Raw genomic sequence first — 288,358 nt, forward strand, 5'->3', positions numbered from 1 at the left:
ATATGACGCCTGGCGAAAGATTTCGTAACTACCCTGGATGGGAATGCTTTCTTTGTTTGGAGTTAATAGCAATTTCCGACGAATTCTTTCGCTATTTCAGTGTGCATAGAAACTATTTTTACTAATAAAGATGGGGGAAAGTACTCCGAGATGGCAGAACTTTACTTTGCGATCAAATATCTCCTTTATTTGTGTTTTCCGCACGTTGGAACCAATTTTATATTATGTAAATTTGTCGATTAACGCAAAGTTCGCGAGGGTTGCAGTGGGTGAACGGCCAGAAGCACATTGCACATTGGTTCGGAACCCACTTTAAACTGTAGGTCCATTCCCGATTAGCCTAACTGTGCATAAAATTGACTTCAAAGCAAAAAATCCAAATCAAGTTGAACCTTCACTCTGATTCACTCGCGCGTCCAGTTGGTTATACGGTCTACTTCGTTGATCTGGTATCAAGTAGTGTATTTGGTGTCTGCACCGTTCGCACTACGTTCTGGAGCATATGTGTGTGGTGTATGGTCACTTGGTGCGTGCTAACCAGTGAGCGCGTAAACAACGATAGTCTACATTCTACACGTAGACTATTTTAAACACGCAGATTAAATAATCTATGTAAACAACATGGCGAAAGGTGATAACTTAGCAAATGGCGCCGTGGAATTAAAATAAAATTATACTGCGTATCAGTTGCTGATGTGTGAGGAGAACTTTTCATACTCTTTCTTCCAAATTCGAACAATTTCTCACCTTGGAAGAAACCTAATATAGGAAATATTCTAGTTTTTTATGGGGGAAAAGACCACTCTTGGCTCACGACTGCCATCTGTTGTTGTTTTTTGCATACTATTTATCTTCCTCCATAGTTGGTAATAGAAGAGAGACATTTTGTTGTAAATAGGATTCTTTTCATTTCGTTAGGAACCAATACAGTTGAAAATGTCACTTTCCTTTCATGAAAGCCTTGAAAATTAATTTTAATGCACTTTAGATTGTCTATGTAGTCTATGTAAACTACAACCCAATGTAATCTACGCGTAGATTACGTGTAGACAACGCATGTAGACGTAAACTTATAGTCTACGGCACATCAGTGGTGCTAACTAATCAAATGAACGTTTAAAGCAGCAGAACTTGAACACCCCTATCCGTCTACTTTGTTGAACATCATTTCTAGTGTTGGACGATATATCGACCAGACGATATATCGCGACATTGAAAATTTATCGTCCACGCGATATCAACTCGACGATATGTTGTCACGATATTTTGGCGATATATATCGTGTCGTCGATATATCGTCACTATATTTTAGCGATATATATTGTGTCACGATATTTGTCGATATATATCGTGGAGACAATGTATTACCGATATCACGATACAGAAAAAAAATATCGTATCGTATCGTCTGTGACGATATTTTCTTTACCATATATAGCGATATCAAATTTCCGATATCGTCCATCCCTAATTTCGTTGCACCAGCCTGACACCGGGACGCGGCTAGTGATGGCTTCTGTATTCTTTCAGAAACCCAGCGAAAACAAAGAAAATTATCGGTGACGAACATGAATCCACAGTTTTCCTGTTTTCTCCGACAATGCGCTCTAGATCGCCAAGGTCACCGTTGTGTTTGAATCGTGCTCCGCAGAGACACCTGGTGAGATTACAATGTAACTTTGTGCACCTGATAGCTTCACTGTGGACAAGATAGCCAGCAGATTGTCATGGATTTATGTGAACGCCTAACGATGATGACAAGGTGTTGGAATCGTAAAAGGGTTCTGGCAACTTAGGTTCGTGGTTGTCCAGCGTACTGTCAGAAGATAGCATTCATTTGTTCAATGCCTGAACAGAGATAGGTCTATCTCGGCTTGAAACAATCGCGATGCATTCAGCGTTCTGAGAATGCAAGAAAACGTTCCTACCTGAATGCATCCTTCATCGTCTGCTCTGTTCTTTCTCTTTTGTTCTATACATTTCCTTCTCCCTGATTCTCCGCCTTCTTTTGTCGCCTCCATTCACCCGTTGGCGGGCATTTAATGGGTTTCATTGTGGAGTACGGGCTGCTGTAGACAGCATTCGGTGATTGCACCTCCAGGCCATGAAATCGATCCACTCTCGCTGTCCCAGTTGATCACTTGCATTAGCCAGGCACTCGAGGCGATGTCCCATGTGTGATTGGGCAAAATTTCGGTTGGTTTCTTCTCTCTTTGGGTAAATATTGGATTGGGCAATAGGAAACGACTGTCTTTGAGAAGTAGCGTGGTGATAAGACTAAACTTACAAACAGTGGCGACGATTTGGGGGAGGGCGTTGGGGGGGCAGTTGCCTCCTCACTTTTTGCCACTTCTGCACCATGCTAAACCTTATTTACCGAGGGAAAGTTTGTCCTTGCACCTCACCTCGAAAGCTTTCATAACAGAAAAGGACGAACATAAAGGGCCTCCCTGGTGGCTTAGTGGTGACGTCGCCTCTTTGTAATCAAGGGGTCCTGGGTTCGATATCTAGTGAAGGCATATAGTGGTTCGGATCACGCTTTAAACTACAACTCCAGTCTCGATTAGCCTTACTGTGTATAAAGTGGACTTAAAACAACAATCCAACCCAACTCAACGACAGAACACGAGTAAAATCTGAAAGTTAAAAGGAAACTGTGCACAGAAGCGTGCTCAGAAACAATTTCGGGGGTGGGCCATAATTCTTGTACACACACACACACACACACACACACACACACAATGGAATAGATTTTTATTTCAAGTATGATGCCTTACTGTTTTACAGTCATGGACACTTCTGAGTTGTAATGATCTCATTGCGAAGAGAGCAAGGCATGGAGAGGGGAAAAGAGGCAGAGAGAGAGGGAGAGAGAGAAAGAGAGAGAGAAAGGGATAGAGAAAGACAGGGACAGTCAGATAAGGCAGGGAGAAGCAGAGAGAGGGGGAGACAGAAAGCAGGGAAAAGGAAAGTAATGATTTATCACATAAATATGGCCAATATTTAGGAACATGTTGCTTGCGTCTGTTGACAAAATTTCGAGCTGCTAGTGTAGCCAGCTAAGGTGATATGCCTCTAAAATGGCACTTTTTCACTTAACTCATAAAATCGCCAGTCATAAATCCATCAAATGCTGTACGTGAGTAATATTGGTTGCAAATGGCAGATTGACATGGCATCAGTCAACAGACGTCCAATTATGACCTTTAGATAATTTGTTATACATTATTCTTATCGAAAAGTGGCTTTCTGGAAATTTTTTAACTTCACTTTCCGCCAGTTATTAATTTATATAATTTTCTGTATGGAGTGAAATGATGTGAGTGAATGAAAATATATCAATTGATGAGGCTTTATAATGCAGAAAACCCGGTGTAAATATCTCGTACGGTTGTTAAAATATAAATTTTCAAAATTTGGATTACGCGACTTTTGAAACACTCTGTATTCATTAAAAATCAATTTGTGCAAATGAAAAATATTTCGATATTATTATGTTGCGTGTGATCAAGGATTGGATTTATTTGACTTGAAATTTTACGATAGAAAAGCATTAAAAAGGAGGATTTTAAAAAAGGAAATACTGTTGATGGTATGCTGGTTGCAGATACAGGGCTTCGTACTTATCCCCAACTTAGACAGCATATTTCCATGTGTAGGGGAACTTATATGAATGCTGTATAATATGTACTGTTAAAGATTGATTGATTTGTTCCTTGAAGTCCACTTTGTGCACAGATATGCTAGGGACTGGACCTACAGTTTAAAGTGAGATCCGAACCACTATGTGCCTCCATCGAATATCGAATCCGGGACCCCTTGATTACAAGGCGACGACGAAACCATTACGCCATGGGGAAGGCCCGTACTGTTAAAAAGTATTAACATTTTAGTTCACATAGAAAAGGTAAATGTAAAATATCTAAAAAAAAATAATAAATAAATACATAAACGAGCCGGAACGGTACCTTACCAATTTTGACAAAACGGAACGGGAAGGTTCCAGCGCCGATTCCGGTCCGCTTCGGTCCATTTCGAGCACTGATTGAAAGAGAAGAAGATAGAGAGAGAGAGAGAGGGAGAGAGACGGAGAGATAGAAAGAGGCAGACAGAAAGGGCTGGGGGAGAGCCAGAGAATGATATAGACACACACAGACAGAGAGAAGAGAGAGAGAGTAAGAGTAAGAGAGAGAAGAGAGAGAGAGAGTAAGAGTAAGAGAGAGGAGAGAAGAGAGAGAGGAGAGAGAAGAGAGAGAGAGAGAGTAAGAGAGAGGAGAGAGAGAGAGAAGAGAGAGAGAGAAGAGAGAGAGAGTAAGAGAGAAGAGAGAGAGAGAGTAAGAGAGAGGAGAGAGAGAGAAGAGAGAGAGAGTAAGAGAGAGGAGAGAGAAGAGAGAGAGAGAGTAAGAGTTAGAGAGAGGAGAGAGAGAAGAGAGAGAGAGGAGAGAAGAGAGAGAGAGAGTAAGAGTAAGAGAGAGGAGAGAGAGAAGAGAGAGAGAGGAGAGAGAAGAGAGAGAGAGAGTAAGAGTAAGAGAGAGGAGAGAGAGAAGAGAGAGAGTAAGAGAGAGGAGAGAGAAGAGAGAGAGAGAAGAGGAGAGAGAGAAAAAGTAAGAGAGAGAAAGAGTAAGAGAGAAGAGAGAGAGAGAAAGAGTAATAGAGAGATGGGATAAGAGAGTAAAGCTACCCCCGTGGCAGAGTTGCATGGATGTTTGTGAGTGTCCATTCATCAATTTCATCATATTACTCATCCCCATCTTCGCAAATTATCCAAAAGTGGCACAAGAAGCGAAGTAAAATAAAGCAACCCAATCAATCGATCGACCTATCTGTGTAAATTTTGGAGCCCTGCGAATTGAACCCGGAACCGCTCCCAGTTCGATCACCCAGGAGACCTGTAAACAGTGGACACTGAACACAAATAGGAAATTCTCTCGAGATACGATTCCTAGAACATACTCTCTTGATGGTGGTAATGGTGAGAGGTTGACCAGAATAGCATCTTTGTTTCATCCCACAAGAGCATCTTGACTCCTCAACAACCGCAGAGTCGATGACACATCACAACACTCAGCGTGTGATCTACGTCATCCGCCCATGCGGCCGGGGAGAAGCCTGTGATATCGTCGTGGATGCGATTATGCTATAAATAGTTCAAGTGTCCCACGTCTTCTCCTGTGAGTTCTCGTGACGTCTCCTCCGAATCAAGCGGGTCAACAACTGGGCTTCGAGTGAGGCTTCAAGACTATAAAAATCAAGGGAATATGACCTCGCTGCAGTGGCGGCGATTGGGATCCAAATCTAGGGGGGCAAGGTGCCAAAATTGGGGGGAAAGGACAGTTTACTTTATCTTGGTAGATAAAGTTTAGCATAGTGTGGGAGTAAAAGTGGCAAAAAGTGGGGGGCATTTGCCCCCTCGCCCACCCCCAACCGCCGACACTGCCTCGCTGTGATGTAATTTTCAGCTACAATGTACTAGGGATGGCCCAACGGATCCGGATCCGAAAATCCTGATCCGGATCCGAGAGTATCGTATCTCAATCTCATTATAATATTACCACACCTTAAAAGGTATTATGATCTTAGATTTGTAACGGTCGGATTGACCATTACCGGTTTTGGTATATTGTAATAATTAATTGCTGGCCAGCTACGAGGTGTAGGGTTAAGTAATATGTTTCCATGAGTGTACTTTTATGTTATTATTGCATGTAAGTGTATGTGCTTATTGGATTGAGCTTTGCTGGATGTTAGATTCCCCTGTTTTTTACCTCCCCGGTTGGGGGAGCTAGGTGTCTTTCAAAAGACCGTTGGCAGTGGAATTTTCCAACGCTACGGGGTCCACGTCCACGGACGTTTACCCCGACTATAAAAAGAGCCAGTGAGCTTTAGCAGAAAAAACAGTGTTTCCCCATTGATCGACGAAAGAGGAACGTCTCCTCAAGTTTAGTCCACTTATGGTGGCTAGACTGGATATAATACTGTAGCATCTGGTTATGCCAGCCCCTGTTGCTGTCCCAAGTCCCCTTTTAGAAAAAGCTTTGATTATGTGGATATTTCCGTATTTGATTAATTGATGCCCAAAAGAAGGAGTGAAAGCGTAAGGAAACGCATTTGTAACGGAATATCATTTAAGCTGAGGATAGGCCCACGGAGATAGTTATACTAACTCTGTGGTAAAGGAAGTGCCGATGGTTATGCCATAGGTACGCATATATATTATTAGAGATTTGGTAATTTGATCTATGCAAGACACTCATGGAAACGCTATGTAAAATATGTATGTATATAACTACGTATAATAAACCAATATATCCTACGAGAATGTTATGATTTCAAGAACTACGGTACTGTCCATTTAACCAGTTGTATATTCACTTGCTGTATATGTGTAAACGAACCAGGGACATAAAAATATAAATTGTTATGTGAAACCCCCCCTTTTGTAATTCCGGCGCAAATATAATCTGCTCGCTTGGCACCCAGGGTGAGGTGAAAGGAGAGATTGAGGGATTAAGACAGGAAGTAATCCAGAGGACCGGATAGAAACGAGGGATAGGGGGGCCGAACTTTCACAGATTACAAAGAAATTTTTCATTAGTTAGTCCTACAAGATTTTTTTCAAGTGTTGTTCCTAAAATACTTTGCTACGCATCGGCTAACACACTCGTGCACAAAAATAATCTTACTTGTTTAACATAAAATGTCAGAGGTGATTTCGTAAATGCCATTGAAACGAATATGTATTCATTCGAATGTATTGGAAATGAAAACACACATAAATGTGAGACATTCCATTCCAGGATGAAATTTTTAACATTTAACAAGATAGAAATGTTATACAAAAATTATACAATTGTTCTACAGTGACAGTTTTAAAAATTAAAATAAACATTATAATATATGCAGTGTTATATAATTACAAAGTGTAAGTAAGACTAACTAAGTGTATTAATTACAAATCGCGCACGCGCGCGCACACACTATATATATATATATATATCACTCTATATATATATATATATATATATATATATATATATATATATATATATATATATATATATATATATATATATATATATATATATATATATATATTACCATGTAACAATATGTTATAAACACATTCTTACTTTCCAAAGAATCGCTCATGTGGGATGGCCAAACGGATCCGGATCCGAAAGTTCTTGTTTGATGCCCGGTGGAGGCACATTGAACAGTGGTTCGGATCCCACTTGAAACTGTAGGTTCATTCTCGATTGGCTTATCTGTGCATAAAGTGGACTTAAAAACAACAATTCAATTCTAACAATGCTATTCTGCATATCGTAGAATAGTCCATGGTGCGTAACATTTTTTGGTACACGGGAATATTACGTTTAAGAGAGTTTTTTGTAATTTTGAATTTGCTGTTATTTTATAATAGCAGAAGAAAGCACTATGCTAATCAATAATCGGCCCTGATAATAGTATTAGAAATAGCCTTGTACTTCTTATAGTACTCGAACAAAGTTACTGTCCTTCTCGAAACCCTTTAGAGGTAAGTTGGTGTTATAAGTCCACTTTATGCACAGTAAGGCTAATCGGGACTGGGCCTACAGTTTAAAGTGGGATCCGAATCACTATGTGCCTCCACGGGCATCGAACCCGGGACGCCTTGATTACAAGGGAGTGGTTAGCACACCGAGCTACGACTCCAGGAGACCCGGGTTCGAACCCCTGCCTGGGCATGGGTGTTCTTTGTGAATGCTCGTTCATCAATGTCATCATATCATCACTCATTCCCATCTTCGCGATTAGCCAAAAGTGGCAGAAAGCGAAGGAATATGAACCAAATCACTAAACTGACAAGAACGTTACGTACAGCAAAGCGTGTGGCGTAGCAATGAGGAAGTTAATTGCAACAGATATAATCCGTGTATCTGCTTCTTCCCTCGCCGATAGCATTACACACTGCGAAAGATAAAGCCTGGCTTCTATCAGAGACAGATCTCCGAGCTGTAAATCAGCGCAGACACACTTTCGTACGGAAAAAAAACTGCAGGATAGCTTTGCGGTTGAATACGCACGTTCCGCGTCTGCATCCAGCTTTGCCAAAGAGACAGAAGGCGGTAGCTTTCGCACGTAAAACAATAAAGGGACTTCGCACCCGACGTGCGAAACAAACCCACGCAAATCAATGTGTGTAATGGGAGGCGAAAGCATGTGTGTGTCTGTTCCTTTGTTAACATTTCACGCCGTTCCACTCCTACTTGTTTTTAATGGTGATGTAACAAGCTGGGAGTGTTTATGTGAATGTTTCGCACAGTTTATAATCAAAGAACATTGTTATTATCTTTCTCTTCTTTTAAGAGAGAGAGAAAGAGAGATTTGGAATCGCTCTTGAAGTTTTCTCTTCCTCATAGGAAATAGTAGCTGCAACACTTCTGGTATTGCTGGTACAATAGCGCCATCTGAAATTAGTTTTTCTCAACTTTCCAGTGAACCATTACGGAAATTACGTAATTTGACCGTGAACATCGGACCCAAAAATATCCAGCGGCATCAACTAATAGGTGCCTGGGGCTCGAGCCCACCCAATAATTGGCCTGTTTCGTTATTTTATTTTAGAAATAAAGTCCTTGCACTGAGATGCAAGGCACGTAGTCAGGGGGGCTCGCAGGGTTGAAGCTCGCCAAAACCCTACAAACAGTAACGCCGATTTGGGGGGCGCCCCCCACCCCCAACTTCTTGCAACTTTTGTCCCGCACTATGCTAAACCTTATCTATCAAGGGGAACTGTCCTTGCTCCCCCCCCTAGTTTTCGCACCTTGCCCCCTCCCAGTTTTGGTACCCAATAGTCGCCACTGCTTACAAATATCTAATTTAAATAGTGTATAGTGGTAATTAATTTTACTTCCTTAGTAAGATTAAACCTTGTATAATAACTTGTAATTGTAATAATATACTGAAAAATTCATCTTCACCCACCCCACTTTTTGCCTTTAGATGACGGCTGCTGATAAGAGATGACTCCCCCATCCCAGAAATAAAACTCTAGCTACGGGCCTGCTTAAGAGGAGTTTGATTTGCCTATCTTGACAATGTTTTAAACACGGATCTTATTTTCAATATATTAAAAGTAGTTTCTACATTTTGTATTTCTTGAAGACACATCAGACGGTGCCCAGGCATTGAAGTTGTTGCTACAAAATTCAATACCTTTGAATTATGTAAATATACTGCTCTACCAAGGCATTTGTAATTATTATTTAATGATGTACGTGATACTGTACTCATTATTTTCTTTAAAAAATAGTAATTGAAATTTCCCTAAGCGAAAAAGAAAATTGAGGCGTCAGGTGAAAATTTTCAAGCGTCACTGGGATTGAACGCACTCTATTTTGTACCCCTGCATACAGGGTCTATCATAAGTAATAGCGCAAACTGTCACAGTTGAAAGTACACGATAATAGAAGCAAAAACGTCTCAGTAAACATAGGTCTGCAAACGAGCCGTTTTCGAGATAATTGCGAATGTGTGGTTACAAGCCGCCACTGACTTCATTGTTTGTAAACGTCGTCCTAGTTGGTAAAATGCTAATAATACAGTAAGAAAAGTCATTGGAGGTCACGTTGCTTTTATTGAATATTCTACTTACTTTAACAAACGTTAGTATGTTACATGTTACAATTACTGTACACTCGTACCTGTTAAAGGAGGTGTTCAAAGTGTCGTCCTTTCATCTGGATACAATACTGTACGCGATTTCGCATTGAGTTTCGAATTCTTTCGAACACCCTCGGTTCATTTCGGAATTGGTCACAAGCATGTACAATTCTCTGTACTGATTGTATCCATCCTGTTTGATTACAACGCCACCTCTCGGAAACGTTCTGTTTTGTAAACAAAGAGCAAACCTCTGAACGCGCAAGGAGTAAAACACTCGGTGTTTACAAAATGCAATCAGTGACGGCTTCTAACCGCACACTCGCACACATTATTAGCATTTTACCAACTAGGACGACGTTTACAAACAATGAAGTCAGTGGCGGCTTGTAACCACACATTCACAATTATCTCGTTTGCAGACCCATGTTTACTTAGACTATTTTGCTTCTATTATCGTGTACTTTCAACTGTTAGTTTGCGCTATTCCTTATGATTCACCCTGTATAATCCATATGCAAACACTTTCGCTTGGTACTGCGTTATAATTTGACCATCATCGAAGATGTACTAAGCAGAAATTTGAACCGGGATCTTTAGCATACCGTGCCATCCGCTTGTATATCCGAATAAATCTCCTAGTAGAACTCATATTACGTAAAAAATTTCCAGCACCATTCATTATTGCATGCCAGAGTCTCAGGGCAGTAAGTCTCATGATCTCATCTTCAGGCACGTATCTAGAAATATGTTTCGGGGGGTGGGGGGGGGGGGCTCCGAACCAAGTGTCTCAGGAAAAATAATAATAATTTTTAAATTAAAATAATTATATGAAATCAAATTAATACTAATTACAATACGTAATTTAATATTATATTATTATTACACGATTAGGTAAAAAGACCGTTGCTATAAGAATAGAGCTATAACAGCGCATATTCATTAGGTAGCTTACCTTTAGTTAAGATCGGAATAATTTACAAAAAAAACAAGTGCTCTGGCAATGAAATTAATGTCAAGTAGATGAATAATTGAATATTTATCGGATAACAAAAATGATGTCACATGTAGTTGGAGAAAAGTAAGTTTCTGATTTAAAAAAAGTTCAGAGGAAATGAATAACCATCGATTATGCAACAAATGCTAATATTTTCATTATTTAATTTTCGTACTTAATAAGTCTTTCGGGTGGGGGGGGGGTCCGGACCCCCTAAATACGTCCTTCCTGTTCTTCAAAGCTATATGATCCCAATATAATCCTTGTCTTCCAATAAGTTCGGAGGAAATTATACAACAAATGCTAAACGAGTATATTTTCATTAATTAATTTTAGTACTTGATAAATCTTTCGGGGGGGGTCTGGACCCCCTTAAATACGTCCTTGCTCATCTTGTCTTGATTGTACAGACACCCGGCTAGATTTTTGGCCGACGTCCGTTGCGGAGTGGTTACAACAGCCCGCTACGACGTCAGGAGTCCCGGGCCTTTGTTAGCTTTCCTTCATCAATTTCAACAATCATCGCTCATCCTCACCGTCGCAATTAGGCAGAAGTGACAGAAGTGCTCAATAACGTATGAGACCAAACCAAATCGTGTCGATGTTCAAATGACTCTATCGGTCGCTTTCTCGTTCTCGTCGCATGTCAAAATGTGGTGTTGCATACAGGGTGGCCCAAAAAGAGGGAACAGAAATGCTTTTGGCTACGTTTTTTTGGGCCACCCTGTAGTTACTGAATACACTTCGAGATCGCTGCATTTAAACAGAGGGCCTCCACATGTGCCAACAAACTAACACTATAGCGTATATATCAGTGACTATTAAAAAATGGCCTATTCTTTACTACAATTTCGAAGTGACTTCACTCCATTGTAAAGACGTAGTATCGACCAACGAGACGGGATCCGCAGCTACCAACAGTCATCTCTTAAAAATCAATCAGCGAATCTACTCCAAATTGGCGACACTCTGCGAGCACTTCCCGAGGAAGATTCATCCAGATTGTCAGCCCCATCCTGCCGGCAAATAAGAAAATTGGTGGGGGGAGGGGGACTTTCCCTTTCGCGCTCTTAATCCCACGCCCAGGAGATTTCGTTAGATTACTTCCAACAGTGTTGGTGAGATTCGATGGGAAATTTTGAGTGTAACTGATACAAGGAAAGGGAAAATGGGGGATGTTTTTCCACAATCGCGTGCAGGAAAAGATGGATACACTAGCAGATGCATGTTCTTATCGTTTCCGTCTGTTGAAAAGGAAAGCAAGTTTCGAGAAAGAGTCAGACAATTCCTGTTATTAGTCAATCCAATTGAATGCTGGGATGGTGTCTTGAAACACCTGTCTCTTTACAATTTCCTTCACTCTTCCTTCTTCCCCTATCATATTCCCGTCGCATTTAATGATTGATTGATTGAATAATGTTATTTTGTGTCACTTTTCTGCCATTGTTGGCTAATCGCGACGTTGTGAATGAGTGGTGGTATGATGGAATTGTCGAAGGGACACTCACAAGGACAACGATGCCCAGGTCGGGATTCGAACCCGAGACCTCTGGTGTCGTATCGCAGACACGGAATTTGGAATTTAACTAGCATTGCAAATAACTATCAATCAAGTTCCCCGTGCACATAGCACCGGGGGTACGTAGGACCCCCCCCCACATTCTCGATCTCGGCCATTTTGGAGGTGATATGATCAGTATCACGATCCAGCCGCCTTTACCCCCCCCCCCCCCAAGGTTGCTCCCAGGTACACATTGATTTGAGGCTGGGTGAGCCCCAGAGCCGCTATATGCGGGGACAAGGTGGGACAATTTCCAACCTTAGATTAGCCACCCCGGGAATCGAACCCGTGGCAGTCAGATGCTCTGCCGACAACACCAATCATAATCACTTGTGGTAGTTTTCTAATATGTAACGTAACACCTTGATTGATTGATTTGGTGTTTTACGTCCACTTTATACACAATAAGGCTAATCGGGACTGGACCTATAGTTTAAAGTGGGATCCGAACCACTATGTGCTTCCATCGGGAATTGAAACCGAGACCCCTTGAATACAAGGCAACGACGCTACCACTGCGCCATCGGGGAGGCCCTTAACATAACCCCTAAATGTATTTAACGTGTAATCACGTGGTTTATATCTTATAGTTTATTCAGTTCTGTACTAACACAAGATAACATCCTAGTCCATTAAATGCACTCGTTCACTTTGTACACAAAGTTTTGAATCATCCGGTATTAAACATGACTACTCTCAAAGAGAACATTCCTGTCCTTTATTTGCATCCATACTCATTTGTTTCTCTGGTGACGTCACTGGTTCTGTTATGCAAAGATTCTCCCCGCTGAGACAGAGATGTGATTTCACACTGTTTATTTTTGACGCGAGAGTCACATGCAACTTCTAGAGGTGGCAAATTTCGTATTGTGCCTCTTAAGATTAAGACTCCTGCATGCTGATGCCCAGTTTGTGTCCAGACATTCTAAGGAGTATATTTTCGCATATTCACCGATACATTATAAGTATAACCAAGGTCCGGATAATTATGTACTGATAACACTAAAAAATGCACCCAAATATGAATTAAAATCCAAAATACGCTTCAGTAACTTTCCAACACTAATATTTGAAAATTACGATTATACAAATTTAATCACGCACATAGAGAACGAAGAGGGTGGGATGGAAGGAGAGAGAGAATAGAGAGAGAAAAGGAGAGAAAGAGAGAGAAAATTATACAGTGAAATTGGAGAGAGGGAGAGAGAAAATGGAAATAAAGACAGAAATATATATAGAGAAAGATAAATAAATAGAAATAGGAGAAAGTGAAATAAGGACAAAAAATAGAGGGATAAATTGAGAGAAAAATAAAGATAGAGAAATAGGAAAAGGGAGAGAGGAAGGAGAAATAAAGGCAAGTAGAAGAGAGAAATTGAGAGAGAAAGCGAAATAAAGACAGAAATAGAGAGGGAGAAACAAAGACAGAAATAAAGAGGGAGAAACAAAGACAGAAATAGAGAAGGAGAAATAAAGACAGAAATAGAGAAGGAGAAATAAAGACAGAAGTAGAGAGGGAGAAACAAAGACAGAAATAGAGAGGGAGAAACAAAGACAGAAATAGAGAGGGAGAAACAAAGACAGAAATAGATAGGGAGAAACAAAGACAGAAATAGAGAGGGAGAAACAAAGACAGAAATAAAGAGGGAGAAACAAAGACAGAAATAGAGAAGGAGAAATAGAGACAGAAATAGAGAGGGAGAAATAAAGACAGAAATAGAGAGGGAGAAATAAAGACAGAAATAGAGAGGGAGAAATAAAGACAGAAATAGAGAGGGAGAAATAAAGACAGAAATAGAGGAGAAATAAAGACAGAAGTAGAGAGGGAGAAACAAAGACAAAAATAGAGAAGGAGAAATAAAGACAGAAATAGAGAGGGAGAAATAAAGACAGAAGTAGAGAAGGAGAAACAGACAGAAGTAGAGAGGGAGAAACAAAGACAGAAATAGAGAGGGAGAGACAAAGACAGAAATAGAGAGGGAGAAATAAAGACAGAAATAGAGAAGGAGAAACAAAGATAGAGATAGAGAAGGAGAAATAAAGACAGAAATAGAGAAGGAGAAATAAAGACAGAAGTAGAGAGGGAGAAACAAAGACAAAAATAGAGAGGAAGAAACAAAGACAGAAATAGAGAGGGAGAAAAAAGACAGAAGTAGAGAGGGAGGAAGACAGACAGATATAGAGAGGGAGAAATAAAGACAGAAATAGAGAGGGAGAAACAAAGACAGAAATAAAGAGGGAGAAACAAAGACAGAAATAGAGAAGGAGAAATAAAGACAGAAATAGAGAAGGAGAAATAAAGACAGAAGTAGAGAGGGAGAAACAAAGACAGAAATAGAGAGGGAGAAATAAAGACAGAAATAGAGAAGGAGAAACAAAGACAGAAATAGAGGAGAAATAAAGACAGAAATAGAGAAGGAGAAACAAAGACAGAAGTAGAGAGGGAGAAACAAAGACAAAAATAGAGAGGAAGAAACAAAGACAGAAATAGAGAGGGAGAAACAAAGACAGAAGTAGAGAGGGAGGAAGACAGACAGATATAGAGAGGGAGAAATAAAGACAGAAATAGAGAGGGAGTAACAAAGACGGAAATAAAGAGGGAGAAACAAAGACAGAAATAGAGAAGGAGAAATAAAGACAGAAATAGAGAAGGAGAAATAAAGACAGAAGTAGAGAGGGAGAAACAAAGACAGAAATAGAGAGGGAGAAACAAAGACAGAAATAGAGAGGGAGAAATAAAGACAGAAGTAGAGAGGGAGAAACAAAGACAGAAATAGATAGGGAGAAACAAAGACAGAAATAGAGAGGGAGAAATAAAGACAAGTAGAGAGGGAGAAACAAAGACAGAAATAGATAGGGAGAAACAAATACAGAAATAGAGAGGGAGAAACAAAGACAGAAATAAAGAGGGAGAAACAAAGACAGAAATAGAGAAGGAGAAATAGAGACAGAAATAGAGAGGGAGAAATAAAGACAGAAATAGAGGAGAAATAAAGACAGAAGTAGAGAGGGAGAAACAAAGACAAAAATAGAGAAGGAGAAATAAAGACAGAAATAGAGAGGGAGAAATAAAGACAAAAGGAGAGAAAGCGAAATAAAGACAGAAATAGAGAGGGAGAAATAAAGACAGAAATAGAGAGGGAGAAATAAAGACAGAAATAGAGGAGAAATAAAGACAGAAGTAGAGAGGGAGAAACAAAGACAAAAATAGAGAAGGAGAAATAAAGACAGAAATAGAGAGGGAGAAATAAAGCCAGAAGTAGAGAAGGAGAAACAAAGACAGAAGTAGAGAGGGAGAAACAAAGACAGAAATAGAGAGGGAGAGACAAAGACAGAAATAGAGAGGGAGAAATAAAGACAGAAATAGAGAAGGAGAAACAAAGACAGAGATAGAGAAGGAGAAATAAAGACAGAAATAGAGAAGGAGAAATAAAGACAGAAGTAGAGAGGGAGAAACAAAGACAAAAATAGAGAGGAAGAAACAAAGACAGAAATAGAGAGGGAGAAACAAAGACAGAAGTAGAGAGGGAGGAAGACAGACAGATATAGAGAGGGAGAAATAAAGACAGAAATAGAGAGGGAGAAACAAAGACAGAAATAGAGAGGGAGAAACAAAGACAGAAATAGAGAAGGAGAAATAAAGACAGAAATAGAGAAGGAGAAATAAAGACAGAAGTAGAGAGGGAGAAACAAAGACAGAAATAGAGAGGGAGAGACAAAGACAGAAATAGAGAGGGAGAAATAAAGACAGAAATAGAGAAGGAGAAACAAAGACAGAAATAGAGAAGGAGAAATAAAGACAGAAATAGAGAAGGAGAAATAAAGACAGAAGTAGAGAGGGAGAAACAAACAAAAATAGAGAGGAAGAAACAAAGACAGAAATAGAGAGGGAGAAACAAAGACAGAAGTACAGAGGGAGGAAGACAGACAGATATAGAGAGGGAGAAATAAAGACAGAAATAGAGAGGGAGAAACAAAGACAGAAATAAAGAGGGAGAAACAAAGACAGAAATAGAGAAGGAGAAATAGAGACAGAAATAGAGAAGGAGAAATAAAGACAGAAGTAGAGAGGGAGAAACAAAGACAGAAATAGAGAGGGAGAAACAAATACAGAAATAGAGAGGGAGAAATAAAGACAGAAGTAGAGAGGGAGAAACAAAGACAGAAATAGATAGGGAGAAACAAAGACAGAAATAGAGAGGGAGAAACAAAGACAGAAATAAAGAGGGAGAAACAAAGACAGAAATAGAGAAGGAGAAATAGAGACAGAAATAGAGAGGGAGAAATAAAGACAGAAATAGAGAGGGAGAAATAAAGACAGAAATAGAGAGGGAGAAATAAAGACAGAAATAGAGGAGAAATAAAGACAGAAGTAGAGAGGGAGAAACAAAGACAAAAATAGAGAAGGAGAAATAAAGACAGAAATAGAGAGAGAGAAATAAAGACAGAAGTAGACAAAGCGAAATAAAGACAGAAATAGAGAGGGAGAAATAAAGACAGAAATAGAGAAGGAGAAACAAAGACAGAAGTAGAGAGGGAGAAACAAAGACAGAAATAGAGAGGGAGAGACAAAGACAGAAATAGAGAGGGAGAAATAAAGACAGAAATAGAGAAGGAGAAACAAAGACAGAAATAGAGAAGGAGAAATAAAGACAGAAATAGAGAAGGAGAAATAAAGACAGAAGTAGAGAGGGAGAAACAAAGACAAAAATAGAGAGGAAGAAACAAAGAAATAGAGAGGGAGAAATAAAGACAGAAGTAGAGAAAGCGAAATAAAGACAGAAATAGAGAGGGAGAAATAAAGACAGAAGTAGAGAGGGAGAAACAAAGACAGAAGTAGAGAGGGAGGAACAAAGACAGAAATAGAGAGGGAGAAATAAAGACAGAAATAGAGAGGGAGAAACAAAGACAGAAATAGAGAGGGAGAAACGAAGACAGAAATAGAGAGGGAGAAATAAAGACAGAAATAGAGAAAGAGAAATAAAGACAGAAATAGAGAGGGAGAAACAAAGCCAAAAAAGAGAGGAAGAAACAAAGACAGAAATAGAGGGAGAAATAAAGACAGAAGTAGAGAAAGCGAAATAAAGACAGAAATAGAGAGGGAGAAATAGAGACAGAAGTAGAGAGGGAGAAACAAAGACAGAAGTAGAGAGGGAGGAAGACAGACAGATATAGAGAGGGAGAAATAAAGACAGAAGTAGAGAGGGAGAAACAAAGATAGAAATAGAGAGGGAGAAACAAAGACAGAAATAGAGAGGGAGAAACAAAGACAGAAATAGAGAGGGAGAAACAAAGACAGAAATATAGCGAGAGAAAGGGAGAGGGAAAGAGAAATAAAGACAAAGAAAGAGAGAATAAATAAACACACAGAGAAAGAGATAATTTTCACATTGCAAAGTAATGTAAATTTAGTATTACACATGAATTTAATGTTTCTCTCGAATTTCAATTCATTTTGCGCATATTTTCTGTTACGTGAGCTGTTTAATATATTCGATAACCAGAAACTGTAATATTTTATGAACACAATTGATACACATGTTGCAAGTACTTGATTGGGCCCCTCTCAAAACAAAATTGCTACGCCCCTGAGCCCACAGTACTAATTGTTTGTAGAAAGCGCCTTGAATAGTGAAAAATATTGCTATTGATCGAACTTCAAAGAGACCGCCACAACGTACGCGAGCATGTAGGATCCTGGAATAATGAATCACCGAGCCACACATATTGCATCGCTAGCACTCCTGACCTATTTCACTTCCTGTGTGCAATCCCGTCGCTTATCACTCGTTCAATCTCAGGCAGGCTTCTCAAGTCGGCCGCCAGGTGGCACGACGCAAGCCCTTTACTGAAAGTGCAAGTAAACGAAATGAAAGAATCAGTGTAGCAAACTACAACCATTTGTAACTAGAACTGAATCTTCTCTCGTCACAAGCGCTGATACAGATTGTGCCGAAAAAAGTTTTCAGTCATTTGTAATGCTATTAATTATGATAAGAAAGATGATGCATAGATTTCTGTAAAGAGCAACAGATGAACTGCATTCAGACGTAGTAACTAGTGACCACAAGACTGTAACTTTGCTCACAAAGGCCGAATTTATGGTAACTTTGGTTTTAAATTTACCCTTACAGCCACTGTAAAACTTTATTCTAGAGACTTATCCAGAATTTTCCATCTAGTTTGTATTAGTTCGTATTAGGTGATATAGGAGCAAAATTAGAGACAAAATCACGTAAACTAGAATTTTCTGAAAATATTTAGGGGACATTGCCACTTTTGATCACGCACTATGCTAAACCTTAAACACCAAGGCAAAGTAAGCTGCCCCCCCGTTTTGGAACCCAATCGCCGCCACTGTTAGAGGATGAGTAGAAAATTTTGAGGATGTTACGGGGTGTTGAGCACAGGCCCGTAGCCAGGCACCAGGCGCCATCAGCTTCCTTGACATTAGGTCGTTAGGTGAAACTATTTTTTGCATATTTGTTTGCAGTGAGAAGTGAGAATGCAGACAGCAGCTATTAGGCCTACATTCATTCATCTTGTTTCTCAACCGTTTTTATTTTGTGGTCGCTTACTTACTTTCTAATTTTACTAATGCTTTGATTGTAGTAACCTGATTCGGCTTAAGACCTCTGGGTTTATGGCACCTGACCGACCAGTCACTCGCAAGTCTTAAGTTAGCTAATTAGTGAACAGTAAATAAGATTAACACAAAAGGAAATAAACTACTATTAATATCTAATTTTTACCTTGTATTTGAAAATAAACCTTCCAATCCAATATTCACTACATTTTACACTATAAACAGTGGTATTTCCAATAATCAATATGAACTTTTCTTCTTATGCCAGAGAATGTGGTGTGGGATGATAATAGTAACAATTTGTGTCAATAACAACTCTTCACAAGCTTAACTTTACTAACAATTTAAACTACCGTCTAATGCGTTTAAATGTATTTTCTCGACGCCCGGATCAAGTTTGGTCAATCGCGGGGAACAACGCGACGTCCGATGGCACTACTGGCAACCGAGGAAATCTTTGCTCACCGAGAAAGTTGATGTTACACCTTTTCTGTTCCCAACTGCACTGTTTTCGTCCTGTTTGCATCACTCACCCCATTGCAACTCCAAGGGTGTGATTGGTCTTTGCATAATCACACCATGTGATGTTAATCAATAGCTCTTACCCACCTAGCTACAGCTTCTATTGCGACACTATGCAAAACACGCTCACTGAAATCCAACATTCTTCCTACGCACTATTCATGTTCCTCGTAATCATCCTTTCGTCCTACGTGTGCGTTATTTTACGTGACCCAATGTAATCGGTCACAACTGTAGATTCTATGACTGAATATTGTGTGTTTTTCTTGTATAATATAAATATCTGTATCATCAAAAGTAGCATGGAGTATGTAGTAAGGGATGATGTCAGTAGATGTCAATTAATACTTCAAGGGATGTTTTAGAAGATATAGAAAAAACTGTATTAGTATTTGCTGGATATTTCTAAATTTTATGTTTTACTTTAACTTGATGTAATGTACACACACAGACACACACACACACGTAATTTATCTTCATTTAATTAATACTATTAAACTTTCGAAATGGAACTTGGTCTGCAAAGCCCCCTGATGACCCGTGAGCCCCCCTGGAGATCTATTCTAGCTACGGATCAGCATTCATCTTCGTCAATGTGATTAATAGCCCAAAGTGATAGAAATTAAGAAATGCCCCGGCTTGGACACCACTGCCAGAACACGATTGGAATTCCAAGCTTGTGTCTATCACCTGATAAACAACCAGATACACACGTACAAAGTAAAGCCCGCATGGCCATCGTATTTACAAGGACGTGTAGAACTTCAAAAGAACCGGTTTGCTGTTGTTTTTGTCGAACCTTGCGTGTATAGTGTTTGAGTGCTTGTGGAAAAAGAATCGGTTTAAAACATGTTTTGTATATACGTCACTTGGAAATAAATCTTCAGGAATAAATTCAACATTTCGTATCACAACCTTAACGTTTGTTCGTTTGTTTTAAGTCCACTTTGTGCTCGGAAAGGCTAATCGGGACAGAACCTACAGTTTAAAGCAGGGTTGTTACAGGTACAGCAAGCCATGAATTGTAATGGGTTCTATTAGTTCCGCTGCAGGACCGGAATCCTTTTTCTCGCACAATTTAAATTCGGTACATGCTGCATATTGTCTCATTGAAAAAGGTTCCTGGACCGAATTTAAATTGATCCGGAAAAAGATTCCTTGACCGTATTTAAACTAATCCGGAAAAAAAGGTTCCTGGACCGTATTTAAATTGAGTCGGGAAAAAGGTTCCTGGACCGTATTTAAATTGATCTGCTAAAAAGGTTCCTGGACCAAATGTAAATACTTTACAGATAAAAAGGTTCTTTACGGTCCTGAACGCATTTGAGCTTGCTGATTTTCTCTCCTGGACCGGAATTGAATTTATTTAACAACCCTGGTTTAAAGTGCGATCCAAACCACGGTGACTTGTGTTCACCAGGTATCAAACCCAGAAACCTTTGATTACAAGGCGACGACGTTACCACTACGCCATCGAGGAGAGCCTGAGAAGCTGCATGTGTCACTCGGACTCGTTTTCTGAATACATGCTAGCGCTCTGCCCTTTGGTGCGCGGTCTAGGGTTTGATCCCGCTGTGAGTTCCAAACTTTCTGCGTTGACCCGGACAATTGGGGAGCTACTTGAAAAGATTTCATTTGGTTTATTTTACTTCGCTTTTTGTTCCACTTTTGGCTAATTTGCGAAGATGGGGATGAGTGATGATATGATGAAATTGATGAATAGACACTCACAAACATCCATGCCCATGCCGGGATTCAAACCCGGGACCCCTGGCATCTACTTGAAAAGGAGTAGCGGGATCCAGATTCGAAAGCCAGAAAACAGCGGCGATGGGACCACGCTTCACTGAATGAAAATGCTGTTTGGCAGCCCATGACCCTAAGTGGCCTGTTTGCCCAATACGTATTTTAAGTATAGTTTAAGTTACTAGAGAGCTACGTTGTAGTTTTTATACCCTAACATTTTATTGTAATTTTACTTCTTCTATGTCGTTTTTGCTGGCCCCCGTGGCGGAGTGGTTGGCACAGTGCTCCTGGGGCTCAAGTTCCGGCCTAGGGATGGGTTTTCTTTGTCAGTGTCCCTTCGTCAATTTAATTGTATCACTATTTATCCTCATCTTCGCGATTAGCGAAAAGTGGCACAAAATGAACCAAATCAATGAATCAATCAACCATCCTTATCGTGGCAGAAAAACAAATCAAAATAAAATTTTACGTCCCTTTATGTTACTATTAGATTATCCGCGACGATGAGGATGAAATGTGACTGACTTTAGGGGAGAATATGAAACTGGTCAGGCCGTAATTCCAACCCACAACTGATCACCCTGTATAGCAAAGATTCAATCTCAATTGTTCTACTTCTGTATAAATTCAACAATGGATTTGGGAATCTCTCTTTGGGGATATGGTCTACCTTGAAATTTTCTTGGCTAACCTCGTTATGTTCATTGAAATGTTATTTTAGGCAATTGTTACTGTTATGATTTTTCGCTCAACTTTCAATGAAATGTTAGTTTCACGCGGCTCCTGAAAATGAATAGATTTTTCTCGCTCGCTATGGTGATATTTCGAGAACTACGGTTGGCAACACTGGAAGCCACGTGATTCGAGATCCTGCTCACTGAATGAAGCTCGGCTTCCACTCCCCCGACCAGGCAGTAGGCTCGCAACCTTGGAGAAAGGAATGTGTCGGTTGGGAGACCCGGTCCCGGGGCAGTGAGTGAGTGGAGTGGTTCTGAGGAAGGCAGCTCAGTGCGTGTGCGTGTGTGGTTGTGTGTGAGTGCGGGTGGTTCTACCCCTTTGTGCCCTTCCGTCAAGGAGGATCCACAGACAGTGCCATGGATACGCCAGATCTCGAAGATGTGGACTGCAAGATTGTTTTGGTGGGAGACAGTCGATGTGGGAAGACGGCGCTAGTCCAGAGGTTCATATCGGATAGGTTTATGGAGGTAAGTGAAAGTGGCGGGGGAAAGCGCTCTCACTTTCACCGTCTTCTCTCTAAGCCACGTGATCGCTCCGATCATTTCCTTGCTTCAAATCCGTGTATGTCCGTCCTGTAAAACACACCTGAGGCATTTTTCTCCTTGTACTGTTGTACACGTGACGTTAGAAATTTAATGATTTTGTGGTTGTTCTCTTGGGGCCGTTAACCCACTGTAGCCCCTCGAGAATTATGTTGATTTTATTAAACGAAGTTTTACGTGATATAAAATTGGTCCCAACGTGCGGAAAACCCAAATAACGGAGATAGTTGATCCCAAAGTATGGCCCGTGTAAGTTAACACCTGCAACCTTGGAGTATTTTTGCCCTTATTATTAGTAGCGGCGATTGGGTTCCAAAATTGGGGATAGGGAGCAAGGTGCCAAAGCTGGAGCCCAAGGACAGTTTACTTTTCCTTTGTAAGTAAGGTTTGCCACACTACAGGGGCAAAAGTTGCAAAATGTGGGAGTCCAACTGCCTCCTCCTCCTTCCTTATCGCAGCCACTGGTAAAATCTGTTCATATGCACACTAAAATATGAAAAGAACACGTCCGAAATTGCTATCAATGCCTAACCTATGACGTAAAATTATAGCTGCTGTTGTGGAATGTCGTGTTGGGTGCTGTATTCACTTGCGCGAAGCTTTTGGGCTGACATTTATAGAGGGTTGTGACAGGCACGTATCTACAAATATGTTTCGGTGGTGGTGGTGGGCCCGAACCAATTGCCTCAATAATAATAAAAATGTTTAAATTAAAATAATTATATTAAATCAAATTAATACTGCGTACAATACATAAATTAATATTATATTATTATTATTGCACGAATAGGTAAAAAGACTGTATAAGAATAGAGATATAACAGAGCATATTCATTACGTAGCTTACCTGTAGTTAAGATCGGAATAATATACATAAAAACAAGTGCGCTGGCAATGAAATTAATGTCAAATAGATGAATAATTGAATATTTATCGAATAACAAAAATGATGTTACATGTAGTTGGAAAAAAGTAAGTTTCTGATTAATATTTTATGCATATTATTTTGAGTAGTAGTGTGCATAAATCTTCTTTGTAATGTCATTCAAAGCCGTATGATCCCAATATAATCCTTCCCTTCTAAAAAGTTCAGAGGAAATTAATAACCATCGATTATGCAACAAATGCTAAATTAGTTAATTTTAGTACTTGATAAGTTTTTCGGGGGGAGGGTCCGGACCCCCTGTCCCCCCCCCTAAATACGTCCTTGGTTGTGATTATTTCCAAATTTGACTTACACCAAGGAACAAGTTTAGAAATGTCTCTAAATGTTATGGTTGACGTAAAGCGCCTTATTTTTTTTTGTGGGTGCAGTAATAGACACCAGTGGCGTGGTGGTAATGTCGTCACATTGTAATCAAGGGGTCTAGAGTTCGATACTCGGTGGAGGCGCATAGTGGTTATCCCACTTTAAACTGCAGTTCCAGTCCCCATTAGCCTAGCTATGCGTAAAGTCGACTTATAATCTCGAAAAGACAAAAAATCAGTCACAGAAGAAGTTGGTTGAGTGACAAAAGAAATTTGCTTTTTGAGTTTTCACAGTAGTTTGAGGATATCCTCGACATCAGAACTCCAGTCTCGGTGTCGAAGGTAACCTCGATCCCGTATCGATTGGGTCGAAATTTTCATGTACACTCACCGGCAATAAAAGTTGTAAACTGTCTCGAAGGTAATCTCGATCCCGTATCGATTCGGTCGAAATTTTCATGTACACTCACAGGCAATTAAAGTTGTAAACGGTCTCGAAGTTAATCTCGAGTCCGTATCGATTGGGTCGAAATCTTGCATGTACAGTCATCGGCAATAAAGATTGTAAACGTGTATACTGAAATATTTTCTTGCCTGAAATGCGTTTCGCGTGTTGCCTTACTCAACGGCTATAAGTAAGGACATGAAGTCTTCGTTTTATATTCCCCTAAATTTCGATGTTATTTTTTACTGGAATTCGTTGATATTTTTCGCTGTTTAGAACAATTTTCATTGTTATTCATTTAAGATTTTTACATTGTTTTGGTTCTGGAAAGTAGACAAATTTCAGTTTTAATAACAAAAAAACGTATCGCTTACCTTTCTTCCATTTGAAAAACTATTTCATCTCATCAGACACTAAATATGAAATATTTATTGAATGATAACATCCAGATCTTTGAACACAAGCATACGCAATGCCAAAAGATCCCTCTGCGACCTCAAAATACAGTTTTGTGTACACACACACACACACACACATAACCCCCCTCCCCCACCCGAAATACAACAGGTGCTTCTCCCTGAAAATTTTCTCGTTCGTACAAAATTTCCCTCCTGGGAAGATCCACCGAGTTTATTCTACTTCAGGATGAGATTAAACATTGTCAGTCATATCCCCGGCAAACTGCTATAAATGGGGCGTGACAATCTCTTTTGAATCGAACTATCACCGGTCTTAATAGCGCTTCAGGCAGTTCTTTTTTTAATAGATGAAGTGTTATCCCCAGTTTATATTGCATATTTCGCGACCAGTGGCGTGCCCAAGGGGGGTTGGTGGGGGTTATAACCCCCTTTTGTTCCAGTATTTAAAGAAAACAACGTCAAGGGCAGGAAAATATGGCAAAATGAGGACTGACTACTTTAAAAATGTGCACATAACCCCTCCTTTTCGAAAATCCTAGGCACGCCACTGTTCGCGAGGTTTTTCGCGATAAAGTGCAAAATTCGGTGTTATGAAAAAAAGGGCTTAATTCGCGTTATTTCGCGATTCCAAACTAGGAATGGCCAAACGGATCCGGATGTGAGAGTTTCGTATCTCAATCTCATTATAATATTACCACACCTTAAAAGGTATTATGATCTTACATTACAAAGAAATTTTTCATTAGTTAGTCCTACAAGATTTTTTTTCAAGTGTTGTTCCTAAAATACTTTGATACGCATCGGCTAACACACTCGTGCACAAAAAATAATCTTACTTGTTTAACATAAAATGTCAGAGTTGATTTTGTAAATGCCATTGAAACGAATATGTATTCATTCGAATGTATTGGAAATGGAATCACACATAAATGTGAGACATTCCATTCCAGGATGAAACCTTTAACACGTTTAACAAGATAGAAATGTTATACAAAAATTATACAATTGTTCTACGGTTACAGTTTTAAAAATTAATATAAAACATTATAATATATGCAGTGTTGTATACGAAGTGTAAGACTAACAAGGGAGGTTATCTAAGTGCCCCCCTCCGATTTCCATGAAACTTGGCAGGTGTATAGAGGGGCCCAAATGAAGAAATAAGTGTTTTCTTGTTTCAGCTAAAAAAAACTGTTTTAGGGGGCAACCCCCCCCCCTCAATTGTCAAGATGAGAACAAATTGAAGTGGGGATCTGACCCCTGTGTCCCCCTCTGATTTCCATGAAACTTGGCAGGTGTATAGAGGGGCACATTCTTACTTTCCAAAGAAGCGCTCACGTGAGATGGCCAAACTGATCCGGATCCGAAAAAAAAAGGATCCGGACAACCGGATCTGGCCATCCCCATTCCAAACACCGAACACTTGCCTCCTTTACGTACCAAAATACATTTTAAAAACTTTATTTTGCTTTCCTCAACTTTTTGGTTTTATCGTTAAAACGAAAACTTCACGTCCCTAGCTATAAGTGGATGTTAATAGCAGATTTTCAATGGCAACTTCTGCCACCGCCGTGGAGTTGAGCAACATACGAAATGTACTGCAGGGAAGTAAGCACGAAACAATACAATATTCTGGTTGAAAACTATATCAACCAATGTCGGTCAAAGTGCAGCTTGGACATACATGCTGTGTAAATAAGCGACGCTACTAAAATGAGGTGAGTGGACAATGGCCTCTCCGCATGTTTCAATTCAGTTTGTATCCTGTGTAATTCCTTGGGCAAGTCAACAACCTACAGTAGGGAAAATAGTAAACGCAAATGTTTGTTGGCCAGTATGTCTCGCTGTGTTCATTCAATTCAATTCAACTTCTGCCACGTGCGTTTCGTTAGTTGATTCTTGCGCTCGTAAAGTTTTCACAGAGTTTGCATTTACGAACATGTCATTTACGCTGTGCATCACTGATCGAATTAAGCTTTTTGCTTTTTGGGGGGGGGGGGGGGCGGGGGTTCCCACTCAGTGGTGTAGTGATTCAATTTCGGGGAGTTGGATTTTTTTTGGGTGTGCAAATTTGTATGTTAACCAGTTAGTAAAACCATAGCTTTGTGGTTCTCCAAGTACCTTAGAACAGTGTTTCTTACCTAGGACATTACATCTTATGATAACATTTACACGTAATTTAGAATCACTTAGTATATTTACATTCTAAAGGTCGAATCACACGGCACTGGATGTCAAGTTAGTTGGCGCTGAACTGGCTACCTGCCCGGATGTTATGGCTGCCTGGCTGGCTGCTTGACTGGTTTGGAGGAATAGGACATGTTCTAATTGCTACTGGCTTTCCTCGACTGCGTTCTGTGGAAGAGCCAATTAGACCAAATTTCGGCAATGTGAAGATAATCTGTGAGTTTGCAAAGGGGAGTTTTTTGTCTGTGGTTTCAGAGTGTTGGTTGTTTTTGTTAGTGTCTCGATAAAAAAAATGGAAAGAGATGACGTGCAGTGCATTCGTGTTCAGTTCAATAATATTTAGGTATTTATGCAAATCTGTAGTCCATACTTTTCTTTTTTAATTTTCAATAAAAGCACAAAGCAGTAATTCTCCTACTACATTCTTCAAATTGCTCGTCCATCTTTACTGCGCAATGTCTTATGGGAACAAATGTATCGACAAGTAGGGTAACAAGTATCGTGTGAGGCGAAAACTAGCAAATGGGTAGCCAGTCCAGCGCCAACTAGGGCATTCCAACTAGAAATTCAGTTACGTGTGATTCCGGCTTAAGAAGACGCATACACAAGAAATAGTTATTGAACTTGTAACACTGTGAAAACTTCTATTGCCCATTCAACTCAATGAAGGCGTGCGGCGAGAAATGCAATCTACCTCCAACGAATAAATGTAACGAAATCCAATCTATCTTGCATGGCGGTAGGTTGTCGTGGTTAACTTAACAATGGACAGGGTAATGGCGTTAGTCTGGGAGCTCTTTGTAAAACCTCTGCACCCGACAATGTAAACAGTAAACAATAGGCTATTTAAAAATAGAACTTCAGATGTGAAATAGTATGCAATTGTATTAAAGGTTAAATGACTATTTTTCCCGAATGATATTTCCGGATGATAGACCAAATGTCTGTTATTTCCTGAAAGTTTCGGAATTTCTGCGATAAGAAACTACATTGGGACTGTCAAATCAGTTATCATCCCCCCCCGCCCCCCCTCGAGTCTTCTTAAAGAAGTTTGGTTTTAGAAACGCAGTGCAAGAAACCTGGTAAACATCGTAGCATTTTAAAGTTGTTTGACACAAGATGAACAGAAAAGTATCAATACTAAATAACGTTAACGGTTATTCCGTATCAACTTTCCAGCCTGACCATTACCAGTGCGTAGTTAGAGATCGGTTTGTTCACTGAACTCTCCAGCCTAACTATTGCCTATTTTTGTGGGAGCAGGAAAAGGTTTTTTTATCCATTATGCAACATGACTTCGTGACTACATGCACACAACTTTGTCGGGTCCAGCAGCACACTCCTCCCCCTGCTCCCCAACAATACCCTGTCCTTTTAAACACTGTTGTCATATGAAGTTATAAGGTAAGAAAGTATGATATTTAATGAGCATTGTATGCATGCTTTACATTATGAGTCTTTGTTTTAACATGTTACGTATACCAATTCGACAATTGTCTAGTGCTTCATGGGACTACATTTAAGGGATTATGATTATCAATCGCAAACCAGTATCCCTATAATTTGATATTGGCCACACTGATAGCGTAATGGGTACACACACAAATGGTGCACTATTTACGGTAGTGATTTTACTAAAGTCTAGTTACTTACAGGTCCATCAATTATTGTTTAACTTTGCTCTTTTGACGCTTTTTGGACTATCGCGACGGTGAAGATGATGAGATGAAATTATGGACAGCCAGACTAGAACTCGAACTCGGGAACTTTGGCCCAACCATACAAGCAGAGAAGGCTATAAAAAACGGGCGTTTTCAATGGAATACAAATGAAAATCGATTTGAAACCCTTCTGGAAAAGAAGAAGACTTTCTGACGAGATCCGTTGTTAACAGTAGCGGCCAGAAAAACATTGAGCCATAATTCCTTAATATTAAAGAACTTTAGAGTGTGTCCAGGGATTGTTTGGACAAAAATCAGGATTTCATTGTCATTACGGTAAGACCAAGATCTGTATAAATAAACATAAAATATCTTTAATATTGAGGGGGGAAAAACTGTTAAACATATTGTTTTGAAGGACAAGCCTTATTATTGTTACAAGCATAGATTGAGCACGACATCTGTAGTTCTGATGGCAAAGTAAAATAATTGTCTATTAGACTAAAATTGATGAATAGACATCAAATTTGTATGCCTGTGGCACAATTAGAACCTATTATGGGTATAGAAGAGACTTGACTGATTGATTTGCTTTATTTTACTTCGCTTTTTGTGCTACTTTTGGCTAATTTGCGAAGATCGGGATGAGTGATGAAATTGTCGAATGAACACTCACAAACATCCATGCCCAGGCGAGGATTCGAATCCGCGACCCCTGGTGTCGTAGCGCGATGACTGTGCTAACCACTCTGCCACGGGGACCGCCAGAAGGGACTTGACGAAATGTCATGTAGCCTTTGTTGTAGGTCTAAAATAAAATTGCATAGAATAAATGCATCGGTCCATACAAGAAATTAAGAAATTGTTTATTATAATTAAGTAACAATATGTTTTAGCATATACCGTTTTATTTCTCGTGAAATAAATAACATATTGATTTGTAGGTTATTACAATGTTGCCCCCCAAAAAAATTTACCTTGCCCCCCAAATTTATCTTAAGTTGGCGCCCCTGATTACATGATATGTTAAAACTCCATGTCCAAGGCATTGTTTTACTTGAGTTGTAAACATACACGAGGCGCGGAAAATTAGCTAAGATAATTGGTTCATAGTGGGTGAGCGGTACGAGATAAGAAGTCTAGCTTTCAGATCAAAACTGCAAGCTAATCAACAGCAACGCTTCACACCGTAACGGCACGGACAGGCCGCACAAACCTGGTGAAATCCTCAAGCGACGTGTCGCATGTCGCTTCGTTGTGAAGTCTCTCTAGCTTGGAGTAAGATTGTCCTTCGTGGAGATAGAAAGATCACTGTCCCCAAATTTTTCAGGTTTATTAAAATTTAATAATAATGTTAATGATACTTTTATTAACTTCCTCGGACTTTAGAAGCAAAGTAATTAGTAATTTTATGATTTTGCAAATTTGTTATTTTTCAAAATAGTCCTTGCGCCATTTTTTATTCTGTCCCCCCCCCCCCCCAAGTTACGCCTATGGTCATTGAGACATTTTGTGATCTTTGTAACCCCAGGCCTGGCTACAAAAGGGCAGAGGTGGCAACACTGAATTATAGTCCCAGACGAAAAGGTATAATTTGGTTACTATTTCCCTTACTTCTGTTCGGAAATACAAATACTTAATCTTAATTTCAAGCAATTTGCTATTTCAAGTGTTAATCTTTTAGTTACAACTTAACTCGCGTGACCATATGCAATAACTCAAATGTTCCTGCTACATGACGAATAACGTAGATTAATAAACGACCGAATTGTATCTTCTAAAATTATTTGCGTATCAGTAGTTAGCTAAAAACCTCAACTCGCACGGCAGTCTGAAGCAAAGCATGTTTTTAGTTTCAAACCGTCCGCTAAAGGCCCCTGGCGCTGGCGACTTGATAACCAAAGAGCACGATACCTCGCAACCAGAACACGCAATTTGAGAAACCTGGCAACTCGAATACCAACATTGGAAACGTATTACGTCACTGCCCCCAGCTGCAAATCTCCAGCTGGTCTGACGATTCTGAAATTTCTCCCACGCTTAGAAATTGTACCTCCCTCTCGCATTGCTCGCAGTGATTTCTTCGCCTCCCCGTGGTGGAAAAAAGAAGGCTCTCCTGTGCAGCATCTGGCACCACTGCTTTTGTAAACAGCTCCCTGCTGGGTTAAAATTGAAAGGATCACAGAACAAAGCAAGGATGGAAAAGCACGCACGCATGGATATTGGTTTAGATTGCTTCCAGGAAGTTAACAACAATAGCAACAGTGGCGTATGTACGATTTTATTTCGGGGTTAAGGGGATCTAGGATTGATTTTTGTAGTTGTACATGCTGATAGTCTTTGCTGTCGATGTACAGGGTCAGTGGCGTGCCCAGGGGGGGTTGGTGGGGGTTAAACCCCCCCCATTGGTTTCGTCATTTAAAAAAATTCAAAGCAGAAATACATTTTATTTCATAAATTGCCAATATTGTAAAATGTTTACATTTGGCAATGAGAAATGTATTGCTTCTTCAATTACTTTTGATAATATTGGAGTTGAGTTACAGCAATGCACAAGCATTCATTCATTCCTTTGTCACTGAAAAGGAAGGAGAATTTCCTTCTCAGTATGGTCAAGAAAAGAGCCGCAACCCTTGGAATGCGAACTGAAGGAATCCCTCCTCCCCTTTCTTTCACGCACGATGACCCTCTTAGGAGAATGACCCTCCCTTTCCTGTTACGACAGTGCTACTAACTTCCCTTTTCTTTCTTTCCCCTTCTTATACCATTTATACCAGCAGAGCAAAGTTCTGTGAGATTTGAATCACTACAATTAGTAGGCAAAGTAAGTCAAAATCTTATTTCGCACCTGGATGCATATTTATTTCAAAATATCAATAATTATAATAATAATAATAATTGTTGCAGGCAGTAGCGAGGCATGGTTTTACGAAGGAGGCAAGCGATGTTTTGTACAATACCATGCCGGGAGGAAGGGAGGGATGCGTTATATAGCGCAACTGGCCCAGTCAGTTTCATAAACAAAATAAAAACAATTAATATGCCAAAATATTATACGTTTTACTCTTGTGCTCTTTACAAATTAGATATTTTTCTCGCAACCAATTTCCAGCCTTCAGTTTATTGAATTTTCTTGTAACATGTGTGAAAGATCTCGCTTGAATTTGTGCGTAAATAATTTAGCAGTTGCCAACACTACTGACACTGACACTACTGGTTGCTGTCAACACTGTGACGTAATTTGAGCTGGACCAAGCTGGATGCATGGTTCAGACATTCGACCGCCCGGTATCTTTGTCCCAAGTCCTGGTGTTCACTGGGGTTGCAGAAGTTGCAGTCTGCAAGGTAGCAAGTCGAAGTGGTCGTGTTGTGTGTTACGTTTCTGCGTGTGTAATAGATTTTTGACGTGGAACTAAAGATGGATAGAAAAAAGAGGAGAAATACATTATTAGATTATTTCAAAAAGAAACAAAAAATGGAAGTTGAAGCTTCACCTTCCACAAATAGAACGTCAGAAAAGGTCGATTTAAGTTCAGAGGAATTCCATCCGAATTGCGAGAGTGAAACGTGCGAACTTTCAGACTCTTGATATTCAACAAGAAGGCATAACAGAAGATATTGCAAACCTTGTTGCAAAATTATGTCAAGGAACTGTCGAGGTAAGTGACGTTCATTATTTGATAGCAGATATATCCATAGGCGGATTTAGAATTGTTTTTCTGGGAGGGCATAGCATGTGCTGTAAGCATACAATCGTGTGTGTGCAGGGGAGGGGTGTGCCCGCGTTTGTATGTCTGGAAGACGTGTGTAGGATGTCACCCTATATCACCAATAAACTTTCGCAGGGCGAGAGAACATTATGATGAACAAGTTTCCTCAATGAATTCAGGGGCCTCACCGATGGTGGTGTAATCAAAGAGGTCCTGGGTTTGATCCCCTGTGAAGGTGCATTGCACAGTGGTACGTATCCCGATTTAAACTTTAAGACCAGTCCCGATTAACGTATCTGAATATAAAATGGACTTTAAAATCATTTACTTTTTGTTTTGTTCACGAACCCTCGAAAAACGATATTACATATCTTATAGATCCACCAAGGTATTTGAAACCCTGGCGTCGGAGCAGTGGCACTAATGTCGCTAGTGTATATGTATGCAACCACATTATAAAATCACGGTTGGCATGGACAGTTTTATTATTTTGTAGGAAAGGGATAAAGTTTGTATTACGACACGGAATAGACTAGATAGGCATCCTATTAACTGTAAATATTCCTTACAAATCTTCTGAATATTTCTCTTGTACAAACGCAACAAATACAATAAGTAATATACGTGTGCAGTAATAAATTCATTTTCTGAAAGCATCTTTTCTGGCATCAGTGGTCGAAGTAGGGGATGCTGCCTTCAGTTAAGAAAGTTTCACAAATCATACCCCCAATTAGAATAATTTTCATATTGAGCATCCTCCACCTACTGTATTGTCTCCATGTTGATCCATACAAGGATGTACCCCCTCGTATTTCCAAAATCGATCAAACATCCCCTCCCTTTTCGGCTACGAATTTGCATTTCGAGCACTGTCTGGCAAGATTTTGTCGGGCTCAGTGACAGATCCTGTGGTGCGGTACTGGGCTTCGGAGGGGAAGGGGGGAGTGGCCCCTTCAACAGTTGGTTTCGCAGTTCCATAACGTTAACATTATACAAAATTCCTCTCCATAGACCTAATATGAAAATGAATATGACACATTAATGACACTGTAGTAGAAAATGTTAATTACTGAAGCGGTTCGTATTTGTTTGTCGACTGTCAAACAAATGTTTTGACCAATAATATAATAATACAATGCCAAAAATGTACACAATATTTAGCAAAACCATCTCCACAACAAGTACAATGTTGATTGAATTGATGTTTTAAATCCACTTTATGCACAGTAAGGCTAATCGGGACTGGGCCTAAAGTTTAAAGTGAGATCCGAACCACTATTAGCCTCCACCGGGTATTGAACCCGGGACACCTTGATTACAAGGCGACGACGCTCACACTGAAATGAAACTGTGGTATCGTCATCTTGCAGCAATGCAAAGACGTCTAGTAAATGCTCTTGAAGCAATTGATATATGCAGTGAAGTAATATTTCCCTGGGTAAACACACGTTTGCTCATATTATGTACAATCCCGGTAACAACAACATCAAATGAGAAATCATTCTCAACTTTGAGGCACTTGAAGACCTATCTTCGAAATACCATTTGCGAAGAAAGATTAAATGGGTTAGCTGCTCTGAACATTCACCGGGATATAAAAGTTACTTGTGACGACATACTGTCAGAACTCACACAGAAACCTCGATGCCTAAATTTCAGAATTTAAATTGTTGAACTGTGGTACCTTATTTATTACTGTCTTTAAGACATCAAGTAGTCTTAATCTCTTTAATGTTGTTACAATGTTGAGTGTACATATTTTTTGTTTAAAAATAAAATATAAAATATTAATAATTTGGAAATATTCAAGCAGGTGCTTTTATATGATGCAATAAAAACATGAAGCATCCATAGCAAATACATTGATTGCGTTCATTGGGGTAAAATCCAAGTATATTAATTATCTAATTTATTACAAGAAATTTGACCTGTGAACTGGAAAATGTGTTAGATTGATAACCCCCCCCCTTACGAAAATCCTGGGCACGCGCCTGTACAGGGTGCTCCTAAGGTCCCGTTACCTTTACAATGAAACATATCTCTGAAACCACATGACATGACCTGGCCCCCGCGCTCTCCTGATGTCACCCTGTTGATTTTTTCTTTTGGGGTTACGTCAAGGATTGTGTATACCAAACCCCTGTTTCAGATCTTGTTACACTTCGTTGCAGCTGTGCGAACAGTTGATGTTGATATGCTGCAGCGTGTATGGGTATACGTAAGTGGAATATCACCTTGATATCCGCAGGGCAACCAGAGGGGCACACATTGACGAAAAAACAACAAGTTTTGAGCTGTAGAACATTTTGCAACAAACCGTTCTGCTGTATGTCATGTGGTTTCAGAGTTGTTTGATTGTAATGGTAACGGGACTTTAGGGACACCTGTACTCTCGATTCAAAGTACAACGTGATTCAAAAGTCCCTTAACACCCCTTTAAAACGTAAAGGAGTTAGGCTGGGTACATATTGGTCATGATAAAAACAGGTTAGGCCTATGGGGAATCATATTATTATGTTGCAAGCAGACGGCCGCCATATTGAATTCAAATCATTTTTTTAAAATTGGAATTGCGTGATGTGATATATCAAATCAGGCTAGAATTTCACGAGAAATGCAATGACGAAGGTGTTTTCAACATAACTTTAATCAGGAAAAAGTTATGACTGCATGATTGTAACAAATGACTCATTTTCCAGGTGTGAGAAAACAGTGCCACAATGCTCTGAACGTTTAGAATTCAGGCCAGCAATAATGCATGACATGTTTATTAGTCTGATTTGATACAGAAAACACACAAACATATAAAAAAAGTGCAGAGGCAATGGAAATTTTCATAAGGGAACTCGAAGTATTTTTAAAAAGTAGTACAGAATTTTGAATTTCAGGCACCAAGTTAAAATTTTCGGGCCTGCCCCTGACTATAACCATTCATCCTTATCTTCGCGATTCGCCAATAATGGCGCAAGAGCGAATTAAAACAAAATAAATCAGAAATCAAACCGTATGTTGCCGCGGCAATAATCTTTCGGGTTTATGAATGCGAGAATGATATATTTTGGCTCGTGGACATTTCCAAGAGGCTCCACCCATCAAGCACAAAAGAGAAGTGATGAATGCTACTGCTACTTCATCTTGTTGGAGGAAGTTCAATGACTTTTCATTCACAAACGCTGTAATACGAAATTCCGTGTTTTGACCGTGACGCCTTGTGGGTAATTTCAGCGCGTGCAGCTAGTCTGCAGGAGGTAGCTTTGCAGATGTGGGAGGTTTTCGGCAGGGGGAGGAGTAGGGGGGTGTTTGCAACGTAATCGCATGCCATCTGGTGTGATATTTTGCGGGAGCCGAGATGCAAATGTTCCCCCTGGAGTTAGTTTCTGTTTTGGGAATGGAAAATTGATTTCGTGGCAAAAAAGGAAAGACTGTTCGGTCACGCCATCTCTGATTGCCTTAATACAATCATTTCCAGCAAAAAAAAATAGTGGGACAAGAAGAAATAAGAGGAAGTGATTGGTCGCTCTGCAAATCTAAGGATCGCGTTTCCTAGATAGTGGCGTGCCCGTAATAAGGCAATGGGGGTTTTACCCCCATTTATTTCACCTCTACTTGAAAAAGAATATTCGGATACTTGAGAGAAACCGTAAAAAGTAGTACAGACTTACTTCTCTTTAATCAGTCAAAAATTCATTTCTACACCATAGACCGCAGAGTTTACGGTGTGTGTGTGTGTGTTTCTATTCCTGTTCTGGCCATTTTACGTCGTAAAACCTCTCTAGATGAACGGTGACTAATGAAATATGTGATGGAACGAAGGTATTCATGACTCCAGTGGCTTAACCACTACAGGGCAGGAGTGCCCCCCCCTAAGGCATATGACCCCCCCAAAAATAGGACACCACACCCCTTATCCCGAATTATTTACTCAAATTATTTATATGTTTACTTTAGGTATTGTATATAATATAGACATTTACATGTATATTGCATATTACTTTGACATTGAAATAACATTTTACATAAATTATATTAACTTTGCAAAGTTGTTGTAGCAAAATGATTGATAGATTCCTCATTTTGCACCACAGGATGAAATTATGATAGCCATTAACAACTCAAGACGAACGTATACTCTGTCCCAGCTAACTGTGGAGCAGGCGAACGAAAACAAGTATCTGCGCAAGTAGTGACGCGAGACTGCCCCACCAATGAACACGTAAGAGGAATAGAATTGCCTTGAGTGGGGGAAAGCGACTGCAGTTATCAGCCTTCCGAGCAGTGTGTGCTGCTTCGCTCTGCCTACTCGATTTCCCCCGCTACTCGGACGCTATGCGCTGCCTTGCTCCACAGTTAGCTGCGACAGGGTATAGTCTTTTTAATTATTGTTATGAAACTCCCTGTGCGTTCTTCAGCACAACTTGTCACTGGTATGAAGATCAGATCAGAATTTTATGCAATACCTGCAGCTGAAATTAGGAGACTAATGAATGAAAAAGCACGGCTCACTTTCATGCTTGCTAACATAAAAAGTACAAAACTGCCCAGGCTCACTGTCATTGTTAGTGTACTGAACCTTTTTCTGAACAGTTTGTCTGCTTGCCTAACCTTGTATGTCTGCTTGACTAACCTCGTATTAATGCGAACAGCACGCCCTCCCCCCTCCAAACCGATTCTAAAGGTATAAGAGTTGGTGTTTTCCTTCACCCCCATCTCCGCGATCACTTATAGGTAGAAATACTGTACATAATAACTAGAGCCCGGATTTTAGGCAAAATGCCCATTCGTTTCCGACGCTGGTAGACAAAAGTTGAACACAAGAGTACACCGATCCGAAGGTTCTTCACATTCTGAACAATACTTTGTTGCCTCTTTTGTCATTCCGACAAGGCATTTTTTAAAATTATATTTCTGTTCTTCTATTTTATTTCGTTTTTCAATAACCCTTGTTATTCAAATTATTATTTGTAAATACATTTTTAAAGATTTAAGATGAATTTAAGTCCTTCTCTTCAATTTTTAATGCCTCTTCTTCAATTTTCACTGCCTTTTTTTTCGACATACACAGCCTTTTTTTAAAATTTTTTGTTGCTTTTTTGCCTGCCATTTTTAGTACATTTCAGGGCCTGAACATCCGGGCTCTAAGAATAACCATAACTAAGAATCAATAGCAAGTCAATCAACCCAAACCTCAACCCCTCATTTTTGTGCGAAGATATGTAGAATTGGTAGCTAAACTATAAAATTTTGTCCCCCTCAAATATTCCCATGACGCGCTCATGAAACCCCCCTGTGGTCACCCCTGGTACAGGGTGTATCATAATAGAGTAAACGAGTTTATTTCGACTAAACTGTATGGAATACAACATTGTGTATGAATCAGTAACACTTCAAGTTTCTATGAATGTCTACAAATGTTCAATGTGGCTTCCACCAGTTATGCGACACACTTCCCATCTGATTCTAGTTCTTGTCTCGCTTTTCCCAAGAATTCCTCGTCCACCAAAGCAAGGGCGTTTCTTATTCTCTTCTGTAGCTGTTGCACATTCTGCGGCATAGGTAGCACATGGGCTTTGTCTTTCACAAAGCCCCAAATGCAGAAGTCTAGAGGTGTAAGGTCTGGGGATTTGTGGAAGTCGCAATTTTCTTCAACACTACATGAGCGCCACAATGGCCGTGTCAATCTCCTCAAAATAGAGAATTGTATCAAGCCAGAATTCATAAACTCAATCACCAGCCGTTGCTCTCTCAGGCATTCAAGGAATGGCATGTCAGTAGTTAACAAACCTGGATTATTGGCAATGAAGGTGCTGATCGACTGGTATTGCAGGTCATTGACCAGGGAAACATGCAAGGGATAAGAGGTGGTGAGAGGTCTTTTGTCTTTGGTCTTAGAACGGGAAGCAACAGGAGAGATTGAGCGAGCCAGTACAGTCTTCTCTAAGAGCTTTCTGCAAGGATCTTCATCATCGGTGATATACAGGTATTGTCCCATTTCAACCATGTTTGATCCAGACTTGAAGGTGTAGAATCCAAGTGATTGTGTTTTGCCATTTCCAAGTGTGTATACTTAACCTCTCGCACATTACCATTAAGCTATCTGCAAGGAGCGGGTGTTCACATTACAGAGGATAAATGATACCTCTAGTTACATCACCCACCAGGACGGTTAAGGTTCCTGGTTCGATCCCACGTTCCTAGCAGAACGTTACGACTTGAAGATTTTCTCATTATTATACAACATACCTCATTGTTGTGGTTCAGTTGTTTTTATAGACAATGAACCTGATAAGTTGTTTAATCTATTATGATCCACGCTGTACTTTGGATGGGACCCAGCCCCCGTCCCCAAACACACACACACTTACGACGACCTCCGTGACGGACTGATTACCACAGCACACTACGACGCCAGGGGTCCCGGGTTCGAATCCCGGTCTTGGCATGAGTGATCTTAGAGAGCGTCTTTCCATCTTATCATCACTCATCCTCATCTTCGCGATTACCCAAAAGTGGCAGAAAAGCGAGGTAAAATAAACCAATTCAATGTAGTAACTAGAAGCATGTTCTGTTCTCACCTGCTTTTCATTCAGCTGTAAGGCTATACCCAACAGTCATTTATTGTTGTATTATCTCTGTGTTGCCTTTGTCTCTGTAATCTATTAGTTAGATTCTTCTTACAATTGTTCCTAAATGTAAATGTATATTACTTCATTCATAATTTTTGTTAATTTTCTTAGTTATGTTCGTGTTTATGTATATTGAACACTGTAATTGGGCATGCGCCTGTTGTGTTTCAAATACATAAATAAGGAAATAGACGAAAGCGAGTGAAACTTGTGGGACTGTGAAGTGAAAAATGAAAGTGTGAGGAATTCCGTGCGATGCAGAACCGTCCCGTGACGTAATTACTAATCTATAATTGTGTTAACACTAGAATAATGTTTTCCAAACATAAAAGAGACATTTAAAGTAGTTGATGTCGGTATTAACGTTTGTACAAGCTTCGAGTACATGCTTTATGAAAGGATTAATCACTTAATAAAACAAATGAAACTTGTAAATATGCACCGAGGGACAAAATGAAAGTTTTGCGTCAATACAATGAACTTAATACATGCCCCAGTTCGCCAAATTGTTTGAGCAGAATATTTATCCACTTCTTCAAGATATAAATAAAGAAGTATATTAAATTCATATAGGTTTGTAAATTCAAAATAATATACATCATTATTACAAAAAATATGAACAGTAATAGAATACAATAATTTTCAGCAACTGAATAAATGAAAGCCATACTGTAGGTGATGAGATCAGCACCACGCTCCGACTATCTTTTGAATCTGTACTGTCAATTTTAATTTGTGCGCGTTTTGCATTTTCTAGGGGGTGGGGGACATGCACGTGTTACGTGTTCAAGCTTTTTATGGTCATTAGTTTTTAATGTACCTCGTGCAGTGTGACATCGTAACTTCTTTAAAGACGAAGCATGTGCCAAGAAGACATTTTCTGTTCTCATTGGGGCTCGTACCAGTGTACAGCCTGAACGGTGCATTCTACGTTGAAATTTCAAGTACACTAGGTTGAAAACTATATGTTTCGAACAACTTTCACCTATTTCCATTTTTTAACTATCTGCACAAGTAGCTGAGTTGTTCTACGGTGACGGGACTTTTGAAACACCCTGTATTTATCGAAATTGAGTTAATCTCAACACAGGTTTGATGGAATACCTGGCAAGTAATTGTACAATCAGAGAAACATTACGTGGATACCTCCTCATATAGCTGTAAGTGATTTTGTACAAAGAGCTAAAGGTAGATCTTCACGCATTCTTCCCAACCAGTGGCGTGTCCAGGATTTTTTAATAGTCCGCCCTTATTTTACCATCTTTTCCTGCTTTGACGTTCTTTTATTAGGAATACAGAGCTAAACTGAGGGTTATGCAGGCCCGCAGCCAGAATTGATCTCCGGGGGGGCTCACGGCTTAACAAGAGGGACTTTATAGTCAAGTCCATTTTCAAAATTTTAACAATATTATGTGAAGGTAAATTATTTGTGTGCGGGGAGCGGGGTGTTCATTAAGTTAATATAGAAGACAGAAAATCTAGAAATATCGTTCAAATACATGGTCAGTGGCGGCGATCGGGTTCCAAAATTAGGGGGCAAGGACAGTTTAATTTTCCTTGTACATAAGGTTAGCATGGTGCGGGGGCAAAAGTGGCAAAAAGTAGGGGGGGGGCAACTGCCCACCCTCGCCGCCACTGCATGCTGTTTGTTTTCACACATCCCTTCTTCCCACTCATAGCTGAAGCCCAGAGAAAATATTCCTGCTACTTTGACTTCGGCTCGGTATGAACGAATGTTATATCTGTTTTTTGTATTCTGTGAACTTAATCTTTTATCACGTTTTGAGCAAGATAATATCTGTTGTCTACATTGCCACTCATCACTGGACACAAATTTTACAATGCCAGGGGGCCTTAGTCTCCCATGACCCCTGTCTGGTTACGCCACTGTTCTCAAAACCGCGTTTCTCTCCGTGCAGGAGATATCTTGCTCCTAGTTTGGTATTTTAACCTTTTGTAGCACTAAAAAGGGCAAGCCAACATCCATTATGTTTTGTCTGGAGAAGACAAGCTACCCCTTCTATTCCCCTCACCATCCACACGCACTTTCTTCACTCCCTTTTCTTTTTCTTTCATGTAAGCTACTTGAGACAACGATTTACCTTATCACCGTGCACTTAGAGCTCCATTCCACATGCTTCTTCTTATTTTGCAGGTTTATTTTAGAAGGCTCTTTAAGTTCCAGAGAAAGGGAGCATTTTTTCTCGGGATGGTGCTCTTATGTTCATCCACTTCTTGTCCATTGCATTCCTCTTACTATCGCTTTCCAGCTTTCAGTGCATCTGTTTCTATTTTGAGAATAAGTGAACAAAAACCAAAAGAAAGAGAAACAATGAGTGGAAGCGAATGATGGGAAACGCAGATGGAAGAGTTAACGAAAGGAAAAGGAAAGAAACCGATAAATTTAGAAAGGGAACAGGGAAAGAAGAAAAGTGGAAGAAAGAGAACACAAAAGAACAAGACAGACAAAATTGAGAGAGATAATTAAGGCAGAGAGAGGTGCAGAGAAACAAAAATCACAGAGGAGGAAACGGAAACAGAAAATTAAAGTAGAGCGCGACCTATTTTTGTGAGAGAGACCTAATGAGAGAGAGAGAGAAAGAGAGGAACAGAGAAACACTTAACAAGGATAAAAAGGCAGTGAGAAAAGATAAGATTGAAAGCAAGAGAAGAGGGAAGGAGAGAGAAAATTAGGGCTGGAATGAAGTACAAAAAGAGAAACTGAAAGAGAGGGGGAAGAATTAAAGTAGAAATTGTGAATGTGTGTCTGAGAGAGAGAGGGAGAGAGACAACTGAGAAAGACAGCAAGAGCTAAGAGTATACAAACATAAAGAAAAGAGATAGAGAAAACAAAGATGAAAGTATAGAGAGGGAAGCAGAGAGATAAGATAAAGAGGGAGAAAAAGCAGAGGAACGGAAAATGATAAAGGATAGCGAAAGAGGAGGGGGGAAGGGTGTAAAGTGAAACAGATAAGACTTGCAGAAAAGCTTGAAGTCATGCGTGTTACCAAAGAAAGGGGAAACGTGTAAAGTGTCCACATAAAAATACAGGTGGAGTGTATCTTTACAGGGCAAAAAAATGTAGTCAAACCTGTTACCAGGGGCGGCGAGTTGGGTCGTGGGGGGGGAGGGGGTTGCCCCCCACTTATTGCCACATTTAAATTGTCACTGTGATCTCTTAAAACCTTTACTCGTATTATGGTGGATTTTTCGACCATGCAGCTGATTACAAAATTCCTGTTTTTTTAATATCTTGATACTTTTCTGTTATGTCGGAAACACTTAAAGTGGGTTAAACAATGCTTTGGCACGTCATGCACCCCCCCCCCCCGACTCCAAATTTACGTGTCGAAGATGGCGCGAATTTTAAATTCGTACACTTATTTGACAAAAAATGTTATAACTCTTAGACTATTTGACCAATCTATTTCGGGTAACTTTTGTTTTGCAGCTAAAACATCAGGGCATGCAACCGTGCAGAAATCAAAACGCCAAAGCCAATAAGAGGGGTTGTGTGGGTCGCGGCCCTTAACTTTCAATGAAAAAATCATAAAAGTTGGGAGTTTGCTCCCTCTTCCCCCGCTATTTTGAGAACGGGACGCAAACTTTAGCCTTATTTTCAAAAAATAGTCCTTTCTCAACCGAATGAAAGTCATTTCATGTTCCTGGCTGTATTATATTATTGAATATGTGAAACAAACTTCCCATTTTTATGATTTTTTTCATTGAAAGTTGGGGGCCGCGGTCCACCCAACCCCTCTTACTGGCTTTGGCGTTTTGATTTCTGCACGGTTGCATGCCCTGATGTTTTAGCTGCAAAACAAAAGTTACCCGAAGTTGATTGGTCAAATAGTCTAAGAGTTATAACATTTTTTGTCAAATAAGTGTAGGAATTTAAAATTTGCGCCAGACGTTAGACCTTTGGCCTGCGAATGGGCGATTTTTTTCAAAATTTCCTCTCCATTCGAGAAACCTCTTGGATATTTCAAAATATGAAAAATTACATACGCTTAGAATTGCTTCTAGAGCATTGACGTGACTTTTCGTGTAGTTTTCTTTCACTGTTGTCTAGATATTATCAATAGTTTTGCGATTACGTAAGTCTATTAAACTATTGATAATATCTAGACAACAGTGAAGGAAAACTACACGAAAATTCACGTCAATGCTCTAGAAGGAATTCTAAGAGTATGTAATTTTTCATATTTTGAAATATCACAAGCGGTTTTTCGAATGGAGAGGAAAATTTGAAATACTTCGCCCGTTCGCATGCCAAAGTTCTAGCCGAGCCTGCTAAGCCTTGTCTACCAAGAAAAAGCTCTATCGCCGCTACTGGATGTTTCTAAAAGGCCTATTATTATTGTGGTGGCAGTAGCAGCAGCATTTCTCATATTTTACGTCACTTTGTCTTTTAAGTTAATCGCAACGATGGAGATGAATGATAATTTGATTAACGAAAGAACACGCAGGATGTTTATTTTGCTGTTGATAACTATTTTCGTACTCATTCATCGTAATACATATGTAACAAAATGTTACCTCGATGTCGTTGTTTTCGTGCACGAGTTCGTAACCTCAGCTCCAACCGGTAACGAATGCTTAGGAATTCCGCACGGACCGGTAGGCTGTTCCTTTGTTTGCAAATACCTGTGTGTGCTGACGCCTTCACGCTTATGCATTCCGACGGATACAGAGATCGTCTTCGAATACCCTCGCATACACAGATGCAATCGGGTGCAGCAGGGTGGAACGTGTAAACAATGCTGTTTGACAATGATGAAGCGGCCTGTCTTTGCCGATTAGAGTCGGAAATCGTACTTGGCAGGATATAGTTGCCAACACTGTAGTCCGTCCCACGAACAGTGTTGCCAACAGAGCTAAATCACACCGAAATCAGTTTCAGGGAACGAGATTTATGAAGTCTACTGCTAATCAGAAATGAGCAGGGGAAGAGTAACAATTTGGCAACAGGTATTTTTTGTCTGTGGGGGGCAAGTACCAGGATAAACGTACCAATAATAAAAATAATAATAATAATGTTACTAATGTTATCATAACATTATTATTATTATTGATTTGCTTTATTTTACTTCGCTTCTTGTGCAACTTTTGGCTAATTTTCGAAGATGGGGATGAGTGATGATAGCATGATGAAAATGATGAATGGATACTCGCAAACATCCATGCCCAAGCCGTGGAAGCTAAATTGTTCACGTATTCAATGTTTCTTTAATAAATATTATATAAAAAAAGGTAAAAGGTAAAGTGTTCCCCTGTGCTTAGCACCACGCCATGAAGGCGTATAGGGGGTGTGGGGGTAACGCCCCACACTTTCTTGATCCGGTCGTGAGTGGGGGGGGGGGTGATGTGATCAGCATCACGCCCCTGACCGCCTTTACCCCCCAGGGTTTCCCCCAAGTACCCATGTTATTCGACGCTGGGTGGGCGCCGGGGCCGCTTCCATCGTTAGAAAAGTTCCCGGATTTGAACCGGCCGGGGATCGAACCCGGGACCTTTAGCATGGTAGTCAGACGCGTTACCGACTGAGCCACCGCGCATATATTATTTACACAATCAATTCATCCATCTCACGACAAACCAACAACAAAAAATTCATAAATTGTTTCTGAAATGTGCACGCTCCCTTTCCTCAAAACAATTGTTCATGCATTTAAAACAAAATCAATTAAGACAAGTGTTATTTCTCTGTCTGGTCATTTACAATGCATTGCAGCGAAGAAATATAAATTGCGAGCGAAACGAGCAAGAAATTTTCTGGATCCAATTATTTTGCAGGCTGAAATCAATATTAATTTAATAGGGCGCAAATAATTTCACGGAACTCCATGGCATTATATCATTTAGAACTTTTGTGCCTCCCCGATGGTGTAATGGTAACATCGTCGCCTTGTGATCAAGGGGTCCCGGGTTCGATACCCAGTGAGGGCACATAGTGGTTCGGAACCCACTTTAAGCTATAGGTAGACTTAAAAAAACACATATCAATCATTTAATTTTAAAACTTTTCTTTCATTTAGATCGTTCGGCGCCCAGGGCCGTCTCCCGCCGTTCCCTAGCTACGGTTCTGAACTTGATAAGACTAAGAAAAGTAGGCATTGCGAGCGAAGCGATCAAGAAAATGTTACGAAAAGTATTTTTATTTGCATAAAATTTGTAGTTCTGGGCGGTAATTGCCCCCTACAGGTACACTTGGCCGTCAATGTTTGCCCCTCTTGCCCCCCTAAACTCATTTCCGACCAAGGTTTCGGGGGGCAATACCCCCCTGTGGTTGCGCCATTGTCCTGCACAATCAAAATCTTCAACCTGTCCTGTTCCCGCTGATGTGTTTTTCTACGGCATCGGAAGTTTGGTGTTCCCAAGCGAACAAGTACAATATTATTATCATATTAACGAAACATAATAGAATATGAATTTCTTATCATGTTGAAAGTGAAAGCGCTTTTTAAAGTTGATTATTAAGTAAGATACGATCTGTAAAAAATATGATAATAATCATTTCCAGACTCCCACATATTCCTTAAGGACAGTTGTTAAAGGTCCAGGAATTTTAAATAAATTAATTTCCGGTCCAGGAGAGAAAATCAGCAAGCGTAAATGGGTTCTGGACGGTAAAGAACCTTTTGATCTGTAAATTATTCCAGGAACCTTTTTCCCCGAATCAGTTTAAATAGGGTCCAAGTTCCTTATTGAAATGAAACAATACGAAACTTGGATCGATTACGGACCTGACGATAAACAATTATCCACTTGTAAGCATGACAGACTAAATCCAGTTCCTGGCTGTCTCGAGAATCTAAGGTCCAAGGTAGAAATGGGCGAAACTCAAACGCTGCAGTCACGTTACCACACTCCATGTAGCCCCATTCTCTCGCGCGCGTTCCTTCACTTGGTTGTAGCAGCACTGCTGTTCCCTGTTGCAATATCTGCTGGGAACACAGCAGCCTCACGTTACCTCATCGACGGCTCCTATTGGCTGCGGTTCCTGGATCGGATGCCTGAGCAGCACGTGAAGGGTTTGTTTGAACTCAATGCGACGCCATATAGTCCATTGCGTTATGTACAGTAACTCTTCGACAAGGGAGTTTTTGAATCTGGGCCACGAGAAAACAACGGATTTTTTATTTATTCCCTGCGCTACGTTTTCTACAACCGCAGTGTGACATTCCAATGTATAATGTACTCGCGGACATTTTTAGAAGGCAGCTTTTAATCGGTCAAGCCTCATCTGTAAATGTAAATAAATTCAATAGCGGACTGGGGGAGAAAATCAGCAAACGTAAATGAGTTCTAGACAGTGTATAAGCTTTTCATATTTAAATCATTTCAATTCGGTCTAGAAACACTTTTCCGGATCAATTTAAATACGGTCCAGCAACCTTTTTGCCGGATGAATTTAAATTCGGTCCAGGAACCTTTGTTCCTGCATCAATTTCAATACGGTCCATGAACCTTTTTTCAGTAACAATTTAAATACGGTCCAGGAACTTTTTTCAACGTAACAATACGCAACTTGGACCGAATTTAAATTGTGCGAGAAAGAAAGGTTCCGGTCCTGCAGCGGAACCCAATAGAACCCATTAGAATATATGGGTTCCAGAACCATTAACAACCCTGCAAACAACTTCAAGTTACAGCTAAGCAAATGGAAGTTTCGACCTTTCTTAACACAATCAAAATCTTCAACCTGTCCTGTTCCCGCTGATGTGTTTTTCTACGCCATCGGAAGTTTGATATTCCCAAGAGAACTAGTAAAAATAATACTCCCATAAGCGTAATGCTAAGCTTTCTCCCCCTCCTACAATCATCCAGCGGACAGACCTCTTTCTCCAGCTTGCAGCGGCGAAAGGTCCTCACGTCTGGCTGCACATGGAAACTGTTCCTCGTGCCATTAAGTCCCCTTTATGGACAGATAGGCTAATCGAAGATGAACCTAAAGTGAGATCTGAATCATTAAGTGCCTCTACACCGGATCCATCGATTACAAGGCGGGACGTTACCACTACGCCATCTTGGAATCTCTACTTTCACAAGTCCATGGCACCTTTTTTCATTTATGTATGTACACAACAAAACGTTTGTACATTTTTTTGGAGAATTTTTAAACTATCAAGTTCTTAGCCTTGGTAATATTATTTATTATTGATGAACTGGCCTGTTCGTATGCATCGATTCAAGCGTGCGCGCACCACGCACCCTCCTCATTAATTATTAACCCTAATTTGGAAATAATTCGCAAATATTTCGCATATTTCTTCCGCAGATGAAGCGTGTGTAATCAGTTGGTAATTACTGATTCGAGCTATTATATTACTGTTGAACTCATTTGGTTTATGGATGGATTTGTTGAAAATTGATTTTATTCAATGACCCAACCGGTACATAAAGTGCATGTAACTTTACATCGCTTGAAACAATACAGATTATGGCGTTTGGATGAATGAATGTTACAAGTATTTCACAGATGTATGGATTTAAGCAGTGTAGCATAAAAATGTCCACTGGGGCATCGTAAAGCATCGGTATAATGTGTACATTGTATAAATTCCCCCCCCAAAAGTGTTTCCCACAAAATTAGCAACCCGAGGGGGAAATCCCCCTCGTCTCCCCTTTAAATGTCATACAGAGAGCTCAATAAGTACGGAGATACCCGTTTAAAACATTGACGGACGGTGAGGAAGGAATATTACAGACCCAAACATGATACAGGAAAGGGGAACACTGAATAAGACATGTGACCAAAAATGACGGCCATCTTGATGTCCACCATCTTGAATTTAACTTCAGCATTTTAAATGGGAAGGTGGGCATGTGATATATGAAAATATGCTAGAATTTCAAGAGAAACACGTTGGTATGATTCATTTTTGTGTAACTTTAATCCTAAGCCTGTTTTATGACAAGATGCAGGCTGCCACACTCATCTAACACCTGTGTTACATGTGCTGTCCACCAACTGATAACGGATATCCGGATTTCAAATTATCTGATATCCGTTTTGGGTGCAACGAATAATCCAAATATAAGGATAGTCCAGATAATTCGGATATTCAGATAGTACAGATTTGGGCGCCAGCCTGTTGAGTTCATTATTGAAAATAAATAAATAAATAAAATAATCCGTACAGTGAAATACGAAACTTATGAATAAGATAATATGTGGATAGTCCGTAAAGCGTATAAACGATACATCTGCCCGGATAATGCACACTTAGGATATCCGGACATTTCTGTTAATCCGGATATCGGATAACCCGGATAATCTGGATGTCTGATATCCAGATGCCAGAATATCCAGTATCCGGATGGAAAATTATCAGATATCCGGATTTGGCCAGAAAGTCCGGATAATTCGGATAAGATTTTATCCGGACATGGCCCTATGATACGAATCTGACTGCAACTCTACTTTGTAGGGCGATACCACGGCTGATACAGCGCTTAGGCGGCAGCAACGGCCGTCATGTTCAGACGTGTTCCCGTGCAGTGTTCTGCCTTTTCTCTCGAACACTCCTCGCTTCAACGTCTCCACTTTACTCCCTCGCTACTGTAGCGTGATGTATGAACCTGCCACGGGCCTCCTTAGAAATTTACTGCGCCCCTACATCTACACGGGAGTCAAACAGCCTCCGTCAAATGAACACTGCTGGGCTGGTGAACGAGACGGGAGAAAAAAACAAGCAAGGGACTCCAGGAAACTGAAGTTTATTTGAGACAGTTAATCTTGCTTGCCAAACCAATACGGCTGACTTTTCACTTCGGCGAAGCGTTCCCGAGGACAAGACAGCGACAACGCATCTCATTCGAAGGAATATAAATGCGTGCTCGTCCCTTTCAGTTGGTAGTATTGCTGGCATATCCCTCTGTGCATTGTAAGGCCGCGCGCTCAATTATTTCTTCGCTCCTTCCCTCCCCGTCTCTGTGGAGAAATCCTTCTGCAGCTGAAGGAGGCTTTAGGACGCGACCCAGCGTGAGGAATGCTGATACAGAGCATAGCGGCGTGGTTTTCCCCTTCTCTCTTCTTGACTGTGCCTCTTTTTAGTTTATCTGTGTTTCTTTTATTTCTGTCTCTTGGTTTCTCTATTTTTATTCTTTCTTTCTCTCTCTGTCTTTTCTGTTTCTCTCATCTTCTGTCCTCTCTCTCTCTCTGTTTTTACCTCTCTTCGTGTCGCTTCTCCCTTTCTATATGTCTCTTTTTTCCTCTTATTGTTTCTCTTCCTCTTTCTGCTTGCCTCGCTCCTTCTGTTTGCGTTTTTCTCTACTTCTGTTTATCTGTTGTCTGCCTGTTTCTCTCTTTTCTGTTTCTCTTTCTTCCTCTCTTTTATGTTTGTCTCTCAGTTTCTATCTTATCTGTTTGCCTCTCCGTTTCTTTTTTTCTGTTATCTGTTTCTCTCCTTTCTGTTCTCTTTTCTGTTGTGTCTCTCCGTTTGCCTCCCTGTTCCTCTCTTTTCTGTTTATCTATCTGTCTCTTTTCCTTGATACATTGTTCTGTTTCTGTTTTTCTAACTTTTATCTTTCCTGTTTCTCTCTCTCTCTCTCTCTTCTGTTTATATTTGTCTCTTTTCTCCCTATTTCACCGTTCTGTTTCTTTCTTTTCTTAATTTTTCTGTCAATTTTTTATTTCTCTCATTTGTGTTTCTCTCTTTCTCTTGTGGCTAGCGTTAAGTTTCTGTAACTTTATAAGTTTACTTCATTTGTCCTGATTTCTTAATGTTTGTGTTTAAACATCTGTGCTGGGAAAGAGATGCGATAACGAAAACTTGAAGCAGTCATTGTGATAAGATACCTCTTCCCTGTTTTTCTCTAAACATACTTTCTATGTAAACATACTCGAAGATAATCTGTCGAAACTATTTTCCTGAACCCGTTAGAGCGATAATCCTTGTACAAATACGTGTATGTGTGTGGAATGTGGACCAGATATGCGCCACCACGTTGTTTTTACTGATGAAGTTTGGTTGAGGACAAAGTGAGCATTGGCGAAGATGAAAATGTGGAATTATTCATCTAAACTGCATGGAGGTGGTGTAACCAGCATCGTGCTCCTGCTAGCTAGGCTTGACACGAATCCGAGCCGGACAAGATTGAATATCGAGACATTGTTAAGATTACGAAAAGTTTTCCCTCAACTGATATATCAGCTGAGTTAGACTGGCGTATGGAGGGTAAGCTGAAGGGGGGGTGCATCCCCCGAAATTTGAAGAAAAATTAAAATTTTCAAATGAAAGTAGCAGTGGCGGCGGTTGGGTTCCAAAACTGGGGGTGGGGGCAAGGTGCCACAACTACGGGGCTAACTACTATCATACGTAAACGATGCTCTCTTCAAGTATCGAACTTGTAGGGTTCGCGGGGTCAATACCCGGTGGAGCCACATTGCATAGTGATTCGGATCCCACTTTAAACTATAAGTCCAGTCCCGATTAACCTTATTGTGCATAAAGTGAACTTATGACCCCAACTTGTAGTCTTCATTCATAGATAGCAGCACAAGACGATTACATTTTGTTCGTTATGAAAATCACGTACGGCTAAAAATTTAATCATTTTTTTCAACCATTTCTATGCACAATAATTTATTTTAGGCGTAAGGAAAATGTATCGTGCTTTGTGGGATGGTAAGAGTAATTTGCAGTCAAATTTCAACAGCACAAGATGGTTACTTTTTATTCATTATGATAATCGTGTGAAGCTAGAAATGTAAACATTGCTTTTCACATGTAGTGTGCATACTTGCGTGATAAAAGATGTAAGGAAAATCTATTGTTTTTGGTAGATGGTAAAAGTAATTTGAGTATAGTTTCAACTCTTGTAAGTGAACAATATCCTTATGAATTCATATGAAAAGTTCTGAAGTAACGAATATTATCAGATGTGCACTTGAGAACTGTATCAAATGTTGCCATCACAATAAGACTTCTCATTCTGTTTATTTTTTTTACTAGAGGCAGGATATTTTATTCAAGGTCCACTAATGCAATACCACCAGTCAATGGGTATTTCGGCTCCATTGTAATGTAGCTAGTGTAAAGTTGAAGTCCTGATTCGAACGTCACTTTACTCCAGTTTCCTTGTGACAACCACATGTCAAGTCCACGTGGAGCCCAGTATCTGCTGCCCTCAAACCTTTCCCACCAATACCGTCCGTTTTAGGAACTGACAGTACTTGTCAAGTCCACGTGGATTAAATGAGATGTTGCCAATTCAGTTTCTTTAGAGATTTCTAAACTTGAAGTTGCGGTTATTTTTGTTAGGTTGTTATTTTGTTGTGCTATTCTTTTTTTTAGAGAATGTGGAGACTTTGGGAGTGTTTTTTTCTCCCTAACTTTATCTGGTGAGTGGAAAAGGTTGCATAATGTAGAACTACACAATTTATATTCCTGTCCAGATATTAATTGAATAATTGAATCAAGAAGACTTAGGTGGGCAGGCCATGTGGCACGAATGGGAGAAGAAAGAGGAGTTTACAGGATTCTTGTTGGGAAACCTGATGGTAAGAGACCTGTAGGAAGGCCAAGACGAAGATGGAAGGATAACGTTAAGATGTACCTGAAGGAAATCTGTAGGAATGGAAGAGATTGGATTGTTCTTGCCCAGGATAGGGACAGATGGAAGGCTTGTGTTGCTTTAGCGATAAACCTCGGGTTTAGGAATGCTATAGAGTGAGTGAGTTAGCTCTATCAAAAACCAACGCAACAGTTCTTGTAAGAACGGAATGATAGAGAAACATAAAACTGAATGAAAAACTTCTTGGATTTCATCCATATTGTGTACACTACAAAGTTTACCTTCAAGTCTTGCAAAACGCTCTCTTCCGCTTGAAATGAATGCCTAGTCTTCTTGACTTAATTTTGATACAGAGTGTCCACGAATAATTAACTTGAAAAATGTAACGTTTTCATATTTGAATCTACTCCCCCAGTGCTCTAGTCCCAAAATTTTCAGAGGATATACACTGTGTTTCGTGAAAAGTTGCGTGTAGATCATGCTTGTGTTACTTAGGATTATGTTACCATTAAGTATATAGATGAAATCATTTTTAAATTTTACAAGAAAAAATGCCATTGATTGTAGAATACTCATGATGATTTTCTCATAATTGGCATAAAGACTGCATATTATAACAGAGAAGGCATTTTAAAAATAATAAAAATATAAAACGCGTGTTATTGTATTTTTTTGTTAATATTGCTTTTATAATTGTCTGTATATTGCTAATGACCTCAATAATACTGCTAGGAATAGTAAACATGAAAAACCTGGGAAAAAATATGTTAAAGACCCCTTCGATACCCGGTGGAGGCACATACAGAACATTTGCTACGAGACTCGGCGGCAAGCGGCCCGGCATCAGTGAACACCCCGCTAGAGACGGCCATTAAAATTTCAGTTTTCATATTGTGTACTAAACCTTGACTACAGAAGGTGTTGAAAATGATTTCCCTCTGCTGCAACACATTCCTGGCATCTCCGAAGGAAATTGGCATTTACACGTTCGTCTACTGTAATTCTCCCGATTTCTCGTGCAATATTCTCTTAACTCACGGATGGTGTGCGGATTGTCTGTATACTTTATTTTTTAGATTTCCCCATAAATAAAAATCGCAGGCTGACAAATCGTGGGACTTAGAGGGTTTTGAAACACCCGTTTCTTGTGAGAGGCGGCGGATAGATTTCCTAGGAGACTGTTCTAACCTTTGTCCTATCTCATCGAGTTCTTCCTCAGTAAGTACACGTGTTTTTTTTTCCACTTTTATTCAGAACTGACCCTGTTACTCTAAACTTTTTTTTACGAGGTTTAATATAGTGGTCCTATGTGGAAAGGGAACACCATGAAATTTCGATGCAAAACGTCGTCGCACTTCTCCACAATTCCTCTTTCCGAAGTAACACTCGACAAGATAAATCCTTTGTTGTAACGTAAACTTTTGTGGTGCCATATTAAGTCACAATCTTCAACACACGGACACGACACAACACAACTTGCGAGGGAGGATTATACTGGCGTCAGTCTGCAACGTCAACAGAGAGGGAAAGAGAGCGAAGCAGGGGGAGCGAGAAAATCAGACTGTAGCGTGCGACTGTCGCGGACCCCGTTCACCGGGAAAGACAACGCTGATGCCGGGCCGCTTGCCGCCGTCTCTCGTAGCGAATGTCAGGGAATGCTCTGTAGTAGTGCGGATCCCACTTCAAACTGTAGGTCCAGTCCAGATTATCCTCTCTCTGCATAAAGTGGAGTTAAAGCACCAAATCAATGAGTCAAATCATTCATTATCTTATAACCGCTATCACTCTCTAATCAAGTGGTCACAGATTCGACCTCCAGTGGAGGAACATTTCCTAGTATACTCTGTCCCAGCTATCTGTGGAGCAGGCGAACGAAAGCAAGTCTCTGCGCAAGTAGTGACGCGAGACGGCTCCACCAATGAACACGCGAGAGGGGAAGGAGGGGAAAGTGACTGCACTTACCAGCCTTTGAGCAGCGTGTACAGCTTCGCTCTGGCTACTCAATTTTCCCCGCTACTCTGACGCTATGCGCGGCGTTGCTCCACAGTTAGCTGGGACAGGGTATAGTTCAGTTTATAAAGCAATAGGTCCAACTCGAGTTAACCTACTCGAGCATAAATTGTACTTAGAACCAAAACTAAAATTCAAAGAGGCCTACATCTAACATTCTTAATCGATTTACAGAATAGTTTGTACTGTTTGTTTTTTTACGTTAAGAAGCTTTCTTTGTAATAGGCCGCGTTTGCTTCTGTGGTTAGGTGGTCTCACGTCGGCGACCACAAAGCGATTTCCCATAAGCACTTCACGTGGAACCAAGGAATCACGGAGAACTGGTTCCGAATGTTTCAATTTTCCAGAACCATGGATTCTCCTGGCACCAGTAATTCTTTTCTCTTCCCAAACTTCTGAAGCCTCACCCTCTCCCGGTCCACCAAAGTCCCTTTGTGGGCGTGAAAGGGGAAGGGGAGGGGAAATTCTCAGAAAACTTCTCACAATGGAAGCTGGAAGGATATAAGGCTTTTTGGGTCGGAAATCTGGTTTCTTGTGCATCCTGGCCTAACGTACTTTCTTTACATATAAAAAGGGTATGCTTCGAGTTCAGGCAGACATGAGTGCCCGTTGAAAATTGCCTGAAGGGTTCAAAATCGAAAAATTGTGACTCTAAGTGGGCTGTATTGACGTCATGTTTATCGGATATCATGAGAAAGAAACGTTTTAATGTGAAGAGGAAGAGGAGTAAACAAGCGAGCAAGAAGGAGGGGGGACAGAGAGAAATGAAGCGTTGGAGAGTAAAATAAAGAATTAAGCGAGGGCGAGAGAAAGAGAAAATGATGCGAGATTAGAGAAAGAGAAATAAACAAGAAAGAAAGAGAAAGAAATAAACAAGCAAGAAAGAGAGAAAGAGAAATAAACAAGCAAGAAAGAGAAAGAGAAATAAACAAGCAAGAAAGAGAGAAAGAGAAATAAACAAGCAAGAAAGAGAGAAAGAGAAATAAACAAGCAAGAAAGAGAAATAAACAAGCAAGAAAGAGAGAAAGAGAAATAAACAAGCAAGAAAGAGAGAGAGAGAAATAAACAAGCAAGAAAGAGAAAGAGAAACAAGCAAGAAAGAGAGAAAGAAAGAGAAATAAACAAACAAACAAGCAAGAAAGAGAAAGAGAAATAAACAAACAAGCAAGAAAGAGAAAGAGAAATAAACAAGCAAGAAAGAGAGAGAGAGAAAGAGAAATAAACAAACAAGCAAGAAAAAGAGAGAGAGAGAAAGAGAAATAAACAAACAAGCAAGAAAGAGAAAGAGAAATAAACAAACAAGCAAGAAAGAGAAAGAGAAATAAACAAACAAGCAAGAAAGAGAGAGAGAAATAAACAAACAAGCAAGAAAGAGAGAGAGAAAGAGAAATAAACAAACAAGCAAGAAAGAGAGAGAGAAAGAGCAATAAACAAACAAGCAAGAAAGAGAGAGAGAGAAAGAGAAATAAACAAACAAGCAAGAAAGAGAGAGAGAGAGAGAAAGAGAAATAAACAAGCAAGAAAGAGAGAGAGAAAGAGAAATAAACAAGCAAGAAAGAGAGAGAGAGAGAAAGATAAATAAACAAGCAATAAAGAGAGAAAGGTAAATAAACAATCAAGAAAGAGAGAGAGAGGAAAAAGGAAGCGAGAGTAGGAAAATGAAAACAGAGAGTGAGAGAAAGAAAGAAATATAAACAAGCGAGAAATGAAAAAAATAACAAGCGAGAGAGGGAAGGAATGAAAGACAAATAAACAAGCGAGAGAGAGGGGAGAGAGAAAGAAAGAAGCTAGAGTAGAGAAAGAGGAAAGAGACAAGGCAGCAAAAGAGAGAAAGAAGGAAGAAGCGAGGGACATAGAAAGAAGAGAAATAAAGCGAGAGCGCGAAAGAGAGAAACAATGAAGCATGATAAAAGTGAATGAAAGAAAAGCAAGGCGAGAGAATGAGAAGTAAGGAACTTAGCAGAGAGAAAAATAAAGTAGCAAACAAGAAAAGGATACGGAAGCAAAGAAGTGAGCAAGAGGAGACAGAAAGAAAGAAACAAGCGATATAGAGTGAGTGACAGGTGTGGTGTGTTAGAGAGATGGGAAGAGGGTAGTAGCTGTGTAATGGATCATGCGGTTACCAATCGTAGATACTGTGACTGATTTCTTAACGTGAGGTTGCGGTTATCGTATTGTACTATTTTTTAATACAATGTGGAGGAGACCTTGGTAGTGTAACGTCCAAATCCATCAGGACTTCAACTATACATACCGTCGAAGAAATTCCTGAATCCCATGCGTACTGATCGCAGTGTGCGTGTGAGTCATCGCGCACTTAAACCGACTACGCACGCACATTTGGTAAATGGTTCACCCACTGAAATAACACTTGCCCTTTCAATAAAAGTCGATGAAAGCCTGAGAGCAGGAGAATGTCATCCAGTCGGTACCTTTATGAATCATCAATTTTTTTTACCCCCTGCGAATCCCATGAGGGGTTGTGTCCCCCCATTAGCGATGAATCTCCCATGATTGGAACAGTTTCTGCAGGAGGACCCTGGGTACCGCAATATGAGGGGCTCATTGGCGAACGTTTATTGTCCCCTGAACGCTCTTCGTCATCGAACACAATACTTATCTTTGACGAGGAGCACTTGTACAGTGTTGCCAACCTCCAAGTTGATATTTCCCCTGCCGCTACACACTGCCACCTAAACTCGCTTCCAGTTTCATGTCAGTTTTCTACACTGTCACGGGAATCTGTGAAGAAAGGCCGCGCATAACGGCAGGGAAGGGGAGAAAGTGGGCGGAGCTGGTAGCTGCGGCCGCGTGTACTTTCTCTCTCACGCGTTCATTTGTCGAGTCACTACTTGCGCAGAGGACTGGTTTCCGTTCGCTTGCACCAGAGTTCCCGTGACAGAGTGTATCTCTTGGATTAATCGCGACGATGCGAATGAATGATGAAGTGGATGGATGACGGACCAAGATTCGAACCCAGGGCCTCTGGACTACTTGTAAACGTATTCCAGTATTTTGCATTGTTTTCTTTGTTTGCACCACATTAAGTGCCTAAGAGGTTAGCCCAACGCACTACGAATTTAGATCAGTGGCGTACTCAGTTTCGAGGAAGGGGGTTTGTGAGGTCATACCCCACTTTGCCTCAACATTCATATGGGCAAGTATAGATGTGACTTCTTGAAAAGAAGACATGCCCCCCCTAACTTTACTATACTCGGAGACGCGAAATAAGGCGGATGGCAAAACATGCGTTGTTGCCACATCGGTGGGAACGTACCCGCTCGCAACTAGATTTGTTCGAAGTTATATATATCCTCCACTTGTAATGTGTATGATACAAACATTGCATCAATATTTGTTTGAAAGACGTCAACGCTCATGACGTTTGAGTAGGCAACACTGCAACGTTGCCACATTGTGTGCGGGAACCAGAGATTCTTAGTGTTCTGTTGCTTTACCTTTCTGTCACTTTGTTATTTTCGTCAGCTATTTCTTCATTATTCATCTTCATCATTATTTGGGGAGATAAAAATAAAGTGTGTAGCCTTTGTTTTGACATTGTAAGCCAAAAAACCAAGTCCTCAGCAAGTTATTTACTTTTTCTTGGTTTTATTCATTTTACTTCTATTTCCTGCCAAATTTGGCTATCTACGAAGATGAGGATGAGTGATGATATGATGAAAATGAAGGTGAAACGCAAAGAACACCCATGTTCATGTCAGGATTCGAATCCGGGACCCCTGTGCTAACAACTCTGCCACGGAGGTCGGCTTATATACTTTTTCTATTTACTCGTACTATTCCATGCTCATCTTCATCCTTAGAGAATTATATGAACGGTAGAAGTTTCCATTGTTATCTGCTGTTCTTTTTCCCATGCCGCAACGAGTGTTCAGGCGACAAAAAGTGAAGAGAATATTGCGAAGGTCGCAGATTCGAATCCCGGACGTACTCATGTCAGGCCTGACTTACCATCCGTATTTCAGTCTTCCTTTCCAATCTTACCACGAACTTGGTCTTAAATTTTTTCCGTCCCCAGTTGGAAACACTCGTTAAAGTGAGTAACTTTCCCCAGTAGTTGGAAACACTGACTACGAACCGCCAACCTTTGGATAACCTTCCAAGGAATGCTGTCGGGAAAGCATGGGCGGTATTTTGAAGGGCAGCGAAACGTATGAGGAAAGCGGGGGGAGAGAATGAAAGTGTTTTGAACTGCTCAGATGACGTCACTGCAATCTTGGTGTTTCGCAATGTTGCCTTTCCATTGTGCCATTTGTACACAAAGCGAGTTCCTGCATAAGTACCTGCTGGGTCAGCATTCAGCACCCTCTCTCTACCGTCATAATCGTGACGTCATTGCTGAAGGGTCACGTTCCGTAAAACTGGACTGGAACTGTGGAGATGAGAAACGTAACAGAGAAAATAGCGTGGAAGCAGGACAGATGTACATTGTACACCCAGCGGCAAAATTAATAGGCGAATTGTTCATCACCATTCAGCTTTTCACAATATGATGCCTAGGGCCCGGATAATTATGCACTTAAATGGCCTCCCTGATACACAGTGAAAGCGTCATCGCCTTGTAATCAAGGGGTCCCGGGTTCGATTTCCGGTGGAGGCAGGCACATGGTGATTCGGATCCCACTTTAAAACTGTAGGTCCAGTCCCGATTGGCGTTACTGTACATAAAGTGGGCTTAAGAAACACCAAATCAATCAATCTACACTTAAAATACCCAAAGTGTGCATGCAAACATGGGAGCACCGAAGGGGGATTATGGGGGACAGATGCCCCCCTCAATGTTATAATGGAACATTTCTCATTCTTCTGCCCTTTTCTTATAACACGATCACTATTTTGAACAGCACAGCAGCATTTACCATTCTCTGCACCCAAAATTGTTTCACGAGAATAAGAACCCACAGGAGTTTATTTTATTTATTTATATATTTTTTTTACTTGTCGCATTTTTCATTTGGCACCTCCCATTGAAAATTACTGGGTGCGCCTATACATTCAAATGTGCACTAGAAAGGTGAAAATATGCATTTTAGAAAAATATCTTTGATTTTAAAAATATTTTCTTTTAGTTACTGCAGAAACCCTACACGTAAGCAGAAATTATTTTCAGCTCATACGATTTAGCATGTAATAAATGTAAACGTTGCAGTTCTGAATGTTTTCGCACGCATTTGTTTCCTTTACGCTGCTGTTATATAAAGGAAATAAAATTAAAGGAACAGATCATGATTGCGCTTGGATACAACATGATATGTCAAATTTTCAATCTTGAAACTCCTGTTTCTGAAAGAACTATCTCTACTGCACAAGTGGACAATACAGGGTAATTCAAAATGAATGGTGCAACTATATACAGTTATTATGACGTAACTATTTATGATAGAAAATCAGACAAGGCATCAATATAAAGAGAAACCCTGGAAGTTTTATTCCCACTTAGCGGGCTTATTCTGCTTAGCCGATGCTCCACCAGGATCGCCAGTGTCGCAAAATGGCTAATGACCAGTAGATGGCATATTGTGCGTTGGAGCTATCGAGAACTGATTCACTCACAATGGTGCAAAGACATTTCCGCATGCTTTTCGGTAGTAATGTATATGTTTAACCCCTTCCGAAAGAGTTGCCAAAGTTACAACTGCGAATTGCTAGTGCTTTCGAAACCGTTGACAACGACTTGCTGTCTCATGCATAGCAAATTTCTCGGCGATAAACGCCAAGGTCATTGCCAATTCAACGTAAGCGCTCATACCACAGATTTTACGATTGCAAAATACATAATTCTATCCCATACGATATTGTTCAATATGTGTTTTTCCTTTTAACAAGTGGAAATAGCAAACATTCCGCAGTGGCGTGACCAGGATGATTTTTTTTTAGTAATCGTTCATCATTCTGCCACCCTTTTCTACCGTTGACGGTCTTATTTTTATATTGAGCCTAAGCAGGGATTATGACCCTCAGCAACCCCTCCTAATGGACGCCACTGGGCACTCGGAAGAAGCTTGATGACTCCAGAGAAACTCTGCCGTGTGGCTGTAAACATGTGGATGGGGGCTGAAAAAAGGCCTTTTATAGACCTTCAAGAGTGGGGGAAAGTAGAGGTTGTTAGACCTTGTTCTAGGGTCTTCATGTTCGGAAGCGTTCGGCTGTTCTCGGCACCGGCAGAGACCAGAGAGATTCGCACCATTCTGCGATGAGCTGAGCCGTCTAACACCATTGCCTTTAATAGGAAACTTGGCGGGAGGGTTCGGTGCGAGGGGTAGTACCGGGCCCTTATTTCGATACGCTAAACTTTAGCGAATCTCTTGCGTATTTCTAGCTGTTTCGTGCTGTCGCTTGGCATAAATATGCGAATATCTTGACATTATTATTATTTTTTAGTTCTTCTCTAAAATATTTAAAATGCAATATTTTAAAAATTTTCTTGATCGCCGCATCTCCCGATAAATAAGTTCAATTCCGGTCCACGAGAAAAAAAAATCAGCAAGCATATATGGCTTATGGACCGTAAAGAAACCTTTTATCTGTAAAGTATTTCAATTCTGTCCAGGAACCTTTTTTCCGGATGAATTTAAATACGGTACAGGGACCTTTTTTTCGGCTCAATTAAAATGCGGTCCAGAAACATTTTTTTCCGGAATACGGTCCAAGTTTATGGTTTTCTGGACCTTTAACAACCCTGTTTTAACCTGGGTATGGATACTTCGGTCCTCAGAGATACGTGTTGGTTTTGGCTATGATAAGGGACTTGGCCCATATAATATGACGGGTGTAAATAGCCCAAGAAGTGACGCACCGAAAAGTTTTACTTCATTCATTCATAATCAGCCGTGACACCATCATGAGAGTTTGAGAAAATCTAACATTTCCAGCGCAAAAGCGTAGAAAAAAGCCCCGTTCGACCAAAACAATTCACTACGGACATTTAACTGTAAAAAAAATACATATGCAGAATGACCATAACTGTAATTTCCATTATACGATTCCCATGGTATGTTGATTGAAGTTAATGTGTCTGCAATATACGATAAAGTAGCGGTAAAAAAAATAATTTACATGTATACTGCAATTATAAGTTAGGCTGAAAAAACATTCTTTCCTTTTTACTGTCAAATGTAGCAACCTGCTTTTATTGTGATTTACTAAGAAAATATATCGTAGCTTACGTACCTGGCACTCCATATTTGTTTATAGAAATCCATGGTAATTTCAATACCAGTGACGTCAAAATTGCCAATTATATACGTATGTTAGCATTAGATTACCAGGACTTCCTTATAACGCCAAAGGTGTCCATTTAAGCAAACTGTGTTCTTATATTGAATTTATTTTGTGATACTTTTCCCTATGACACTGACAACTGGGTCATTTCGTCTTAGATCACACAGGCATGTCCGCTCACCATCATGAATTTTGCTGAAGAAAATATATGTTAAAGGATCACATGGCACATGTCCAAAAATAATATATTTTCCTTTTCTGTTGATTTGTTAGTGTTACAAGCTCACAAAGAAAGACAATATTTGGTACGAAAAAAATGCATTTGTCAAACCACCATAAATCAAAAACCATAAATGATGGAGACTTAAGATTTTCGTACTTTGAAATCTTGTTCAGACTATTTCCAAAACCTTCTTAACAGTAATAATAACCCTCTTCAACTCTAAATTTAAAAAAAGAAAAAAACAAAGTTCTATAGAGTATAGAAGTCGAACTAGCTAGAATGAGTTGGCGTTTTAAGACCACAGATAGGCTAATCGGGACTGGGCCTACAGTTCAAAGTGGGATCCCAACCGGGTATCGAACTCAGGGCCCCTTCTTTACAAGGCAACGACGTTACAGCGCCACCGGGGAGGGGCTCTATTGTTGCATTCAGAAGGACATCACAGTAACATACTTTCCTTTAGCAACTTGGCCATCAGGCACGTATCTAGAAATATATTTCGGGGGGGGGGGGTCGAAACCAAGTTGCCCAGAAATAGTAATAATAATAATGTTTAAATGAAAACAATAAATTATAATTAAATATGAATTAAAACCTGTAAATTTATTAATATTGCATTTCTATTATACATGAATACTTAAAAATATCACATAAGAATAAATATAACAGCATATATTTATTGTCTAGTTTGCGTGTACTTAAGATCGCTAAATTTGTATGTCAAATATATTAAGAATTGAATATTTTTTGAATAATAAAAAAAGGATGTTCCTGATTAATATTTTATGCATATTTTCTTAAGTAGTATTGTGCATAAATCTCCTTCGGTACTGTCCTGCAGCCCTTCAAAGCAGTGTGATCCCAATACAATAATCCTTGTCTTCCAAGTTCATAGGAAATAAATAACAGTCGATTATAGAGCAACAAATGCTAAAAAGTATGTTTTCATTATTTTATTTTAGTACTTGGGGGTGGGGGGCGGTCTAGACCCCCCTAAATACGTCCTTGTTGGCCATCGGCAATATCTTCCTTCAAAGTGCGTGCGAAACGTAATAACACTCGGCGGCGTGCAATTAGGAGGGTGAGATTGTCTGAAGGGGTGAAAGTGAGAGTGGTTGGAGCACATGCAAAGCCGGACAGCATGGAACGGAATGGAATGCCACCCACGCTCGCAGAAGAACCCTGCTGGTCGTGTTTTGTGTCTCGCTGTGGTGCGGGAGTGAAATACCGCGCCGTAAATCAGGAAGATGCTTCTCTCCGTGCGTGGGAGGGGGGAGGGGGGATGCTGGCGCGAGGCCCCCACACAGATGGCGCCAATCTTCGCTGAAACAGCATCGCGGTTTTGTCTTTTGTGCGGTAGCGTGTAGCGTGAAACCCCTTTTCTCTCTGTTTTTTTTTTTTTGAGGGGGCGGATACGCCCGCGTTTCGGTTCTTGCCACTGCTGAGTTCATTGGTGGGTACGCACAAGCCACTGCGTTGAACGAAAGAACGTTGCGCGGTTCGAAAACGTGTCGATTTTAGAACAATGAACGAAGCCAAGATCACGTCAAACGTTGTCGTATAAACTCCACCAGATAATATATACCAGTGTACGAGAAAAAGGTGGAAGGAATGATAGATAATCAAAGAGAATGAGGGAACGAAATGGAGAAAGAGAAAGAGATGAACAGGGAGAGAGAGAGAGAGAGAGAATTAATATAGAGCGATAGAAATACTAAATGGGGAAACAGACAGAAAAGAGAAATAAAGAGAGAAAGCAAGGAGAATGATGGAGAAATAGAATTATTAGAGACAAAAGAAAGGCAAAGAGAGAGAGAGAGAGAGAGATAAGACATATAAAGCAAAAGTTTTACTGAAGGAAAGGGGTAAACGAACATAGAAAAGAGGATAAGAAAAAGGTGAAAGGAGTGATATAAAATCAATAAATGAAAAAGAAATATAACATTTTAAGAGAGAAAATAATTAGAGCAACAGATATACTGTAAGGTACGGATAAACGGACACACAAATGAAAAAGGAAAGGAGAAAAGATGAAATGATATTGAGACAAAGAGAATGTTGGAAATTATTATTAGGAAGAAAGGAAATAGAGGGAGATAAGGCAAATGGAAAAAAATAAAAGTGAGCAAGCGACAGAAGAAGAGAAAGAATGATAGAATATCAGAGTGAATAACGGAGAAATAGAATATAATTACAGAGAAAAGGGAGAGAGAAGTGAATGAAATGGGGAAACAGCAAGATAGCCGATGCAGTTCTCACATAAATTCAACCAAAATTCACTGGTGACGTAACTGATGATGCCGACACAGACTCGAACCACTGCTCCCTTACCACAGAGGACATCTTCCTGTATGTGCGGACCAAAGTTTTCAGTATGCTCCGTAGCTTGTCAGGAGGAGTCGTATCAAATTGTCCAAAGGAACGAACGCATTGTGGTTGGAAATGGCAGCTGCTGAACGAATTCCTGTGCAGACTTAGATTCGGGGGAGGCCATTTGTATTCCGAAAACTCGCCGTTTTATGGGGAGGGGGCGCGAGGGGAGGATGTGAACAAGATTTGGAAGTCCCCTTCTCTCTCATGTCCCATTTTCCGATCGGACTCCCTTCCCTTGTTCGTCAAAAGAATGATCGATTCTTGTCCCAGAAGTTTTGTGAGTGGATACACGGGAATTGAAAAAAGAGAGCTTTCAGGTGTACTCAGTCTTAGAAATGATGGTCTCGTTCGTGGGGTGAAGATGGGATGGGTTATAGGTCCCCCATCGGAGGGGGTTGATATGGGGGCACATCCGGATCCAGAAAACGCATTGTTGCCTCCACAAGAGTGGTCCTGTCGATAAATGGATATTCAGTGTTCTTTTTCTGCAACTTCCACGTCCTTTTATCACATTTTTAATGTTTTTTTCCCCATTCATCATTCATGTTCTTTTCGTATTAAGACATTGAATGGTAAAGCTTAGCAAATCAGTTTGGATATTTGTAAGCAAATGCGTAACGGAAACAGCCTCCATGCTGTAGCGTCTTGCCCTTTACAAGTACGCGTTGCAGTTACCGTTGTATTGGAACCACATGTAACGCGTTATCGGTACTTTGCATCTAAATGTAACACGTTACGTCACTTTGCACCCAAACGTAATTTATTGCCGTTATTTTGCACCGAAATGTAACGCCCTATGTTACTTTGCACCAAAACGTAACGTGTTACCATTACTTTGTATACGGAAATGTAACGCCCTACGTTACTTTGCACCCAAACGTAACATGTTACTATTACTCTGCACCGAAATGTAACCGCCCTACTCTATTATGCACCGAAATGTAACGCCTTACGTTGCTTTACACCCAAATGTGTTACTTTACACAGAAATGTAACGCTCTACGTTACTTTACACAGAAATGTAACGCCCTACGTTACTTTTTATCCAAAGGTGTTACTTTACACAGATATGTAACGTTCTACGTTACTTTGCACCGAAATGTAACGCCCTACGTTACTTTGCACCGAAATGTAACGCCATACGTTACCATGCACCCAAACGTGTTACTTTACACAGATATGTAACGCTTTACGTTACTTTGCACCGAAATGTAACGCTCTACGTTACTTTGCACCGAAATGTAACGCCCTACGTTACTCTTTATCCAAAGGTGTTACTTTACACAGATATGTAACGTTCTACGTTACTTTGCACCGAAATGTAACGCCCTACGTTACTTTGCACCGAAATGTAACGCCCTACGTTACCATGCACCGAAATGTAACGCCCTACGTTACCATGCACCCAAACGTGTTACTTTACACAGATATGTAACGCTTTACGTTACTTTGCACCGAAATGTAACGCTCTACGTTACTTTGCACCGAAATGTAACGCCCTACGTTGCTTTACACCCAAATGTTTTACTTTACACAGAAATGTAACCCTCTACGTTACTTTACACAGAAATGTAACGCCCTACTTTACTTTGCACCCAAATGTGTTACTTTGCACCGAAATGCAACGCCCTACGTTACTTTGAACCCAAAGGTAACGCATTAATGTTACTGTTCGGATAATAATCACATTAGAATATCTGGACGTTTCGGATAATCAGAATATCCCGACAATTCAGTGTGTGTGATTTGTTTTATTTTACTTAGCTTTTTGTGCCACTTTTGGCTAATTTGCGAAGATGGAGATGGGTGGTGATATGATGAAATTGATGAATGGACACTCGCAAATACCCATGTCCAGTCCGGGATTCGAACCCAGGACCCTTAGCATCGTACCGCGGTGTGGTAACCACTCCGCCACGGCCAAGACCAGACAATTCAGTTATCAGAATGTCGGAACACTTTAAATGCAGATGAAAAATTATCCGATATCCGAATTTGGCCATATCGAGGTTGATAACTACGTATATCGAAATATCTCGCAGCCCTACACAAGACAAGGGAGGTACAACACTCGGATCAATCCCAGGTGCTGGTGTTGCCGTTAGCACTGCGATAGCCGGAGCACTTTCACCGCGAGTGCGAGGATGGGTGTGCGAAGATGCGTCAACTCCCACTCACAGAGCTTTTCAGCCGTCGCAGGGCGTGTGCCTGCGGTACATGAAGTGGCAAAATGACTTCCAGGTGGTCCTTTTAGCTCACAAAGACAGGCGACAAGAAAGGAGAAAAAAAAAGAAAGCCACGTGCAACGAGCAAACAAAAGTGGGAGGGGAGACCATTGACCTCCATGCGTGTCTGTGTCAATACGTTTGTCTTTTGGTGACACGTGTATCCTCTGTGTGCAGACTTGTCGCTGCAGGCGCGTATCTTTTGCGTTCTAGTTCATCCAATGAGCTAAGAATCGAAACCTGGACACTTTTATTATGTTCTTTATAGACTGATCATGAATTACAATCGAACTACATGCCCACCTCTGTGGCGGAGTGGTTAGCAGAGGGCGCTACGACGCTAGGGGTCCTGGGTTCGATCCCGCCCTGGGCATCAATTTCATCATATCACTCATCCTCTTCTTTGTGATCGGTCACGGAGGTAGGTACATATGAAACTGTCAGGAACAGTTGTTGCCCATATGACCAAATTTAAATACTAGTTTTTAAAAGAACGTGAAGGTATGCTTTTAAGTATGCCCGAGATTTGGCAGAAAAGCGTGCTGGTATAAAACTCTAATTTTGGGGAAAATAACATCGAAAAGTACAAAAAATAACCAATATTGGGGAAAATAACAACACTGAGAAGTACAAAAATAACAAATATTTGGAAAATAACACCGAAAGGTACAAAAAATAACCAATATTGGGGAAAATAACCAATTATGGGGAAAATAACAATACCGAAAAGTACAAAAATAACACCAATTATGGGAAAATAACAACACTGAAAAACAAAAAGTACAAGAAAATAATAAATTTTGGGGAAAGTAACCAATTATAATGGGGAAAATAACAACACCGAAAGGTACAAAAAAAAATAACCAATATTGGGGAAAATAACCAATTATGGGGAAAATAACAATTCCGAAAAGTACAAAAATAACCAATATTGGCGAAAATAACCAATTATGGGGAAAATAACAATACCGAAAGGTACAAAAATAACCTATATTGGGGAAAATAACACCGAAAAGTACAAAAAATAACCAATATTGGGGGAAATAACCAATTATGGGGAAAATAACACCGAAAAGTACAAAAAATAACAAATTTTCAGGAACATAACCAATTATGGGGAAAATTACAACAGTGAAATGTACAACAAAATAACCAATATTGGGGAAAATAACACCAATTATGGGGAAAATAACAACACTGAAAAAGAAAAAGTATCCAATATTGGGTAAAATAACACCAATTATGGGGAAATTAACAACACTGAAAAGTACAAACGATAACCAATTTTGTAAAGATAGACAACACCGAAAGCTACGCATAAGTTGTTGTTTTTTATTATTTTTTTATGGATGTGGTGTGTTTAGAAAGGGGAAGGGGGGTGCTAAGCGGCAAATGTCTGAGAAGATTACACCCATTCATACACTCGGTGCTGGCAAGTAACAAGCCTGTCTCCCATATCTGCATACATTGACACAACCTAAATTCATCCATTGATATCTCCCTATATCCTCTGCATAAATATGCTCACGCACCATATTCATGCGTTGCTCAATGTGCGTATGTCGATATATTTCTGAGATAAGACCGGATCTTCTCCCCCTCCCGAAACTCTCCCCCTATTAGTATGTCATGAAAAGAGCCTTTCATTGGCTGGTTTACTGTGGATTTACGACTACCGTTGGCAATACCCATAACGCGACCGATTGCAGCGCCGTTTTGCCGAAGCGGTGGCAGTCGTAAGCTCATATGGCTACGCTCCGATTCATTCTTTGTTTATTTGATCCGGGAGGGACATAAACAAGCTGAATAGGACTCAAACCTTATGGGACAGTAAAATTCTTCAAATTATTTTTGTTTGGTGCGGGTGATAGGGTGTCCAATAACTAATGTCGGATTTGGCAAGTGATTTTTATTGCTCACTTAACCCGATGGCGTAGTGGTAACGTCGTCGCCTTATAATCAAGGGTTCTCAAGTTCGATGTCCGGTGGTGGCACATAGTGGTTCGGATCTCACTTTAAGGGCATGCGATACAGTTTCCACGGGACTTCTCCAAAGATCTTCCGTCCGTGGCAGTGTGCCAACTTAGCTCTCTTGGAGCCAGATCTGGCTTTTTCGGTCACTCGTTTGGCTGTGAACTGGGACGTCCACCCCCGTGCCCCACTATGATGCCATCACTGGTTCCGGCCTACATAGACCAACTTTTGTGATAATTATACATTTTGCACGTGACGTGATATTGTTATATTGGCTGCGTCGCCCCACTCCCTCTTATCTCCCCAGCTACTTCTTTATAACTCCGTGTTTGACGTGAAATTGATATAATATTGTTATCAGGGAATTCTTTATTTTCGATTTCATACGACCATCGGTGGATTATTGAGATGGGCGATGCCGCCGGATCTAGATGTTGAAAACTAAGAATAAATTGTCATCAATTTAGAGTTAACGGTAATAGCAGCGCCCCTACCCCTTTGACAAATAACATTACCCTAGGAGGCACTTTATCCAGCCTTCGTAAATGTAGCTCCTTGAAAGTCAGTTTTAACTCCATTTAGGTGAAATTTAGTTATTCTATGCGCATCAGGTTTGGCAACACTGCCAGGAGGCAAGGAGAAAATCATTGATCATATGGGAGTATGATTTGATTCGTTCTCTTGGGAATATAAAACTTCCGATGGAATTGAAAAAGATGTCAACGGGAAGAAGGCAGTTTGAAGATGCATTTCACCAGCGGAAAAGTCGAAACTTCATTTGATTAGCTGTAACTTGATGTTGAAGTTGATTCCCCATAAGGAATACATGGGATTCCGAAAATTCTTATTCATCATATTTTTCAAACATCATGAAAAAACGCTTCCCCTTGCAACATGGAGAGAAATTCATACCCGTGGATACACCAGGTTTTTTTTTTAGTAGCAGTACCCATTTGGGCGATATTCAAATAAATGCACAATTTGTGCGTAACTGTATCTCCTCCCCTTAAGTTGTAGGCCAGTCATTCCGATTAGCCTATCTGTTCAAAAAGTGCCAAGGGTCCCGGGTTCGAATCCCGGTCGGGCTTGGTTGTTTGTGAACGTCCATTCATCAATTTCATCATTTCATCACTCATCCCCATCTTCGCAAATTAGCCAAGAGGCACAAAACGCGAAGTAAAATAAACTAAATCAATCAATCAATCAATCAATGTTCAAAAAGTGGACTTCGTAAAAATCTTTGATTTTTGTTATTTAGCGTCGATTTTCTCCCATTTTGGCTAATCGCAACGTTGAGGATGAGTGATGATTACAGGGTGTCTGTCTACCACTCAAGAAAGTCATGAAAAAGTCAAGAAATTATGCTTGTGGTCAAGAATTTTTGCTATTTTTTAGAGTATAGTGAATTTCCATTGTTATATACCTGTACTGGGATTTGATAAAATGAATAAATTGGAAATCTAAAATTGTTTTGAGTTGTGCTTAAGCTTTGTTCACTCTGTTTCTTAAGAATTATATTCTTGTATGCATGAAGTTTTGTAAAAATATTAAAGTTGTGTGACCATTTCCCATCCAGGATGAAGTCTGAGGCATTACTTTTTACATGCATTGACAATTAAGGCTAAATCTCTTGCCCTTAAACAGAAACATAGGTCTTTACTTCATAATTAGAAACATCCGGTCTGAGAGACCTTATTTTTTAATATTTGTTATTACATTTTTTAAAGTTTTTTAGACAATAAAAGGGCAAAATCATGATTAGTAACTCAAACTTATTGAAAACTAAAATTACATGGGAACGAAGCTAAGAAAATGTATTATGTAAATCACTTCCAACCTTGGCATTGAATACGTTATGCGAAACACCCGGTCTGTTAGACCTGCACGTTTTCAAACAACAATAAGTCTCTCGTAACAAACGGTCACAAACTGAGCAGTAACATGTGCAGAGTGTAGGCAAGTGGTTGATAATAAGGTACTGTGGAGGGGGGAGTGACAGCTCAATCAGTGTTGCCACACTGTAGAACTACAAAACACTAAAGGTCTCACAGACCGATGTTTCTGTGTAAGGGTTAAAGTACAGCTTCAGTTTTCATCTTAACCGTCCTTATGGTAATGGTAGGGATTTTTCATTTAATAAAAATATCAATTTTTCTTAATTTCCAACTATACCTAAGTAGGAGGCGATTAAATACATGTTAAGAAATGAGGGGGGGGGAGAGGTCACGAAAAATAAAGATAGGTCAAGAATTTATGATTTGTTATTTTAGTAGACACCATATGATGAAATTGATGAAGGGGCACTCACTCGATACTATCTCTATTGAGGTACACTTTGATTTATTTGTAAAAAATAAATTAAAACTAAACATCACATTTATTTCATAGAAGACACACGACTTTTTGAGCACCCTGCGTTTGGGGAAGGACATGTATTAATCAGAACGAACAGAGGCAGTTTGATGTCTAGCCTTAACTCGAAACCAGACTAGACGCTCTCATTACGAATGCAACAGGCCGCTCTGAAAATCCTGATTGCAGTAGTCTGTAAATGAATCGCCCAGCACCCTTCATCCTTCTTCGCACCAATCACTACTCTTCCCACTCCAGCGCTGTGGTGGAGGGCTCTGATATTATTAGAAGCAGGAACTGCAATCCGCGTTGGATTCCTGAGTTTGTTTTTCGATTGCAACCTAATTCGTCATCAGCGACGAGGCGGATTGGCAGAGCGATCGCTATGCGTTTCCATTCCAGATTAATTAGTTTCCGTACACTTTTTTTATTGTTATTATTCCGTTTCACTTCGCTGCAGTACCGGAAATTTTTATGTCTTTGTTTACTTCGTTCCATGTTTAATTCCCCCCCCCCCACACACTTCTTCCAATGAGTCATATACGGTTACATTCAATCCATTTCGCTTATTACTACAGTATATGCTTCCTCGTTTCATCTTTCTTTACCACACACCAGCGGCGTCGTTTCACATGTTTTTTTTTTGGGGGGGGGGGGGGGTATAATTCCCGGGTTCGAATCCCGGTCTGGCAACTATTTTTTTTGCAGCGTTCTTATGATACTGGAGACCGGAAGTAAGTCAGGCGCTTGGAACAGCCAATCAGACGAGCCTGTTCTTGATATCTGCCTGTGCCCTGATGCTATTGGAGGCCAGGAATAACTCCAGGCTCCCCAGACAGCCAATCAGACGAGTATGTTTCTGATATCTGCCTATGCTCTTATGCTATTGGAGGCCGAAAATAAGGTTAGGCGTTCTAAACAGTCAATCAGACGAGCATATTCTTGATATCTGCCCTCGCTCTTACGCTATTGGAGACTGGGAATAACTACGCCAATCAGACAAGCTTGTTCTTGAAATCAGCCCGCGCTTTATGCTATTGGAGCACGGGAATAACGCCAAGTACTCGAAACAGCCAATCAGACGAGCTTGTTCTTGTAATTTGCTCGCTCTTACGCTATTGGAGGGCGGGAATAACGTCAGGCTTCCGAAGCAACCAATCAAACGAGCATGTCTCATGCTATTGGAGACCCGGAGTACTGGATATCGCTAATAGAATAAGTAGAATAGAATACAGCGTGAGCACAAAAACACTCCCTGGTTTTGAGAGGGTATAACTTGAATACCAAAAGTAGTATTCTACAGAAATGTTCACAGTAGTTATAAAAACTCATAAAGTTTTCGTGGTGTTCATTGGAATTACAAATGCTCAATGTGCGCGCCACCTGTTACGCGGGAAACATCGAGACGATAATGCAGCTCCAACCACACCTTCTCAGTGTGATGAAGTTGACAGCTGTACTGATGCGTTCCTGAAGATGAGTCAAGGTTGTGGGTAGTGGAGGTACATAGACCTGGTCCTTCACGAACCCCCAAAGGAAAAAGTCACAAACTAGCACGTCCGGTGATCGTGGGGGCCACTTGCATAGATTTTGATCATTGGGTCCAGCTCGTCCTATCCAACGGTGTGGGAGGTTGTCATTCAGAAAGCTGCGTACAGATTGATGCCAGTGTGGGGGCGCTCCATCTTGTTGTAGAATGTAGTCATCTCTCTCTCTGCAGCAAGTTGAGGAATTAACCAGTCACGTAGCGTTGTTAAGTAGCTTTCACCTGTGATTGTTGGCCCCTCAAAGAAGAACGGACCGTACACTCGACGCTCTGACACTGCACAAAAAACATTCACCTTGGGTGAGTCACGTTCCATATCAAGCGTGGCATGCGGATACTCGCTTCCCCAGATCCTAACATTATGCCTGTTCACTTTTCCACTCAAGTGGAAGGTCGCCTCATCACTAAAAATGATCTTTGTCAGAAAGGTTTCATCGTCCTCCATTAAAGTGTGGATAGTCTCGCAAAACTCATGTCGCTTTTCCTTGTCTTGTGGATATAACTTTTGAACCAATTGCAGCCGGTACGGGTGAAAACGCAAATGCTTCCGTAAAATCTTGCTTACGGTAGTTTGTGGCACTTGCAACTGCCTGCTGGCTTGACGTGTTGATTTTCTGGGACTGGTACAAAGGCTTCTCGCACACGCTCCACAATTTCCTCAGAGATGGACGGTCGGCCAGAATGTTATTTTGTTTGATCACAAATGCGCCCTCTCTCAACAAATGTTTTATGCCACTGCAGAATGGATTTGTGTGTAGGTGGATCAACATTAAACGTCCGTTTAAATGCACGCTGCACTCTCACAACACTGCTTGTTTTGGCAAATTCTAAAACGCACCAGCTTCTTTGCTGCGGAGTGAACGCAATTTTCGATGTTACTGCCCTCTAGCTACCAAATTCACAACTAGCGATTCTGAAAAGAAAGATATTAAAATATTTTGAGTTAACTGAGCTTTTGATATCAATTTTATCAAAATATTCAATTAACTATTAATTTTATGACATCTTGAAACCAGGCAGTGTTTTTGTGCTCACGCTGTAGAATTGATTTCAAGTATGAGCCTTTACAGCTGTACAAGGATGAAAAATTTTAGTGCAATCTTCCTACACCCTTCCTCCGCTCAGTCTACTTCCACATTCACACTGCTTGGGAGTTCACAAACACCGCCTTTCATTTTCATTCATTCACTTCACTTGCACTGTTACCTGAGTGATTCCTAAATTTCTCAGATTTATTTATATATTTAGTAGCCCACCCTTTCACACATCTTAGCTACCCCCACTGAGCTTCTTTGCTCTCTTTGCCCAGACATAGTGTAGGAAACTTCCCACATTCCTTATTTGCGCCTCTCCCTCCTAATAACGGTTGTCATTATATTATCAATGTTAACTTCATTTATTTCCCTGATATATTTTTGTCGTGCCTCCCCTGTTTCTTTGCACTGGAGGAGAATGTGAAATTTCGTCTCGTCTTCACCGCATAGCGGGCATTCTACGCTCCCGTCCTCCCGTTTTAGTTTAACTTGTGTCCATCCCCCAGTCTGAACCAGGCAAATCCTGACCTTTCTTTTGCCCCACACAATTCCACGTAGTTCCTCCTTCCCCATTCTCGCTCCGTATCCACTATTTTCGCTGATGCTAACGATATTTTTGCGCCGCATTCTACCAAAATGTTCTGTTTGTTAATGAGTAAAAGTGGTAGCACTAGACAATGGATAAAATTCTATTAATATCGCATACTAATAGTTTTAGTTCCGTATCACCCACTTGTAACAACCTTACCGCGAGTTCATGAAAATATTCCCGCCTCGCCCCTATTGTAAGGGGTACGAAATTGTATCTTTCGCTTGTGCCTGGAGGCATGTTTGCCTACGTGCCTGTGATGTTTCTTGAAGCCAAGCTTCCCTAATCCCTGAAGACAACGGCAAGTGTTTGGCAAACACGGCCTGCAAAGCCGGTCTTTCGTCACTCACAGCTGCTCCAGTCCGCACAGTCAAAGAGCGAAATTGTTCTCCAATCCGGGGAAAGTAGTCTGGCTTTGTTTGTTTATGTTTCTCGCAGCTGTTGTGTTGTTTCTTGTTGCCTTCGAAAGGGTGAGAGGCGAGTGGGATGTCCCGTGGGTGCTGGAGGACAAGAATGTGTTGTCTGGCTTACCTTTGATTATGTATTCCGAGTACTTCAAGGCAAATACAGTGTTGCAAACTTTCGAGGATAATTTCTCTTTCTCTTTTTTAAAGCAAGTTGAAGTTGCATGTACTGTACAGAGGGATGCATAGGCATTGCTTTGACTGATTTTATTAAATTTTCTCTTGAATCTTACATATTAACAAGGAATGGATTTTTACTTAGTCCAAAAAATATAGTTTTTCAGAAACTTAGTGCCTAAAATCAGTTTTTCAGGAAACTTAGTGACCAAAATAAGTTTTTCGGGAAACTGCAAAAATCACAGTTGCCTAAAATCACACTTGCGTAAAATCACAGTTTTTCGGGAAACTGCAAAAAATCAGTTGCCTAAAATCAGTTTTCGGGAAACTGCAAAAAATCACAGTTTTCGGGAACCTGCAAAAATCACCGTTTTCGGGAACCTGCAAAAAAATCACCGTTTTCGGGAAACTGCCCAATATCACCAGTTTTCGGGAAACTTCCCCTTATCACCAGTTTTCGGGAAACTGCCCAATATCACCAGTTTTCGGAAAACTGCCCAATATCACCAGTTTTCGGGAAACTGCACAATATCACCAGTTTTCGGGAAACGGCACAATATCATCAGTTTTCGGGAAACAGGGCACAAAATCACCAGTTTTCGGGAAACTGGGCACAAAATCGGTTTTCTGGAAACCTGGTGACCAAAATGAGCGATTTTATAGGAATCTTAATTCCCAAAATCACCTTTTTTCAGAAATCACGTTGTCCGATTTATAAATTTCGAAGGTATCACCGCAAGGTTGTGGCAGACGTTATTTCCACATCACTCCGCCTTTTTTCCCGTTCGGAAAGTCTCTGCGAGAACACGCCAGCCATGAAGGCGGCGCTGGTGTCGCCTCATTTAGTAGCTTAATGGCAGTTGCCTGTCTCCGCCGACACACACACACACCTACACACTGCGCGATGAAATGTGTACGGGCTGGAAGGTTTAATTTGGTGAGTTGGAAGCATATTTGTGCGCGGAGGTCTCTTAAAGCGGCTTTGCCGTGGAATGCTTTGAGGGAATAATGAAGAAATGAGCCACAGCGTGCAGTCTTTTGAGGTGGCGCGCATTCCTGCGGGGAGCTTGTACGCAAGAATAAATCAGGTAAAATGGGAAGAATGATGTAGCGTTACCACATTCTCAGTGGTGCCATGTTCGATGAAATGAATTGCCACCTCCCCCAGCTAGATTTACACATTGGGCCGCGCTGAGTAAGTATATCGGAAGACATCCATCGCCTTGGTTTTTGGTATATATGATATCACTCCGCCCTGAAAATATTTCATGAGCATTGTTGCCAACTCTGCAAATATTTACCAGAACAACTCTCGGAATAAATTACCAATTCCAGCTTGATAAGTACTTGATATCCTCTGTCATAGATTTCGTAGTGATGTCTAAAGCTTGTATTGCACGTATCATAGCGTTATCACTGTCTCACTGGTGCCAGGCTCGATGAAAAAAAATGCCACCTTTTCTCTCCTGAGCGAGAATTACATATGGGTCGTATATGATATCACTTCACCCTGAAAATATTTAATGAACATTGTTGCCAACTCTGTAAATTGTTACTACTGCAAATTGTTGCCAACTCTGTAAATTGTTACTACTGCAAATTGTTGCCAACTCTGTAAATTGTTACTACTGCAAATTGTTGCCAACTCTGTAAATTGTTACTACTGCAAAGGGTCCTCCTCTCGGAAGGGGTAAGTGATTTGAAAAGTGCCACAAGATAAAAAATGGAAATAATGAAAAAGTATTTAAAAAGAGAAAAATGAACTATCAGATATAACTTTACCTAAAATAGCTAATAATCTAAATTCCTTTTCCGCTGTTCTGGGATATGCTACGACGAGTTGGAATTCCGTTAACATGTTGCACGCGCATACATATCGAAGTGAACTGAACACAAAAAATATATATATTTTTTTTTAAACTCGTGCATCATATGAACCACAGTATGTTTCCGCATGTCAATTACAATTCTTGTTATTAAAGTGTGAAATTGTAAACAAGCTTTTTGGACACTCTGTATATCCGGACTTGGTTATAAACAGTTGAGTTAAAGCTACTCTCTGTACCTTTCAATATGTCATGCATATGGGGGTATGTGGAGGTAGACACACCACGCATTCATAATCGTGATGTGATCAGCACCATGATCCAGCAGCCTTTACCCCCCCAGGTACCCGTTTATTAGAGGCTGAGTGGATCCCAGAACGGGCATAATGGAAGGTAAAGTTCCCCTGCATATAGCACCGTGCCATGAAGGCACATTTGGGGGATGTTGGGTGTAAGAACACACACATTCTCCATCTCGGGCATTTTGGAGGTGATGTGATCAGCATCAGGCCCCGGCCGCCCTTACCCTCCAGTCTTGCCCCCAGGTACCCATTAACCCCTTCTAGTTCGCTGCACTTCATTACTCTCTCTGCACTCGCGCGTCCAGTTGGTTACAAGGTGCAACACCAACTCGTCTACTAAGTTGATTTTGTGTCAAGTGGTGTATTTGGTGTGTGCACCGTTTGCACTACGTACTGGAGCGATGTAGTGTGTTGTGTGTAGTCAGGTGATGCGTGCTAACCGATCAAATGAACGTTTAAAGCAACAGACAGGCATTTGTTGAATCTTCTGGACTTGAACATCACTATTCGTCTACTTGGATAAAAGTCATTTCCTTGCACCAGCCTGAAACCGGGATACACCTGCACCACATCTGTTGCAAGAAACTTGCGGTCAAACAGCCAATTAGACCTACATACCCCTGTTTGGGCAACAAGCGGCAACCTGGATCCCACTTTAAACTGTAGGTCCCGTCCCGATTAGCCTTACTGTACATAAAGTGGACTTAAAACACCAAATCAATCAACAAGCGGCAACCTTAAAATCCCTCCTCCACGAAGCAACAAGCAGGAAAACAGATTTTTTGAAAAAACTAAATTATATTTTGTCAGAATAGTGAATGGCGATCGGTTCTTAGCCTGGCCCGGGTATAGACGGGGCTATCATCTCCGTAATGTGATCATGTGACCGATTACTTTGGGTCACGTAAAATAACGCACACGTATGACGAAAGGGTGATTACGGGGAACAGGAATAGTGTGTAGGAAGAGTGTTGGATTTCGGTGAGCGTGTTTTGCATAGTGTCGCAATAGAAGCTGTAGCTAGGTGGGTAAGAGCTTGAATGCTATTGGTTAACATTGCATGGTGTGATTATGCTAAGACCAATCACACCCTTGGAGTTGCAATGGGGTGAGTGATGCAAAAAGGACGAAAACAGTGCAGTTGGGAACAGAAAAGGCGTAACATCAACTTTCTCGGTGAGCAAAGATTTCTTCGGTTGCGAGTTCCCCGCGGTTGACCAAACTTTATCCTGGCGTCGAGAAAATACTTTTAAACGCATTAGACGGTAGTTTTAATCGTTAGTAAAGTTAAGCTTGTGAAGAGTTGTTGTTGAAACAAATTGTTACTATTATAATCCCACACCACATTCTCTGGCATAAGAAGAACAGCATAAGAAGAAAAGTTAATATTGATTATTGGAAATACCACTGTTTATAGTGTAAAATGTAGTGAATATTGGATTTGAAGGTTTATTTTCAAATACAAGATAAAAATTAGATATTATTAGTAGTTTATTTCCTTTTGCGTTAATCTTAATTACATTTCACTAATTAGCTAACTTAAAGACTTGAGAGTGACTGGTCGGTCCGGTGCCATAAACCCAGAGCTCGCAAGTCGAATGAGGTTACTACAATCAAAGCAATAGTAAAATTAGAAAGTAAGTAATTAACCACAAATAACCGCAAAACAAAAATTGCTGATATCAGCACCATGCTCCAGCCGCCCTTTCCCCCCAGGTACCCCCAGTGAATCTCAGAACTGGAGAAATTTCCAACCTTAGTTCATAAACTCCTGGAATCCTGCATACCTTTATTTAAAAGAGATACTTTTTTTTCGATTTTCTAACGCACTCCCTCTCTTCTTCAGTTCTGTCGAAGCCAAAAATCGAACTCTATATTTGCTTGTCGCATGAACGTCGAACATCGATTGACAAAACAATGGAAGATAACGATTAGCGGTTAATAGCATGGCATTGCGGTGGGTGTTTCGATGTTTTCGTCAAAAAAAGCAATGCATGTAAATTGCGGTGCATGCTGGGAGAACAGGGTAGGAAGCGACCAGACTGTTACGTCATGTCAATTTCCCCGGGACAAGCCGAACAAAAAAGCAACAGCGCGTTTTGCATAAATGGCTTTTTTACCACAGTCATATTACGCGAATGTCCTACACCCCCCCCCCCCCGCAGCTTTTCCCATCCGGGGAAAGTATATTGTGCGGAACGGAATTTGGTGAATGGATATGTGACGGGGGAGGGGAGGGATGCAGGCTTAAATGAACCGCAAAATGCTCTTGTCAGTTTAAATGTTCAGAACAAATCAAGCGTTTTGGATAGCTATATTTGAGGGATGAGTGTTTGCAAGCTGGCTAGTGTGACCCCCTCATCTATATCATTCAGGAGACAATACGGAGAACATTAGCCTCTCTGTAGACAGAGAATTTTTAAGACAATTTAGAAGTAAGATATTGACTCCATTCCCAGGTTTAGAAGCACAATCTACTGATTTTCCTCTCTTAGAATTAAAAGTAAGGTACTGACGTTCCTTGCTCGGATTTTGGAAGAAAGGTGTAAGATTTAGAAGAAATATTGATTTTCCACCTCTGGATTTACAAGGGCCGTAGCGATTTTCTACCTTTGGGTTTAGAAGGGTCATGGCGATTTTCTTCCTTTGGATTTAGAAGGGTCATGGCGATTTTCTTCCTTTGGATTTAGAAGGGTCATGGCGATTTTCTTCCTTTGGATTTAGAAGGGTCATGGCGATTTTCTTCCTTTGGATTTAGAAGGGTCATGGCGATTTTCTTCCTTTGGATTTAGAAGGGTCATGGCGATTTTCTTCCTTTGAATTTAGAAGGGTCATGGCGATTTTCTTCCTTTGGATTTAGAAGGGTCATGGCGATTTTCTTCCTTTGGATTTAGAAGGGTCATGGCGATTTTCCACCATTGGATTTAGAAGGGTCATGGCGATTTTCCACCATTGGATTTAGAAGGGTCATGGCGATTTTCTTCCTTTGGATTTAGAAGGGTCATGGCGATTTTCTTCCTTTGGATTTAGAAGGGTCATGGCGATTTTCTTCCTTTGGATTTAGAAGGGTCATGGCGATTTTCTTCCTTTGGATTTAGAAGGGTCATGGCGATTTTCTTCCTTTGGATTTAGAAGGGTCATGGCGATTTTCTTCCTTTGGATTTAGAAGGGTCATGGCGATTTTCTTCCTTTGGATTTAGAAGGGTCATGGGGATTTTCTACCATTGGATTTAGAAGGGTCATGGGGATTTTCTACCATTGGATTTAGAAGGGTCATGGGGATTTTCTACTATTGGAATTAAATAGGTAATGGCGATTTTCTACCATTGGAATTAAATAGGTCATGGCGATTTTCCACCTTTGAATTTAGAAGGGTCACGGCGATTTTCCACCTTTGAATTTAGAAGGGTCACGGCGATTTTCCACCTTTGAATTTAGAAGGGTCACGGCGATTTTCCACCTTTGAATTTAGAAGGGTCACGGCGATTTTCCACCATTGGATTTAGATGGGTCACGGCGATTTTCCACCATTGGATTTAGATGGGTCACGGCGATTTTCCACCATTGGATTTAGATGGGTCACGGCGATTTTCCACCATTGGATTTAGATGGGTCACGGCGTTTTTCCACCTTTGGATTTAGAAGGGTCACGGCGATTTTCTTCCTTTGGATTTAGAAGGGTCATGGCGATTTTCTTCCTTTGGATTTAGAAGGGTCACGGCGATTTTCTTCCTTTGGATTTAGAAGGGTCATGGCGATTTTCTTCCTTTGGATTTAGAAGGGTCATGGCGATTTTCTTCCTTTGGATTTAGAAGGGTCATGGCGATTTTCTTCCTTTGGATTTAGAAGGGTCATGGCGATTTTCTTCCTTTGGATTTAGAAGGGTCATGGCGATTTTCTTCCTTTGGATTTAGAAGGGTCATGGCGATTTTCTTCCTTTGGATTTAGAAGGGTCATGGCGATTTTCTTCCTTTGGATTTAGAAGGGTCATGGCGATTTTCTTCCTTTGGATTTAGAAGGGTCATGGCGATTTTCTACCATTGGATTTAGAAGGGTCATGGCGATTTTCCACCATTGGATTTAGAAGGGTCATGGCGATTTTCTTCCTTTGGATTTAGAAGGGTCATGGCGATTTTCCACCATTGGATTTAGAAGGGTCATGGCGATTTTCTTCCTTTGGATTTAGAAGGGTCATGGCGATTTTCCACCATTGGATTTAGAAGGGTCATGGCGATTTTCTTCCTTTGGATTTAGAAGGGTCATGGGGATTTTCCACCATTGGATTTAGAAGGGTCATGGGGATTTTCCACCATTGGATTTAGAAGGGTCATGGGGATTTTCTACCATTGGATTTAGAAGGGTCACGGCGATTTTCCACCATTGGATTTAGATGGGTCACGGCGTTTTTCCACCTTTGGATTTAGATGGGTCACGGCGTTTTTCCACCTTTGGATTTAGAAGGGTCATGGCGATTTTCTTCCTTTGGATTTAGAAGGGTCATGGCGATTTTCTTCCTTTGGATTTAGAAGGGTCATGGCGATTTTCTTCCTTTGGATTTAGAAGGGTCATGGCGATTTTCTTCCTTTGGATTTAGAAGGGTCATGGCGATTTTCTTCCTTTGGATTTAGAAGGGTCATGGCGATTTTCTTCCTTTGGATTTAGAAGGGTCATGGCGATTTTCTTCCTTTGGATTTAGAAGGGTCATGGCGATTTTCTTCCTTTGGATTTAGAAGGGTCATGGCGATTTTCTTCCTTTGGATTTAGAAGGGTCATGGCGATTTTCCACCATTGGATTTAGAAGGGTCATGGCGATTTTCCACCATTGGATTTAGAAGGGTCATGGCGATTTTCTTCCTTTGGATTTAGAAGGGTCATGGCCATTTTCTTCCTTTGGATTTAGAAGGGTCATGGCCATTTTCTTCCTTTGGATTTAGAAGGGTCATGGCCATTTTCTTCCTTTGGATTTAGAAGGGTCATGGCGATTTTCTTCCTTTGGATTTAGAAGGGTCATGGCGATTTTCTTCCTTTGGATTTAGAAGTGTCATGGCGATTTTCTTCCTTTGGATTTAGAAGGGTCATGGCGATTTTCTTCCTTTGGATTTAGAAGGGTCATGGCGATTTTCTTCCTTTGGATTTAGAAGGGTCATGGCGATTTTCTTCCTTTGGATTTAGAAGGGTCATGGCGATTTTCTTCCTTTGGATTTAGAAGGGTCATGGGGATTTTCTTCCTTTGGATTTAGAAGGGTCATGGGGATTTTCTACCATTGGATTTAGAAGGGTCATGGGGATTTTCTACCATTGGATTTAGAAGGGTCATGGGGATTTTCTACCATTGGATTTAGAAGGGTCATGGGGATTTTCTACCATTGGATTTAGAAGGGTCATGGGGATTTTCTACCATTGGATTTAGAAGGGTCATGGGGATTTTCTACCATTGGATTTAGAAGGGTCATGGGGATTTTCTACCATTGGATTTAGAAGGGTCATGGGGATTTTCTACCATTGGAATTAGAAGGGTCATGGGGATTTTCTACCATTGGAATTAAATAGGTCATGGGGATTTTCTACCATTGGAATTAAATAGGTAATGGCGATTTTCTACCATTGGAATTAAATAGGTCATGGCGATTTTCCACCTTTGAATTTAGAAGGGTCACGGCGATTTTCCACCTTTGAATTTAGAAGGGTCACGGCGATTTTCCACCTTTGAATTTAGAAGGGTCACGGCGATTTTCCACCATTGGATTTAGATGGGTCACGGCGATTTTCCACCATTGGATTTAGATGGGTCACGGCGTTTTTCCACCTTTGGATTTAGAAGGGTCATGGCGATTTTCTTCCTTTGGATTTAGAAGGGTCATGGCGATTTTCTTCCTTTGGATTTAGAAGGGTCATGGCGATTTTCTTCCTTTGGATTTAGAAGGGTCATGGCGATTTTCTTCCTTTGGATTTAGAAGGGTCATGGCGATTTTCTTCCTTTGGATTTAGAAGGGTCATGGCGATTTTCTTCCTTTGGATTTAGAAGGGTCATGGCGATTTTCCACCATTGGATTTAGAAGGGTCATGGCGATTTTCTTCCTTTGGATTTAGAAGGGTCATGGCGATTTTCTTCCTTTGGATTTAGAAGGGTCATGGCGATTTTCTTCCTTTGGATTTAGAAGGGTCATGGGGATTTTCTACCATTGGAATTAGAAGGGTCATGGCGATTTTCCACCATTGGATTTAGAAGGGTCATGGCGATTTTCCACCATTGGATTTAGAAGGGTCATGGCGATTTTCTTCCTTTGGATTTAGAAGGGTCATGGCGATTTTCTTCCTTTGGATTTAGAAGGGTCATGGCGATTTTCTTCCTTTGGATTTAGAAGGGTCATGGCGATTTTCTTCCTTTGGATTTAGAAGGGTCATGGCGATTTTCTTCCTTTGGATTTAGGAGGGTCATGGCGATTTTCTTCCTTTGGATTTAGGAGGGTCATGGCGATTTTCCACCATTGGATTTAGGAGGGTCATGGCGATTTTCCACCATTGGATTTAGAAGGGTCATGGCGATTTTCTTCCTTTGGATTTAGAAGGGTCATGGCGATTTTCTTCCTTTGGATTTAGAAGGGTCATGGCGATTTTCTTCCTTTGGATTTAGAAGGGTCATGGCGATTTTCTTCCTTTGGATTTAGAAGGGTCATGGGGATTTTCTACCATTGGATTTAGAAGGGTCATGGGGATTTTCTACCATTGGATTTAGAAGGGTCATGGGGATTTTCTACCTTTGAATTTAGAAGGGTCACGGCGATTTTCCACCTTTGAATTTAGAAGGGTCACGGCGATTTTCCACCATTGGATTTAGATGGGTCACGGCGATTTTCCACCATTGGATTTAGATGGGTCACGGCGTTTTTCCACCTTTGGATTTAGAAGGGTGATACCTTTCCCATAGACGCCAGCTTCACGCCACATCTGTTCATATACAAGGAATCTACCATTGAATGCACTTTATGGGTCTATGACGTAATAGCAATGTTTCTATTTCCGAGCCACAGATCTTGGATAAACACTGAAAACACTGGACGCAATTAGGTGTTAAGAAGTGCGTGTCACGACCAGCTAGCACCGGATGACAAAAGGTATCCTTGGACTTGGCACTCCCTGAAAGACCTCGTGACATCGTTCCCTGCGCCTCACCTGTCGTCCCACGTGGACAGGATGACAATGTACCTGGAAACAACTATTTAGTTCGTGGAAGTCTTCCAAAGAATTCCTTCTCATGCTCACAACGGCTGTCCGCAGCCTACGAAACAAAACTCTTCCAAGAATATTTAAATGCTCTATCCGATTTTTATATCACTAATAAATGGCTTAAGTAGAGCGCGTTTCAAAAGTCGCTCAACTCTTAACAATGCGCTATTATAATATGTACACTGGGTTTTCTCCATTATAAAATCTCGTCCATTGAGATAATTTGGAATGGTTTTGACTGTCAGTTTATTCAATGTAAGAAATTCTACAGTCAAGAGTATTATTTTTTCAGAATAGCAATTTGGAGGATAAATTACTGCAGGGTTCACTTTGAATGTCTTGTGTGGTAGCTAATGCTGGGTTTACGAGTAATAATGGTAATTTATTTATTTATTTATTTATTTATTTATTTATTTATTTATTTAAAGACATGACACTACAGGCAAATGCCCATTTACAGTGTCTTGTTGGTAGGAAATTATAACACTGTTTGGTACACAAAATATGCAATCAGAAGAATTCAAAAAGTACAATAATATGATAATATGTGTTACAGTAATATAAAAAATAATATAAGATTTGATATGAAACAGAAGTATAAAGTATTAACCTGACAGTTTGGGTTAGAACTTACACATGATAACCAAGAAAATAACCAAGGAAAAACATATGTACTTCACCTTACATTTAAAAACGATGATATATAGATGTAATGACAGTAATTAGTAAATAACACAAAAGAAAAATGAAAAATAGGATGGACTCTACGCCTGTACATAAAGAGACTGAACTAATAAACAAAGTTAAGTCTGGCTTTGGAAATAAGTTTCTGTTTCCCTTTTGAATTTTCGAAAACTTTGGAAGATGTCTATCTTATCATGTGTCTTTGCAATTTCGTTATATAACCTACACATTCTACGAGTGGGTGCCGCATTGGCTGACTTTGTTTGAGCTCTCGGTACTTGAAACAGCTCTTTCCGTGGTCTTACCTTATTATATGGTACATAAAAAGGGATTTCTGAGAGCAGCTGAGAGGAGTCTAATGAGTTGTTTAAAAGTTTATGTAAGAATAGTAACTGATGTATGTTTCTTCTATCGCCTAGGGATTGTACATTGAAGTATTTTTTTAGGGTATGATAAGGAGTATATTTGGGGTAAACGCCGTCTCTTTTCAGTCCTAGGAATCGAAGGAACTTGCTTTGTACATTCTCTATTCTGCTGGTCTAATGGAGTTCGGAACAAGTCTGAGTTGGATTCGAGACTCGACACAACAAGTTTGAGTTGGATTCGAGACTCGACACAACAAGTTTGGGTTGGATTCGACACTCGACACAACGAGTTTGGGTTGGATTCGAGGCTCGACTCAACAAGTTTGGGTTGGATTCGAGGCTCGACTCAACAAGTTTGGGTTGGATTCGAGACTCGACTCAAGAAGTTTGCGTTGGATTCGAGACTCGACTCAAGAAGTTTGCGTTGGATTCGAGACAAGACTCAGCAAGTTTGAGTTGGATTCGAGACTCGACTCGGCAAGTTTGAGTTGGATTCGAGATACGACTCAAAGGTACTATTAGTTGGGTCGCAACTCTAGAGCAAAGGTACCGGAAGCGAGTTCTGGGTTCAAGTCTCGGGTAGAGAATCCTTGAATCGAGTGACGGGAATCAAATTGAAAGTTGCTTCAAATAATTTGAGTTTGATTACATTAGAGTTACTTAAGCCTAGTTTACATTGGTCGAGCAGACGGGAGAATAGCTGGACGAGTAGGGTAAAGCGAGTTACTCTCCCCGTGTAAACAATTGGGGAGAGAACTGGAGCAAGTACTCGCTCCAGTAGTCAGGACAGTCGAGTGGCTATCCACGGAGGACAGCGACTCGACCGAGTTGCTTCCTCTCCCATCGATGTTTTCACTCACGCGTAAACTTGACAGACCACTCGATCAATGTAAACGCTTTCTGAGGAGAGTATAGAGTCTGTGAGTGTCCATGGAATTTGTTCGATTATAGGAACAATCAAGATAAACTACGGGCATATGAAGAGATGGATGTATTTATTTGGCGTAGGAGAAGTAAAATTAAAAATAACGATTTTACGTTCTACGTTCAACCAAGGATCGAAAATAGAAAAATCAGAGAAATTAGTTGTTTTTTTCAGACATGTCCTCGTGCATTATTGTATTGATTTCTCCTGAAAAAGTGTGTAAACCGTTTCAGAACTTTTTCTTGTAAATCGCCAACGACGTCATTCTGTCAAAAGAGCACCAAAAAGCTGCAACAAGTATCCCACTTTGTTGGAGTCTATTGAAAGCGTGTAAACAGCTACTCGCATTAGAACGGTCGAGTCGAGCAGACAGGCCAGTAACTCTCCCGCTCACTCGACCAATGTAAACCAGCCTTTAGTGTGTGTGGGGGGGGGGGGGGGGAGGATAATTGTAATGCACTTACTATCAGTGTGGCCTGGAATTCGGTGAAACAAAATTAACTCTCTCATTTTCTTTCAGGTACGTATCCCCATTGGAGAGATAACAGAATCTTTCACGTGTCAGCCATACGAATACCGAGATGTGTGTGGAATGCTTATTCCTAAGGAGGAGATGTAAGTTAACGTTTCTATATTCGACATATTGGGCGTAAATTGAATTTATAAACTAATGCTTGTACATTTAGTTGTATTTAATTTTTAGATATTGAATTATGCTTTTTTGGCTATGAAGTTGCATGATGATTAACGAACACAGCGGAACATAATGATGAATTATTCACTGAAGACTGTTACTACCTTTTCACATTTGAATCCCGCCAATGAACAGCAAATACCACAACTTCTAGAAGAACCCCAACACACTGTTTTTATTTTAGAAGAACGGATGTCATTTCTTAATAGGCTACACACTCTGCAACTTATTCAATGACTCTATCGACTTTCGTCTGTTCAGAAAAGTTTCCAACCAAAGGCTTCATAATGCTGTTTTTTTTTTAATGCGTCTTTTTTCTACTACTCATATGTGCTTCTATTATACTGGTTTACACTGACAAAATAGACTGGAGAAATTACCGTTGCTACTGTATTTGGAACAAAAGTAAAGGTAACAAAATTAGTATTTGGCAACATTGGCTGGCTAGAAATCGTTTTGATGTCTGTTGCGAGCCTTATAAAGAACGATGAAGAAATTACCATCAATTTTCGCTGTCATACAACTAACAACCAAAAGTATTATACATAATTAACTGTAATTAATGTAATTCTAATGAATCCTTTGTAAAGAGAAACAGTCTTCATTGATGATATAATATTCAAATTTTAATTCTTCTGATAAGTCTCATTTTTGTGTTACAAGTCTTTACATATAATATCTGCGAGTGTGTTTCTGTGTTCAATATTCCAAGCGGCTACCAGCACCATCTTTACTTCTTTTTCTAGTCACAGCACAGAGAGTTGGCGCATGCGTTCACGATAAAGCTGTTCAGTCTTGTGTTTTATTAACGGGCAGGCTGTAGTCCCGTTTCGCCTAATTGCTTATCACCAGAACATAATGTGATTTACTACCTGGCCGCCATTTTAGGCGAAATAGGATGTCCCCTTTCACCTAATTCAGTTTCGCCTAAACTAATTGAAAGGGAAATGTTTCAAGTGAGGGAAAATTAAGGGTCTCTCAGCAGGGAGATAGTGCTCTGTTTTGTTATTAAATCATCCTTAGCTCTCCTTGATATCACACACCTGTTTAGGTTATTGTAGATAAAACAAGATAAAGCATAAAATGATGCGTCAATGAAGCTACTTGTAGTTGACAATACGGCTAAACGTCAGAGATTGGAGTGGAGACGTGTTAATTATTTCTGCCTACTAAAATACTAAGAAATTGAGTATTTTACAGGTGTAAAATGAAAGATAATATGGTAAATTCCCCCGGCTGTGACAATTCTCCCTTTTTAGAAGCGACAACTACTATTGTAACTGTTCGTAATTAGCAGGGAACAGATTTATATATGTGTGGAGCTGAAATCAGTTATATTTTGTATTATCTTTGCACATCGTGGCATGTAGACTCGAAAAATTCAGTTTTTATTTTCCATATTTGTACATATATTAGGTTTCGGCTCATATTTAGCATATTTTAGTTATTTTTACATATTATTTCCATATTTCAGGACATTTCTCAACATATCTAGTCCATATTCGCACAATAACTACATGTCTCCGTGTGACCAAAAGAGTTGGGTGACTTCTTGCGAATAACTGACAATTCTATACCTCCCAACTGTATGCTTTTGCTATTGTAAAACACTTGAAATTGCTGTGTATTTTCAATTGTTGTCCACAATAGAGAATGAGGTCTCAAGAATCGGTTACACACGTACAACAAAATTTTGTTATTCATTGTTTTGGGAACATAAAGTGAAACGCAGTTTGTATTGTTTTTGTCAATGTAAGTGTGCTGTGTTTTTTGGAGGTCGTGATTGTCTTGGTTAAAAAGGTAAAATTTTACATATTTTGGTGAAAATAACTATATGTATTTACATATTTAGCACATTTTTACTATACATAAATCCGTTTGGCATATGTTCCGAATTGCTTCCTCACTTGGCAATATTTCCCTTCCAACCGTTTTAGCCGAAACGTTCATATGTTTTTCTGTGCCATCCCAAGTTTGATATTCCCAAGAGAACAAGTAAGATAATCCTCCTATAAGCGTAATTCTAAGTTTTCTACCCCTTTACGGTCCGCTGCAGGACCGGAACCATTTTTTCTCGCACAATTTAAATTCGGTCCAAGTTGCGTATTGTTTAATTGAAAAATGGTTTCTGGACCGTATTTAAATTCAGCCGGAAAAAGTTACTGGACCGTATTTAACGTGTTGCGGAAAATAGGTTCCTGGACCGAATTTAAATTCAGCCGGAAAAAAGTTTCTGAATCGCATTAAAATTCATCCGAAAGAATGGTTCCTGGACCGTTTTTAAATTGATCCGGAAAAAAGGTTCCTGGACCGTATTTAAATTGATCCGGAAAAAAGGTTCCTGGACCGTATTTAAATTAAGCCGTAGAAAAGGTTCCTGGACCGTATTTAAATTAAGCCGGAGAAAATGTTATTTAAATTGAGCCCGAAAAAAGGTTCCTGGACCGTATTTAAATTGAGCCCGAAAAAAGTTCCTGGACCGTATTTAAATTAAGCCGTAGAAAAGATTCCTGGACCGTATTTAAATTGATCCGGAAAAAAGGTTCCTGGACCGTATTTAAATGAAGCCGTAGAAAAGGTTCCTGGACCGTATTTAAATTGAGCCCGAAAAAAAAGGTTCGTGGACCGTATTTAAATTGATCTGGTAAAAAGATTCCTGGACCGAATTGAAATACTTTACAAATAAAAGGGTTCTTTACGGTCCATAACCAATTTACGCCTGTTGATTTTCTCTCCTGCACCGGAATTGAATTTATTTAAAATTGCTAGATCTTTAACCAGCGCACAGACCTCATTATCCAGCTCGCCGCGGGGAAAGGTCGCGTCTGGCTGGACACAAACTGTTCCTCCTGCACTTAATATACGATCCTGATTTGCAAGGCAGGGTTCAATATTAATTGATCTGATTTGTTTTCCTTTGCTTTGCTGCCACTTTTGGTTAATCGCGACGATGAAGATGAGTGAGTAAACTGGTTATATGATGAAGGGACACTCACAAAGAACACCCATGCTTAGACCGGGATTCGAACCCGGTCGTCGTAGGGCGCTGTGCTTACGAATCCTCCACGAAGGTCGGCGCAGGGTTCAGTATTACAGCTCCTGACAGCCAGGAGAGAAAATCACTTGTCCGCAGACGCGAAGTGACCAGGAGTCTTCCCACACAGGATGTTCCACTTGACGACGCGCGGTGTCGGATCACGTGGCCCTGCGGTTAAATAGAAAGGCAGGGGGCGACTTGAGAGGCGTTGAGAAGGGTGAAATTGCAGTGTGTAGAAAGTCTACCTCTTGTATTGTTGTACTGGAGCGGGGACGATTTCTAAGCAAATTTTCTGCAGTTTCTCTGAACCAATTTTTAAGAGCGACGGCTGGTTTTCAAATCCATCAAGTCGAGTGTTTGCAGAACACACTTCAGGCACCGGTTGATGCTTTCCTGTTGATCTGCGGGCCTGCTTTCAGTAAACGATGACTAATCTGGTTCAGATTTCCAAGCGCCAATCCAAAATCAAGTTCTGTAACCAAGGGCCTCCTGGAGTACAATAGAATGTTGGGAACATTCTTTTTTCTGTTCCGAAAGCAGGCCTGTCCGTTTCTGTCAACCAACAACTCCTCTTTGGTCGACAGGCCTTTGAGGGCAATACCAAGGGTTGAACTATTTCATCTGCTTTCTATTGGCCCAGTAAGTTAAAGGTAAAACCGAAATGTTCGACACAATAGGGGAAAGCTAATTTTGAAATATTGTTATAACATTACATGATACGTATTTCCACAAAAGACCCCCATTGCTTTCCTTTCACCACCTACCATAAAACAAAATGGCGTCCAGTTACACTTGTAAAGTATTTTTCTTTCACCATCACCGGGTTCGACACCTGGCAATGTTCTTTGTGTCATCAATTTGATCCTGATCGTCGTGATTAGTCAAGTGTGGCAGAAAAGCGACGGCAAGTAACAAAATTCACATCGTACAGCATGCTACGACACCAGTGGTCTCGGGTTCGAAACCAAGGTCTGGGTATCGATGTTCAGTGTAAGTGTTCCTTCAGCAGTTCCATCATATCATCACTGAACCCCATCTTCGCGATTAGCCAAAAGTGGCAGAAATGCCCAATCAATCAACCACTCAAAATCAAATCATGGAATCATATTTGTCGATTGCTGATAAGGAGTCTTTAGGGGGCTTCCCACGAAAGACTTACCAAGTAGTAAAATTAAATAGAGTTGCAGTCAAGGACTATTTTCTTCCGCCGATGGATTTATGCACACTACTACTTATAAAAATATGCGTAAAATATTAATCAGGAACTTAATTTTTCGTGAAATGGATCTAACATCTTTTTTTTTGTTATTCAATAAATATTCAATTCTTTATTTATTTGACATTAATTTCCTTGCCAGGGCAGTTGTTGTTATACAAATTTTGGCGATCATTACACGTAAGGTAGATCATGAATACGTGCTGTTATATATCTATTCTTATGCGGCCCTTTTACCTGAATAAGATAATGGTAAGGTAAAGTTCCGCGTGCAAACAGCACCGTGCCATTAAGGCACATTTAGTGGATGTGGGGGTTGAGCCCCACACATTCCCGATCCCGACCTGCTCGTCTAGTTGGTTACACGGTGCAACACCTACTCGTCTGCTTCCTTGATTTGGTGTCAAGTAGTGTATTCGGTGTCTGCACCGTTTGCACTATGTTCTGGAGATGTGTAACATGTGGTGGATGGTCACGTGATGTGTGCTAACTAATCAAATGAACGGTTTAACCAGCAGACAGGCATTTGTTGAATCTTCTGCACTTGATCACCGCTATTCGTTTATTTTTTCGAACGTCGTATCCTTGCACTAGTTTGACACCGGGATACACCTGCACTACAGGGCATCGTACTATACGGGGCTATTGATTTGAGGCTGGGTAAGCCTTTGAGCCGCATCATGGGGAGACAAGGCCGGAAAAATTCCGACCTCAGATCACCCTCCCCGGGAATTGAACCCGGGTCTCCCGCGTGGAGAGTCAGTCAGACGCCCTACCGATTAAACCACCGCGGCCGTGGCCCCCCCCCCCCCCTGGAAAATGAAAGTCAACCAAAAATATGTATTTCACACATATAATTTCATTTTAGCCACAATAATATGTGTTAATTATTGCATGAACACCATAAATTCAAATTTAAACAATGTTTTTTAGGGAACAACACTATTTTGGGGGAAAATTTGCCTTCGTTTGTCCCCCCCCCCCCTGGAAATAAATACCTTCCTTGCCCCTCTCTGGAAAAAATCCTGCGGACGTCCATGCTCCGAAATATATTTCTAGATACGAATCTGATTGATGATATAACAACATAAGCAGACACTTTACACAAACAGTAGAAAGCAATGGGTGACACATATGGGAACGCAATTCCAAACACAAGACACAACGTCCTCGTCCTTGATAGCTACAAGCGGAGTGGGAAGATTGTCCACGCGTTGGAATTTGCCCCCACCTGACTACTTGTCTTTGTCTCCACACTTAAATTTGTAGGTTGGCAGGTCGGGCAGGTTTTAAACAAAGTAAACATCCTGCTTCAAGAATCGATTTCGCTTTCATGAAGCGCGGTGACCAAGAGTGTAGGTTGTTGGTGTCCTTTCTCTCTCTATCTCTCGGTACACATGAAGGAACGCGAGATTTAATAAAGCGACAGAAGAGCTGCTGTGCAATTTAATATAACGCGAGGGGAGACTGGTGCTGAAGCGATTTGTTCCGTTACGTCATTGCAAGAAACATTCACAAAATGAAGACACCATTATATTCTCCATCCACTGTAAGATCAAAGTTAATGTAAACTAAACCACGTGACTGAGAGATAGTGCATTGTAATGACACCCTGTATATGTATGTTCGACTTGCTATAAACGGAAATTCAGGCCTCCCCGATGGCACGGTAGTGGTGTCGGTTTGTAATCAAGGGGTCCCTAGATCGATACCCGGTGGAGGCACATGCTGGTTCGGATCCCACTTTAAACTGTAGGTCCAGTGCTGATTAGCCTTACTGTGCATAAAGTGAACTTAAGACACTAAATCAATGAATCAATTATACACGGAAATTTACGTGTGTAAAACAGCAAATCGAAGTGCAATATCAACATTGCAGTACACAAATTACACCTCTCGGAGCTTGAGAAGGTGTTAAGATTTCAAGTGAAACGAAACTCTGAACTTATTTTCAAGTTATCGGCAACTACATCGTTAGAAGAGGGAATTCGGTACTTTCGTATGAAGCTTGCAAATTATCAAACTAAATAGGCTTTTCTCTACATGGCGAAGCCAGCCCCAGGATAACTGAATTTATAGAGGTGGGACCTGCAACGTAGATCATAATATTAATTCTTTATTAAATGTACTATTTATTATGTTAATATTACAAAACCAGTGAGTAACACTGAGAATCAAAGGTTTCTTGAATTCATTCGAGTATTTCAGGTCATAGGCTTATGCCTCTTATTTTTTTACTTGTAGTCACTCGAAAAATTCCATTTCCCGAATTGTCCATGTCTCACATTCAACCATCCAACAGTTTTTCGACACCAAAGTGCTTTCTCTAACTCGAATTATTTTTACATCTCCCTTGCATATGCTGTTCAGTGTTATTATAAATAGTGAATGTGCTAAAACACTTCCCTGTTTTATATCCTATCCTTAAAACAACCTTGCATTTTGATTTTTACTATTACCTAGCTTGTCTGATAAAACTAATATAAATTATCGGTAAATTTCTCCCAACTGTAAGTTAGCTGTAGTTTCGATTACCCTCTGTTCACAGTTACACTTAATAAAGCTTTCTGAACCATTGAGATGATAACATAAGTACAGAATCCACTCCCAAAGCCACTTCCAGCAAAACAAAACCCTCAGAATTTCTCTTCAGGTGGCCGTGAAAGCAACATCCCTCCACAGGAGAAAGTCAGGAATTATGCCCCTCATATTTTTCAACCCTTTTGTTTGCGGGACTCGGGAGGGGATGTGGTCGTATGTCACTCGCTGAACGAGACGAAGTTCGGAGGGAATACAGGATGTTGCATTCATGCTCCGGGTCGGAGGACTCCTAACAAAGGAGCCCATTTGTTATGTGGAAAACACTGCGATGTTCACCACTAACAGTCCCCTCCCCTCTCTGTTGTATAATATTATATACAGAGTCTATTTCACGATCTGTGTATATGTGGGTCTCGTGTGACGTCAGGATGCGTACAGCCACCATGTTTACCGACCAATTTTATTTGTCGTTTGCAAGGAAATATCCAAATCGTAATATCATAAGACCAGAATGGACAACAGCATCCAATAAGAAGTCAGTAGAAGTGAAACATATTAATCACCGTGTAGGAACATATATAATAGTACCTGAACGCAGCAACTTTGGCTAGAAACCGCAAAAATAAACTGTGTGAGCCAATAAAATAATTACTACAACGACGGAAATATCTACCACGTTGCGTTCCTTACATCTGCACCAAATGCATGTTTGTTTGAAATCACGAATGTCTGTGTGAGTATCGCCAGCTTGAATTCCTTATGCTTACAAGAACTGGCCTCAATCATGCCTGCTCGAAGCCACAATGCAACGGTTTGTGACGTAGGTGAAACACATAAGGACCCTGAGGATTACACTTCAGTTTAACGTTTTGTATTTTTGATATATTATTTCCCAGCATCTTGCAGCGTGTAGCCATCGAACCATTGACTGAAAATGAAAATGTACATAAGGTACAAGGGCAAAATGAACAGTGGTTTCTTCACACTTCCACAGTTGCAAACACTGCAATCGATATTAATTATCACAGGCAACTTTATTTACAATGAAATTCCGTTGATTAAACTAGATGGACTTCAATCTTTAAAATACGTTGTAAGCTTCTTCCCATGACGTCATACTTCTAACTCGCAAGGCCAAGCTGATAGACCAGCCTGTATATACACAGTACAACCCCGATTTTACGTTCCCGGATTTTACATTTCCCTTTATTATACAGTGTGGGCCAAAAGTCACGGTAGGTTTTTGATGTATTATTATTGTGAATGAAATTCGGTAATCAATGCAAACATTGTATTGAACTGAACAAGATACGTGAAATAGGACAAGAATATCTAAGTTTGTCAGTGCGTGTAGCTCTGAATGGTGGGATTCCTCGGTATGTTGACCATCATTCTCGGTGCATAGTTGGGTTCACCGACATGTGTGTTGGCTTACAAGGCCATCTCAGTACAGGGTGTCTGTCAAGAATGTCAAAAGAAGCCAAGAAATCGACAGATAGGTGAAGAGAGTCAAGAAAAAGTCAAGAAATTATAGTTGTGGTCAAGATTTTTTTTTTTTCAGTATAGTGAATTTACATTGTTGTGGCTCAGTCGGTAACGCGTCTGACTGCCATGCTCAAGGTCCCGGGTTCGATCCCCGGCCGGTTCAAATCCGGGAACTTTTCTAACGTTGGAAGCGGCTCCGGCGCCCACCCAGCGTCGAGTAACATGGGTACCTGGGGAAAACCCTGGGGGTAAAGGCGGTCAGGGGCGTGATGCTGATCACATCACCCCCACTCACGACCGGATCAAGAAAGTGTGGGGCGTTACCTCCACACCCCCTATACGCCTTCATGGCGTGGTGCTAAGCACAGGGGAGAACTTTACCTTTTTTTTACCTTTATATACCTGTACTGGTATTTGATAAAATTGAATATTTAGAAATCTAAAATTGTATCGAGTTGTGGTTAAGATTTGTTCAATTTGTTTCTTAAGAATTTCATTTGTTATGCGTGCAGTTTTGTAAAAATATTAAACAATGTGGCCATTCCCTTTCAGGATTAAGTCTCCAACATTAATTTTTACATGCATTAATAATGAAAGCAAGTCTAAATTTCTTGTTAAAGTACAGCTTCAGTTTTCATCTTAATCGTCCTTGTGGTAGGGGTTTTTCATTGAATAAAAATATATATTTTCTTAATTTCAAACTATACGTAAGTAAGGGGCGGTTAATTAAATGTTAAGAAAATGGGGGAAAAAAAGTTAATGAAAAAATCAAGAGTTTTGTATTGATTTTGGTGGTCACCCTGTACAAATATATACAAAAAAATATCAAAAGTTAACTGTCTGGAAGAAGAATTTATGATTTGTCATTCCATCAGCAGACGTAGAGTGAAAGTTATTGCTAATAACTCGATACTTATCAGTCAACCGCAAGGGAAAAAGAACATAAGAACATTTTCTTGGCAACTGAAGATAAATATATCATTTTTTCCACCGACAGAACTAGGGCAATGACAACTCGGTTTTATTTACTTTTCGTAATCCTTGACGTACATCGAGATGTTATCTTTAACCTCCCTTTTGAAGGTTTGAAGTCTGAGTAAATTGAAAGTAATCGTATCTTATTCCATGTTCCTTTCTCTCTCACACAATCTTGGTTAATTATTCATTATTGGAATAAAGTTAATTTATACTCCTAATTTTAAGTACATTTTCTGCTCTGTTGAGCAAGCATTGACCTTTCCTTTGCACGGCAGAAATCGCATGATGTGTATGTACAGTGGTAGACAGAACTAATAATAATTCAGTCGTCAGCCCCTTTTTCTCGGGAGCCAGGATACAGGCTAAGAAAGCCATGAATCCATGAAATGTGATCCAAAAACATTTAATTTATTAATGAATACAAGATTGGATTAAAAGTAATTAATTCTTGCACCGGATTGGCCTTCCTAAAGAAAGCTCAACTTGCAACAGCATGAATAACCATGCAATACATTCTAATATATGGCCAATTTTACCATATTGTAGCAGTGCTTAAAATTCAGATAGCAACAGTGCAAAAATTTATGATGACAAGTTTATTATCTGATTTATTTATGCACATGATACAGAAAACATACAATCGTTAAAAAACACATACAGTACTAGACTTTTTTTTTTAAAAAAAAAGGTAATGGATATTTCCATATGTGAACTCAAAATATTTAAAAAGAAAAAAAATAGGAGAATTAAAATTCAGGCGCCGTGTATTCTTCTATCCCTCTTTTACATAGGAGAGATTAAGGCTAATGTATGATCTTACACTCAACCGTAACCAGAAACGTATATTCTAGGCTAGCTAGCTAGGCTACCTGCGAAGCCTGAAGTCTAGCTAATTAGATAATAAAATACAGGAGAAAAATCTATCAGAAATTGTAAATAAAATTATTCATATCAGTGAGATGATGATCGTGATTCTGGAGTTGGCAACCTGATTTCCTATGAGTTGGCAACCTGATTTCCTATGAGTTGGCAACATCATTTCCTATGAATTGGCAACCTGATTTCCTATGAGTTGGCAACATCATTTCCTATGAGTTGGCAACATCATTTCCTATGAGTTGGCAACATCATTTCCTATGAGTTGGCAACATCATTTCCTATGAGTTGGCAACATCATTTCCTATGAGTTGGCAACATCATTTCCTATGAGTTGGCAACATCATTTCCTATGAGTTGGTAAACTAATTTCTATTCATAGCCTAGGACCACGTGACGTAGTGAGATAGCCCAGATCTTGGACTTGGTATACGCCACTGACCGTAACACATTTTCTTATCTGCACACATTAAAACTTGATATAATTGGCAAAGAGCAAAATGAATAAAGACAAACATGGACATATCCTTCACTCGGATTCGATTCTTAGGGTGGATGATTTCTGGAGTGACATTTTGAGTCATGGAACTGCTCTGCGGTTAATAATAATAATAATTTAACACCTATACTCTGTCCCAGCTAACTGTGGCGCAAGGCCGCGCATAGCGGCAGAGAAGGGGAGAAAATCGAGTGGCCAGAGCGAAGCAGTACACGCTGCTGGGAAGGCAGCCGCTTTCCCCTTCTCCACGCAATTCCGTTCCTCTCACGTTTTCATTGGTGGAGCCGTCTCGCGTAACTACTTGCGCAGAGACTTGATTTCGTTTGCCTGCTCTACAGTTAGCTGGGACAGAGTATATGTTATTTTGATATGTATTTATTATTAGTAGCACTACTGGGGCTCTGCCTCCATATCCCCCATATGCATTCATAGCATGTTGAAATGATTAAGGGGTAGCTTTACCCTACACACACACATTAGATATATCACACACTCACCAAATTTTCAACCAGCCATTCCCTTGCTTCCCCTATTCTGACGCAAAAGCAAGGCAGGTACACAACAGTCCATCACTTGCGAGGCGCTTAGGACAAGGGCGGGCGCTTGAGAGGAGAGAACAAGGGGGGGGGGGGTGAGGGAAAGTTCATTCTTTCCTTTGATTACTTTCCGTGCGGCGATCCAACTCAGAACGAAGCAGTGAATTAAAAAAATCTCTTGTACGGAGCTAAAAAAAAAAAGAGATATGTTTTTTTCAGCCTAGACGAAGGAGATGAGAAAAGGAGATTTTCAATTAAATTGAAAGCTGAACGTAGGACAAAAGACGAGCGGGTTTATTTCTGTAGCTGTGGAAGGCGCCGTATTTCGTGGAAGTCTGGTAACAGCTTGCCTCATCGTGCATGTTTTGGTGGTAATGAGAAACACACCTCAATATCTATCTCTCTCTCTCTCTCTCTCTCTCTCTCTCTTTCTCTCTCTTTCTCTCTCTCTCTCTCTCTCTCTCTCACACACAGCTATTAAATTTAAAAGTAAATTACAAAATATTTAATAATAATTATCGTATAATATATAAGTATATATCACTTACAAAGTTGCAAACTAATTCCTTTAAGGGAGCGGTGGAATAACCGCGAAAGGGGTTAAGCACGAAAGAGCACAACCGCGAAAGGTAACATAGGATTAAAGGCGAAAAGAAAAAGCGCGAACGGAATAAATGCGAAGGAATACGCACGAAAGGCTTAAGCCCAAAATGGAATAAGCGCGAAAGGAACAACCGCGAAACTTATTAAGCGCGAAACTAAAATTGAACACCGGAATAAGCGCGAAATAAGCACCATTTATCCTCATTTTCGCAATTAGCCAAGAGTGGCAGAAACGCAAGTAAAATAAAACAAATCAATATCATTGCAAATTTGCTTTGCTACAAAAATTACTAATTCGTTGAAATCTGTTCGGAAAAGTAATGTACGAAGGGTGATTGAGAAGTTCGTGACCTGAGTTGGAAATGGATGAGCTGGATAGGTAGGTCTCCGTTGTATGGAAGGGAGGAAGAAAGGGGAGAGATGGAAGGAGAGAGAGGAGAGGAAGAAACGAATTAAGTACTCTATCCCTCTCTCCGTTTTCGTTCTTTCCTTCCTTCTTTCTTCTTTTTCTTCATCTTTTTTCTGTCCTCTCTGCATCTATCTTCCTTTCCTATCTTTGTTCTTTCTTCCCCCGAGTTTCCATTCTTCCTTTTCTCCTTTCTTTTCTTCATATCTTATCTCTACTCTGTTTCTCTCTCCCTTTCTCTCTTTATTGGATGAAGGAGGAAGAAAAGCAAGGAATGTTTGAACAGAAAATAACATGAAGTCACTAGACTCACTAGTTTTCACACGCCAGGGTCTAACACCAAAAATGTTTAAGAAAACGGTGCCTTTGTAAATGTTGTAATTTAACTCCACTTTTTTACCTGTAGGTTAATCGCGACGATGAGGGTGAATGATAAGATATTGGTGACACGCTGCAGAATACACACGTCTTGACCGGGACTCCAACCCAGAATATTCGGAGACTAGATTATGAGTTCAAAACTTAACGGTCTCTGTGATAGAGGTGACCATACTTTCTGGACTTCCCATGTAAGGGAAATTATATTACTTCGCTCGAATTTCGATGTGTGTTTTGTCAAATATTAACAATTTTGCAGTAAGTTCCACAATAACAGTTGCGGGAGAATTCAGGGAAGCGGCCGCCCCCCTTTGCGTTATGGCGTTGCCATAACGACCACTTCCGGAATGCGGTCATAAAGCGGGAAAATAAACAAGCAGTCGTGTTTATGTTGCCGTTGTGATCCTCAGACAGAATATGGATAACTTTGCGACAGCGAAATTAGAGCTGGAACGCGTTATGAAAGGGGAAACCTCACTTTCGGGCGAAAAGGATTAGATCGTATGCGGCAGTGCAGCATCATGCTGGAGAATTGAGTTTGGTTACATACTCTGATGCGCTGCTAGCTCTGTATTATTTTAAGAGAAGGGATGGAGGGGTCGTGAGGAGGGGAAATAGGGCACAAAGAGTCATGGGGGGTCATGACCTCCTCTATTTGGCGCAGTATTCCTAAAAAGGCAAATGCAGGAAAAGATGGCAACTTATTGAACGTACCGCTAATTAGAAGTCAACCCATTGGTATTACCAATCTCGTCTCGATCTGGTCTAATATTGCGATGGGATATTTAACATACTTTCTGTTAAGTCATACTAATTCTACATCAAGTAGAACATTATGTTGTATCCATACATTGGCAATAACGAAACACCTTACCCCGCCGCTGCGAAGAACAGCTTTGATGTTCTGAAAAATTATTTGGGCTTTAATTTCTTCTAGGGTATTGACAGAAATGTTCGCATGGTTTCCTTTCTCTGTTTAGGTATCTGTGATGGGAAATAGGCTTACGTAGACACGAAACTATTGCGAATCACAGATAAGGGGAGGTAATGGGAGGCAATGGGTAGCAAAAATTAAGACTGAATTATACAGTATAGGGCTGGGATGGGTGTGGAAAGAGGGAATAGAGGGGAGAATTGATATGCAGATGCTAGGGGCCATATGTGCCAGACTGGAAGATATTACCAAACAGAAATTTTTGGCAGAATTCGACGTACAAATATCGTTAACATCAGCGAAAATAGTGGATACGGATCGAGAATGGGGAAGGTGGAACTACGTGGATTTGTGTGGGGCGAAAGAAAGGTCAGGATTGACCTGGTTCAGACTGGGGGGATGGGCACAAGTTAAACTAAAACGGGAGGACGGGAGCGTAGAATGCCCGCTATGCGGTGAAGAGGAGACGAAATTTCACATTCTCCTCCAGTGCAAAGAAACAGGGGAGGCAAGACAAAAATATATCAGGGAAATAAATGAAGCTAACATTGAGAATATAATGACAAGCGTTATTAGGAGGGAGAGACCGAGAGGGGGGGAGGCGCAAATAAGGAATCTGGGAACTTTCCTACATTACGCCTGGGTAAAGAGAGCAAAGAAGCTCAGTGGGGATAGCGAACATGTGTGAAAGGGGGGAGGGTTACTAAATGAATGAATAAATAAATAAATCTGAGAAATTTAGGAATCACTCGGGTAACAGTGCAGTATAGGGAAAGAGTTGAAGTTAAATAGTGTTTGTGAACTCCCAAGCAGTGTGAATGTGGTAGAAGACTAAAAGAAGGAAGGGTGTAGGAAGATTGCACTAAAATTTTTCATCCTTGTATGGTATGCACAGCTGTAAAGGCTCATACTTGAAATAAATTCTACTCTATTCTAAATATGTAGGCAGTAGTGAAAGTAAACCACAGGAAGATTTACTTTAATGCTCTAGAAGGAATTCCAACTAGATGTAATTTGTCACAATTTGGAATGTCATAGACGTTTCTCGAAAGAAGAGGAATTTTCGAAAACTGTTTTACTGGTACAGTACCGACGAAAGGTTCAGCAGGATCTTACTTTAATTATTTTACATAACATGAATTTCTGTAGTCATGAAATCCCAATACCCATTGATTAGGTGCAGCATAATCGAAATTACGGCCCAGTTCCTGATTGTAGCTGATAATTGCATTATACTCGCATTATGTGTCGGGTGTAAATTGCTTCTATGCTATCTCGTCCATTTAAGGTCAATTTGCAGATAGGATGTTATGTTCCCATCGTGTTTAGACTGTTTCTATGATCTGGGATGGCCAGATGGTGGTCCCCCACTTGATTTACACAAGAATCAGGCTTTTAAAGTTTGCACACAATCTTTTCCATGTTTCTGTCCTGTCTTAAATAATGTTGTGACTAGATATATGCCTGTGTGTTATTTACATCGACAACCGTAAACAACCCAAACTACAGGGGAAAAGTCCTTAATCCGCCACGAAACGGTTGCGAATGTCGAGGTGATCAGACGTCACATATTGGCCGGGACATTCTTTCTTTTAGTCTCTGTCTAGATTTTTTAACGTAAAACAGGACGCCAAAATTTATATTTTTTGTGACAACGACTTATCGGCATAAAATTGCTGCAACAATACACCGTCTCGACTGTTACTATAAACTATGGCATTGTTGGGTAGACATTATTTTACATTTCCATGTCAACACTGAACCATATTTCAATTTTCTTAAAATATTGGAGTACGAGGGACGTTCATTAAAGATTTCCCCAGACCCAGTTCTAGTTAATGTAGAATACTGAAATTTTGTATGTGTAATGATACATATGTGCATAAGTCAAGGTAATTTGTAATTCTGAACTTCTCTTAGTTTTTGTCTTACAAGTGCTGAATTGAGACAAGGTGTAGTGATGGATCCAGTGGAATACCAAGGAGTCATCAAGTTTCTTTACTTGAGAGGCTGCACGCCAAAGGAAACTTATGGCATATGGAGAGGATGCCCCATCGTATGACGTAGTGAAGCACTGGCATCGTCAGTTCAAGTGTGGTCGGACTTCAGTAGAAACAGCCCCCATTCTCGGGCGACCCCAGTCAGCCATTGACGAAGACACCATTGGGCAAGTGAATGCCGCCATCTTGGAGGATCGCTGCATAACCATGCGCCAACTAGCTGAAGATGTCAAGATCAGTGTGGAGTCTGTCGAAAAAATCATCCATGACCATTTGCACATGCGGAAGGTGTCTGCCCGATGGATTCCTCGGCTACTCACACCTTTCCAAATGCAGGAACGAGTCACGTGCTCCCAGGCTAATTTGGCCATGTGCCAGGAAAACCAGGAGGAATTTTTTGACAGACTAATCACCCAGGGTTAAACGTGGGTCCATCACTATGGCCCAGAGACCAAGGCCCAGTCAAAGCAATGGAAGCATCCTGACTCACCACCAGATCCTGCAGATATGAAATCCTTCCTTATCCCCCGTACTCTCCAGACCTCGCACCATCAGACTTCCACTCTTCCCAACCATGAAGTCATTTCTGAAGGGAACGCACTTCCATGACGATGAAACGTTGATTTCTGAGGTCAAGCCATGGCTTCTGGAACAACCTGCAGACTTCTACAAACAAGGTCTCCACGGGTACATAGAACGATGGGGAAAGTGTGTGGCCATTGGTGGTTCCTATGTAGAGAAGGACTAATGTCTGTACCAATTTTCGTTTATCTCCGTCCATGGGAACTGGTTCAGGGGAAATCTTTAATGAACGTCCCTCGTATCTTCTGTTTACCTGGAACCAATGCTCTCACTAAAAGAATGCTTTCGTACATGAATGGTTTGTGGACAAGTGACGAACGCTCTTTCAGTACAAACTTTAAAAGCTATGTCGACCACATGTGTGTCAACGTTTACAAAATGTTATTTGAAAGAAGGATGTACTGAAGAAGATCCATTCATGGGCAAGATATCAATCAGTGTCTTCTTAATTCTAAAGAACTGCTTGGTTGGAGTGCAGTTCATATGACCATATTATGTAAGTTACTTCAACAGTATTTAATGTTTTATGTAGTTTTCAATCATAAGTATTTATGAAGAAACAGTTTTTATATTAAATTGTGCACATTTTGCCGTCCCATTTTTCCTGTTTGTTTAAATAATCTGGTCTCCTTAATGTAGACAATAGCGAAAACAAATTACACGAATGCTCGAGAGTGAATTCAAAAACATGTGTAATTTTTCAGAATTTTAATTGAAGAGTTCGGGTGTAAAACATGATAAGTGACAATTTGGGTCGCAAAGTAAATTGTGCCATCCTTCAATTTTCGAGTGAAATTGCCATGTCATACAATTTGCATTGGACTCGGTGAAGTCTTCTGAAATTGGTAAACACAACACGAGAACAATTTATGTGCAGTATTGCTTCTATTAATCTTTTTTTCGTAATGGACTCGGAAATGACCAAAATGTCACTTACCACCTGAGCCCTACAATTATGACAGCAGTTTTTCGAAAGTTTGAAGGCCTCCCCGATGGCGCAGTGCTCCCGGGATCGATACCCGGTGGAGCCACATAGTGGTTCAGATCCCACTTTAAACCATAGGTCCAGTCCGGATTGGCCTTCCTGTGCGTAAAGTGGACTCAATCAATCAATCTAAATGCAAGTTTGCAAGTCAAATGATCATCATAACTAGAGCCCGGAAGTTTGGCAAAATGCCTCTTTTTATCTACTGCATATATTGATTTTTTTTTTCCGGATATACGTTTTTTATGTTGTTTCGAATGTTTTAGAAGCCTTTTCATTTTGCCTATTTTGCTTATTTGAGACCCCACTGCCTATTTTTAATTATAATGCCTTTTTTTGCCTTTTTCAATGAAATTTGACCTTTTTTTAAAAAATAAATGTTGGCATTTATTTTTCTTCCGTTTATTATGTGAATAATTTTCGCCTTATTCAAGTAATATTGAAGTCACGCATGTTTCAACATTGCTGAGGGAGAAAGGTGTGAGAAAAAATATTTCATGCTGAGTTAGGATATTGCATTTCGGTTAACATTTCCTTGTGCATGATTGACTGCTGAAGTGGAGAGGTTGATTTCGAACACAAAGAAGATATTTCTGAAATCTCCCTCTCGAACCCGAAAATTTCAGGAAGTTGCGCCTGAGCTTAGTTTACCTCCGCAATCAGTCTTGACGAGATGGGGAACCTGGATATTAGCAGCTATATATTATGCTAACAACCTTGGAAAAATCAGTGAGGTGATCGATGCTCTTCCAGAAAATGAAGCGGCTTCAATTCGTGAAGTGAAAAACTCCTGTGCTATTTAGAACTGAAGAATGAACTGTCGTTTATTTTTGCACATTATGGTGCATTACCAGAGACAATTACAAAGCTAGAAAAAAGAGGCGAGACTCTTACAGCATCCATGAAAATCTTCGAGGAATCTATGCAGCAGATGATGGAAGTGCCAGGAGAAAAGGGAAACTGTTGCGAAAAGTGCAAACTGGTAGTGAGTGCAAATAAGGACTTGAAACAATTGAAAACAATTTGTGATATTCTAAAAGGTGAAAATGCTGTTACCGAAATGAGTCCAGCTACATTAGCTTGTTTTATGTATGCTCCAATAACTTCTGTCGAAGTAGAAATATCATTTTCTATTAAGAAAAACATTCTCTCTGACAGGCGACTATCAATGAATGTTGAGAACTTAAAAAAAAAAAACACCTTGTAGTTATGTGCAGTCAAGATGGAGAAAATTAAAATGCTCTTCCCAATGTAGATTTTAAAATGTGGCCAGAAATTATATATAAAAGTAAGCGACTTCCAAATATGGCTTTTTTTCGGTTTATTTTGCCTTTTTTTCATTATAAGTGCCTATTTTCCGCATTATAAATGCCTTTTTGCCTGCCTATTTTAACGAAAATAAATGCCTGAACTTCCGGGCTCTAATCATAACCATTTGGTTCGAGGGCTGAAAACCGACCAGCCACCTTAAATACGTCACTGAACAAGAAGAAACAACATTCGGCAACTTACGTAATGCATCACCAAGCTCTTGCAATGATTTCTGTGTGGTTATTATTCAGAAACCCATTACTACTGGTGGAAGAAGTTCCCACGTGGACTACACGCAACCCCACTCTCCTCACAGAAGGAGCCCTATCCTTGTTAATTGCGTGTGAGCAGAGCTGGTTTGCCGGATGTCTTTTATTAGATGTTTTTACTGTTTTCCTCATGGTCTCGACTCTTATTTCATAACGCGGTTCGTTAGGAACAGCCACGAGTCGGGGAGATGCAAGATTTCTTCACAACAGCCAGACCTTGTCTTTCTGATTCGACCTTGAAGGCTGCGTTATCCGCACGAAGTATCTCCCCCTTTTTCTTCTTCTTTTTTTTACCTTTCTTTTGTCTGTGGTCAGGACCTGAGCGTGCTTTTTTGTTAGTTTGTCGCATGTTTGGATGTCGACAGACAACTCTCGACGCCAAAGATATTTCCACATCGTGCTGATTGAGCGAACAGTTTGAGGCACGTTTCAGCATTAGAGATAGGCAGATAGCAACTTTTGTATCAGAAGCGACAAAAGGGCAAATGTCATGGGACTGTCAATATATCGTCAGGCGCCATTGTCCAGACATGAGCTGACATACAGAAACATAAGCGATATTGTATACATCGTCGCCTTGTAATCAAGGGGTCCTGGATTCTATACCCGGGGGAGGCACATAGTAAACCGCAGGTCCAGTCCCGATTAAAGGTATTTTCTACTCTTACGGCAGCCGATCCTCATGCTGGCAAGGCAAGTGGGGAGCGGGGAAGCGACCAATCCAGCACGATAGGACACGCAGCGGCCTGTGGAACGAGGTTCACGTAGTACTTCTTCCCGCCGCGTCGTAATCTCGGTGCCACCGCTTTTGTCTGGATGGTCTGCGGCGTAATCCCCACTCACTTCCCTTGCCAGAACAAGCACCGGCCGCCGTAACAGTAGAAAAGATCTATATCATATCTGTGCAAAATTAGCACATTTCTGTTGATGTCGGAGTGTTGAATTCGAAAATGACATTAAAGGTTGTTGATTTAATCTTGCTTGTTTTGATGTTAAGCAAGGGAATGTAACTTTACTTTTCGCAATTACTACACGGAGAATATGTTTCAGGGGTTTATCCAGAGGATAAGGGGTAGGGGCTGTATGTTTTTTTAATTAACAGTTTTCGATGTCTCTCTGCCGATTTTTGCTTCAAACAATTTCGACGTGTCTCTTGATTGTTGCTTCAACCAATTTCAATGTATCTGACAATTGTTGCATTAACCACATTCGATATCTATTGATTGTTGCTTTAACCACTTTCGACCTCTCTGCCGATTGTTGCTTTAAACAATTTCGACGTGTGTCTTGTTTGTTGCTTCAACCAATTTCAATTTATCTGTCAATTGTTGCTTTAACCACGTTCGACCTCTCTGCCGATTGTTGCTTTAAACAATTTCCACGTGTGTCTTGTTTGTTGCTTCAACCAATTTCAATGTATCTGTCAATTGTTGCTTTAACCACGTTCGATGTCTCTGTTGATTGTTGCTTTAACCACGTTCGACCTCTCTGCCGATTGTCGCTTTAAACAATTTCGACGTGTCTCTTGATTGTTGCTTTAACCACTTTCGACCTCTCTGCCGATTGTTGCTTTAAACAATTTCGACGTGTGTCTTGTTTGTTGCTTCAACCAATTTCAATGTATCTGTCAATTGTTGTTTTAACCACGTTCGACCTCTCTGCCGATTGTTGCTTTAAACAATTTCCACGTGTGTCTTGTTTGTTGCTTCAACCAATTTCAATGTATCTGTCAATTGTTGCTTTAACCACGTTCGATGTCTCTGTTGATTGTTGCTTTAACCACGTTCGACCTCTCTGCCGATTGTCGCTTTAAACAATTTCGACGTGTCTCTTGATTGTTGCTTTAACCACTTTCGACCTCTCTGCCGATTGTTGCTTTAAACAATTTCGACGTGTGTCTTGTTTGTTGCTTCAACCAATTTCAATTTATCTGTCAATTGTTGCTTTAACCACGTTCGACCTCTCTGCCGATTGTTGCTTTAAACAATTTCCACGTGTGTCTTGTTTGTTGCTTCAACCAATTTCAATGTATCTGTCAATTGTTGCTTTAACCACGTTCGATGTCTCTGTTGATTGTTGCTTTAACCACGTTCGACCTCTCTGCCGATTGTCGCTTTAAACAATTTCGACGTGTCTCTTGATTGTTGCTTTAACCACTTTCGACCTCTCTGCCGATTGTTGCTTTAAACAATTTCGACGTGTGTCTTGTTTGTTGCTTCAACCAATTTCAATGTATCTGTCAATTGTTGTTTTAACCACGTTCGACCTCTCTGCCGATTGTTGCTTTAAACAATTTCCACGTGTGTCTTGTTTGTTGCTTCAACCAATTTCAATGTATCTGTCAATTGTTGCTTTAACCACGTTCGATGTCTCTGTTGATTGTTGCTTTAACCACGTTCGACCTCTCTGCCGATTGTCGCTTTAAACAATTTCGACGTGTCTCTTGATTGTTGCTTTAACCACTTTCGACCTCTCTGCCGATTGTTGCTTTAAACAATTTCGACGTGTGTCTTGTTTGTTGCTTCAACCAATTTCAATTTATCTGTCAATTGTTGCTTTAACCACGTTCGACCTCTCTGCCGATTGTTGCTTTAAACAATTTCCACGTGTCTCTTGTTTGTTGCTTCAACCAATTTCAATGTATCTGTCAATTGTTGCTTTAACCACGTTCGATGTCTCTGTTGATTGTTGCTTTAACCACGTTCGACCTCTCTGCCGATTGTCGCTTTAAACAATTTCGACGTGTCTCTTGATTGTTGCTTTAACCACTTTCGACCTCTCTGCCGATTGTTGCTTTAAACAATTTCGACGTGTGTCTTGTTTGTTGCTTCAACCAATTTCAATTTATCTGTCAATTGTTGCTTTAACCACGTTCGACCTCTCTGCCGATTGTTGCTTTAAACAATTTCCACGTGTGTCTTGTTTGTTGCTTCAACCAATTTCAATGTATCTGTCAATTGTTGCTTTAACCACGTTCGATGTCTCTGTTGATTGTTGCTTTAACCACGTTCGACCTCTCTGCCGATTGTCGCTTTAAACAATTTCGACGTGTCTCTTGATTGTTGCTTCAACCAAATTCGATGTATCTGTTGATTGTTTCTTTCTCCAATTTCTATGTCTCTGTCGATGATTACTTGAATAGATTCCTGTACCTCTGTTTATTATTGTCTAACCAATTTCTATGTCTGTAATTATTATTTTAACCAATTGCCAATCATGTGATCAACAGGGAATTATAAAAGCTGTCAGGTCTAAAATAAAGGAATGAATGAATCAGCAGGGCATTTAGGAATTGCAATGTTTACAATAGTACGCAACACAATTACAGTAAAACTTTTCGGTATCTTGGTCCGTCCGCTTGATTCTTGCTGTGAAGAGCTTCTCCAGAAAGATCTTCAGTTACCTCTATCCTCGTCTAGACCTTTCATCTTTCCAATCTCCTCATCTTATTTCTTACCGCCTTGCAATCAAGGGGTAATATAATATTTTTCACGATTTTCGCTCATGTCGCTTCATTCTTGTATTTTTTAGGTCTCTGAGAGCAAAAAGTAATTATACTAAAATAATTTCTCGATATATATTTTTAATAAGAAATTATTTTGAAATAATGCAGTCAGTATTATTCCCAGAATTAACAACAATTATTTGCAAAATATTGCATTAGCAACAGAGACAATGAAATTGGTTGAATCAATAATCAACAGAGACAATGGAATTGGTTGAAGCAATAATCAACAGATACAGTGGAATTGGTTGAAGCAATAATCAACAGAGACAATGGAATTGGTTGAAGCAATAATCAACAGAGACAGTGGAATTGGTTGAAGCAATAATCAACAGAGACAGTGGAATTGGTTGAAGCAATAATCAACAGAGACAGTGGAATTGGTTGAAGCAATAATCAACAGAGACAGTGGAATTGGTTGAAGCAATAATCAACAGAGACAGTGGAATTGGTTGAAGCAATAATCAACAGAGACAGTGGAATTGGTTGAAGCAATAATCAACAGAGACAGTGGAATTGGTTGAAGCAATAATCAACAGAGACAGTGGAATTGGTTGAAGCAGTAATCAACAGAGACAGTGGAATTGGTTGAAGCAATAATCAACAGAGACAGTGGAATTGGTTGAAGCAATAATCAACAGAGACAGTGGAATTGGTTGAAGCAATAATCAACAGAGACAGTGGAATTGGTTGAAGCAATAATCAACAGAGACAGTGGAATTGGTTGAAGCAATAATCAACAGAGACAATGGAATTGGTTGAAGCAATAATCAACAGAGACAGTGGAATTGGTTGAAGCAATAATCAACAGAGACAGTGGAATTGGTTGAAGCAATAATCAACAGAGACAGTGGAATTGGTTGAAGCAATAATCAACAGAGACAGTGGAATTGGTTGAAGCAATAATCAACAGAGACAGTGGAATTGGTTGAAGCAATAATCAACAGAGACAGTGGAATTGGTTGAAGCAATAATCAACAGAGACAGTGGAATTGGTTGAAGCAATAATCAACAGAGACAGTGGAATTGGTTGAAGCAATAATCAACAGAGACAGTGGAATTGGTTGAAGCAATAATCAACAGACAGTGGAATTGGTTGAAGCAATAATCAACAGAGACAATGGAATTGGTTGAAGCAATAATCAACAGAGACAGTGGAATTGGTTGAAGCAATAATCAACAGAGACAGTGGAATTGGTTGAAGCAATAATCAACAGAGACAGTGGAATTGGTTGAAGCAGTAATCAACAGAGACAGTGGAATTGGTTGAAGCAGTAATCAACAGAGACAGTGGAATTGGTTGAAGCAATAATCAACAGAGACAGTGGAATTGGTTGAAGCAATAATCAACAGAGACAGTGGAATTGGTTGAAGCAATAATCAACAGAGACAGTGGAATTGGTTGAAGCAATAATCAACACAGACAGTGGAATTGGTTGAAGCAGTAATCAACAGAGACAGTGGAATTGGTTGAAGCAGTAATCAACAGAGACAGTGGAATTGGTTGAAGCAGTAATCAACAGAGACAGTGGAATTGGTTGAAGCAATAATCAACAGAGACAGTGGAATTGGTTGAAGCAGTAATCAACAGAGACAGTGGAATTGGTTGAAGCAGTAATCAACAGAGACAGTGGAATTGGTTGAAGCAGTAATCAACAGAGACAGTGGAATTGGTTGAAGCAGTAATCAACAGAGACAGTGGAATTGGTTGAAGCAGTAATCAACAGAGACAGTGGAATTGGTTGAAGCAGTAATCAACAGAGACAGTGGAATTGGTTGAAGCAGTAATCAACAGAGACAGTGGAATTGGTTGAAGCAGTAATCAACAGAGACAGTGGAATTGGTTGAAGCAATAATCAACAGAGACAGTGGAATTGGTTGAAGCAATAATCAACAGAGACAGTGGAATTGGTTGAAGCAGTAATCAACAGAGACAGTGGAATTGGTTGAAGCAGTAATCAACAGAGACAGTGGAATTGGTTGAAGCAGTAATCAACAGAGACAGTGGAATTGGTTGAAGCAGTAATCAACAGACAGTGGAATTGGTTGAAGCAGTAATCAACAGAGACAGTGGAATTGGTTGAAGCAGTAATCAACAGAGACAGTGGAATTGGTTGAAGCAATAATCAACAGAGACAGTGGAATTGGTTGAAGCAATAATCAACAGAGACAGTGGAATTGGTTGAAGCAGTAATCAACAGAGACAGTGGAATTGGTTGAAGCAATAATCAACAGAGACAAAGGAAATGGTTGAATCAATAATCAACAGAGAGAATGGAATTGGTTAAAGCAATAATGCAGTCAGTATTATTCTCAGAATCAACTGCAATTATTTGCAAAATATTGCATTAGCGACGAACAAAGTACACACGCAGCTGTTTTTTTTTGCTGTGTGTTTAAACAAGAAAGTAAACCGAAGGGCCTCCCACAATCTGTTGAAAAAAAAATGATTTTTAGGAGAAATCATACTTTTAGTTGTTGTCCCACAAATATATCTGATTGCTCAATTGAAACTAGTGAAATGGTAAAAATAATTACAAAAAATGTAACAATACCTCAAAATATGTAAACATAATATGGATCACTAAATTCATGTTTTTATAACTTTTACTTGTCTGTACACAAATAAAAAAAATATGTAAATGTTTAAATATCTTGACCGTAGTTATATGCAACCAAAGATAGGGTCGCGTGATTTTTGAAGCACGGTAATATGCGGTGTAATTATACCATGGTCTGCACAATATTTTTCTCGTGGCTGGCAACACTGCTCTCATAAGAGAGAAAGATGAAGAGAATGATTCCTACGGAAGTCCCATCGTCACGCGTCCCTTTCTGACGAGAGGTCTTCAGAGGGTGAGGTGAGGAGAGAATATTAGTATTTGTGGGCGTATTTTCGGAGAGGATGTTGGGCGGAAGGGAGGGAGGTAAAGAGTGATGCTGAGAATGACGGGTGTGAGGGAAAGGCGGTGATGAACAAAGTAAATACCCAGCCGGAAGTTTTATCCGCAGCATCTCTTGGCAGACTCATGAATGTCAGAACACGTGGGGCAGCATCCGAGAATATAAAGTGGTCGCTGTTTGCTGCGTGGCGTTTTTTTTGAGGGGGTGGATCCTTTTCAAATATCTCACCCCCTTTTCTTTAGTTGATGGTTGTCGTCTTAAGGGCCCTTTGTTTGCCGCCTACAACTTCGGACTTTTAAAAATTATTATTCGCCTCTTTCTTTTGCGATACTGCCGAAGCATGGATAAATAGTAGCTGGATATTAGAATATCTTTGTTGATTATTGCTATAAACAATTGCAAAGTCTCTGTTGATAATTGCTTCAACCAATTGCATTGTCTCTGTTCATTATTGATTTAACGAATTTCATTGTCTGTTGATTATTGGTTTAACCACTTTCATTGTTTGTTGATTATTGCTTCAACCACTTTCATTGTCTGTTGAATATTGCTTAAACCACTTTCATTGTTTGTTGATTATTGCTTCAACCAATTTCATTGTCTCTGTTGATTATTGCTTCAACCAAGTTCATTGTCACTGTTATTATTGTTTTAACCACTTTCTTTGTATGTTTATTATTGCTTTAACTAATTTCATTGTCTGTTGATTATTGCAATAACCAATTTCATTGTGTGTTGATTACTGCTTTAACCAATTTCATTGTCTCTGTTGGCTTCAACCTATTTCATTGTCTCTGCTGATTATTGCTTGAACCAATTTCATTGTCTCTTGATTATTGCTTTAATAAATTTCATTGTTTGTTGATTATTGCTTTAACCAATTTCATTGTCTGTGTTGATTTTTGCTTCAACCAATTTCATTGTCTCTGTTGATTATTGCTTTAACGAATTTTATTGTCTGTTGATTATTGCTTTAACGAATTTTATTGTCTCTGTTGATTATTGCTTTAACGAATTTCATTGTCTATTGATTATTGCATTAGCCAATTTCATTGTCTCTGTTAATTATTGATTCAACCAATTTCATTGTCTCTGTTGATTATTGCTTTATGAGATATGTAGGGACTATGAGGAACTCGTGATGTTTTAAAAAAAATGTTAATTTGTTACTGTTGTTGGATGGTGTCGAAAGTTCACAATCTTTGACCGCCATTCAATATTTTAGTGTACATTGAGGACCAGTTTCTTTGGAAAATGTATAACAGTTAATAATCATATTTTTTCCCCTCGGCTTTCACTACTTTCCAAATTGACCTCACTATTACCGCGGGACCATTCAACTAAGCTTTACAATGAAACCTCCGGCTCTAATTAAAGCAGCCAATTAAAGGCGAAGCTGAGTTATTGTTCTGCTATTATGAGGATCCCTGGACAATTCATATCCCCTGCGGTTAAGCAACCACATATTGGACCTATCGTGATCCAATGGATCCAAAATCTGAGAGAGAGAAAATTGTGGGATTCCCTACCCGTATTGGTCGGTGGATTGGCCTAGAGTCTGCTCTGATGTCCGTCTGTTCCCCTTCCCCCATTGAAAGCATCTTTCGATAAATGTATCAAGGAGTCCTTTGTGCGGCGACGAACCGACCATGTGACCTGCAAAGGGCCATTGTGGGGAGCCCTTTTTTTCTTCTCTGCCTGTGTCCCGTCCTCCCTTGGGTTCCCTTTGTATCTGCCCGACCGCCGGAGCAAGGAAGGGCTCGGCCCTTTTGCCTCCTTCACTCTTCATTAGTGTTTCCATCCTGCGAGACTAAAATTCTACCAAAGCTGAGAGGACAGATTTGCTTCGATGTGTTCCAAATATTGCTTCGCCTGTATACAACACTGTGGTTAGTGTGCTTCTCGCAATTGTATGCAAATTCCTATAGAGTTGGCTGTGTATATACGTTGTCGCCTTCTCATATACCACAGATATCTGCAGGTTAATCGTACTGACGTTCTGATTATGCAACAGATATCCAGGAATATCCATGGCATGTCCCTTGGATATCCATATGACCGTCCAGAAGACATCCATTGGATAGGCAGGAATATCCGATAAACCTACATCAGATATCCCTTGGATATCCAGGAATATCCGATATTCACGTCTCCCAGGAGACATCCATTGGATATCCACCAAGGATGGTTCATGAATATCCTATTGATCATTTTCAAATATGTCTCTGACATCAGTGCTATGTTATCCATGTGGATTGGACGTTACCTGTACGTTCTGATTTGATTCGGATATGTTGTGGAAAACTAAAGAATATATTCTGGACATTTATTACATATCATTTGGAGATAGAAAATTTATTTTCAGGTTTCGATTTGGGCTTCAACTCTACTACATTACGCCATTGTCTGGGTATTTTTTTCACGTATCATTTGGATACGAAAATAGCACATGTGTGACTAGATTTGGGCATATCAAAAATCTTATTTGAACATATATCTGTAATAATATGAAACAGTTTTATGATAGTAATGGTTCCAATCCCACTTAAGAAAGCGTAGATTCATTTCCGATTAGCCTGAGCATCCCTTGGTGCAAACAGCTGGTTGAGGACCACTACCTGCCAATGGGTATTTCCTTGGGTGAGTGGTCAGAGGATCCTGTCCCTCACCGATGTCTTCTGGTTTTCGAGGCTCTGGGCATACAGTTGACTTTATACAAACTTTAAATCTCTGTTAAACCCTAATTCTGTATCTCGTGCTACACTTCCTTGTTCTGTTACTGAATGTTGCTTCTCTCTATAGTAATTCCTACGCGTATATCAGGGTCTAGAATTCAGTACCTTCCAGCTCGTCAGGGTTTGGAATTCACTACGTTCCAGCTCGTCAGGGTTTGGAATTCACTACGTTCCAGCTCGTCAGGGTTTGGAATTCACTACGTTCCAGCTCGTCAGGGTTTGGAATTCACTACGTTCCAGCTCGTCAGGGTTTGGAATTCAGTACGTTCCAGCTCGTCAGGGTTTGGAATTCAGTACGTTCCAGCTCGTCAGGGTTTGGAATTCAGTACGTTCCAGCTCGTCAGGGTTTGGAATTCAGTACGTTCCAGCTCGTCGGGGTTTGGAATTCAGTACGTTCCAGCTCGTCGGGGTTTGGAATTCACTACGTTCCAGCTCGTCGGGGTTTGGAATTCAGTACGTTCCAGCTCGTCGGGGTTTGGAATTCAGTACGTTCCAGCTCGTCGGGGTTTGGAATTCAGTACGTTCCAGCTCGTCGGGGTTTGGAATTCAGTACGTTCCAGCTCATCAGGGTTTGGAATTCAGTATATTGCAGCTTCTTATTGGCTTCATCATAACAAAAATAATCTAACGACAATTATCTGTTAACATACTCATTCCTGTATAGCCTAAAAGTAATAAGCTTTCAAAACATGGCTATATGTCATGTTCGAATGTTGAACCCAGCTGATAAAGAGTCGCTGTTACATCACACGCTTTTACTGTATCAGTTTCGAGCTGTCTAGATCTCATGGACAGTTCTATCCCAGCTTGTCTAGGATGTTTTCATAGTGAAGATTGCCGGTTCCCGTGGCGGAATGGTTATCAAATCGCGGTACAACGCCAAGGGTCCCGGGTTCGAATCCTTGCCTGAACATGGATGTTTGTGAGTGTCCATTCATCAATTTCATCATATCATCACTCATCCCCATCTTCGCAAATTAGCCAAAAGTGGCACAAAATTCGAAGTAAAATAAAGCAAATCAATCGATCAATCATAGTGAAGAATGTGCTCTTTGAGAGACTGTGTCGCTTGTGCGAAACGTCCATGTGGCGTGTCAGCAAGCTTTCAGACAGAAGCAACATGCGACAGGAGACAAGTGACAAGCGATATAACTGCTGTTTCGCACCTAAGTGAGAAGCGACGGCGCCAGCCTAAAATAAGTGGGGGGCTACAGATTTCGGAGTCAAATTGTCGGGGCGCTAACAAATATCGGCTAAAAGGTAATTACGTAATACTTTATTACGGTATAATTTTACCAGTGACATACTTTACAGTCAAATCCAAAGATAAGTCACTGAGATGTTATGTTTGTTCCACAGGCACGAATCATTTATGTCAATTAATATGCAATAATTGTATTGTTTTCTTTTCCTAAGCCATTATCGAGAGGAATAGTATCACATACTTACTATTCATATGAACAATAAACAAGATACTCCATAAAAATACACTCATTATCAACTCGCTAGATATATGTATAAGTACTAAACGTAACACTCTTTATAAGTAGCAAGAAATCGATAAGGTAGCTACGTCTGTTTTTATGAGCAGCTACAACCTTGTTTAAATCCAAAGATTTTGCAAGCTCTCAAAGGACAGAATAGATATAGCATTCAACCTCTCATTGCCATTTCGATTGCGAAGTCAAAACTTCATTTGCCGTAGGCAGCCGTTGATGGGCCTGTGCACATTTCAATAACACAAAGCTTATAAAGTTCGTAAAAGGCTATTTTAAACATTTCAACCATTGCAAGCAGCTCCTGAAGGGTCTTCATTTTGAGTTGCTTTCTGACTCAGTGTGCCATAACTCTAAACTGTCCAAATCACAACAGTAGGGAGCGGCGAAAGATTGTAGCTTTTCGTGCATCAGAAAAGCGGCACTAACTTAATAAGGTAGGCATCCAACAAACAAACAAACCACTCTTTCATAGAAAGTATGTTAATGATGCCATTTTCTTCCATGATGAAATATCTTACTTTTTCTTGTTCAACGACTGAAATTCAGAACTTAGGGCTAAAAATGAGGAGGATGCCGAAATGCCGTCCACGTAGGAGGTGCCACTCACAAGGAACAAGAATATTTTTACTACAAATTTACTTCCACTAGGAGACAAATACATTGACATAAAAGCAATTAATATAGTTGCAACTCTTGCACTGGGCATTTTTATTAGTTTAAATAACTACTGAAGATTTTAATTTTATTTCAGAATTATAACACCATTAAGCCTTGTTTCCATGATATGAAAAACTCAATATGCTGACCAAGGCAGAAATTTATTTTATTATAAAACATAAACGTAACGTTTCAACCTTTTAGCAAGGTCTTCTTCAGACTCTGCACCAAGTACAAATGTAACAAGGTACAAGAAAAGGACCATACATACACACAACAATACTCCCCTCCAGACTATTAGAAAGTTGTTCTGGAACATTCTAGCAGGTGGCTTTCCCTTGTCAACTGTACTTTCACCTAAAAGGCTAAACATTTTCTTCCATCTGGAATGTGGTTGGACTCTTTATCTCACGCTCCTTTTCCGTCATTCTCCTTCCTTCTTCTCTCCTCTTTCTCTCGTGTCCTTTCCACTCTTTCTAACACCTTCTTCCATTCTTTGTTTATCTTCAGTCCCCCATTCCAGTTCATTGTGTCTTCTTCACCTTTCTTCTCTATTTCCTTGGCCTCTTTCCATTTTCTCACTAGCATTCTCTTCTCCCTTCCTATCTGCTTAGCCTTATCCCACTCTGTATCATGTCCTGTTTCTCTCGTGTGTTTAAATATCGCATTTCTCTCTTAAGTCGTACATCATCCGTATGTTGTTTCAACCTGTCTTTCAGCCTCTTTTTCGTTTCTCCTATGTACACACTGACATTCTTTACATTTCGCTTCGTAGATAATCCATTCCTCTTCTCTGTTTTCCTTTTTCTTGTTTGCATTCTTCGAAGAGAAGAAGGAAGAAGAATGAAGGAAATAGAGCGTGAGATAAAAGAGTCCAACCACATTCACTTTCAGGTGAAAGTAAAGTTGACAAGGGAAAGAAAGCCACCTGCTAGAATGTTCCAGAACAACTTGCCAATAGTCTGGAGGGGAGTATTGTTGTGTGTATGTATGGTCCTTTTCTTGTACCTTGTTATATTTGTACTTGGTGCAGAGTCTGAAGAAGACCTTGCTAAAAGGTTGAAACGTTAAGTTTAGTTTATGTTTTATAATAAAATAAATTTCTGCCTTGGTCAGCATATTGAGTTTTTCATATTTCAGAATATATTGTGCATAAATTCTGCACAGAATTGGATCAATAGTTTTAGATGTGCTTCAAAGATGGATTCTTCTGCGCAGAATCACGTTTGTCATCTATGGTGGTACTGCAGAAATTATTTCCTAACCTCACAAATTATTATTAATTAACACGTAAGACTAGGACTGCGAGCAAGAAAATTGGCCAAACCTGCTGATATTCGCACCGTATTTGAATGATTACTTGATTGAATTTGTATAATGTCTATTATATGCACAGAGGCTAATCGGGACGAGAGCTACAGCTTCTAATGAAATTGAATCGAATTGTTTCTTGATGTCCACTTTATGCACAGATAGGTTAATCGGGACTGGACCTACAGTTTAAAGTGGGATCCGAACCACTGTGCAATGTGCCTCCACCGGGTATCGAACTCGCGATCCCTTGATTAAAAGTCGACGATGTTTGCATTACGCCATAGGGAAAGCCCTTCTAGTGGAATCTGAATGATTTAATGAAATGTTACCTCCACCGGGATCGAACGTGAGACCCCTTGATATCAAGGCAGCAATTCCATCGCTAGACTATGGGGGGCTGGAAGGCAAATTTTAATATTTCCAATGTTTTAGCGTTTAGGAATTAGGTAGTTTGTGTACTTTTTCATTCTTTAACTTCGTATTTCTCCATCTCGAATATTTGCAGTGATAAGGATAGGAAGGCTTCTGTTGCTGCAGCCATAAACCTTCGGGTTTAAGAATGCTAGAAAATTAGTTACTTAAGAACAGATATAACGATGAAACCAATGAGAGAACATCTTTAATTTCCTTGCAATTGTCGGTACTCCATTGAGGAACTAACAAACAGAAAGGAATCATAACGCTTCTTTATATTTTGAACGTCATCTTACTTATAAAAAATCATTTGTCACACCTGTTAGACCTATTCCGAAAGATAGTGATACGATTTACAGAGGCTGCCAACAACAATCAAATAACAATCTTACAGCCACTGAATACGTCCATCTTTCAGGCAGGCAGATCATTTCTTAGCAAGTTTGGCGACTCCTGATTTTTGCAAATTACTTAGTATCGAATGACCAGTGCTTCATTGATTTCAAAACACATCGTATTAAAGTAATTGCTAGGGACATTGAATTTTCGCGACACGCGAAATCGCGAAATGTGAAAAAAAGATGCAATTTTGAACATTCTGCACGTAACTACACCCCCAATGAGTTTTATTCGCGAAGTAATGCGAAATGTGTGCTTTTCCACGAAATGAACGCTTTTTCGCGAAATAACCGTGAAATATCATCAAATTAAGTAGAGAACACGCACAAACCGGCAATCGAGGTTGTGCGCGCAAACTGTCGATTTGTAACGAAACGTTTGCCTAAAGTTTCCTACCACTTGCAGCTGAAGAACGTTTTATCTTCCATCACATCAGGAAGACGTTGCAAATTGGGATTTCCCATGCACATAATCTCAGTTCGAAAATTTCGCTCCTTGTCAAGCTGCATTCCTTTCTTCCCCCGAATGTCTACTCAACTTCCAGTTTCATTGAACTTGCTAGCTGTAGCAGCGATAAGATTAGTCTGTTCCCGCACATCAAGGGATACAATGGTGTCATTTGTGTTCAGTCATGAATGAATTTTGTTTATCATCATTTGATTTTCAACATGTGTTTGTGTATGTGCAGTAGTGATTATTTTATTTGTTGGACAGCAAGGATATCCTTTAAATACATACAATGAATAAATCACTTGAGATATGCAATTTAGAAATGAAGTGATTTTGTGTTGATGTTTTATTTTTGGTTGGACAGCTAAGTACTTGTGTATGTGTACAGTATATAAAAATGAAGAAGTTTATCAATTTATAGCTCTTTTGTATGTTGATTCCTCTCATGATAAAAAAAGTGTGTGCCATTTTTTTTCCACCGCTGGTATATACCGCTGATCTAACATTTTATTTACCGCTCTCCTCAGTTTTTATTTGCCATAAATTTGTCTCCCTAGTAATTGCGATTTAACCGAACTAGAAATTGTACTTGAACATTGTACTTGCCCCAATGGAAGTTTCATAATGGAAATTGTAAATTTTACTTTTTAAGTTTTCGGTTGAAATGCGTCTACAGTAGTACAAAAATCTAGGGGGCTACCGGGGGGTTTCAGCCCCCGTAGCTCCCCTGTAGCGACGGGCTTCACGGCCTCCATACAGTCTGTACAAAAGCATGCGCTACTAACAGACCGAGGCGATAAGATGCACGCTTATTAAGAAAACTGTTCAGTCCGAGCGACACGCAAGCGACGACCGAGACGTGTCACTACGATAGCATTTGTTTCTGAAGGCTCGTTTCCAAGTTATAGCTGCCGTTTGTAGCCTGTCGCGTGTCGCTTTATTTTGAAAGCTCCCTCCGTTGGCGCTTGTCGTTTCGGTCTGATAGCAGGCTTAATTTGTTTCTCTATGTATGATTCATATCTAAAAAAATCCTTATTTTGTATATGGTTTTGCGACCTAAACAGATGTGTCACTGTTACTTCCTTTTTCAACGTGTACAGTGTTATAATCTTGTCATATTCCAAAGTCCTTCCATGCTGAAAAAGCAGTCGTCCCTCTACTACACACATGTTAAAAGTTTAAAAGATTTTTTTGCAATTGAGCCAGAGGTGCCATTAAACCGTACAAACGCCATGTAAATAATGAATATTCCCCACTCCACCAGAATCTTTTGTGTGACGCGACCCTCGTCTCCTTTTATGGCGTTCGCAGTTCACAGGACGATGAGGTTGGTGACGTAATTGCAGCGTTATCTTCACGTTTGTCATCACCCCCCCCCCCCCTCTCGCTTGTAAAAGATGGACGGATGGGAAGCAGCCATACGTTGCTTAGGGGGAAAAGGTTTGGGATTTAAACAGAGTGAATACAGCCCACTCAATATTGAATGCCGAATTCCTTTCTCACTTCCACTATGAAATGGGTAATATTTCTACAAGAAACGATCGAATCTCATGATTTGAATATCAAATCCAAAATTCACTACTCGGGTATTGCACGACAATCAGTTCCAAATCCATGATTCATTCTGTCCTGGGGCCACAATCAGTATGTTCCAGCTCATCAGGGTCTAGAATTCAATACGTTCCAGCGTATCAGGGTCTAGAATTCAATACGTTCCAGCGTATCAGGGTCTAGAATTCAGTACGTTCCAACGTATCAGGGTCTAGAATTCAGTACGTTCCAGCGTATCAGGGTCTAGAATTCAGTACGTTCCAGCGTATCAGGGTCTAGAATTCAGTACGTTCCAGCGTATCAGGGTCTAGAATTCAGTATGTTCCAGCTTCTGTGTTATGGTAAGGGCGCATATCTCGGGCCCTGTGTATGATAATGCAAGACTATATGAAGGTACTGCTTCTGTGCTTCACACTCTGACTGTCGGTGCCAGTTCCCGTGGTTGATTGGAATCCGTTCAAAGACCAAATCAACGAACAGTTCGTTGACGACCGTGTCGTCGTCAGTTTGCTCACCGTGGGGGGCGTGCAGGAACAAACAGAAGCGAGCGACACCCACTAGGAGGAAGTGATTCCTGATCATTCCCTGCTTGGTATTCAGCTTGCAACCCTTCCTCGGAGGAGAAAGCAGACAGGCAGTGTGAATCCCCCCTAATCGGATAGCAGGTCAAAGGGGATAGACGGATTGCCGATGCACAAGGCGCATGTATTGACGGACGGATTTGAAGAATCTGAACTGAGATTCGAGGAGAGAAAAAAGCAATAAAAAGATGGTGGGAGGAAGTTGGGGAAGGAATTGTAAAGAAAGGTGAAGATACAGAAGCGTGTTATTCCGTCTTTCTCTTATCTTAGGATGGAGTCTTAACGAAAACGAATTGGAAGCATGCGGGGGAGGTGGGGTGCTGACGGGCTATAAGGTGGAGGGCTTTGTAAAACAAGTCCGTTATATAAAAGTTTAACAGTAATATATGATTGTAAAATCTATTTATGTGTAGGCGGGGGGTTGTCATTAAGGTAACATAAAATTTAGAAATATCATAAAATACTAGGTTTTCCCCCCATATCTTCTATAACATCTCTTGATGTGTTAAGTGACTGCTACTGATATCAACCCTTACTACACACTCAATACGACTTTTGAGTATTGATTGAAAGTCACATATTTCTGTCCAAACGGGAGACCGCAACAGGAGCAACGAAGGTATAGATAAGGAAGCTCCCCTGTGAAAGAACTTCCGCTGCTTACACATCGGCTCATAAACAAGATTGGACGAATGTTCATATTCTGTGAATGTATCCTTCCCCAAGTTGTGAGCAAGATAATATCTTATGTCTACAGGGTGGCTCAATAAGTCACTTAACACCCCCAGTACAAGGCCACTGCGGCATGGAACGTGAAAATGGCGATGACCAATCGTTGACTGGCCAAGGGGGAACCACATTGACGTCACCCGCATGGTCGGCAGCCATCTTAATGTCCGCCATCTTGAATTCATTTTCTGAAATTTAAATGGGAAGGGGGTCGTGCGACATATCAAAATGGGCTAGAATTTCACCAGGAAAACAACTGTGACATTTGTTTTCACCTAACTTTAATTGTTGCAGAGTTAACAATACCACAAAGTTACGGCTCAATAAGACACTTAACACCCCCAGTACAAGGCCACTGCGGCATGGAACGTGAAAATGGCGATGACCAATCGTTGCCTGGCCAAGGGGGAACCACATTGACGTCACCCGCATGGTCGGCGGCCATCTTGATGACCGCCATCTTGAATTCAACTTCAGAAATTTAAATGGGAAGGGGGTCGTGCGACATATCAAAATGGGCTAGAATTTCACCAGGAAAACAACTGTGACATTTGTTTTCACCTAACTTTAATTGTTGGAGAGTTAACAATACCACAAATTTATGGCTCAATAAGTCACTTAACACCCCCAGTACAAGGCCACTGCGGCATGGAACGGGAAAATGGCGATGACCAATCGTTGACTGGCCAAGGGGGAACCACATTGACCTCACCCGCATGGTCGGCAGCCATCTTGATGTCCGCCATCTTGAATTCAACTTCAGAAATTTAAATGGGAAGGGGGTGATATGATATATCAAATCAGGCTAGAATGTCACGAGAAATGCATTGATGAAGGTTGTTTTGACGTATCTTTAACCAGTAAAAAGTTATGAGTGAATTATTGTACCAATTTGCTTCTTTTCGAGGTGTTAGAAAATGCCTTAACATTTGTTTAGCGCATCGGTAACGCATCGAGATCAAAGTGACGTCTAGGGGGAGAAGTTCGCAGGCCATTGCACAAGATTTTAATCGGGTACATTCACGAAGAGCTGCGCATTATGAATGGTTGTCGCGAACAATTACAGTGTGACGTTTCCATTAAATGAAAAGCCCTTCTGAAGTTGAATTCAAGATGGCGGACATCAAGATGGCTGCCGACCATGCGGGTGACGTCAATGTGGTTCCCCCTTGGCCAGTCAACGATTGGTCATCGCCATTTTCACGTTCCATGCAGCAGTGGCCTTGTACTGGGGGTGTTAAGTGACTTATTGAGCCACCCTGTACATTTTCACTGCAAACAAATCATGCAACTGTCACTTCGAACCATTCCAGTGGATATGCTGCCTGTGTGACGTGAGGGGCACATGGTTGCAGATCCAGTGTGTCTGTGAGGCAGAATAAGCCTTTCAAAAGCCGGCAATTTCACGGGACATGCGACCATTAACACTGGCCCATACAGCACACAAATGTTCAGGAGACATCTAATCAATGTCTTTTTGATATTTGTACCTAAGTTCCGGATATCCATAGGATATCCTATGGACATAGGATATCCAGGAAGGAGATTTATGTGGATCATTTTTGAATACGTTTTGGTCATTCTGTGGATCATTTTTGGACATGTTCTGGACATCCTCTGGATATCCAGTACCGGAGATCTTCCGAATATCCAGGTTGGAATATCCTATGGACGTCTAATGGATATCCCCTGGAGATTTATTTACTTATTTATTCCAAGTTCCAGATACAGCACTTGTAAGGCCATTTTACACTGAAAACTCAAATAAATAAACAAGAACAAGTCAAGATGGTTTTAGGTAAAAACAAAAAAGGTACTAAAGATAAACATAAGACATAAACAAGGAAACAAACAAAATATTTACATATTCATTCTTGGAGAGTCTTGTACTGTATGGGTATACAATGCACGTTTATCATCACTGATGACATTTATGAACATCCTGTATAATGTTTGGTTCTTAATGACATTATCAACCATCGTAGCAAGTATGTACAACCTCAAAACTTACTCTTGAGCGCGATTCCTACTTTTATCATTCCCCGTCTTTCTCTTTCCTACTTCCACCTCCAGCGTGAATCACAATTCTCCTCTCCCCCTCCCTTTCCATCCGTATCTTTCTCACTCGTTCGCTGGCGGCGCTGCTGCGGCCATTCCCGGAAACAAAACACTAACGAGCCGCGCTTCGAAATGGCCTCTTCCATAGTTAACGCCGTCTCTGGCCACCATTGTCATTTGGTCGAGCCGCGTTAACACTTCCGGAAAAAGGCGCAGGGCCCCATTTCACATACTCCTGCTGAACCCAGACACGATTCATCCCATTCTCTTGCTTTTTTATCTATCTCCCCCTCCCCCCGGTCCCAACCACCGCGAGGGGGAAGGGGGACTTTCCCTCAATCTACCGATCGCGGCGAAACAGGCTCTCTCCATTAGGGAGCGTCTACTTGCTTCAGATTTCAGCTTCAGCTGACTGGCTGAAAGACAAGGGAGGTGGTTACAGTCAGCTCTGCTCATTTCAGCTTCTCCAAGTGTTTTTATTTGCAGTTATCACAGAAATCACCTTATTTTCCACCAGTCTTTGTCACACACGTGGGAGACCTCCTGTAGCATTGATACTGCACAGAGAATATGGTACCATCTCCGATATTAGATAAATAAAGATTTTTCTTTCGTCTTCTCGATACCAAAAGATACAGAAATTACCACTTCTAGAATCGTACGTCCTTGCGACATGTAGAATAGCTATTTTAACAAGATATAAAGACCTTGAGTTATCATGCTCAATCTTGTAAAATGGGGCAGGGAAGATGTGAAATTAGTCGCGCCTCTAGCGGCCAAACGACGCATCCACATCTCACTCGAAAATGAACCTTCATAAATAAATGTAACTTTTCGTAGTGACACGGCCTTGGTCTGTTTTTACGCATGCGTAGTGAATTCTTTTCTACAGACTGGATGCTGCCCGTGTAGCTTGTTTCTTGAGTGTGAAACTTCCGTGTCGTTTCGGTCTGTTAGCTTCCTGGGGAGATTTAACACCGAAGCTACAGGCAACACGCGACAGACGACACTGAGAATTCACACCGGAGCGGCAAACGACACGAGCCCCATTCAGTATGAGGCAAAACATTCACCGCGCATGCGCAAACAGCAACACGAGGGGACATGATGCATGAGAAGCGACAAGTAACACGCAGCATGCCGTGTCTGTTCCCTTCAAAAGGTTGCATTGATTACTAAGGGTTCGCGTCCAAGCGATACGTGCTGCTTGTCGCTTCGGTGTGAAATCTCCCTAAGAGGAAAGAAGAGATATTCAGCCCAGGAAACCATTTCATGTTTTATCCTTAGACGCGGGAAAAACTAATATAAACCCTTCCTATGATAACATAAATGACGGTTTAATATGTTTTAAGTGGCCTGCTTTCAAACGAACCTTCTTCCGTACGTGAAGATAAAGACGGTCGCTTCCTGCCCGGCCAAAGGATCGTCATAAACACTTGAAGATCAACGAACCCCGCACATGTTTCACGGCGCGTAAAAATTTAAAATTAGCCGGGATTTACACTGTTGGAGGTTACGTCAACCAGACGTCCAGGCATCTTGTTTTTGGATTGCAAAGCCTTGTCTTACAGGTCGCCGCAAAGACAATGGCCTTCTCTGTGGTTTTTGTTTCTTTCAACTAATTTTTCCGCCTCAGAATTTCTTCTCAGTTGCCTTGTTTGCCACGTGTCCCCCGTGAGATGCTTTTGATGCATTTTTAACGAAGGCTGTAAATATAAGAGTATCCGAGGACGCGCCATCTTTCCAGATTTTTGAAGGTATGAAAGCATTGAACATACAATGTAATATCCAGGAAACGGATTTATACGCACTAAAAAGTTTTCGATACGTAAATATATATTTAGATATTTGGTAACAGTTCGTTATATCGGAGACACTTTTCTTCAAATTTACAGGAGAAACTACTTACTGAAATCAGTTTCTGTAGCATTGTCGAAGTTCTTGGAGGCATTTTCTTTCGCGGAAACTGAAAACTTCACCATAGAATGCTGCAGAACAAGAAATAATAACTTTTATGTAAGGAACTTGCATTTTCTGTAAAGCGACAACATTATGCCGTTGTTTCCATTATGTACCTGCAGATGGCGCGAGCATCGAAAGTCACGCGGTTTCGCCAGTGTTTCCAAACGTGCCTTTTTTTATGAGATTTTTTAACTATTCTTACCTAACCTAACCCATCCTAACCTAACCTTGCCGGAAATGGTCCTTGGGGCTATCCGTCAATGGTTCGTGGGGCTATCGTGGATGGTTTTTGGGGCTATCAGTCAATGTTTTTTTGGGGCTATCAGTCAATGTTTTTTTGGGGCTATCAGTCAATGTTTTTTTTGGGGCTATCAGTCAGTTTTTTTTTGGGGGCTATCAGTCAATGTTTTTTTTTGGGGCTATCAGTCAGTTTTTTTTTGGGGCTATCAGTCAATGTTTTTTTTTGGGGCTATCAGTCAATGTTTTTTTGGGGGGCTATCAGTCAATGTTTTTTTGGGGGGCTGTCCGTCAATGTTTTTTTTGGGGGCTGTCCGTCAATGTTTTTTTTTGGGGCTATCAGTCAAATGTTTTTTGTGGGGCTATCGTGAATGGTTTTTGGGGCTATGAGTCAGTGGTTTGTGATGACATAATGAACATGAACGTAGGTACTTTTCGGTTAAGAAGGTTGAAACACTGCATACCCACTCCAAATCGACAAAACACAAGCACGACGCGCGATGATCCACAGCTGTGCGCGACATATTGTATGTTCCGCAACGGAAGAAAGGAACCACAAGAATTACTCGTAATGTGAAAAATCGATGTTATTTTCGTGTAAAAAGCATAATAGCACCTTCAACAATGTTCCGCAATGCACAATTCGTAAGTACGAACCATGAGAAACACAAACTATCCGATTGTAATGAGTCTCCGATATAACGAACTGTTACCAGTTATTTTAGTAAAAACATGAAATTATACATGTACAACAGTGAAAAATAGCAATTTTTATCAACCACGCAGCTCACCTTACTAAACAAAACGCATTACGCTTACATGACATTACTTGTAATCCCAAATTCATGTACAAAATGTGCTTTATTTTCTATAAACAAGACAATTTCCCATAATCGATCAGCATTTTTTTTTGTAAGTCAAGTAACTACGACAACTTAATTTACCCACGCTCCTATGCGTGCAGCAAAAAGAAATGACATTTCTTTCACAAATAACACACTTCAAACATAATTTCAAATTTTGCCTTCTTCTATTTGGAAAACCAACACATTTGTACACAGTAGTAATTTTTATCAATGTTAATCACATTAAACACTGAAAGAATAATTAATATGTAACTTAGAAATTGTCACTTTTATTTCAATGTCCATCTGATCCCACCTTGTAGATTATTCCATTTTTTAAGAGTCTCACATGAAGGTTTGTCGTTAACCACAATTTAAACGGAAATGCGTCATACTGTTGAAATTGTATCGATCACTGACAAGGCCTTTGGGAAGTGAATCTCCTTCTGTTGTCCCTAAAGACATATTTATATTGTCTGAAACTGCGTTGGGAATGGGAATATGTAAAATTTGCAAAGGATTTTACAAACTTTGAGCTTGCATTCTCTATTCTTTGCCAAGACAGTGTAAAGCATTTTTGTATATCGTTTGTAAAGGCGAATCTCAAAGTGCATCATATTTCTTTCCATGTCTGTACGTTAATGCATGAAATTGATACGTTTTTCGATGCATCTTCCTCCATATTTATCGGTGATGCATTTAAACATTTGATCCAAGCTACAGACTTCATGCATTTTTCTGTTTCAACGCTTTCCATCTAGTAGACTAGCTTGTCCAATCAGGTAACGCATTCACAGCCCTGGTTCATCTACGCTTTAGAAACCACAGAATCCGCAAGGGAGCTCAATAACCCGTGAAACATTTCCCGGTAACTGAGGAAAATCGAAGCTATTTAAAAAAGCCAAAGGTTTTTCCTCTAATAACTCTTCAGCCACCGTAGCAGGAACGTGGATATGGACCTTTTGTCCACGTAATATCGGCAATGAGGAGCTTCTCCTATTGATTGGAGTGGTTGCTGGTGAGCGCCGATAAGGTTTCATCGGAGTCGGGTGGCGAAGTATTTGGAATGCGAGCGATTCCTCTGATCTCTCGCATAATTATCAGCTTCTGGCGCTCCATGTCGCCCAGCCCGACGAATTCAAGTGGAGAAATTGACGATGCGTTTCTCGATATGAAAGTTCTCTCACGAGAAAGGAGGCAAGAGACAGTTTGGAGCTTGATAGACTGTGTAGCCGCTTCATTGGAACTAACCGGAATTCACTCGAATGTAAGTTATATCGCAATAAGAGTTGTATTTGTGATACAGATGTCAAGTTTTTATTTTATTAATAGCCGATTCGAGATAACTACTGTCCGGCCGCGGATGGTGAGACTAGCTCGACAGGACGAGTCTACACGCACGATAGGGGTTGTAGGTAGAAACTCGCACGAAACAGCGCTGTGCGTTTCAGATTAGTATTTCGCTTAAATGCGTTCGGTAATTTTATTTATTTGTTGCGTTTGTGTTGTATTTTACAAGTGTTTAAGTCAAGGGTTCGATTCCCGGAGGTGGGTGATTTAAGTTAGGAATTCTTCCGGCCTTGTCCCCGCATAAAAATAGCGGCCCTGGGGCTCACCCAGCCTCAACTAGATGGGTACCTGGGGGCAACCCTGCGGGATAAAGGCGGCCGGAGCGCAGTGCTGATCACATCACCTCCAACATGACCGAGATCTATGGAATGTGTGGGACCCTACCCCCACACCCCCTTGTATATGCCTCATGGCATGCTGCAGAGTACACGGGGAACTTTATCTTACCTTTTCACCTTCAGTCGTGGCGAATAAACTAATTATACAAATAAATGAAGTTAAATTAACCAACCAGAGACGAGCAAAATGTGTGTAACATTTGTCCGCAAATACGACAGCGCATAAAAATAACAGTACTAATACAGAGCATTCCCTGACATTCGCTACGAGAGACGGCGGCAAGCGGCCCGCCATCAGCGCTTGTCTTTCCCGGTGAACGGATCCGCGACAGTCGCTAGAGTCGGCTGTTAAAATTACAGTTTTCATATTGTGTACTAACCTTCACTACAGAAGGTGTTGAAAATGATGTCCCTCTGCTGCAACACATTCCTGGCATCTCCGAAGGTAATTGGCATTTACACGTGCAAGTTCGTCTACTGTAATTTTCCCGATTTCTCGTACAATACTTTCTTTTAACTCACGGATGTGTGCGGATTGTCTTTGTATACTTTATTTTTTAGATTTCCCCATTTTCATTGCACTTTTATTCAGAACTGACCCTGTTACTCTAAACTTTTTTTTTTACGAGGTTTAATATAGTGGTCCTATGTGGAACGGGAACACCAGGAAATTTCGTTGAAAACGTCGTCGCACTTCTCCACAATTTCTCTTTCCGAAGTAACACTCGACAAGATAAATCCTTTGTTGTAATGTAAGCTTTTGTGGTGCCATATTAAACCACAATCTTCAACACACGGACACGACACAACACAACACAACTTCCGAAGGAGAATTATACTGGCGTCAGTCTGCAACGTCAACAGACAGGTAAAGGGAGCGAAAAAAAAAGACTGTAGCGTTCGACTGCCGCAAACCCCGTTTACCGGGAAAGACAATCTCTGACGCCGGGCCGCTTGCCGCCGAGTCTCGTAGCGAATGTCAGGAAATGTTCTGTAGTATGATTTATACTATTGACTCTGTTCATTGAATATCAATTACAGACTTTCAAAATAGTGATTAAAAGCGGGCGCCCAAACAAGCCTATTCAGCAGCACCAGAGTAGTGCTGTGCAGTGACTATAGACTGTTTACGAACCACACGATCATAAATAAATTCAATTTTTGTGCAAGAAAACCTGCTATATCTTCGAATCCACGCTGGATAGTAGAAACACGTCGTAAAAGAACGGCTGCCTCCCATCAACTGAATAGTTCCGGAACAGTGGCGCTTATGTCGCGACGTTATTCAAGGTCACGCTCTGTGACAAATGAAGGATGTTATCGGGCGCGTACATTTAAACAGAAATGAGTCTCGTTTTTACTGACACTCTCTCGTACGTTGTTATAGTGGTCAGCGTCTATTCCTACAGCTCCAGGTGCCTAGGTTCGAATTGTGGTTAAGCGGACTGGCCTTTCCCGCCATGTATTCATTCTCATCGCCGTTATCAGCCCAACAAAACGACGCAAATAACCAAAATATAACTAATTTAGTCTTATTCTGTAGGCCTTGGCAACAATGGAAACCCCTCCATTGTTGAGTGCATGTGAAGGGGCGAGGTCGGACACAGTGCTCTCACAAATACGTGACAGTTTCTATCAGCGGATCTAGAACGTTAACGAAAACAATGAGGCTTTCGATGGAACCATGGTGAATTATTGAACATGATTTATCACAGCCTCGACTGCACTGGGATATAAACTCCCAACACGTTTCTAAATACTGTAATTGATGGCCCCCTTAGGTACGGTGTAACAGAATCGTCGGTTTACACGTTAGATGGCGACACTGAAGTTTCTGGTGTATTAGCCTCTACGCCTAACGTGTTTTCAGCGCGAAATTTGAAATTCCGTGCTTCTTTAAATAAAAATGTAATATCTTGTAACTACACACGATATAGTTACAAATCATTCCTTGCTTGTTCAATACAAATCAGTGTCATTGATTTGTACCTAACACCTTTTTATAGGAAAAGTTATTCCTCTCGGTTGAATAGATATCGACTTATGAAGATGTGAAGTGCTACATTGTTTACTTCGTCTTGGTTTTCCTACAGGTCTCTTACCATCAGGTTTCACAGCAAGAATCCTATAAACTGTTCTTTCCTCTCCCATTCGTGCCACGTGCCACCTGCCCATCTAACGTACTTATATCATGATATAAGGATAGGCCTGCAATCTTTTATGCACAGGGTGTGTTTCGAAGAAAGCATCTTTATTTAGACCGAGTTGCAGGAAACGGGCGATTCGTAGCAATTTCCGGCTTCCAATGCTTCTAACGCTTCCAGCAAGATTTGCCGAGAATCTTCTTAGTTGATTCGTGGCCTGCCGCACTAATTAGAAACGCTTCCTTCTTCCCATTTACATCAGCTTTGCGATGTCCTGATTCAGTCCCCATGGTTACTCCTGGTTGCTAAGGAGCTTGCTTCCGGACGCCATCTGTAACCTACAGTTGCCCTACTCGCATTGTACAGTCTGTGAATCCTCCAAGCGTTCGTATTGGCGCTTACGTTCCTTCTTCCTGTGTGAACAGTAACTTGCTCCAGAATTTATCTTCCTTCTGAAAACCTCTATTCGAAAATCTGTGGGGCTTCCTGACAGTATAGTGATTACTTCACTTTTCTGCAAATCTTCAGGTTATTATTAGAATAATTAAATCAAGAAGACTTAGGTGGGCAGGCCATGTGGCACGAATGGGATTCTTGTTGGGAAACCTGATGGTAAGAGACCTGTAGGATGGCCAAGAAGAAGATTGAGGAATAACGTTGAGATGAACCTAAAGGAAATCGGTAAGGATGAAAAGGGTTGGATTGATCTTGCCCAGAATTGGGACAGACGGAAGGTTTGTGTTGCTGCAGCCATAAACCTTCGGGTTTAAGAATGCTAGAGAATTGGTTAGTTAGTTTTCTGCCAATGTTGACTAATCGCGAAGATGAGGTTGAATGGCGGTAAGATGAAAGAGGTGAAGGGACTGGCAAACACATATGGACAACACACAGCGAAGTCCCATAGAGGATTATGCTGGCCATGTGTTCAGACGCCAGAACCTCGCTAGTCTGCAAAATGCAGTCCAGGGTGTAATACGTGGCAGTGAGGTTAAGATTTGGGTCACCCTTTACACCTCGGATAGCATAATGGTAACGTCGTCGCCTTGTAATTAAGGGGTCCCGGGTTCTATACACGGTGGAAGCACATAGTGATTCAGGTCCCATTTCAAACTGTAGGTCCAGTCTCGATCTGCCTCTCTGTGCATAAGGTGGACTTAAAACAAGAACTCAGAGACGAATATGTGAAAAATTCTAATCTGTTTAGAATATCTTGTAGAGAAATTAAGCGCAACTTCATATGGTGTGCTTCCTCTTTGTAGATATCTCTAATGTACCGGATGTTTCATAAATAATTGAGTGGTTACAAAAAGTTATTGCAAGTAAAGTACGAGGTGCATTCAAGTTCTAGGGTCTCTATTTTTTCTTCATTACTAGAAGCAGTTATTATAGACGCAAGAGTTGTTTAAGAAGCATCCATTCTTGAAGGTTGATGAGGCCAGATGACAGCATGAAACGGCCCATAGGAAGCTAGTGGCGCTATCTAACGACGGACATGTTTTTGATACTGGAAATGACATCACTTACATCGAAAGAACAGCGTGTTAATATCCATTTTCTTCACCTCCGTGGAGTAACACCCATCGATATTTATCTTAAATTGACTGAGACATGCTGTGGTGGTGTCATGGACGTGAGCAATGTGCGTTCTTGGGTGTGATAGTTCAAGGAATGTCGAACGTCGTATGAAAACAAACGAAAGGAGCCTCGCCCACGAACCAGTTACTCCATTGCTGAGAAAAGGGATATTTTGGGACTGAGAAGGCGTTATACTCACGCAATGCTATCCTAATGGTACCACAATAATGGGTACAAGCTATGAAACTGATTTGAGGACCAAGTTGCTTCCAGCATTGCGAAAGAAACTGCCGGAAATGGCTGAAGCTGTGCTCTTTCATCAGGACAACGCACCTCCTCATTGGGCGGCCATTGTTCAGCATCTCTTCATGGAAAACAAATTTGAAGTGAATCACATGCTCCGTCCATACTCCCCTGACCGTGCACCTAGTGATTTTTGGCTTTTCCCAACGCTGAAGGACTTTCTCCGGGCTGCACATTTTCCTCTCGTGCTGCAATTGCATCGGCCATTTTCCAGTGGGGCAAGCAGACCCCTAAAGAAGCGTTCGCGGCGGCCATGCAATCATGGCGTCGACGTTGCGAGAAGTGTGTACGTCTAGAGGGAGATTATGTTGAGAAGTGAATGAAGTTTCATCTCTGTTGTGTAAGTTGCTTATGAAAGAAAAAATAGGAGACCTTAGAACTTGAAAGCACCTCGTCAAAACGAACGAGGAACTCAAACCGTTTTTTTGTACACCTACAAATGTTCAATGTGTGCGCTCAACGTGTGACACGGCACACATCGACACGATAGTCTAGTTCTTTACACACTTGCCTGTGGATAGTGTCTATCGCTGCCAAGATATGCTCCCTTAGGGCTGCGATATCACGCGGCATCGGCGAGACGAATACCCTGTCTTTGATTAAACCCCCACAAAAAGAAGTCACACGGTGTAAAGTTCCGTGGTTTTGGGGACCAAAACTGTGGGTGATTTGAGTGTCGCCTAGCGGCAGGGATGTGAACTCTCAGCTTACCAAAACATCCACGCACAAACTGTTTGCGTTCCTGGATCCTCCTGGACTGGTTTCATTAACACAAGTTCAATAGGTTACTTGCAATATTTTTTTGTAACTCTTATTTATGAAACACCCGGTATTAGTGGCATCGTAAGGCTGTTTTTGCTTAAAACAATATTACATCCCACACCAGTGGCGGCGACTGGGTTCCAAAACTGAGGGGCGCAAGCGCACTTTTCCTTGATACATAAGATTTAACGGGCAAAAGTGGCAAAAAGTGGGTGGCAACTGCCTCCCCTCCCCCCCATCGCAGCCACTGTTCTGCACGTAATCCTTTATGGCGAAATTTAACGTATCGTAATGTTAATCAGTCAGGCTAGCTTCTTGTGTACATTGCTTAATAATGCCAACAGATGTCGTGGCAAGACACATGTAAGCAACGCACTTGCCGCTCCGGCCCAGTTGCGATAGGAGACATTGCTCTCTGCTAGACAGCTCCACGCTATAGCATGTTGCTGTAACCTGCCGTGTAAGCAACTGAAAGAATGCTTATGCTAGGAGCTTTTAGTGCTGTGTTCAATATCTCGACGATTCCTTCCGAGAGAGAAGACATGACTAACGCAAGCACTCGTATCTTGGCTATCCTACTTCAAATGGATTTTAAGACAGGCCATGGAATTGGAAATGGGGCAGTTTTTCTTCATCAAACTCAACGTCTAAAGTCACTTTCCAGCAAGGTAGTGCTCTTGTTCAGATCTTTTCCAGACTTTGGATTGGTGGAAGGGGTTCAAGTCCATGGCCACAAATATCACCTGACTTCAATCCTTAGATTTCGTAAATTAAAGGCGAGTTTCACGGCAGAAAATCGTCAGGAAAAGTTACTATTTTCAGCCTGGCCCGTAATTTGTTTTCTAATTAGCCAGCAAAATCAGTATGTCTACAAGTTATGATTTTTTTGCTTTCATTATTGCATTTTGTCAACCTTCCAGTGAGGTGACAGAACTTTTGAAGATAGGCATTGCGTATATATATTATTTCCTGACCCAATAATGACAATTATTGTCCTACCAAGATTAGCACTGTTAACATAATTGCTAAGAAATTCAAATTCTACAGTTTTACTGCTTTGTTTCCTACTATTATGTTTTTCAGCATGTTACGTTTTCACGTCATCTTTATACAGTTCGAAAATCTTGATAGGTTTGGTACAAAATGATAGCTTGTCGTAGATCATAAAACTATTTGTTTATGTTCAATATATAAAGTGAGTTGACCAGAGGCTCAATCACGAATTTTTGTCAGTGCTGGGGAGCAAGTACCAGGATAAACGTACCAATAATAATAATAATAATAATAATAATAATAATAATAATATTGTACCATTATTATTATTATTATTAGTAGTAGTAGTAGTAGTAGTAGTAGTAACGACCGCCATGTTAGGCAGATTTCAGATGTATATTGGCATTTATTTTATTCGTATACTTTCAAGTTAAGAACTTGGATTAAATTATTTATACTTAATTGTTTTCATAATTCATGTATATATTTACGTTTTATCTTATGTTATAATATTATTCGCGTATTTTTGCAACATTTATTCAGAATTTATAGGCTAATGATTATCCCAAATACTAATATATGCAACGTCTTCATTGTTTTTCAAGCACAAGTTAAATACATCTCTTCTTAATATCGATTTTTGTTCAACAATGTACAAGATTGAAGTAATTTATCTTCGTTATAAACTAAATCTTTATTTAATCATTTTTATGTGCAAGAGCAAATATGATTTATTGATAAAATCAGCTTAGTTATTTCTATATAGTTTAATATTGTGATATTATAGCAAAGTATTTCTCCCTCGTTTTCAATAAAATATCGTTTTCCTATTGGCTGTTTATGTTAGGAGTGGGGGAACCACGCTTCGTGTTCTTGGAGATGTAAAAACTTCCACTTTGGCATTTTTAACTGTTGCCAACCACAATCAAAGCTTACTATCGCTAATTAACATTGATGTGTTGTATAAATTATCAGTTTTTCTTGTGTTATTTTATGTTATGAGTTTGTATTGTAAGTTAGAACAATCTGTTATGCAGCGTCTCGTGCTTGAGGTAAGCAGTTGAGGTCTTGCTATTAACTGTGAAGGCGGTGCGCGGACTCTCGTGTTAAATAATTGCTTATCACTGCCTGCGAGCGTGCATGACCCAACAAATTATAACTTTTAACATGTGCGAATCAGTATGTACGCGCGCGATTCGTCATTAAAGATTTTGGATATTTTTAATATAAAGTATTTGAAATTTTATTTACTGTCACGTGTCGGAATTCGGTGGTTTCCTTCCTGGAGGAAGGGTGGATCGTCTTAATCCCGATCCCTGGGTGAGAACTGGTGTTCCCAACTGACCAGTCGGAGCAAGGAGCGGTGTGTTGCCAATTCGGATCTCCATACCCTGGAGTTACGAGTGGTGGCACGTGGCATTGCATTTTGTGGTGCCGCAACGAGTACCAGGATAAACGTACCAATAATAATAATAATAATATTATTGTACCATTATTATTATTATTATTATTAGTAGTAGTAGTAGTATCAAATACGTTATCATCCTCGTAAATTACGCAAAAAAGGGGTCGGTGCTAATGCATTTGTGTTCAAACAAACCGTTTGACTTATTTTTCCAAAGGTAAAAGGTAAAGTGTTCCCCTGTGCTTAACACCACGCCATGAAGGCATACAGGGGGTGCGGGGGTAACGCCCCACACTTTCTTGATCCGGTCGTGAGTGGGGGTGATGTGATCAGCACCACGCCCCTGACCGCCTTTACCCCCCAGGGTTTCCACCAGGTACCCATGTTATTCGACGCGACGCTGGGTGGGCGCCGGGGCCGCTTCCAACGTTAGAAAAGGTTCGAACCCGGGACCTTTAGCATGGTAGTCAGACGCGTTACCGACTGAGCCACCGCAGCCACTTGTTTTTCCAACACGTTCAATTTCACATTAATAACGGAAAACAAGCACACAAACTATTTTTGAAAGACGAAAAATGCCTGATAAATGCATTCCGAATAAATTATTTTTTACATTAACATGTAAAACTTTCATGCACGATATATGTTTCACACATATGCAACATGGAGCGACGTAAAATAAGAAAATACATATGCAACATGCCAACACTCAATTGTGTACGTATTCAAAGTTTCTTTGATACAAATATATACGACATATATTATTTAAATACATTACACAATCATTTCGTCCATCTCCCAATAAACCAACAGCAAAAATTACATAAATTGTCTCTCAAATGTGCACGCTTCCATTCGTCAATACAATTGTCCGTGCATTTAAGACTAAATCAATCAAGACAAGTGTTATTTCTCTCTCTGGTAATTTACAATGCATTACAGAAAAGAATTAAGAGATTGCAAGCGAAGCGATCCAATTTTTTTGCAGACTGAAATCAATATTGATTTAATAGGGCGCAAGTAATTTCGCGGGACGCCGATGCATTCTCGCTTTTACAACTTTTTTCATTTAGATCATTCGGCACCCAGGACTGACTCCCCCCCTTACTACGGTTCTGAACTTGATAAGACGAAGAAAAGCAGGAAGGGAATGCGAGCGAAGCGAGCAAGAAAATTTTACGAAAAGTATTTTTATTTGCATCAAATTTGAAATTGAGGGCGGTAATTGCCCCCTGCAAGTAGTCTTGGCCGTCAATGTTTGCATTTCCGTCCAAGGTTGGAGGGCGGGGGGGGGGGGGGGGGCAATTCCTCCTGCCTCCCTGTGGTTGCGCACTGGAGTTGACTGTGTATGGGGATGTTAGGTGCCTGATTTCTGCGGTTTTGCTTTAAAATGTTAAATTTTCAATAGGCTGTACGTAATTAAATTGGTTTGTAGTTCATCAGTGTTCGGTAATTATTTACTATTTTACTAATATATGATTGCATAAGTCTCCACCGCTCGAAATTCCATTATCCATATTATAGATAGTAGTTTAAAATGCTATTTTTCATGTAACTCTCGATGTCACGTGAAGCTAGGCATACGCTGGTTTTCATCCGGTTCGAGGAAGGAGCAAAAAAAATTAGGGCGATTTCGATGGGGAGAGACGTTGTTGACTTGAGAACCTAGCAGAGACCCAAGAACACGCCCGATCTCTACTTGTGAGTTATCGCGTAGGCTGACAGATGGCAGCAGCTGCGTGATTGTAGACGAGGCGCTCTGTTTTTTACCCCTCGAGGTAAAAAAGAAAATCAGAGAGCGAAGAAGAATGATGCCTTAGTTTCTTTCAAAGAGAAGACTCGGTCATATCTTGCTCTATCCAGCGCAGAGGGAAATAACATGTCTACGTGAGGCAACTCTCGGTTACAGATTGTTTACACTTTGCTAGTTTATCAGGCGTCCTTGGGGGAACAGCGTTGGGAACACCGATATGGTGGTGGATTTTCATTACGGTACATCATCTGCCGACAAGGTTTTGATAATCGTAATGAAAATTCCACTTGTCTATCAGTGTTCCCAAATACCGACCTCCGTGGCGGAATGGTTAGCATAGCGCGCTACGACGCCATGAGTCCGTGATTCGAATCTCGGTCTTGGCATGGGTGTTTGTGAGTATTCCATCATGAATTTCGTCATCATCACTAATTCTCATCTTCACGATTAGCCAAAAGTGGCAGAAAAGCGAAGTAAAATAAACCCAATCAATCAATCCAAAAGATTTTATTCTTGTTTGCAGAATTCTTCAAACCACAAGGGCAACACAATTTTCCCAGGGTTAGCATTACTGATACTTAAAAGGAATTTTGATATTGTGCAAGAAAATTGCGAAGTGTCTCCCCACTAAGTGGGAGATAAATAACTGGGATGGTCACAGATAACAAGACAAAGATCCTTGCGTTGTGTGGTTAGTGTAGAAATCTTTATGGGCCACATACGTGACGATACGCGAAGCCGTTTTGCGTGTTGCTCTTGCCCTCAGCATACCTCCTAGAAGATTAGGATTTCGTCAGCAGAGGATGATGACGAAGCCTTCAGGAATGAGATCTGAGAGAATTTTTTCTTAATGGGCGACTTTGTTAATTGAGCGACATCTTGGGGCTTATCTGTGATGCAGGAACCTTGCAGATAGACATGGAAGAGCGAGGAGATGCTTCTCTGACCCATTTCGCTGCCGACATCTGTTCAAGGATGAAACACACTGCTTCGTCTGTGTACACAGCCACCGTATCTATATGATGCATCAGAAACGCATCATCTGATGCACTGAAGTGTGTCTTTTGGCCTTCACACACAAAACTAAATGCATCAAATCTATTCGATGCACTAGAAACTCAATGATTGTTGCACTAAAGTGTGATTTTTGGCCTTCACACAGAAAGCTACAATGCATCAAATCTATTTGATGCACTCTAAAGCATTATCTGATGCACTGAAGGGTGTTTTTGGCCTTCACACAGAAAACTAAACACCAGTAGAACAATAAAATACAAGTTTATTTCAATGCTCTGTTCAACTGTTATGAGAAATTGAACCAAATTGCATGAGTGAATGTTCCCTGTATTTCGAATTTAAATGTATTGTAACTTTCCTCACAATGTAGATATTCGCGTTTCCCATGGTAATTTCGCCGAACTATTTGTTTATGCTCGTAGTGTTCTTATTTTTGCCAATATGTTGCTAACATGATGTTCTCTTAAATAAATATGCAATTTGTCCGCTTCGGCAAATGTCATGTACATACATGGAAATTATTGTGTGGGACGTTGTGGAAGGAGTTGTGTGCGAAAGAGTTTTTTTTTTTTTTTACAACTACAAACCAAATTCCACACGAGCAAACCACGAATATTCTGTTACCAAGTAATGAATCGCTGAAATTAACAACCCGTTTGTCTCTCTCAATGAGTGGATGAGCAACAGGATCCGCGATAGTGTAGCCCGATTGTCTCCATATCAAAGTTTGCAGAGTTTGAATCCCGACTGTACGTTTATGCCCAGAAAAGTAAAGGCATTAATTAAAGCAAATAGATGCGTAAAAACTATAGTCCCAAATAAACTTCTAAATGTGTCCGATATTGTTTATGCAGTAAAATGCATATGTTTTTGGGACATGTCATGTCAAAGTGCCTTGAATCTCAATTTTTAAAAGTAAGACTACTGGCAACACTGCAGCCAGGCGACTTGAGTTTCAATGAGAATGGGACCATATTAGTGTGACGTCATGAGTCCAAACAAATCTACCACGTGTTTTTTTTTCTATCCCGGCCCATTGAAATTTCCATCAGAAGGGGTAGCTTTGACAGCAGTTATAAAAGAAAAAATTGTGATGTGTATCGTACATCAATGTAAATATGAGATCAACACATGCGAAATCAACACAGCCCCCAACCTGACCATCACCGATTTACATGAAATTTGGGGAGTTGAAACTATGCATGGAACTTAGTAACTATGGAAAGTTTGAGTCTCGTTTGTCTTCTAATTGTTAAATTATTCAAGGTCAAAGTTCGCATAAAATGCTCGTTTAGAGCCCGCTTAGCTGTACTAAATGTGCTGTAACTCCGCCCCTATTTCGCCTAGGAAGCTCAAATAAAGCTTATTGTACAGGGAATTGAACAAGCTTTCCAGTGATATATATAACAAGGCTACTTTTGGATAAAAATATAATTTTGTCACGTGACCTTGGCCTTTGACCTTGAATATCTCAAAACATGTCATAACAAAAAATCATGAAAAAAATATATTTGGTCTCTCATGCCATACTCTAAAACATATCAAAATATGATTCTTGGACTGCAATGGGATCAGAAGATACAAAATAATATGTGTAACTATGTGACTGATAAAAGCCTCATTACATGAACTATGACGTGTCAAATTTCCCTTAATAGCCCCCTACAAAATGTAAAGGATGGTGATGGTCAGGTTGGGGGCTGTGTTGATTTCGCATGGAATGACTCATGTGTTATATATAGACGCATTCTCCGAAATCTCATATTTACATTGATGTACGATACGCATCACAATTTTGTTTTATAACTGCTGTCACAATAATAAAAGCTAACCCTTCCGTTGGAAATTTCAATAGGAAAAAAAACACGTTTTCACTTTGTTTAGACTCAACATGTGCTCCGTCGTCTGCTGCAACGTCACCACTAATACGGTCCATTAGAAAGAAGGGACAGGATTGGCGCCCAAGCTGGGGCAGGATTGGCGCCCAAGCTGGGGCTGACCTCGAATCGCAGTTGGCAACTTTGGCCATGTTTGCCAGGTCTAAAACAAACTAATTGCGGTTGGATGTTTCCTCCCTGATCCGATATCTGGTCGGTTTTCACCTGTGCAACAGGTAACCGGTATCCGGAGACAGAGCAAGCACTGATCTCAGAAGGGGCAGAGCAGAGCAAATTGGCTAAATCAGCATACAGTCTCTTGTGGCACTAGTGCGACCAGAACGGAGAATTTCTGAGCGAGTGGGGGGCGTCCACCTGGTGACGTCGAGGGAGGCTTGGATAAACGTTTCCACGTGGTTGACTTTCTCAAACAAGAGGGTCAAAAGGATGATGTTTTGATAGAGAGAGAGAGAGGAGGAGGATTCCGGTCTGCAAAGGAAATGAACGTTTGATCAGATTCGGAGATTACAAGATTTCAATCCCAGCTCCAGGAGAGGTATAAAACAGAAACGCGTTTACCAATGTTACGAAAACAAAACTGAAGTATCTTTTTGTAGCTTTCTTTTTTATATCGCTCTGTCAAGAGTCTCGTCTCGTATGTAAGGAAATGTCTCGTTCTCATCTCGTGTACACGTCCTTCTTGATTTGATTAGTTTACTTGGCGTTGGTTTTCTGCCACATTGGACTAATCGCGACGATGAGGATCAGCGGCGTATACTGATTCCAAATCTGGGCTATCTCACTATGTCACGTGGTCCTTGGCTATGAATAGAAATAAGTTTACCAACTCATAGGAAATGAGGTTGCCAAATCATAGGAAATGAGGTTGCCAACTCATAGGAAATGAGGTTGCCAACTCATAGGAAATCAGGTTGCCAACTCTCAAGAATTTAGGTCATCATTTCATTGATATGAATAATTTTATTTACAATTCCTGATCGATTTTTCTCCTGCATTTTATTCTCTAGATTTCAGGCTTCGGAGATAACCTAGGTAGCCTAGAATATACGCTCCTGATGAGGATGATATAAAATTGATGAACACTCACAAAGAATGCCCAGGCTGGAATTCGAACCATGGACCTCGCTGGGAACACGTATGCTTATTATTATTATTTTAAATTTGAATGTATGCAACTTCGGCGCACGGTTGACAGTTGACACTAATGAATTAACCTCGCAATTGTGATACGGCTTGACCAAGATGAGCAAAACCCTCTGCGCTGTTTCACCGAAAGCGAGAGGAGCGCGGGCGATGCAATCAGCTACTTGCCTCGTTAACCCTGCCCCTGCGTTGCCAAAATGTGCGACATTCTTCAACACATCGTGTATTCAATGCCAAGTGTTTGGATCACCATGAAGGGGAAAACCGTGGAAATTTTCTTGAACCAACGTGACTTATGCAGACGTACCATCAAACAGATACACGTACGTAGATGCCGTACGGTGCACGAGCGCTTTCGATTTTCATCCGAAGTTTATGGTTCAAGTCCCGGCCTGGGAGTTCTTTGCGAGTGCCCCTTCCACAATTTCATCTTCATCGTTGCGATTAGCCAAAGATGGCAGAAAAGCGACACTGAATGACATAAATCTGATTACAAGATGTGAACAGTGTCATATATCGTGGAGGCAATATATCGCCACGATATTTTGGCGATATATATCGTGGAGACGATATATCGCCGATATCACGACATGGAAAAACATCGTATCCTCTGTGACGATATTTTCTTGACGGTATATCGCGATATCAAATATCCGATATTGTCCATCCCTAGTTACCATACCACCTTCGGGACCATAATGCAAAATCATTTTGGGAAGGAAATATTCGAAATTACCAATCATTGACATGATTCTAGGAAACTAGAAACATTTCTCAATAATGAAATTTTGATGTAATTCGAAGACAGAGCAGACATTTAGGAGCGAACACATAAAAAGAAGGATCAAAGACCTTAATATTTGATACGGGAAGAGTAGGTTGACCTATTATGCACGCTTCGAATGCCACGTTTGAAAAGAAAATGTCCGTTTGCCATTTTGACTTCAATATTAAAACTCGCAGATGACATTTACCAGCTATTAAAGAAGTAAATGGTTAGGGACCTCTCCCCCTCTTCCCCCCTAAACTCCGAGGATGAGAAATGTAATAAAGGAGCTTTATTGTTTATTTTGACTTGCTTCAGACGGGCTGCTTGAAAAGGGGGGAAAAAAACTGCGCATGCGCAGAATGTTCGCCGTCGAAATGTCGCCGGCCGCCAGACCTTTACCAGTCGGGACTCGCATCTGAAGGTTATAATCTCCAAAATTTCAGGAATTGCGGTTTAATTCTACACAAGCACTAGGATAAGTGGAAATCAGCTCGTGTGGAGTTTTGCCAACCTCTGTGAGAGAATGGTTTTTGCGCCGCGTGTACGATGCCAGGGGTACAAAGAACGAATCCTGTGTTAGGTATCACGTGTTAATCATTAGGGGTCGGATTTGCACATAGTTGCTTATACATACATATACTGTACATACAGGCTGATTCAAAAGTCCCAGGACACCCCTTTTTTCTCTGAAACGGATGCGGTAATGACAGGTCCAACTTCACCGGGGTTAATCTGGGGAAGATGCCCATGTGTGAAGGTGCTTCCGGGACATGGCCGCCATCTTGAATTCCGCCATATTGGATCGAGGTCAAATTTTTCAAATGGAAAGGAGTCATGTAAGGTATCAACACACACGAGAATTTTCCAAGAAATGCAATGCTGTAATTAGTTTTGTGATAGCTGTAACGGTACAAAAGTTATTGACACTGAAAGATGGCGACCGCGTACCCACCGGTATGTCATAAAGGATGTCCTCAATGTGGTTCCCATCGTGCTGATCACACTCTTCGAGGCGGGCGTGAGATCCACTCCGCATGGGCCCCCATGAGCATGTGTGGGGGTATTTGATCACAGGCCCTCATGATGCGGTAGCAAATGTGGTGTGCGTCGCGGATTTTTTCGGAGTACACAAGCTGTTTCAAGTAACCCCATAGAAAATAGACCAGGGGAGTGATGTCGGATCACCTCAGTCCTCTCTTGCGTGTTAGTGCCATCATTTGTTACTTGCAACAAACAGATGTTCCTACTTTGTGTCATTAACATTTGTACCGTTAGAGCTATCGCAAAACTAATTACATTATTGCATTTCTTGGAAAATTCTAATGTGTTTTGATAAACCCATATGGCCCTCTTTCCATTTCAAATATTTGACCTCGAGCCAATATGGTGAACTTCAAGAAGGCTTCTTGTGTATTTCGTTCCTCATTTTTGCCACATTTCTCAAATAACCCTTGAAAGATTACTGCTAAGGTATTATTTAATGCCAATGCACATGTTTTTGATTTGTAACCGACCTGCCCCAAGCCAAAAAATATATCCTGAATAATTTGATTGCTTTTTACAAGAACATAGTTTTGCTTTGAAATTAACTAATTTATCCATAACATAGACTATTCATAAGTATATTTTTTTAGAAGAAGCGTATAACTTTTATTATGCTCAGGAAGGAATTGTAAAATTGTACGTCGTTCACCGAAATTTGGTAAATGTAAACTGATATTGCGATGTTCTGCCATCTATTGAGCATAACATTCTCCAATTGAAAGCAACTTTCGACATTTAAAGTTAGTGACAAGCTGGCTGAAATACCGTCATTTATTTTTTGACTCAAATTTCCAAATTATGACACTCATATTTCCAGCATTTAATTAGAGCAGATGAACGCAACAACGTTTCATCTGGGGACTACTTTTTTTATTTTCCCTGCGGCGGATGAGTATTTCAAACGTCAACATTGGGAGGGATTTTCAACAAAGTTTTTTTCGTCTCTCCGGGGGGAGAAAAATCCCAATTTGTCTTTCTGAGGGGTTTTGATGAGTCGTGGCTGACTGAAATTGAACACAGTAACATTTTTATAGGTCTAGACGAGTCGTAAAGGGTAGTAACTTTATGGTATTAGATCTCGTTAACTTTTGAAAAGGTTAAACGTTGTTATAAAGCTGTATTACTGATTAAGGTTCGGTAGATTCTGGGGAAAATGATTAATTTTTAGACTTCGTGGTTGTCTTTTTGTTTCACGTTTTTGTTTGGTGCTCTTTCGCAAGGTACTGAGGAAAATTTCACTATTTATTGTGTTTCCTCTGTTCCCCGTACATGTCACAAAGAAGTGAAAACGTTCAAAATAAGCATAGCAAGTCACAATATGCCAACTTTTCTCCTGAGATTTCGGCCTGTGTATATGTCCACCACCACCGTGAAGAAATTTGGGAGCTACGAATGAGTTGCGTAACCTGGTCACGGAAACCTACTAGAGAGACTGGGGGTTCGTCGTGCTGACCACACGTCACCCCATAACTGGTTGGATGACCTCCCTACTTCGGCAGGTGGGAGTGAGACCGGCAGTCGCCCCCACGGGCTGTTGCGCTACGGGTTATTATTACAATCGGTATTTCATTATTTTTACATTATAATGCATAAGATAATACTATATTACCACAGGAGCATTCAGTTTCGTTAAATATATAAAATCACAAACAAGATTATTATCATTATCAGTTTTCTGTGCCTTATTCTTCAGTATCATAATATGGCAATTAATCGAACAATAACTAGAAATTAAACATTATACAGTTATTGAATGAAAGAGCCATCTGTTGAAAATAAAGTCAGATTCTTGTAAAATTAATTTAAAAAAATACTTGATTCTTGAACATTACTAATCCAAATGAATGACATACTCCTCTTACAAATGCAGTGGCATGCCCAGAATTTTAGAAAGGGCGGGGTGGGTGGTTAGGTATATATATTTTTCTAGACAACCCTCATTTTGCCATTTTCCCTCCCTTTGACGTTTTTTTTTTTTTAGAATACTTTGTCCCAACTTCAACACACCACTCTATAAATGGTGTTGCTAACTTGCGTTCATTAAATCCGAGAATAGTTAAAATGTTATAATTATGTGATATGTGCAGATTTCAACAGTAAATATTTGAAATGATGTATTCCTTTTTCTTTATTTTCAGATTTATACGCCAACGGGATTCGAAAAATACGCGACAACGTACAACGTATCGGATTATAGAATACATTTCGTAGTTTGGGACACGTCAGGTAAGCCATTACATAATATTTATGGATAAATTAGTTTTCACGTTACCTAAGTAATTTTGTGTTTGTGATATTGAATTAGAACATGTAATGAAACATTCTCCTATGCAGGCCACTTTTAAGTGGTACACCTGTATATTTAAAATTACTGAATTATCATGAACTGTTTTGTTCCACACTGGCTCCAGTTGTAATAGCAGTGTTTTTTTAAATGCAAGTAAAACCGTTTTTTTGTTTTAACAGTGTTTTAATCAAGAACAAGAGAAACATGTTTAAATAAATAAAATGTTAAAATATAATGCCAAGAAGACTTCTTTTCCAGGAATAATGGTCGACAAGAAATCTACTTTTCATCCAAGGAAGGACTGCGTTCCTAGTTGTAAAGTAAACACTTTACTACTGCTTAAAATTCCTATTTATGTTATTTGTAAATCTCGCATGTAGGCTGTTCGAAAATGTTCGACTATTTCACAATTGCCAGGCCCCATTCTATGCCCGGTGTAGCTACTCAGTTTTCCGAAATATCACATTTTATCGTGAATGTAACAATATTAACATTAACAAATATGTACGTTAAGTGCGACACAAAACTGTTTCATTCATGTACTTTTCAATTACAAAAGTGTTTTAAACGCTTGCAAGAGAAACATAGGTATGTGTTTAAACGTGGCAACCCTGTGTAATACTAACACTGGTATGAGCTTCAAGAAAATTTGTTTCTACTTGTTCTTTGACAAAGCACCATAATATCCCCGTTTATCTGCATTGCCAAGTGCCAGGAAATGACAAATGTAATTTCGGGGAAGAGGAGGGGGGACTGGGGGGTTGAGACGGAAGTTTCTCTTGCTTCCTGACAACAACAGAAAGTTTACATTTTCATCCGGTGCTGCGGCAAGAAAATGCCCAGGAAAAGGAAGCCCAAAAAAATATATATATGAACAGGAGAAACCTGTCACAAGCACTGCACAAGGGAAGGGTTATTTCCTTGAGGAGGAAAACAGGGGAATTCTCATGCATTTTCAGGGGGACAAATTACCCCAGCGACGGATCTGACAGGGAAAGGATCGCGTATAAAATCCTCCCCAGTCGCTGAGGAGGTTCGAGTGGCAGCTGCGGGAATGACTGAAATTGCTTTGCGACCGAACCCTGGAGTTCGATGGAGCGTGAGAAATTTGGCAACCTCGCACTCAGAACTAGTTTGCCACTCACCGGCAGCGTTACGGCCCGTCAACAATTTGACTCCGCGCTTTCGGCGATCGTCAGAGCCATCTAGCAAAGAGATTTGGGAACAATTTTCGGGCAAGCTACCCCTTAAGAGTTATTTTACGCTTGATTTCTTTCGTCGTATTTCTGCCAATGAATGGACCCTTCTAATGTGGAGATAAGTGATATAGTACTACGTACTCCCGACGAGAGAAATGGGTTCCGTATGGTTGCATGTCTTTATCTTGAGTGTTTCAAAAGGTAATGGCACATATAACTTTTATGAATGTCCTTATAGTGGTATGGCATTAAAGTCTGTCGCAGCCGACTCCTTAAGTCTATATGAAGCGAATGGGAAGATCAATTTGTCGAGCTCAGTTTACGACTGTGACGGCCAAATATGAAAAAGTACTAACAATTTCCAATAAATGAAGGAAATATAAAAGGGAAATAGTAAGGACTGGTACTAGTAAGTGTTTGGAAGGTTAGATGAAAGGATTGTGGTACCTCGTGAATTCTCCAGAAATAAATTTAGAACTTTCCTTGTTTACAAATACACTTATTATCGTTTTACTTACACATTCTACGTTAATGAAGAAACTACTGCATTGTACTGGGATCAGAGGCAAAAGGACCTGCGCAGATCCGCGTGTCCTGTACTCGTGCGTGGAGGGGAGGGGTAGAGTGGAACAGGCAGGCCACCTTATGGTCCGAGTTGAGCGGATGGAGAGGATGATTCGCGAAGGATTTTGGCTGAAGATTCTTGTGTGGTTGCTCTGTAACAACCCTACAGAAATAGTTATCCAAAATGCAAGCGTTATTTTATTAAATAGTTACGAACTTTCTAGAGCTATTACGTGATTCGATGTGTCCATATCTTCTAAATTATGAAACATTGTTTTGTGAATGTAGTGATGGCTTTATTCCAATGTCAGGGTTACGGCAGGGGGGGGGGGGATTTGCCCCAACCAACAATCACGTCCTAGAAACACCTCCACACAAAATTTCCCGTGGGGAGAGTTTTTGTTATACAGTAAAACTTGCCTATCCCGGAACATGATGGTTCCGAGCAAAATTTTCCGTCTTCACAGTTTTCCTTCTTATACAGGGTTGACTATAAATACAGTATAGAGCGCTGCAGGAAATAATGGAAAGACAGATTTACATTTCGCATTACTTATAATGTAGAGTACTAATGCATGTACGTACATGAATAAAAATGCGATACAGTCGCAATAAGCATAGCAGAGATTACAATTATGTAACTTCACAACAAGTTGGTACACTTTTTACAGTATTGTAAGAACATACAGTACGTACTTATGTATCTTTTCGAACCCGGTACCCCTGGCGTCGTAGCGCGATGTGCATAGAGGGAAAGATAAAGATTGAAAGATGGAATAAGAGCGGTGAAGAAAAAATAAATAAACAAAGAGGGAGATAACAAGAAAAATAGAAAGATGACGAAAGAACAGGAGAAATAGACAAAGAAAGGTGGAGAAAGCGGGTAAGAGATGAAAGAAAGAAACGGAATCGTAACAGCTATGAGTATTGTAGCGCATTCTTCCATATTGACTATGTTACCGATAAGCGAGTGGCAACAGAGGCGTGTTCCACTTACAGTATTGGATTGTTTTCTTGCGAGCGAAAAGAATAAAGGAAGAAATTTCCATCTTACTGAGAATAAAAACATCTCGTTGGTCTTTAAATGGTGTTCCGTTTCCGCGTTAAGGTTTCCGCCTTAAGCAGGTCATTTTCAGGTATAAAATTTGTCCGTTCTGGGGACTTGTTTTCCCGTATTTACAGGTTTCTTCTTATAGAGGTTCCGGGATATGCAGTTTTTACTGTATTAATTATAAGTGTGAAATCGAATTGTTGTATAATAGTAGAAACGAAAAACAACAAAAACTTGTACATAATAAAAACCAATTCTAACCCTTTTGCAGTTTATTGACATTGTTAACCAGTTGGTAAAAGAATTAGTTTGCTACTTTATAAATACCTGATATAGGTTATAACAAATGAATTCCATTATGTACTGATAGAAAACTTAGTGTGGTATTTGAAAATTTTCCTGTGGGAAGAACGCAAATAATTTCTCTAGAAATATGACATAAAATATATCTCCCCAAAGGTTTCAAAATTTGCTATTTCTGGTATTGTGATGCAGCCTAACGCACAGAATGAGTTTCTTCCATTAGAATACTGTAGTAAGACGTTAAAACCGCACGAACAAAAGTTGTTTTCAATTGGAGAATGTTTTTCTCAATAGATGGCACCACATCGCAATATCAGTTTACATTTATCAGATTTCGATGAATGATATACAATTTTACAATTCCTTCCGGATTATAATAAAAGTTATATGCTTCTAAAAAAATATACCTGAGTATAATAAAAGTAATATACTTCTAAAAAAATATACTTATGGTTCTATAGTTTGTTATGCATGAATTAGTTAATTTCAAGGTAAAACCATGTTCTTATGAAAAGCAATCAAATTATTCATACTTTTTTGCTTGGAGAAGGTCGGTTTCAAGTCAATAATTGTTTGGCATTTACGATAAGAAGAGGATTAAAGTTCGTTACAAGTTGATAGAAATTCCGTCATTTATTTTTTGACTCAAATTTCCAAATTATGGCACTCATATTTCCAGCATTTAATTAGAGCAGATGAATGCAACAACGTTTCATCTGGGGACTACTTTTTTATTTTCCCAGCGGCGGATGAGTATTTCAATATTTAGGGTTACACCTTTATGAGTAATAACATGATAGATATGCACATCACATAGTAATTCATATGTTTGTTTTTGTGTATGTATGTGTGCGTGCATGCGTGTGTAAATTAAGATTCCCCCCCCCCCCAACAGTTTTCAACTTTTCACTCTCTAGGCGCCACTTGAATCGAGGCAAGCAGTTGGTTGTATTGTAACAACTACATTTTCCATTCACTACAGTGGATGACTGTCCCGCGTCAGGCTTTGGGGTCGGCCTACGGCGAGTCTCGTTGGGGGGGGGGGGGGGGGGAGCATGACAACTATCCTCCTGAGATTTCGGCCTATGTATGGGACCGGTGGTCATGGAAACCTACAACAACGACTGGGGGTTCGTCGTGCTGACTACACGTCACCCCGTAACTGGGTGGATAATCGCCCACCTCTGCTGCGGCATGTGGGGGTGAGGCCACCAGCAGTCGGTAAGTATATGCCCAGGACCTCAAGGGCTGTTGCGCGACGGGTTATTATTTATAGTGGATGCATGGAAGTCCGCAAGATTTTTTTCCAGGGAGAGGCAAACAAGGCACATTTTCCCCCATAATAGTTTTGTCCCCTCAAAATGAACTTCTTCAGTTTGCAGTTATAATGTTTTTGCAACGCCTTTGCAATAATAAACACTCATTACTGTGATTGAAATGAAATTATATGTGTGAAACATGTACTTTTTCGTTGGCTTTCATTTTCCAAGCGGGGAGGGGTGTGTGGCCCCCCCATATGTGCCTGTGAAACGTCCGTCCTGAGAGATAGCGTAATACAAAAACTACTAATATTCGAAAGCAGAATATTAAGAAAAATATTAGGCCCCTCCAAATCGAGCGATGGTTCTTGGAGAATATAAACAAATGACGAGCTGGACAAGTTGATTAAGCATAAGAATACAATTGGATTCATATAAGCCCAAAGGTTAAGCTGGTTAGAGCATATCGAACAAATGTCCGATGAAGAAACGGTCAAAAAGATATGTAAATGAAGACCATTTGTCAAGAGGCCAATAGGTAGACCAAAATTCAGATGGGAAGATGACGTCAGAAATGATATTCGAATAATGAAGATCTCAAATTGGAAGAAAGATACCGAGGTTAGAATTAAAAGGAAGAAAATAATTGAGGAGGCCAAAACTCATAGAGAGTTGTAGCGCCAAGAAGAAAAAGGGGACATCCATGAGTGGATGTCTGTCTCTGATCCATAGTGTACATCTTTGCTTTAGACAAAGGGACAAGTACCTTGTTCTGTCCGTTAGTTAAGAACTAACAGAGTTCTCTCCTCAGATCCAGGAACGAAAAATGTTTCTCCCTATTTGCCTCCTTTGTTATCTTTTGAAGGTTTCTTTTGTTTCCAGACGACATTTGAGGCAGCGGCTCGCTTGAGAGAACCTTCGGAAGGTCCCAGCTAAAATAAAAACGAAAGAGAAAGGAAAAACCGACGACAAACCGTGATGGATGGCGGTTCCCTCTGTTTATTTGCAGAATTGTATTTACTGGTCTGAGGACGAAGAAATCCGTGAGATTTAGTTTCAGGCACGTCAGTGCGTTCTGCTGGGCACATGTGTTGCGCGCGTGTGTGTGGAGGGAAGGGAGGCTGGGGGGGACGAGTCTAGTGCCAAATTTTCCGCCTTTCCCCCCCTGTTAATTACCTAAAAGGGCACACTTTTATGCTCGACTCTATTACTGCAGATCAAACATACAGGGTGTTTGAAAAATGATTAATCGGATTTCAAATTGTCAATTCAATTATTCTTGATTGAAAGGCGGGGTTCACCCTGCGGCTATTCTGCCACCTAACCCCAATGTATACATACACATCATACTGAAGACATATAACAAACAAATAAAAGAAGACACAAAATGAACAAATACAAAACAGAGAACAAAACCTCAAAAAGAGAAGATAGAAAGAGGATAATACACAAAGTATACACAAATTAATATACACGATTGTGTAATTTAGATAAGACAATACAAATTAAGATGGTATGAAAATATGTAAATATTTCGAGTTTACAATGTCAGAGTGGTGAGGAAAACTCATTACTATTCACATCCTTAAAAGTAACCTCCTGTAGTTACAGGAACAAGTCGATAATCGAATTATTGCCATTGTTCGTTCGCACACACTGCACAACAGTCAAGGTGTGATTTTTGAGTTCATCTAGAGTTGTGGGCAACGGTGGCACATACACAGTACTCTTTCATGTGTTCCCAGAAGACTATTCGGAGACTCAGGAGGCCAACTGTAAGAGCACCAACTCGGAATGAGCAGAAAAATCATCATGCTGGAGTATGGCACGAATTCCTTTATCACCTTGATGATGATAATGTAATGAAAGGAGGACACAGACAGAGCACTAATACTTAAACCACAATGATCATTTGAAATTCAATGAATCATTTTGAGACGCCGTATATATTGTAATTGTGAAAATTGATCGCAAACTATAATGCAGATAGGAATGGAATTGTAGTTGGAATATGGTGTGCAGGAAACGTACACAGTCTCCCCGAAAGAAAACTGCCTAACCTAGTAACAAATTGGTCCGGGTTCGCTCACCGGTGGAGGAACATTCATTCCACAGTGGCTCGGATCCCACTTTAAACAGCAGGTTTTGAGTATTTGAAACAAACTTTGCAAAAGTTTCCTCTGGCAGGGATGGCCTAAAGGGAGACCACGCCAAAGTTTGTTATATGTCCGCTTTATTCTCAAATAGGTTAATAGGAACTGGATCTAGAGTTTAAAATCCTAAGGATCGTCCTTGCAAAAAGACTCCCCGCAAATATCAACGAACCTTAACTGAGCCTTGCGACATTTAGAAAAAAATCCATTCACTCCTGAGAGACAAGGCCATTAAGTGTGCAAGCAATAACATCCAAAAATACATTGGAATTTCTAGAATTAATGTTCAAAGACATTACACTGTATAATTGCTAGATGCTGTAATAAATTGCACAAAAATGAAACCAGCATGGTGCGCCATCTGTACAGGAGCTACTAGTACCTTCATGCTAAACAAGGTTAGATCATTCATTCCTTCATCTTACTGCAGATAACCAGCTTGAAGTAAGGAAAGAAGTAGTCGGTAATCGTGGAAAATTGGAAAGTCAAATTCCATGCATAGAAATTCAAGATTCTCGTCGAAATGATTTAAAGGAGACTGTTTTGTTCCTCTTTCTCCAAGAAGATTGCTTCCTTCTCGGCCCTCATCCCGCTGCAGCATCCTCGTAATTTAATTAGCCACTTGTTGATTTTTTGTCTTCAGCTCTTGTTTTCCCAAGCACTCGAGGATCTCTCTTCAAACTTCATCTTTCCTTGCTATATTACCCTCCCGTCTTGAATTTCCCTGCTCGCTGAATTAAGAAGGCCTCCGACAGAGAGCGTTTCCGTGACTATATCCAGTAAGATAGTTTTAACTTGTTCTTTCGCAAATGGTTCTCCAAAGAAATAACAATGAGATTCCAATTGAAGTCAGGGTTGCCAACTTTGCACTTTTTTGGCAACACTTGTCTTTGAGATGGATGATGGAGGAATCACGAATATGGATGAAGGGGGAATCAGGAACATGGAGGAGAGGAGAGTTAGATGGTTTTGAAATGTGAATAACACACTTAATTTTGAAAGGTACAGAAATGTATTACTACAGAAATACAGGTTATTGTGTCACGGTATCTAGTGACATGTAAAACACAGTTCGATAAAAATTATTTTTGTTTATTGATTCATTTTATGCACCAACTTGAAAGTGTGAGGTTGTTTATTTTGTGAATAAACTTGTATCCGAGCCACACGTCGGGAGTTGGGAGAAGGTTTTTCTTGAGTGACAGCGGAACTGTCTGTTCGGCTTAGGACATGACATATTTGCACCAGCGCCAAGATAAGGAAAGATTGTTTTCGCCGCTACCGAGCTTGAGTCGCAGCAGGCGTTCGAACCCATGTTCACGGATGACCAGGAAAGCCAGCTGGAGCTCAAGTCCTGCAAGGATCGACGACGCGCACTTGACCGCGTTTCAAGACAATGGAGAGAGGTCATTTCCACCCCCTCAGAAAGAGAAGCGAAGCCACCTTAGCGTCATTCCCAACGGACGAATTTGAATCTCTCTTAAATACGCGGTGCTACCATCCCAGAGACAGTTTTTACCCGGATTTCATAGAGAGAGCATCTCCGCGCTACACTCTCGCGTGATCGTTGCTTTGTGTCCGTGAACTTTGTTTCCTTACGTACTGTGAGCGACTTGCAGATAGAGTTACCAGTGAGCGCCTTATTTTGGTGAAGATTACGCGGTGATTTGTTTTTGCCAAGCGTGGACTACATAAGGATGGAGGGCTAGAGAAGATAGAGAAGGGGGTCGTCGCTCCCCCTGACGCCTGCAACGACGCAGAAGCCAGCCAGACGACGCCAAAACCAAACACTGCCCAAAGCCCGTTACCAGAGAGAGAGAGAGAAGGACGTTTTCCAACTGAAGCCCGCTACCAGAGAGAGATGATTGCAGGTCGACGTCCAATTGATGCCCGACACTGGAGAGATTCCTGACCGGCGCGTGACCACGTACACCCGACGCTAGTGACAAGAGGAACGCCCGAAGTACTGAGGAGGTGCAAGTACACCATATCGTCGCAATTATTCTTCGTCGCGATCGACCTCGGAGGACAATTTCGCCACAAAGGAACCGTGTGCAAGTCCCGCGTCCAGGAGAGATGAAGGACCACGCCATGTAGCAGAGTCTGGTACAGTATACTTCAGAGGGTCTCATGTCCATGTAAACGTGCGTCGTTAGTATCAACACCGTACAGTTAACGCCGAAGTCTCACTTATTCGCAAAGTTACTCAGGAAAAACCTAAACCTAACCCCGCGTTTGATAATTTTGGTATTGTTATAAAAAAGGGTAATTTCCTGTTCAGATGTTCTAATTTAATTGTCTGCATTCAGCGTTAGAAGCTCCATTTCATTTCTTTAATATTTAGTGTAAATTGTCAAAGTGCGCTCCATTTCTTGTGTAACCGACCGCCCCGTCGCGCCACTTAACTTGTCAATAGTTGACTGATGAGTCCTTTTTAATTGTGGAAAGCGTAGTTGTTTTTATTGCAAGGTCGTGTGCGTGAAATAGTATTATTTGTTGCATAGTGGTTTTTAAGGTAATTTTTGCTCGCGCCGACGATTGATTAGTGTATTCCGGCAGCTGGAGCCAATTAAGTTTTTGCATCATTATGTAATTGAGTAGTTGTTCTCATGGGACGAGAGAGGCTTGTGTGTAATACCCCCGTCCGGGAAACTAGTATAAAGTCGAGCTTACGACTCGATGCACACGTTCATTCGAACGAAAGATTTAACCACGCCGACCCAATTGTCTTAGTTAACCGCTTTCCGAGGGCTGGCACTTAAGTTAATTTAAAAGAGCACAGGAGCTGGCAGACAAATGCCCTAAATTCACATAAAGGTTTAAAAATTAAAAGGAATGATATGTTAATGAGATCCATGATTTGTATCCATACTTCACATGTAAAAATACCTCATGTGTGTGAAAGAGAGATAGCGTGAATGTTGTGAGAGTGAGGAGGTTTTGTAAACAGTTGTTGATTGCAATATTTTATTTGTTGTTACAATATATATTCACTTTTTTACCGTTCGTCAGTGTTGTTATTTGACGTTTTTCAGGTACCAGATACTATGCTATTAGTGTTTTATGATTGTTCGAATCTACGTATCAAAGGTAAACAAAACAGTGTAACATTTCAAGGTATTAATCTCCGCCTCGCAATACTATGACAATAAACGACCGTCTCAGTACCGAACTTGAAAACCTGGACCGAGAGTCACGACCGGTCTCCCGTACACATAACGACGTTTGGCCCCGTGCCGGGGTATGATTGACACGTCATTTCGGGGATCGTGAGTGCACTCGTTACATTTGGCGCCGCGAACATGGGACGGCAACTTTTGTCATGTCTTTCCAGGAAATCCAGGTTGCGAGAGGGGTAGAAATTTCATTGTTGTATACGTCATGCATAAAATTCTTGTGTTAGGTTCCTGGTTATTTTTGTGTTTTTGCTTTGTATTTCGAGGGTTATTTCCATGTATTTGTTGTAGGTTCACGTGTAAGGACACGTTATTGGGCATAATTGGTAACAATAGGGCAGATATTTTTTTTCGGCGAAAGCAGCAAGGGCAGCTGCATAGGGCATTTTTTATGTACTTTTTGTGTACTTTTTTTGGTTTTTGGCGTAATTTATGGCATCAGGCTGAGTTGCGGGATAAGGGATTCCCGACGGACCTCCTTTTTCTTTTTATGTATCGATTTGTAATTCACATTTTGTGTGAGCTCGCGTAAGTTTGCGTAACTGTTCCAAAGTGCGACAGAAGATTGAGCAGATAATTAACGAAAGGCCTTCATGAGATTAAGAAATCGTCGTATAGACTGTTTGAACAAGAGTGACGTCATGATGGTTTGCGAGGCTTGTGGAAAGGAATTTGCTGATTTCGAAATCGACAGCGAGGGGGCCAGACCGGCTTGTCCCCAGTGCAAGGGCCCGTTGGAAATGGAAAGGGAGATACCAAGTGCCCAAGGGGGTACATCGTCACGTGCGGACAGCGACCACAGCAAGGAACAAGATGACGTAGGAAGTGGCAGTGGTGCCAACCAATTCCAGCTTATCCTCCAGATGCTCCAAGGGATGCGTACCGACTCCGAGAGGTTGCAAGCCAACATGCAAGAAATGCAAACCGAGATGCTAGCCAGCATGCAAAGAATGCGGATCAACATCCAAGAAATGGGAACCAAGGTACGAACCACCAGCCAGGAGTTGCAGACCGAGGCGCAGACCAATATCCAGGGGTTGGAAACCAGGATGCAGACCAACGTACGAGGGATGGAAGAACGCCTCCAAGGAACAGTTCGCGCCTCCGGAGAGGAAATGACGCGACAACTCCCCCCAACGATCCTAGAATCCGAGGCTCGAATCAAATCCAGGACCGCCGAGACCGACGCTCGCATCAAGGACCAAGAAGCCAAGGTGGCAACACTGGCCCAGAGCGTACGTGAACGAGAAGGAGCCTTGCAACACATCGGCCAGCAAAGTGCACAGCTGAAGTTCCTTTGCAATCGGAGCAACGATGCCCTCGAGCGACAAGTGCGGCGAGCAGCTAACCCAGCGGAAGGGAATTCCGAGAAGATAAAGGGAATCCAGGAAAAACTGCAACAATTGAACGTAGCCGACGTTCCGGGATCACCGCGAGAGCCGGCAGCTATGACGTCATCGCAGCCAGCTGAAGTTCCTTCGCCTTCAAGAAGCGCGAGTGACGCAAGGCCGACTACAGGTGTCAACCGAGGAAGCGAAGTGGAATCGAGACTACATCTTCCATCGTCGCGACCGTTCGAAGCCCAAACTTCAAGCCGGGACGACATATGGTCTAAACCACCGTCGGCGAGAGCTTTGTACCCGTCCGAATGTAAGAAAAACTTCAAGAAGTTCTCCGGGGACGACAGGATATCGCCGTCTGCCCTCGTCGAGGAATTCGAAGCAACAGCCCGGGAGTTAGGACTGGCGGATGGAGAGCGATTGCTTATACTGAAAGGCTGGGTGCAAGATCGAGCACAGAACAGACTGGATCAGAATGAAAGGCACTTTCATTCGTACTCGGCGTTTAGGGAAGCTTTCCTAACGCACTTTCCACGCTCTATGCAAGTGAAGGGAAAGATCAAGAAGCCGTTTTTCATGTACGACGAGCCGTATTTTTTGCAGAGAAATGCAAAAGGTGGAACTGCTCCGACGAAAAGCGCCAAGAGTGGTTAGCGCGATATAAAAGCACAAGCGAGTCTTTGGATTGAATTCTGATTAGGATGTGAGGTACATTTATCCTATTTTTGTGTAAATTATTGAGTGTATAATATGTTGATCTATTATGTAAATTGGAGGTATCATTTATATCATGTGTTTTATGTTATCGAACTGGTTAACATTTCTTGTACAGGGTGTTAAAAAATTTGTAGTCAAAATTTTGTGCCCCTGGTTAGTGAAAAATTTTATTCGCCTACAGAATTTTTTGATCGGAAGGAGGGCGAGATGTCACGGTATCTAGTGACATGTAAAACACAGTTCGATAAAAATTATTTTTGTTTATTGATTCATTTTATGCACCAACTTGAAAGTGTGAGGTTGTTTATTTTGTGAATAAACTTGTATCCGAGCCACACGTCGGGAGTTGGGAGAAGGTTTTTCTTGAGTGACAGCGGAACTGTCTGTTCGGCTTAGGACATGACATATTTGCACCAGCGCCAAGATAAGGAAAGATTGTTTTCGCCGCTACCGAGCTTGAGTCGCAGCAGGCGTTCGAACCCATGTTCACGGATGACCAGGAAAGCCAGCTGGAGCTCAAGTCCTGCAAGGATCGACGACGCGCACTTGACCGCGTTTCAAGACAATGGAGAGAGGTCATTTCCACCCCCTCAGAAAGAGAAGCGAAGCCACCTTAGCGTCATTCCCAACGGACGAATTTGAATCTCTCTTAAATACGCGGTGCTACCATCCCAGAGACAGTTTTTACCCGGATTTCATAGAGAGAGCATCTCCGCGCTACACTCTCGCGTGATCGTTGCTTTGTGTCCGTGAACTTTGTTTCCTTACGTACTGTGAGCGACTTGCAGATAGAGTTACCAGTGAGCGCCTTATTTTGGTGAAGATTACGCGGTGATTTGTTTTTGCCAAGCGTGGACTACATAAGGATGGAGGGCTAGAGAAGATAGAGAAGGGGGTCGTCGCTCCCCCTGACGCCTGCAACGACGCAGAAGCCAGCCAGACGACGCCAAAACCAAACACTGCCCAAAGCCCGTTACCAGAGAGAGAGAGAGAAGGACGTTTTCCAACTGAAGCCCGCTACCAGAGAGAGATGATTGCAGGTCGACGTCCAATTGATGCCCGACACTGGAGAGATTCCTGACCGGCGCGTGACCACGTACACCCGACGCTAGTGACAAGAGGAACGCCCGAAGTACTGAGGAGGTGCAAGTACACCATATCGTCGCAATTATTCTTCGTCGCGATCGACCTCGGAGGACAATTTCGCCACAAAGGAACCGTGTGCAAGTCCCGCGTCCAGGAGAGATGAAGGACCACGCCATGTAGCAGAGTCTGGTACAGTATACTTCAGAGGGTCTCATGTCCATGTAAACGTGCGTCGTTAGTATCAACACCGTACAGTTAACGCCGAAGTCTCACTTATTCGCAAAGTTACTCAGGAAAAACCTAAACCTAACCCCGCGTTTGATAATTTTGGTATTGTTATAAAAAAGGGTAATTTCCTGTTCAGATGTTCTAATTTAATTGTCTGCATTCAGCGTTAGAAGCTCCATTTCATTTCTTTAATATTTAGTGTAAATTGTCAAAGTGCGCTCCATTTCTTGTGTAACCGACCGCCCCGTCGCGCCACTTAACTTGTCAATAGTTGACTGATGAGTCCTTTTTAATTGTGGAAAGCGTAGTTGTTTTTATTGCAAGGTCGTGTGCGTGAAATAGTATTATTTGTTGCATAGTGGTTTTTAAGGTAATTTTTGCTCGCGCCGACGATTGATTAGTGTATTCCGGCAGCTGGAGCCAATTAAGTTTTTGCATCATTATGTAATTGAGTAGTTGTTCTCATGGGACGAGAGAGGCTTGTGTGTAATACCCCCGTCCGGGAAACTAGTATAAAGTCGAGCTTACGACTCGATGCACACGTTCATTCGAACGAAAGATTTAACCACGCCGACCCAATTGTCTTAGTTAACCGCTTTCCGAGGGCTGGCACTTAAGTTAATTTAAAAGAGCACAGGAGCTGGCAGACAAATGCCCTAAATTCACATAAAGGTTTAAAAATTAAAAGGAATGATATGTTAATGAGATCCATGATTTGTATCCATACTTCACATGTAAAAATACCTCATGTGTGTGAAAGAGAGATAGCGTGAATGTTGTGAGAGTGAGGAGGTTTTGTAAACAGTTGTTGATTGCAATATTTTATTTGTTGTTACAATATATATTCACTTTTTTACCGTTCGTCAGTGTTGTTATTTGACGTTTTTCAGGTACCAGATACTATGCTATTAGTGTTTTATGATTGTTCGAATCTACGTATCAAAGGTAAACAAAACAGTGTAACATTTCAAGGTATTAATCTCCGCCTCGCAATACTATGACAATAAACGACCGTCTCAGTACCGAACTTGAAAACCTGGACCGAGAGTCACGACCGGTCTCCCGTACACATAACGACGTTTGGCCCCGTGCCGGGGTATGATTGACACGTCATTTCGGGGATCGTGAGTGCACTCGTTACATTTGTATGCCATTTTTATTTACCACGACAGTTCGTGTAAAAAGAAAATAATGCCTTGAATTTACTTCTATACACATTCGAAGGCCTTTTTCCTTTCCTTTTAAATGACCCACGTAAGATCTTGAGATAGCGCTTTGTCCGTTTGAACAATTGAAAGAAATTCGAATCAACAATCGGCGATCCGGTGAGAAGTTGGTAGCCTGCATAACTGTTTGTCAGCCCAGTAAGCTTGGATCCCTGGAATGTGCAACATCAAGCGTTTGTTGTGGAGGGATTCTTCAAGACTGGAGAATCTGTATTGAGAACGCAGCATCTTTCTCAACGTTATTTTCATGTGGCACGCCATGGGTTCGAACACGGCCAGGTGGTGACCTATTCATAGCTGATGCTGTCAATCTGAAGTTCTGCATCCACGCGAGGATAGTGTTGCAGCTTGGTACACGCCCATGGCGTGCCACATGAAAATGACGTTGAGAAAGACGCTGAGTTTTCAATACAGATTCTCCAGTCTTGAAGAATCCCTCCACAACAAACGCTCGACATTGCACATTCTAGGGCTCCATGCTTACTGGGCTGACAAACAGTTAAGCAGGCCACCAACTTCTCACCGGATCACCGATTGTTGATTCGAATTTCTTTCAATTGTTCAAACGGACAAAGCGCTATCTCAAGATCTTACGTAGGTCATTTAAAAGGAAAGGAAAAAGGCCTTCGAATGTGTATAGAAGTAAATTCAAGGCATTTTTTTTTTTTTGCAGGAACTGTCGTGCTAAATAAAAATGGCATACAATAACCTGTATTTCTGTAGTAATACATTTCTGTGCCTTTGAAAATTAGGTGTGTCATTCACATTTCAAAACCATCTAACTCCTCTGCGGGACCCTGTAGTTATTATTGTAAAATGACAATTATACTGGTAATAGTTATTATCGTCATTATTCCTACTAATCAAATTTTATGAATGGGCTGCCCCCTTCTACAAATATTTCTGGTGACGCCTCTGCTGATAAGGGATGAGCCCCCCCCCCCCCGAAGGCTACGGGCCTCGTCAACGCCAGAACGCAAGGTTGTTCTATTGTTGTGCGATAAGGGACACCCCCTATTCCACATCGCTAGTCTAACGGATGTATTTCCTTACAAAATGACACCACAACCAGTTCTGTAACTTTTCCGGATAATCTTTTTATACGCTTACAAAGTTGTAAAGTACTTTTTGGACCGCCCTGTATAATTTAGGCCAGTAAGTCTCGTCTCGTATCGAGCGTCGCTTACTTGCCTCGGTACTTTCAGTAGATATGGCCACGTTGGTGGGTTTTGAACACGTGGCCCGCCGTGAAAACGCATCCAGCAACCTGCTCGTGTGCGGTCGGTGCTAAATTGTCCTGAGTCGTTATCCACGGTGCTGGCAAGCGCCTCTTTTATAGACCCATTCGACGAATTAACGACGGCCTTCTCTCCGGGCCCCGGGATGAGCGGCGCGCACGAGACGCCGGAGGCCGCGGACAGGGGTTTCTTCTTCCGAGAGACTGGTCCGCACGTGGTTTGGATCAGGACCATTTCCCTGGGCGGAGGTGTGTGAATGGAAAGAACGTGTCTGGTGCGGGATTTTTTTTTGTAACCCCCCTTTTTTTTACCCTGAAACGTTAGAATGATTGCAGTTCCCTCTGTGCGTTCAGTTTCAGCAGTCGCTCCAAATGACCACGCCCATTTCCAACGGTTTTTACGCGCTGCTGCAATCGTAACGCTGAGAATGGATAAGAATTTATTTGATTTTTGTAATTTAGCATCGCTTTTCTGCCACTCTTGGCTAATCGCGACGATGAGTTTGAGTTTTTGTTTTTTTCAGACCACTTTATGCACAGATAGGCTAATCGGGATTGGATCTACAGCTTAAAGTACAATCCGAATCACTTCCACCGGGTATCGAACCAGGGATTACAAGCTGACGACGTTACCAGTACGGCATCGGGGAGGCCGGGACGATGAGGATGAGTGATGAAGGAGCGGAAGCCCGCCTCTATATTTGAAAACTCATTGAAGTTAACAGCTAGATTTCTTCTAAATTGCTTACTTTTCGCGCAGTTAAAATATTGCATTTTATACCCCGTCCCAGCTAACTGTAGAGCAGAGCCGCGCATATCGGCAGAGGAGGAAACTCGAGTGGTGAAAGCGCAGTGTTGCCAACCGTACGGTCCAGACCTTAGTCCGTACGCTAAATGTACGGCTTGTCTAATATTTCCCTAAGAAATTCTTAAACCAAGCGTACGGACCTGGAGACAAAAATACGGTCCGTTTGCCATGTGCGTTCGGTATTATCCTTTTCAAAAGTTTGCAACGCTGCATAGCGAAGCAGGAAATCGGGTAACTCCCGCCGCCCATTACACAATCCCGTTTCTCTCACTGTTCATTGGTGGAGCCGTCTCGCGTTACTACTTGTGCAGAGACTTGTCCTCGTTCGCCTGGTTTACAGTTAGCTGGTATTTAAAAATATTTATTCAAAGATTTTTCATATCGTTAATTCGTTTTCATTGTTTTTCTTTCTTCAAACTGTCAGTCTGCCAGTCTGCTTGAAATCTTTGAAGGGGTAAGTACCAAAATGTCAACTTCTATTCCAAGTAGTGCACCCTGGTGTGCATTTTTGCGAACTAACAAGGCTCTCGTGTTATCGCAGTTATCTCCTTATTTGTTCCGATGTCTGCACGAAAATGGCATTATTTGTAAGAGACGTGACCGCAATACGCTGTTTTTTTTAATAAGCAATTTCTAAAATTTCTTCTGGAATCGAGACTATGGCTTACAGTACGAGAAAGAAGCTTGTTCATTCACAACAGAGGAGGGTATTGACGACTTGCAGAGTAAATTATTTTTACGTATTTCTCTGGCACGAATTCACTGCGCATCCTCTGCGTGACGTTGCAGACTAGAATCCTCCCATTAGTCACTTCTCGTTCTTGGGCGCATGCGCAGGAGCGCACTGCGCATCCACCACGTGACGTAGCAGAATAAGCTTCTACCACTCACTTTTCCCTTCGGAATTTCCGCGGACAGCTTAACCTTCCCATCCCGTAGCTGAGAAAAAAACTTCTACTCCTGGCGTGTTCATTACAGCACAGAATCCCACGGTGTAAAAAATCAGATGCACGCTCAAGGAGCTTGGTTTAAACAAGCATTAAAATTTAATAGAGTAAAAAATTATGGGATATATTTTTGTAGGTGTGAAGTGTGCGTCATCCCTTCAAAAGATTAGACACACAGCCCCTCGTGAACTGCTAATTCCATGGATTATTTTGTTAAAGGTTTCGCTTGTGTTTTTCTATGGCAACAGTTTCTATGACAACACTGGGAAATCGGGATTAACCTGAATCTTCATTCTGCCAGAAAATTTCAAGGCCTTCATCTCTACTAATCCATGTTAAATTAGTGTCTTCTAAGTCTTCTCCATAGTGGAAAATAGAATTCGTGCTTTTTTGTATAACTAAACTGATATGCTTATAATTAACATTGAAATACGTGGGCTGCTCAAAAAATAATTATCATATTTTATTCACATAATTTCTCGCGCTAAAATTTAATCTTATGTTGTTAGCTTAATGTGTAATGTACGCGCTGTACTAAAGCTTAAGCTATGAAAACAGCCCAGTCAAGGTCACGCCGCTCACATACAGTGTTGCCAGTGAGGAACAATTTCAACTGACGAAATCAACGCGCGAAGTGTCGACTGGGCTTAGAAGAAGTGTGGCAATCCTGGAGGGCCAGGGGTGTGGAAGAGGCAAGGAAGCTTCGACCTTGACTGGACTGTTTTCGTGGAGAGAGCAATAGTTTCGTTGTTTTGACTTCAGTTGTACGGACAACGAAGTTAGTTTTATACAGCGTATATTGATACACCTGTAGGTTTAATTGTATCATCTGCAAATATGGTGTATAAAGAAACAAACTGCTGGAGTATTAAGTGAGGTGAGTGTATACCTGTGACAGCCGTTCAGCTCGAGACATGTTCAGTTCGGCCTACGGCAATAATGGAAGCAATACCCTGCGTTGAAATTTTTCTTTCAAATCGTTAGCTGATGCCTATGAAATGCTATCATTTTTTTTCGTTGTTCATTACTAGAAATACAATCCTTTCAGTAGATTCTTTTCCGCATTTTCACTTTTTTTTTTTATTATAAAGAAAGGGGGCAATTGCACCTCTTGCCTCCTGAAATCCCTTCTGCGTTTCTAAACACAACTCCAGCTTCCCATGTGGAATAATGAAAAGCCTCCTCTGTGGTGTCCAAACGTACTTCAAGCATGAGAATCACTTCTTTCGTACAGACAAATGACGTCACGCTCTTTCGGCAATTTCCGCCTGACGTGGCAACCGAGTCGCTTCGTTGACGGTCTTATCCTGGTGAAATTTGCCCCCGTTCCAATTCTAGCTCCACGTCGCGCAAACTAGCAACGGTCGACGCTTGTTTGCGAAACTGTCACTCCTCCTGCCCTTATTTTGCCGAACTTTATTTTAAGCTCTGGAGGGGACTGGCAATTGCGAAAATTAAACCCCACCAAAACTTCCGGGAAGTTCGGTGTAATAACACGGCGACTACCAAATTGAATGCAGCAGCACAACCACTTTGTCGTTTGTCTTATAGGATTCGATTGCTCGGTATCCTAACAACACTCTCGCATTCCAAAACCCAAAGATTTATTGTCGCAGCAATGTGTACATTGAGGGCTAGTTTAAGCAATGAACTCCGTAGTGGAGTGGTTAGCACAGCGCTCTACGAGGCAAGATGTCCCTGTTCGAATCCCGAACTGGCATGGGTGTTTTTTGTGAGTGTCCCTTGATTATACGAACACTCATGTTCTTGTTCGCAATTGCCGGACCTTGTGGCCGAGTGGTTAGCACATCGCGCTGCGACGCCAAGGGTCCCGGGTTCGAATCCCGCTCGGACTTGATTGTTTGCGAATGTCCATTCAACAATTTCATCATTTCATAACTTATCCCCATCTTCGCAAATTAGCCAACAGGCACAAAACGCGAAATAAAATAAACTAAATCAATCAATCAATCAATCATGTTCGCAATTAGCCAAAAGTGGCAGAAAAGCGAAGTACAAACCACATCAACTGTAAAGGAGCATATGTACTATAGTACTGCATGGGATAACTTTCACACGCTCAATGGAATATCATTTTAATGTGACACTAATTGTAGGTAGAATATCCGCTTTGGTATTTTCAGCCCACTCATTCTCATATACGGTACACTTTCCGTATCCGGAAAACACCTGAAACTCTCTATTTATGTCACTTTCCATATTCGTGTATTTTGCAATATTGCTGAAGGTGGCATTTCGCTTTTTTCACGGAAATAATCTATATTTTCGACGTATGAAGTAAGTTTTGATCGTTTCTTTTTCCCTTCGGTAACACGCTAAATGGCGGTCACAATTTCACTACTGTAGTCGGCATGCAGTGTTTCCACCCCACTCCACCCAAAAATACCTACGTAGCCCCACAAACCATTGACGCATAGCCCCACGAACCATTCGCACATAGCCCTACGAACCATTTCCGGTAAGGTTAGGTTGGGTCACGTTTAGGTTAGAATAGTTAAAAATTGTTTTAGAAAAAAAATGCGTGGCCCCACACTATTCTCGCATAGCCCCACAAACCATTCGCGGAAACGTACCTTCTTCAGTTACAAAAACACGTGTTTGGAAACATTGACCGGGATTACGTCATCACACACAAGCAACATCCGGCTGGAAGGAAATGGATGCAACAGATTTCGTGCATCGATCACACCTTTATATCGAAAAATAGATGATTTACCAGCAAAATTCAATGAACGATGCGAGAAAACACTTCCCCGAACTTCCACAAGTCTAAAGAAACTGCATTCGGTAAGTAATTTCTCCTGTAAATTTTAAGAAATCCGTTTTCCGGATACGGAAAGTTTACCAGATAGACATATATATATATATATTGTAGAAAAAATCCAAATGTTATGTAGTACAGCTTATGGCTCGCACATGAAAGAAATAATAAATCTAAATATTCACGAAGGTTGAAGGTACACTTCGCAACATCTCATTTGACCGCCCCGAAAGAATTCTAAGTCCCGAAATCGTAAACTTAGCGACATTGCACTTCAGCTCCAGGTGAGAGTAGCCAACTTTGAGTAGGTCCTTTCACTAGACGATAAACGCTGCGGTGATAGGTTTTCAATTTAACACTTTCCATGAACTTAGAAACTATAAACAGCTATTATAATAGACAATCAAACAGATATAATAAATTGGAAAAAGAACCTTGAAGGATATTTACGATTCTGCTTGCTCGACTTGAAATTTGAGGGGTTTGAAACACTGAATAGAGTTTTTCTCCACCTGGAGGAAATTGCCATCACGTTTGTGCAGAAAGAAGCAAATTTGTGAGGAGTTTATGCGACATTTTATTTACAATACCTTGCATAATATCTTACAGTTCTCAAAAACATATATTTTACACGACTTGTCGAGAAAATGTGGTTGAAACACAGGAAGGTGGGAGTCTTCATAAACATCAACATGTTTTTAAGGGTATTATGTCGTTAAGTTAACGTAGAGCAGTTGGTTAGGCACTGCTATTTTTACTTTTCATCAAACGTGAAAGGTCGCGGGTTCAAATCCCACCCTGTCCTCTTTCTTTTTTTTTTTTTTCTTTTTTTTCTTTTTTCTTTTTTTTTTGCTTAACAGATACCGTTGATATTAGAATATTTAAAAAAATGAATCCGATGCACACTTGAGGGACGTCCCTTCTGCGCATATTTCCCCTTAGAAGTTGGAGATTTCCTGGATTTAAAGTTAAAACTTTTCTTTTTAGTTATTGTTCATATGTTGTGTTAACACACACATCATGATTAATTCACAAATCACATATATGTATTCAGGATGCAAAATGTAACGTTATTTAAGTTATGTATTGTTTGTTCTTCACTGACACCTAAAATATTGATTATTTGATTTCGATATACTAAAAAAAGATATACAGTTATGTTGAATAGTGATGTAGTGCAGTACTGTAACGAAGGAGAGCGTTTAATGAGTTCAAATTGCTAAGATTGGTAATTTTATGTCCGTTCTTTCGTAATTACTGTTGTCAATCCCCTCACCACCATCTTACCATGCGTCTAAAACTAATAGCGAATCGCTAATTAACATAAATAAATTGTTATTGCGACGAAGGCCGATTCGATAAGAAACTACTAATAAGTATATATATAGTGAGTGACAAACAAAAAATTCAAAACCTCATAATGATCGTTAATTCCTCACTGCTTTGTATCTAAAATGTTTGTCTTCTTTGAACATAAAGTACGAGTATCAGATATAACAAACTTTCCGCACTAACTTCGCAATATTCGAAACCACCATTGCCTCTCCGTAACTTGATTCTGCGCATATGCACGTGGCATGTGACTTCCTCCTATCATCGAAACAACTTTCTCTTACTATTTCCTTTCCTCCCGTGAAATACAGCGACCAATGTTAACTTATTGTCCTCCTCCCTAGTCGAGTCGTCGACCTCCGTGGCGAAGTGGTTAGCAGAGCGCGCTACAACGCCAGGGGTTCTGGGTTCGAGTCCCGGGTAAGGCATGGGTATTTGTGTTCGTCCAGTTGATAAGAAAGAAAGAAAAATGTAAGAATTGAAAAGTGTAAAAGTGAGAAAATGAGTGAATGGTGGGGGATACCTCCGTGTAGGGGGTATTTCCTTTAAAAAAAAAAAAAAAAAAAAAAGCGGGTTAAGGCGTTCACTCGTCTTGAGATCGCTCGCTGCGGGACGGCGTAGGTTCGAATCCGGCTCTGGTCGGAATTTATTCGGCCTACGTATAGGGCCGGTGGCAACCCACCATCGTGAGGAAATTGGGAAGCTACGAGTGAGTGAGCGTAACCTGATCGAGAAGACCTGCAACGGCTGGGGGCTCGTCGGGCTGATCCCCCGACACTCCAATACTGGTCTAAGATCTCCACGCTACAACAGGTGACGGAGGAACAGTGTCGGTAGGTAAGCCAAGGCCCTCCTCGGGCTGTAGAGCTATGGGTTTAATGTTAACTTATTAGCACGGTGGATAAACTTTACACCCAACGATATACTCCTGAAAAGGATCCTGCCTAGGTGGAGAAGTAAGAATCAAGCACGCTACCTCTTCTCCAGGTAGCTCATGTTAAAATTTGCTACCAGTTTGAAGAAACAACTTCACAGATAATGTCATATCTATAATTTCCTCATGGCAATTTTCATGAGGAAACGAATTCAGATAAAATCGAGAAACGCTGAAAGGGAAAAAATGATGAACATTGGCGTTTTGTCATATTTTGTAAATTGTGTAAAAATTCCGTGTTTTGAACAAGCAATCGTTTAGTTACGAAGTATTTTGTTGTTTGTTTAAAGTAGGAACAGGAGAGCGAAAAGGAGTCATTTGAACCAGACCCCGTTTGACAAGAAACTACAGCTTTTTTCCAAAGACTGTATGAAAAGAGAGAGGAACGTATGAAATATAATATATGTGTGAAATTAAAACAATGGAAACCTTGAAAGATAATACTAACGAACTTCAAACTATGAAAAACATATTTTCGTGGTGGAAAACTCCAAGTCATTTTCGAACTATGAACTTGATGTTTTTCTTTATTATGAAGTGGAGATATGGGACGATACGATCCCTCAGCAAGAAAATTTTAAGTAAGCTACCTACAACTTTTTCAATGTTCATAATTAGTAATTAGGGTCCGGAAGTTGATGAAAAATCAACTTTGTCTCTGACCCTTAAAAACAATGCTAAACCTGATATCATGTCCGTTTCCCTTCGGTTAGAGCCGGAAAACACTTTCTATTTTACAATTTGTTTTTTCTTTTTTCGGCCTTTTTTGGCTTTTAGTTTATTTGTCAGTATTTTTAACAGTTTTTGTTGCATTTTTACTTATTTTTGAAGTTTATTTTTCTCCTCCCCTGATGTTTCGTGCATCTTAAATGTATTTACTAGTAAAACTTATATATTTAGATTTCTTGACGTGGTCCTTTTAGCAAATTCACCATGAATCGAAAATACGGTCAATGGAAAAGCATAATATTATTGTTAACTGAAATGTTTGGCAATGGATTATAATACATTGTGTGAAGATCTACTTTGAGGTTCTTTTTCTAGACACTATTATAACTTTAATGTGTAGTTTTAAAATAAAATTAGTCACAATATTAAATGCAATTACACTCTGGTATACGCGAAGCAGAACTGTATTTTCGGATGCTGGCCGACGACAGTATCGTAGAAGGCCCACTCTGAAAGGAGATGAATTGGTTGATTTGGTGTTTTAAGTCAACTTTATGCATAGTAAGGCTAAACGGGACTGGACCTACAGTTTAAAGTGAAATCCGAACCGACTGCATAAAATAACGTGAATCGTGTGGTGTAGGGGGATCGTTTGCTTATGGAATGGAAGGTCATGGGTTCAAATCTACTTCTTTGCGAAATCTTTTTCGGGAAGTAAACGGCTTTGGACGAGAATGCTTATCTACGTTTCTTGGATATTTCCGTTGATATTTATGCGATTTTAAGTCCAGCATTTCCGGATGCAGAAAGTTGACATGTAAGTTCTTAATATGTGTTAACTTATAAAAGCTGAACGAACGGAAAAGTATTTCCTAAAATCCTGCCAATCACTGAAAGATTAAAAACCTTAGTAGAAGCATTACTTAAGGCATGCACAGTGGCGACGAGTGTGGAGGGGCAGATGACCCAGCACTATGCTAAACATTATCTACCAAGGGCAAGAAACTGTCCTTGCCCTCCCCCCTCCCCCCACCTTGCCCCATCAGTTTTGAAACCCAATCGCCGCCACTGAGCATGCATCGCATAAATATTTACAGTAATATCATATTAAGTTATTAGAACACTTCGTACTCGGTAAATAAAAAGGAAAAAATAATAAGGAAAGGGTGGGATTTGAACCTGCGATGTTTCGATCTTGACGAAAACAGTGAATAAACGAAAGTGCTGTCATCTAACCAACTACTCCAGGAGATTGCTAACAAAGAGCTCATTAAATCACGTTAATCTCAGTTGAAGCAACATTGTGCCGGAGTTTCGAACCATTTTTCGCCAAGAACCAAGGAAAAGACACACTTTGCAGAATCGTTTGGTGTTGTGCAAAGTATCTTTACTAAACATTTCGCATAAAATCATCATAAATTTACCTTCTTGCATTCAAATGTGACCGCAATTCTTTCCAGGTGGATGAGAACCTGTTCATTGTTTCACAATGCACATAAATTTTCTAATTTTCAAATTTAGAACTAAGAATCTTGAAATATTTTTAACATTCGTATTTCTACTTAACATTTTTTTGTCTACTCATATATTTTATTACTGCTTTAGGGTATCTTTACTTTATGGAATGTGAAAGAATGAAAAAAAATCACGAGCGTTTTCATTCAGGAAGAAGAAATGTTGCAAAGTTGGCTACTCTTAGTTGGCTCTGAAGCGCTATGCTGCCAAATTTACGAATTCCGGACTTCGAAATTTTTCAGGGTTGTCAAATAAGATGTTGCGAAGTGTACATTCTCTGGCAGTTTTATCGTTCTCCAACTATTTACCACTTTTTTATTCACCAACGTTGAACAACTCTTGTAGATGAGTATCAAAGGAAGACAAGGGAGGAAATATTTCACCGCGACAAGAGGGTGTGATTTACCCTTGCCCCCCTCCTTCCCCTCCCCACAGCAAACTTACTTTCAGACGCGATCAGCACCAGATAATTACACCGAGAGCAACCTTTGAAAGAGAACAGTGGTGGCTCTGCTAGTCGTGTTTCCTCCCGAGGAGGGGGAAACTACAGAAGGAATCCTGCAGGAGAAGTGTTTGGCAAGGACAAGGGCGTCTTCCCCCTCGCGTTCCCGAGGGAGCTGCACAGCCCTTCGCAAGCACCCCGAGGGTGTATTATCGCCTGGCTCAGATAAGGGCGCGGGAGAAGGTTTCCGGTTGGGGGAGGGGGGGTGCAACGAGGCGTTGCCTTCCTTGGAGATGCTCTACTTTGCACCGGAGGGCATTATCGCCCCCTCGCGAACCAATGGGGTCTCTCCATGGAAACTATTTGCCTAGTACTTTTCCCAAGTATTGATCTCTATTTTACGATGGTAATTTGATTGTCTAGTATTGATCACGCTGTTATTGTTTCGCGTAACCCACCCCTCATGCGCTTCTGAATAGAGTACAAGAGATTGCTCGGAACAATAGTATTCAAGAAGAGCTTGAACCACGCAGATAGGAGAGAGAGCCAATGAAAGATTGATTTAGTTGTTGCTTTTCTTCAACTTTTTTGCTAATCGCGACGATGAGGATGAATGGTAACGAGATGAAATCACACGCACACATCCACATGGAGCACCAAGAATCTTGTCCTCCAAAATCCCCCCACCAGATATTTTCTGGGAGGAAAATTTTTGTTATAACTACAAAAGGTAAGCAATTACTTTTGACTTCAAATTTACTTTACTAAAGACAATGTCGAAAACACACACACAGAGTAGTGTTTTTTTGAGTGTTGCATGATTTTTCTCTCTCCCGTTCAAGAGATCTCTGAATGGCAATATATGCACAATAATAGTAATACAAGAATGCATGGCAAATATAAGTATGAAATCTTAATAAAGTTAGGGGAGAAATGACTGCATATTCTTATATCTGAGAAAACGCACATGTAAAATGATATGCTTCATGACCCAATTTGAAAATCTGGATGCAATGCCAAGATGGCGGCTTTCAAGATGGCCGCCATGATACACACTAGCCCCATCTGGTGTGCCCGTACCCCAATTACCCATATCCGAAATTTCATCGCCCTCCGTCAAGTCGTTTTCAAATTAGAAGGGTGGCGCCGGACTTTTGCCTCACCCTGTAGTTGCAAAAACTAAACAAAAATAAATATACAATAATAAAAATTTTGCAGCTATTTTGTAATTGATTGTCATCTTCAACCAGTTAGTGAAAGAACAGAAGAAATTAATTCCTTTATATGCATTTAACAATACTGTACTTTTAAATAATAATATTTAGAATTTTCTTTTACATTTAATTACATTATAAATATGAATATCATATACCTGTGTGTATATATATACTAAGTTTCGAGAGACAGAAATTGAGATAATCTGATGTAGAAATTAAGCAATAGCGAAAGTTATAGATAAGGTGAGAAGGAAAAGATTGAGAAAAGGTAGGAAGAAAGATAAAGAACTGGAAAAAAGGAAATAGTACAGTAACAGATAGTTGGAGATAATGAAACAGAGAGAAGGAATGCGACAGACAAACAAGAAGAAAGAGATAATGAAACAGAGAAGGAATGACACACAAACAAGAAGAAAGAGATAATGAAACAGAGAGAAGGATTGAGACAGACAAACAAGAAGAAAGAGATAATGAAACAGAGAGAAGGATTGAGACAGACAAACAAGAAGAAAGAGATAATGAAACAGAGAGAAGGATTGAGACAGACAAACAAGGAGAGATAATGAAACAGAGAGAGGGAATGATACAGACAAACAAGGAGAGATAATGAAACAGAGAGAAGGATTGAGACAGACAAACAAGGAGAGATAATGAAACAGAGAGAGGGAATGATACAGACAAACAAGAAGAAAGAGATAATGAAACAGAGAGAAGGAATGAGACAGACAAACAAGAAGAAAGAGATAATGAAACAGAGAGAAGGATTGAGACAGACAAACAAGGAGAGATAATGAAACAGAGAGAGGGAATGATACAGACAAACAAGGAGAGATAATGAAACAGAGAGAAGGATTGAGACAGACAAACAAGGAGAGATAATGAAACAGAGAGAGGGAATGAGACAGACAAACAAGAAGAAAGAGATAATGAAACAGAGAGAAGGAATGAGACAAACAAGAAGAAAGAGATAATGAAACAGAGAGAAGGAATGAGACAGACAAACAAGAAGAGAGAGATAATGAAACAGAGAGAAGGATTGAGACAGACAAACAAGGAGAGATAATGAAACAGAGAGAGGGAATGAGACAGACAAACAAGAAGAAAGAGATAATGAAACAGAGAGAAGGATTGAGACAGACAAACAAGGAGAGATAATGAAACAGAGAGAGGGAATGAGACAAACAAACAAGAAGAAAGAGATAATGAAACAGAGAAAAGGAATGAGACAGACAAACAAGAAGAAAGAGATAATGAAATAGAGAAGGAATGAGACACAAACAAGAAGAAACAGATAATGAAACAGAGAGAGGGAATGATACAGACAAACAAGAAGAGAGAGATAATGAAACAGAGAGAAGGATTGAGACAGACAAACAAGGAGAGATAATGAAACAGAGAGAGGGAATGAGACAGACAAACAAGAAGAAAGAGATAATGAAACAGAGAGAAGGAATGAGACAGACAAACAAGAAGAAAGAGATAATGAAACAGAGAAGGAATGAGACACAAACAAGAAGAAACAGATAATGAAACAGAGAGAAGGAATGAGACAGACAAACAAGAAGAGAGAGATAATGAAACAGAGAGAAGGATTGAGACAGACAAACAAGGAGAGATAATGAAACAGAGAGAGGGAATGAGACAGACAAACAAGAAGAAAGAGATAATGAAACAGAGAGAAGGATTGAGACAGACAAACAAGGAGAGATAATGAAACAGAGAGAGGGAATGAGACAAACAAACAAGAAGAAAGAGATAATGAAACAGAGAAAAGGAATGAGACAGACAAACAAGAAGAGAGAGATAATGAAACAGAGAGAGGGAATGAGACAGACAAACAAGAGGAAAGAGAGAGAAGGATAATTCTGGTAGCCACGAGATCGCCCAAGCAGAGACCTACTAACTAACCTAGATTCTCTGGTGACGTCATCAGTACCCCTCTATAGCCGTTGCAATATGGCAGAAAGTGCGAAGCCAAACTTCCTTCCAAGTAAAACACCATGTTCATCGTTTATTAGTCACATATACTTTGTCCCAGGGATATGTGGAGCAAGGCTGCGCATAACGGAAGACAAGGGGAGAAAGCGAGTGGGGAGGGAAGCAGTAGGCGCTGCTGCTAGCTGCAGCCGAATTTTCCGCTTCACGCATTCACTTCCCCATCGAATCACTACTTGGGCAGACTTCCTTTCGTTCGCTTACTCCACACATTACCGGGATGGAGTATACTACGGATTTTTTGTTATTTTGTATATTTTTGTTCCGCTTTTCCGCCACAATGAACACCCAGGCTGGGATTGGAACCCGGGACCCCTGGCGTCGCTGTGCTAACCACTCTACCAGGGACTGGGCTCGTAAGAATACATGGAGAAACTAATTGAGACATCGCAAGAACCTATTTTCCTGCGAAATCTTCTCTTCACTTTTTACCCTCAGCAGTTTTCGAGATGTCTGTTGTCGAAACGAATATAACCTTACTTTTGAGGCACCCTGCAGAAAAAGAAGTTTCAAATATACAGGGTGTCTCAAAAGTAATAGCACAAACTGACAGGTGAAAATGCACGATAATAGAAGCAAAAAAGTCTCAGTAAACATGGGTCTGCAAACGAGCCGTTTTCGAGATAATCGTGAATGTGTGGTTACAAGCCGCCACTGACTTCATTGTTTGTAAACGTCGCCCTAGTTGGTAAAATGCTAATAATACAGTAAGAAAAGTGACTCCCACAGTACGATTAGACTGTGTACGGATTGTATCCATCCTGTTTGATTACAACACTACCTCTCGGAAATGTTCTGTTTTGCAAACGAAGAGCAAACCTCGGAACGCGCAAGGAGTAAAGCACTCTGTGTTAACAAAATGCAATCAATGCGGCTTGTATCCACACGTTCGCACACGTTATTAGCATTTTACCAACTAGGACGACGTTTACAAACGAAGTCAGTGGCGGCTTGTAATCACACATTCGCGATTATTTCGAAAACGGCTCGTTTGCAGACCCATGTTTACTGAGACTTTTTTGCTTCTATTATCGTGTACTTTTACCTGTGTCAGTTTGCGCTATTACTTATGAGACACCCTGTATATACACACTTTGTTGTACAAGATAACGACCTCCTGCTGGTGGGAGTGGGAAGAAGGCCTGTCAATGTAGGCGAAGTTGATCAATCGTGAAACAAGACCTGATTTGCCGAGTAGCATGCGCCATCTTAGAAACGACTGAATGAAACTGGTTTTGCATCCGAGGAGACAAGACAAGACATGTATTTTTGGCTTTATGATCACGCGACAGGGTCAAGACGAGTTTTTATCTTGCATAAACAAAGCTTTACTAACTGCGAGGAACAAAACTGGTTCGCCTTCCCACGATAATAAGTCGAAAGTGACTCCATGACGCTTTTCTGGTACGTTAAACTCCACACTCTGTCACCCTCCAAGAATAAAGTCAGCGGATAAAAAAGTAACTTGTGGCTGCAGAAAAACCCTATTGGTAGGGACGTGAAGTTTTAGTTTTTCCCCCTAAATTTCGATGTTATTTTTTACTTCAATTCGGTGTTATTTTTCGCGGTTTATGGCGAAATTAGGTGTTATTAATTTTAAATCGGTCATATTTTTACATATATTTTTACTGTTCTTTCTAATTTTAAGATTTTCATATTTTTTTTAGTTCTAGAGAATTGAAACAAATTTTAGGTTTACTGCAAAATAATTATGACTTACCTTCGTTAGAAATGACTAGGACTCGGAAGTTGAAGACCTATAAATTGCCAAAAAAAAGACCTAAATATATAAAAAAGGACTTATAAATGTGATCCAAATTCATTAATAACTTCAGTTTTAATTACATATTTAATGAATAAAAAAATACAAAATTCTGGTGGTACACACTAGGGTTACAGAAATAGGACTTCGGAAACCTTACCTCAGTTGGGTATATATATATATATATATATATATATATTTAAACAGTTGGGCTGAAAAGTTCGTAGGCTAACATAGTAAAAAATATTTTTTTGACAAAATTTGATTTTATTATTCAATATAGTTGCCTTCGAGGGCGATACAACGATTATAGCGGTCATACAATTTTTCGATGCCATTTTTATAGTACGATTTCTCTTTATCCTCAAAATAGGCCTCAGTTTCGGCGATTACCTCTTCATCAGTGCTAAATTTCTTTCCAGGGAGCATTCTTTTAAGGTCTGCAAACAGGAAAAAGTCACTGGGGGCCAGATCTGGAGAATATGGTGGATGAGGAAGCAATTCGTAGTCTAATTCATATAATTTTGCCATCGTTTTCATTGATTTGTGACACGGTGCATTGTCTTGATGAAACAGCACTTTTTTCTTCTTCAAATGGGGCCGTTTTTTCGTGATTTCATCCTTTAAACGCTCCAACAACGCTATGTAATAATCGCTGTTGATGGTCTGGCCCTTTTTGAGGTAATCGATGAATATAATACCATGCGCATCCCAGAATACTGATGCCATAACCTTGCCAGCCGACCGTTGCGTCTTTCCACGCTTTGGATTCGGTTCATCACGGGCAGTCCACTCGGCTGATTGTCGGTTGGACTCTGGAGTGTAGTTATGGAGCCATGTTTCATCCATTGTAATATATCGACGGAAAAATTCGTGTTTATTACGGTTGAATATCGCTAAACATTGCTCCGAATCATCAAAACGTTGTTGCTTTTGATCGATTGTGAGCACGCGCGGCACCCATTTTGCACACAGCTTTCGCATGTTCAAATATTCATGCACAATATGTCCAACACGTTCCTTTGATATTTTTAAAGTCTCAGCTATCTCGATCAACTTCACTTTACGATCATTTAAAATTATTTTGTGGACTTTTTTGATGTTTTCGTCGGTAACAGCCTCTTTGGGGCGTCCACTGCGTGCATCGTCTTCGATGCTCATTTCGCCTCGTTTAAATTTAGCAAACCACTTCTCAACGGTTGATTTTCCTGGTGCAGAGTCCGAATAATGTTTATCAAGCCAAGCCTTGGCTTCAACAGTATTTTTTTTCGCCCAAAAGCAATGCTTTATTAACACACGAAATTCTTTTTTTTCCATTTTTTCACAATAACAAAAGCTGCTTCACTCACAATGCTATATCTCACGAACTAATTATCCGGCAGCTGTGAAATTTATACACGTATCTTTTGAAGGTTAGTACTAAGTAAAAATCACATGGATTTAATTCTAGTAACGCCATCTATGAGTCAGCCTACGAACTTTTCAGCCCAACTGTTATATATAATTATTTCTGTACTACAGAAAGGATGTTTAAGAGGTGATGGATGAATTGATGATGATTCGAATTGAGAATGGGCAGTAAAAACGTAGTCGAGAGAAGGTCAAGTTGCAAAAATAAGATGTTAAGACCTAAAAAATGGCTAAAAAAGGACGAATAAGCCAAAAAAACGCCGCATAAGGCAAAAAAGGACAAATAAAACCCACCTTTTTCTCGCCTACAATGACCCAAAGTGAACATATACTCGTATCATGTTAGGCCTCTTCTTCAGACACTAGGAAAAAAAAAAGGATATTTCCTCAACTTCCGAGCACTAGAAAGGACCAAATTGCTTCCATTTGGAAAACTATTTCATCTCATCAGCCACTAAATATGAAATGTTATTGAATGATAACACCCAAATCTTTGAACACAGACACATCATGTTTTCCTAGCAATGCGAAAAAATCCCCCTGCGACCTCAAAATACAGTTTTGTGTACACATACACACACACGCTTTCCCCTCCGAATCGAAACAGGTGCTTTTCCATGAAAATTTTCCCTTTCCTACGAAACTTCCCTTCTGGGAATATCCCCCCCAGGCAATTATATTTCAGGACGAGGTTAAACACTCAGTCATGTCTGCGCAAACTGCAATGAAAGAAGCGTGACACTTTCTTGAATCGAACTGGGCCTCCCCGATGGCGCCGTGGTATCGTCGTCGCTTTGTAATCAAGGGGTCCCGGGTTAGATACCTGGTGGAGGCACATAGTGGTTCGGATCCCACTTTAAACTGTAGGTCCAGTCCCGATTAGCCTTATTGTTCATAAAGTGGACTTAAAACTCCAAATCAATCAATCAATCAGCTAGACTAAAAATTACAGGCTAGTGCTTCAGGTAGTTCTTTTTGAAGAGAAGAAGTGGCATAACTCGCGGTGTTTTTCGCGTTAAAGTGCAAGGTTCGGTGTTATTCTGAAAAATGACATAATTCGCGTTATTTCGCGATTTCGAAACACAGAAAACTTGTCTCCTACCCAAATACATTTTAAACATTTTATTTATATTTCCTCAACTTTTCAGTGGTATCGTTAAAACGAAAACTTCATGTCCCTACCTATTGGTTGTTTTAACGGCAACTGTGCAGTATGCTTGCGCGTAAGAATATGGTGCATGTGAGGAAGCTATGACATTCAAATGGAGAATAGTAATGACGAAAATTTACTGATCACAGTGACGTCATAGAAAACCCTGGACTCTTGGCTTACAGAGACGCATCTCGTGACGCTCCCCACAGTGACGCATCTCGTGACGCTCCCCACAGTGACGCATCTCGTGACGCTCCCCACAGGGACGCATCTCGTGACGATCCCCACAGGGACGCATCTCGTGACGATCCCCACAGGGACGCATCTCGTGACGCTCCCCGCAGGGACGCATCTCATGACGCTCCCCACAGGGACGCATCTCGTGACGCTCCCCACAGGGACGCATCTCGTGACGCTCCCCACAGGGACGCATCTCGTGACGCTCCCCACAGGGACGCATCTCGTGACGCTCCCCACAGGGACGCATCTCGTGACGCCCCCCACAGGGACGCATCTCGTGACGCTCCCCACAGTGACGCATCTCGTGACGCTCCCCACAGTGACGCATCTCGTGACGCTCCCCACAGGGACGCATCTCGTGACGCTCCTTACAGGGACGCATCTCGTGACTCTCCTTACAGTGACGCATCTCGTGACTCTCCCCACAGGGACGCATCTCGTGACGCTCCCCACAGGGACGCATCTCGTGACGCTCCTCACAGGGACGCATCTCGTGACGCTCCCCACAGTGACGATCTCGTGACGCTCCCCACAGGGACGCATCTCGTGACGCTCCCCACAGTGACGCATCTCGTGACGCTCCCCACAGTGACGCATCTCGTGACGCTCCCCACAGTGACGCATCTCGTGACGATTCCCACAGGGACGCATCTCGTGACTCTCCTTACAGGGACGCATCTCGTGACGCTCCCCACAGGGACGCATCTCGTGTCGCTTCGTGACGCTCCCCACGGGGACGCATCTCGTGACGCTCCCCACGGGGACGCATCTCGTGACGCTCCCCACAGTGACGCATCTCGTGACGCTCCCCACGGGGACGCATCTCGTAACGCTCTCCACAGGGACGCATCTCGTGACGCTCCCCGCAGGGACGCATCTCGTGACGCTCTCCACAGGGACGCATCTCGGAACGGTCTTTTACAGAGACGTATTTCAACATAATCCTAAGTAATAAGTATCTCGATATGTTCCTGAGCAAGATTTCGACATTAGATTTGTATCGCATGTGCTTGAACAAACCATGTCATTTTCTCCTTGCTGTTGATTCATTTTCCCTCAGTTGAACGCAGAGACGAGATGGACAAGTGGTGTTTTGGGAACCTCCCGCTTCCGTAAGCCGTAAAGGCGAGCAGGGATTGTGTAGTGGAGGGGAAGCTGTTGACTCATACTAGTGTGCGCTGCATGGGAAGTGATTGCAGATGAGAAAGGGGCTATTGAACTCAAGAGGTGATAAACGATAATGTGTTATGCTTTCAGTTGACAGGTGTATATTAGGTGTGGCAATGTCACACAGGGCAGAGGTGTTATCGAGACGAGACCGAGAACGAGACCTCTGTAACATCGAGACGAGATTTTTAAAGTTTTTCCGGCGCTGAATAATGAATCGATTCTATGTGGATATCAACCATGTCACTTGTGGGAAAACTTCCGAGATTTCCAGAGCTGTTACTCTCATCTTCCATGATATTTCCATTGGCGCTTATGGAAGTGTTGCTGTCTTAAATTCCTCTAGGAACATGTAACTTAATATAAATGCAGACAATACATGAATGTAAAAAAAGTTTGAAACGTATGCCGGTTCAAATAGAAGGCCAAGAAATGTTACGTTTAGTGAAATGTAGTAGTGACACTTTTATTGACAACATTGTTAATAATTTTTAATATATGAAGAAAAATCGATTCGAAATTGTGAATAAAATTGCTCATTTCAATAAGATGATGGTATTCCTGGAGTTGGCAACCCGATTTCTTATAAGTAGGGAGCGGAAGTTGATGACCTAAAAAATATAGGTATACGAGGGCCACTATTTATATTTTGAGCCTTGGCAACACTGATTGAAGTTAGGCGCGATTTGACGTTTGCACGGAATCGTCTGGCATTATTGACCATGTACTTCAATAGCTTGATTTGTGTTGTTTATGTTGCCTTGGAGATTGCACGACAACAATAAAATGGAATTAACTCGTGAACATTTTCGTGCGATGATTTTTTACGATTTTCGACGTGGATTATCAAGACAAGAGTGCATCGATCAACTTACTTCCACATTTGGCGACGAAGCCCCATCCTTTGCCACTGTGAAACGCTGGTATAACGAATTTAATCGTGGCCGCCATTCGCTCACCGACGAGATTCGCTAAGGTCGTCCAAAATCAGTTGTTGTTCAAGAAAACATTGATGCTGTGCAAAACCTAATACTGCAAGATCGTCATGTGACATACTGTGAGATTGAGGCAACCATAGGCATTAGTTCCACCAGCATATATAAAATATTACATGATCATTTAGCTGCGAGAAAGGTATGTTCTCGTTGGATCCCACACAATTTGACAAAAACTCAAAAAAGACGCTCGCGTCAATTGGTGCAAACAAATGCTCAATAAATACAATCGTGGTGCTTCAAAAGACGTACATGAGATTGTAACAGGTGACGACGAATCATGGATATATGCATATGAGCCGGAACGTAAACAGCAGTCGACTGTATGGGTGTTTCAAGATGAACCCAATCCAACAAAAGTTGTTCGCGCTCGAAGCACATCGAAACAAATGGTCGCCTGTTTTTTCGGGAAAACTGGTCATGTGGCAACTGTGCCTTTAGAGGAACGTAGAACGGTCAACTCTGAATGGTACACAACAATTTGTTTGCCAGAGGTCTTCGGTCAAATACGGAAAACAAACAAACGCCGTCTGATCATTCTTCATCAAGACAATGCCAGCTGTCACACATCTCGTCTAACAACCGACTTTATGAACAGTCAAAAAATCGAATTGATGGGTCAACAGTCCTGATTTGGCACCCAATGACTTCTTGTTCCCGAATGTCAAGAATAAATTGCGTGGACAACGATTTTTGTCGGCGGAAGACGCCGTTGATGCGTTCAAAAACCATATTATGGAGGTGTCTCAAGAAGATTGGAAAAACTGCTTTGACAAATGGTTCGAACGAATGCAAAAGTGTATTGACCATAAAGGAGAATACTTCGAAAAACAATAAAGCAGTTTTCAATGCCAAATTCCTGTTTTTTCATTGTTAGGCTCAAAATATAAATAATGACCCTCGTATGACCTATAGAATGTCCTAAGAAATGGGAAAAATGACGTAAGAAATGCAAAAAAATGACCATTAAATTTGTTAGTTTCGGGTTAAAAATTTAAATGAGAAGGAAATTAAACAAAATGCAATCTCCTTATCTGGTCTTAAATTTGGTTTCCCCAAACACAACAAAGACTGTCACCAGTTCAGCATTTCTTTTGCTCGTAAATTGCAATCCTGCGAGATATATATTTCACCTTGGTGAATAGACTCAAGAATATTACCTACCAAAATGAAAGAAGTGACAAAATATGACGAAACAATACACCGAATATTGCGAAAAATTACGGAAAAATACCGAAAATCGGGGAAATTTACCTAAAACCTGAAAATTGGCAAGAAATGCACTTTAAAATGGGTTCTAGACGAAGTGTAATATTGTGTATATTTAATGGGCATCGTGTTCGAGATGTCAGAAAAAAAGATGACATTTCGTCAACTTCCGCTCGCTACATGTAAGTTTGCAACGTGGCTTCCTTGAAGTCGCAGAGAACGAGCCAAATACACAGTGTTACACACAGCGAGCCAACAAGAACAAGTCATCTGGCCAAGTTGGACTAGCGAGGGCTCGGCCAATGAACGCCTAAGAAGGGAAGTGAGTGCATGGAGGGGAAACGCGGCTGCCTTCCTCCATAGTCTAGGACTACGTGTCATGGTGGAAGAGCATTAGATCCAGAATACGCCACTGTTAAAGAGCCACAAATGCCACATGAAAAGTACACGAGTTAGAATATACCTGAGGCTCTGTTACATATTTTAGCGCATTTCGACAATTGAAATAAGGGTATACCCAGTGTTTTTTTTTCTGTGAAGAAAGGTTCCAGCACTCTTTCTTCAACTTGGTTTGTTATTGTGTTCATCATAAGAACTCATGTACGTTCCCTTGGAATAGGGAGAAATTACCTACTTCTTCTTCCTCCCTTTCATTGGTCTCTCTTGTATCTTTCTTTCCTTATCTTCTTTCCGGCTTTCGACCTTTTCTTACTATTCGTTCGTATTTACTACCTCATCTCTTCTTGGCCTTTTCTTTTTCTATGTTTTTCCTCCCTGTCAGTTTTTTTCTATATTCTTTATCTCTATCGACATTGTTATTCCTTTTCTTCTCTCTCTTTTTGCTTTTTCTTCTATATTTCTTTTCGTATCTCTCGCCCTATTTCCTTCTTTCTCTCTATCTGCTTGTGTGTGTTGTCTTGCTTCTTATAGTTATCTTCCCTTATCTGTTTCTCACTTGTGTTTATCTTTTTCCTTTTCTCTCTCTCTGCCTGCGGCTTCATTAATTCTCTTCCTTTCTCTCATCCTCTACTGCTTTCTTCATCTCCCTTAAAGCACTTCTTTCTTATGATGACGTATAAACATGTCAATATAAATGTAACTTACCCATGTAAGAACCACTCGCAATATTGTGATATGTTCATAAATAATCGTGCGTGTAGTTGCACACACACACTTCTTTCGCAAAAGTAAAACTTTATTGGTTTTTATTCTCGCCTATTAAAAGACACTTTGTATACGCGTACCTATGTTAGCTGTATTCCCCATACCCTTAAACATTCCCAACTTTTCAACCCCCCACGTAGAAGGCATGAGCAAACATACCCAGCAGTTTCGACTCGAACCATTGACTAGTCAGAAGGTTAGGTTGACCTTTTAACTATGAAAATGTCACATATCGGATTGTACTCCTGAAAAAACGTATACACACCTCTCTCCAATACGAACAACTGAGATTGTTTATTTAACATTCCATTATTATTTCAACCACTTATTTGTCGGTCCTTGCAGACTAACAGCCCTGAATTTCAGATGTCTGATATTTCCCATCCAACCAGGCGCAGTTCCAATATGTAACACTCGAGGCCAAACAATGAGTCCTGTTTTTCTCCCCTGCTCTCGTATTTCTCTGCACGTTTGGTTTCAGAAAAGTTTGTTCTAGCAGATTCCTGTCGCTCGTCTGTTTCCTGTGCATGGGAACCAGTGTTGCCACATGGAGGGAAATTTCCCTTTTGGAGGGATATTCGGACAGAATTTTAAAGCGAAGAGGGAAATTGGAGGGAAAATATCACAATTTAAGGGGAATTTTAAGACATCTGACTCTACATTGTTGCAGTTATGTTAAGTTCCAGTTTCATATCCTTATTTTTAATTTTTAAAATTTATTTCTATTCCTTCTTATTCCTGGTCCTGTGACTAAGCGTGAATCTATTTATATTTCTGTTCTGCACCTTCGGATAATAGCAACGATGAGGAGGATTCAAAACCTGGGACACCGGACCAGAAAGCGATGAAGCTGACATGAATATGAAAAATTTGTTTAGCATTCTTTTTATATTCATGAGAACATGGACCAACGGAAATGCTATTACTACTACTACTACCACCACCACTACTAATAATGATAATTACTGGTACTGCTGTTAATTATTTGATTTCTTTAGGTAAAGGCAAAAAAGGGAAATTTTTCCCCCTGGAAAGGGAAATTTTGTCCTCAGATTGTGGCAACACTGAATTCGGAGCTAGAGGCGGAACGGACGTCATCGAGCGAGGGGGGGGGGGCGAGCTATTCATGAAGTTTGCCTTGCCGTAATTACCGGGGCGTGAAATACAGTCAAGCGGGGGAAGTATGGGAGGGGAGGGGGGAGAATCGTCGTTGTTTGCAGCTAATTTCATAACGGAAACCAATTGTTCTGGATGATGGAGAGTGTCCGATGATTTTGAGGTGGACGGGATGGACCCTGCTGTGTTGCGATAACGTCACTTGCTCTCAGGTCCGGTTCAAAGCGAACTTTTGCTAAGTCTCCAGCGACAAGCTGCCTTTCATGGTGCTTTCGTCTGCTTCATTTAATCTATTCCACTACGAAGATGTTAAAACAGTGCGCTTCATCGACGGTTTATTTCTTCTCTTTGTCGGCAGTTATATTTTATCGATGCTTCCTCTTTTTAATTTCGAGAACAATTTATTCATTCACATCTTGTTTGTTCAACTTCATCATTCAGCCTTTACAAGACTACCACTTCATCAAGATTGTACTCACTCCACTTCGACCATCCTCCGTGTATTCAATCCCTTTTTTAGGTTTCAACATCTCCACTTCGACCATCCTTCGTGTATTCAATTCCTTCTTGAGGATTTAACATCTCCACTTCGACCATCCTGCGTGTATTCAATTCCTTATTGAGGTTTCACCCAACAAACTTCAACCATCCCTCATGTATTCGCTTCCTTCTTAAGATTCCAACCTCTCCACTTCAACCATCCTTCGTGTATTCGCCTCGTTCCTGAGATTTCATTCACTCCACTTCAACCATCCTTTGTATATTCGCTTCCATCTTCAGGTTTCACCTACATCACTTCAACCATCCTTCGCGTATACGCTTTCTTCTTGAGATTTCAAACTCTCCCCTTTAACTATCCTTCGTGTATTCGCTTCGTTCCTGAGATTACATCCACTCCACTTCAACAATCCTTTGTGTATTCGCTTCCTTCTTGAGGTTTCAATCTCTCCACTTCAACTATCCTTCGTGTATTCGCTTCCTTCTTGAGCTTTCAACGTCTCCGCTTCAACTATCCTTCGTGTAATCGCTTCCTTCTTGAGGTTTCAACCTCTCCACTTCAACCATCCTTCGTGTATTCGCTTCCTTCCTGAGGTTTCAACCTCTCCACTTCAACTATTCTTCGTGCTTCTTCAGGTTTCAATCTCTCCACTTCAACTATCCTTCGTGTATTTGCTTCCTTCTTGAGGTTTCAACGTCTCCGCTTCAACTATCCTTCGTGTATTCGCTTCCTTCTTGAGGTTTCAACCTCTCCACTTCAACCATCCTTCGTGTATTCGCTTCCTTCTTGAGGTTTCAACCTCTCCACTTCAACTATCCTTCGTGTATTCGCTTCCTTTTTGAGGTTTTAACCTCTCCACTTCAACTATCCTTCGTGTATTCGCTTCCTTCTTGAGGTTTCATCCACTCCACTTCGCCCACACTTTATATAATTAACTTCTTCCTCAAACTAGGACCTACAGTGTTAAGTGGAGTAGAAAAACCGTGTAGTATGCCTCCACCGAGTAATTGAACTCCGAACCACTTGCGTAAGGAGCACTACCACTGCACCATCTAAGCAAGTCGATTTCCGCTACCACCCAACTGCCACCAAAAAAAGACAGTTTTTAAGGCATTCACGATTATTACATAGTTAAACTAATTAATATTCTGTATACTTTTAATGATTCCGTTTAGTGCACGATAATCATTATCTACCTTTGTACATGATAGAATTTTTAAATTTAAATAAAAAAAACTGTTGTCTACAGTTTTTTGTAAATTAATTAGATTATTGTAAATGTTATGGTAGCTTCTAACGGCGTGGGCGTACGCAGAGACATTCCCGAGAGAATTTGTGATGTACGTTAGTGAATCGTTGAAGCTGATGTCGCCACTGATTGCGGACTGCAGTATGAATGAACCGGTTTGTCGAAAATGCCTCATTCACGGCCCACGCTACGCGTGAGCTGGCCCCCGAGGGGGAGGCACATATGTGATGGTCATCGTGGGAACCGATGCCAGCAAATGCGGGTCCATCTTTTATGGATAGTGGCGCTGAGTTCTGCGTCGGTGGGCAAGTGCACAGAGACGAGATCGACGCAGGCTAATTCTTTCATCATGCGTATACACTTTTTTTTTGTATGGGCAGGCACAAGTACTATTTTAGGAGAACGTAACGGTAAATATGGCCACCGCAAATCGGGGGCGTTTGGGATTAATATTAGGGGTGTGTCGCGGATAAAATCTGTGGGGGTGGGTGGATAAATGCACTTCCAACCCTTGAGGATGACAAGGAGGTGGTATTGGACGGGATCTTGAGTCATACGTGGGATCTTCCTTAACTGCACAAAGCACACAAACAGAAAGAAGAAATATTCAAAAAGAACTATACGTTTCGAGAAATAGACCAAGCGTTTCCATTCTTCACAATAAATACATGGAAATCAAAACAGTTATTAACAACAATTTTAATAGACATTATCTGGCTTAAAAATTAATTTATAGACCCACCTACAACTGCAACGTGAGTAGAAATTCCATAAACTATACCTCACTGCCCTCTTTTGTTGGATACTCGAATGTCTTTGGACTGAATTAAATATGCATGCACCATATAGGAAATAGTGCCTTGAACAAACGCTTAACATTTCCTAAGAACATTTTGCTCCTTGAAGCATCATTTTAAAGGAACGAGCCCTGGAAATACTGCAATTTAGCCTGAATGTATGGAATCCCACTGATATTTATTATTTTTGAAAGCGACAGAATCATGTTGTTCTAATTTTAGGATTTCATGAAGAAGAAAATTACATGTAATCGCATTGGTGGCTCTCGAACTAAATATATCGCATTGTTGTTGGTGTTGAGATATGAACAATGTATGGGTACGAAGACCCAACAACCTCCCAACTGTTACTATTTATGTGAAATTTAACTTGAGGCTAATTAGAAGGTGAAGCTTGAACACTGAACATTTTTTTGTACTTTTAAACAGACCCATATGCAGTTTTAAGTAATCCACAGCAAATGGGCAAAAAACAACATTTATTTGGTTCATTGTACCTCTGCACTCTTCCCTTTAGCCAAATGCATACACCCTCACCCACCCACATACACAGAGATTAATTAGTCTTCTTCCCCAGCTGGCCATGCACTTGCCAAAATAAACAAAACTGTTTTTTGTTTCCAATGCGGTGAATGGAAATGGCTCCTGAATGTAGAACGCAAGCATACACCCACTTGCTGCATTTGTGCTATAGCAAGGATCGCAGTGGCGGCGATTTAGGGGTGCGAAGGGGGAAAGTTGCCCCCGCCCACTTTTCGCCACTTCTGCCCCGGCACTATGCTAAACCTTATCTACAAAGGGGAATATGCTGTCTTTACCCCCCCACCCTAGGTTTTGGAACCCAATCGCCGCCACTGCAGGGATGGTATACCAAGAGGTCGACATAAAATGAGGAATCGAACCCGAGTTAGCGGCATCGGAGTCAGACGCTCTAGGCTCGCGGTTCGAGATCAGGACCAGTTAGTGGGTGGAGCATGTCCAAACCATGGTGCGGCGCCAGAGGGGTGCGAATTAATTGTCTTCCGCACCCGTTTTTCAAAATCAATTTTCAACCGGAAATACTGGTAACTCTTCAGAGGAAAAAAGTTTTTTGAGTAACCAAAAATAGTTTCTGGCAACCAAATACTTGCTTAAACAAACGACAAACAAATTATTATTCATCAGTACTAAATGCTTTTTAGTAATTGAGCACATATGCTTGTAGTTACCAAAGAGTTTGTTCAACATTACCAACTTTAGTAAATGTTACTATGTTTTTGTTTAGTTACCAAATAGCTTAATTCAACCAAATCAGTTTCTTTCTGTGTTGCAGTGCCATTTACGTTATGGCTTACGAAAAACATGTCGTCAGCGTATAGTATTAAGTATTGAAGAGAGACCACTATTATTGTGTACAACACGCAAGCTATTGATACTAATCTGTAAGGGAAGTCACATTTACTTCTGGGTCAAAGCAAGGAAGCAAAAATTATTAAAATCATCGGCATTTTCATAGAAGCCTACTTAAATGTTGATTGGCATTTGATGTAGTGGCTAAAACAAACGTGCATGTTTCATTTTCCCATTAATTTCAACATCGCACCCCCTAAATTTCATTCCGCACCCCCTCAGCAACCCTAGATGGTTAATAGCAGGAAATACCTCTACTGAAATATGCATATAATTAGAAATACTCGTTCCAACGAGCACACAGCTACAGGATCTTAAATTGGATGCCGAAGCATGGTCCGAAGTCATCGCGAAGGAACTGGGAGAAGCACATAACTTGATTTCAGGTCCATTTCGTAGCATCCTGAAGGCACCGCCCTCCCCCCCGGCCCCCCGCAGCAATATCGGGGACTGGAACGTGTCCACTCTGATTGATTAGGTCGGGTTCTCTTTCGCCCGAAGGCCAACACGATTCACCCTACACCCCCCCCGCCCCAAACAAGAAATCGATAATCAATGCCAAAGGGGTCGTGGAGTGCATGTGTCGATCTTGCCTCCCCCCTCCCTTCCACATCCGGTCTTCTGTTCCTTCCTGGGGAAGCCTGCATGCGTCAAAGAGCACAAATGCATTCGCGAAATCTGTGTTTAGTTCCTTGCAACCAGTGCCGAAAGTGGAAATACCTAGCTGTGGGGATGCTTTGCCGAGTTTAGGGCTTAGGTTCAGGGATGCTTGTGTAGATCAGCATGGATTTTGATTTGACTCATTTGGTTTAATTTTACTCCGCTTTTCTGCCATTTTTGGCTAACCGCGAAGATGGGGATGAGTGATGATATCATGAGATTGATGAAGGAACTTGGGACGCCTGGCGTCGTAGCGCGCTGTGCCGCGTGAGGGTGGCCCGCATCCCCTCTCTTCGTGCCACCATACAAAGGACACTTGGAACTTTACCATATAGCTACAGTCTGTATCTCCTGAGACCTAAAGTCCGTCACGAGAAATATAGTGTTGCTATGGAAACATTCAAACTGACAGAAAAATCCCACGATTTATAATATCGTAAACAAACCAGATTACGATAAAAATTAGGGGATAATATGTCTTTCAGTACCGGGTATCATATAGGAATTTCAGCAATAATTCCGCAACAACACTATATTTATCTTGACTGTACACAAAAGTTTCTTTGAGTTTGAATTGATGTTTTATGTCCACTTTATGCACAGATAGGCTAATTGGGATCCGAACCACTGTGCAATGGCCTCCACCATGTATCGCACCCGCGACCCCTTGATTACAAGGCGACGACGTTACCATTACGCCATCGGGGAGGCCCTTTGGCTACTTTGAAAAGAGCATCCCTGTCTTTGTGTTGTCCTAAAGAACATCAAGGAAATGAAAATTTGTATTTGAAACTGAAATAATGTTCTTGTCTCTCCTCTGAGCAATTTCCTTAAAAGAATCAAAATAATAATCAAATACTGACATGACTAATGTTTATTTCAGCGAGAAGTCACAACTGAATAACAGTGATAGGAAAATCCATGCCATAACCATAAGAAATGAGAAAAAAATGAAGAAACACGAAATGTATCCTTTCACTTATGCAACCCGCGCAATGCCATTGCATTGCGGGTTGCAGCACCTACCAGGATGCGTCGTATTTTTTCCCTTGTTTTTGTGGTTACGCGGCAGTGATGTGCCACGAAGGCGTGCTGAGAGATTGACCGCGGAGAGACGAAGGATTTGAAGCATCGTCGAGTTGAAGATTGTCATTTTGCCGCCACGTTTTTCGTTTCCAAGCTGCGACATGCAAAAAAAGGATAAGAAAAAACGTACTTCCGGAACACGGTTTCTCGTCAGCGCTGCAGATCCAACGCAGAGAATTGCATTTGACCCCGGCGATGTTTCTTGAGAGAAAAAAAGTAAGGAGGAAGGAAGAAGAAGTACGTCAGCTGCCACTAAACGCTCAACTTGTCAATGTCTTCTCGAGATCGCTCCTGGGGCAAGTGTCTACTTTCCCATGCGCTAATATTAATCTCGTGTAGCAGCTTTCAGACTTTCGAGAGAGGAGACTTGTCTCAGTTTTGGAAAAGTGCACCCCCTCCTCACGCGCCAAGAATCTGACGAAGCTAGCAGCTGCCTGCCAAAGATTGCATGATCTCTCACCAGCATTTGTTTTTTTCTCCAGATGGCACCACAGTACTCCTGTAGTGTTTAGACATCAGAAGTACTTCACTTGGATCTTAAACGTTTTGGTATTACAGTTTAAACAAGCAACCAAACAAACTAGCACTTTACGCATTTCTCTAATCAACGTTTCTACTGTTATCACTTTCAAAAACTATTATTTCTTAGTTCTTAATGTAAGATATGTAGTGTAATAATATGATTACATGGAAGTCAGAATGCTCTATATTGAATGAATTTCTTGTTTACTGGCGTAGAAGTGCCGTTTCATTCTTATTAAAATGAAACTCCACTTCAACACCAGTAAACAGGAAATTCATTGAATATAGAGCATTCCCCTGGGTCTCAGGTTTGATACGCGGTGGATGCACATGGCACAGTGGTTCGGATCCCACTTTAAACTGTAGGTCCAGTCCCGATTAGCCTTACTGTGCATAAAGTGGACTTCAAACACCAAATCAGTCATCAATCAATAGAGCATTCCCAGGTTTAGCTTGTTATACAGGGTGGCTCAAAAATTCAATTAACACCCTCGGTACAAGGCCACTGCAGCGTGCAACGTAGAAATGGTGATGACCAATCGTTGCCAGGCCATGGGGGAACCACAATGACGCCAGCCGCTCGGTCGGCGGCCATCTTGATGTCCGCCATCTTGAATACAACTTCAGAATTTTAAATGGGAAGGGGTTGATATGATATATCAAATCAGGCTGGAATTTTACGAGAAATGTAATGGTGGAGGTTTTTTCGACGTATCTTTAACCAGTAAAACGTTATGACTGAATTCTTGTACCAATTTGCTCCTTTTCGAGGTGTTAGAAAAATGCCTTAAAATTTGTTTAGCGCATCGGTAATGCATCAAGATCAAAGTGACGTCTAGGGAGAGAAGTTCACATGCCATTGCACAAGAATTTAATCCGATACATCCATGAAGAGCTGTGCATTATGAATGGTTGTCGCGAACAACTACAGTGTGACGCTTCCATTAAATGAAAAGCCCTTCACAGTGACAAGGCTAATGTTTATGTTCATAAGGAAGTTCATAAACAGAATATTCGATGCTTTTTATCGGATAACCCATTTTCGACAGATCAAAGCTGAATGGTTTGTGCTGGTAAGTTAATGGCGTGGCGTGCTGTGTGGAACGCGATTGGTTAGTAAATTTTCCATCAACGTAACCTTATATGCTTAGGGCTACTTGGATTTGTTAAATAAACAGGTTTTTTCATCCTTGCTTATGGAAGAAGGTACTTTTTACAGAGTTTTTTTCAATAGGGAGGAACACCAGAACGCTACGGGAACGTTGTGAGACAGTTTCTGTCCAAAGTTAGTTATCGGATGACAAGGGTCGCATATTTTATTTATTAACTTGCACCTTGAACATAAACAGTAGCCTTGCCACTGTGAAGGACTTTTCATTCAATGGAAGTATCACACTGTAATTGTTCGCTACAACAATTCGTTATGCCCAACTCTTCGTGGATGTATCCGATTAAAATCGTGTGCAAGGGCATGGGAATTTCTCTCCCTAGACATCACTTTGATCTCGATGCATTATCGATGCGCTAAACAAATTTTAAGGCATTTTTGTAACACCTCGAAAAGGAGCAAATTGGTACAAGAATTATGTCATAACGTTTTACTGGTTAAAGATACGTCGAAAAAACCTTCACCATTGCATTTCTCGTGAAATTCCAGCCTGATTTGATATATCATATCACCCCCTTCCCATTTAAAATTCTAAAGTTGAGTTCAAGATGGCGAACATCAAGATGGCCGCCGACCGCATGGGTGGCGTCAATGTGGTTCACCCTTGGCCTGATAACGATTGGTCATCACCATTTCCATGTTGCGCGCTGCAGTGGCCTTGTACCGAGGGTGTTGAGTGACTTTTTGAACCACCCTGTATACTACTAGTGCAAAAATCTGTTTTTATAGTTACAGAATCAATGTAAAATAAACTGTAAGCTTAAGTGTAACCCTACTTCAAATATAAATAATAATACTTTCCGCCCTATCTTTCTTATGTTTCCCAACAACAGTTTAGTTGTCAACTATTACATAAGGCACTCACGTCATGAGAAATATGGAATATATTGAGGCTTATGATAATTACTCTGAAACTGGAAGTTTAAAGTCGGGGTTCGTCCTTGAAAACCATATCCAATATCAATCACAAGATCTCATTTGTTATTCATCATATGAGTTCCTGTCGCCATTGCTCACATCCTGTGGAAACACACGAACAATCTTCGAAATAAATTATTGTTTCTGCACACGTTGCAGTAGTTTGTGGCTTTTAATTTGATGCGTTGCTGAACATTGTCGTTGTATTACGCCTTGAATTGATAAACGGGCTTTTATTGATAAACCTATTATATCACGGGTTTATTTCCGGCGATCGAGGAGGCCAGGAAGGTAAACGGTTCCATGTGCCTAATTCAAATGACCACCCAAGTTGACTTTATGTATTACTGCTCGTATCTTGTTGCAAACGTAAGGTGCGACAATGGCGATAAGGTCTTTTAAAAAGGCAAGTTGTACATACCGAACTAATAATAAAATATTATCACTATTTGTAACGTACTCATATATGTTTTCCAAGTTAAAAAAAAATGACTATCAGATGTCGAAATTTTTAAAATAAGTACGTGCAAACTAAATTCTACAAGGAGTACAACCATAATCAATATATCAGATATTATTTTGTACTAATTTTCAGTTTTTTAAAACACTAAGGCCTTCTAAAGTTGCAATTTTAAGCTATTATTATAACTAATACAGGGTGTCTATCAAAATAACATATCCTATATTCTTGATTTTATCATGACTTTTTCTTTACCTTACTTTCCTTTTTCTTAACATTTATTTATTCGCCGCCTACTTAGGTATAGTTTGTTGGAAATTAAGAAAGTAGATATTTTTATTCAATGAAAAACCCTTACCACGAGGCCGGTTATTATGAAAGCTGAAGCTGTGCTTTAACGGGAGATATAGACTTGCTGTAATTCTTAATGCATGTAAAAATTAATGCTTCAGACTTCATCCTGAATGGAGAATGGCCACAGTACGTTATTTAATATTTTTTTTTTTACAAGAAGCATACAAAAATTTAATTCTTGAGAAACAGAGTGAACAGATCTTAACCACAACTCAATACAATTTTAGCTTTCCAAATATTCAATTTTATCAAATCCCAGTATAGGTATATAACAATGTAAATTCACTATACTGTAAAAAATAACTAGAATTCTTGACCACAATCATAATGTCTTGACTTTCTTCACCTACCAGTTGATTTCTTGAATTTTTCTTGACTTTCTTGACCTACTAGTTGATTTCTTGGACTTTTTCTTGACTTTCTTGACCTACCAGTTGATTTCTTGACCTTTTCTTGACCTACCAGTTGATTTCTTGACTTTTTCTTGACCTATCAGTTGATTTCTTGACTTTTTCTTGACCTACCAGTTGATTTCTTGACTTTTTCTTGACCTACCAGTTGATTTCTTGACTTTTTCTTGACCTACCAGTTGATTTCTTGACTTTTTCTTGACCTACCAGTTGATTTCTTGACTTTTTCTTGACCTACCAGTTGATTTCCTGACCTTTCCTTGACCTACCAGTTGATTTCCTGACTTTTTCTTGACCTACCAGTTGATATCTTGACTTTATTGACCTACCAGTTGATTCTTGACTTTTTCTAGACCTACCAGTTGATTACTTGACTTTTTCTTGGGCCTACCAGTTGATTTCTTAACTTTCTTGACTGATAGACACACTATAATAAAGTGTATTCGTGTCACTATTTCCTAGTATATTTTTCAGTGGTAATTATCTATGATTAACTTGTCTATATTGGCGAAAATATTAAACATTTATAATTTCTTCCTTACAGGTGCGCCGGCCTATGACACAGTTCGTCCCCTTGCCTACCAAGATGCCAAAGTGTTCCTCTTATGTTTTCGAGTCAGTGACCCAGACTCTCTGGATAACGCCGTCAACAAGGTACGATTTCGTTCTGGTCGTTAGTATTAAGTATACATTTTGTTTTATCGAGACAGTTATTTATGGATGAAATTGTCATTTCATGCATATTTCTTACATAACTGAAATCTGCCTTGAGAGTCATATTTTTGTGCATACTAGATGGCGACAAAATCCGGATATCCGATATCCGGAGTTTAAATTATTCGATATCTGTTTCACATGCAACTGATAATCCGGATATTCGGATTTCAAATTATCCGATATCCGTTTCACATGCAACTGATAATCCGGATAGTTTGATGAAGAATTTCCATAAAATCTGTACAGTAAAGTACGAACATGACGAATAAAAGAACATTTGAATAGCCTGTGAAACGGATAATCGATAAAACTGTCCGGATAATACACACATTCGGATATCCGGACATTTCGAATATCCGGATAATCTGTATTCACTTTCTGTGAACAGGGATGTACAAGGACACGACCGATGCGCACAGAGATGCAAAAATTTGACATTGGTATGTCACCATACTTCACATCTGTGTAATCAGTCATATTTGGCAGTGTTGACGTTTAGCAGTGTTGCAGTAATTAGGGCGTTTCAAAACTTTTCAACAATAACTATCCAGTGTGAAATTTGAAATTTATGAAATTGCTATTTCTTAATTTTATAATTTTTCATATTTTTCATTTTGCTTCGTGTTCGGTAGAATACATTAGATGTATGATAGATGTGCCAGTTGTGTTATGGATTTTAAATAAATAGAACGGTCCTTGACGCAAAAGTTCTGTTATGGTTACACTTGCTTTCAGTGTCTTAAGTGGCGTTGACATTGAACATATTTTTTCTCAGGTTTTTATAAGGTTTTTCCACAAGAACCCAAACCATGCAGTATAACTTGCAACAGTCTGATTATTTTCGGAACATGCCACGCTGACCAGTGAGTCTAGCAACAGTGTAAACGTGAGCTTGAGGGTTAGCGATTGGCGCTGGGTTGAAATGACGTCATCGACTCGCTCGCTGATCGGCGGGTACGCGAGTCACGACTCGCGCCAAAGCTACAAATGCACATGTTAGGAAAATCATCTCAATTTATTTTTTAATGTGTACTTTTGTTTCTTGCAGTGGTATCCAGAGATCCGGCAACACTGCGACAACACGCCCGTCATCCTCTGCGGCTGCCAAAGCGACATGAGGAACGATATCGAAACAATTTCCGGCCTGGCTAAGCTCCGCCGCATTCCCGTCACGTCCGAACAGGTGAGACATCTATCAATTACTATAGGAACTATTGTCATAGTAGTATTGTCCTCACTAATAGAGCACAGAACACGTGTTGCAGCGTGGGGCGGTTACAAACACCGCTACACACAAACTGGCACGTAGTTTGCACATTACAAACCCTGTTCTCTTCATGAATTTATACAGGGTGTCCAATAAGTTACTCCCTATTTTTAAATAATTATAATATCTTTATTTGATAACGAATTCTGTTCTAACTAGTGTTGCTATACACTCCACTCCTTGAGGTTTATTGGGCATAATTCAAAACTCTGCATAAACACCAACACGTTCGGCACATTTTTCATAATCGAGTAAGTGCAACAACTGTGAAAGTTGTGATACTGCACTTTGGATGCTCCTGTGCCTTCTCAACACAAATGTGAAGATTCTCACCCGCCAAATATTGATAGTTGTATCTATTAACAAAACCTTTAACGTGAAATTCTGCCTCATCCGTCCATAAAATATTGTCGAAGAGTTTGGCCATTCAACATGCCATAATATAAAATTTTCTTCAAATTCCATCATCCTCTCACAGACGTTTGGAAACATTTGCTGGATGTCCATGGCTTAGAAGAGAGATCTCTCATGAGAACTGTTGCAGTTGCATCACGTGAAAGGTCACTTACATAATGATACCCTCAACGCGGACTCCTTGGGAATATATCATTAAGGATGGCAACATTGTCAGCTGTTCTCGATGTTGACTTTCTTCCTTCAGATCAAACAAAACCTCAACGAATGGAATGTATAATAACACTAGTTGCAATCGAGCAGCAAATAAAAAAAAAAGTTATAATCATTTTAAATCAGGGAGTGACTTTTCGTACACCCTGTTTAATCGGAGTCACATTTTTACTCTATTTCGCTCAATTTTTGAACAGTGTTGTGGTCACCCCACGTACACATTGTCCCGAGAATAGCAAGCGATCGAAAACAAGTCTTGCGCAACTATTGACTCGAAATGGTTCGACCAATGAAAACCCGAGATGGGAAGTGAGTGCATGGGGGAGAAAACACGGCACTGCTTCGCTCCGCCCACTCGCAGTTTCCACTTCTCTACCATTACGCGCGGCATTGCTCCACAGATTAACGAAACAGAGAGTAGAGAGTTTTTCTCTCCTGACTCGCCGCAACCCGAAATGCTGGCCGGTAGCGCGGGTTGCATATTCTCAGGATAAGCGTAAGAAATCTTGTTACGGCTGCAATTACAGAGGTTTTTTACATCCCACGACAGGCACTATACACAAGAATGTTGACGATAAGTTACGATGTAGGGATAAACGATTCCGGGGCCCTATATTTCACAAGAAAACGCCACCTGTGCACCTCATACATTTACAAGATGTGGTCGTTCATCTCCACACTGATTGATATTCCCAGACGCAAGCGTTTCTCCCCTTTGGCATGATATAGACGGCGTTTGATTTACCTTCTTCAAGTTTTCTTCCTTTTTTCACATTCAGAGAGAGTCTTTCCACTCTTTTTGGGGGGGGAGGCTTCCTTTCCTCTGGCTTCCCCCGTCTTTCTCGTAAGGCAATTTCATTAAAAGTTGTGGCGAGTTTAGCGTCCCACTATAATTTATAAAAGCCACATTTCCAGGGCTGTTAGCCTGTTTCGCTCCCCATTTCGAGCAAGCTCCGACCACGAGAGGTCGCTGAGACCGGAAGCGAACTCCCATCTCCAATAACAACGGAGGCTGGAATTGGCGGGAACAAACATTGGCGACTTTGCCTCTCGCAAAGTTTGCCGTTTGTGCCCTCCGTGAATTGGAAATTCGAAAGACCCAATGGACTTCCGAAATTAGACCGATCACTTCAGCCTCCTCGTTCGTGCAGAATGTGTTCTTATATTAATGTGTACCTCTGATAACTTGTTGGTGTTATACAGGGTGTGCCGAAATTGCTGTAATTGAGGCAGAAACGTCATTGAACTAAAGAAGGTGCATTAAAAAGGTGAAATAGGACACGAATACCTGTAATACCTCACGCCTTGAGGATGGACCTCTATCGGGAAACCTGATCCTAATCGCAGTATTGGGATTGACTGACCTCTATCGAGAAAGATATTAATTATTACCACATAATGTAAATGAGGAGGATAAAGATTTCTTTGAACTACAACTTTTTACGTCAATTTTGTTTGCTAATAATATTATATTGCACTGAAAATAGTATCCAATCGTGGCTTTTGGAACACCGTGTACAGTCAGCGGCAAAAAAATGGGACACAAGTGGTTGAGAACTATTGATTTGCTTTATTTTACTTCGCTTCTTGTGCCACTTTTGCCAAATTTGCGAAGATTGGGATGAGTGATCATATGAAATTGATGAATGGACACTCACAAACATCCATGCTCAGGCCAGGATTCGAACCCAGGATCCCTGGCAAGTTGAGAACTATTGTATAAGATTATGTATTAAGGTTTAGTCTAAACAAAGTTTCCGATTTGTGGCGAGGTATGAAAAGACTGGTTGAAGCTAATAATGATGATGTATTGAGGGATCCTTTGTTTCTAAGCCATTGCTTTTTGTCTGTTACCCTCTTACAGAAACTGTATAAGGTATCCCTCTATTAAGGCCTTCGCACAACTCACTTTGATTCATCTAAATATAGTTGCAGAATCCTCTTGTGGAAGACGTACGTAATTAAAGAAACTCCTAAGCAATTTTCAGCGGGGAAAGACAAGAGTGATTAATATTCTTCTCTACGTCGAGTGGTAGAAATCCATATAAAATCTACAGGGAGAAGATGAGTTAATTCATTCCGGTGTAACTTGCCAGCTTTGATGGATTTTTCGCCGCCATATTATATGACTATTGACTCGGGTTGTTTACTTTTCTTAGATCTAGATGGCGTTTAATATTACGTCCCTGCACTTAGCTCTAATTAGCATTCAGAATGAGCAAATTTGCTTCTTCGTCGGGTGGATGAGCATCGCCGGGGTGCGTATTTACAAACCGTATAGTGCTGCAGAACCAGAGGTATATAACGCTTTCTTATTGGTTGTGTGCACCGGAAGTGTTTATGTTCCGTGTCCATTGTTCCTTGCTTCTTCATTTACAGCAAAAGTATGGAAAAATAAGACTTGTGATTATATTGTAATAAAGTTTGTAAACAGATTGTCGAAATTATGTTAAGAAATATACGTTTATATAATAAAATATAATGTTTAAAATGCTATACGTTGGATATACATAATTTTCTCAATAGTCAATATTTGCACTGATGTGACTTTAAATAGAAAAATCATTCACTTCAAGAGAGTTCTGATTTCTGTCTTCTAAAACATTAACTTAAATAATTTTGCTAAAAAATGAACCGTATTGTAAATGGGTTTCTTATCTTGTTGGATGGATATCTGAAATCTACACTGTTAATTTGATCCCTGCCATCTAGCGTTAACTTGAAGGAACGCTGCATCAACTTCCGGAATGGCAGCCAATCAGTAGCCAAATATCGCTGGAGGTTCTGCAGTACTATAGGGTTTGTAAATACGCCACCGGCGTGGAGGTTGTTCGCACGGGTTGGAGTAGGAAGTGTTGTAAGATTCAGTCGCTCTTGCCACATTTATCTTTGGTTTCCCTGGTTTGTTATTCCTAAACGCATGGTCACGACATTAGGCGGGTGGCAGAAGCTCGCGCTGTTGCCACGTCGATGCATAATCCCTTGTATTAGGAGGTTTAAGAGAATGAAAGATGTCGTTGTGGAGTTGGTGTTTGCAATCCATGTGATACAAACTGACAGTATTTGCTCGAAAGGTCGGGGATGACACAAAAGTGCCCCCAAGAGAGGTCGGTGTGACTTGCTTTTCCCATATGTGGCACCAGCGCAATTCTACACAGCCGCCTATTTTCATGGTTGTGCGTTTAGGTAGTCACATTATTGTCTGATTGCTGTGGAGTGGCATAGTTTGCATTTTTTTAATGGGGTGGTGCTGTCGTTATACCGTCTGACGTCCACGAGGAAAGCCACGATTCTATTCGCGGTGTGGTTGATTTTAAGGTGAGAATTTTACATGCATTGCCGCTGCATGGAGTGGTTCACCCAGCCTCTGAGAAAAGGGTACGGGGGCACTCGGAGGCATTCGAAGCGTGGTGCTGATCACAGAGAACGTGTGGAGTGCTACTTCCATACTTTCCAGAGAGCTCCTGGCACGTTGCAATGCTTAGCGGATAGTTTGATAAATTTGGACTATACAGGGTGTCTCCATGAAGAATGTCCAACTTTCAACTTCTCACATTTTTACTGTATGAAGGACCACAATCTGTCCATGTAAGCTTAAAGTTTTCTCCTAGCCTCATGAGATACGTCTTTTCATGCCACCTCATTCATTCAATGTGTTGCCATACAGGTTGTCAAAATGTAATTCTAACTCTCGCTGCACATTTTGTAACATTTGGAGAGCATCCAGCAAAGGTGTGGCACACCACATCCTTACCCCACAGAAAAAATCCATAGTTGGTAATGCACTCCGCAACAATAGTAGCGCTCCTAGTGGTGGGATTTGGAACTGTAGTCACTATGAAGGGATTTACCTTAATGAGCAACCAGAAGTCAGATGTAACATTGGAAAGTTATCAACAACTACAATTATGGAATTCTTTTTGGTTTGCCCTGTAGTATATTCCATTGCCAAATTGTTCACAATATTCATAGTGGTTCGGATCTCACTTTAAGCTATAGGTCCGGTACCGATTAGCCTTTTGGTGCATAAAGTCGACTTAAAAACGAATTCAATCAATTATTCACAATATGCATTACGTCACAGTTATATGTTAAGTGAGGAACACGTAGTGAAGAACAAACGTGAGGAGTTCTGCTTTGTGGTATATTCCGTTCGTATGAAACGGGACGATATTTCATCAAAACTACAGTTACAGTGTCACAAGTAAGATTTTCACAAATATGAAAAAGTGAATCCCTAGATGGTGCTATTTCTAAGACCATGACCCCATTAGAGTTCACAAACTGGCAACACCGCAGAGATAATAATATTGGCGCCAAGAAAAGCCACCCTTACCATTTTCTTTGCACTGAGATCAGATAGTATCACGGGCGTATCCAGCAGGGAAAAGGGGGCATTTGCTCCTATGTCCCGTGGAAAATATTTGGCCTAAATTTTGTGTAATGGCAAAATTTTGCTCAAACATTAAAATTGTAGTTGTGATACAAAATTCAGATTTAAAAAAAAAATATATTAAAAAGTGTCTTTTCTTAGGGTTGTTTTCACTCCTAAGAAAAGTGTGGGGAACCTCATGGGTGGTATCATTCAAAATGGTGGTGCTGGATGGGAACGAGCATAAATTGGCATTGAGGGTGTCTTATTAGTGAAAATATTATTGGAAATCGTAGAAAACTCAACTTTTGAGGTCTTGAGAGAGAAGTTCGCTGCCCAAACCCACGAAACACTTCAGCAAAGGAGCTTAATATCGACGTGAAGGGGTTCCGGTAATCGAAGGCGAATATTAAAAAGGGTCGTTCATTCACGAGAGCTTCGTGCCACCGCTATATCTCTATGCAGAAGTGGAAAGAAGAGAAGTAGGGGGAGGGGAAGTGGAACACGAAAAAGGAAGCTCCCCAACTCCTTGAACTTTCTCGTGCATGCAGGGAAGACCCGTAGTTTTAAATCAAACTGCGCTGACGTTCGAGAACTGCAAATGCGGGGTCCCTATTCATCATTCGGCGGTGGAGGAAACGCTCCCGTCTTATCTCGACCCCACGCTGCAACAAGTTCTTAAAATTCTCGTGCGTGAATGATTTGGCTCCCGGCTAATCTGGCACTCGTATAAAAATAGCACGCGAATTTTCCCTCCCGTGTGGATTACGCTGGGCACGTGGTCGGATGTAATCCCCCCCCCCCAAACTCTCCCAGCGCCCAGGTCTTTATGTCGTCTCTAATTCACTTTAAACTTGTGTGGGCACGTGGGGGTAATTAAGGAATTTTCTATTAGCGCTGCGTTTTTCCCCACCCCTACAACGGTTCACTTACAAGCATGAAATTTTACTACATTTTGCGTATTGTGACTGATCACCATGCAGTAATCGTATTGCTCACTCGGTGGTGGGAGGCATTTCTTTAAGTTCTGATACTGTCAGTTGAAGGTTTTTCTTTATCTCTCTCATTAGGAGACCGTCTGTACATTTGGTTATTTTTCTTTGCCTTCCACCACCGAATTTGTGTTTTGGAATGACAGTCGGAGGCAGTCCTCTGACGGCTGCCAGTACCTTCATTATGATTGATTTTGCACGACCTGTTTGTTTATCGGGACGTTTTCACTTCGCCATGCAATAATGCTGGCCTTTTCCACACTACTACAGTACTTTCCCGGCATATCACAAATACAGTAGGGAAATATCCAACACAAAGTGCACCACACGAAAACACAGCAATTTATCACGCACACTACAGCAGAAAGTCACCCTTTCTGTGTCAACTAACAATACAAAACGAAATGAACTCGCTTGTCAGCAGTAATACACTGTTGCCAGATACGTTCCTGCAGAAACAGTTCCGTGTTCGAAACAAAACAACACTAGATACAAGGCTACAACGGCAGATTTCACATGAGATCCGAAGTCATTTTGCGGCGGGTGTAGAGAACTGGAATCTCCCCGAAACGGTTTAGAGAACTGGAATCTTCCAAAACGGTGTAGAGAACCGGAATCTTCCAAAACGGTGTAGAGAACCGGAATCTTCCAAAAAGGTTTAGAGAACCGGAATCTTCCAAAAAGGTTTAGAGAACCGGAATCTTCCAAAAAGGTTTAGAGAACCGGAATCTTCCAAAAAGGTTTAGAGAACCGGAATCTTCCAAAAAGGTTTAGAGAACCGGAATCTTCCAAAAGGGTTTAGAGAACCGGAATCTTCCAAAAGGGTTTAGAGAACCGGAATCTTCCAAAAGGGTTTAGAGAACCGGAATCTTCCAAAAGGGTTTAGAGAACCGGAATCTTCCAAAAGGGTTTAGAGAACCGGAATCTTCCAAAAGGGTTTAGAGAACCGGAATCTTCCAAAAGGGTTTAGAGAACCGGAATCTTCCAAAAGGGTTTAGAGAACCGGAATCTTCCAAAAGGGTTTAGAGAACCGGAATCTTCCAAAAGGGTTTAGAGAACCGGAATCTTCCAAAAGGGTTTAGAGAACTGGAATCTTCCAAAACGGTGTAGAGAACTGGAATCTCGCCAAAACGGTTTACAACTGAAAACTACCCAAGACGGTTCAGAAAACTGAAAATCTCCAATCCATTTACCGTTTTCTGAAAAACTACTTCGACAGCACTAGCTACGTAACATAGTGTGCTTAGTCGTAGCATCTGTGTCGTGGAAGATAATGCACTGGTGGAACAGAAAAAAAATTAAACCGAAACCGATATTCTCTTGTGAGGTCAGCACTGCAATCAGGTACAACAGTCGAAATAAAATTCCATTTACAGCAACATCCGCGCTTAAAATCTTAGCAGGACTAATGACCGTTGGCACTGGATGAAGAAAACTAAGCGAGAGATGATTACCGGACCGCAGATGGCACGAGAGAGCCAATCCCAGCGAGGAGGAGCAGTTGTTTGCCTAATTAAAAGCTCATCAGTCGTTTTCACGCCACCCTTTCAATCAGTTGAAAGAGATTATCCGCTCGTCGATTGATTACACCTTGCAGGGCCGCATCGGGCGGGAAAGCGGTTTCCGAGATTGGAAAACAAATTGATCCGACGCATCCTATTCACATTGGATTTTCCGGGTGCAGAAATTGGCGGTGGGCAATAACGCCATGTGAGCGGAAGTCACCTTCTGACAAAAGAGGCGATTTGTGATTGGGAGCCAGTGTTGCCATCTTGCTTGGCAGGAAAATTCTAAAACTATTCATATAGGGCGAGTACAGTCGAAAATGGTATTGTTCGTGAAGTAAGAACTTGAAGGTGCCTACCCCACCTTCGTTTACGTACGTACAGTAATTGACGAGTACAGACACTTGACGACCAAAGAACAGTCCCCTGTCTGCTGCTGCTCTGGGAAATATGTAATGGGAAACATCGCTCACTGTTAAGATTTCATCCTTTCTAATCAATTTATCACAAAGCTGATTCAAATGCCTCAAATGGTTTTCGTCGCCTTGTAATCTAGGGGTCCCGGGTTCGATACTCCGTGGAGGCACATAGTGGTTCGGATTCCACTCTAAACTGTAGGTCCAGTCCCGATTAGCCTTACTGTGCACAAAGTGGACTTAAAACATCAACTCAAACCAAGACATCAAACCTTTTATGTGAATGGGCCGCGAACAAACATTGTCAAAATATCCCCTATGTGGAGAATGTCCCCTCCAATGCCTTAGGAAAGCGTAACAAAATATTGATTTATTCTGCATTTCTTGCATGCAATTTAAAAACGCTGTTATGAAAACACACTCAAATAACGCTCTCTGAAGCATGTTTGATAACCCGTGTCTGTTCCATTATGTAGCATGAACACTTTAACTGGGCGACGGCTTGTTGGGTTCATTAACTTAAATAAATAAATTATCCACTTTTGCACGCTCATATAGCAAGGTGTTGCAAAGTTCAGGAACTTGACTGACGATTGGGATGAATGGTGATGCCATGAAGCATCTCCGGTCATCGGAAGATGCACCGATAACAAAGCAAAAATAAAAAAATATTGCTTTTTATTGTTTTTAAATATTTTAGAGAAGATGTTAAAAAAAATCATAGTATTCGCATATTTGCGCGAAATTAGTCACGTAACACCATGAAACAGCTAGAAATAGGCAACAGATTCGCTAACTTTAGCGCATTGAAAGGAGAGCCCAGTTGTACCCCCCGTGCCTAATCGTCCCGCTACGTTTCCTATTGAGTGCAATGGTGTCCTTCGACTGTTTTCCCCCGCTCTTGAAGGTCTGGTCATAACATACCTTTTAATCAGCCTCCTTGTTTACAAACACATCAGGGTTTCCTGTGACGTCATCAAGATGAAACTTCTCAGAATGTCCAGTACTGTAAAGCATGCAACGCTCTTTTTTAGAGAAAACCCTATATTGAAGAGCATCGCAACACAATACATGAAAGTAATGGTGCATAAAGAAAATACAACAAGTAAGCAAAAGCATAAATTTACTCACGGTTAGTGCTGGAAAGAACTGAAAGAAAAAGAGCAGTTCTGGATCCATTGTTTTTCCTTCATAGTATTTCTCCTTTTAATTTTTTTTCGATCTTAAGGTTCAAATATTGATTTCGGGGAAAAAATGTTCTTGCTTTACAAAACACGAAGTACTTCCCTTTTTTTTGGTTTACTATGCTTACAAATGAAAACTGATGAAGATTTTTGTTCTCGAGGTGACAGGCATACTTACTCACACAGAACCTTTATCATAACGTATCTCACCTTCACACAAGGGATGGGCAAAAATATCAGGATTCTGGAATATTTAAAAATCTCCATTCGCAAATTTTACTACCCGGATTTCGGAGGGAGGTTTAATATTTTTTTTCATTTTTTCGGATAGAATTTATTAAGAAAGTTCCGTAGAAAAAAAATGGATTTGGCACCCTCTACTTCACACGTCATATACGAACACTGTTATCATAATTACCAATGTACGAATGCCCCCCCCCCCCCCCGGCCCGTTTGAAAGATTGACCCTGACGTTTGGCAAGTCTTGCGATGACTACGTAAAAATGCCACGCTTCGCCACTGCCATGAAGTGATCACAAACATATAGGGACGACATAATACAATTGCTACACAATGGCAATACTGGCTGTGAGTGGGTACAGACGCCAGAAGTTCGCAAGTCTGCAATATACCGTCCAGGATGTTATACGCGTAAGGTAGTTTGGCATTTGGGTAACTTCGGAAAACGTTATCTCTTACACCCCTTCAGGATTTCATATTAGCAAGTGGATCAGTGATTCCAACCAACTGGAACAGCAAATATCAAGTTGTTCCACACTGAACACGACAGAGTTAGAGACTAGGTGATCGATAGGTTTCTAAAATCGATATTCTTGGCCTCCTCAGTCACCGGATACAAATCCATTACATTTGTTTTCTGAGAAAGTACGTGAAGAAGTAGTTACAGTGATGGGTCATCTTCCGCTCAAAAGCTCTCCAGTTATATCTCCTTAAAGACATTAATTCAGATATCAACTGCTCAGTCGCAATACAAAATGTGAACAGTAAAACCATATAGGTACATATGGAAATAGCGGACAGGAAATAACCACGATCAGCAGTAAACATGAATGAAATAACGGAGATCAGGAAAAAAAACAGAAGGATATAACCGCGATCAGCAATACTCGAGAAGGAAATAACGGAGATCACGAAATACATGATCAATAAAACTTCTATCAGCAATATAGAAGGAAATAACGGAGATCAGGGAAACCAGAAAGGAAATAACCTCGATCAGAAATAAATGAGAAGGAAATAACGGAGATCAGGGAATACATGAACAATAGAACTTCGATCAGTAATAAAGGAGAAGGAACTAAAGGAGATCAGGAAAAACATGAGGAAAATAACCGCGATCAGTAATAAGCAGGAAAGAAATAACTGATATCAAGGAAAACTTGAATGAACTATCCACGATGAGCAATAAACAACAAGGAAATAACAGCGACTGAAATAAACAAGAAGGAATAAACGGGAAGGAAATAACTAAAAACTGGGAGAACATGAAGGAAATAAGCACGAAAAGCAATAAATACGAAACAGGGTAAGGGCGAAAGTAATATTGAGTACGGTATAATAAGCGTAAAATCATTTTCCGCCGTTGTTCCGCCAACTCAAGCAATAGTGCGAGAGGAATAAAACCTGACCGACAGAAGCGAGGCAAGATGAAGCATAGTAAGGGGACGAAAGCCGCAGCTGTGTCGGGGAGAGAGAATGGCTCCCAAGAACAAGGAAGCTCCAGCCAGGGTGATCGATGACCGGCCACCGCCGAGAGGAGGCAATTGTCCAAACAGTCGACACAGCCAGAGCTAACAACTTGAGACGAGTCGTAATCCGTCAGCGCCAAGCGGCGGGCGTTTACGCGTTAACGGACCGACTCTCCCGACCTACAATGCATTTCCTTGCCTTGCAACCAACCATGCGTTTTCCCTTGGAGTTGCTTTAATTCCCATGTAGTCAGTTCCACCAACTTTTGAAACACGTTAGTTCGGCTCAACTCTCCCAAATGATTGTTTTGTATTTTTATACAAAAATGAAAACATAACATTGGTTAAAGGGTGAACTGTGCCACGTTCTTTCAGTCAAAATAACATGATTATTTAACTAAAAAAAAAAAATAATAACATGAAGACTCGTAGCATATACGGGATGCCCCTCAGGGTATTGGGTATATCTCTGTTCGTTCGTCAAATGAAAATCAAAATCAAGTTTTCACTAAGAGAAAAGAAGTATACATTTTATATATTTTACTTCTTAGCAAAAGAAATACTTATGTGCATAAGTCCATTTCACTCAAAGAAATAACAGCTTCTTACAATTCTATTATTTATTATTTTATTTATTTACATTTTACTTGGGATTACCGCTAAGCAGTTTTTCCCATATCTATATATGTACTGTACATAAACTTACATTTTTTAGTACATTTGTAAGGTGCCGTGATCACTATCTCCCTTCAGTTTTCCTTTCCTCCAATTCCAAGGGAGTTCTTTCAGGGCTGCCAATATTCCTATCAGCACATATCAACAGGTGAATTACTATGAAGAGCGACGCATAGCGTTACGCAAAATTGGGAAGGAAAACATAACAACTGATGAGGGAAAACGCTCAAAATCAAAATAAAACAAATAATATATTTTTAAAATCATCATTGCTTAGCTGCATGGCTGGGGAGAGACCTGCGCTCGATCGCCAGCTTTAAACTTCGAAGGAGACGAAGAAAGTGAGCGGAAACATCCATCGCGACACTTTAGGCTGCTCTCATACTGAACTAGGCTTTGTGGCGGTTCCTCTCTCGAACCTTTAGGCCACCCTCTGTCGTCAGCGTCCTCGAGCATAAATCGCCTTCGAAAAACTATACAATCGCAGCTATTACATTAAAAAAATCACGAAGACAAAGCGTCCATCCTCATCTTTACCTTCCTGTTTCCTTCGATCACCTTTCAATATCCTATGACATCTGTTTCTTCACGTCGGCTAAAACTCAGTGGGCTAATGGGATACTCTGACCCCTCTCAGGTACGGGTATAGTAGTAGAAATACGTGGGATATGAAGCTTCGACTGTTATGTACTAAATCATTTGGCAGGCTATGGAAAAGGGAGATTTTATAAATGAATAACATCTGTTTCCGAAGAAAGGTCTGCGTCTTCAGTAGGCTTCTTTATGGGCAATTATTTTCCTGAAGATGGTTTATTTTCAAGATACTTTTATAAATTTACATCTTAGTTACAAATCTCCATAAATAAAGAACAGAACAGACTTCCTTCTTATAATTAAATCTACGCGACTTTTGCAGTTTATTTACATAATATGGATCAAGCTGTCATATCAGTTATAAACAGACGACCAGGCGCTTGCTTGGAACTTTATGAACGCTCCTTAACATAATGAAGCATAACTTCGACGTGACTGGCGAAGGTTTTAAGTATTGACTCCGATTTTAATATAAATTGGACATTATGGTCTGGCTTCAAGATATATATGCAGAAATACAAACTGCTATAATTCGAAAAAAATATTAGAGACATCGACTTGATATCGGGTATGGCAACATGTTAGCATGTTCACAGGGCGAAACCTAACCATGCCAGATATCAATAATGAATAACTTGACCAATAAATAATAATCATGGAGACGAAATAATCTAAACTTATTCTTCCGTATGATGGCATGTTAGCATGCCCACAGGGCGAACCTACTCATACGGCAGAATAATATTAAGTCCTGTTGCATAATGCATATATTACGTATAAGTTTCGAAGAAATGAAACTGAACTATCACAAAGGTTGAAAGAAATCGTAAATTAATTTATTCTTTCGTATGGTGACATGTTAGCATGTCCACAGGGCGAACCTACCCATACGACAGAATAACTATGTCTCTAAGCTAATTTGGGAACGAAGACTGAGTTCTTGAACCCTCCCATAAAGGGAGCTGAGTATTTAAGATGTTAATCCATCGGAGTCGGTGATGAAAATGCCCCAGAATTAGGTTCCGAAGCTGTATTTATACCCTTGCATGTCAAGCAGAGCGCCTCCCGTGACACAAAAGATAAACATAGCTACAGCCAGGGGGTGCTCGTTGCTATGTGAAGTACGTATGCATTACGTCATCTGGGAGGATCGGGTTTGACGGTGCTCGTTGCTATGTGCAGTAAGTTTGGTGCGGGGTACATTTAGCTACTAACACGTCGCAAAAATCGGAACAAGCAGGTTGTTGATTTTGTAGCGTTCGATTTATTTTTATTGTATTTTTGTACTTCTAGACTGCAATCATGTCTAATTGTGCTGTAGCAAGCTATGAAAACTATAACCAGAAAACTAAAAGAACTGTCATAAAATATCATAGATTTCCAGTCGATAATTGCGTAAGTAAACAGTGGATTCATGCTTGTAGACGAAATGTAAAAAATGCAAGTGTGCAGTGCCAATGGACATTTCCACTCAATTTTTTTTACAACAATTTTAAAAACTACACCCTGGAAAAATGACCCCTGCAAGTTCTCGCGTTTCTCTGCGTCCAATTTAAGGCAGAAACGAGACTTCCAAAGTTGCGAGGCTAGCGTTGCGCTGAAAACACGCCGCCGCCATGTTACTACGTCACTCCTTAGGGAGAGCTCGTTTGTCGTCTGCTTCGAGCGTCCAGTTCCGGATGGGTAGCCCACGGTGAGCGAACACGTGCAGCAGTACAAATCTGTACCGATTTAAATAATGGAAGAAGGAGCGGAGAGATAGGAGAAAGGAAAGCTATGCTTTGTAATGATCATTCTTCTATGAAATATCCGAGCTGCTCACGTGCAAGATAAATGAAAGGGTTTAGCTGCGTGTTTGTTCTCAGGCCATGCTAAAAATATTGCTTATAAAATTGGTTGCTGACCAGACACTCAAAAATATTTTTTAAACTTATATTTATCGATATTTACCGTAACCTATGTAGTGCAAAATAGGAATTTTCACATTCTTCACTTTATTTATAAAGCCTATTTAACTTTCTTTTCCATAAAGCAATTTCAGTTTGTGTTCCATTTCTGTTACACAAATTATGATAAAATATTTTTGTGCAGATAAGAGAAAATACACTGAGAAGATTACATTAGTTGCACAGTACATATCTATACTTAGTTTATGTATAATTATTACAAGGAAATAATGTGTATAACCATGGGCATATTTAAGGGGATTCAACGGGTCCAACCCCTCTCTTTTTTTGGTTCACTAAAATTACCAGTTTCCTTGTTCTATCCGCTTGTTCATAAAAAAATCCTTCGGACTTATTCCATTCTCTTAAATTAGAGACGTGTAGGACGGGATACGGATGGGAAGGAAATTTCGTAATTCCACACACCAGATGGGACTGCAGACCAATATCTGCAATTTCCTGATAGTTTCGGAATTTCTGCGATAAGAAACTGCATTGAGACTGTCAAATCAGTTATTCCCCCCCCCCCTCGAATCATATTAAAGAAATTTGGTTCTTAAAAACGTAGTGACACAAGATGAACAGAAAAGTATCAATACTTCGTGACTACAAACACACAACTTTGGGCCCGTTCCGAAAGTCGCACGAGTTTAACGCGTTAAACGAGTTATGGTAACTGACCGTTCCATAAGTGATTCCGTGCGTTTCGTGAGTTTCATTATGCTGTCCCAAAAGTCGCATTCCGTGCGTTTCGTGCAAGAACGAAATTCACCAAACGCACGGGCCAGGATGCTGGTTTGTTCCGTGAAAATCGTCTGCTCCTTGCAGACAAAGCGCGTGCTGATGGATTCAAACTGCACTAGTTCGGAAAATGTATTATAATTTTAACACATAGCGATATGAAGCAACATGCACAAGATAAGTATGCCTTGACCGTTCTTAGAATGTGATTAAAATGAGTAACAGTGGCCATAATAGAGTTTATTTTTGCCATAAGGACATTCCTTCCGCTGACGCCATGCGGAAACTTTCTCTAAACAAAACGCTGCGCCTGCGCTTTCGCCTAGTGTGTCCCATAAGTCCGTAAAATAACTGGTTTCACCAGATTCACGAGCCCAGTTATTTTCGTTGAATGCGTTCGTTTCGTTAAGACTTTCGGAACGCACCCTTTGTCGGGTCCAACACCCCCCCCCCCCCCATGCTCCCCAACAAGCTTCCGGCCAGCAGTGTCCTGGATTTTCACTTACGAAATAAAGCAACCCTAATCATACCAAAAGTTGATCCATCCATCCCCGCCGTGCATTATATATACCCCCATGTGTATAACAATATCCGATACTGAGATGGTACGATATATGTAATTATTTTGAATTTTGTACTGCGAAAAAAGCCGCCTCATCTCGTTACCCCGAACGCATTAATTGGTTGGTTCACAACTTTATCACTAAGGATCCTATCGAGACGAGACATGGCAGCCTTGGTCTCGTTCTCGTTGAGAGTTGTAAATGTCTGTCTCGTGTTTATTTGTAAATGTCTCATTGACAGTCTCGTCTCAATTTATAAACATCCGTCTCGGTTTGTGAGGGCAATTCTCGTTCTCGTCTCAAGTCTAGAAAAATATAGAATTAACAACGTATGCAAAGGCTTATCATTATAAATACAAAAAAAAAAACCTTTGTTAATATATACATATATATTTTTTTGACTCCTCGTTTCGACGGTACAGCCCTCGAAAACTAAATATTATCCTGCTTATATATGCAAACCAAACTGCAGATTCAGAATTACCAGCAATGATCTGGCGTTGTAATTATTATACACAAAATTCATGATTTATCTGAGGAAGTCGCATGTTCCAGGTTTGACTCTCGACCTGGGCATGACTGTTTCCTTGTGAGTGACATTTCATTGAACTGGAAATTGTTACATGGGAGGATGTTTGCTCGAGACTTTGGGGACAGCTAGGGGGATGCTTCTATTGTTAATGTTAGTGTTGCTCACGAGACGAGGCATGTTCCGTCTCGTCTCATAAAAGGAGATGGGACAAGTGAATGATTTCGAAATGAGATGGGACAGAAGAAAAAGTTCGTCTCTTATCATGGCAGGTTGTGTGATACTTAGATTGTGCAGTTGGTGGTAGTGTGTGTGTGTGTGGGGGGGGGGGGGTACCCCTGCACCCAGACTTCGAATACTGCTTGTAGTTATTCATCTTCATTGTAGCGATTAGCCAAAAGTGGGAAGAAATGTGATGTTAGAGATGATACATAATAAATTAACCATGCGCTCTCGTCGTTGCGGTTAAACAAAGTGAACGGAAAAGCGACGTAAAAGTAGGCTAAATACAAAAATTTGCAATATATATATTAACTGAAGAAAACTGTCATTTACTGCAGGAAATTTAAAAACTCACCGTACCTTTTTATACTGTATCACCTCTTATATTGCAGAAATTGGCGTGTAAACCAGTGTGTTCTAAAAGTATTATCTTAAAATTTGTGAAGAAAATATTATGACGAAAATAATTGTAATTGCAGAAAAGGCATTCCTATACCATTAAGTTCTTGCCAGTCAGAACTAACCTATGTATTCGCAATGAACAAGGCTGTTCACGTGTTCAGCCATTGACTGTTAAAAGGTTTGCTTTGTCACCCTAATGGGAAAACCCTCTACCGAGTGGCTGAATTATAGTAAATACTACTATACTGCTAGGTCATAATTCATCTCCAAGAAATGGAGCACAGATTTTTGCACTGGAAGTTGTAAGATACTTGTTTTACACAGTAACAAGTGAATTTTCTGTCGCTTCCTCAGCTCATGCTAAGTTGACGGGAAGAGCAGAAGCCCCGCCTGCACGCATTTCTAAGTGATGACGTCAGAGGACCTCGTGTCTGTGGAGAGGACGTTTTCAAATCCGTGACGTAGTAGGTGAATTTCAGCGGTGTTTGAAGGCGTGTTTCTCGAGAACCGAAACAAATATCGCCGAGATATTTTGCACATCTCATGTTTGTGTCATTATCTGTAAAATGAATAGATTTAAAACGTTTTTCATGTCAAAGTGGAAATGTCCATTATTGTGAAGAAGACTATGTGCGAGATCTAAAAGCAGAATTTCTGTATTTTCCACCAAAGAACGTGCTGAAGCCAACTGCAGTGCCATCGCTAAAATTACATCCAATGGACATTTCCACTTTGACATGAAAAACGTTTTAAATGCATTCATTTTACAGAGAATGACACAAACATGAGATGTGCAAAATATCTCGGCGATATTTGTTTCGGTTCTCGAGAAACACGCCATCAAACACCGCTGAAATTCACCTCCTACGTCACGGATTTGAAAACGTCCTCTCCACAGACAGGAGGTCCTCTGACGTCATCACTTAGAAATGCGTGCAGGCGGGGCTTCTGCTCGTCCCGTCAACTTAGCACGAGCCGTGGAAGCGACAGCATATTCACGTGTTACTGTGTAAAACAAGTATCTTACAACTTCCAGTGCAAAAATTTGTGCTCCATTTCTTGGAGATGAATTATACCCTAGCAGTATATTAGTATTTACTATAATTCAGCCACTCGGTAGAGGGTTTTCCCATTAGGGAAATAGCTGAACACGTGAACAGCCTTGATCATTGCAAATACATAGGTTAGTTCTGACTGGCAAGAACTTAATGTTATAGGAATGCCTTTTCTGGAATTACAGTTATTTTCGTCATAATATTTTCTTCACAAATTTTAAGATAATACCTTTAGAACACACTAGTTTACACGCCAATTTCTGCAATATAAGAGGTGATACGGTATAAAAAGATACGGTGAGTTTTTAAATTTCCTGCAGTAAATGCCAGTTTTCTTCAGTTAATATATATATTTCAAATTTTTGTATTTAGCCTACTTTTACGTCGCTTTTCCGTTCACTTTGTTTAACCGCAACGATGAGAACGCATGGTTAATTTATTATGTATCATCTCTAATATCACATTTCTTCCCACTTTTGGCTAATCGCTACAATGAAGATGAGTAACTACAAGCTGTATTCGAAGTCGGGGTGCAGGAATACACCCCCCCCCCCACTCACACACTACCACCAACTGCACAATCTAAGTATCACCCAACCTGCCATGATAAGAGACGAACTTTTTCTTCTGTCCCATCTCATTTCGAAAACATTCACTTGTCCCATCTCCTTTTATGAGACGAGACGGAACATGTCTCGTCTCGTGAGTGTCCCCAAAGTCTCGAGCAAACATCCTCCCATGTAACAATTTCCAGTTCAATGAAATGTCACTCACAAGGAAACAGTCATGCCCAGTCGAGTGTCAAACCTGGAACAGCGACTTCCTCAGATAAATCATGAATTTTGTGTATAATAATTACATCATCAGTCATTCCTGGTAATTCTGAATCTGCAGTTTGGTTTGCATATATAAGCAGGATAATATTTAGTTTTCGAGGGCTGTACCGTCGAAACGAGGAGTCAAAATAATAATAATAGTAATATAAAAAAATGTTAAGAAAGTTTTTTTTTATTTATAATGATAAGCTTCTGCATACGTTGTTAATTCTATATTTTTCTAGACTTGAGACGAGAACGAGAATTGCCCTCCCAATCCGAGACGGATGTTTATAAATTGAGACGAGACTGTCAATGAGACATTTACAAATAAACACGAGACAGACATTTACAACGAGAACGAGACTAAGGCTGCCATGTCTCGTCTCGATAGGATCCTTAGTGGTGAAGTTGTGAACCAACCAATTAATGCGTTCGGGGTAACGAGATGAAGCTCCTTTTTTCGCAGTACAAAATTCAAAATAATTATATCGTACCATTTCAGTATGGGATATTGTTATACACATGGGCGTATATATAGTTCACGGGGGGGGGGAGAAAGGATCAACTTTTGGTATGATTAGGGTTGCTTTATTTCGTAAGTGAAAATCCAGGACACTGCTGGCCGGAAGCTTGTTGGGGAGCAGGGGGGGGGAAGGGGTGCTGAACCCGACAAAGTGGTGTGTTTGTAGGCACGAAGTATTGATACTTTTCTGTTCATCTTGTGTTACTACGTTTTTAAGAACCGAATTTCTTTAATATGATTCGAGGGGGGAAAAATAACTGATTTGATAGTCTCAATGCAGTTTCTTATCGCAGAAATTTCGAAACTATCAGGAAATTGCAGATATTGGTCTGCAGTCCCATCTGGTGTGTGGAATTACCGAAATTTCCTTCGCATCCGTATCCCGTCCTATACGTCTCTAATTTAAGAGAATGAAATAAGTCCGAAGGAATTTTTTATGAACAAGCGGACAGAACAAGGAAACTGGTAATTTTAGTGAACCAAAAGAAGAAGGAGGTTGGAACCGTTGAATCCCCCTTTAATACGCCCATGATTATACACATTATTTCCTTGTAATAATTATACATAAACTAAGTATAGATATGTACTGTGCAACTAATGTAATCTTCTCAGTGTATTTTCTCTTATCTGCACAAAAATATTTTATCATAATTTGCGCAACAGAAATGGAACACAAACTGAAATTGCTTTATGGAAAAGAAAGTTAAATAGGCTTTATAAATAAAGTGAATAATGTGAAAATTCCTATTTTGCACTACATAGGTTAGTAAATATCGATAAATATAAGTTTAAAAAATATTTTTGAGTGTCTGGTCAGCAACCAATTTTATAAGCAATATTTTTCGCATGGCCTGAGAATACACGCAGCTAAACCCTTTCATTTATCTTGCACGTGAGCAGCGCGGATATTTCATAGAAGAATGATCATTACAAAGCATAGCTTTTCTTTCTCCTATCACTCTTTAAATCGGTACAGATTTGTAAAACTGCTGCACGTGTTCGCTCACCGTGGGCTACCCATCCGGAACTGGACGCTCGAAGCAGACGACAAACGAGCTCTCCCTAAGGAGTGACGTAGTAACATGGCGGCGGCGTGTTTTCAGCGCAACGCTAGCCTCGCAACTTTGGAAGTCTCGTTTCTGCCTTAAACTGGACGCAGAGAAACGCGAGAACTTGCAGGGGTCATTTTTCCAGGGTGTAGTTTTTAAAATTGTTGTAAAAAAAATTGAGTGGAAATGTCCATTACTTTAGTACCAAATAATCGAGGAAATGGTGTAGTTCTCCTAAACACTTATCTTCACAATATGCTTCGCTTGTAGGACGTGCTGATAAGGTTTGCAGAGCTGTACGCTACGAAAGACACGCAATAAGGAAACGTGCCCTAAACAGGCTAAAGACTATGCTGCCAAAAAAGTGAAAAATATATAGACGTTGGTATATACACAAACTGCAAGCAATGTTTCGTTGTTGGAAAACATATTCGATCTATTACAAAGGAGAAATACACATCTGCATAATGAAGCAAATAAATTAAAGATTACAAACAACCTCTTTCAACCGCTTTAACCAAATAAAAAAGTTCAAAATCTAGAACGTAACCTAACCGACAGTACTACAAGAGAAGTCATCAATATCTTGAAAATGTGTTCAACTAGTGCGAAGTACGTAGTGAGCCTAACTGATTTGTTAAGTACATTTTATGTAAGTCGGATTTATAATTATTAACAATTTCATTTAACACAGACCGATGTTGATTGTGATTTGTATGTTCACATTATTGTGAAAACGTTGTCGGAAAAGGGCATTTCGAAGATCGTGTACTAACTTTCACGCTATTCGAAATGAAATTCACTTAGTAAATCTTCAATTCGAGTTACATAGCGTTGTATGCACGATGGTAAATATTGCATAAGTGAATATTACACCCATCATTAAAATGTTTGCAACTCTGTTCAATTTTGGTATTTCACAAATATATTGTGAATAATTTTGTACCCTTGTACTCAATATAAACCAATGGATGTTACATTATTTCTTTGTAGTACATTTCTGTCAAAAAGAGCAAGATCTAAGATTAGTGTAATGCAAGTTACTTCGTTAATGTACAAATGTGTGTCGCATATCAGCCTTGGAGTATATTTTCCGGTTATACAACTCAGACACACATGGGAATGGAAATGGAAAATCCACGGACAAAGTCCTTTAACGAATAATAATTCGTACACTTGCACAGTCAATCATTGTGAGTTCATGAAACTTTTCTCCTTTATTGTTTAATTAAACTAAGATATTTTCATCGATATTCTCAAAGCGTTTCATTTACCGTGTGATCAAAAATCTATTTCTATAGGCTTGAATTAGTAGGTTAAGACATTTAAGTTTGATGTTCCTAGTACTCATCAAGTATTTCGAGTAGGTTAACTTAGTTAAATTAGTACTTGTACACTTTGACTCATCTTCTGCACGCGTTTGTATGTAAAGTTCTTAATACGAAAAAAATACTTTTTAGAACTATGACAACGATAACTTGCAGCCAAATTTGAACCAGAGAAATTAAAAATATCTGCATTATTACAAACTGGAATTGCGTTTTCAAAGTCTGAAACTACTATCTTACAAACTATTTCATCATTCTTCCTCCACATAAAACTTTTCAAAAAAATTTTTGCATGTGGAACTTTGATCCGTACGTAAATTATTGTACAGTAAATAAATATATGAAGAAGGTTGGGAATTCTTTCGAATTTAGAGTAAGTATCAAATGCAGAGTAAAATTTTATCTAGATTGTATATTGCTTCTTTCACTTGACAACTTCAAAAATAAAGTTACATTATGGTGAATGGTAAAGATTGGATTTTAAGTATATCAGTATAATTTTAATACTTTCTGATGTTATGTAAAATTTGAAATGTTCCTGGAAATGATTGCAACGTTCTGAATGAATAAGAAGGAACTATTTAGTCAGAAAATTAAATATTAGGCATTTGTACTGCGTTGTGTTAAATGTAAATAGATTATACCGGACTACTATCGGATTAGAAATTACGGATATTCAAGTTTGGACTCCAATTAAAAGTTAATCAGTAGAACCACATAAAAACGAGTTACATCAAAATTCAGCTTATTCAATTCTGTGTCAATCTATAGTTACCAACTTATTTTTTATTATGCCTTCTATTTTTATTATCGTGAGAACAAGATAGGATTATTTTTAGTTTGGCAAACTATCGCTCTCTTTGAGATTCTATAAATAAAGAACGGGTGTTTTTTTATTTATAGATTATATATTATATAATTTATTTATTTATTATCCAAACTCTAATATCCATAATTTATAATCCGATAGTACTCCTGTGACGTTCTGTGAGCCCGTAGTACCTCGGAGGCCTCTGTCGATCTCCTTGGCGTAGTGCTTAGCACATCGCGCTTCGACGCCAGGGGTCCCGGATTCGAATCCAATCGGGCAAGATATTGATTTGTCCTTAATGGGAAAATTGAGAATTTAGTAAATGTGATAGTATATGTGAAAACAAATATTGATTGATTGATTTGCTTCTTGTGCCACTTTTGGCTAATTTGCGAAGATAGGGATGAGTGATGAAAGGATGAATGAACACTCACAAACATCCATGCCCAAGCCAGGATTCGAACCCAAATCTTTGGCGTTGAAGTGCGATGTGCTAACCACTACGCCAAGGAGGCCGGCTTGTGGAAACAAAGAAAGAGATCCTCTTATGGGTTTTCCTTTCATATTTAAAAAAAAAGACAGAAAAGCAAAAATAAACCAAATCTGTCAATCAATTCTTTCTTTGTAACTCTTTCACTACGCAATTCTTCTTTATCATGCAACGTTTCTTATTAGAATCATAATACGATTTATAAAATGATGAAATCTGAAATTCTAATTAGAACACGGACAACCTTCTTTGTAATATATCGATCATGTTTCAGAAAAATGAATTTTTACAATACTTTTGCATGTGCAATTTCCCCCTCTTTTAAAAGTAGCATGTTTTAATTATGTTACTAATCATTAACGGAATACCTCAATACCATCCCGAAGTATGATAATTAATATTTACCCCTCAAAGTAATGAAACACTTTCCCTCTCTGAAACTCGCATAGAAATGATAGCCACAGATTTGATAGCGGCCGTTTGCTTCTGCCAAGCCCCGAACGAACATAACCGAAGGGGCACCGAGCATAACCGATCCTCCCACATGACGTCACGCGTTCGTGCATGATCGGCAATTTTCGGATGGCGCTACCTTATAGTATATTAAGTTACCTTGAGCTACAGCTGTGATATGCAGAACTAATTTGTGTATAATGGCAATATTCTAAAGATTAAACCGTATGTTCCATAAGGTTCATTTTTCTATGTCTAAAACAACAGTTATGATCCTTAAAGTTTCTATAATATTCTCTACTATAAAGTTGTCACATTCTTAAAAACTTCTTCCCAATGTCCATAAGGCTTATATTACTAATAACTCCAACTGAAATTTAGCTCTTATGGCTTTCATAATAGTTTGATTCTAAAGCTGAGAACACATATTTTTGACTAATTGTCAACAATGAAAGATTTTGCTTTCAAGAAGCTTGCAAATAACAAATTCTAAACTTCTCGAATGACAGAATTAGGTCATTAGTTCAACTATTAAATATCTCATCTTTCATAACGTTTTCATAGTGAATATAAAAAGTAAAATAATTAAGAATAATATTAAATATGACCGAATCTTTGATATGGTTCGGGAGGATCATATCACATCATTATTAAAATATACTATCAACAATTTTTTTTCTAGTAAATAGTTAAGCCACATTTTCTAAATAAAGATAACAATATATATCCAACTGTAAGGTTAGGTTCACAAATCAAAGATTCCAAACACTGAGGAAAAGGAATTTCACAGTTTATAAGAGTTTTATAGAATGTCTCTCTTTCTTGTGTGTATCTATTACACTCAAATATGATATGGTGTATATCTTCCTTGTTGCCACATGTACAGTTTGGGTTTTGTACAATCCGGATCTTTTGTAAATGACTAATACGATGTAGTAATACTATCACATTCCGTGAACTTTGAACTTTTGTAAACCAAGGTCTCATTCTATTGAAATTAGCTATCCTCTGATAAATCTGACTTCAATTTTGTATGTGTCGTATATAGACAATGTATAATCAAAAGATATAGATTCAAATGGAATGCTTTCATGAATCATAATTGCAACTCCTTTACTATCATCTTTAATCTTTCCATAAGTTATGTGATAATGATTTACTTTAAAATAATTTATGTTTGATGGGTTCACAGAGATTTCCGATAAACATAAAAGTTCAGGTCTATATTCATCTATTAATTTCACCAGATTTTGCTTTCTTGCTTTCAATGATCTTACATCCCAGTGTACCCCCACGAATGTTTTCCTTTATTTTTTCTACCACACCCTAAGGTGTCTCTCCAAAAATGTCCAAATCCTCAATAATTTTCTGCACCTGGCCATTTATTTGTGAGCATTCTGTTAGTATTTCTTTTATGCTTAATAAGTCAGAATTTTTAGTTAATGTCGCCATACGTTTCGCCATTAATTGTAACAAATTATACATAAGATCCTTCTGAGATGTTATGTGAGGAAACTACACGATTTTTTTCTGTTCTTCATTGTTGTAGATTCCGATGCTCACCTCCTGCATGCTTCTGTTTGTACTATCCACATATTCCTCATTATTCATTGTCTTGATTACAGTTCCTGTAGACTTTCCATTTAATTGTTTTTGATTACTTTGTAATTTCTTTAGAGAACCTTTACTTGATTCTCCTTTAGAATTTCCATTATAATTCTTTGTTTGTGAATAGGAATTTAGTCTGAAATTTTTTCCAAATTTATTTCTTACAATTCAACTTGACCACTCCTTAAAACGTCTTATTTTTCTTTATTTTATGGCACGCACCGCGTTTGCAGTTTCTAGCCAAAGTTGCTGAGTTCAGGTTCTATTGTTAATATCTATGTTCCAAACTGCTTTCTTCGAAACACACTTTAAAACTCAAAGCCCGATCTCAAAATAAAGACAAAACACAATCGTAATTCCCATGGCAACAGCTCATACAAGGTATATACATAAAGGTCAGTCACTATCCTGATATTATCAGTGATAGGTCTAAATATTAAATACAACAAGAATCACAAAATAAATAACAGAGATTAAGATTATTAACAATAAACATTTGTACAACGAGAAAGGTAATTAGGAAAGAACTATAAACATTTGTACATGAGGAAAGGACGTGTCAACTTTTTGCAAACTGACACTCTTCCACGTGATGCACCCTGCAAGTTGCAGTACTGCTGGAAACGAGTCTATGGTAGCTAGACCCACAGCGAGTATGGATTGATTGGTTGATTTAAATTTTTTTGGTGCGTTGGCACGTATGGAAATTTTGCACCCGTCAGTATACACGGTGGGGGGGGATCCCTTTATCTAAAACCTTAGTAAATCCTGACATTAAAACTCGAGGGATCAAGTACGATACGATATCCCATAATAAGTTAAGATATGGGATAATGTGAACCCCGGATATGTTAGAGTAATCCTTTGTGCATATATTCACCGCCTCTGTAGCCGAACGCGTTATGGTTGACTCATGAAGGTTGTTGGTTCGAATTGTAGCCTGGGCATAGGTCTACATGAATTAATCTGAACTAAGTAAAAACTTTACCTGTTCAGGCAGAAACGATATATACTAGCTCTTGTCCTTTCCGTTTGAGCATGTTTCCGTTCTACGCATGCGCAGACTGCCCTTCCGCGCATGCGCAGGGGATATAGTGCACGTCACTGCACATCTCGCTCTGCGCAATGGCGCAGCAGCTAATGTAGGGTTGCCAACCAGTTTCAGGCTTACATCCGGAGTTGTTATGAACTTTGCGAACTTTCCATGAAACAGGTTTGTTTACACCTGTTTGGTTTTTCGGACGCGTTGCTTAGTTTCTCGATGAAAACAAGTTCGTGGCACTTGTATGCATGTGCCTGCCTGTTACCTGTTAGGAAGGAAATTCCTGCTTCCTACGCTTAGACAAAGTTACTCTCTCCGTGGAATGTGTTGGTACTGGGATCCAGTGTTGCCACAATCTGAGACCAGAATTTCCCTTTCCCAGGTACAAAATTTCCTTTTTCATCCCATTTCCCCCTTCATATTAGAAAAATAGATAACTGCGCTCACAAAGCTTTTGAAGTTGCTATTATTATTCGCCAACCGATACACATCAACCTACAGAAATATTAGGATTGATTGAATGACTGAAAATATAAAACAAGGAAGGATTTTGATATCAAATAGTACACTGCGCGAAAAATGAACAATATATGGAAATTTTTATACGAATGGTTACTTCATTAGATTCATTTGGGTTGGGTATTATTACAATAATTTCAAAAAATAAATAATGCAACGGTATTATTTGTTCCCAGTTCGAATTATCAGTAATTTGAAGGGAAAAATTTTCGCAACGAAAGTCTTAGATAGTGAGACGGATATATTCAAATTTCCCTGCAATTAGGAATTTTTCATAATTTTTCCCATTTCCGCCTAAAATTTTAGCTAAATTTCCCTCCAATGAGGGAAATTTCCCTGCATGTGGCAACACTGCTGGGAACTCCTGAATAGTGCAGCAAGGGTGACACGCCTGGTGGTCGCAATTAAAACTTCGGACGGTGTTGAGTGGTTTCACGTGTCAGGTCCAGGAGAATTGGTATCTTCCATACCACTGTGTTTGGATCAGCCATTTCGCCCCATGTCGTCGTCTTCTGTTTCTTTGCTTATGGTATATTGATGAGACTTGAACTGTGTCCTCCTTCCAAGAAATCCCTCACGTACATTCGTCGTTCAAACGTGAGAGAGTCGTTCGGAAAGTAAGGTACATCCAAATATCGTCAATAGACTGCGCTGACGATCCTCAATCAATTGAATGCTGAATGAAAAAAAACAATTGAACATCTAGTAGGAACAGTAGGGGGGGTGTAGAACAATAGATGCTTGCCAAGCAACAGTGCATTTCTCAAAATATGAATTGATGTTCGTATATTTACCTGTGGAAAATGGCGGACAGATGACGTCATAGCAGGAACTGATAAATGATGCCGATGCGTCATCATGCGGATTGATTGAAATGCAGGATATCTAATGAAAACGCACATTAAATTGTTTATGGCGTACTTGTCGGTTTCCTTACTTTTAATTTTGTTGTAGACTATATTGATTTAACCGTTACTGCATTGAACAAGATTCATTGACTTGCGGTACCTTATACGTAGGGAGACAAATTTATGGTAAATAAAAACTGAGGAGAGCGGTAAATAAAATGTTGGATCAGCGGTATATACCAGCGGTGAAAAAAAAAATTGGCACACACTTTTTCATTATGGGAGGAAACAACATCCAAAAGAGCTATAAATTGATAAACTACTTCATTTTTATATACTGTACACATACACAAGTACTTAGCTGTTCAACCAAAAAGAAAACATCAACACAAAATCACTTCATTTCTAAATTGCATATCTCAAGTGATTTATTCATTGTATGTACGCGTATTTAAAGGATATCCTTGCTGTCCAATAAATAAAATAATCACTACTGCACATAGACAAACGCATGTTGAAAATCACATGATGATAAACAAAATTCATTCATGACTGAACACCAATGACACCATTGTTTCCATTGATGTGCGGGAACAGACTAATCTTATCGCTGCTACAGCTAGCAAGTTCAATGAAACTGGAAGTTAAGTAGACATTCGGGGGAAGAAAGGAATTCAGCTTGACAGGGAACGAAGTTTTCGAACTGAGATTATGTGTATGGGAAATCCAAATTTGCAGCGTCTTCCTAATGTGATCGAAGATATAACGTTCTTCAGCTGCTAGTGCTCGATTGCCGGTTTTTGCGTGTTTTCTACTTAATTTGATGATATTTCACGATTATTTCGCGAAGAAGCGTTCATTTCGTGGAAAAGCACACATTTCGCATTACTTCGCGAATAAAACTCAAGCATATTTCATCATTGGGGGTGTAGTTACGTGCAGAATGTTCAAAATTACATCTTTTTTCCACATTTCGCCATTTCGCGCATCGCGAAAATTCAATGTCCCTACTTATACGATAAATCAGACCACATTAAAAACCTAGAACGTTCGACACGAACACGCTACCGAAGGATCCAGGTTCGATTCTTGTATATTCGTAGCACGATCTCATATAAATATCCAATATATTATATGTATCGTACTCACATGACCTTTTATATTGAATATACTGGGTGTCCCAGAAGTCTTTCCCTGATTACAAACTTTATTCATATCCGCTACGTATAGGCAATGTAGAGATGTGAAGGTGGTGCCAAAATGTTGGAAAACTAACCAAGTTGATTTGTTGCAGGTTTCAGTAATGTGGCTGTAGTGTTGCAGTGTCAGTGCCAAGGAATCCGGAATTAATGCTCTTGACATCGGGTGGCATCTTACCATACAATGTTTCTTGGGCTTGACAGGATTTGAAAATGAAGATAAATTCCATTTTTTAAATACCAACTTGTTGATGGCAGATATTCTAGATGAAAGAATTCTGTACATTTGAAAGTTCCTCTACACTGTTGTTGGTGACCGGGTCTCGTGATACCAGAGGACATGCTGAGCTTTTTTCTGATTTGTGAACATTTCCGGTTTTCTGGTCACTGACACTGCTACACCACAGCCACGTTACTCAAATCTGCAACAAAAAAACTTGCTTAGTTTTCCAACATTTTGGCACCACTTCCACATCTCTACTTTGCATGTAGCGGATATGAATAAAGTTTGTAATCAGGGAAAGACTTCTGGGACACCCGGTACCTATATTAATAATCATCCATTAATAAAGTTATGTGTACATGTTCGTAATAGCTACACGATGATTCCTTGATTTCATATGAGAACTTCATATGTTTCGTTATGACAGCATGTGTATTTGCTAAATATCATAAATTTGAACGACCCATCGCCCTGGCGGAATGGTTAGCACAGTGTGCTACGATACCAGGGATACCGGGTTCGAATCCCGGCATGGGTGTACTTTGTGAGTGTCACTTCATCAATTTCATAATCACTCCTCATCGTTATGATTAGCCAAAAGTTGCAGAAAGGCGATGATAAATAACAAAAATAATATCAATCCTCTAGTAATATTAACAGCCATTGTCGCGATTGACCTAATTAAGAAAAGTGGTGTTATGAAAAGTTCAAAATAAAAAAATATGAAACTGTCCCCCCATTTTACATTTTCTCAAATTCGAAAATTTGTGAGATGCAGGCACGTATCTAAAAAATATATTTCGGGGTGTCAGAACCAAGTGTCTCATGTAATAATAATAATAATAATAATAATATAAGTGATTAATATACTATGTAAATTTATTAATTGTAGTGGCCGCGGTGGCTCAGACGTCGACCCCCGTGGTGGAGTGGTTAGCACATCGCGCTGCTACGCCAAGGGTCCCGGATTCGAATCCCGACTCGGAGATGGATGTTTGTGATTATCTGTCCTGAAAGAGAAATCTGAGTGAAATGAAGCTTTCCTCTTACGAACTTTCCATTTTTTTTAAAAAAAGGAAAAAAAAAGTCTGTCACGCGTCTGACTACCATGCTAAAGGTCCCGGGTTCGATCCCCGGCCGGTTCAAATCCGGGCACTTTTCTAACGTTGGAAGCGGCCCCAGCGCCGACCCAGCGTCGAATGACATGGGTACCTGGGGGGAACCCTGGGGGGTAAAGGCGGTCAGGGGCGTGATGCTGATCACATCACCCCCCTCACGACCGGATCAAGAAAGTGTGGGGCGTTACCCCCACACCCCCTATACGCCTTCATGGCGTGGTGTTAAGCATAGGGGAGCACTTTACTTTTTACCTTCTTAATTTATTAATTGTGCATTGTCATTATTTCATGAAAATGTAAAGATGTGGTATATGAATAGAGATATGAGAGCACGTATTTATTATCAAGCTTTGTGTGTAGTTACAATCTGCAAAATATGTATAAAAACAATTGTCATGGCAAGGAAATGAATCTCAATAAGATAAAGAATTGGATCTTTATTGAATAACAAAAATTAATGTTAGATCCAGTTGACGAAAATTAAAGTTTCTCAAAAATATTTTATGCATATTATTATAAGCAGTAGTGTCATTTGGTACTGTCATTCAAAGTCGTACGATCCCTATCTAATCCTTGTCTTGCAGTAAATTCTGTGGAAAAAAGTAATCCTCGATTATACAAGAAATTGTAAACATTACATAATGTTAGTATTTGTTAAGTCTAAATACGTACTTTGTGAGAAGATACGCTGAAGTTTTCTTTTCATTTTTCAAGCAGCACCAAATTCTTCGATCTTCCCAGGTTTCAAGATTGTGTAACCCATATCGGATGCTTTACCCTTTTAGTACAGCTGCAATTTATGATCCCCCCTCCTCCCCCGCAAAGAGCTCTACCACCGCCAAGTGTTGAAAGCAACGCCTTCGTTTTTTCACTTTTTTAAGTGCCTTTCGTTTAAGAGGCTTTACAAGTTTGATGAGCCCAGCCTAAAGTAAGCGCCGTCCGCCCATGCGTATCCAGGATCATAAAAGAAGCATAGAAGATAAAGAAAAAGAAAGTTGTGGAAGTTTTCGAAGTCTGTAATCTGTGGATTAAAAAGTTGTAACCACCCCTTCCCAGGCATCATTCTCATGAGTTGCAATAACAGCAACGCATCAACGAAACAACAGGGACGCCCAGGTTCCTCGGAATTATCGCACACAGTATTGAGCACCTTCACCTATTGACGTCACGATATACAGGGTGTACCAGAAGTGATAGCGCAAAACTGAAACTGCGAAAAGTACACGATGGTAGAAGCAAAACAGTATCGGTAAACCGCTACTGACTTGATTGTTTGTACACACATGGGCGTCCGGAAGGGGAGCCGTAGCCCCCATAGAAAATGAAAGTTAACAAAAAATGATATATTTCACACATATAATTTAATTTCATCCACAATAATGTGTTAATTATTGCACAAACATGATAAATTCAAATTTAAGCAATGTCTTTTGAGGGAAGAACGCTATTATTGGGGAAAATATGCCATGTTGCCCCCCTGGAAAAAAATACCTTCCTTGCCCCTCCGTGGAAAAAATCCTGCGGACGTCCATGTGTACACATCGTATGCTTGTCACGTGTGAGGTACCATAGTTCTACTTAGTAAAATTAGTAAAAATTCACCTCGCTAGACATTACTGTTGCTTTTATTACCAAGCACTATTGTACTGTACATGTTGTTACATGTGCGGCAGTGTCCAGATTTAAACAAACAAACATCAGAGTGTACAATCAATCAAGTCAGTGACGGGTCGTAAACATTTTTTTTAAAATTTGTTGTTTTAAGTCCACTTTATGCACAGAAAGGCACTTCAAACTGTATGTCCAGTCCCGATTAATCTTACCGTGCATAAAGTGGACTTAAAACACCAACCCAATCAATCAATCAAAAACAACGAAAGCAATCCACGGTGACGTTAGTACACGGAGCTCAATACGGTGTGCGATAAGCGACACCCTTATCGGTGGCGTTTACTCGAGGTTTGTGACGTATTTAACAGCGAGCAGGTGCTTGCCACGGAGAGTGGTGCATAATTCAGAATCATTAAGCACGTTGGTTTTTCCGGTAATTTTCCGTCGCGCACTTTGGAAGCAATGTCTTTCATAATTATTTATGAACTGCAAATACGTAATGCTTGGCTTACACGCTTAAAAGCAAATGAATCAACAATTGCTAATCAGGATTAAATTAATGAATTATTACAACAACAGATAAAGGCAAGTGAGTTTCCAAATGGCGTCGAACTTTTAAAAATTATTCGGCTTAACTCGGACTCGCTATATAATTTTATGAAAACAACAATAGATGTCGCAACCGTTTACTTTACATGGGGTGGCCTTTCTAGACACTCCCAAATATCAACCTTCCCTCCACTTAGTACGCCCTTATACTGCATTTTGTACACTATCGAGGCTTTAGCTAAGTGGCAGAAAATCGAAGTAAAATCATCTAATTCAATCCAATTTTACATGTCTCCCTGCATTAACTTTTATAATATTGATATTATCCTGGCTGGCATAAATAACATATTAATATACACAAATTGATTGTTATTATTAATTTAATTTGATAATTAAGTCGTATCCTTATTGACAGAAAATCTTTAAAGTTTCTAATAATCTTTCTTTTTGTTTATTCAATATTATATATAAACATGGATTGGAAATAGTGTGCTGGAGCGAGAGAATTTCGTTCGAGCGTCAAGTAGTTCGCACGAACGACGCTAGGTAGCGTACGGAAGTGAGAGCTTCTTCGCTCGAGCAGGCAAAACGAGCGGTACGCCCGAAACCTAGTGGTACACGTATAACCGTAATTTGTCTGTGGTAGTGGGTCCTCAAATATGGACCGTGAAGTAAAAGACGCCGTGAAATTGAAACTTACGTGAACATAGTCATCATCTTCATGCTGAAATGTAGTTTAGTCTATCTTACCAATACACAGTGATATATGAAAATGAAATAGATGATTGTGGGCTGAAACTACCAAGACTGTTATTTTACACATATGTGTCTACGATTATTGTGACATTCTAATATGATATTCCGATATTCCATTGTAAACGCTCGAGGTAGGAGACTCAAACAAGTACATGGAGATAACGACTATGCTCACTTATGTTTCAATATCACTGGGTCTTTCATCTCACCATCCATAATTGAGGGCCCATTACCACAGACAAATTATTGTTGTACGTGTACTACTGGGCTTCGAGCGTAAACCGCTCGTTTTGTCCGTTCGAGCGTTATTCGGTCGAGCGAGGAAGCTCTCCATACGCTATCTAGCGTCGTCCGTGCGAACTATTTGGCATTCGAACGAAATCCTCTCGCTCTCTACTACCGCACGAGCCACAGGAGAAGCAATTTACTTAAGAGTGGGTTTGAAGTCAGCAAAACAAAAAAGGAAACAATGTTTTATCATAACCGCAGAGCCTTTACAGACAATTCTTTTCCTCCAGTTTCCACAGCGGGCCCCTGCAACCCCTCGCCCCCCGGGGTGCTATCGATTCGACCATTGCTTTGGCGGGAGAGGCAGATTCCTAGGGGAGCACTGATATCTTATGGTCAGGGAAAACCTTCCATCCGGGTTAAAATTTGATGAGAACGCACAGCCAGGGTTTCTAATGCGTTGTATTTCTCGCAGAAGTTACGGCTCTGTCTTATACTCACCCTCCTTTCTACAGTGAAAATGTATTTTTTAAAAGTAGGAACCGCACTTTGTGTCAACTGCAAGAACTTACGCAAGCAGGGCTGTCTTGTCATAAATGCCCCTCGAGCAGTATGACTGGGTAATGTGGATATACAGGGTGAGGCAAGAGTCCAGCACCACCCTTTTAATTTGAAAACTGCTTGACGGAGGACGATGAAATTTTGGATGTGGGTTACGGAGGTGGGGGCACAACAGATGGGACTAGTATGCATCATGGCGGCAATCTTGAAAGCCGCCATACTGGAGTTACCTCCAGATTTTCAAATAGCAAGGGGTCATGTGGCACATCATTTAAGATGTGCGTTTTCTGAGTAATAAGAATATGCAGTTATTTCCCACCTAACTATTTGGTGAGGATATTTTGCCAGTTGAAGTTCAGCAGGATAATTTTTATGATCGGGTAATTTATACAGGGTGTCTCATAAGTAATAGCGCAAACTGACATAGGTGAAAGTACACGATAATAGAAGCAAAAAAGTATCAGTAAACATGGGTCTGCAAACGAGCCGTTTTCGAGATAATCGCGAATGCCTGATTACAAGCCGCCACTGACCTCATTGTTTGTAAACGTTGTCCTCGTTGGCAAAATGCTAATAATGTGTGCGAATGTGTGGTTACAATCAGTCATTGATTGCATTTTGTAAACAGTGAGTGCTTTACTCCTTGCGCGTTCCGAGGTTTGCTCTTTGTTTACAAAACTGAACATTTCCGAGAGATGGTAAGGCTTGTACCCACACATTCGCACACGAACTAGGACGACGTTTACAAACAATGAAGTCAGTGGCGGCTTTCAATCACACATTCGCGGTTATCTCGAAAACGGCTCGTTTGCATGTTTACTGAGACTTTTTTGCTTCTATTATCGTGTACTTTCACCTGTGTCAGTTTGCGCTATTACTTATGAGACACCCTGTATAGTGGAATAATTTTGATGTAGTGGGGTAATTTATGTAGCAGCATAGTTGATATATAATGGGGTAATTTACATATAGACGGATAAATATGATAATCGTTTGAGATTTTGATATTGAAAATGGTTACTTTACCTCCCTTTTTTGCCACGTTTGCCTAATTGCGACGATGAGAATGAGTGATGATGTGATGAAATTGATGAGGGGAACTCATAAAGATCACATGCCCAAGCCGGTACTCGAAACCGGGATCCCTGGCATTGTTGCGCGCTGTGTTAACCACTCCGCCACGGTTATGTAGAGAATTGGTATCCTAGTTATATACAGGGTGTCCACAATTAAAGTTGACCACTCAGAACCCTCTGGAGCCCGTTCGAAGCAACGGATTGCGCTGAAACTTGGTATAGAAGTTATGGACACCATGGGGAAACAAAGTCTGATGAAAGAAAATAGTTCAATGTTTTACCACCAGGTTGAAATGTGGCGAAGAAGTAACAACAACCAGTAATTTGAGCTTATGTCGGTACAGCAGTGTTCAATAGGCGCCGTGTCAACGTGAATGACCATTTGAAAGCGTAAAGCAGTGTGAACAATGGTCAGACGATGCGTTTTTCTGGATGTTGATCACTGTGCACCAGATTTCAGCGCCACATTTCCACCTGGTGGTAAAAATTTGAACTACTTGTTTTCTCGTCAGCATTCTTTTCCCCGTGTTCTCCATAACCTCTGTACCAACGTACAGCGCAATACGTTGCTTCGAACGGGCTCCTGAGGGTTCTGAGTGGGGTAACTTTAATTGTGGACACCCTGTATAATTTAGAAAATCAGTGCAAGATGCATACCATTCACATACATTGCACTCTAATGTATCTTCTTTTTCTTTGCAGGCTGTTACAGTGAGTCGACAAATAGCTGCCACCACGTACGTGGAAACGTCGTCGAAAACTGCCAGCAAGGCTGTGCGGGATGCCTTTGAAGTTGCCGCTCTTGCAGCGCTCGGGAAGCTGAACAAGAATCACGTGGTTGTGCAGAGACAGAAGGCCTATGTCCACGCAAGGAGCAAAAGCAAATTGGACCTTAAGGCCGAACTCAAGGACAGGGCGAAGAGTTGCTGCATCATGTGAGACAGGAACCAGAAAGTCCACTGCCTCAGTCGTTCACTCAACGTGGCGCCATTTTAGAAGCGTTTGCCTAATCAGAACTGAAAGAGGAGTTCGTTATCGTTGGCAGGAGACGCTGTGGTTTGAGATACCTCTCAGCCAATCGTAGGCTGAGTCTATTGACTCAGAAGTGTAGGATTACCCAAACAGAAATGAAAGTCGTATACGTTCTCATGCACCTATCTCTACTGGTAATCTTCTAGTCAATATGACAAGCATATCATTAAATCCTGCCGGTGAAAATAGGAAATTCAATCATGTTCTCAAGATAGGATTGTCTTTCCATCAGTTTTGGAGGTCAGCCCAGTATTTTACAAAATTTTCCTCTTTATAGTAAAACCATACGATACACACTTTACTATGGAAAATATAACACAACTTTGGATACATTTTTTGAAAGTATTGCTCCATATTCTTTAATGCATGATAACTAGATATTTCAAAACTGTGGAAAGTTTTGTCCATGTGCGCATTTTTTATACAAATTAAAAAAAAAAAAAAATCAATATCTTGGAAAGAAATTTTACACTTTTCCAAAGCTAAACATGCAATTTTGCAATCATATTTATTTTTTGCTTATCTTTAGTACTTATGAATATTAGATATTTTGCCTATGGAGGATTAGACTAAGTATCTAAGGTAACCCCAGACGTTACTATCGTAGTCATGAAAGGGATAGAATAGTAGTTAGATCATCAACATAACCTTCGGATTTTTCCGCTGATTATAATTGAGTATAGCTCGGTGATTCATGATGTTGAGTACACAGTTTAAACCGCTAAATGTTGCTAACTCTGTATTAGTTTAATTTTCTAACACTTTTCGCATTTAACTTGAAGTTCTAAGCGAAGTAGTAGTGCCCTTGCATTTGCATAGCAATAACTTGAAATTTCTGGAATGGAAATTACATGTTATCTGAAACATTCTTATTACAAGCTTTTTGTTCGTTCGTCGTCGTCTCAGATATTACTTGTACAGAATAACTTTCATTCGATGGCCTGTAATGCGGGCGGTTGGATGATAGAGAACGAATCACAAGATCCGTTAGAAGCAATGTTTGTATCCATATTTGGTTAAACCTGTGATAAGTTGGCAACACTAGTCCGCACAATAGGGTTGTGCTACTCAGCTGTCATGAGTTGAGGGCAGCGGTAAGCTTCTCAGGACCATATGGCTCATTCAACCGTTCTTGATTTCATATTATCACGTTGCGTGGCGCTTGCATCAACCAGTAAGAATCACGCTAAAGATACCTGCCACATGCGGCGCTGCAGTCGTGTCTAGTATCTAGGAAGAGAGGAAAGCTGTTTGTAGATATTAATAGTGTTGTTTCTACGTCCAAGTGCAATCCACATAAAACATTTTAAGCAATTATGGCTTTGCTTTCATTTATAATACCTTTGAAATTTTGGCTCGTCTAGTTTTTCCTTTTGAAAGATATTGCACACCGTACATTCCACTCACATTTTCGAGCGACCGCAGCGCCACGTATAGCAGTGTCCAGCCAGAACTTTTATATCTTTGGAATTTCCTCTTTCAAAAAGTAGTCGACAACATGATTAGGCAAACATTTACTTAAAATGGCGCACAGCAGGCATTATCACGAGGTGCTAAAACGTTGGGCGAGACTCGGAAACGTAAGGTAGTTTCAAGACTGCAAACAAATGAATGCGAACTCGAGGCGAAATTGTGCATGTGTTGAACTAAGGCATCACCGACGGGCAAAGGAAGAGTGTGTTTTTAAATGTAGTTATAGAAGTTTTGCAGCGAATAATGTTGAATTTAATTCACGAATACTATTTTGCTATATAACAATGAAATTGTTTCTTTTGTGAATATGTGTTTTGTACAGAAGAATATATATATATATACCAAATATGAGAGAGTATACATATGAAACAAAGTGTAATTACATTTGTTACGTTGTGTAAAAATAGAAAAAGACAATAACCAAACAACATTGTGTTTGTTATTTTTGGTTTTTTTTTGTGTTTTGTGTTTTTTGTGTTTAATACATTTCTGTTGCTGTAGGCAATCTGAGAAAAGGCATACAAGCGACCATGAAAGATGAAGCAAACGTATTGTAAAAACTAATATTGTAAATATTACATACTCCCATCAGATTTCACTGAAGTGTTAGTATTAGGCTTGATTCATATCTAGCGCCCAAGCAACCCTCAGCTGACGGCCAGGAGTAGCTACACTAGCGCTCAAGTTTCTCTCCAGTCAAGGTAAGATCATTGTCAGTCTGGTGTTGGATCCTTGGCAGTGTACACCGATTTTTTCTGGTACAAATCGCCTGTCTTTTGTTCTAACGACAATATTTTAAGAGTTTTTCAACGACGGACATGGCTGTTGTACCAATGGCGTTAGAAGAAAATAAAATTCTGTCGACATACAGAGCCCTCGTCAATGTTGACCAGAGTACTTCATGGAAAACCACTTTCGTTGTTCGAGTCTCTCACATTTGAGCGTTTACAGTGGAATATCAGTTTACTGTGACAAGAATCGTAGACACACATATTTAAGATATCTGTTCTGGCAATTTCAGCCCATAATCATCTATTTCATTTTCATATATTATAACATTACATAGTTGTATTTAGCTTAAGAAAGAGCTTACTGCTTTTTCAAGCTACAAGCAGGATTTTCAGCTTTTCACAAAACCTGAATTACTGTATAAAGCAGAGATGAAAATAACCTTTTACAATCTTTTATTTATGAATTTCTAATTAACAAACAATTATGAGGAGGTCCTTGGTAAGTCTCCTTCACCTGATTTATACTAGAAGGTTCAGATACAGCAATTTACGGATAATGCCCTGATTGTCTCTGTGGAGATTAAAAATGTAACCATACTTAAAAATTAACACAAAATAGAAGCTAATATACACATTGAGAAATATTACTCACGGTTGTATAGTTCAGCGCTGTACTTTTAACTTTATAATGATCGACGCTAAAAATGCCATATATTTGAGAGCTCTCAATACTTAAACAAGACTCACTATCAAAATCACTGCACTTATATTCCTCAACTTCTGGTTAGCACTTCCTCTTCATTCCTCCTGTCTGTATCCTTGAAAAGTTGCGGTAGAAGCCACCTCTCGCAGATCCATCACACTACAAGTCTTTTCTTCTTTCAAACTAGGAGTTCACCATTCGTGTTCTCTTTTGGGCTCGAACTATCCATGCACTTTTGTGTTCCGCGGTGACGAAATCTAAAAAATGTCAAAAGCTCGAAGGACTGCGAACTTTTCGCGTTTTTCCAGCAACGCGCGCGCGGACATCAACCACAAAGACTTGACGCTGTAACTCTCTTTCGCAGACTGTTGCAACTACCCCGCGCCGAAATTCACGAGCGCTTATTTTCCATTTGCTCGAGCGAAGAAGCTCTCAATTCCGTACGCTATCTAGCGTCGTCCGCACGGACTATTTGGCGCTCGAACAAAATCCTCTTCCTGCAACACTCTAATGTTTACTCTAGTAAGGCATTGAAGCCCATAAACTGCATCAATATACACAGAGATGCATCAAAGGGCACTTATATAAACAGCTGTTCCGTGTGATGCAGTAAAATGCATAATTTGATCACAGATGATGATTTCAAAGAAACTCAAATTACACTTTCAGCTAGGTCTATTGATTTGATTACTTTCAAGGTCTGGGTTCATGTGTGTGATTGTCCTTTCATCAACTTGAGCTTATTTTTCATCCTCGTCGTCACGAACCGCCAAAAGTGGCAGAGAAGAGAGAGAAGTAACATAAATCTTCGTTCTAAGTAATGGAAACAGCACCCCTCTTAAACCTACCATGACAACATTTTCGGAAATATACTTCGCGCAGTTGATCCTAGGGATGGCCAAACCCGGATACAATTTTATCTGGATATCGGATAATTTGCTATACGGATATTCGGATTATCATAAATATGCGGATTATCCGAAATATCCGGTTATCTGAAATACCAGATTGTGAGCATTATCCGTACAGTTTATGCGTTTTACTGCCTCCCCTCATATTGTTTTATTTGTCATGTTCATATTTCTACTGAACGTATTCTCTACAAATCCTTCATCCATTCTGTCTGTCTGTATCCGTTTTACGAATTCTCCGCATATTTTATCATTGTTTACCTTTTTTGCCTAAAACAGATACTTCTGCATTAGTTTGTGCAGTATAATGGCACAAAGTTTTCGCCGCAACAAAAAACGTAAAAGGGATAGAGTATAGAAATAACATTCTCAGTTTGATGTCCCGATCCTTAATTTGGTAATTATTTCCTTATTTTCAGGCACCATTCTTACCAGAATAACATACTGAACTTGAAAAAGTAATTATCAATCTGTATACAGAGATTATCTGAATACTCGGATATCAGGGATTCTGTCTGGCTGCCTTAGCCGAGACCATGGGCGGAAGTGCGCATGCGCTAACTGGACGTGTTTATTGGCAAAATAGGGGTGACGGCACTTTGGTCAGGAAGCGGGTTACGTGAAAGTGGTCTGCTGTGGAAACAGCAATGAAGTTTCAAACGTAGAAACATCGCTCCTAAAATACCTAGAGATGTTTACGAATTATGAAAGGGTACAGAATGAAAACAGTAGCCATCCATATGTTATATAAGCAAACAGAATATATCAGGAAAGTATTCAACACGTCACATTAGTAGATAAACTTATTTGTAAGCCAGTAACCACAAATATACACAGCAGTAATCATGGTAGTATTCACTAATAATAGTATTACTATTATTGCACATAGTATTATAAATATAAGAAAGAAAATGTAGTAACTGAATGGTTTATGACATTGTGTATCATATCGAGGGCGTTTTGTAAAATGTTGCCAACAGGGACCAAAACGACACAGTTTTCTTTGTTCCACTTCGAAACGGTTTGTTACGAATTGTAAGAGAGATCACAAACACAGCAAGCAGTAATAAACACAACAAGCGAACCCATACAAGCAAAATGCCACGTCAATCCTCTGTTCACTGTCCACAGCGCCAAATTGATAGGTTCGGTGTGAAACACATGGTAATGTAGATTAATATAAGTTGCACAAGATAAAAACCAGACGGTGAACAATTAACATATTTAATAGAAACTGGACGTTATGTCCGAAACATTCAAGTACGTTGAGCCATGATACAGCAAAGATTACACACAGAACACATTTGCTTATGATTTCTCTTCTTCTGGCCGTGAAGACTAAGCCTTGTAGCCATACGCTTAATAGCCGGACCGTATCAGGTTTGGTGTGTTCTACCAGATTCCCCTCTCGCGTTTAAAATCGCACTTTCCAGCTAGTTTCGTTTCCCTTGGCTGGACTGTAGCAGTATTATGCGGATATTCGAATTATCTGAATTTCAATTCGGATTATCCGTTGCATTGGAAACTGATATAGGATAATTTGAAATCTGGATATCTGTTATCCAAATGTTGTGGTTACGCTACGCCTACTTGATGCACGGGAGAGATTTCATAAAAGTAGCCCCCTCCCTCCCTCCCCCCCCAGTATCCGTCGTTGTCTTCCTCTCGTTGTGGTTGGAGAACAAGACCCAAGTTTCCCATTCGGTCGTCGTTTCGCTTCTCGGGAAAGTAACTTGAAATAAGCCCGCGATACGTGCCCTGCAGTTACTTGCAAAGTAAGCAGCAGCCAATTTCAACCGGGGTATTTGAAGCTGGGATGGAAAAAGAGAGAGAGAGAGAGAGAGGGGGGGGGGGCCGCCAAAGAGGCTAATTAAGCACTAGGCCAGTCGTTAAGGTTCGATCGGGCAGACCAATGAACCTCACAATTGGAGCCGCTTCATTCGAAATTGGGATTCCGGCTCACAGCCCCCCCCCCCCCCCCACCGCCCTCTCCAACCCCCCTCCCTCGGTGAACCACGGAAATGCATTTCTTTTCTTCGCTCCCGCTCGCGAGAGGTAATGATCGATCGGGCAAAAATCATGGTGCTCGGAGCATGATAATTTCTGACATTAAAATCCTTGAAGCGAAACTTTCTATATTTTTTTTCTCAAATGAACTAACTCTATGTTGCTCGACACGAGATAAAAATACGAACGTAACGAAACTGTAAGAGTTTGTTTGTTTGATATTTTGTTTTAAGTCCACTTCATGCAGAGCCGGTAGCGTATTTACAAACCCTGGAGTGCTACAGAACCAGAGGTATATAATGCTTTCTTATTGGCTGTGAGCACCGGAAGTGTTTATGTTCCGTGTCCGTCGTTCCTTGCTTGGTCGTTTACAGGAAAATTACACTCGTGATTATCTAGTAATAAAGTTTGTAATCAAATATATAAATGCATGGAAAATGTTAAAAATACAATTAATCCTTTCTTGGCGATAAAAATCAGTATTAAGCCAACGAAAAACAATGTTGAATATTTCTGAAAGCGCTTGTAATGTATGTGAATTGATTACTACATTATAGGCGAAATTTCACAACTTCACATGTGCTAAATAATATCATTTTTGTATAATAATTTTAAAAATGTGCTAAAAAAATCAACCTCAGCTTAAAGGAGTTTCACATCTTGTTGGGATGGATGTCTGAAATCTACAATGTTAACTTGAACCCTGCCATCTAGCGTTAATTTGAAGGAACACTGCATTAACTTCCGGAAGACAGCCGATCATGAGCCAAATATGGCTGGAGGTTCTGCAGCACTATAGGGTTTGTAAATATGCTAGCCGTAGGGCGTCTGACTTCCAGGCGGAACACCCGGGATGGGTGATCGAAGGTCGGAAGTTTTCAAACCAATGGGTACCTGGGTGCAACCCTGGGAAATAAAGGCGGCCGGAGCATGGTGCTGATTACATTATCTCCAAAATAGCCGAGATCGAGAATGTGTGGGGCCCTACCCCCTCACGTCCCCTAAATGTACCTTCCTGGCACGGTACAGTATGCACGAGGAACTTTACCTTACCGTACAGAAAGGCTAATCGGGACTGGACCTACAGTTTAAAGTGGGATCCGAACCACTTGACACGTTCTTTAGTCAAAAGAACATGATTTAACTAAAAGAGAAAATAATAAGTTAACATGAAAGACTCGAGAGCAATCGCTAGATTGGGTAATGGGGTAATATCTCTCTGTTAGTTCGTCAAATAAAAATCAAAGTTAAGTTTGCACTAAGAAAAAGGAAGTCTATTTTACTTCTTTGCAAACTAAATACTTATATGCCTAACATATAATCCATGTCACTCAAAGAAATTAAACTTCTTATAATTCAACTTGATCGCTCTATTCAAAAACCGATCCCGAACTTTAAAATCAAGACAAAAGCACTCGTAATTGCCATGGTAATTACAAGATAAGTATGTACAGGTTAGTCACTATCCTGACATTATCATTGATAGGTAAATTACAGAAATTAAGATTAAAGAACAATAAACATTTGTACAAGAGAAAAGACAATTAATAACAATAAATATTAGTGCAATCGGAAAGGACGTGTCACACTATATGCCTCCACCCTGTATCGAAACCGGAACTCCTTGATTACAAGGCGACTACGTTACCACTACGCCATCGGAGAGGCCCAACTGTAACAGTTATACCACGGTGTACCTGGCAATGGTATTTTTGGCGTGGAAAACGCCAGTAACGAAAACAGAAATGCTTGCAGTTGTGTAGGAACGTGTCTTCATTTCCAGGTTAATCGCGACGACGATGATGAATGATGCGCATGATTCGAAAGTAGAACACCCCTGTGGCTTCATAGCCTCACTCGGTCACAGAAGCCAGCAAATGGAAACTAGCCCAATGGCCATAAACATAGGGGAAAATATCGGATCGGTTATGAGCCGGGTACCTGGATCCGAAAACAAAGTCAGGCACCCGCATCTGAAAATAAAATCCGGACCCGGAATCGAAATTAGGTACCAGTACCGGAAACAGAAAATCTGGTACCCAGATCAGAAAACAAAACCAGGGGCCCAGATTCGGAACTAAGGTAAGCTTACAGACAATTTCTTAGAAACAGAATTGCTAATACCAGATACTCACTTATGGACACCTTTAAATCTGATTTGATTACGTTCAACGCAGAAATAATCATTCCGCGGTCATGGTCGTGGACCTTTTTTGTCATGTTCTAGCTCCATTATTAATTTGCCTATGTATAAACAGGTGACTTATTTAGTTATAGTTTGCTTCGTACATGTTAAATTAGGAATATTTCACAATGCTTTACCATTTACATTAATTCAGAATCTGTACATTCTTTCCAAGATTAAAATGAATGCAGTATTTCAAGCCCGCATCACACAGAACTGGATTTCCAGTAGGAATGCCCTAGTTGGCGCTGGACTGGCTACCCATTTGCTAGTTTTTGCCTCACACGATACTTATCAGCGTACTTGTCGATAGACTTTTGTTCCCATACGAGGGAAGTTGTAATGGCGGCCGCGTGAGATGTAAACCATGTATCACTTCACATTTTTAAAAGCTGATAACTATTCAACCAAGAGGAATAACGTTTCGTATAAAACGGTATTAGGTACAAAACAATGGCGCTGCTTAAATACATACTTTACAACGTTTACTGTACACGTGTGGAAGAATATTTTAGTTGTTTCAAATGTAAACACCGTGCACTCGGCATAGATGGTGTAACTTGACGTGCCTTTCATGCTTTATACGTTATACATTGCTGGAGTAACACTCTGAAACCACAGACAAAAGCGCTCCTTTGCACACTCACAGATTATCTTCACATGTCGAAACATCGCTCTGATTGGCTGTTTCACAGAATCCAGTCGAGGAAAGCAAGTAGCAATTAGAACATGTCATATTCCTCCAAGCCAGTCAAGCAGTCAGCCACGCTGCCATGATTTCTACCTAGAAACTCAGTTCAGCGCCAACTAGGGCATTCCTACTAGAAATCCAGGTCCGTGTGATAGGGGCTTTACATACATACAAAGATGCATGCATACATACATATATATACCGGGTGTTTCATAAATAATTGAGGCCTCCCCGATGGCGCAGTGGTAGCGTCGCCGCCTTGTAATCAAGGGGTCCCGGGTTCGATACCCGGTGGAGGCACAAGTGGTTCGGATCCCACTTTAAACTGTAGGTCCAGTCCCGATTAGCCTTACTGTGCATAAAGTGGACTTAAAACACCAAATCAATCCAATCCAATAAATAATTGAGATTTTACAAAAGTTTATTGCAAGTTAACTATTGAACTTACGTTAGTGAAACGAGTTCAGAACGACCGAGGAACGCAAAAAGTTTGTGCGTGTATGTTTTGTTAAGCTGGGAGTTCATATCCACTTTTGGCTCCCGCACTATATGGTCTAAGCCTTGTCTAACAAGAGAATGAAAACTTTCCTTGCCCTTCCCAGTTTTGGCACTCAATGGCTATGAACTGTAGGTTACTGTAACTAAGACATGTCTAGAGCTTCGTAACAATGTTCACGAATGGCCATTAACAGTACACTAATAAAAGTATTCCATGTTTGCAAGTGTCGGCGTGACATAGCCTTAATGACACATATCCCAGACATTCCACTAGGGATGTGACGAAGCTGAAAATTTACCGATGCCTATGTACTCACCGATAATTTTTGGAACCGATACCGATGCCGATATTTAACCGATTCCGATACATACGATTATTAAACAGAAATGAGATGTTATTTTCAGCATGACAAAAATAAATTTGCTATGTACATTTCTATTGCATATCATATGTATATACATATATTTTCTCAAGAGATGCGAATGTACATTTGCATCTACAAATGGTGGTCATGTGAACCTTTAAGAACATGGATTCTCAAGAGATTTAACATTAGTACACAAGCAGTTCTTTGAAATGCAAAATGAATTCGTATTCTTAATGTTGGCAATTTACTGCTGCCAGATTCAACTTCAGAAACACGAGTTTTGGAAGGACTTCAGGAAGTAACCTACTTCTCTTATTGCAAATCTGTTCAGCAACACTGAACACTCAATCACTGAATACTGATGCAGCAGGTATGACCAAGTATTTTCTCAGCACTTGCTTCAGGTTTGAATACTCACTTTTGAATTTCCAATACAACAGCAGATCCTGGATCAGCAATGTACTGTTTTATTTCCGATTTTGAATTAGGTTGATCCTCTGAATGAGAGTTTGCAATAATTTTATTACAAAAACTCTACAATAATGAAGAATCATGACCAAATTTTCAATAAATCTTACAAAACTAAAATATAAAACTTGTTACAGATACCGATGCCGATGTCAATTTCTGGCGATTTTTATACATCTGTAATCGGCTTCGACACATCCCTACATTCCACCCAGTAAAATATCATTGATTTCATTGGTTATGGATTCGCATACACTCCATCGTTGTAAACACAGCTCTAACGGGGTCTCTTTATTGAACTGGATGATAAAATATGAAACTTACGCAATGAAAACGGGACGGTAGAGAATTGTTTCGGGAAAATGCTGTTTCTAACTCGTGACGAACTCTGCACCCTTTGGCTGAACATAAAGAATAACCATAAGTGATATGGAAGACATGGAGAAAAATGATCTCAATATCGGAGGAAGGGAAAATGGAATCAGAAATGTCCCATCCCTTCTTCTCTTCCAATTTTAAGCCGGTGTCGAAAGAGGAAGAGGGAAAGAGAGGGAGAACTACGTGAACACAGCTTCATTACCCTCCATAAATAATACATAAAGGAAGTCCAGGGTCGTTCAGTCGAGGAAACTTTCCCCTCCAGTTGTGCTTCTATCCTCCCTTTAATTGCGTCCCACTTCGTTTACGGCATGCGGGCCTCTTTTTCAGGACTTAAAAAAGTTTCAAGAGGGGAGCAAGAAGTTTCATAACATCCACGGAAAGTGGATATTCACTCTTTTCAAAGAGGTGTGGTCCGCCTGCCACGAGGGAGACGCGGGTTTGAGCCCTGGTAAGTTCCCCAAAACGTTGCCTCTGTATCTTGACAACAGTCGGAGGACTACTTCAAAAAAAGTCTGGCATGGGCCCATTGTCGCGATATTTTTCGCTACATACCAGTAAAGAAAAGGGGTGATATTCTTGAAAAAAAACTGTAAAATCGCGAAAAAATATAAATTCGCGTTGTTTCGCGACTACGCCATGCATAAAACATGTGTTTAACTAACTCTCTAATCTTCTTAAACCCCAACGTTTGTGGCTGCAGCAAGACAAGCCTTCCATCCCTATTCTGGGCAAGATCAACCCAATCTTTTCCATCCTTACCGATCTCCTTTAGGTCCATCTCAACATTATCCCTCCATCTTTGTCTTGGCCTTTCTGCAGGTCTCTTACCATCAGGTTTCCCAACAAGAACCCTGTAAACTCTTCTTTTCTCTCCCATTCGTGCCACATGGCCTGTCCATCTAACTAACTCACTCTCTAGCCTTCTTAAACCCGAAGGTTTATGGCTGCAGCAACACAAGCATTCCATCTGTCCCTATCCTGGGCAAGATCAACCCAATCTTTTCCATCCTTACCGATTTCCTTTAGGTCCATCTCAACGTTATCCCTCCATCTTCGTCTTGGCCTTCCTACAGGTCTCTTACCATCAGGTTTCCCAACAAGAACCTCTTCTTTCCTGTCCCATTCGTGCTACATGGCCTGCGCACCTATTTCTTCTTAATTTGTTTATTCTAATAATATCTGAACAGGAAAACAAAATTGTGCCGTTCTAAATTATGTAACATGTGCTTACGACATCATTTTATCAACTTGTAATAACTTTTTCATAACGACCGCAGTTTTTCCACGTTATTGTAAATGGAAATAAATAAATAAAAGAGACAGCTTAAAAGTAGATCACATCAAGCTAAGGTCGAATATCAAACGATCACAGATTCTTAAGACACAATTAGTGATCACTCTCCGTGCAGCATTTAAAACAAACAATAATTCTTAATTGAAGATAGCACTAGTGCTTCATGGAGAGGGATCATCCGCCATTGACAAGGTATAGCCATTAATCAGCTCCTGAGACAGAAAAGAACACTGGGAGAATGTTTGCAGAACTTCTCCGCTAATTTATCCTGTCTATTTTGTTGTTTACCCACCAAGTAGAGGGTGTCCCAGAAATATTTTCGTTTTTGAACCCGCCCTCTGGGGCAATTCGCACATTACGGAGAAATGAGATAGATCGCAAACGCTTGGCAACATTGTTTATATTTAGTTGCCATGGAGCGCTTTGCGGGGCAGCAACATGTTTTTTTGTGTCCGTACGTTTTATAAAAATAATTATTCTTATGTTGTTGTGCGTTGTTTGTACCGGTTTCATTGTAACCTGGCAGGAATGGGAGACGTCCCAAGCGCAAATTTAATTAAATATTGGATGAGAAAGTTTCAAAACACTGGAAGCACTATGACGAGTAAACCGCCAAGATCGAACAGAAAGAATTGCAGATGAAATCAATGCTATTCCTCGTGCAATGCTTCGGCGAGGGATCAAAAACTTTAGTTCAAGAATAATTGAATGTGAAAACATGAACGGTCATATTTGTCCAATACTCTTTTCCACAAATAAAAATTTAATGTTTAAGGCTCGGCTGGACCTTTGTCATGCAAATGGGCGATTTTTTTCAAATTTTTCTCTCCATTCGAAAAACTTCTTGGATATTTCAAAATATGAAACATTACATCAGCTTAGAATTCCTTCTAGAGCATTGACGTGAATTTTCATGTAGTTTTCTTTCATTGTTGTCTAGATATTATCAATAGTTTTGTGATTACATAAGTCTATTAAACTATTGATAATATCTAGACAACAATGAAAGAAAACTACATGAAAATTCACGTCAATGCTCTAGAAGGAATTCTAAGCTGATGTAATGTTTCATATTTTGAAATATCCAAGAAGTTTTTCGAATGGAGAGGAAAATTTGAAAAAATCGCCCATTTGCATGACAAAGGTCCAGCCGAGCCTTCAGCTTTCTTTCGGTAATAAATTTATCTTTATACAAAAAGAATTAAGTATTTATTTTAATAGTTTTAAAAACGAAAATATTTCCGAGAGTAGCCTCATTAAGCTTCGTTAGTGAAAACAAAATTCCAGAACCTTTCCTGAATTAATTTTCAACAATACCTATTTTGCAAAACAATGCACACTGTCCCAGTGACGGGGTGAGTTTTTACACAAGAGGAGCATATTGTTACGTGCTTTGAAAACTTAATAAAAAAAATAGAGAATTAACATGCAGTAACGATGCACACGGAAAAAGATATGAATGTTCATTTAGACAACAATGACGTTATGAGAGAGAAATGACACGTGCTATATACACTCCTCACAAAAAGTTTGGAATACATATTGTTATATTAGACATTAGGAAATAGACACGGCCCTGGAATGCAACACCACATGGTATCTCTGTCTGCAGGACGTTCTTGTGTTTTCGCCGACATATGCCACCGTGCCTATAACCTATTGCCTTAACAACATTGGAAACTTTTTGTGAGGAGTGTATTTACGTGAGTTAAATCTTTAAAAATCAAGAGCAAGTTCCATACCTAAAGGAAAATTCTAATAATAAAGATTGAAAAGAAGAGTTAATGTGGGACCTGCAGGATTATTAAGAAAAGGCCCGCATATGTTGTTATATCATTCTTGACAACATTGAAGAATGCAAGCTTTCGCGGTGAAATGTATTGCCTATTTTCAACACTGTATACTCCCAATACTATTTAATGCGATGTTAAATACAGTTTCACTCATTATAAATCTGTCTTTATGGATATTCATACTTAGGAGATTCAATGTTGAGCACTAAAAAGAAAGTTTGGTAACAGAAAATAATGCCATGTGAGCAGTGATGGTCATAAGGGGAGGCGTGGGAGTCAGTTGCCCCACTTTTTGTCACTTTCGCCCCCGCACTATTCTAAACCTTATCCACCAAGGGAAAGTAAATTGTGCTTGCCTTCAGTTTCGGCACCTTGACCCTCCCCTCAAGTTTTGAAACCCAATCGTCGCCAGAGCATGTGAGTCTAATGCATCTTATTTAGCTAGGTGAGCTCATTGATTGATTGATTGAATTAGCTTATTTTACGTCGCTTTTCTGCCACTTTTGGTCAATCGCGAAGATGAGGATGAGTGATGATACGCTGAAATTGATATAGGGATACTGACAGAGAACATCACGCCCAGTTCGAGGTTCGAATCCGGGACCCCTGGCGTCTTAGCGCGGTACGCTAATCACTCCGACACGGAGGTCGGCGCTTGCGTAATGAAAATGTCCATATTTCGCAATTGTAAGTCTATATTTTGATTTAAATAGCTATGTATATGTACACACGCGCTCGCGCACACACACAAATGCATATACATACCCACAACACATTAAATTCGTTCCCGGGTCAGAAGTACATTTTCATTATTTTTTTTTATTTATGTTTGTGATCTTCAGGTCATGAAAATCCTAAGCCTATTTACAAATAATATTTATGATGAAAGTAGTAGTTACACACAATTAATCGCATGATCTCCATTGTTGCATAAATAACATCAATATTAAGCTTTTCCGCCGTTTCTGCAACAAATGAAGGTCAACAATGCACATTAGATTTCTTCGCCGCTCCCTGTACGCGGATGATACGTTAATTCAAATCTCCAACTAGACCCCACTCCAACAAAATGTCACAGAGAACAAACAGCTGTAGTCGTCGAGTTAAGCGAGTGAACAATTGACTCTCCCAATTCCTGAGACTTTTCTTCGATTGCCCCCTCCCTTTTTCCACACCCTCTTTCTCTCCTTAGACCGCAAATGGCGAACGGCAGTTCAGCACCTAAACTTTAACGCCTCATTTATCCGAGAGGACCCGAACGACCATCACTTGCCAGAGGCATTCGTCTCCTCCCCGGGTCCTGAAACCACCCCCTCCCTCTGACCCCCACCGCGGGGTATTTGGCAGAGGGCGACGAACGATTTAATTATACCTTTATCTCTGGCGAATCCTACAAAAACATCTACTGCATTCTCGCACTGCGTTTGTGGTTCTTGCTCAAACCATTGTTGACGGTTGCGAAATCAACTCTTTTCTCGAATGGGGTGACCTTCTATAGCTCTTGTCCACTCTTACGGCGGGATCCCTACACGCTGGCAAGTGGAGCGGGGAAGCGACCAATCCAGCGCGATAAGAAACGCAGCAGCCTATAGAACGAGGTGCGCGTTGTACTTCCTTCCGCCACGTCGTAACTCTCGACACCAGTGCTGTTGTCTGGTTGGTCTGCGCTCCCCACTTTCTTTAGCATGAGGGCCGCCCGCCATAAGAGTAGAAAAGAGCGATACTAAGGCATCCACTTCTCCGTAGCAGTCTTCCAGGTCAACGAAGCTCTGGCGCCTGAACTCACGGCCAGTATAATCCTTTGTGGAGTCGTGTTTTCCTCTGTCCGTGTGTGTGTGCCGAGTGTCCTTTTACAGACTCAACTTTCAACTAGGGTATGGAGATGTTATCCTCGGAAACGGTATAGTTCCAGTTCTTCTTAAGTAGTAAATGCACGTGTTTTACAATTTGAGGGAGGAAATGTTTTAAGAAACATATTTTGTTTCCTTGTTATCGGCCTGTCTTCAGGAGAGGGCACGGCTTGGGAAATTGAGTTTCGGACGGGACTCCGTGTAGTGGTAGGGTGCCAAAGTACTAGCGCACAGTAGTCAGCCACTTCCGAGAAAAAGCGATTCAAAGTTTCGAAGCTTTCCACGCGAGGCGAAGTTATTGTAATATTGCCAAGCAAACCGGTGGCCTCGTGGTAACGTGCCAGTTTCCCGCACCGAAGGTTCTGGGTTCGATCTGCGTTTTACCCAAAAAATGAAGTAAGATTTCATTTCATCTTTATTTGAATAAATTATTACATAAAATTCAATAAATTGTTGCTCGAATTAATAAAACAATGTACGGATAGATAGAGAGGAGGAGGGGTATAGAGAGAGTGAAGGATGGAAATAAAAGAGAAAGAAACAGAGAGGGGAGAATAGAAGAGAGAAAATAGAAAGTACGTAGTCCACAAAATGAAGAAAAGTAAGAATGTGACTACTCAAGATAAAGAAGCAATATTATTGTTTAGTTTACTGACATCCATTCATATTCGAAGGAAGTTTTCGTGTTGAATCATTATACATTCAATAGGAAATTTCTCTTCACAGAGGCAACAAACACATTTCGTTGATTGGTCTTTTCACGGAATATATGGTACAATAACTAGAATACCATCAATGAACCAAACAAAATGATGCTGTGCCTTCATGATTCTCAAATCAAACAAATCTAGACTGATGCATCAGCAGATGTATGCAGTATCCTGGCCACCACGATTCCCAGATGTCACTACCACAGACTTTCCCTGAGAGGGCGTTTTGTATCGAATATAGCGACCTGAAGAAAGGGATCGTGTATGCAATTTCCAGTACTTACATAGAGAAGAGAACTTGTACAAGTGTTTTACAAAATACTTTGATACTTATCGTGTCAGAAGTCACAGTTTGATTGATATTTTTCAAATTTGAAAAGCCACTGTGGACACCCTGTATTTTTTATTATATTAACCTTTCCTTTTCTGTATGGAGACCTGAATACGGAAGGGCAATACGCAGACGACAGTGTCTGGACCACTTTAAAAGGAAACTTTCGTATCCCTTTAATCTAGACCCAAGGAAGAAATATTTTAGACGGGATTTGCAAAGAATCAAGGCAATAAATCGTGCGAGACCCTCGGAAGGGGAGAGGGGGGCTTTCCCCCCATTTGGCCGAGGCTCAAGGGACTCCGGAAGTATGTCTTAGGGGATAATCTCTGGAGTAATGAGTGGGCGTGGTTGGTGCTAACGTACTGATGTTAATGTAGCCACATAAGAGCAAAAGAAGGAAATGAATAAGGTCGTTTGTTTCTTCGTGTAAAAGAAAACCATTGCTTTCTTCACTGAGATCAGGGGACATACTGGACTTGTCACACTCGGGCGAGAGCCGAGTTTATTTCTTGGAGAAATGTGTTCCTCTGTTAAACCCGCCATGTGCTTTTGTGACCGGCTGAAAGCGTTGCTTTGGACATTTTATGCATACAGGCTGTAGCGTTCGGAAGATAATGGTGTTACTGCAGAAAGAAAAGTTCCCATGGCCCTCAGATACTTCAAGCAAATGCTTCTTTATTAGCGAGTGTCGGCTTTAACAGCGAGGGAGGTGTATCAACAGTTGGGGGGGGGGGGGGATTCCCGGGGTCCACGTGACTCAAAAAAGTTTTCATGTCTTAGACAAAAAAATAATTTAATATCAGAAACAAAACCTCCAAATTATACAGGGTGAGCATAAAGTATTTCCAAGATTACAAATTTTTATTGCTAAAGAACTATGCTAGATACAGGTATGCGGATTGTTGGAAATGGTAGCTTAACTCATAAATGTTTTGTTATCAGTACACTTCGACATGTGCTCCCTTTGTTGCCCTTAGAACGTCTAGGCGATACTCAATTTCTCTCCATGTCTTTGACAACATCTCTTCCGTCACCGTCTCTATAGCATCCCGTATTCGTGTCTGAAGAGTTTGCGTATCAGGAACTGGTGAACTAAACACTGTGTCCTTAACGTAACCCCATAAAAAGTCAAGAGGGGTTATGTCCGGCGAACGCGGTGGCCATGATATGGGAATCAGAATAAGAATCAGACAAAACAAAGAATTGGAAAAAAAAACTTGATGTATTGCACTACTTATTGCCATAGGTTTTATTTGCCTCGTGGAAGTTGAGATATAAATATTCATAATCAGGGAAAGACTTTATGCTCACCCTGTATATTTAAAAACTTTATATGTGGTGAATATTAACGTATTAGAAAATCTGTCTAGGCGTAATAAGAATTAGTTCGTGACCCCGCACTTTGTTGTTTATGTTATATCTTGTTGAAATCAAAATGCATGTTACGTCGCTTGCTACTTCTTGAACTAACCGCGACGATGAGGACGAATAATGAACTCATGAAATGTGTGATTCCAACAATTATACAAGACTCTGGAGGCCGGCCTCATTACATGATTCAAAGGAAGCTAGGAATTTTGTACTTGCAAGTTAACTAACGTAAAAATAGTAATAGTAAAGATAATAGTTATGACACCTAAATTTAGTAGATGATATCTGAATAATTATTTACGTCAAAAACTACTAATATGAAAACAATTGATCAAAGTGATAATTATAGTGATTGATTATGATTCTGAATTACCACTTTTATATATAGGGTCTCTCATAAGTAATAGCGCAAACTGACACAGGTGAAAGTACACGATAATAGAAGCAAAAAGTTCTCAGTAAACATGGGTCTGCAAACGAGCCGTTTACGAGATAATCGCGAATGTGTGATTACAAGCCGCCAATGACTTCATTGTCTATAAACGTCGTCCTAGTTGGTAAAATTCTAATAATGTGTGCGAATGTGTGGTTAGAAGCCGTTATTGATTGCATTTTGTAAACACCGAGCGCTTTACTCCTTTCGCGGTCCAAGGTTTGATCTTTGTTTACAAAACAGAACATTTCCGAGAGATGGCGTTGGAATCAAACAGGATGGACAGTCTAGCAATGAGATCTCCAATGACTTTTCTTACTGTATTATTAGCATTTTACCAACTAGAACGACGTTTACAAACAATGAAGTAAGTGGCGGCTTGTAATCACACATTCGCGATTATCTCGAAAATGGCTCGTTTGCAGACCCATGTTTACTGATACTTTTTTTGCTTCTATTATCGTGTACTTTCACCTGTGTCAGTTTGCGCTATTTCTTTCTGGACACCCTGTATAAAATAATAAATATGGTATTAAAACCGGTTTTAGATGTACCAGAAATGGGAAGAAAGAAAATAATTTTGAAATTTCCATAACTGCTGTTATTGATTTTGATCTTCAGAGATTTCAGCTCTAATCCAATAGAACTAAGATGGTATACACTGATGATGTTCTATTTCTTGTGATTAGAAACGAACCAATTTTTCAAACGGCTTAAATTCGTCTAATTGTTTCCTTCAGGTAGGGTGTAAGTTGTAGGAATTTTAGCGGCAATATTCTCCCGACTGTACAGATATACGAGGGTTGGGTCATAAATCATGACATTTTTTTTTTTTGCGATAATACGGGACCGGCACAAAAATCCAAAATATACAATTGAAGAGGGCAGGGTATGGTACTGTGGACTGTATGAATAATGAAGATCATGTGTACCGGGTATAGGCAAAGAAAATTATTGTTAAAGATAGCATTGTGCCACAGCATAGGAACTTTACGGAAACAAAGAAGGGACATGCTACTACACTGATAAACAATGAAATACTCCTTTAAATAAAACTAAGTGATCTTTATGTATTCAGATGTGGTGATAACGAATATCGCATCCGTTTTCCTGTATCACCTAAATTGTTTGCAGAACACCAACATTTTATAGTTTTATGGTTTCAGGTCTCCGCACCCTGCTCCGCATACGGCTTAACGTTTGGTTCCTAGCAAATGGATAAGAACCTTTTGGCGACCTTGTGTGTTTATGACTGGCACTTGATATTTCGTGGAGGAAACATCTGGTAGCAGAGTAATTTCCTGTTTCTCTGTTAAAATTTGTTCTTTTGTGGGTTAGTCGAGTCTTAACTTCCTCTCCGATAACTTCGCGAGTAGCGTTCGCGAGTAGCCGTATTTTATGTTTGTGTATGTTCGTGAAATTGTGAATGTAATATTGTGTATAGTGAAGTGAAATGTAAGTTGTATTTTAACAAAACGATCAGAGAATTGTTTTCTTAAAGAAATATATTATAACTCAACTAATGAGTTCGCCATGTCACGCAAATGTGCGAATAACCCGAACTTGTTTTGTTATGTTTGCGGGGAATTTACTCCGAAGTCACAGAGAAATACTATGACTCCTATAGTGAAAAAAGCATATGAGTTGTATTTTGGAAGTAAAGTAGAAGAGGGAAAAAGCTGGGCACCAGGTAAAATTTGTTGTAATTGTTCGAGAACTTTACGTGGTTGGCTTAATGGCACTCACAAATCAATGCCCTTCGGAAACCCTGTAATATGGACAGAACAGAAAGATCATACTACGGATTGTTACTTCTGTTTAACAAACATAGTGGATATAGTTCTAAATCAAAACATTCTATATTTTCTCCTGATGTTCCTTCAGCCAAGAAACCTACGAGTCATGATTTTATACCAATTCCTAAGCCTCCTAAAGAATGGACAGTGGATGAAACAGAACCAAGCAGTGCTTCTCCAGATGGCGAACCTCATATTCAAACACCGATCCAAATTTTCCTGGTCCAAATATACCTCACTTTATTTCCCAATTCGAACTAAATTATCTAGTCAGAGACCTCAACCTTTCTAAAGTTCAAGCGGAATTATTAGGTTCTCGTCTCCGAGGGTGGAATTTATTACAAGATGGTGTTAAGGTGTCATATTGGAAACGCCAACAATCACTGACACATTTTTTTTCTGTGAGAAATGAGTTAACTTACTGCAATGATGTAGAAGGCCTTCAGCAAGAACTTGGAAGGAGTCACAACCGAAACGAGTGGAGACTATTTTTAGATTCATCTAAGAACAGTTTAAAAGTAGTATTGTTGCATAATGGGAATATATACCCATCAGTAACCCTTGCCTACTCTTCCACCATGAAGGAAACATGAAAATATGGATACAATATTAAAAGTGATAAATTATAAAAAATATGGTTGGCAGATATGCGGAGACCTCAAAATGATTGGTATATTGTTAGGCATGCAGTCTGGGTTTACAAAATGTTGTTGCTTTCTTTGCGAATGGGACGGCCGGGCGAAAGATAAACATTACAACATTGTGGATTGGCCCATACGAAAAAACGTAATTCTTGGAGAGAAGAGTGTTAGGAATCTCCCTCTACTTGCGAAAGACAAGATTTTGTTACACCGTTTCATATAAAGTTAGGGCTGATGAAAAATTTTGTTAAAGCTTTGGATAAACACGGTGAGGTTTTTGGGTACTTGAGAAAAAAACATTTCCTAAACTCAGTGATAGTAAGTTAAAAGAAGGCATATTTATTGGGCCGAAAATCCGTGAGATCATTCATGATAACAACTTTGTGGAATTGCTAACAGAGAAAGGGAAATGCGCATGGTTAGCTTTCAGACAAGTATGCTGCAATTTTCTTGGAAATGTGAAAGCTGACAACTACAAGGAACTTGTTAAGAACTTGTTGAAGTGTTATCAACGCATGGGGTGCAATATGTCCTTGAAAATTCACTTTTTACATTCGCATTTGGACTTTTCCCCCCTAAATTGGGCTCGGTTAGTGACGAATGCGGCGAGAGATTTCACAAGGATATTTCTGTCATGGAGAAACGATATGCAGGAAAATCGATACAGAACATGTTAGTAGACTACTGTTGGAACCTTAAGGAAGAGGTTTCTGGTGGCAGTTATAAACGGCAGAGTTCAAGAAAGAAATTTTGAAGATGTGAGTAAAAATGTGTTTTTTTTTTCCTTTTTTGCATGAAATTTCTTCATTGAACACTCAAAATCGGTCCTATATATATTTTTTAATTTTTTTTATATTTCATAGTTATTCACTTCAATATTTAAATCTTATTTATGATCAAACAAATAATTTCAAATTTCGATGTATTATTACAAAGGGAATTAAATTTTTATTAAAAACAAAAAATGAAAATCCAGGGAAAACGATAGGTGATACAGCATTTCTACTTTCAGATTTGGATTCAGCGGGATCGCATTTTAAATAATCACCTATATTCGTTCAAAGGAGCAAAAAAAGGTTTGAATTTGTTCATCAGTGTTATGGGAGACTCATTCCCCACTGTTTCCACCAGTTCTCTGTGCCATTCTCTGGAATTTCTTTCCCGAAGAACTACTATTTTGATACAAGAACTATTTTCACGCCTTGCGACGGCGGTTGACTCAACAATGAATTACCACTGCCCTCTGTACAATAACCGTTCATCACACTGCCATCTAGTGGCGTATTCGCATACTACAGCTGCAGCGTTGTACGGGACACGGGACATACGATCATATTGTGGTACACTGGGATGCACAAATATTGCTCGGCAAATTGTCCATGAATATTTTTATTAATTTTTCTATTGCATCCTATGAGTTTTTAAGAAACGTATTTCTACATTTCTACATTGTAGTGCAGAAGTTATCAGCAGTTTTTTGCAAGTTTTGTTTCAATCCTTGGAAGTTCTCATTGCGTAAAACAAGTACTGGTGCTGGACAATTTGCTTCGTAATACTTGTGCATCCCACTGTACCACGGTTTAACTTTAAAAAACATATACAGTTGCCTTGAGTTATACCCCAGCCCTCGTATATCATTTAATGGATGTAGCAAGCACAGTTTGTATAGTGGTAGAAAGCTTAGGCAAAACGTACACTGCGCATTAGAAAAATTCTCGCTTTTTACTAGATGCATTTAGAAAAATCTCCGTTTAAATACCTCCGAAGTTAACACTGAAATAATGCTTAGAGCAAACGCTTGCGAATTGAAAATCTGCAAAATAGACCGCCCCTGTGAGTCCATTTATTATGGAAGTTCTGTTTGACCCACCCCCCTCTCCCCCTCCCTTCCCCTTCGATTCCTGACAGGCTCATATTTCAGCTACGATATTATTTTCGTCTCACGGGCCTCGTTATCGCGTACGAAATGTTGTGATAATTATGGGCTATAAATAAAGATCAACAGCTTGCTTAGTGATTTTGCTGCAATGCAGGCACCCCCCGTTTAAAAAGGGATAAATCTCTCTTCCTTTATGCTTTGGCCGATTTAGCCCAGAGGCCAAATGCAGCACGGTTTCATTTTTTCCCACTCCGTTTCGGGGAGCATGAAGGTGCTTGCGTAGAAATAGTGATTTAAGAGGTAAAAAACTGTATTTTTTTGTTTTTTGTAAATATTTTTATGCTAGATATACGAGGGTTGTTCAATAAGATTTGTATTGTATACCCTCTAAAGTATATTGTATGAGTGGCATCCTCAAAATATGAAAAACTCAATATGCTGACCAAGGCAGTAATTCATTTTATTATGAAACATAAACTAAACGTAACGTTTCAACCTTCTAGCAAGGTCTTCTTCAGACTCTGCACCAAGTACAGATGTAACAAGATACAAAAACAGGACGATATATATACACAAACATTACTCCCCTCCAGACTATTAGAAAGTTGTTCTGGAACATTCTAGCAGGTGGAACATTCTATCATTCTAGCAGGTCTTTCCCTTGTCAACTGTACTTTCACCTAAAAGGCTAAACATATTTACCTCCATCTAGAATGTGGTTGGACATATGAGAATGTTCCAGAACAACTTTCTAATGGTCTGGAGGAGAGTAATATTTGTGTATATATATCGTCCTGTTTTTGTATCTTGTTACTTTTGTACTTGATACAGAGTATGAAGAAGACCTTGCTAGAAGGTTGAAACGTTAAGTTTTTTTTTTTTTATTATTAAATAAATTACTACCTTGGCCAGCATATTGAGTTTTTCATATCATGGAAACAAGTCTTAATGGTGTCAAAATATGACTACAACTCCACATGTTTAGCAATGTTTTAAGTCCAATTTTTGAACAGATAGGCTAATCGGGACTGGGTTTATAGTAATGTGCAAAGTGGTCCACTCGGAACTAAGCCAGGGGCCTATTGAGTACCATACTGGTTTGAATGAAGAAATGTACAATGCAGTTATTTCTGTGGCGTAGATTAAATAAACTTGAGAGGGCAAGATTGACATGAACAATACTTTATATACGTTTTTTTATGTATAATATCTGCGTTTTAGAGCTGAATTTACCTCAGGGACACAAATGTCAACTCTCTTTCACGTGCCGCTTTGGACCGTTTTCTCAACATGCGCATCATGTCGCCTCGGTCTGTTGTCTGCTCATGCGCGGTGAATCCTTGCTTATAGATTGAAGGAGCCCGTGTCATTTCGGTGTAAACCGACCCTGTAGCGCGTCACCTGTCGATTGGTTTATTTTGCTTCGCTTTTGTGAAACTTCTGGTTAATCGCGACGGTGAGGATGATATGATGAAATAGATTAAGGGACCTAAAGAACATCCATGCCTAGGCCGGGATTCTAACCAGGAACTCCCCTGTGCTAATCACTCAGCCACAGAAGTCGGTTCGGAAAGAATTAAAATAATAAAGTAATTTTTCCAGGGGGGCAATGGAGCCATATTTCCCCCCCATAATAGCCCTTCAAAAAAACATTGTTTCAGTATGAAATTATCATGTTCCTTCAACACCCTTCTAATAAATAACATAAATTACTGTGACTGAAATGAAATTATGTGTGAAATATATACTTTTTAGGTTTAACCTTTAACCCCAATTCCAGACGTCTATGCTTGCAACATTTTCACTATCAGACTGCGGGCAAGACAAGAATTAAACAGAGAAGACTGTCTCGATTAAATCTGGATGTCTGATAGGCTTGTACAAGAGCCGCTTTGTGGTTTAAATAATGTTTCCTTGAAACAGATTATAAGACCAAATTTATATCACATGAGTAAGCCGAAGACCATGATTTTCCTAAGAACCAAAGGCGGCATGCATTCGCTTATTCTTACACGTTATCCTCTTCCAACAAATCTGTTTTAATACTTAATTAATAATTAAACCTCCCCCCCTTATATACAGGCAGCTGTTCCCATCTTATCGATTTGCTTCCCTATCTTTTCCAGCGTTTCCACAGCGTCTAATAGTACATTCTGCTTGCATTCTCTTTGACGCATGAGGAAGCAAGTTTAAATATGATTTTCCTCTTCTTTTAGTCTCGGCACCGAAGTTCCCTGGTTGGAATCCCGGCCTGTCATGGGTGTCCTTTGTGAATGTCTCGTCGTCAATATCCTCAAATCAGTATTCATCCTCGTCGTGGCAAACAGCCAAACAGGAAGAAGAGCGACTTAAGGCCGAATCACACGGAACTGGATTTCCATTACGAACATGGGCATCCGGAAGGGGGGCAAGGGGGCCGTGCCCCCCACCCTGGAAAATGAAAGTGTATTTCACACATATAATTTCATTTTAGCCACAATAATATGTGTTAATTATTGCATGAACATCATAAATTCAAATTTAAGCAATGTTTTTTTAGGAACAACACTGTTTTTGGAGAAAATGTGCCTTGTTTGCCCCCCTGGAAAAATACCTTCCTTGACCCTTCCTGGAAAAAATCCTGCGGACGTCCATGAGTATGAATACCCTAGTTAGCGTTGGACTGGCTACGCATCTGCTAGTTTTCGCCTCATATGATACTTGATACCGTACTTGTGTGTATACTGTTGTTCCCACAAGGCAGTGCGCAAAGCAAACAACCTAAAAAGATGCTGTTAGAAAATATTAAAAAGGAAAAGTATGGACTAGAAATTGGGTCGTAAGAAAATATGATAATTATGGCTCGGGAAGTTGAAGACCTATAAATTGCCAAAAAAAAAAACACATAAAAAGATCTAAGAATGTAAAAAAAGGACCTAAAAACGAATAAAAAGACGTTTAAATGTGATCCAAATTAATTAATAACCAGTTTTAATTACATATTTAATGAATAAAAAAAAATCTGGTGGCATGGAACAGACAGTGCGAAAAAACTATATGAATGAAATGCATCTTCTTTCAGTCCAAAAATGTTTTTCTCTCGTTACAGGGGGCCTCCCAGATGGCGCAGTGGTAGCTTCGTCGCCACTTTGAACTGTAGGTCCAGTCCCAATTAGCCTTATTGTGCATAAAGTGGACACCAACTCAATCCAATCCAATCTCTCGTTTCGGGGATGCTTTAAATATATATATATATTCTTTACTACAGAAAGGATGTTTAAGAGGTGATGAACTAATGATGATTCGAATTGAGAATGGGCAGTAAGAACGTAGTAGAAAGAAGGTGAAGTCGCAAAAAAAAGCCGTTAAGACCTAAAAAAAAGGCTAAAAAAGGACCAATAAGCCAAAAAACGCCGAAAAAGGCAAGAAAGGACAAATAAAACCCACCTTTTTCTGGCCTACAATGACCCAAAATGAACATATATTATGTTGGGCCTCGTCTTCGGACACTAGGGAAGAAAAAAGGATTTTTCCTCTCCTTCCAAGCCCTAACGATAATCATTCCGTACTGAACAAGCTTTTTAATGAACTCGGGTATGCATATCCATGCATGAGATTCGCAGGATTCATACATAAAAAAAAATGTTCAACTAAATATATCAAACATTTAAAACACTTGTAATGATAAGGATTTTCATTATCGTCTAATCATATTTGTCTTGTAGAACTCATCGCATTGCATAAATACCTAAATATTAATGAACTGAACACGAATGCTCATCATCTCTGTTGCTTTTTCTTCTATCGAGAGGAGAACAAAAATAGCCAACACTCGGAAATCACAGAAAAGAACTTTCCTTCGGTAAACTCACAGATTAACTTCACATGGCCAAACTTCGCTCTGATTGGCTGTTCCACAGAATCCAGTCTAGCAGCCAGCCCGGCGGCCATGATTTCCACACAGGTAGCCAGTTCAGCGCAAACTAGGGCATTCCTACTAGAAAGGTAAGTGTGATTTAGTCTTTAAATTCTTAACCTTTCACGTTATATATATATATATATATATATATAGGAGAGGAGGGTATTATGGAATAGTCGGGAAATATGGAATACCAAGGTTTTGGCTCTATTCGGTGCTGCTATCACGTGAGAATACCATGAACTACTCAAGAAAGACTCCCATGATGCAGTGCAGTGAGAGCTGACCGCTTGTTGTTGTGTTACCACTCGCTACAGAACAAAGTGTGTTTCGTGATTTTCAAGAGTTTTTGCAGGTAAGTTTTCAAACATTTTAACCTACTAGTACACATGTGACTGGAACATTGATGTTAAGCATAATATACACTAAAAGAATTGTAGTTTGTTATACTGTGGTCGTTTTTTAGCTGACAATGTTTTGTCCATCCGTTTAAAGGTTCATTTTCCAAGATGGCGTGTCGGGTATTATAGAATACTAGGTATTTCATAATACCCGACGTAAAAGTATAGTATTCCATATAACCCGACAAAATATACTGAATAAAAATTTAGTTAAAAAATGAGTTTTGCGTATAATATTGATAGCTAAACAATAATTATTACTACTTACATAAATAGTAATATAGCCTAATTTAAAACCAAAGTACATTTTTTTAAAAGCTAAATCCATTTGAATGAGTTGAGTTTGAGTTGGTGTTTTAAGTCCACTTTATGCACAGTAAGGCTAATCGGGACTGGACCTACAGTTTAAAGTGGGATCCAAACCGCTTGTGCCTCCACCGGGTATCGAACCCGGGACCCCTTGATTACAAGACAATGACGCCACGACTACGCCATGGGGAAGGCCCTCATTTGAATGAAAACAAAACACAATTTTTCTGTTATTTGAAAATTAGTCTACAGTCTAGACCTACAAATAATTTGTTTTAAGATGTGTTTTATCTATTTAAACCTACCCCCCCCCCCCCCTTAGTTGCAAGAGTTCTAAATAGTCTGTTTTTTTTTTTTCTTTTCAGATATGCCTAGAAAGAAGGAAGATGAGGGAAAGAAGCGAAAGCTTTGGTGTGAGACGCAGATGGCTAAGGCTATAGAAGCTGTTCGTGAGAAGAAGATGGGGTACCTTAAGGCGTACAAGGAATTCCAGGTTCCCAGAGCGTCTCTCTTCCGCCTTCTCAACAGTAAGGAGAAAAATGCAAAGGTAGCAGCCTCAACTACTCTTGGCCGTAAGCCAGTTTTTCCTAAACAACTAGAAGACAAGTTACAAACATATTTAGTTGAGATGGAGGCCATGTTCTATGGGCTCACAAAAAGGGATGTCTGCAGTCTTGCCTATCAACTTGCGGTTCGCAATAACATACCCCATCCATTTAAGGACGAAACTGCTGGCAAAGACTGGTTCTACGCTTTTATGAAAAGGAACCCGAAACTTTCAGTTCGTAAACCCATGGGTACATCTTTTGCCAGGGCCAGGGGATTTAATAAAGAAGAAGTAGACAAGTTTTTTGACCTGATCGATGTTGTTTTCAAAAAACACAACTATCCTCCTAACAGGATATTTAATGTAGACGAAACTGGTTTGTCTGTGGTGCAAAGTAAAGTTCCTCATGTAGTAGGCCTAAAAGGAAAGAGACAAATTGGGTCCCTTACTTCAGCCGAAAGAGGTTCTCTCGTAACCATCATTCCCTGTATGAGTGCAGGAGGTGACTTTGTCCCGCCTCTTGTGACATTCCCGAGGAAGAACATGAATGAACAACTTCTTAGAGGTGCTCCACCAGGGACCATCGCATCGTGCCACCCGTCTGGTTGGATACAGACAAACATTTTTACTAAATGGTTTAAACATTTCATTGATGTAACAAAACCCTCAGCTGAGTCACCTGTCCTGCTTCTCCTTGACGGCCACACAACCCACAAGCGTAACATTGACGTAATTAGTTTAGCAAGGGAAAGTCATGTTACGATTGTATGTCTACCTCCCCACTGTTCGCATAAAATCCAACCATTGGATAAAACCTTTATGAGTCCATTAAAGTCTCACTATAGTGAGGAAGTGAGATCTTTTTTAAGGCATAGCTCAAGGCCCTTGAGTATTTTTGATATGATGGAACTGTTTGGCAGGGCCTACCTTAAAGTACAACGTGGGGACATAGCAGTAAACGGCTTCAAAGTGACTGGTATTTATCCTGTCAATAGAAATGTTTTCAGCAGTGAAGATTTTATTGCTTCTACACTCACTGTTCCTAGGCCTCAGACTATGACACCCACAACTGACCCTCTTCCATGTTCGTTTACCAGCTCTGATTCACCTCAACCCTGTTCTCCCAAGAGTCCTGATGTGGTTGTCCCTGGTACGTCTAAGTCAACAAATTTTGTCCTACCCATAGAGATATCACCACCACCTCCAAAAAAGCAAAAGTCAAATAGAGGCAGGAAAGCTGGATCTTCTTCTATAATAACCTACTCCCCATATAAAACACAGTTAGAGGATGAACTGAAAGAAAAGGACAAAAAGAAGGAACCAGAAGCTTCAAAACAACAAAACAAACCGAGCATTCAAAGACCCCCCGTTCAGAAATTAAACTTAGACCGACCTTCTAGACCTAAACCTAAAAGAGATGACTCCAGTGTTAGCAGCGATGCATCGATCCATTCTGATGTATCATCTGTAATGGACTTCATGCCCTCAACTAAAGAACCGGAAAACAAAGACGCTGAATGTATCTTCTGTAATGGAAAATTCTCCGAAGATCAACGCGGGGAAATTTGGATTCAATGCTTCAGCTGTTCTCTGTGGGCTCACCTTGACTGTACCGGAGCAGAGAAAGAAGATTATATCTGTGACTTTTGTAAATAGACTCGAAGCAGAAATGAGTTGCACATAATCTTAGAAATATGGTTTTTATAGTTCAAAATAACTATGTTTTATGAAGTCTCATTAGTTTTTCAATGGTTTAAACCACCTATTCCATATTACCCGACTATTTCATATTAGCCTCCATTTGTAACTTTTTTTTAAAATATGTTTTTTTTTATAACAGCAAAATAAATAGTATTTTTCTTACAAGTGACACTTCATTACAATTAGTTATAGTATGTACTCATGATGATTTTGGGTATTTTATTCAAAAACTAGTGCAGCTATTTTTAGAAATGTAAATGGTATTCCATAATACCCTCCTCTCATCTATATATATATATATATATATATATATATATATCACACATAATTTCATTTCCATCATAGTAACTTATGTTAATTATTAGAAGGGCGTTCAAGGAACATGATAATTTCAGACTGAAACAGTGTTCTTTGAAGGGGCATCACTATTATGGGAAAAAATATGCCTCCTTTGCCCCTCCCTGGAAAAAATCTTGCGGACATCCATGAGAACATCCAACAGGTTGTAACGTCCAATCTTCAAGTCATACAATATGAAGACTAGCAGATGTCGCTTCAATCGGTGGCCAAGCTTGCCAATTGCTGTATTGATGCAGAAGGGATGTACAGTAAAACCTCGTTAATCAGGACTAATGGGGGGATAAGATGACCGGTTTAACGAAACTCCGGATTAACTGAAATAACCTAAGAGAACAGTAGAAAGTGCCTTAAAACTCATTTTATAGCAACAAAACATGTTTATTATGGTGTATTTAAAGAGCATAGGCCAAAATACACTATACAGTACAGTACAAAGCCTGCGGGAAACAGAATTTCGGATTGGGAAGTTCTCTTGTTGACTTCTAACCACATTTAAAACCTAGCATTCTGCTCTTTTTTTTATTTCCTTTTGCCTGTCCGGGTTAAGCGAAGTCTGGCTTATGGGGGTCTGCATTAACGAGGTTTTACTGTACTTTGAGTAATAAGCAGGCAATGTTCAAATGTTTTCTTTCGTTTTCATTTGATAAAGACTGTCTCAATGTGTGTCGGACTGTGTATGTCTCGTAGTGGAGCGTATTCCCTCCACCCACATTACAGAAGCGTTGAGTTGGTTGCATATAAACCAGGGGCTTCACATTTGCGTTCGTTCAGAAATGCCCATGTCTACACACACTATGTTAAAAATATGGATATAGTATCACTTAATCTCTATTTCCTGCCTGTTTCTATTGTTATCCGAAAATATACACCAAGATAATCCTCAAGATCTATTCCTGCATTTGTACCGAAAGAAGTTGATTTTTTCCTCTGTAGAATTGAGTAGATGTAAATGCTCTTAAAATGCACGAAATGATCGTTTGAGGTTTAAGTCCACTTTATACACAGGTAGCCTAATCGGGAGTGGACCTACGATTTAAGGTGCGATCCGAACCAGTATGTGCCTCCACAGGCAATCGAACCCGGGACCTCTTCCTTACAAGGCGACGACGTTAACGAAACTATAGTAAAGGAGCAAATATAGCCACAATCACAAGCAAGGAAGTTCGTATTCTATTAAAACAAATACAGTAAAACCTCGTTAATCCGGACTAATGGGAGGGGGGTAAATTGATTAACTGAAATAACCTAAAAGAACAGTAGAATGTGCATTAAAACTCTGTTTATAGCAACACAACACGTTTATTATTAAAGGGCATAGACCTAAATACACTGTACAGTCCAGTAAAATGTAAAGCAATACACATACAATGCAGTACGTACGACGAATGCGATTGTTGACTTCTAGCCACATTTAAAACCTTGCATTCTGCTCTTTTTTTTTGGGGGGGGGGGGGGCTTTTTGCCTGTCCGGATTAAGCGAAGTCCGGCCTATCGAGGTTTTACTGTATAACTATACAGGGTGGTAAATAACCTTTTGCTAGGGGTCCACAGTAAAAAGTAACAACAATTAAGAAATTATGGTAATACCAAATGTTTACTACGACAATTGTGGTTACAAAAACAAGGATGTCCGCCATTTGCTTTTCTCAAATCACGAAGACGCTCTGGGTAGGAGCTCAGAAGATACGCAAACAAGTCCTTATTCCATTCCATGTCACGGAGGACTTGTTCCAGATGTGCAAGGAGTGTTGCCCGGGAATAGCGGTCCGGTCCACGTTCCACTATCATCAAGGACTCAACTGTGTCCTTCATAATAGCCCCAAAGTGCTCCGCTTCATTCAGGTTCGGTGATGTACCCGGTCATAAAGAACTGCTGAAGAAGTCAATGCCACTTCGCCGAAGACGGTCGTGGGTAGCATTTGCCTTGAAGCAAGGTGCTTTGTCGTGAAGGAAGCAGACCACCGTTGCGTCCAGGGTATTGTTGGGATCCTTGAGGAACGAAATAACCTTGGCAGTCCCTGAAACACTCCCCATTCCAGCTTTGACCTTCCTCCTTGATAACCCACACCATTCGTTTGGCCATGAAACAGACGAACACTCTAATGCAGTCTGGTTTCTTTGAAATTTCCTGATAGTGTTCATCATCAGCAATGTCCTCAATGCACAATGACCACACACGATCGTTCTGATAGTTCGGTCTCCGAACAGTCCAAATGAAGAATTCGTCACTTGGTGCAAGATGAAGGAAATCTTCTGTGTCCCAATTCCTCAGAAAGTCACAGAACCAGAGGCGATCCTCAATATTCAAAGCAGTCTTAATTGGTTTGGGAATGACGTGGAACGGTTTTGCAACCTGATATTTCACGGTAATTTCCAACAGTTTTGGATGTCACATTCTTGCCCCGAACTTGAAAAATTTCTTTGGCAACGGAGGAGTTGCTGCGCCGCCGTTTCCCATTGTTTCCACTGATGATGTCTTTGCTTTCTTGAGATAGTTTTTGTGGACGCCCACCACTAAAGTTGGCATAGCAATCATCGTACCCTTTCTTCCAATTGTCAGTTACCCAACGTTCACTTCGATGCAGTTTCTTCGCGACCCATTTGTGGTTGATGAATGCTTCCATTGCTTCTCGAAACGCATTGACTCTTATCCGATTGACAACTCGCTGCTCCTCATTGTCACACAATGGATTCGCCTTCTTGGAATTTATTCCTGAAACACAGAAGAAAATCTACTTTAACACAACATACTTCCAATGACTTCATGTTAACACAGTTTTCCTTCAGACCCCTAGCAAAAGGTTATTTCCCACCGTGTACTGTTAATAGTATGAGTACCATTAATGTTGCCTTGTGATCAATGAATCTCTAGTTATATACCCTGTGAAAGTGATTAAACTGTAAGAAAAAACCTGAACAATACCATCAACGACCACCCATAGAAGGTGCAAAATTCCAACAAAATCGAACTAAGATAAATGTTTTCATATATATTTTTATATACAGGGTGTCATTTTAATGGCTCCCACGGACCACAGATTCGTATAGAGGACATCAAAACAAACAACTTTTCTCAGTAACATTTTTCTCGGTGCGTCGATTCGACGCTACAGTCGTTCAAAAAAGACCGTTTCGCCGCCTGGATGCTGGCAACCCAACACAACATTTGATCGTATCTGTGACCTCATTTCCTGCGGCGAAACAGCGCATGGCAGGATTGCAAGGAACACACAAATTTTGTGAAAAATGGCAAACTACCAATCACATTATTAACTGTAAAACGAAGCGAGAAACGCGTCCAGCAGACTGAACATCATATCCTACCAGCCAGAAGATGAGCAGTCATCTCAGGGGAAGGGGGAAGTGAACCAACGATATGAGAAATGGTAAAAAAAAACGTATTCAAAATGAAGTGTCAATATCGGATTTTGTCTCAGCCTACGTAACAAGTATCAACAGCTTACATGTGGCTGTTTACGCCCAGCTACGGTACATGTCAAATATTTTCAAATCTCGTTGCAAGGTTGATATCTTCAGGTTTGTGTCCAGATACCTTGTGGTACTTTTGTGCTGATAACGGAAGTATCCGAGGTTCACGTTGTTACATTATGGCTAAAACACGTACAACCACAGTAACAACCTAATAATGAATCAGGAGCGAATATACTGCCTTGTTCAGAGTTGCAAACTATTACATGTGTATCCGGTGCATAGATAAACACAGTCGTCGGAGAGCTTGTATTACTACTACTTATATCCCTGTATTTTCAACCATTTTGCCACTTGCCTCATAATGCTCTGAATATAGCTACATTATATTATGTGTTGCTTAGCTTTGGAATTTTGAGTTCTTTCATTTCTAATTTGTCATCTGTTTAGTGTGTCACAGACAACTAGTATCAGAAGAACGAAGAGTATAGACTAAATTGTAGATGCCAACTTGGTAACTATATTTGCAAATATTTGACATGCAAGCTGAGACAAAATTCGATATGACCACTTCCACTTGAATTCTATTTTCTTTCTACCATTTTTTGTATCGTTTGTTTACTTCCTGCGAGGTTACAGAACGTGTTTTCTCGTTTTGTTTTACGGTACATAATGTGGCTGATTTTAGCTATGTCATTTTTCACAGAATATGTGTGTTCCTGGCAACCCTGTAACGCATCGCCTCCGACGCGATATGACGTCATAAATACTATCAAATGTTGTGTTCGGTTGCCAGCATTCAGGCGGCAAAACGGGCTTTCTTGAACGACTGTAGCGTCGAAACGACGCTCCAACGAGAAAAATGTTACTGAATTAAGTTGTTTGTTTTGTTTGTTTGTTTTATATATATATCGTGACACACAGTTAATACTTACGAAAAATAAAATATTTTTACTTTATCTTACTTTGTTTTATGCCTCCCCGGTGGCATAGTGGTAACGCTCTAGCTTTGTAATCAAGGGGCAATCTCTGGTGAAGGCACCTAGTGGTTCGGATCCCATTTTATACTGTAGGCCCAGTCCCGATTAGCCTATTTGTGCATAAAGTGGATTAAAAAAAACTCGTGATTTATTATGATTCATGTTTTGTAACCTTTTCTCTAAAGTACAGTTATTTCTGTATAGCATGATAAGAAATATTGCATTTTCAATGGACACCAATTCTTTACATTGCACGTTTTAATTTATGTCCTGATTTACCACTATACAGTGTCTCAACCTTAAAAGTCAGTATGGAAGTAAATGGAGTACTTCTTCTTCTTCTTCTTGAGGCGCTACAACTTCATGTATTGAAAGTTTTGGCCTTCTCAACAACATCTCTCCATTTTTTCCTATCCTGGATGCTCTTCGTCCAATTCTTTACTTTCATGTCTTTCAGATCTTGAATTATTTCATCTTCCCACCGTTTCTTTGGCCTGCCTATGGCTCGTGTCCCAAGTGGTTTCCATTTATATATTTCTCTTACTAATCTTTCATCAGACATTCTATTTACGTGCCCAAACCATCTTAGTCTTTGTGATTTTATGAAATTTATGATATTTTCATTCCTGATTAACTTGTTGAGTTCTTCGTTGGTTTGTATTCTCCAATTTCCATCAGGTTCTTTCAGAGGGCCATAAATTCTTCTTAAGATTTTCCTTTCAAATATTGAGAGTTTCTGTTTACAGGAGTCTTTGAGGGTCCAAGTTTCGCATGCATATGTGGTTATAGGTCTTATTATGCTATAATAAAGTCTCAGTTTCGCAGATTTAGATATTAGTTTGCTCTTAAATAGGGCTAAGTTGGCAAAATATGCTTTATTACCTAGAATAATTCTCTCTCTAATTTCTTCTTCAATTGTGTTGTCGCCATTTACAACTGATCCAAGATATTTGAAAGATCTCACTTCTTCTATTCTCTCGTCGTTTATAATTAGGTCTTGTAATCTGCTTTTACCTTTTACACATCTGAGATATTTAGTTTTCTGCATATTAGTTACGAACCCCAATTTCAAAGCTTCACTTTTTAGTTCTTCAAATGTTTCTACTAATGTCTTTTTTGTCCTTGCTGTTATAAGGATGTCATCGGCATATGCAATACATTGTTTTAATCTTGTTGATATGTTTCCTCTCAATTTCATCTGTTTCAATGCAGAGTCTATCACTATACTAAACAAAGTTGCAGATAAGGGATCACCTTGCTTGACTCCACCTTCTACTTCGAATTCTTCACTCAGTTCCCTGTTAATTTTGACTCTTCCTTTATTGTTGGTTAAGGTTAACATAATTAGTCTGATTAGTTTAGATGGTACTTCATATGATTTTAAAACATCTATTACTTTGTTCCTGTGCACTGAGTCAAATGCATGGGTAAAATCTATAAACAAGTTTTAGAGTCCAATATTAAATTCATAGCTTTTTTCAAAAATCTGTCTTACTATGAATATATTATCTATAGTTGATCTGTTGGCTCGGAATCCCATTTGATATTCGTCAAGTTTGTATTCAGTGCATTCCAATAGCCTTTTATTTAGTATTATAGCAAGTATTTTATATGCAATGTTTAGGAGTGTAATTGGCCTATAATTATCACAATTTAATCTATCTCCCTTTTTGAAAATTGGGCACACTATACCTTCATTCCATTGAGTTGGTAACTTTTCATCATTCCATACACTTAATATCAGCTTGTACAACTTCTGTTTCAATGTTCTCCCTCCATTTTTAATTAATTCTGGAGGGATGTTGTCTGATCCTGCAGCTTTATTTGTTTTTAGGTTTTGTATTATGTGGGTTATTTCGTTCCACGATGGAGGATGTAGTTCCTGTTGATTATTGTCATTCTGTTCTATTGGTGCCTGCATACTTGTTGTTACATTATTATTAAGAATCTTTTTAAAGTATTCCTTCCATCTATTTAGGACTAGTGCTTTTTCTGAGATGATGTTACCTTCTGTATCTTTACACATCATTGGCGATACTGTTTGCTGTTGTTTAAAGGATTGTATCTCTTTGAAAAAATTTCTTGTCTCATTTTTCTTATAATTAATTTCAATTTGCCTTATTTTATCATTCAACCATTTCTTCTTCTTCTCTCTACACATTTTATTAGCTTCTTTCCTTTTTATATTATATATTTCTTGGCTGGCCCTGGTCTTTATTTGCATTGCTCTCCTTCTTGCTTTGTTCTTTTCTTGAATAATCCATCTGCAATCTTCATCCCACCATTCATTTTTGGGAATATTTCTTTCTTTTTGTATAACTTCTTCAGCTGCCTCATTTATCGCAGTCTGTATGTTACCCCAATCTTCGTTAACACTTTTGTTTTCCTGGAGATTTTTCAATTTTTCATGTAATACTGCTCGATATTCCTTCATTTTTTTCGGGTTTTGTAGGTTTGATTTATTCCATTTGCTTTTTGGCGAAGATTTTATCTTATACATTGCAGGGATAGTCTGTTTTAGGATTACTCGCACCAATATGTGGTCAGAGTCAATATTTGGGCCTCTTAAAGATCTTACATCATTTATCAAATCCTTTTTGCTGCTGTTAATCAGCATGGTCTATCTGATTAATAGTACTTTGGTCAGGTGATATCCACGTTCCTTTATGTATTCGCTTATGCTGGAATTGGGTGCTCATAACCATCAGGTTATTTGCCGCTGCAAATTCACATAATATTTCACCATTCTTACTTGTTACATCATGTAATGTGTGCCTACCTGATATTTTACTATATATTTGTTCTTTTCCCAACTTTGCATTAAAATCACCTAATATAATCATTATATCACTTTTGGAACACTGTCTATCATATTTTGAATATTTTCATAAAAGTGTTCTTTTATTTCATCTTCTTTATCTTCAGTTGGTGCATATGTGTTGATTAGGGTTATATTGTTATACTTGCCCTTAATTCTCAGTTTACATAATCTTTCGTTGTAAGGCACAAATCCTATTATGTGATTTTGTATTCTTTTTTGTACAATGAAACCTGTACCAGCCAGTCCTGTTTTATCTCTTGCACCACTATAGAATACTGTATAGTCCTTTTTGTTTATTACACCATATCCACTCCATCTGGTTTCTTGCAGAGCTACTATTTCAATTTGTGTTTTCTTTATTTGTTCAGACAATTCTTGCATCTTTCCTGGTTTCAGAAGTGTCATTACATTCCAAGTTCCTATGTTTAACGTATTCCTAGTCCTTTTCACATGCTTTTTTCGGCATCCATGAATCTGTCCGGCTTTTCCTTGTTGAGAATTTTTAGCGGGTGGTATTTTTATGGTGCTAGGGTGCTGGCCTCGCGCCCAACCCCCATACCTTGGAGGACCAGGATTTTTTTTAGGGTTGTTTCCCTTAGGAAGATTGTATTCTCTACGCCTATTGAGCTCCTCCCGCCCTTGGTTTTCTGTTAGGGTTTTCCTTCCCTTAGCCTTTGGAGATCCCTCCCCTTACTGCAAGGCAGCAGTAGCTGAGCTTATTTAGTGGCGGCTCTCCTCGCCACATCACAGGATTTTCATCGGAGTCTTGCAGTATTTACTGAGATGCAGTTGCCACTCCGCATCTCACCGCCTCCTCCATTCCTGCTGCTGCTTGTCCGCGACTGTTTCCAGCTAGCCAACATATCTGCTGGCCGTTCCCCTATCCGCAACCTGGGGACGCGCCTGGTGGCATGCAGCTCTGCCTCTGGGAAGATAACCCAGCCCAGGAGAGCTTGTATTACTACTACTTATATCCCTGTATTTTCAACCATTTTGCCACTTGCCTCATAATGCTCTGAATATAGCTACATTATATTATGTGTTGCTTAGCTTTGGAATTTTGAGTTCTTTCATTTCTAATTTGTCATCTGTTTAGTGTGTCACAGACAACTAGTATCAGAAGAACGAAGAGTATAGACTAAATTGTAGATGCCAACTTGGTAACTATATTTGCAAATATTTGACATGCAAGCTGAGACAAAATTCGATATGACCACTTCCACTTGAATTCTATTTTCTTTCTACCATTTTTTGTATCGTTTGTTTACTTCCTGCGAGGTTACAGAACGTGTTTTCTCGTTTTGTTTTACGGTACATAATGTGGCTGATTGTAGCTATGTCATTTTTCACAGAATATGTGTGTTCCTGGCAACCCTGTAACGCATCGCCTCACGACGCGATATGACGTCATAAATACTATCAAATGTTGTGTTCGGTTGCCAGCATTCAGGCGGCAAAACGGGCTTTCTTGAACGACTGTAGCGTCGAAACGACGCTCCAACGAGAAAAATGTTACTGAATTAAGTTGTTTGTTTTGTTTGTTTGTTTTATATATATATCGTGACACACAGTTAATACTTACGAAAAATAAAATATTTTTACTTTATCTTACTTTGTTTTATGCCTCCCCGGTGGCATAGTGGTAACGCTCTAGCTTTGTAATCAAGGGGCAATCTCTGGTGAAGGCACCTAGTGGTTCGGATCCCATTTTATACTGTAGGCCCAGTCCCGATTAGCCTATTTGTGCATAAAGTGGATTAAAAAAAACTCGTGATTTATTATGATTCATGTTTTGTAACCTTTTCTCTAAAGTACAGTTATTTCTGTATAGCATGATAAGAAATATTGCATTTTCAATGGACACCAATTCTTTACATTGCACGTTTTAATTTATGTCCTGATTTACCACTATACAGTGTCTCAACCTTAAAAGTCAGTATGGAAGTAAATGGAGTACTTCCCTCTGTCTCTAATACATGAGTTTTGCCAATAGCTCTGTCCTTCTCTACCACCGCTGCGTTGCCAGATGTTACAAAATTTACAAAAAGTCCTGTAGAGTTTTTTATGCTCTATTTACTGACGGCATTATATAACCTGTCATAAATTCATGTGATCTGAATTCTTCATAATTATGCAATTTTTCAAAACGCTTAATTTTTTCTAGTAAATACTTCAAAAGCCATAAATATCAAACCGCTTGAAAAACTTCGCTAGTTTTTTTTTCTACGGGATCTATGATGCTTGTAGATATGATATTTTTCGCCTGAGTGAATAAATTTGCTTACGAGGAGAGTTATATATATATACATTGGATATTTTGTATAAATCATCAGACCTTAACACGAAAAAGTAGGTTAGCGAGAAACATTTCGGTTTGTCGCGATACATATGCAGACCAAACGAGAATAGTGTTGACCATTGTTTGAAGTTATTTTTAGAATGCATTGTTACTCCACAGCACCGCAATCGTAGTTTGTTTATGCGGGCTGTATCGCGTATCAAATTCATTGCGCGCCACTATGGTTACAATTCAGTTGCAGGCAGGTGACCCGGTTCGTAGAAAGTGCAGTGTGCTTTATTTTCCGTAAGAAATGTATCTTAATGTTTGTTTTTGCATTTATTTAATTCTGTTTATGTAAAGGATACAACATTCAACGAAAGAAGTAACAATAGTTGCGTCGTGTATTACACATATAATGCAAATGTAAAATGGTAAATAGTTACGTCGAAATATAAACATTTACATGCAAATGTAACTATCGTTTTTTTTTTCCAAAATGCATCAAGTACATAGATTTTGATGATTTCCTATACGATATTAAGGAAGTAAATTTATCGCAATCATTAGCGATTAACAGCGACTCGATGCAACTCCGTTTGTTGATCTGGCAACGCCGTGCTCTATTTAACCCATACTGACTTCTAAGGTTGAGACGCTCTATAACCACATACGGGGGTATATTTTCAGGGTATATAATAACGCGACCAGCATGCGTGACAACCAGACCCACTAGGAAGCACGCTGGCAAAAAAAGATAAAATGTACAAAGAATATTAAAGCGATGATATTGAAATTTTTCAGAAATGATGTCAAAAGATGAGGCTTTCAATAGCATTTGGCATGAAAATGTTATACCAGAAACAAGAGCGAGGAGGAAGTGTTAAAAAAAAAAGTAAAACTACTATCGGACTAGAAAATATAGATACTAGAGTTTGGACTCCAATTAAGAAATAATTAGTAAACCTATATAAAAACGAGTTACATCAAAATGTAGCTTATTCAATTCTGTTTTAATCAATGGTAACAAAAAAAATCGAGTATGCCTTCTATTTTTTATCACCGCGATAACAAGAAAGTATCTTCTTTAAAGTATTGCAAACGATCGCACTGTTTGAAATTTTAAAAAATAAGTTAAAAATAACGGTTAGTCCGATCTGGATTACATATTAATACGGTGCAGGCAGAAAGTGTTTAAACAAAATTTTTAAGGCTCGACTGAACCTTAGGCATGCGAATGGGCGATTTTTTTCACATTTTCCTCTCCATTCGAAAAACCTTTTGGATATTTCAACATATGAAAAATTACATACGCTTAGAATTGCTTCTAGAGCATTGACGTGAACTATTGATAATATCTAGACAAGAGTCAAAGAAAACTACACGAATATTCACGTCAATGCTCTAGAAGCAATTCTAAGCGTATGTAATTTTTCATATGTTGAAATATCCAAGAGGTTTTTCGAATGGAGAGGGAAATTTGAAAAAAGAACCGTCCATTCGCATGCCAAAGGCCCAGCCAAGCCTTAATTTTAAGTTTTTTTTGGTATTTGTCAAGAAACAGTTCTTATCAATCTTGCGAAACATTTTTTTCTTATTATTGGGTAATCGTACAAATACAATATTAGTCTTGTTTTGAATCTCTTTGCATCTGTTTTAAAAATCCATTATCACTGCTGTCTTAAGTCCACTTTATGCACATATAGGCTAATCGGCACTGGACATACAGTATAAACTGGAAAGTGAACCATTGTCAATTCACATTGCAAAACCGATTTTGTACAGATTTTTACTCATTGGAGTAAAGATGTACGTGGAATGTGGCAACTCCGTACGCAGTGACAGACCGGGGTCCTAGTGATTCGGAACCCACTTTAAACTGTAGGTCCAGTCCCCATTAGCCTATCTGTGCGTAAAGTGGACTTAAAACAACAACTCAACGTGAATTTCAACAGCGAAAACGTTAAAATTTGCTCCAAAATTACAAGTTTATTTCCTGCGACCCTATATTCTAACACGTCAGATGCTTAGCAGGCATTCAACAATAAGGTTGGCTGTTGCTGGTAACTTTTTCTGATGTTTTGACCGCCATATCTTGCAATATTTTACAACTTTTGTTCCCATTTTTTTTTGCAGGATTACCGCCGTGGAAAAAAAAAGTATCATATGCAAATTACTGTTTTCATTTGTGTTCATTATGACTTTTTAGAACGTGGAGTGGGAGGTGGAATTTAGCACGATAACGTTGAGGGGGTCATTCAACCCTAAACGCAAACAATACAGGCCTTTGTTAAAAGCAGAAGAAATCGGCCATTTGGAACAAGTGGCCCGGGGTTATCACAGGTTGGGGACATTTCCATGCGGCGCGGTGTTCTACTCCATCCACCCCGCCCCCCTCCCCGCTACAATCTCCTGAACGTTCGCATCTCGGCGCTGTTTTTTTTCCTTTCCCAAGGACGGAAACACGTGCGTACCGGCGCAGGCAGATTAAGAGTAACTAAAGGGGTTTTAGCACCGAAACGTTCTCATCGGGGTGGGGAGGGGGGTGGGGGTTGCGGTAGCAGTTATGTAGCCGAACTTACTTTTCCCTCCAGTTAAGGCAAAAAAAAAGGGGAGGGAATAGAGGAGGGAGTGATAATAACAGAACGAAATCGGAAAGCGAAGAAGGAACTCCTGCACAAAGTTCGTTCTTACGTTATCGGATTATTGGATTAGTAGCTGGTTGGTTCGTTAGTTACAGATTTGTGTGAAAATATGATTTGTTTCGTCTCGAGTTTGGGAATAAATACATTTTCGAATCCAAACACGTTCGAGAAAGTTTATTTGTATCTGTTTGCATCAATTGAAGGGACTTAGAGACCACAAAAGATGTATTGGTACTATTATAGTATGGGGGTGACACCTATAAATCATATATTTCGCACTTTTTTACATTGCTAACGTACTATTTTGGAATGCGGAACATTTCCTAAGGTGGAATAATGCATTTCTAACTAAGATAATGTCTATTTCTTACATTTACGAGGACTTTCTGTTACTTGCTATTTCGATTCTGTAACACACATTATGGCGACATTGTACTGGTTCATCGCGCGTTGTGCGAGTGTTTTGTCGATTTATGCAGTGTTGCAACCTCGTTCACCGGAAAATACCTACTTTCGTGATCGAATTTGAAATAATGCTAATACCTCGCAAACCATTGACGTTAGCCTCACAAACCATTGACGTTAGTCCCACAAACCATTCGCGTTAGCCCCAAAAACCATTCACGTTAGCCCCACAAACCATTCACGTTAGCCCCAAAAACCATTTCCGTAAGGTTAGGTTAGGTTAAGTTAGGTTAGGCAAGCATAGTTAAAAAAAAGAATACTCTACATGTCATGTTCTAGTGAAAACACGGCGAGTTTGGAACACTGACTACGGGATTACGTCCTCTAACACACGGAACATTGTGCTCTCGTGCAGAAAGCAAATGGCGGCAGCAGAAACAGCGTGTCGGACAGAGATTTTTGCAGAAAACAACATGTATTCGCATTAAAATGGATCAAAACTACATTCACGAACTTCCACAACGCTACAGAAAACGATTTCCGTAAGTACTTTCTCCTGTAAATTTGAAGAAATCCGTCTCCCCTATACTATAATGTTACCGAAGTATTCTCTAACTTCAAGGTCTCGATGCGATGCTGTTATTGTTAAGAATAGTGTTGTTGGCGAAAGTCTATTAATCTCGTAATCATTTAATGGCGTTTATTCTGACTGAGAATGGCAGATAGATAGATGGATAACTCACCCCGTTCGATATCGCGCACACCTTGTCTCCGTCTCTCTTCACCCGGCAGCGAACAATTCTCAGAAAGCCCCTTGCCCCCAGATTCTACTGGTTTTGTTGGTTTTGCTTCACCTTCACTCACCTCCTCTCAAGATAAGTGTCTCCCCACTTCCTCTGAAAAAGAAAACCCTTTTTCGGCTAAAACCAGCTACAGGCCTGGGCAAGTCTGGACAAGTTTGTGAAAGATTATGCACGATGTCGAGCTGGGATGTTACGATATATGTACTGATGGGGGTGGAGCAAAAATAGAAAACATTTTCGGTATAATAATATACAAAATACTAATAATGTTAAAGTAAATAGTGTCATTAAACTGTAAATGAAGCTGATATTTTGCAGTCATTATATAAGAAATATTTTAAGTTACAGTTATATAGTACAGCCAGAATGTTTTATTTTCACTAGAAGAAGCGTTACTGAAATTATCATAAACCTCCCAACACACGGGGTTGGTTATGCTCCGACGTGGCAACAGCGTGAACTTCTGCCACCCGCCTAATTTCATAGCCATGCGTTTATGTGCTGAAGTGGCCACAAACTAAAAATCAATCAATCAAACAATGAGCATGATCAGTTCGAAAGAAGAAATCAAATGGTTTTCGAATCCATCGAGACGGTACGAATGTCTCCAATGATTCGGTTAAGAAAGGCGACGAGTTCTTCCACAAGGTTCCAAGAGACACCCTAGGCAGTGTCCGACGACAATGGACGTCGGCTGTGTTTGTGTGTGTGTGTGTGGAGGAAGGGGGGTCCGAAGGGACAAGGTCTCTGGAGTGCGGCGAGGAGCTATTTCAATATAAATAATACACCGACATCGTAGATTGGTTCTGTTCGCTGGAGATCGTGTCTTTGCCGGCAGCTTTGCCACTGGGATTCTTAGGAAAGGCGGCGTTCTTTCTATGGTCACGTGCAATGTTGCCAACTCGCAACTGTCAAAATGCCCAGTGCTGGAGACTATAAAAAAAAAGGCACTAGTTAAGTACGATAAATTCTAATTTATACCATGCATGACGATATATAAATTTTCATCTGCAGCACAAACTCTCACTTCGTCGTTGAGGTGAAAGTATCCTTAAAATGTTTTATGTGTGCGTGCCTCCCCGATAGCGTAGTCGTAACGTCGTTGCATTGTAATCAAGGGGTCCCGGGTTCGATACCCGATGGAGACACATAATGGTTCAGATCCCACTTTTAACTGTAGGTCTAGTTCCGATTGGTCTTTCTGTGTATAACGTTGCGTGTAAGGAAACAAAGAATGCAGTGTCTGCAACCACTGACCACTTTGACTTCAACAAAATTCATATCGTGTTAGGATAAACCACACAGTTATTATTGGCTATAGAACTACTACTATATATTAGTAAAATAAACAACTCTATGGAATAGAAATCGCCTATATAAATAGCCTATACTGTCTATTCCTACTTTCAGTCCCCCCCCCTCATATTTCCTTACTTCATTTTTAGTCATAGTACTTTTTCATTCGTATATTTATTTTCTGCAGAGAACAACATCAAATTGCACTGAGATTTCAGCATAGGTTTTGCAAGCATTTCGATACAGAACCTAGTGAAAAAAATTGGAGTTGGCAACCCTGTTGAAAATCCCCGCGAGGTTTAACCCAATCCGAAATGGCACAGTCGAATCGCAGAGTGCATGGCCTATGCTTCCCGCCGTAAGACGGTCGATAGTTTAGCCAGTACGTGGGTGTTCACATAGAGCACACGCACGTCCACCGTAATGCAACCTTTCAATTTGCCGTATTCAGTATCCGACTGGGTTGAATTCTTCATTGCCTCCAGCACACGCAGCCCACGCGAATCCGCCGACGCCCACATGCGCGTGCCCACCTGCGAAAAACGCCCGCCCTGGGATGGATGTGGATTGTAAGTTACGGGTCAACGTATGGAATTAAATTGTGCGAATGGACAGGTTAAGGGAACGTCTGGCATGGCGAGATGTGTCTGAGTGACACGTGGCAATCTTAGGAACGTGTGGGTATCATGTTAAGCTCTAATTCGACGCATGAGGTTTGTAAACGTTACAGCACTATTAATATCATGTACAAGTTGTGCGGATTGTAGACTTCATTTGTTCGTGCATGACGTAAGATGAGAATATTCTCGGTTCACAGAAGTAAAACACATGTAGGTCTTCTTATATTTCATTTTGCAAGTAAGTTACTTTCTAATATGAGTAACTGAAACTAATTACTTTTAAGAAGTAACTTTCGGAACATTGTATTGCTTTTATTTTGATTGTACAAGATGGCGCAAAAGTCATCACCTGATTTTCTTAGCCTATAGCTTGGGTTTTAAATTAAACAAAGTGTTTTTTTTTTGATCCTCAATTTTTAAAGATAACGTCCAATAAATGACCACCATTCGAATTGATCTAAATTTGGGCTATTTTTATTGCGTTGGTGGTGTTGGAAAGAATCTACGGGGAAATGTTTTCAATTTCATGCTGAATACTGTCCTTTAGTTGCTGTAACGTCTCTGTCTTATTCACATAAACCAACGACTTCAAATATCCCCAAAGGGAAATATCTGGAGCGGTCAAATCGGGGGACCTGGCCGGCCATGGCAAATCACCAAAACGGGATATTACTCTGCCCGGAAAAGTGTCACGCAAAAGATCTAATGTTTCGCGGGTATACTTATTCATTTTCGCACACAATAAATTTCGTGAGTATCTTCTATTTAACTGACAAAAGACTACTGATATAAACAACAATATGTCAAATAGGATGATGACTTTTGCACCATCTGTTATTACTTTCTTCATTTTCCCCATTATATTAGTAAATAGAAGTAATGAATGTTTGATGGTTAAGTGGAAGAAAAGGCATTGCAGTTTTAACTTCTCCATGGAGTCTTGTACCTGAATTTCCTTACTTAGTGTCACTTTTGTACCACTTTTGGCTAATCGCGACGATGAGGATGAGTAGATGAAATTGATGAAGGAACACAACCGGGGGGGGGGGGTGACGTAAGAACCTTTCTCTTGAGGTTTCGGCCTGTGTATGGGACCTGTGCCCACCCACCATTGCGAGGAAATTGGGGAGCTACGAATGAGTAGCGTTACTCGGTCTTGGAAAACCTACAGAAACGACTGGGGGTTCGTTGTTGGGCCACGGGTTATTTATAACACAAGAAACATCCATAACCAGGCCGCGACTTGAACCCGGGAATTTTGGTGACGACAACATATACGCGAATTAACAACATGTATCAAAGTCGTAAATAAATTAATAAACGTGCTACTTGAACAACATGAACGGAAGGGAAAAAGTTTGAAGAACTGACTGTTACAAAATAATACTAATAGATGGCTCTGCTTATTAAGAATCTGAAATTGAAGCGAAATCATTTTCGTTCTCCATAGCAAACACAGAAATCGGAGGATATTTATTAGTGATATTTTATCAAGCTTCATGTAGCAGAATAATCGTTTTAAAGGTTCATTTACAACCGGAACGTCAGAAAAAATCCACAGCCTACAAATTACTTTTCTCTCTTTGTTTTTATTATTACGGAGCATTTTGAATACATTTAAAATAAATGTGTTATGGTCTTTTTGCTGGGTGCTTACGTGACAATATTTGAAATGTCACATTGAAAAATTGAAAGTAAGGTGCTATCGTTTGAAGTATTTCAATATGGTGGACTAAATCATCTATTTGTCCTATATTGTGTGCGATACTAATTCTGGAATTGCGAAATATTGAGTTTTTTAGGCACTGATCCGAAATTGAATTTAAGAGTTTCAATATGGTGGATTTTGAACCAATCGTAATCAAGCCATGTGAAAGAAGCGGTAACATGGGTATGGCTACGTATAGAAGCGGGTGAGGGTATGTACAGTTTTCCGGATGAAGCGTCATCCAGGCACTTGCAACTATGCCACCCAACTTCCCACCCCTCTTACTTGCAGTTTAGTAGGAAGTGCGTACGGATACTAGCTTTCCAACGCTGCTTAAGCTTTCTGCGCATGCGCGCCAGACCGGCGCAAGAGCACAATGCGCTTGGGCAAGCGAGCAGCGTCAACATGGCAACAACGGTTTCGCTGCATGGCCTTGAACCGCGGGGTGTTATGGTGCAGGGTCATTTAGTGGGCATTATTAAAGTTAAAACACTGAAACAGTTAAGAAGGGACAAGCAAAACGATGTAGAATTTAAGAGACCTTGGAATAGCTCCGGTTTATGTGTCAAGCAGTCTTGGACAACAGTATCTCGTGTTTCTGAAGAGTATTACGTTTAATTTCACCGCTCCATATGGGGGCAAAAGTGTGTATATACTCACGCATCCGTTGGCAATGAAACAGGACAGTCACGTGGCGTAGGATACGACGTTGGGCAAATCGAGCGACAAATAAGCTGCTTCCATTTTGAACTAACGCTGCTTGATTCAGTCTTTTCCCTCGTTGTGGATACTTCTTCGTTAGCTAGGTGTCGAGAGAGAGGTAGAAAAGTATTTTATAGGTGCTTAGGGCTAGGGAACAAGCAGCAATTGCAACTCTATAATGTGGGCTGGCGCGTTGTCGTGCTGTAAAAACGATTTGCCTATCTCGACAGTGGACAGCCGGATCGGTAAGGTAATTTACGTTTTATTACATTCCAGCGGAAAGTGGACATGGCTGCGAATTGATTATACGACTTGTTGGTGATAAGTAGTAACATATATGGCACGTGTATGGTTTCAACGATACAGAAACTTGCAGTTGGCAAGTGCGTCACGTGATCAACCAATCCATAGGCGTAAGTTGGCGGGGGCAAGGGGGGCACTCCCCCCAAAATTTTCAGGCTACTAAATTTAAAAGTTAATGAATTTTTTCCTAACCTCTTGGGACCTGAGTAACTAAGTATTGAAGTGTATTTTTTTATGATTGTGAAAATGTAAGCTATTCAGCAAAATAGTTCTGGACGCTATTTTTATGGGACGAAACACTTATTAATTCTGCCTCCCCCCCAAAGTTAAGTTCCAAGTTGGATTCTGCCCCCCAAAGTTAAACCCCAAAATCGATTTTTGCCTCCCCCCCCAAATTAGGCCCCAAGTTACGCCCATGGACCAATCATATGGTTCGTTGACGGAACCGCGTAGATAAGCTGTCGCAGTAGACTTGGCTGTGTTAAGTCCGTTACGGGTATTCAAGCACTTGCCACATGGAAGTTGTTTGAAGGATCTTGACGTATTCACATTGGTAACGAAGTACACTCACCGGCAATAAAGATTGGACACCTACATCTTGAAGTACTGCGTTCCATGCAATGTGTTGTGTGTGTTGCCTAACTCTGGGGCGATAGCACACGTAACGAATTCCATGGGAAGGCAGTATTTAGGATCTAAGTGTCCCATCTTTTTTTCCGGTGACTGTACATATGATAACCCTCTACAGTAGAAGTTTAGGGCAAGACACAGAATGGCTTCTCCTCATGTCGCCATGTTGCACTGCACGCTCCTATCGGCGAAGCATGGAACCACCGATGTGCAGGACTATTTGAATAAAACCTTATGGACAACAGGCACAGATGTACACCCATAAAATCAAAAACTCAATATGCTGACCAAGGCAGAATTTATTTTATTTTAAAACATAAAATAAACGTTACGCCTCAACCTTCTAGCAAGGTCTTTCTTCGAACTCTGTACCAAATACAAATAAAATAAGGTTTAAAACAGGAAAAAGATATATATATACACACACACACACACACACACACACACACACACACACACATATACATACACAAGAATCATTGACCTCCAGACACAAGATTATTAGAAAGTTGTTTATCTGGAACATTCCTTTTCAGTGTTCCAGCAGGCGACCTTCTCCTGTCAATTGTTGTTTCACCTGGCAGGCGATTTAGATAAACATTTGCTTTCATCTGGAACGTGGTTGGACTCCTTATCTCATGCTCTTCTTCCTTATCCTTTCTTTCTTCATTCCTCTTCCTTCTCTCCTCTTTCGCTCTTGTCCTTTCCACTCTTTCTAGCATCTTCTTCCATTCTTTGTTTATCTTCAGTCCCCCATTCTAGTTCATTGTGTTTCCTTTCTTCTCTATTTCCTTGGCCTCCTTTCATTTTCTCACTAGTATTCTCTTCTTCCTTTCTATCTGCTTAGCCTCATCCCACTCTATGTCATGTCCTGTTTCTCTCGTGTGATTAAATATCACATTTCTCTCTCTTTTAAGTCGTGCATCATCTCTATGTTGTTTCAACCTCTCTTTCAGCCTCTTTTTTGTTTCTCCTATGTACAAACTATGACATTATTTACACTTCACTTCGTAGTTTTTGGTTATCATGGAAACGAGGCTTAATGGTGTTAACCATATAATATGTTGCATACGTTCCCCGGAACAAAATCATAAAACCAAGAAGTTATTTTGGAATAACTCTGTATATAATGAAAGAAAAATACTTAAAGTGTTTTTTTGTTCATCGGAGAAGACATTAGCTGATAAATTTTCGCTGCAGGAACTCTCGCTGGCGCTTTTCAGCTTTCATTTGTCTTCGAAGCAAGCTGGCAACTCTATCAAACGTTCCGAATGAGGCCATTGAAGCGTCTTGCCAGATAATTTCCTTCTGGAACTGGAGTTGCCGTTCCAGGAAGAGGCATTATCTTCAAGCGTCTGTATGGATAAAAGGTCGGCACGCGACTGGAGAGAATTAATGATCTCGGAAGACGATAGAACTATAAGAGCTCGCATCGGTTTTCAAATACGGTTTGTGAAACAAGGAACGCTTTTGTTGTGACACGAATTTTCTCAGGGTTGCCAACGTTCACTCAGTGCCGGGAGTCTGTGGAGGAAGCGAACGAAAACAAGACCTCTGCGCAAGTAGTGATTCGATAGGGGAAACGCGGGTTCAGCTACCAGACGTTTTCAGCAGGCCACATTGCTTTGCTACGTTCACTCGCTTTCTCCTCTTCTCTGCCGTTATGCGTGGGCTTGCTCCACAAATTCCAGAGACGGTCGTGCAGCCTAATCACCTTACATTGCCAGTTTTAAAGCATGTAAATAAATATATCTAAATGTAATGTTATTAAGTCAATTTTAATTGCATGAGCTAATGTACAGCCGGTGTTATTCCAGGCCTCCAATTGCATAACAGCGCGGGCAGATTTCAATAACGTGCTCGTCTGATTGGCTGCTTCGAGCGCCTGTCGTGACGCGTAGGACAAGTAACCCCGCAAGTAACCAATCACGTCGCTCAGTTACTCCAGTGACGTAACAGCCTAAGTGATAGGGGGGAGAGGTCACTACCGAAACTACAGGGTGTTCGAAAAGTCACGCAATCAAGACTTTGAATGTACATAACTTTTGTACAAAAAGCGATAGGGACTGTATATTAAGATTGTCTATGTGGATATTTTTTAAACATTTAACAAGAAAATCATGCTCTACATAAGCTTTCAGTACGAAATATAGAGAAACATTAATAAAAGACAGCTATGAAGTCGCTTGCAATAATTTTCGATGTGCATTGATCTGTGTGGGTATTTATTGAACTGATAAAAGAACCATAATTTCTTTAACATTTTATGCATTAGAGACGATTTTATGGGGTTAATTATGGTACGTCGTTTTCGACCTGTGTACAGGACCGGTGGCAACCGAGGAAATTGGGGAGCTACGAGTGAGTAGCTTAACCCGGTCATAAAAATCTCCTACAACGGCTGGGGGTTCGACGTGCTGACCACACGTCATCCCATTACTGGTTGAAGATCTCCACACCTTTAAGTAGGATTGTGGGAGGGGGACTGGCAGTCGGGAGATAGGCCAAGGTTCTTACGGGTTCCTATTATTATGGTACATTCTTGAAATGCATGTTTTATCGAAATTACGAGGTGTACTGGCAACATTGGCCGTGTTAGAGGTCAGTACTAGCATCTATGTTATTCAATCATTGCCCAGGTGAAACTTCCCATATAACAGATCTAGCGATTATACTATATAGTTGGCAATTATGCTCGACACTTTTATGTATAAATGTATTCTCCTTGCATATGTGAACCGTCGACTCAAATGACGTTGGAGTTTAATATTTATATCCGTGGATACTGGTGAGACGAAGCAAAGGGCATAACAGATCCGGACAAAGAAAAGTCTGTATGCACAGTGTGACGTCTCGCTTGTCTACCCTCTATCATAACCCTGGCAGAAAATTCCACTTTGAGGAACAGGAGGATACCTTTTCCATTGTTGCCAGTTACCTTGACGACCCCGACGAATACCAGAAACAGCACGACATTTCAGAATGAGCATTGAATAATACTTGAAGCGTCGTACGAAGGAAATAACTCCGAATCGGAAATGATCGTAATACAAACGAAGGCACACAAAAATTCCCAGAGACGTCAGTGGAAGAATTGGTAACATACTACTTTTATTAGTAACAATAACCACTATCAAATGAAAATCGAGTAAAGAATGGGGAATAATATAATACCATAAGAAGACACGTTTGCACTGCTGTGGGCTATTATTATACACAAATTGAAACTGTATGACGTCACTGAGTAGGATGGAATCTGTTTACTTCATGTTTAAGACTAAATAATAAGGCGAAAACTATTACTCTGTCTATATTCCTCACTCACTTTCTCCGTCTCTCTCTCTCTCTCTCTCTCTCTCTCTCTCTCTCTCTCTATATATATATATATATATATATATATATATATATATATATATATATATATATATATATATATATCCTCCCATCTCTCTGTTTTTCCTCTCTCTTTCCTTTCTCTCTCTCTCTCTCTCTCTGCTTTCTTCCTCTATATCTTGTATATCTTCCTCTCTCTCAATCTATCTTTTCCTTTTCTCTCTTGCTGTTCTTCATTTCTCTTCTCTCTCTCCTTTTCTCTCTCTCTCTCTCTCTCTCTCGCTGTCTCTCTCTTCAATCCTCTCGCTCTTTCTCCTTTATATTTTTTTTCTGACTTTCTCTGCCTCGCCTCGTTTCGTCTCTCTCTTTCTCTCTCTTTCGCTTTCTTTGTCTCACTTGTCTCTCTCTAAAGAGAGAGAGGAAAGAGAAAACAAGAAATAATTGTGAGGGACAGATATAAAGGGGAGGAGGAAGAGAATAAGAGAGAAACTAAAATCTGATTGCAAATGTTGAATAATCGTGTCAATTTTGTATTTTATCCACAGTGTCTTGATCAGTCTTTTTAATTTTGCGAATTGTATGTGGGGTAAAGATGTAAAATAAATTGAAAATTTTTTTTTACCTTAAACTTGTAACAAACGTTTATTTTAAATCTGAATATTGGGAATGTTTTTAAACGAAGCTGGTGTTTTAGATCCATCCTTTTCTACACTTGACAACCGAGTGAAATAAAAACGAGCAGATCAATGCATTGTGCTACATAAACGTTTCGGCAAACAGCTTTGTTCGCAAAAATGCTGCAAATCCGAAACGACCAACATAAAAGGTGCAGCTTGATTGCCACCGCACTGACGAGCCATTATGCGCTCGTCTCGACACGTCTGTGTCCGCGAGCGAACTTTAAAGGTATTTTGCCGCAAAATTGCTCCCCCCTCCACGACCTGCTAAACCACGCGAGTATATCGGGTAATCGGATCACACGTATCACATGCAGCTGTGAAGAGTACAACAAACCACAGTCAATGCTCTGTTCTACACTTCACAGCGGACTTTTCAACATCTATTCGTGTTACAATCCATCCCTCCCACACACAGTAGCAGCATGAAAATGTTTGAGGTACTAATTTCAATAGACGTAACTACGTTTTAAGAATGTCAACATTAATTCTTGGCATTGGGGAGCAAAGGGAGCCAGATGCAGGATTTTTTCACAATGTAAATTTAGACATCATATTTATGCAAGAAGGTGTACTTGGTGGTGATGTAAATTAACGTAATAGTGGTTTCAATTCGTAAAGAACAGGCACTGTAGGTAGCATTGGTCTGTAGAGTTGGTGGAACAAAAAAAAAAGGGGGGCGAATATATGCCCAGCCTCCACCCACATACATTCAGGAGTATTCGCTCATGCACTGGTGCTTGAATGTTTAAAACCACGGCGTGATTTCCGCAAAAGATTATACGGTTCCCCCTTTTTTGTCCTTTATTGTTATATAAAAGAAAACAAAGATACCAACCTATTTCTTGAGTTTCAGAAACAGGTTGGTTTACAATACTTTATGCTACGTTATTAGGTATTGGACAGGAGCATATATTCTAGGCTGGCTAGTTTATCTGCGAAGCCTGAAGTCTAGAGAATAAAATACAGGAGAAAAATCGATCAGAAATTGTAAATAAAATTATTCATATCAGTGAGATGATGATGGTGATTCTGGAGTTGGCAACCTGATTTCTTAGGAGTTGGCAACCTTATTTCCTATGAGTTGGCAACATTATTTCCTATGAGTTGGCAACCTGATTTCCTATGAGCTGGCAACCTGATTTCTTATGAGTTGGCAACCTGATTTCCTATGAGTTGGCAACCTGATTTCCTATGAGTTGGCAACTTGATTTCCTATGAGTTGGCAAACTGATTTCTTATGAGTTGGCAACCTGATTTCTTAGGATTTGGCGACCTGATTTCCTATGAGTTGGCGACCTGATTTCCTATGAGTTGGCGACCTGATTTTTTATGAGTTGGCAACCTGATTTCCTATGAGGTGGCGACCTGATTTCCTATGAGTTGGCGACCTGATTTCCTATGAGTTGGCGACCTGATTTCCTATGAGTTGGCGACCGGATTTGCTTTCTAATTTGGCGACCTGATTTCCTATGAGTTGGCAACTTGATTTCCTATGAGTTGGCAACCTGATTTCCTATGAGTTGGCAACCTGATTTCTTATGAGTTGGCAACCTGATTTCCTATGAGGTGGCAACCTGATTCCCTATGAGTTGGCAACCTGATTTCCTATGAGCTGGCAACCTGATTCCCTATGAGTTGGCAACCTGATTTCCTATGAGCTGGCAACCTTATTTCCTATGAGTTGGCAACCTGATTTCCTATGAGTTGGCAACCTGATTTCTTATGAGTTGGCAACCTGATTTCCTATGAGTTGGCAACCTGATTTCTTAAGAGTTGGCAACCTGATTTCTTAGGAGTTGGTAACCTGATTTCCTATGAGTTGGCGACCTGATTTCCTATGAGTTGGCGACCTGATTTTTTATGAGTTGGCAACCTGATTTCCTATGAGGTGGCGACCTGATTTACTATGAGTTGGCGACCTGATTTCCTATGAGTTGGCGACCTGATTTCCTATGAGTTGGCGACCGGATTTGCTTTCTAATTTGGCGACCTGATTTCCTGAGTTGGCAACTTGATTTCCTATGAGTTGGCAACCTGATTTCCTATGAGTTGGCAACCTGATTTCCTACGAGTTGGCAACCTGATTTCCTACGAGTTGGCAACCTGATTTCTTATGAGTTGGCAACCTGATTTCCTATGAGTTGGCAACCTGATTTCCTATGAGTTGGCAACCTGATTTCCTATGAGTTGGCAACCTGATTTCTTATGAGTTGGCAACCTGATTTCTTATGAGTTGGCAACCTGATTTCCTATGAGTTGGCAACCAGATTTCCTATGAGTTGGCAAACTGATTTCTTATGAGATGGCAACCTGATTTCTTATGAGTTGGCAACCTGATTTCTTAGGAGTTGGTAAACTTATTTCTATCCATAACCTAGAACCACGCGACATAGTCAGATAGCACAGACCTTAGACTCCGTATACGCCACTGGAATTACGCATAGATAGTGTAGGTAGAGAAATGAAATAACTTCTGTGCATTGGTGGGTGCATTAGATTACATTTTTTAAAAAATTCCTTTATTTTATTGTTGCTGGAACACCAATGAACAAAGATAGCGTTTTAATCCATCAAGTTTTATCTTCGTAGGTTTTGTAGCTTCCAAAGATTAATTCAGAAGCAACCGACACAGATGTAGAAATGAGTAAATGCATCACGATTTAGTCGACAACAGATTAGTATTCTAAAACGGACGATTGTCACAAATATTCTCGTCGGTTGTCCAGGACGGAAACAGGTTAAGTTCATGAATCAGAATTACGGTCCCGGAAACATTTCACTCCGTATCCTCTAAATAGGATTAAACGTCGCCTCTAAACGGGATGAAATATTCACCGAGAGATGACACTGTTGTCCCTACCGTACGATGACCTTAATTATTTCACACGCCGTAGAAACATGGAGAGAAGAAGACAGGTGACAAACGACAGCCGTACGTGTTCGGACGGTCCGAAATGAAATCTAGCCTCCCTCCGCTCGCTAAAAAGCAGGGATTCGGGACGCACGTGGCTCTCTCGCTTTTAAACTCGCTTTATCTCTGAAAGAGCGCGGACCTGTGAGAGCGCGGATCCGAGTGAGAACGCGGACCTGAGTGAGAGCGGTACAGACGGAATTACGTTGCAGCGGAAATGGCGGGATCGAACGCCCCACGTTGACTCGCTTTTCTCGCACCGTGACTTGGGAAATTTCATCAATATTAACAAGTCCTTTCCCGGTTTTTCTCTATCTTTTTTTTTTGGGGACCTTCTTCTTCCATGACTGGAAAAACCTTCGTGTCGGTTTGATACGGGACTTGATTTCAATGTACTTTGGATTCACAAAGCTCTTTTTTTCAAGTGTTCCGCTGCAAGAAACTTCTGATCGAATGCAAGACGAAATGCTGTTCACCCCAGCTAAGAAAATTTGCATCCACTATCACAATGGTAAATTGTACAGGGTGTTAAAAAAGTCCTGTTCCATATGGAAAAGCGAATGGATATGGAAAGAAGTAAATTGTCAGGGCAAGGTTTTCCTCAGGGGGGTAGAGCAAGATTTCATATCTTACCCTACAGTAATGGAAACTTATATTTTACCTTTTGTTGTTGTTGTTGTTGTTGTTATTTTTATTATTATTATTATTAATAATGATAATATTTTACAAATTATAACATTCAAACTGAATTGAAAATACTCTGACGTTGTAAACAAGTTCAGACATGAGCCCACTATTTAAACACTCACGCCTAGGCGGGGATTCGAACCCGGGATCGCTGGTGTCGTAGTGTGCTGTATTAATCATTCTGCCACGGAGGTCGACAGGACCCCTTTAATAATTCTTGAAGCTTTCTTGGCGGTAGGCGCACGAATATTGAAGAGGTTTTCTCGGGCAATTAGCAAGGTCATTTCCGGATTCAATCCCTGAAGATGTGAGTGACGTTATCTCTCGAAAGCTCGGAAGCCTATCCGTAAATCACCTGGCTAATTGCCCGAGGAAACCTCTTCAATCTCTCTCTTTATTTCAGGGTAACTACTCAGCTACATTTTTTCACTGCAAAAGCTTGTTTCTTATAACCCACTACACGTTTCACTAACAGACAGGCAGGCATTGAAACGTCTCTGCAGATAAAACCAGGGCAGAGTCACTAATGAACGCATATTTCGCGATGCTAGCGCCAGCGGGAGAAGCAGTCAGTGAATTTCTCCGGAATTAAAAATTTCCAACATTTCTTAAGGGGAAAAATGCGAGAGGAGGGATGAAACTTCCGGATGAACTTCGTAGCGAGCGAATGTTTCTGGAAATTAAAAGACATTATTTACATAACGTCTGGAATAGTCGAAGATAATGAAGGAAACACGGGAGCAAAAGGGAGAAGCGGGAAAGAAGGTGGATTCAATTTCGATGAGATGCGGATTTTCATCTTACAGGAGTAAAAATAAAAAATCTCCATATGTTCTTCCGTCTTAATGATGCTGGGATCGCCATATTCCCTTACGAGATAGTGAGAGCGAAAGAGAGGTATTCTGCTTGGTTATCTCTTCGAAGATGGTATCCACTACGATAGAGGGGTCGGTTAAAGTGAGCAGAGGGGTCACTAGCGGAGAAGGGTCCTGGGGGGGGGGGAGTGTAGCCCACCGTGTTGTAGTCTTATCTCATTCGTGCGACCGAAATAGCTTGCGTAGGAAATTTTCGTAACATTATTAATCATATCGTCATACACAGAACAAACACAGACTCAGCCAAAACACCAGAGAGAGAGAAAGAGAGAGATGAAGAGGAGGATTGAAGAAAGTAAAAAGGAAGAAGTAAACTATATAGAAAGGATGAAATACAGAAGAATAGGAAAAGGAGAAGAAGATGAAATGTGAGATGGAGGTTCAAAACACCACAGACAGATAGGAACAGAGAGAGAGGGGGGTACAGAAAGAGATGAAGAAGAGGATGGAAGAAAACTAGAAAGAAAGAAGAAACGAAGGAATAGAGAAGGAGAAAGGATAAGATAACAGGAGAGAGAGAGAGAGATTGAAAACACCACAGAGAGACAGGGCAAGAGAAAGAAATAAAGAGATGAAGAATAGGATGGAACAAAAAAGAGAGGAAGGAGAAAGATAGACGAGTATGGAAAGGAAGAAATAAAGAAGAAGATAAGAAGGAGAGATAGAGATTCAAAACTGATGCAACAGAGAGAGCAAAGGGCAGTGAGGAGTCTGTGGGTACACTTAGCCTTAGGAGAGATCGGACGGCGGTCCGCAGGTACACCCCTGGTCCCCTGCAGTCTATATACGCGTAATTACGTTATAAAAAATAATTTTGAAGCATTTTCAATTCATGTGAAGCCTTTATTGTTAAACCATTGATCATATTGTAGGCACACACACACAGGCAGTGAGTCTTTTCTTGACCATCCAGTTGAGTTACTTGTTCTCATATATATTACTAGCGTATCGATTCCTAACCACGAATAGTTAACAGATGACATGAAAGTTTCTCTTCCTGTGCCCCACTTACTATATTCCCGAAGCAAGTGAACATCGTAAATCAGTTGTTGAAGACGTGTTCCGTTCGTTATCCAAGTCAGACGTCGCGACTTGAGAAAACAAGACAAAATTGACAATCGGTTCAAGAGTCAAAACTCTGGATCAGTGCCATCTGTATTTCGGTTTGGGAACTTCGCACAAACCTTACATCTCTTCTCCCTCTCTTAAAGGTTGGAGTATTTGAATAACGGTTTGGGACCAGGGAAAACAGGGGGGAGGGAGCTGGGGGAAGTAAGGGGGGAAATGGAAGAAGAAGGACTTCCTGGCGAGCTAAGATGAACTGCTAGAGTTTGAATAGAAAAAGAAGAAGAGAAGGAAAAAAGGGGGGGCTTCTTTTCTAGAGACTGATCGACTGAGAACTTGAAGAAATAGTCTATGGTAGATTCCACTCAAGGAGTCTTATTTTGCTTACTTACGTATAGATGGCAGCAGTAGAGAAAAACTGATTTAATTTGAAATGTCCTCCCATAAAACAAACGTTAAGGAACGTGGAGCAATTAAAAATATCTTAAATCTTTTTGTTAAAATAAATTGGAGGGAATGATTACATTAATTTAATTTACTCAAAATTATTTAAATAAATTTCACAATATTCGCGATAAGATAAAATAAATATTTGCATAATCTTGTA

General features: G+C 40.2%; 1 protein-coding gene across 1 annotated transcript; it reads left to right on the top strand.

Annotated features, from left to right (window-relative positions):
• Window positions 1–21,953: 21,953 nt before the first annotated feature.
• LOC145996189 (rho-related GTP-binding protein RhoE-like) lies at window positions 21,954–231,742 on the top strand. The gene is made up of 5 exons (XM_083132558.1): window positions 21,954–22,262; window positions 144,433–144,520; window positions 193,034–193,143; window positions 194,255–194,389; window positions 229,518–231,742. Exons 1-5 carry the CDS (start codon window positions 22,152–22,154, stop codon window positions 229,752–229,754), a joined length of 681 nt encoding a protein of 226 aa, XP_082988684.1. The 5' UTR covers window positions 21,954–22,151; the 3' UTR covers window positions 229,755–231,742.
• The last annotated feature ends 56,616 nt before the right edge of the window (window positions 231,743–288,358 follow it).

Source organism: Lepisma saccharinum, chromosome 12 (assembly GCF_977018435.1).
Source record: "Lepisma saccharinum chromosome 12, izLepSacc3.1, whole genome shotgun sequence".
In the NCBI taxonomy this organism is placed as follows: Eukaryota; Metazoa; Arthropoda; class Insecta; order Zygentoma; family Lepismatidae; genus Lepisma; species Lepisma saccharinum.

Bases quoted from the DNA above. Each gene is read 5' to 3' on its own strand.
- LOC145996189 (XM_083132558.1), top strand. From the start codon at position 22,152: ATGGATACGCCAGATCTCGAAGATGTGGACTGCAAGATTGTTTTGGTG. The intron at 144,521-193,033 runs GTAAGCCATTAC...TCTTCCTTACAG, and splicing joins CGTAGTTTGGGACACGTCAG to GTGCGCCGGCCTATGACACA. The intron at 194,390-229,517 runs GTGAGACATCTA...TTTTCTTTGCAG, and splicing joins TTCCCGTCACGTCCGAACAG to GCTGTTACAGTGAGTCGACA.